Source organism: Tympanuchus pallidicinctus, unplaced genomic scaffold (assembly GCF_026119805.1).
Source record: "Tympanuchus pallidicinctus isolate F22 unplaced genomic scaffold, pur_lepc_1.0 scaffold1, whole genome shotgun sequence".
In the NCBI taxonomy this organism is placed as follows: Eukaryota; Metazoa; Chordata; class Aves; order Galliformes; family Phasianidae; genus Tympanuchus; species Tympanuchus pallidicinctus.
In genome coordinates this window covers 93,696,893-93,985,250 of record NW_026294618.1, presented here as the reverse complement: position 1 = coordinate 93,985,250, position 288,358 = coordinate 93,696,893, and the positions used below count along the sequence as shown (strand labels likewise).

Here is a 288,358-nt window from a genome sequence, read left to right as displayed (position 1 = left end):
GATTCTTCCTCTGCTGCAAAGAAGTGTGCATATCCAGTATTAAAGAGTAAATGAGAGTTTGAAGGAATTGAATAGTTTTCAGATAAGCTACACTGTTCACTTGGCCAAGAAATAATATATTTTATTTTTCCTTTTGCCGTAAATACATAAGAACAAAAATGCCCAGCTTGTGGGTAACCTGAACTTCCATTTTTATGCTGTTTCCAGGACTATGGGCAAGCAAAACAACACAAACTTCAGCACCCCCACCTCAGCTTTTTTCTTTCTCAGAAATTTAAAATCACTCCTGGCTACATCTTTGAGGTCTGATCCAATTAAATGGAAAGATCCTTGTTGCCTTTGGCAGTATCAGATTACACATTTTTGTCTGCTTCCCGACTGCTCCATATCATCATCCGGAGTTATAACCAAGTGATGTGTAGTGCAGACACCATCAGTATCAGTGATACCAATGGGATTTTGGACAGGCAAACCCTTAGGGTGCAGGTCTGCAAGCTGTAAGAGCTACACTCTTCTGAACTCAGTTTCCTGCAGTCCAATCATGTCCTTTAAGTGATGAACAATTATTGCAGTCTTATAGCTCTGCTTTGTGTTTTTGTGGCTCACTGCTGCTCTGGATACCAGAACACAGCCCTGGTCTCCCAGATGTTCTCCTTTCTGTCTCCCTTGGCACCACAGGAGTAAAGTAAGGAGGAGACTTAGCAGAAGGTTTGCAAGGGAATATTTAAGACAGGTTCTTTTGCTTGAAGGAGATGATTTCTTTCTGATCACCTCAAAGGTCTGGGCTCCAGTCATGTACTGGAATTGTGAAAAGGAGCAGCACTTTGTCCTCCCTTCCTTCACTGGTGATAGGTGGTGCTGCTGCTCTTCCTAGAGCCCAGTGATGCGCTTGCAGCTCTTTATCTTTCTACTTTCCTACTCAGTTTCCTTTCCCTGCAAGGATGTATACCACACAGGAGATGTGATTTTGTTTGAATAGCTGGGGACAACAGCCTGACATTTCCCAAAACAGCTCTCGTGAGTGTTTTAGAACATCAATAAGAATTGGCCAATTGATGGCAAGCTTAGCACAAGTACGGATGCAGCTTGATTAACGCTTCTTATACCACAGGTTAATTCCTTCCTTGGTGTTTCTTTGGCAAGAGAAGATGTTGACAAGACAACAGAGGATGAAGTATGTTCCAGTCTGTAGGTTTTCAAGAAAAGATTAGATGTCTCACGGAGTGATATGGTTTAGAGGGCATGATGATCTTAGCAGTCTTTCCAACAAAACTGATTCTGTGCTTCTATGGTAGATGCAACATTTGTGATTGCTCCGATAGTTGCTTCTGATGCAAAACTCACATGGAGCAAATAAGGCTTAAATTCCTCACTGACAGGAAGGTTTTTCTATCATGGTTTTCCACGGTTTCCCTGCACTGAATAAAGAGCATGGTGCACGAAGAATGGGAAAGGTGGAAGGGATAGTGTTATAGAAGATGATTACTCTCATGTTGATACCAAACCTTGCCTCGATATCAGTATGGAAAACACTTCATTTTGGAAGCATGAGGGGAAACAAACAGGATCGTGGGATGCGGTTGCCTGAAAGACAGAAAATTGAATACAGAAGTCCCTTCCCTGCTCTATTCTGGGTAAATGCAATGTTTTTCTTCCAGATTAAAATCTAACAAACCCTTTTGGAAATCTTGCCACATTTCCTCCAGTCAAGAAGAAATAGTATTTTGCCAGGAATTCATCAGCCGTCCAAGCCAGCTGATAGCTCCAATCAGTAACAGTAATGCTGGATGATAAGGATTTGCACTGTAGCAACTAGAAGACATTTGGTTGCAAGCCAGCACCCCTACAGTTTTGCTCCGGCAGGAGCAGAACAGAGAGACAGTCTTTTTCCTAAAAGTCTTACTCAGTTGAGGCTTAATGAATGCAGCTCACAGGCTTCCATTCCTGACAAAGGAAACGTGAAAAGCACTTCGTAGAATCAGAGTAATCATAATTTGAGACTATTATTTTCCGTATTTATCCTATCCCAGTGTCTATTACAGAAAGAGACTGTTTTCCTTAAAGCCTCCCTGAAGGCCAGAGGGAGTCAGGAATTATACTGAGTGAATATTGAAAGGAGGCACTGAAAACAAAGTTAGGAGCTGGAGGGACATGAAGCACTCTGTTTTCAGGGCTGAGCCCAACCTGTCAACCAGGAGGGAGTTTTCTCACCTCCCAGATGCTGATCCCTGCCAGCAATGAGATAGCAGATGGACGATGAGTTTCTGGGGTTTTCATATTTCAGAGAAGGCTGATGACGGAGCTAGCCTAGCTTATCTCCATCATCTGCACTGTGTCCAGGGCTGCAACACAGAGCCGAGTTGTGTCCAGGCCCTGAGATTTCTGATCAGAGCGTGAAGGCAATGGAGTGGGGGAATAAAAGAAAGGATGGTCAGGCCTGATGGCAATATTTGCCCTAATGCAGATTTTCCCATGCAGATAGAGGAAGGTATTGCCTCATTCAGACCCATACTTCAAGGAGATTTATTTGTTTTTTTAATTGTTATTTATTTTATTTTTTGTTTAAACCCTAGTGGAAATGCTGCATATGAGGGTGTCTTGTGTAAGAGAGGATCCTAGATGCTATCACCATGTCAGCCAAACCAGCGTTCCTGCAGGGTTCTGCAGGACTGTCTGGAAGAAGTATTCCAAGACTTCATGGTTTTAGTTTCCATCAGGGGAACCGAGCTGTGCTGAAAAGGGTATCCTGTAGGAAAGGATTGCTTACTGAAGCTTTCAGAGATAGATATATGGAATTAAATCTATCAAAACAAAAATGCTAATCGTTTGTGAAATGTTAAAAAAAAGAAAAAAAAGGAAAAAGAAAAGAAAAAAGAGGAAAAATGTTTGAATGTTCCCAAACATTCAGATATTATTCTGAGCTTTTTAATTTTGTTTCTCCAGAAGAGACAAGGTTTTCAGTTTCCATCTTTTTTTGTGAGATGAAAATGAAAGATCCCTAGTGATGGGCTCCACTGGTCCAGGAAGATGGAAAAGGCTCATTGCTCATTGGGAGAGAACTAAAATGTTGTGAAAGAGGGGAAAATGGGGCTGGAGGGATTTTCTGCTGAAAATCCCCGAGACAAGCACGAGTTCTTTAGTGTGTCTTATAAATCTTGAATGCTCTCCTTCAGAAAAGATTTGGCATGGGATATTGTGAGAGTATGAAGAACAAACAGCACACAAGCACAGAGCTAAAACAGCCTTACCCCAAATAGAGACATCAAAAACACTTGGGGGGTGGGGGGCAGGGAATGTAAGGCCTTGCGTCTCTCCCTGCAGTGAGGAAGGACAGCAATCACCTGAATTGGGCATGCAGTCTTCCCACTGCATTTTAAGCCATGGATGTTTAATCATCACAAAAAGTGGTGACAAAGAAGCTTTTAGGAAATTACTTGGCCAGCAGGTTTGCTGGAGATGGGGAGAGGAATGAACAAACCTTGTCTTCCCATTTTATCCATGGTTATTAGGAAAACAGGGAACACACCCCCCAACACTGCAGCAGGCACCCCAGAGTGCTCATTGCCCTAGTAAAAAACAGCTGGAGCAAAGAAATAAAGTTCTTCAGAGCTGCTGGAGCCTTCCCAGCTCCCTGGGGGTCCAGGTGCCCAGCACAGGGAAGGAGTAGAGGGAGAAAAGAAGCGGAGGGTGGGGATCAGCAGTGAGGAAGGCCCCGGAGGAGGAGGAAGAGGGACGGATAGGGAAAGGTTCCGTTTTTTCCCCCGGGGCTGTGAGGCTGCTCGTGCTGCAGGAGGAAAGTTGGCCCCGCTGCCACGCAGGGCTGCTTCTCCTGTCTCCCTCCGCCTGCCTCCCTCCTCCCTCCCTCTCTCCCTCCTCCCTCTCCTCCTCCTCCATCACCTCCCCGCGAGTTACGCGCACAGTGCAGCCCGGCGGTGCTGGTGGCTCAGCCCTGCCCGGCCCCGCTCTCCGCTGTCCCCCGCCGCCGGGATGCTGCCGGGCACCGCGACCGGGCGCTAAGCCCGGGCAGCCCCGCCGCCCCTCCCGCAGCCCCGGGCGGGCGGATCGCGCTGCAGGTCACCTTGCAGGGAGGAGGTGAGTGACCCCCCCACCCCCGCCCCACTCCCCAATCACCGCATCTCCTCCGGGGAGCGATGCGCCGCATCTCCCCATCGCCAGCCCTCGGAGCGCGGCACGGGGGAAGGGCGGGGGGAGGAACGACGGCTGCCGCTGCGGAGAGGGGTCCCCGGGGGAGCGCAGGGACGCGGGGCCGCCCCCGGGCCGGGATCCTGCCTAAAGGCAGAGCGGGGCGCTGCGCGGCGGTGCTTCCCCCGTGTCCCGCATCAGCCGAGATCGCGGGGTCGGAGAGGGATCGGGTATTTCCCAGGGCCGAGGAGCACCTGGCGAGTTTTCTGGAAGGGAAACTGTGCGTGGGGTCCCCCTTTTTTCCCTTTCCCTGCTGAAATCCTCTCCGGTTCGCTGTGGCGGAGCATCCCTTGATCCCTGCCCTGCGCTCCGCCGAGGGGGGAAAGGTACCGTGCCGTGCCGTGCCGTGCCTGCCGTGCCGTGCCGAGACGTGTCGAGCCGGGGGGGCACGGCCCCGGGGCAGAGCCTGAGCCGGGCACTGCGGGAGGCCCGGCAGCCCACAGCCGCAGCAGCCCTCTGCCCTCAGAGCTCCGCTTAAGAGCTGAGACAAGACACTGGGTTGGGTTTCTTTCCCTGTCCAGCCTCTAGTTTGTGGGCAGTGAGAGCCAAGTTGGAGAGAAGAGTAGGTACAGGCAAGGAGGCAGGAGCCCTCTCCACTATTTAGAGTGGTGACCTTGTGGAAGCCCACTCCTTCCTTCTGGGTACCACTAAAGCATTCCACAAGGGAAGGACCCCCTCCAGGTTGGCAATGCTTTGAGACCTTTCTGGAATTAGCAGTGCAAAAGTGCAAACCCTCCTGGAGCAGGGCTGGTAGGGTGTCAGCCCCAAGACTGTGCTCCAGGAGATGTGCAAAGCTCTGTCTGGGACTGGCTTTGTCCCCCCTAAAATCATGGAGCTACCCTTTGTCAGGAGTTGCTCCAGAGAGCAATCTGTTGAACCACCTCTTCAGAACAACTGGAGGGGAGGCTACAGCCTCAGAGTGTAATGAGAGAGATGAAAAAAAAAAAAACAAAACAAACAAACAAAAAAAAAAAAACCCAAAAAAACCCAAAAAACAACCAACAAGATCTGAACTTCCCAAGAGATTAAATATTCAAATCACAAATAATTAGACATTAATCCATTGTAAACAGGGCATTACCAACAATTAAAAGATGCTTTGATATTCTTAAAGCCAAGAAGATGACTTAACTGGTACTTTCCAGGGGATTACTGTGTATTATAGAATGCAGCCAGAGCAGAGAATGCTCTGCTTTTCTACGTTCATGTATTTAAATGACTTGTTCTTAATTATAGTTAATGAGCTATCAGCTTCAAATTGGCTGCGTTTGGATGCTCTCTATATTAGTTCCAAATGACTTCGCTCCAAAGAATAAGCCACATCTCATTTTGCTGGCCAAGGTGACGTTTTTTTGGCAGTTTGGTAACGACAGGTCATGTCAGAGTGTGTGGCACATGAAGGCATCTGTAGGAATGAAGTTTTTCCTTAGGAAGCGGGCAAGCAGACGTCTGGCACCGCCAGTACCATAAGCTCTGGGACCAATCTCAGCGAGGCTCTTCGCTATACAAATGCAGATGTAATGCAGTAGTGGTGTACACTGGCACCACCACGCCGCCACGTTTCACATGGTGGATGCTGCGTGAGGATTTAAAACACTTTGCCTTCTAAGGACAATGTTAGAGAAAAGGCACCAACGTCACTGGGCAAGGGTTTTTGTCTTTGCACTGTGAATTCGTGTCTGTAGATGTTTACAAGTCAGCCATAAATTCCTCTGTCCTGGAGGATTTGTATGAGTGGTTGGTCTGGTTATGAAGATTGCAGTCACATACTGGGACTTCCCTGTTTTGTTTTCTTTTCTTTGGAGGCTCAACATCATACAGGTCAATGTACAGTGCTATTGAGGGGGAAAAAAAAGAGGAAAAGAACTGCAGAGATTTAAAAACAGGAGGACAACCCTCTGCATGTTCAATGATTTTGTTTTGACAGAACAGAATGAATCCTGTGTGTGTGTAAGCGTGTCAGGGCTGAGCTCACATCTCCTGGCCATCAAATCAAATACCTCTCAATACTCTTTCTCTGGTAGAAGCTGGAAACCGCTGCAATGAGATCACAGCAAAATGCTGCCCAGCTAATGTTAATGTCAGCGACCCCAAGGATGCAGGTCTGACTGACTGCTACCACCACTGCATCTGGCACAAAAGGTTTAGTGCTGAGAGTTTTGTGTCACAGCACTGGAAGAACAAGGAACTCTGGTTCTTCTCATTGCACCACTAAGGCTGCATTTTAAAATAGTGCTGCAGTACGTGAGAGGTATGACTCCATGCACGCCTTTAGCACTCCCAATTTTAAACATGGCATCACTGTAGATGTGTATCTGTGTGTACGTATCTATATAAAAACCGGGATGTGTAAAGTTCCCTCATTAACCATCCATCCAAATCCATGCTGTAAATTATTTCTGTCCCTAAGCTCCGAGGCTTCAGGTTGCTGTGGCATGAGAACGAGCTGACCGCTGACATGAGGGCACTGGACTCTGAGCAGAGTTCAGTGGGGTTAGGTGGGTTGGTGTGCTGTGATTGAGTAGAGCTCAGACCCCTCAAAAATCACAGTCAATCACAGGATGACAGAATTGCAGGGGTTGGAAAGGATCTCAGGAGATCATCGAGTCCAACCTCCTGCAAAAGGAGGTACCCTACAGTAGGTCACACAGGTAAATATTCTGAGGGTTCTTGAATATCTCTATAGAAAGAAACTCCACAGCCTCTCTGGGCAAATCCCCAGGGATAATGAAGATCTCTGCAAATTACATTTGCAACTGGATAATTTTCTTGGAAGATAATCATGGGATGATCAAACAGTGGAGCTCCTGAGTGGTCCCCTGCTTGTCCCATGAGATACTCTGCCTTGCACTAGGTCCTGCAGCACAGATGTGCTCAGCATCTCCTGCTGTGTGCAGCAGCTGATGCAGTTCTTGCTCAGTGCATGGGGCACCTACCCCATTTACCCACCTTTCTTCTCCTATTCCTGCATGCTCAACAAAAATACAACCTGACTTCTCCCCCACTGCATGTGGCTTGAGGACCATGGAGGTGATGTAGAGCAGAACTGGGAGTAGAACTGGTGCCTCCCATGTGGAAATCTATTTCTCCGTGGGAAAGGTGAAGAGGGAGAACAATGCAGGGCTTTACTTCAAGCTCTGAATGTAAGTGAATGTAATGCCTCAAATGTAAGTGGCTGCTTAATCTAATCATCCTCGCCCTGATGAACTGGCACTAGCAATTCCATAGCATCACAGGAGCATTACTATAAGTGACTTACAGCCATGGAGTGCTTCGCTTGAGGCAGGAGAAGCAAGTACCTTCGTTTTGCACAAAGGCAGCACCACCATGCTGCTTCCTTGCTCTGTCCTCTCTATGTTTCTTATCCCTGCTTCAGGAAGACCTTAAATCCCAGCATAGAGCATAGTGATGGTGTGTCACACCCAGAATGAGCACAAGATAGCTGTCTTGTCCTATGCCTTGCTTCCTGAACACAGTGTGGCAAGGGGAACAACGCTGCAGAGTGGGGTATACAGAGGACCCATCAGGAATGACGCCTGAATGGAGCAATACCTTGATGCTAACTTCTGTGGCCAGGATGGTTTTGAGGTCACACAGAAGTACCAGCCTCAGCCAACAGGCAGACAGAGGGCCAGGAGATGTCATGAGGTTGGTATTTGCCTGAACACACATTCCCTGCGTACACTTAGAAGCTCCACTGTATGCTGCAGAGGTTTTGACTCACTGCAGGCTTCCACAAGATACAGCATCAGGTTTACTCTAAGCTAGAGAATTTTAATTCTGTTGCAACACCAGGCATTGATGAAATTAGGCAGAGGGGATCTGCGGTAACTCAGTCTTCTCCCGGCCTCTAATTCTAGATTGACCCTCAGAAACAATCAAAGCTCCATAGTGTAGGAACCAACAGGATGGAGGCATTACAGCTTCTTACCTGAAGACACAGCTTATCTGACAAGTGAATAATTACATGCAGTGGAACAAGTACTTCAGCTGTGTGTGAACTTTCACTCTGCAAAGCAAGGACTGTGGTTAGGGCCATGAGATTAATTGCTCTGGCACCAAGCTTGGCATGATCAGTGTGGGTCTTAGGTGAAGAGTTCCCCTTGAGCTGGAGCAGCTCTTGGGCAGAGTACTACAGCTGGGGAGAAATAACCACCTGTACACGGCAGGGGCTGGTCTGCCAGAGAGGAGCTTTGCAGAAAAGGACCATAAAGGTTGGCTGTGAACCAGCAGTGTGTCTTGGTGGCCAAGAAGGCCAATGGTATCCTGCAGTGCATTACAAAGAGTGTGGCCAGCCGGTTGAAGGAGGTGATCCACCCCCCCTGCTCTGCTGTGGTAAGGCCATCTGGAGTGCTGTGTCCAGTTCTGGGCTCCTCAGATCAAGAAAGACAGGGATCTCCTAGAGGGAGTCCAATGAAGACCACAGAGATGATGAAGGGCCTGGAGCATCTCCCATATGGGGAAAGGCTGAGAGAGCGGGAACTGTTCAGTCCAGGGAAAACAGAAGGCTGAGAGGGGATATTATCAATGCTTATAGTTATCTAAAAGTGGGGAATAAAAAAGATGGGGCCAGGCTCTTTTCAATGGCACCTGGTGACAGGACAAGGGGCAGTGGGCACATATTGAAACATGTATGGAACTTCCATACAAACATGAGGAACTTCCTTACTGTGAGGGTTACAGAGGACTGGCAGAAACTGCCCAGGGAGGTGGTGGAGTCTCTTTCTCTGGAGATACTTAAAATCTACCTGGACACTTTTCTGTGCAGCCTCCTGTAGGGAACCTGCTGCAGCAAGGGGTCAGACTCAATGATTTCCAGAGGTCCCCTCCAACCTCTACAATTCTGTGATGACTCACATTAGATGAAATTTCTGTCAGTGAAGGCACTCTAAACAATTAAGAATGCAATTACACAGCCCAGAGCACAGCTGTATTCACTTGCTTTGAAAACAAAGGGCAGCACTACCTTCTGCGCTTGCACACAGGTCTTTCAGCCTGACTGCTCTGCTCAAGGTACTGACTGGAGATGTTTCATTGTAAGTGCTTCTGTGTATTGTTTTGTGAAGGTTAGTTTTATTGGGCTGCATGTAATTAGAGAGTTCTGCAGAACAACTTTTTGGGATGGCTGGAGGGAGAGGAAATGTTAGTTTGGCCATCTGTTGAGATGCCTTTTATAGCAAGAATCACTCCTCATGCCTCTGCCTTCTCAGTAATGGGATGGGCTGTGGGGGTGTGAGAGGGCTGTTGTGAGCTTAGATACACTTGGAGTTGTGTTTGGGATTGTCAGATGGCCCTATGCCTGGTTGTAACAGGCTCACCCTGGACATGCCAACCAATTGATCAAGGCTGATTCGCAGCACTCACGTGTCCAGGCACAGTTAGGGAGCTGATAATAGCTTTCTGACACTGAGCATTCCCCGATTATAATGGTGGAATGAATTTCTTGCTTATAAAGGCACAGAGCCTGATTTTTGACTGCTTTCACTTTGAAAGTAATTGCTGTAAGTTGTGCAGATGGCAAGGTATTTTCTACTGGTGCCTTCCACAACAGAGAGGGTTATTTACATTACAGCCAGGTGCCGTTATTCAGGTCAGTTATTTATTAGCTGGAAAGTGCAGCTCTGTCATCACATGAAAGAAGTTGTGAGTTTGGACTGAACTCAATAAGTAGTTGAGGCTGTCAGAACCAGTTGAGAAGGAGGATGGCTGGAAAAGCCTGGATGTGTCATCTTTTATTGGAGGCAACTCGAGGCAAATTGAACTAAAAGCCAGTTTGTTCAATTAAAAATAAATAAATGAAACATTATAATTCATTTTGGCTCATGTGAGATGCTTCCATCTGCTCAAAAGGAAATATTTTGTTGCAGGGGTAATGTTTTTTGTTTCAGGTCAACGTAAGGCAATTCCACCTTTCTCCCCCCATTCCTTGGTTTGGCACTGAATCAAGCAATCAATTATTCAGGCAGACCTAATATGCATATGGTAATTTTTTTCCAGATTTAAATATACCTCTGGACGGGCAATCAAGAGACCTGGATTTTATTTCCAGCTCTGCTCTTATGTCTGACGTGACCTTGGGCATTTATTTGCACCCAAAGTCCCTTTTTTTTTAGGGCAGGAGGGTGGATTTGCTGCTTATTGGTGATACTAAAATAGCAGGGAGGTCTTTTTACTTCTACAGCTAGCAATTAAACATTTAGGTATCACTAATGCATGCTTTTGGAACTTTCCCAGTGTGAGTTAGCTGCACTGCTTAACAAAACTCCCTGTAGTTTACTTAATAGGTCAAAAGGAATTTCAGCTGCTGAAATAGCTCTTCCTTAAAACAAAACCAATTATAATGAGCCCTACTGAATCAAAGAAGGAAAACACAAAGGGGAAAGATTTTCCCTTCCTCTCCTGCAGTATTTCACTTTGTAATCAGCTCCTCCAGATCTGTACTGATTTCTCTCAAATCAAAAGGTCCTCAAAAGGTCCGTATGTGTTGCTGTAGTTTTTAGATGTTAGAAACCACTTAAAGCTTATTGCATTATGTGTTGAAAGACCCTGACACCTGAGGAATTGCACCAGGAGAGCTGTGATCTCCAAATTCTAGATGCGTTTTTTTATTAGGCTGCAGCTCTTTAGGAAAGCTTTCTGCTTTCTGCTCGTGCTGACCTTTAGGTAGATGACCGTGTTCCAGAAGGCTGAAAGAAGCTAAGGCTGTGTTAGAGCTGTGTGAAGGGGGGACCTCCATGGCAGGGCAGCAACATCCCACTGGGTTACAGAGGAAAGGAATTTGGGGACAGTGTGCAGTAGCAGAGTTGGCTTGTGCTCATTGTCTGGCAGAGCCTAGGGCACAGCATTTAGCTCTTTTCTCCTTGCCCTCTTTGCAGCTTGCATCTCTCTGTCTCACACCCTTTGCTTAATTAGTTTGTCAGCCACTGTCACCATAGCAGAGGAGTCTGCAGAGCGCCCAGCAGAGCACAGCCCTCACTGCAGCTACAGTAGCTGGGCTCTGCCGTCACACAAGTGATAGCTTAATAAACCACAGCGTTGCAGATGAGATATCTTGGCACTGGCTGCAGCTACTTATTAAAATAGGGACAGAGGGGGTGGGGGGGGGAAAAACCAAACCAAATCAAACAAACAAGAAATAGAGGATTAAAACAAACAAACAAAAAACAACAACAACAAAAATTTGAAATAACGAATAGCTTTGCTTCTAATGCTGGAAACCTGGGTGAAAATTTTTAATCCCCAAGGAAAAAAAAATAGATTGAAGTTTGACGTAGTATTTGTCATCATCTTGAACTTGGTTTTCTCTTCTGGTTCCAACCTCAAGTCTGAAAGTGCACAGTTATTTCTGGTTGGCCTGAGCACCAGTGAGTGATTTGTGGGGAGAAACTCAAACTGTGTGAAGACAAATGAAACCTGAACCAACCCAGTTAAATTAACTCTGCATCTTGGAGCAAATTGAACTGCTCTCTTATTTAAAGGGCTCTGATGAGTTTCATTTTCCTGTCAGCACCATTTTGAAGACTTTCTGTGGTCCAAGGCAATGAGAGTGGCTCTTTTTGTTCTGAGTGTTGGCTCCCTGCAGAGAAGGCATCCTTTGATTGCCTTCAGATGCCTATTGCAGATTGTCTGCTCAGTCATTCTGCCATCCAGAATCCTTCAGCCGGAGCTGGAAACTGGGATGGTCTTCATGGCAGCTCCTACCTACACATCTGAGTCACAATACAAGTCTGGCCCAGGTTAGGAAAAGCCCTTAACAGAAGGATGGTGTGGTGTATGGGAACTGTTGAGTTACAGCCTGAACCACTGATTGATCACCTGGAGAAAGGATCAGTCTGCCCTGGGAGCACAGGTGAAGGCAATTCAGCTGTGTGACCGGTAGGGAGTGGAGCCTGGCTGCACCTCTCTTAGATCCCATTTAAGGGCTGACTGTCACTGAGGAAGGTTCTCTTGCTGGAGATCCTTCCCTTGTGGAGTCTTTCCTGTGAGCCTTGATCTTTGGGTACAGGTGAGCATCTTTCCTTTTCTTTTGTAACACTGTTCCATTCATGCTAGTCCCTTAGCTGCTACTCTCCTGTATTGCCCTTCTACTGCATTAATCTTTCTGGTTTTAATGCATGGGTGCACTGTGTTGTCCTGTCCCATGCACCTTGCATAATTGCTATTAATTTTTACTGTGGAACATCCTCAAGTACCTGCAGTAAGTGAAATAAATTCCAAACTATGAGTCTAATTCTCCCACCAGCACCAGGATAGCAGCAGGAAACAAAGGACTTGGGAATGTGATTTTACTCTCTTCAGCCAGTGGCTGGGGAATGAAAAACCCGGAGGAGGTTCACTTTTATCACTGAGGATGTGAGATCTTGTTTCTGGCTGACAGCACTCTTAATCCCGCTTTTTTTATTGATGAAGAATCTCTGGGTGCCTCAACAGTTTCTCAGTTTCCCCAGACAGCAATTGACCTTGTCTTAGCTGTGCATCAAGACGCACTTGCAATCAAGGTGCTATTGATTTAAACCTAATGGCCAGCTGCTCAGGATTTTCACCTGGAAAAGAAAAATCAATACCACTTTATTATTATTATTAGCTATAGATGTGGTATAATGGAAAGGTATAAGAGTCTCACCAGCTCCTTGCCATTAAGCCCAACAGTTGCAGGGCTGAGAACATTGGGTCAGGCTGTGGTAAAGTAGCCAACTAGCAAAATGACATGAGGGATAAACAATTTTCCTTGACTGAATGCTGCCATCCACATCTCTCTTTTCTGACCTTCCCCGAGGCATGCAGGCTGTGCTGCTATGTGGGACCCCAGAGAGAACGTCTTGAGTGATGCATTTGCCATATTACTGGAGGAGCTATGTGTGGGAAGGACATCTCTTGTTTTGTCCTTTCCTTGTTTCAGATACTTTCTTCCTCCCTCCCCCATCCCAGGGGTAAGTGTCATTCAGAATCTGCAAAATTGGTTTACTAGACTGATTTAAATGCACATCAGGTAGCACTGGACAGATAAATGCTTAGGTCCATGGTAGGATTAAGCAAACACCACAGGCTGTCTCCTATCTACTGAGTGAGACTAAGATCCCTCCTGTTATTTGCAAGATAAGTAGTCCAGCGTTGACTGGTATGATGGTAATGGCCTTAAATTGCATCAGGGAGGTTCAGGTTGTATATTAGGAGAAGTCTTCTTAGAAAGAGTGGTGATGCACTGACGCAGGCTGCTCAGGGAGCTGGTGGAGTTGCTGTTCCTGGAGGTGTCCAAGAACTGTGGGGATGTGTTATGGAGGGATGTGGTAGTTGGTCATGATGATCTTAGTGGTCTCTCCAACCTTAGTGATTTTATGGCTGTGTCCATACCATGAAATTCTTACCTACCAAAATAAGGTGGTTTTGTCCTTTATGCCTCTGAGGAACATGCATGGCACTTATTTACTTCAGGGTGGACATTGCCTAGGAGAGGGCATAGGCTGAAGCCAGGGTAGGCTGTTGGCTGTGCTAATACTTTACTGGTATGGATGACTAGGGAATCTGTACATAGCTGCCCTGGGTCTTTGGAATAGTAGAGATATCAGTTGTAGAGTTGCAAAGGTGTCATGAGCAATTTTTACTCAGGACTTTATGGCATCCTATCTGTCAACACTCCAAAGACTTTGAAGTTAGGTTACCTTTTCAAATATCTTCCATGTTATTAGTCATTTACAAAAGGGGCTTGATTCCTGTCTCACGCAGGCCGATGAACAATGGAAAGCAAGGAGTGGCTTGGGACAGTATTAATTCCTAACAAGGCAATCCTACTGACTTCCTGAAGTGCTTCCATGTCTCATGTCACTTAGACATGCTGAAGCATTTTTCCCTGTGTCTTCTCTTTACTTGCTTCCTCTTGCTCTTGAGGACTGTGAGAAGAACTAAAGGATGGCTTTTTGTTTCCAAAGACTTTATAGGGTCCCATGCATCTTTAAAGAGATAACAGTGACCTTTCCTCAAAGTCCAGCCCTCCCAAGATGAAGCAAGATTACTACTCAAAATTACATGAGGAAAATGTACCAGCTAGCTCTGGTGTCATGATGTGTGCAGATCCTTATTTGCGCCAATTCAGAGTGAGAATTTTCCATGAAGATGGCTTAGCTGTCAATGAAATGCCTGGGGTGAAACTTGCATTTCCAAAGTCAAGCGTTATCTGGATGATATGTGAATGTAGAAAAAACATGAAGGGAATCTGACAGTGCAGCTCAAAGGCACTGTCAGATAAAGCTGCTTTAAAAGACATCTTCAAGTGCTACTCAAGTCAGGCAGTACACATTTGTTGGAATTATGTGAGCACATCAGAATACAAGACTTAAACATTCTTTACTTCAGCTGTTGATGTAGTGACCAAATTACTGCTCTGTTTATTTGTTGTTGTTTTTTTTTTTTTCTGGGAGGGGGTCTGTTTGGGTTGTACATATTCCTATTACTACATCTGTGGCAGTACCACAGCAAATTTTCTGCTGACCTCAGCTTGCTTGAACAAGGGGCTGAGAATGCTTCTGAGAAGGTTTGCAGTACCAAGTGAAGTCTCTCTGACTTTAGCAGGATTAACAGTCTGTGCCACGTCAGGGAGCCTTACACGCTTTCTGCACTGTCTCAAGGGGAATCCAGCGAAGACTTGAGAGAACTTACTTGCTGAGTTTTAATCAGCAATTTTTGGTGAAGTATTTTCTCTTCCTTTCTTTGATAGGGAAAGGAACAGGAATGACTGTGGGCGAACTGTTAGATGACAGATGGATCACATAAGCAAGTGACCCCACCAAACCTGGATAAAAAAACAGCTATTCTGAACTTAGTTTGTGACTAGTTTCCACTGGAACCTAGTCTCCACTCTGGGGACTCCTAAATGATGGAAACAGGGCTGCTCAGTAGCCTACAGGAGACGGTGCACTGTGAGGTCATTATGTTTGCAGAATGGAAGACGGTATTTCTGTGAGCACCAGTCCTGAGGCAAAAGCAGCTACACCTTACCAATATGTCTGTGCTGGCACAAGCTTAATTATTCAGTGTAATCCCACTATGAATGGAAGGACAGTGTGGTCCTCCATTCATTTAGCACAGACATAGCCACACAAGGAAGGAAGGCTTCTTTGGAAAGACAGGCTACTTGCTCCTAAGAGGGATTTAAGTCTTTAGGACTAAGCCTTTGGGGAAACAGTCCAAGTTTCCAGGCTAATTTGCACATTGGTGTGATTTTGCCAACGGGTTCCCCAAATCTGGGGCTGAGAGTAGTACAGTGTAAATTCCACAGGATCCCACTGTGGTGCATCTTCACTTGTGCAGTTTTCCTGTCAGTTCACCTAGAACAACTTCTAAACTATTTGTTGATACAGTAAAATAGATTTTCTACATATTAAACCAAGTGCCATGAATGCAGGTGCTGCAACACACTTAAGTCAGCTTTTTTTTGTACGTTAGAAGAGTTTCTTGCTTTGTTCCTGGTGTAAGAGCAGAAGAGCAGCTCTTAATGGTTTAAATGTCTCTTGCAAGCCAGAAGCTTATTGTTGCTGTGATGGATACATCCACATTTCAAAAAGCACTTTCTTTCAGTTGCACCTGAGCAAAAACAGTAAGAAAGTATTTGAGCTGGGAAACAGTACTTTTAACCTTTTGAACTATCTCTGATCTTCATACATTAGTGCAGTCCGCACAAAGTGAAGCTGGGTTGGTTTTCTGAAGAAATAGACAACAGTCATTGTTCCTTTGTAAAAATGCAACAACCAGGTCCTGGGGGTCAAGAAATTGTGCCTCTTCTAGGTGAATCTGGATGGGGCTGGGCCTGCTGACTGGCCTCATCACAGACCTTAATTCTGTCACCACAGGTCAGTCTCTGAGGCTGTGGAGGAAGTGGCTTTTTTTTTTTTTTTTAAAGTTAATTTAAAGAGAGCTGCCTCCTTGTTTTTCCTGCAATTGAGTTTTGAAGGGGCATCAAATCACTTGACAAGGTTGAAGGTTGGCTGCAGAGAATGACAGCTGAACGCATCAGCTGCCCTGCCCTTCGTAATTGCAGCTTTTCCAGAACTGAAAATGCTTTCTTTGTCTTTTATCTTTGTATTTTGTTTTGTTTTTCCCCATCTCTCTTATCAGAGCATTCAAAGGAAGGGAACATTGCCCTTATAATAACTGTAGGGTATATGTGAAAATGGAGGAAGTTCGTAGCCCTCCTCTGACGTGGCCCACCATTAGCAAGACATCTCGAGAAGCCCTCTGCCACCTGTTCCTATTCACCTCCTGGTATTTTATAAGTTGTTTGCCTTTTCAAATGGGGATATGTTTGGACAGTTAGGTCAAAGTGTGCACAAATATGGGGCTATATTTTCTCATGAGGTAGTACAAAAGACAAGCTGATTTGGGTGCTTTCGAGTGTTATTCATTACCTACATTCTCACCTTGGTGTCTATTTTCTTTCTTTCTTCAGGAAAATGGAGGCCACTGCCCCAGTGTGACCTGTATCTACAGTACAATATAATACAGACCACCATCCCACTCTCTGACACCTCCCAGTATGGATGGTTTGATTGAGCAGAACAATGTGCTCACGCACAATAAGATTGCTGAGGCTGGGAAAAGGAATGGTTTAATTAATACAAGGAACTTAGTAGCAGAGAGCCGAGATGGTCTGGTGTCGGTGTACCCAACCCCACAGTATCAGAGCCACCGGGCAGGGAGTTCCCCGAGCTGCCTGGAGAATGGCAGGAATGACCCCGTGCAGCAGCTCCTGGATCCCAACATGCTGCAGCAGACCGTGGAGTCCCATTACCGTCCCAACATCATCCTCTACTCGGAGAATGTGCTGCGCTCGTGGGGTGAGAGCATCAACTCAGAGTGCTGTGAAACCACATTCATTGAGGACCGCTCCCCTACCAAGGACAGCCTGGAGTACCCAGACAGCAAATTCATCGATCTCTCTGCAGATGACATCAAGATTCACACCCTGTCCTATGATGTGGAGGAGGAGGAGGATTTCCAGGAGTTAGAGGTCAGATGTCACATGGGATCTGTGGGGGGGAGGTCATGTTTGGGCTGAAGTGTACAGCTTTTGGGTGCTGGTTTTCATGGGATCAGATGTGTTGCTCTCTCCTCCAGCCAGGGCAGGGAACATTTGCTCAACTTTAGTTGCAGGGTAGAGCCCTGGCTCTGCAGAGGCTAATGGCAGAAGTGCCGGTGGCATTCCTGCCTCTGAGTAGGCTGGTCACAAACTAAAGAAGACCCATACACTTAAACACTGCGAAAGTCGAGGCCTGAAGCATCTGTCCCATACATGAAGCTTGTTTTACTCAGCAGGCCAGCATCACTCGTTACTTTCTCTTGATTTGAGTTGGATATAAAACTGGTTGTTTTGCATACTGACTCAAACATTAAACCTGTCCATCTGTGAACACAAAACCAGGACTCTTTGGGCGTCTAGCCACAGCAAATCCTATGCACCTGAATAAGGTTTTTTTTTTTTTTTCTGATGGAGTGAAACTCTACTTGATTCCAAATGCAATGTTTTCTTTTAGGTTCCTGTTCTTCATTAATTGGTCGCACTAAAGCAATATAAATTTTGTTCTCCAAATGGGGCATACTAGAAATCAACTTCATTCTTTCTTAAATGGTGCATTTTCTACTTCAGAAAATCCTGGCTGCGCTAGCTGCCCAAAGACAACACATTTTATTTGCCAATGGGAGTGGAGGGTGCCCATGCTGTTGCAGATCCCCAGACTTTCTCAGCATTAGTCACAGACTCCTAAGGTAGCAAAGCCCATTTGGCTGACTGGAGCAAAAAAACATTGCTTCAACCTGAATGCACGAGAGGAGTTCAGGAAGATGTTTTCCCATGTTTCTCTCTTGCGGGGTTTTCTCCATTGAAAGCTAATAGGTCCTAAAACTTCTATTTCCACCTCCTTTAATATCAGCATCTCACCCTGCACAGGGGCAGTTCAGCAAGAGGGCTGACTTCTCTTTGATTCTGTTCTCTCTGTATTGCTCAGGTAAGCAGAGAGAGGTGCTTTTCACAGTGCGTGCTGGTAATGCGGTATTCAATACCTCCACAGGGAGACTGGAAGTTTCTCTTTGAGGCCTGTAGTGGTGTTAGCTCAAATCACGCCCTTCTATAGCATTTCAAAGCTGGCTGTGGGAAGCCTCATTTTTTTAAATCAAAACAAAAGGCTGAAATGCTGCCTTTTTTTTTTTTTTTTCCTCTAGCTTTCCTCACGCAGTGGTTGTGATGCAAGTGACTGCAGGAGGCACGAAACTGCCTAATGATGTATTGTCATATCTGGCCTAAGACTGAGGCAGAAAGAAAATTGTTTTCTATAGGATGAGAAGTAATGGCCTTAGGTTGCACCAGGGCAGGTTCAGATTTGATATTAGGAGAAACTTGGAGTGATGAGGCACTGGCACAGGCTGCCCAAGGAGGTGGTGGAGACCCTGGAGATGTTCAAAGCTGTAGGGTTATTGCATTGAGGGATCTGATTAGTGGGCATGGTGGGGTTGGGTTGGTGGTTGGAATAAATGATCTTAGTGATCTTTTCCAGCATTAATGACTTTATGATTACTGTCAAACCAAATCCAGCAAGGCCTTCTTGAGCCAACTGTCAGAGAATGGGCTAAAAAAGACCAGGGCAATATGCAGGACAACGAAAAAATATTTTGTACCAAAAATATTTTCTCCTTTCTTGGTGGGATTTTTAAAGTGTCTTTACAGTGTAGGGCCCTTAATATGTTGGAACCACAGAATGTGGAACAACTTTCCACTGAAAAGATTTCCTAGTAAAACTCCTATGAAAGTGAAGGTCTGGGGAAAGGACATCGCCCTTCCCCTCCCAGATTTCCAGAGGGAAAGAAGAGAGTTCATCTCCCCATCTCTCTGCAAATGTTTTAACATGCTGTAACGGTGTGTGCATCATGTTCCCAGGGTCCTTCTTTTTGTGTTATGGAGAGAATAATACAGAGGATGCCCATCCTGACCTAGCTGTACAAAGTGCTCAGGGGAGGCAAGTGTGCATGCAGTGTGCATCCACACAGCTCCCTCTGTTCTGAATTGGGATTTCTCCTCCACCAGGAGAATGAAGGAAGGAGAAGAAAATGAGGCAATGTCTGAGGAAGGACCTACTTGACTGGAATCATGTGCATTGTTAGAATTGCTAGAAGCCTCTCCTTCTAGCCCATTTTCAGCCTGGATTTCAGTGCTGCATAGCCAGCCCAATGCTGCGCTCTGGTTTTCACACCTCTGCAAAACCAGACCCACATTAACAACCTACTGAGTAGCTGTGCTCAGCATGAGGGTTCTCAGCATGTGGAGTAAATGGTGGCAACCCAAGAAGGCCCAGATTCTGCAGTTGGTACTATGGGAAGAAGAGGAGAGATGTGCTCAAGTAAACAAGACCAGCAGAAATGTGCTCCTCTGGTCTCCATCTAGACAGATGCTGTATCAACAGGGCCAGATGCATGAGGGACACCTGGGCTTGGATAGTACAGAGGTTTACTGGAGATGTAGCTGAACATCCTTTTTATTTTTTTTCCAGGAATGGAAAAAAATTGTTTGAGGACAGCAATCACTGAGTAGGGGAACGAACCATGCTGGATCATTAACTACGTAAAAAATTGCCTATCTGTTCAAATGAGAAATACAGCATCTGAATCACAGAGCATGCATCTGGTCCAGTAGAATGCTTTTTTCCCGCCCATTACTGACAAGAAGCAAATGTTATTTAAATTACTAATGCACTCAAAGTGGAGTGAAAAGGTTCAGTATAGGGACTGGGAGTAGAATTTAGGAGAACAGCAAGAGGATAATATATGAGAGATGTAGGGTTTTGCTTCCATGCTGAGAGACTCAAAGGATTTGTTTCCCTCATCCAGGGTGCACAGCATATTGCTGAGTACCTTGCCACACTGACTGTCTTGCCACAGTTCATAGGAACTGCATAGTGTAAGAGCAGATTGAAGCTCAGTTCTCATAAGGCTCTGTTGTCTTTGGTATTTCGGGGGGGGGGGGGGAAACAACAAAAAGATCATCCTTCTGCAAGATTTAGCAGCAAAGAGGGAAGCTTCATGCAGAAAAGCTGTTGTCTTTTGGTCTCTTGAAAGCTGGGGCTACCACCTTGCCCTGCATACCCAGGCAAGGTGACTGGATTCCCAAGTCGAGCATCTCTGTGAAAATCTTTCAGGGGGACAGAACAAGCTTGGAGCTGAGTTGTTCCCTTTTTGGCGCTGACTTGTTCTTGCAAAGCACCTGCCTAGTGGGTGTTGCAGCTGGGTATTTAGTTGTTTGGACATATGGAAAAATCTAACTCAGCCCTTTGTAATGAGCTTCACTGTGTAACACTTAACTGGAGTCTATGGATGCATGCAAGGAGCAGCTTTTATGGACTCTGCAGCTCAGTGTGTTTCTGCCAGTGTTTGTTTTTTGAAGAGCGTTAGGATTCTGACAACTGGAAATATTGTTGTTTTCCTGCAAAAAACTTTGCCACAGACACATTCTCTGGAGAAAGCCAATTTTGGCTGATAGCAGTGTGGCTCTGGTTTGAGGTGACATCCCAGCCAGGCTGCAGGGCTTGCTGCTTTGTTACCTGCCATCCTCTTCAGAATGGGTTCAGATCATCAATGTTTTCAACAACCTGCCTGCAAGAAGGCATCTTATTCCTCTCCCCAAGTCTGGGGACTCCGAAAAATCCCAGGAGATGTGGCAGAGGAGCAGGATGCATGCAACAGAGTGATCCTGTCGTTTGCTGGCTGCAGCACTGTGGACACATTAACTTTTGTGTTTCCTTACCAGCACTGTTCCTCAGGTCCTGGTGTAGTGCTGTTCAGACTGCATATGGAAATCATAATCTGCAAAGAAAACCATCTCTGAAACAGTTCTTATTAGCACATACAACCCCATTTTGCTCCAGCATTCACCAGGCACAAAAGCAGAATGCTGTGTGTTCTATCAAAGATTTAAACTTCTTTTTCTGCCAATCCTTGAAATCAAACGATTCCGTACTTAAGCATCTCTAGAATTCTTATAAATATCTTATGAGTCCTTTACATCACAATTAATAGACAGACAACATGTAAAGTGGGGTAGCAGTGGAATATGTAATATGTGATAGTTTCTACCTGAAATATCCTCCTGTTAGAGCCCATGTGCAAATACAGTGCTATCCAGGAACATCATTTGTCACATTAACACACTGGCTACTCTTTCTTCTGGCCCCTGGATAGATGGCTTATTTAGAGAAAGCCAAGCTATTGATGGCAGAAAATTGAATTATTCATATGTGTCACATAAAAGAATACACCTCAGCTCTCTCTTAAACCTCTTTTTCTCCAATGATGTCTGAAACGGTCTCTGGAAAGTGAAATAAGTGGAAAGAAGAAAAGAAATGTTAGGCTTTCAAGCTAAGTATTTCCTTTTTTTTTCCTCTCTATGAATTGCTGGCTGCTGCTGTGAGAACTCATTCCTTTGACGTGAGCATAAAAACACAGAGATGGGAAGTGGTTCCTAAGACATGTCTTGTTCCATCTAACTGCTCCTCACATCATATCCAAGCGCCTCCTTGCTGTATTTCTCCTGCGATACAAAGAGAAGACCACAAAGAGAGTTTATGTGAATTAAACCCCATGACATCATGTTTTCCCTTAACCCTGCCAGGCTGTACAGGCAGGTTTAATGTTTGAGCCAGTATGCAAAAGAACCAGTTTTATATCCAACTCAAATCAAGAGAAAGTAATGAGTGATGCTGGCCTGCTGAGTAAAACCAGCTCCATATACGGGGCAGGCAGCAATGGGATGAGACATGCAATCATGCAAGTGTTTGGTTTAGAAGGGACCTTAAAAACCATGGTCAGGGTTGCAAACTACTAAATCAGGTACCAGGCTTCCCAGGGCCCCATCCAACCTGTCTTTGAACACCTTTGCAGATGGGGCACCTACAGCTTCTTTGAGTAGCAGTGTCAGTACCTCAGTGCTCTCTGAGTGAATTCCCCCTAACATCTGTGGTGCCCTCAGCCTTCCCTGGGACCAGAAATCTAGAAAGTGTGTTTGAACAGCCCTTGGAGGTGTCTGCCCTCTGGAGAGAAGCTCTGTAGAGGCTGCAAAAACTGAGTGGTAGATGTGTTTCAATGTAAATAAATGAAAACAAATATGTTTATGGAAAAATAATGAAATTCAGGTGGACTCAGTGCTGCGCTTGTATCTGTGAGCTGCAGCTCGGGGAAGAAACTGGTCTCAGAGCACGGAGTGCAGAGGCCAAGCTGATAAGTCAGCAAAATATTGGATATGGTAAAGAATGTTATCAGGGATGAGATAGGGTGCCGGCAGCATTTTGTTGATGTCTGAAAGCTCACTGCAACCCACTTTCCACATGGTACGAGTATTTGTGGTCCCCACTTCTGAAGGAGATAGATAAGAACAACAGAATCATAGAATGTCCTTAGTTGGAAGGGACCCATGAGTATTTCAACTCCCTGCTCCACATTGCACCACTCAAACCCAGTGTTTGAGAGCGACGTCCAGACGCTTCATGAACTCTGGCAAGTTCCATGCCATGTCCTCTTCCCTGAGTAGACTGTTCCAGTGCCCAACCTTCCTCTCAACAAAGAATCTGTCCCTATCCCCTAGCTGCCCTTCCTCTGACACAGCTCCATGCTCTTCTCTCAGCGCTGCTCTCTGCTCCCTGTGAGGAGCTGCAGGCTTCCATGAGGCTTCCTCTCAGCTCCTCTGCTTTGCACTGAGCAAATTCAGGGGCCTCCACGCTCCTCATACAGCTCATCATGCAGACCCTTCTCTATCTTTGCAGCCTTTCTTTTGAATAGATGCTCCATTTGATAGAGGAGAAAGCTAAGGGATGTGAAGTCCCCTGCTGTTCTTCACCTTCATGTGAAGACCATGAAGGTGAAGAACAAGATGAGTGCAGACCTGCTGCTCAGCAAACCTGCAATAGTAGAAGCAGGGGAAACCTGAGGGAGCTGTCTTAACACAGATAACAGAGAATTTTTCTTCACATGTGAGGAAGCAATTAGACTGATTCATGGACAAAGAACACGTAGAAAGGTATTAAGAGAAATTGGTACAGCTTTTCTTGCTAATATCTTTCAAGCAACAGTTGAAAGCTGGAAGAGCACAAGGGGTGGATACACAGTGTCCAGGATTACATGAGCTCCCTGCAGAGTACATCCAGCGGCTGCTGGCAGAAGCAGAGCCCAGGGCTTGATGGACCATTGACCCAACTCCACAGAACACACTTTATGTCCCTTTGCCTTCATAGACAAATTATTAACAGGCCACAGGAGTGGGTCAGATGTAAGACAAAAAGAGGACATTAGTGGATGCTGACTCTCTTAGGTTGAGCTGTGTAATATTACTTTTTCAGTTAATGTGCCTCAGGGAATAGAGGTATCTCCCTAATCTTATTGTGGCAGCTGGTCACAAGAGTGATCTGCAAAGTCACAAGAATGCTGTGATCCATGAGTACCTTCCAATGGATGCAGAGGGCTGTTGTATGGGAGCCCCTGTCACTCACGCTCAGATTAGGGCTATTTACTTTATGGCTGTTATTACTGCTCCTCAGGATAAAGAGTGTGATTTAGGAGACTATGGCAGCTGGCCTGGTCTTGTATGGATTTGTTTATTGTTGTCCATGGTAATCCCTTTCCAGAAGCAATGCGTTGAATGCATGCTGCTGATGAACTGTAGGTAGACTATCTGTGGGTGTCTAGAGAGCATCACGAGCAGTTGATCAAAATCCAGGGGCACAGGAGAAAGAATGGACTTGGACATATTCATCAAGGACTTTTTTCCTCCTGAAACATTTTGGCTTTGTAAAGTCAAGCATGAAAACTTTCCAAGCAAGGAAAGAGCACTGTGAGCCCATTCTGGACAGCTGGCTGCTTGACTGATGCTGCATGTTAGTCTGGGAGCTGGGGAAGGAAGAGGAGTTTGGACCAGGTCAGGATAATGGATTTTGTTTAAATACCTTTAAAAGTGAATGGGAACAACTGCAAAACTCCAAATGGTAAAAATAAAAAACAAACAAACAGGCAAATAAATAAAGCATTGCCAGGCCAAAAAAATCCATGATGGCAACAGGTTTTAGAGGCATAACCTGCTAAGGAAGCATCAGCCAGATGCTGCTCAGTGAGAAGTAAGTGGGCTGAGGCGAGCGGTAATAAACTACAACCATTGGTGGGAGAGCTGCCATCCAGCACACTGCCATCACCATCTGCTGCATTTAGGTGAACTCAGACCGACTGCAGAAGAGCAAAGGGATGCAGAGTGCTGGTCAGAATAGGGCACTGTGTTCATCACATCACCTAAACATGCATTGTGGGGAGGGAAACAGAGCACATATTGTCTTATAGTTACCTTGGGTTGGTCCTTATCAAAAACTGACTCCTGAACCATCTGGATTTGAAGCAGATTTCAAAGGGCCATACCAGAGATTAGTTTTGTATGCAGTGTGTGTGCAACTGAAGCGATTGCTTTAAAGAGAAAAAAGGAGTGATACCAAAAGGGCTGTTTTCTGAAAATCCATCAAAGACTGCAGGCAGCCGTGGCTCACAGCAGAGCTCATTGTCCGACTTCTCTAGCATGAGCTGCATTTTTCTGCTGGAGGGGACTGTGTGTCCACCAAGTCCAGCCTCCAGCATGCCACTGGCACCCAGGAAAGGCTGTCTAGAGAGCCTTTGCTCATTCACAGCTTCTTGATTTAGATAAAGCACACAGCTTTTAGGGATAGCTAGCCTCAATTTTAAAAAGGGCTTGGTGTAATAGAAAATCCATTATAGCTGCAGAAAAGTGTTCATCACCATTCCTGCTAAAAATCTGCACCTTATGTCAGCTCTTCATCTGCTCTGCTTTCACTTACTGGGGCTTCTTGTGTTTTTTTTTTCTGCCGAACAGCAGAGCTGTCTGATCAGAAATTACCTACTCACAGAGGCACTTACAGAATGTGAAGAAATTACATCTTAAATTTATCTCACAAGAGAAGTTGTTCTTTCTACCTTCTTCCCGTGTGAATGATTTTCTGTGGCATGATGCATGGACCTGAATTTTTTATTCCAAATTTCTCTGTGTTAGAAGTAGACCCCTCCCTTCTCCCAGCAAAGTTTATTTCTCCTCTTCATCCACTGTCACAATCACAGTTTTTGCAACAGTGCCCTTTCTGTCTTGTGGAGGCTGCAAAGAGCAGCTCATTTGGCACAGGGAATGATTATGGACCTCCCTGAGATTACATCTTTCATGTTGCAATCTTGCATTCTGCTGTTGCTTGAAGCCCATTGTCTTCTAGTCTCTTGGCACTTATTTGTGTGGGCCCTGAATATCAGAGTACAAATGCTTTCCGAACTGACCATGTACATGATTGAGACCTCAAGATGGGACACCAGAAACTATCCCCCATGAGTGCTAGAAGTCTATTTTGAAAATGTCCAGGGGCAATTGGTGGTATTACTATGAGTGGATGATCACAGACTCGGTCCACGAAAGAGAAGTAATATCATTAATCAGCACTTCTACGTTTCTCTCTTGCTTTTCCAGAGTGACTACTCGAGTGACACTGAAAGTGAAGACAATTTCCTAATGATGCCACCAAGAGATCATCTCGGCCTCACTGTGTTCTCCATGCTCTGCTGCTTCTGGCCATTGGGAATTGCTGCCTTTTACCTGTCTCATGAGGTAATGCTAAAACATATCCTGTTAATCTATGGTTTTGCATCCACAAAGTAGCCATCATCTTACACTTGCAAGTAAAGGTCACCAAGAACCGTCTGTGGGCAGAACACTATTTCAGGACTGTGGGAGGTGGTTAAAGAGAGCATTGTGTGTGGGACTCTTCTCCACCTTCATAAATCTCTGTGATGGTGGTGGTTGTCTTGTGAGGCATTCTAGTGAGCAAGTAGTCTGTAACAGATTTTTGGTTTAATTGAAGTAGTCAGATTCCATGTCTGATTATACAACATCCAACTTAGGATACTCTCTAAGTCTGACTTCTGAGTAGAAATCAGCCTTGCTATTCCAAGCATTCAGATTTCCCATTGCAAAAACTCATTTATTAGTTGCCAAACTGATCATCTTGGAAAGAAAACCAACAGCAGAAAATTCATTTCTGTTCGTTTTGCCATGAAAAATTGCTTGACCTATACTTGTCCAATTTTGACACAGAAGTACTTTTTTTTAATCAGAAAAGCAATGATGTTTCAGTTTGTTTCCTCCATGAGACAGTCTTGCTTATCTCCAGCCTGTGCCTAACAACCACCTAATGCCCTATAATTTATTTCAACAAGTATGTCTTCAATAGTGCCTGCAGAGCAATTATTGAGTTTCCCAGCACGGCTGATAATGTAACATGACAGAAGAGTCATGTTGGAAGTCTGTTCTTTGACTATAAGGAAACATTCAGTTATATTTCTATCTGCTGATTGTAGAAGTGCCTATTGGAAACTCTACTCTGCACTCCACAGCACTAAAATTATTCATCCTCTTGCCTGCCTTTCTAATCTGCCTCCTCTAAACATCTACCAGCACTTGCTGTTTGTCAAGCCAGAGCAGGCACTTCAGATCTGAAGAATCCTACTCTTTAGTATCAAGTAAAGAGATACAGCACTACTCCTTTTTTAATTTAAATGAAGTGTCTGTCACTGATCTTTGAAGCCTCTGAGATTATTAAAATTTGTCCAGTGAAAATTAACAGGTTTCTTGGCTGAGTGCTATTGATTTCTCAAATTTGGGCCAAGGAATTTACCTGATGATGATGACAGCACAAAGTGAAGTACAGGGAGAGAGCTGCTTATATACTTTAGTACTCTGCCATTTGGTCCTTCAGAAGAGCCACAACTCCTCACATAGATGGAACAGGCAGGATTTTTCATGAAAGCTGCAGCCAAAGAATGCTTCCAAGTTGGAGATCATTGGCACAATATTTGCCCTATGTTGGGAAAAGCAGTGCATTCAGTAATTTCTTTCCTTCAGGAAGCCTGGGGACTGGTAGCTAGTTTTATCCAAGCAATGAAAGCAGAGTGCAAAATAAACAACATAATAAAGTACTAAAAAGCAAAATGGCTGAGAAGCATTCAAAATAGCTACGAGCAGATCCCAGGGGCCAGCACGAACCTACTGCCTCAATAGGAGCATACACAGTTGGAATAGGTTGCATGAAGGCAGGGAATAAGATGCTTTTGGAAGAGGAGTGCTCACCTTTATGGTATGTGCTTCTTACCAGCATGGTGTAAAGAACAGTGGGTTGCTGATTGATCCCTGGGGTTTCTGATGTCAGTGACCACGGTACAGCAAAGTGTTCATGGATGCCTCTGAAATTGACGGGATTAATGATGGATTAGGACAGTCCTTTTCGTTTAATTTCCTCCTTGAAAAAACAAGGTGAGGAATGAGGTAGCATTCGAAATGATCTTTTGTATGTGAGATAGTAAAATATTATGCCCTGTTAGCATCTGACTTCTATTTATAGATATCTTTTAACTAAAAAGCTGAATAGCATTTGAGCTCCCTTGTTAATACAAAAGGGTACGCCAACATTTCCCATCCTCTGTCAAAAGCCAGAATTGTAACTAATGATCAAAATTTGATGCTTGCATCCCAATCCTTTTTGAATCTTCTTGAGCTCTTGACAATTTCACACGTACAAAAGTCTCCTGGGTAGTTTTACAAAAAGACCCAGTCTGCAAGAAAAAGCTGCAACATGTAGGAATGTCAGAGGTGATGGCTGGATTCTTTGTGCCAGGACTTAGCACCTGTGGCAACCTTTTTAATAAAACAGGGTTCCTTCGGCTGAGCAATGCATCTACAGATCTAGGCTTGATTTGCTGGAAATACATTTGTGCTGCAAGTAAGTAGAGCATTGCCTGGTGATCTTCCTATCCCAAGCAAAGCTTAGAGTCATTGCTTTACATCTTCTGTTGGTAAAAGAGAGAGCCCAAAGCCATCGCTGTGCTATCTGCTTGCTCATTTATTTGCTTTTGTTTTGAGTACTGCTTTCCTTCCCACAAGAGTTTACACCCACAGCTTGGGGCTGCCAAGCCCTGCTCTCACCTTCAGCTACCAATTAATCACTGTCAGCAAAACCTGTGCCCCATCACACTTGCTTCTTTGGTCCCAGCAATGCCTCGGAGCAGATATTTATGCTGTGTAAGACCAGCACTGGGAGGAATGGCGAGATCAGGATGAGTTCCCCATTGCTGCTCAGCACAAGGTGTCCTCCGCAGAATCTTTTTGTCCAAATCCTCTTTTACTTCATGGGTTTATTTTTAGGAAAGAGGGCAACAGCTTGGCACGTGTCTCTTTCCCTTTTTTAGAAAGAAGTACAGGATCAGAGAGCTACGCCTTTGTTGGTGTGAATGAGCTTTGCTTTTGTACCTGTTCTCCCATGGGATGTAATGGGATGTGGCGAGACTTCCCCTTAAACCTGGGAAGTCCCCACCAAAGCATCCTGGAGGTGCCAACTGGACCAGAGCAGCAACAGCATTGATACAACACCTCCTCTATACAGCTTCCGTAACCTCCTTGGATTCATCTCTGAATGACAGGCAGATTTTCCTAACCTGTGGACTGCATAATGCCTTTGTCAGCTCTAATCCTTCCCATTTAGCCTCACAGTGTCTGCCAGCGTAAACCTTCATGGGTTGCTCATTCCCTGCTTCTGCTGCCAGCAGCAGAAACCAGATATCTACTGGCCTTCTCAGACTGAGAAATGCCAAGACAGGTTTACAGGGATTTTCAGAAGACATAGACACACATCTGAAAAATCCCACCAGACACTTTTCTGCATGCTTAGGTGCTTAAAGAGCCTTCAAATCCCATCCCTGCTCTTCTCCTTGGCAGCACGTGTAATCTGCCAGGCAGCAGCCTGCGATCCAAGCACATGAGAGCAGTCACTTCCCGTCTGCTGTGGTTAACCCGTGTACCAATTAATTCTCTCACACAGGGATTGAGGAATGCATGGCACAGTAATTATTCCCCAACTTGTGGATTGCTTGAGTGATACAACCCCAAACATTATCACTTGGGATACATTCAAAGAAAAGTACTGTGCACTGGGTAAAAGGATTTTCTCTTGTATTTGTCTGGACATGAGGCAAATGGGGTAAGGCAAAAGAGCAGTTTATCTCTCTTCAAGATAAGTTCTGAAGCTTTTGGTTACTTTCTGTCCAATTTTCAGAGATAGAGGCTTTGAAAAAATGTATTTTTACAATACAGTGGTCACCAGTTAGAAAAGAGCAATAATGCCCATGTCCCCAGAGGGAGGAAGAGGACAATATGAACTTAAACTTTATCAGAGACCAGAGATCAGATGTTCAACATGTATGAATGTATTTCACTTTGCTTCTCTGCATGAAATATTAATATCCAGCCACTACTAAAAGGACTGGGAAATAACACCCAGACATTATATGCTGATTATTCATTAGAAATCCTGCTCATAGACTCCATCTCATCTTGAAAAAACATAAGACAACTCAATAGTACAACAGGTCACACCACCAAACATGCCGGTGATGCTGGTGAGACCTATGTGTGCTTTTTTCCCCTCTCTTTTCCACATTTCTCTATTCAGAAAACAGAATATGCTTACATGTCTTTAGTTGCAGGTGTCTACATCTCTCATATCCTCATGTCACAAAGGGTTGGAGCATCTCCTTGGAACAAGCCATGAGGTTTGGGACTTCCTCTCAGTAGTTATCTGAAGAAACATAGAAACATAGAATGTTTTCTTTAGCCACATTCATCAAGGGTGTTGGAACTAGAATATCCTAAAGGTCCCTTCCAACCCAAACCATTCTATGATTCTGTAACACAAATACCCAGAGAGGACCAGTGAGTCAGATTTAAAACCTGTAGATTGGTGGGTTTGAGATCATTGAAAACAAGGTTTTATATGAGGAAATGTAGGGTAAACATCTTTTGCAAATATTCATCTCTGCTTGCAAACTGTCTCTCTGTACAAGTGCATATGTATGCACTTCTGTTAAGTAAAACACAGTGTTTGCAAGGATAAGCACTTCAAGATCATGAAACGACACCATAATTTTAGCTGCCACAAGACAGCCACTTTGTACTTGCATATGGCTCTACAGATATATTTATCTGGTTGTTTGACTTGCATCCATACTCTCGCCTAACCCTGAGGAGCAGAGTCTGTGCTAGTGATCATTCTAGCTGGTGGCTTCCACTCCTTGTCCACCTTTCAGTTTGTAAGGTACTCTATTGCACTGGGCCCCACTCTGGTGCTGGGAAGACACATACACTTCAGGCAGGAGCAGAGACCCTGCCACCTCTGTGCACAGTATTTCTGTACCAGCCACTATTTTCCTCAAGTGACCAGGCATTTTCCCACTAAAATCCACTGTCCACAGAGGTCTTGATGTGTTCTTATGGATGTTTGGTACCTCAACCAAAACTCCATGGTACCCTGGAGCACCTGGAAAACCTTTGTGTTTGTGGTTATCATGCATCTAAAAAAGCCAAAATCTTCAGGAAAGTTCTTTGTTGAAGAAGCTGTTCAGGTTTCAGGTGTGTCTACCAGAATCCCCTAACATGTACTGAAAATGCAAGAAGACAGGATGCAGACTCTGGAAACCACCTGGGACAGGAGCTGGTGCTGCGGAAGCAGGTGGACAGCAAGGAAATGTCATCACACGTGTTCATATCCCTTCAGGCTTAGCCATGGGGCTGAGTCAGTCCCATAGCAGCTATCTGAGGCTCACTCTATGTAAGTGTTTCATTGTCATGCTGTTTACCAGAATTTATATATATATATACACATATATATGAGGGTCCCTCAGCCTTTTCAAGAAAGGAAGGAAGGACATTATTAAGAGGGAAGTATGTGCTGGATGAGGAAACTGGGGCTGCCAGTAGCCAGCTATGCCCCAGATAATCAGAGGTACTCTGAAGTAGGGTTGTTAACTATCAGCTTCTCCAGTTCCCTGCTTTCTGGGCTGGAGATGGCTCCCAGCCAGCAGTAAGAACAAGGGTAGACTTTGCTGTGCTGACTTTTCCCTTCGGGGTAGACATGTCCTGAGAAGAGAGATGTTTGTGCACACAAAGAATGGCCATTAGTGTAGCATGTCAGCACTGTTGATTTCATTGTGCTGTAGTTGAAGTCTTGGGCTAGGGAACTTTATAAATGTCTTGTGTAATTTCCTCTTCATTCCTCTTTGTCCGTTTGATCTTGTGGTCACATTTCCAAGTCACGAACTGCAATGACAAAAAGAGATTAGATTAATGAGTGGCCTGATTGCTTCAGCCCTTAAGCTAATTTTAAATAATTGGAAAGGTAGCTCACATGTAACATTCCCAGAAGAGTTTAATTCATTATGCAAGTGTTTAATTACAATAAAGTTTTGGGACAGAAGAGAGACCAACCTGAAATGCTTGAGGAGATTAGGGGTCTCTTTTATTAAAGAGAACATCCTGCACAATGGCAGACTTTGAATGTGAATTGCTCTCTGTCAGATGTTTATGTCTCACACATTACGCTGAGACAGCAGGAGCCAAGAGACCTATCGGTAGTCATGCTCCAAGGATATAAAACACTGTTCCCACCAGGCATCCTCTTTTTGTCCTGCTGTTATTTTTTGTTGCTCATGTATTAGCTTATTATTTCACATGTTATGAGACAGAGAAGATTGTTTCAGTGCAGAATAATCCACCTTCAACAAGTCGCTTGTTCTCCTGCCTTTAAGCTCAGTGTGCCTGTGCTACTCACAAAGTCACTCAGAGGCCCATCCAAAGAGTGGGGTGAACACTTGGTGGTGTTCTTATTTTACTTTTGCTTTTTTTTTTTTTTTTGTCTTAGGCAGTGAGGATGTTTATTGTTAGCATAGAGCATTATATTGTTAGCATTACCACAGGGAGTTTTTGTTAGCAAACTACATGTATCCCAGTGCAACACTTCATTTTTCACACTTGTAAATGTGGAGCATCCAGAGAGAATTATATTCTGGGAGAGGACAGAGAGGAAGACAGTGTCCAAGGACAAGCACAGGGCACATGATTTTGCACGCCTCCAGGAGAGCAGGAAGATGCCCATGCTAACGTGGAATGACAGTCAGCCATCATCATCTGGAAGACAAAGTACATAGTAGTTCCTCCTGCTGAAAGAGGCTTGAGAAAAAAAGAAACCCACTGCAAATCTGGGAATGGTGCAGTCTTCCCCTTTTACTCCATCCCACTGTCTGCCTCTGCTGTCAAGGAAGCCAAAAAGCTTTACATGCTTCTTCAGTGGCTGTAGCAGAAGCCCAGTGGTGTGATGATGTCCCTTGAATTCTCCAGTGGCAAGAAGAACAGAATGTATTTCTAGAGCAGGTCTTCGGGTACAGTTTATATAATAGATCTTTCTTTCATCTCTCACTGAGACAGCTCACAGAATTTTTTTTTCCAAAACAAAAACAAGAGAAACAAGATATACACTTTTGAAGCGTAATATATTCAGAGGTAAAATGAGTAGATGTTTTCAGTGGCAAAGATTTAAGGTTAACCTTTTATCAGTTTGCAGAATACTCAGGTATTCTTTTTCTTCTCAGAAATAAACATCGTGTACCAGACTCAGGGCTATGTTCTAATCTTGAATGCACAGTTCTGTCTTTCAGTAGCTGCTGTGGTGAGTGCTACTGAATTACTACTTTATTTGAATGCACAATAAAGTGAAATTATCACTTCCGATTATAATTTACATCTTTTTTTCCAATGGGCTGCAGAAAAACTCTCAGAAGGAAGATGTGTGCCTAATGATCTGGGCATCCAAAGATGCCTGCCAGACAATTGTCATTTTTATTGACCAAACTGACTTCCCAGTTGCAGAAAATAATGAAGTTTTTATATGGATATTTTATACATATATATATATCAATTTTATATTAACATATTTAGATAAATTCAGATTAAAAAAATTAGACTAAAATTTAGATGAAAAATGGTGTTGTGTGATCACAGCAGGTCTTCCTGGGCAGCAGAGTAAAAGGTTGCCCAGAGAAGCTGTACATGCTCCATCCCAGGAGACATTCAGTGCCAGGTCAGATGGGACCCTGGGCAGCCTGAACTGGTGGGTGGCAATTGTGCACGGGGTGGAACCAGATGGTCTTTGAGGTCCCTTCCAACCTAAATCATTCCACGATTCTGTGATTCTATGAAAATACAGGCTTCTGATGTTAGTGGCAGTCCTCAGAGGGGCCTCTGTAAGGTTAAGTTCTGTGCCAGTGTAAAAGCTTGAGAGTCAAGAAGAGCAATAAGAAATAAATCCATCCTATTAATGTAAATGGGGAGGTTGCTCTTGGTTCCAAAACAAAACACTGAGCCAAGCAGGAGCAGCTTCTGTGAGGCAGCAACTAGAAATTTGGGTTGCCAGAGGAATATAGATAGACTGGTGCTTTTCTGCATTAATTGTTCTTGCGTAGATCTGGAACAGCTTTGGTGCAACCTCTTATCTCTCTTTGGTACCTGCTTTCAGCACTTGCTTTGCTTGTGCCTAAGATGGCTGAAGTATTTCACTGGGAAGTGAAAGATTAATTCATTATCTAATATTATTGCATTGTTCCCAAACAACATTTCCTAATCTAAACAACAGCATTTGGTGGATTCTTTGCCTCCAGCTGTCTCCACAGAGGTAGGCAGGACATTAAAATGCACCTATCAAGATACATGATCTTAATGTACTCCTGGAAATAAAACTAATGTAGCATTTTATGTGCTCAGAAACAAAAAAAAAAGGGACGAAAAACTTTTTTCCTATTGTGAAAATCACTCTTCTTTTCCCTGTGCCAGTGTGGTATTAAAATACAGTCATTATAGGAAGCAATGAGCAGTGAGTTATGAATGGCATTTCCACATCTTGGCATTTCTTGTATTATTTCCCAAGAAGTGTGAAATAATCAGGGTCACTTGGGTGAATGGATGTTCATACTCATTCACAGAGGAACATGGCTTCCTCCAACAGAGTAGGAGAGGCCACGGATGAAAGTAGAGGGGTCATGGCATGGAGCAGGAGAGATGCAATGGGCAATCTCTGCTTCACTGTGTTCCTCATCCTGCCTTCCTTAGGTGAGTGCTGTGCTATCATAAAGTTTGCAAGAAAGAACAAAATTCAAAACAGCTGTTATTTAAAATTCTTGGTCCTCACTGCATGGATGGCCAATGGAGAATAAGCAATGACATGAGGTGATGCTATACATATGCACAGAGAAACTCCTATAGTTCATGTCATTGCCTCTCTGAGCTACTCCCTAGCTGTAACATGCACCAGGCAGTAATAGCACTTCCTTACTTTGTTCATAAACATTGCAAGCTAGGTACTTGCAAGCTGAAATATGCGATTCCACAGGTAGATATCTGCTGTTATGCAGCTACTTTTAAATCTTTGTCCAAAAAGACTTTATCCAAAAGAATTAGGCTGCAACAATCTCCTTTTCTAGCCACTAGCCATCTTCTCCCTGAAAATAAAGGAGAATTTCTGTCAGTGCCCATCATGCCCATCATGAGTTGTATCACAAGGTGTATCATGAAGATCCTCTCTTTAAGGCTTGCATGTCTAATGCAAGCTGCAGAAATGTGATGGTAGGAGCAGGAGAGATTGTTTCTTCTTTTCTCAGGGCTGTTTGGGGAGCCAGTCCTGGATGGGATTTGGATATTTTCTTGTTCACTCATCTGAGGGAGGATCTCTGGAAGGAATCATGCTCTCACTCCATGGTAGGGATCAAAAGTTGGTGCAGAATGCCCCATCCATGGGTCAGAGCCATGCACTTCCCTTTGTTATGGGAAGTGCAAGCAAGGATGAACTGCAAAAGCTGAAAGTAGTTCGTGTACTGGTAATAGCAAGCAGTGCATTCGAAATTCCCTTAGGTGTGATATCCCAGGAAATGGGATTTGTCCCCAGACGTGGGCCTCTGGGCAAATTTAAATAGTAATTGTCCCAGCTTGGGATTTCTGGATTTCATTCAAGACACTGCACTCAATAATTTTGCTGAACATGTCCTCATTCCTTGACCTTGTAGCACAGATGGCATTGTTCTAGGCAGGTTTCTACCGACTACGACTAATTAAGCAATTAATTAGGAGCTTGCACTTACACAGGAGTTATTGTAAAGCAATATCTGAAGTGACCTTATGGGACTTTGCCACAGCACTGGTCCAAAGATCGTCCAAATTATCTTTGCTAAGGATTCACTTCATCTGTGTAGTCTCAATTTGAAACATAGCTGTGACAAATAGACTGACCCTGAGTAGTCCTGGTCCTTTCCTGGTGTGTCCTGAGGATGTCTCGCCTATATTTGAAAGCTTTCTGTTGTTAAAACTGCTGAAGATCATTTGCCATGTGACATAGTGGCTATTCCTAAGTGGTGGTGGAAAAATAATCTTGTCTCTGAGAGTTTTCAGGATTTCGATGATTTTTTATGAATATTTAAATCACATGGGAACCGGTTCTTATTCTTACTGTATCTCACTTTGTTCTGTCAACACTTCAGCATTTTTTCCCTCACCAACCTTGTTTTAAGCCTTTAGATATTCTAAATCTAATTGTGTCATTGAAATGACGCCTTATGACTCTCTCCCCCATTTGTAATAACTTCTGTGTTGCATAATAACAACAAAACCATAATGCAAACTTCACATGTCTGCTGATTGGAAAACAGATCATTTTAGAAATTTCAAGTGCGTGTACTCATTCTGACTGGAAGAAGAATGAGCAGCATTAGTTCCCCCTCATTTCTTTATTAACAGCAAGAAATTTCCAAATGTTTCAGGGTGTTGGATTCAGCCTGGGGAATTCATAATATTGCATGTCTGTTTCTTGATCGTAAACTGCAAGTGGAGGTTTATGCTCTCCTCACAGTTCTTAAAGTTATTCGGGAGAAATGTTGGAAACAGAGAAGATGGAAGTGGCATTTATGAAAAATCCAAGGTAGGCTTCAGAAGCAACTTTTCTCTGTAGCTTGGGATGAAATCAAGAGTGTCTCAATTCAGAGCTCCTGTGTGAACATCAGGCCCAAATCAGCCTTTGCTCCACGCACATGAAACGAGGCATAGCTTTGGCTCCGCTTCACTGAAAGAACCAAAATCTCCAAATCAAAAAGGCCTTCATCACAGGAAGGCAGTAGCAGTGTTCCAGCATCGCTTGGTGATGCAGCTCTCTGCTGGTGATGAACTCTAGGAGCCCTGCCCTCATAGCCACCATGCACACCAGACACCCTTTGTTTGGGCAGATCACAGCGTCAGTGTACAAGAGTAAGGAGCTGAGTACATTTCTGCAGAGTTCATTAATACTGGAGTTTCCTTCCCACACCAAGCAGTTTTGCTGACAGACTGAGGGGGGTCCTTGCTCCTTCTGGTGACAGGAGCAAGTCATGGTAGGAATACTCTGATAGCAGCACTTACTCTTGGAAGCAGCTGTAATCTCCCCAATTTTTATGGTGATTCAGCCCTTAGTGCATGTATAGTGGCACAGGTTGATGTCACATTTCTCTTATCTGTCATTGCTCAAAGCAGCAATAAGTACATCTGAAGACTGTATCTCTGCTGGATTTGGCATGGAAGTGATTTTTGGTACAGCTGTGCCTCAAGAAAGACTGAGCCAGTCTTGCTTCTTTCTTTGCTGAGAGTTCATCTACAGGGGGATTGCTGGAAGGGCAGAGATGCTCCGGCCTTTGCACAGCCTTTCTCCTCCTGTGTTGCCAGCTTTGCAGTCAGCTTCTGTACACGTTGGTGTTGATCTCTCTGTCTCTAGGGCTCACTGCACCTTGAGCTGAAAATTCCTCTTCTTTTTCTGTGGCCCAGGATAAAAGAATGAGTCAATCTACAATACCCATTAGGGATTAATTACAAGTAGAAGTTATACTGTTTCAATTAAAGCAGCACATTTTAGGCAGTCTTAGTGTCAATGCCCTTTCTACCAGAAAAGATCTCAAGCATAAGAGAATACGTATAAAAGGGAGAAATCTGTCCTGCAAGAAGTGCAAGTGTGCTGATGCACTCTGTTACCATTAGCTTGAAAGACGAAATTGTGTCCTGCTGGGTACAGTCCTATCACCACCAATCTGTAGGTTGAACTTATATTCCTCTTGTACCATCTTGGGTTTTGTTGAGGTGATGAGTACTTTTCACAGTCAAATGCAAAATTTTTAGCTTTAGATGTTAATAATACACTCTTTGACACTGAGTCTATAAATTCAAGATGTCTTCAGTGAAAAAAGGATGAAATGGTGAGAATGTGAACTCTCAGCATTGCAGATCATATGTGGGGCTCCAGTTGGAGCCAGGGAGCTTTCATTTTGCTTTTGAAATGGAATATGTGTGAAGAGAACATTGACTTGCTGTCTGCCATAATTTGAGGGAAGCAGTTGCTTTCCCTCATTCTGGGAAGTCGTTCAGACCTGAACAGCCTCACAGTGAGTCAAGTCACAGTGAAATCTGTAGCATCTGCATTTGCTGTTTTGTTACAGATCTCTGTTATTATCACAATTTTTTTTTCCCTTTGTAACACGTCCCTTGCTGATTTGAGGCTGTAATGTTTTTGTGACCACAAAGGAAACAGCATGTTTGAAAATGATTTGATAAGGCCAAAATAATTTACCTCCTACCAAGTGTGACATATTCCAGCAATTACTAATTAAGCTGAGATTGCTATCGTACCTCAGTGCAAAGGAAAATCACAACCTCTGTGAGATCTCTTTGGCAGAATGCGTATCATTTGCTCTTCCCAGTATGAGCACAGGGTAGTGACAGTATTATCAGCACAATATCAACCTTCCAGTATGTTCACCTTCTCTTAATGTGCCAACCCCAACCTCACCAACCTGGCGTCTTCCTCATCTGTAACCGCATCTGTTAGCAAATATTGTCATTGTTCCTAGCAATTACTACATTGTGGGTCAAGGATGAAATGTGGAAATGCCACCATTTGTCAACCTTGGTAGATGTGTAACCTGCTTATTCTGTGGGGTTTCCAGTCTAGGGAGATTTGTTGTAATTGTCAAAATGCATGCTTTCTCTGCTCCTACATGGATGTGGCTCTGTACCACTGCATGGGTTGCTGGGAAAAACTGCTTTTGCACTGTAGGACTGCTTGATTAGCCAGTAAAGAACCAGGATACTGAAGGCAATGGTGCTACTATGAATGGTAATGACCAGGCACTCTGTTAGGTGTTGCTTTTGCTCAACAGAGGTGGAAAGGTCTAGTTCAAGTCTTTCTAGGATAACAAGTTTGGGGATACCATTTTAAGGTGTCTGGGGAATTATACCAATCTCAGTTCCGATAATAGCCCCAAATCAATGCCATAAGTGTAGGCAAATCTCAGGGTAAAACTACAATTGGTGATATTACACTGTTTTTTCACCTCATGGAAACCATTTCTCAGTGATCTTCTTTGCTCAGAGGTGTCAGGAAGATTGGAACTGCAGTACAAAGGAAGGGGAGAAAGCAGCCAGGGGTGATGGTAGGGCAGTGTCTTCCTCATACAAGGAGCGGTCCCACAGGAGCCAATTGCTGAGCCCTTTCATAGAATATTCTGAGTTGGAAAGAACTCATAAGGATCACAAGTCCAACTCCTGATTCCACACCAGGACCATTGCATCACTTAAAAGCCCTAACAACGGGCTATGTGCTCACCATTGAAGAGGCTGGAGAACTGGTATTTGGAGCATGAGGTCTTCTGGAGACCTAGATCATTGTCCCCTGAGATCTTGGGAAGGCATTCTCAAGTCTGGGCATCCAGAAGATGACATATGCCTTGAGACCTGAAACCTCCTTGGCCATAAATAGTTCAGAACAGATATTCAGCAGCAGGAGCAAATGGCCATCCACTCCTTGAAAATAAGATGCCTGCTTGCTATATTCCATTTTGCCACATTCTCATACTTTATCTTGGCTACAGAGGTGTGGATTAAAATGGCTGCAGTGTTTGGTATCTAGGGTCTGTACTATACCTTCAGCCCGGGCTTGTGAGCATCTGAAAACAAGCTGTCCTTTTAGCTTGAGCAGGAGAGTTTGGGGTATAAATTCTGGAGGAGTGGGGGCAGGCAGCAACTCCCTGACCTCTGGAAGGTTCCAACGGTGTTGGTGATCTGGGAAGTTCTTTCCTCAATTCAAGCATTTTAGCCATTCTAGAATGGTCAAGTCAACTAAAGCAACCTGTGCCTCCATTGGGAGGCTTCATTCCCCTCTTTCCTCATGCAAAGTCTCAAGAATCACTGAGCTGTCAGGAGTGAAGAGATAAGCTTTCAAGAAGCAGTGAACTACCACCTGTACTGTCAGAGCAAGCATTACAGATGAAATCGCAGCTCATAACTGCTTACCCTTCTGGTAACCAGACATTGCTCAGCCAGCATCAGAATATGTGTGAAAAAGAAGAGAGGCAATGTTCCTGCTTCTTTCACTCTGGCTCCTGTTCAGCAGCAAAGACTTGAAGCAGGGCTGGGGTTAGAAGACACCACAAGGGAGTACCCTGAGCTGGGATGAAGGGCTCCTGTGCCCCACAGCAGGGTGGAATGGAGAAGACCCTGTCTGTGTAAGGCTCACGAACAATGTGGTATCTCTTGAACTAGCTCAGGACCCTTGGTGGAGTGAGTACCATCTGTGTGAAATTATATGTCACTGAAAGTTTCACTGCACTGTTGTAGTGGAAATGGCTTGAACCAGTGATTGAGCACTTGGTAGGAAGGCAGGGCCAACCCAGGGAGCTCAGGTGCATGCAATCCTAGATCTTGGCTCCACCTCTTCCCAGACCTCATTTAAAGGTTGACAGTGGAGGTAAAGGTATCTTGCTGGAGCTCCCTGTGTAACTGAGATCTTCTGAAGGTAAGCAGATTTTTTTCCTTTATTTCTGTGCCTGAAGCTGCTGCATTTGAGCAAATCCTTACTGGCTGCAGCCTGAGACCTTCCTGTTTTGCTGTCACTGCTATGCTTTCCTTTCCATCGCATTATAGCTGTAAAGTCCACTGAGGAAAATCCTGACTTCTCACCTTAAAGTCAGGTCGTCTACAGAAAGCAGTATTCTGAGAGGCAGAAGCAGCAATGCCAAGAGGATTTCACTAGGATATTTCATCCAGCCCAGCAGGACTGGATGTTCAGCTAAGCAGCCAGAACAGAAAAATGCTGCTAAAGGCTGCAGTTAAATATTTCAGTTGCTGTTTGGATGTACATAAGACTGAGACATTGCTGATTTGCTTGTGATGCCTGAAATTCTATTACTTCCTCAAAAGCCAAATAGCTCTATTTTATGTATACGAGAGAAAGCCTCTTACTTTTCTCTAGTGAATTGATTTAGGAGAGAGGGGAAACATATTTTGGAAAAAAGCAAGTTAAAGACTTTTTGTTAATGATAAGTGGCTGGACATAATTCAGTTTATTGCTAATTCCAAAGAAGGGAAACAGAACCATGATGTCATGTCTTTTTAGATCCATTCAAACATTTCATCTCCTCTTTTTTTTTTCTGATTGAAATGACTCATAAAATCATAGACATTAGGCATGCCAAAGGCCCTTAAGTTCATCTTGCCCATTTGTCTGCCACCACTGGGTTGTTATTTAGAATGGTAAACAAGAAAACCGTATTAGAGACAGACACAATGTTCTCTCAAAGAATAGGAAGGGGTAAGAAATTCTTCAGTTATTTGTGTATATCACCCCAGGCCTGAGAGCAGAACCATGAGGTTATTGTGAGCCTCTATGAGGCATCAAATGCAGCTGAAGCAGATCTTGCCTTTTCAAGCTGAAAGAGTCTTTCCAAAGATTTAAAACAAAAACAAAAAACAACTACAAAAAAAGTAGAATTAAGAAGCTCTATTTCCTATGTCTTCTGCTGACGTTACTTCCCACAGCTGCTTTGTCACATGTCTCTTTGGATAACTTCATTTAGATTTAATGGTTTAATTTTCAAATCTAGTGGCTTTTGTGATCCCTTAGTGGAATTCTTGGGGAACAGTAACTTGTCCTAGAGCATCCCTCAACAGCCAAGTGTTTGTAACAGTGCTTGTGTCCAGAACACAGATTCCCCCTCAGACAAGGCTGAGAAGCACTTGTTATGTTCCTGCTACTGACTGGATCTCTGCAGGGCAGCTGGTGTTCTTCAGGGCTATAGAGCTACGGTGTATCAGCTCGGTTCTTTGGCTTCTGAATGTAGCACAGGGAGCCACTGGCAACCTCAGAATGCCCTCTGCAACTTCTGGAGCAAGAGGCCAAGCAATCAGTCTGCAGCCAGTATTACCTGGGTTCATTGAAGGCTCTCACAGCTTGGCAGTGGCCTGGCACCCCTTTGTGCTATGCAAACTTCTCCATAGAGGTGTCACAGGCATCTCTATGATAGCTCTCTGCCTGCATGGAAAGATCATTAGCATGCAGCTTGCCTGCCTCAGGACAATGCTATCCATCTACCTAGCAGCGAATGATAACCAAATCAACACCCGGTTGGACTCCATTAACTTGGCCCTCAGGAAGCAAATGCCTCTTAACAGGAAATTAGGTGCCACTGATCATTTCACCAGTGAGCTTTCCTCTGGTGGAGCTTGTTCCTAATGGCATCTTTCACAGTGAGTGAATGTGCTTCCCTAGAGGCAAGCGTTAAACAGAGCTCTCTGTGGGCAGGTTCCCTGCAGTTGCTGCTAGAGGCGCAAGCATACTCAGCACCAGAAAATGCCACCTACATCCTGGATGGCAGGCATTCTTGTGCTTCTCTTTGCTTCCTCTACATTTTCTTTCAAGTCCCTGGTGGGAAAAATGGGAAAGAAATGGACTGATGACTGATTTAAGGCTCCCTCCAAAACTTGAGGCTGGGTTACAGTGCCCAGCAAGTCAAGGGTGGTGCTTGTACTGACCCTTCTAGGATTCATCTCCTTGTGATGACGCCATGTCTTCTGCTGTTGGGAAGGTCTGTGCCTCATCCTCAGAAAATTCCTTACAGACAATTCCTCTCAATTCCCTGTGACTGAAATTTCCAGCATAGTAACTGAGTAGATATTACATTTGAGGCTGCTCAGCTCCTGGCTCCCATGTACCTCCATGTATCTCTGGGGGATAACTGAGCAAGGGATTTGCTTATACAGCCCCTGTGCATCAGTTTTCATGCCAGAGAAAAAAGGAGCTGCTGGCACCTCAGCAAGCAGAGCTGAGCTAGGGGAGCAACCCAAGTGAGGGGAAAGTCCTTTCTGTTATCTCTGCTAGCGTAGGCAATAATGGCCCCCCCTTGGCTTTGACAGTGCTGATGCTGGATCACCATGAGGGACAATTACATGGCTTTATATTTGTGATTTACATAGATTGCATTGTAGAGGTTTATAGTCTAATATATGCATTTGCTGCTCCGTTGGGAGTAGTAAAGAAGAAAATCATCTAATAAAGAGCCTTCTGGTTCTGATATAAAATTCAGTATAATACATATTATTATCTCTGCCTGTGCCAGCCCTCCCTTCTTGCTGTTGCCTGCATTTTCAGAGTGTGGCAATGTTGCCAGCTCCTCTGTGCCAGCTAAGGCTCCTGCTGCCTTAGAGCAGAGAGTCTGAAGAAGAGGTGTCCAGGGAGAAATGCAGGGATGCTTTCCAAGTGTGTGGAAAGGCAGGTGCAAACAAGGAGGGAGTAAGTTTATTCTTCACGTCTGCTTCAGGGTAGTCAAAGAAACTCAGCCCTAGATTGCAGTGTAGGGGGTCTGGGCTAGACTTTAGGAAAAGCTTTCTAGAAGAAAAAGGGAGGGAGGTGTTCTATTGCGTTGCCTTGGCAGGGAGGGAAAACAGTAGAGATGAACAGTTAGGAATAGTTTTGCAATATTTCTAGGCAGAGCTTGGGATTTCTAAAAGATTATCATTGGCTTTGCTACAATCCTCTCTTGATACCTGTTTGATACACTCTGGAACTGATCTATTATCACGCCTCTGCACTGGGCTCTGTAATTTCAGCATGGCTCAGGAAAAGCATACCAATGTGTCATTTCACACAGTAGCAATCTATCTCAGTCTCGAATCAGTTTACTGGTTACTTGATAACTGGTGTGTTTGCAGCCTTTCTTGAACTAGACCACTTACAAATCCTAGTCTGCTACTGCTTGCTCTGCTATCAGGATTGCCACTCAACTTAGCAAGCATAATGGCAGCACCCTTTGAGCCCTGGAGGCAGGTGACTGGAACTGAAAACTACATCATTTCTTCAAGGACCGGGGCAGAATTTGTGGTAAAAACTTAGTGCCTGCCTCCTCCCATCAGTAGACTCTCCATCAGCTTGAGCGAAAGAATAATTTTCTATCCTGAGAAGTCTTCCAAGGCTTCAAAATTTCACATTCGGTAGGAATTTAGTTCTGAACATGCAGTGCTTCTCATAAACAGGTAGGCCTAGTCATAGACCTGGAGATTCAGTCTTCCCTTGCGATTATTCTCCATTTGTCATAAACTGTGCATTTAAAAATCAGATTTTATTTTTCATCATGATGCAAAAACTCATCTAGTATTTGAATTTCACCTACTTTTAACCTAAGCGTAGAGTTTCCTTCCAGCATTCTGTTTGGACAACAGTACAATCAACCACATTTGCTTTGTAGCAGTAAAGCATGACTCCTCACAGTGTGCTTATAGTAGTGTTTCCTAAAGAACTACTGCCCCCTCAAAATTAGGAACGTCACAGAGGAAAGGAAGAGTGACTGCAATCTGATATAGAAAATCTACCGTTATAATATGAGATTACTTCTGCCTAATCCTCTGTGCTCTATTTCTGAGTGATGAGACAGATCAGGCTGCTGGCATGGCTCCCTCTAAATTGCTCTTTTTATCAGAGGTGTTCTTTGTGATGCTACACAGCCAGACTTTGTCTGATTCTCTAGCTTTTGGGCAGTGTCTTCATCTTTCCAGGACTGTCTATATTTCACTTCTTTCTTCAACTCTATACTTCAGCTGGGGAAGGGAATCTCACCAAACTAATGAGCTCTAGAATGTTTGCAACTCACTCACTTTTGCTTGGTGTGATATTACACGAAAACTGCATATGATGTACTATTCTGGCAACTTTCCTAGAGGGTGAGATAAGTGGTTTTGTAGGATTGCTGACTTCAAGACCATATTTAGGGGCCAGTATTTACTTATTTGGTGCTTTGTTGTATTAACTCCCTATTTCCTAATAATAAGATTCATTTTAATGAAGCAGGAAGTGCTTGGTCATGTTCAGTAAACGCATACTGAATGACTAAAAATAGTTATCAGTTCATACCAGCAGGCTGTGTTGATATGTTTACAACCATCACAAAGGGTTTGACAGCTAGTCCAAAAGCAGAGTGGTTGAGTTGCTTTTTTAGCTCCTTTTGCAGAACAGAGTTCAACAAGAAGGGGGAAAAAATACTTTGAGAATGCCAAAGGCAAAGCAAAATGAGAGAAAACACAGGTTTTCAGCTCAAAAGCTATATGCCTTCATGCAGAAATGCTCTCCTGCCTATGTTCTCATCTTCAGTAAGATCCCATGCAGAAGCATCCCAGGGCTCCCTGACCATGGTTTGTCACAGTGGAGAGGCAGTCCTATGGGGGCATGAGTCTTCAGATGAGATGGAGATGTACAGTAAGCAAACTGCTGCTCCATTGAAGTAGCGCTGCAGTAGAGCATTAGAACTGAAGTTTGTTGTTTTTTTTTTTTTTTTTGGCAGTATTTTTTACACTTTCCCAGAAAAATCATCATAGAGTGGTGCTCTTCTATCAAATTTCATGTACAGGCAAACAAACATAAAACACTTTCAGGAATAATTGCCAGCCAGACCCTGCTGTTTGCTTCTGTAAATCTAGGCTTCTGCCTTGCAAATTTACTGGTGAAGAAAGAGCTATGATGAATTCCCCCTTGAGGCGTGTATTCGTAGACAGCTGGGGCTGTTTATCTACACCAGCTGACAACTATTTCCTCCAATGCAGCTTAGCACTTAGAGAAGGAGGACTTTCTCTGTGTGCTCTGCTAACAGTCACAGCTATTTCCATCACCCTCTTCTGCAAATTCTGCACATCCTTCCTTTGACATGTTTCTTCTCTTCAATGAGACCTTGCAAGAAAACAGTGCTTTCACAGCACCCCTATCTGGGACGTTACTTCAAATTACAGAAGGCAGATATGTTTATTAATATTTAAGATCTGTCAGTGTCTATTTTAGCCAGGCTGATGTTTCTGCTGAGATCTTCACCACAAAAAGACACAACAAAATGAACAAAGGGATCTGAGATCTCTAAACAGCTTTTGCTCCATAGCAACCTTCCAAGCAGCATTCTTTAAAGACTAAGGGACTGTTGAGAGGAAGCAGCACATTGTCCTTGCCCCGCTCTTTTGCACTTACTAGAGCATTTTTTCTGTTTCTGGAGATCAAGAACAGGGAAGCCTTGCCTCTCTTGGTGTATTTGTTTTTCATGTTATGCAAGCTTGTGATTTTTTTCCTGGTTCAGAGTTGATGAAAGGATAGCAGTACTGCCTGATGGTGGAGCAAGCAGTCATCTTTAGCTTTTTCAGTTCTGAAGAGGTGGCCTCCAAAAAGTACCTTCAAGCTTGACACTGTTAGAGGAAAGGTTTCCAAGGATTCAGGTAGGCAAACACGAAATTAGAGCACTACATTAAATCCTCACTTGGGCTCTTGCATTCCTGAAAAATCGACTTGTGCATAATCTGGGGTCTGGCTCATAAAATGAAACTGGTGAATCCAACTTTCTGTGGGTGCCCTGTACTTAGGCCATGTCAGATCACCACTGCAGATGACGTGTCTCTGTTGTAAGGAGGCCTGGAGTAATTGGTGCCTGAAAAAGGGAGGTGTACCAGCCATTCCACCAGCTGCACAGCCTGATGAGGAGACATCAGAAGAGAGCTGGTGTTTGAACCAGGTTGCTAATGGCTGGTGCACATCAAGGTCTGCTTGACTGTCCAGCCTCTGTCTGCCCCCAAACCCTTTACACGCTTTTTTTGTTCTCTGTCAAGGACTCATCTAGTTCTTTTCCTTAGCGGGGTCGTGATAGGCACCTTTCCTGTATCTGGCTACCAATGCGTTTTACACTCTCGGGAATCCTATGTCTATCTGAGCCATGCACTTTGGCCCTCTACCTCCATTCTTCCATAGAATCCTGTCCTGTGGACATGGAGAGTTTCCCATGCTCCTTCCATGTGCCCCTACAGCAAATTGAGGTAGCACTGTGCACCAAAGACTGGGACGAACTGTAGTGCAATTTAAGCTGGCATTTTACATTTGCATCCTCTCTTGGTGATAAGGTATAGGCAAGACCAACACTCCTTGCCCTGAGGAACTGCTGCCATCTGTTTATTGAATAACAGCTGGAGCAAGGTGGGCCACCCTGGCACAAGGCTAGGATAAAGGACTCAAGGCTCTGCTACGCAACCCAAGATTCTGCTTTATACCTATTCCATGCACTGCACTCTCTGATTATTAATGCAAAGGATAGCTCTTCTTGTTTGAGGCAAGACCCCTGCCAAGGAGTGTTGATGTCTTTGCAGTTGTGGAAGGAAAAGCTGGAGGAAGAGCTGGTGCAAACACTGAGAAGTGCCTGAGACCAGGCTGCTGATGGCTTCCCTGCAGAAGTGTGTTGCTAAGTTCCCTGAACAGCCCTGGAGCATTTGCTGTGTGGGTGGGTGTAAAAAAAACTGTTTCAGAACTGTTTCAGAAAGTTTCAAAGGAAGCTAAACAACAGAGGAGAGAGCTGCAGCTCCATGCAGATAGTCCAGGCCCATTTGCAAAACACAAATGCCACCCCTGCTCAACACAGATCACCTGACAATGGTTTAAAAAAAAAAAAAAAAGAGCAACTTCTTCCACTAAATAAGAATTATCCTCACTCAAAACTCCATCCAATGGCTTTTGCATTATTTTTCCATCTGACCTACAGTGATTTTATTTACACTGATATTGTGTGTCCAAGTGTGTATAGGTTTGCATACATTCAAAATGTCCCCTTCTGATTAATTCAAGCAGAGTTGCATGTGCCTCAGCCTCAGGAGTTCATTAGAGGAAGAGCTGAAGGGAGGATGTTTCTAACTTGAAGTGTGGACAGTCAAATTTCAATGCCAGGAACATTATTGAAAACTTCTAAATATTATAGGGGCAGACCATTGGGTTTCTGGATGCTGTTCTTGTTTCATGCCTAAGTCCCTTGTTAGTCCCTGGGTAGTTCACCTGTGTGATCCTTATGATTTTCTCTAGATTCTTGCCTGGTTGCACATGTGGCTCTCGTTGTGCAGAGGGCACAACCTGTGCCAGCTGCCACTGGAACTGGTGTGACATCATCAGCATTGGCATTCCCTCTGGCTGGAGAAGGCTGTTGTAGGGCAGGATGGAAATCAGAGCTGACCAAGTGTTCTGTGTTTTTCTAGATAAAAGCCTTGTCAGCTCATTGCATGATGCTGGTAGGGTATTTTTGGATATACCATACAAATGACAATAAATTTCAAATTCCAGAGAAGTAACAGTACACCACTATTATTTATTATGCATACCTAATTGCAGCAAAGCTTTTTATTTTTTTTTTCGGTCTCTTGCCATTACAGTGTACTTCTTCAGTGCTATGTTTCATAAATTGATTTTTCTCTCTCTGCCTCTCCGTCTCTCTCGCTTTCTATCTCCATCACTAAAATCTTAACTGGCGTAAGAAATCAGTCACCTCTAGCCTCTGCATCTGAGACTATTCAACTATAAGATAAACAGCTATATATGAAATGAAAATATCGATGCTATCTTATCTGCTTGTGAAGGTGTAATTGCACACCTGAGTAACTTGTGTAAATGCAGCCCAGTGTTGAGAAAACATCCGTGACTCTTCTTGCTCAGTGGCTCTTGTCCTAGGGACTCAGCTCCACTCCCTGTTTATCCCAGAGGAGTGCAGTAAGCAGCACAAGCCAATGAACAAGGTAGTGAATATCTGTCAGCAAGATATCAGTTTTCTCCTTTCACCTCCTTACTTAAAAGGGATGATTTCCAGGTTTGGCATGTGGAGAGGTAAACTCAGAACTGCTCAGGGACAGGCAATAAGGATGTCTCAGTCTGAAAGATTATCTACACTGTCCTGAATAAGGTGCTCTTTGAATAAGGCTCTCTAATTCAGAGTTGATGGGTGTCCCTATGCAGGAGAGAGTTTCACATACCTGTAAAGTAACAGTTTTTAACCATTTTAAGGCCCAAGACCGTCATCCAGTGCAATAGCTACAACCCATCCACCATATTGCTTTATTTGTCTGATTTCACAAGTAGAACTGCAAAGAGGGCTCTGCTAATAGCAGAGGGCAATTAGAGCAATGGAAATGTTTAGCAACAGTTGTAACTTAACTATATGCTTTTCAAAAAGGAAATCAGTATGTAATATTGACCAACTGTATTATTAAAGCAATGGCCCATTGTTTAGAGTGACATTGGTTTTACACTGATGGCATATCTGCCACTCACTGTCTCATTTCAAGACAGGCATTGCCTTTAGAGGGATCTGAACTCTTCCTTCTTTCCCTAGATGCATTATTCATTTCAATGTAATGCAAGAGTGTACAAAAATTGAGACCCTTAATTAAGATGCAAACCTAGGAATGTTCCTAAATTTACTCCAGTGTGTAGCTGGCCTGATTTCAATACTTCTTGACAAGCAGTTATTCCAAGCGCTGGCTAAAAATGCCTTATATTTGACTTGAAAGTCACAACTATGCAAATGCATGTATTTTGGAAAAAAAAAAAAAGAGATATTATTGAAATTCTAGCCACTCACCATAAATGAAATCATGAGTTCTTTTCTCTTAAAAAATAAAAAAATAAAAAAATGATAATAATATATATATGGCTTCTATGCAGTGATCAGTCTGCAAGCCAAAGCGAGCAGTCTTAGCTTTCACCCAACCAACCAATTTCTTGCCATCAGAATGGTGACCTAGTAGCCATCAGTTAATAAAGCACATAAACAAATCATGATTTTGCAAAAGCTCATTTATATAATTAAACATTGCTATGTGTTAGTATTTTGGCTGCTCAGAATGTTTTAAATTATTGTGCAGCTGATATTTTTTGCAAATCTTCCCCATCATCCACTGTGGAAAATGTTTACTGTTCAGATTTAGGATGGCAGCACGGAGGGGGTACAGCTTTCTTCATTCAAATTGCATTAGAAGCACATAGACTAGCACTGATGCAGAAAGTGAATATGGATGTTTTATTCAAGGTCAAGAGTAGCAAACTTCAGTGCATGTTGTTTGAAAATTAGCATCTATTATAATCATCTTACTAACCTGGTTCACCTTCCATCCTCTCTTAAGCCGTACTGGATGTGCTAGTGGGTCTCCTGCATTTGCATCCCCAAGAAACCACCTCCATTTTGCACCACTGAGGAGTGTGAGATCCAGAGAACTCCCATGTGTAGCTTGCTTTCAAATGTGATATGACTGTCCTTGGAATTCCAGGCATGAGCTCTTTCTTGGCTTTTTTTTGTAGCAAAATTAAGTTGATGGCTGTTGATAGGAAGTGCTCCAAGGAAATAGACTCTCAGTTCTGCAGAGTATCTGTGCAAGAGGGGACCCAGGGCTGTAAATGTCACAGTTGTCATTTGTGGTTTTACATGCAGAACTTCCTATCCTTGTCTATATGGATTTCAGCAATTTCAATAATGTCGATATCCAATTTTCTCTTGCCATTGCATTCTCTTTATAAATACACCTGCTTTCTAAGTGTAAATAGGACCTTGTGGCATATATTCAAGTTGCATTTCAGCTTTTGTGCTTTGCTTTAGTCACTGATCTGCCTTGCTTTCTGTCCTAGGCAATACCAGCTGCATGTCCCACAACATCCTCCTGCGCCCCACAGATAAAGTGCTCATCAGGTCTGAGCAGAAATGTACTTGTGACTGAGACTTGCCTAGTTTTCTGCTATAGAAGGCCTATGCTGTCTGAGTTATGGTCTTCATCTGGCAGCTGATGTGCTGTGAAGGGCAGCACATCTTTCCTTGCATGGTCCTGGTGTGCCCCACCTCACACTGCCTCTGCCCACTCATTTTCCAAAAGTGTGAAGCAACACCAGGTGTGTGGCTTTCTAGGATGATAGGGGCCTTAAAGCGAGGTATACCTGCCCTGTAACAATCTTCTCCTCTTCTATGAGCAGCATCTTTCCAGGCTGAAGGCTTGAGTGTCATGCCTCAGAATTTTTATTGGAAATTCCAATCACAACAGTAAATCACAATAGAAATGTTAATGGAAACAAAGATAAATGTTGTGCATGAGAAATGCTATCCTAGGTGAATGTGACATGAGGAGGCTGACATCCAGTTGCGATAACCTTTTCAGAGAGGCTCAGCTAAGGCCAAGCTTCACATTGTCCTTGCTACAAGAAAAGGGAAGTTCTTCTTTAATAGTAAGGAGGAAAGTGAGGATGAACCCCACTGTCATCTATAATTGAATTAGCCAGACTTCCCCTTCTGTTGCTGAAGTAGGAAATCCAGTGTTAGAAAGGAACAGTTGAAATGATGAGAGAAGGAATTAGTATTAAAGCTGAAGATCAAGAGTATTCTCTTCATCAGCATATAATCATGGGCTGTGGCAAGTCAGACACAGGCAGCTTCAAGAGGATTATTGTTTCCTTTGTATGCTCTGCTGGCCACAGCTGGATTAAATAGTGATTTTCAAGAACTGAAGCTGGGAGAAATACACAGATCTGGCCCCAAAGTCTGCACCAACCTACAACGAAATTCAGACACTATGGGCTTCTCTAGGGAGCTCAATCACAGTTTCTGTAACTACTGGAATGTCCCATCTGTTTAATCTGGCCAGACCACAGAAAAGCCAGAACTGAAGATGATACCTTGGGGAAAAGGCAGGACTCCAGGTGGAGAAGACCTCACAAGCCTGGGTACTGTCAAGCATCAAAGAGCAATTGCTCCACAATATCCTCCTTTGCCAGCCCAAGGCTCTTTGCCAGATTACCCATCATGTTACCCATGATCTACAGGTCACAGCTAATACCTTGGGAGGGATAAGAAAAAATGCATGAAACTGTCCCTGAGGATTTACAGCATAGAAAACGTGAGAGAAGTAGAGAGGGAGCAAAAGAAGGCAGTGGGGGAGAGCAGAGCACTATGGCAGCAGTCCTTTAGACCTCTGGCTGTATAAGGATTACAAAGTCATTTAGCACTGATCAAATAATGAAAATGGTTGTTCATGAATATTTTACTGGAATATTTTCACAAAGGTTGTATTTCAATCGTGAAACATGTATTAGCCCAGTGGTGCAAAGAGATGAAAGAGAGAGAGGGAGGAAGGGAGAGGGTAGGAGAGGGGAGAGAGCGAGTTCTGAAATGATTAATTATCAGATCCCTCTCCATGTGAATGTCTTACTGCTGAAATTGTCTGATTTATAAAAACAACGAAGATACCAGATCAGGACTGGTTTGTGCCTCGCTATTGCAGCCTTGCTATAGCTACTCCCTTGTGCTTTACGTGCGAGCATTCACCCAGCTTATATCTCTGCACCCTGTCCTTCCCTCTGCTCACTTGCTACCACCTCTGGACATTCCTCCATACCTTTCCCTGTAGAATTGCTGCTGTGTGAATGAGCTGGGTCTGTTGTTTCTTATCTTTTCTCTTGGGAAAACCCTGGCAAGAGTACATTCAGGATAAGTGATGCACGCGTTGTCTGATGGACATGTGAAGGGGGCTTGCTTCTCCACAGTGGCTCTCATTCTGCTGGGCACCCGAAGTTGCACACTGCTCCCATTACCTTAAAGGGAAGGGGTTGGAGGGCAAGGAGTAAAATTGTTTCAAATCAAAGGGAATCTGCTCTGACTTCTGAGTCCTGTGCTTCACAGAGCAAAATCTTCTGTCAGCTTGCATCCTGCTGAGGCTTTCATCACTGGGAGCATGTGAGTTGCGTCCTGCTGCCATGTGTCTGTGCAGTCCATGCCTCTCTGCGACAGCACTGCAAGACACAGGGCATGCAGATAGGGATGTATATGCATTGACCTCCTGCTGCCAGTGGGGCAGTGCAGGCAGTGGTCATTCTTCTGGCTTGACTTTCATATTCCATTTCTTCAGGCAGGTGCAGTGATGCCAGTTAAATGGGAGACAGCGAGGTGTTACCATATGCAGCAGATGGAAGGAAAGGGAAAGAGAGGGGAGCAGATTTCACCTTCTTGTTTGTACACCCTGGAATACTTAGATATTTAAAAACATTGCCAGGTTGTTTATGACCACTCAGGGCCTCTAAAAGAGATCCTTATTAGCAATCTGGGCTCTCCCTGTTAGACAATCATGGCTCCTGTTTGTGTACTAATGGTTTCCACTGAGGAAGAGCTCTACTCCTGTGGAACAGTTTGTTAAAGAGGGAACAGACCTGTGGGATGGCCTCTTCCTTCCACCATTTTCTGACTGCGGGCCCCCATGGATCAAAATGATAATGGTCTCTGTACACCAGTGTAAGAACTGCTGCAGCTCTACTCCTTTAGTGCAAAAGGAGAAGATTCAGGGAGCACATCTGTAGCAAGAAAACATTATTACAAGGTGGTTATTGCAGGAGTTAGTAAGATGCTGGAGGAAGAGGGAGTACCAAAGCTAGAGAATCCTTGAGGTATGTCTTAAGCCTGTTTGCTTTCTTCCTGAGCTCAGGAATAAGGGCTGGCTCAGATCCAGGCAAGGTGCATTAGCAGGATGTTTTTGCCATCACAGAGAGGAAAATCAGCAGCTCTGTGCTGCAAGACTCACAGGGGTCCCACAGTTATTTTCAGTCTTTTGCTTAAGGCACTGTGGGTGTAGGGTCTTTGGACTGGACTTTGTGTGATGCCGGCAGCCAGATAGATTTGGGAAAAGCTTTTAAAAGTAGTTGGCAGGTGATTCACTCCTTAGCAGCAGCAAGGGGTAGAAGAAAGAAAGGGTGAACCAGGAACAGAGACCCAACGTGAGGAGCAGAAATAAGCTACAGGGGGCTGAGGTCTCACACACGCAACCCTATGTACCACTGATGCGCAGGATTGTGTGCATGGGGTACTGCATTGTAGGAGGGAAGACTTCTGCGCACAAGAGATTAGGAGCTGGAATCTATTGGCACGACCATGCTGCAGTGTTGTTGCTGGAGAACATGGAGTTCTTGCCTTGCAGACGCTGAGTCATGGGAAAGATGGAGCAATCATTTCAGGGTGTTGACAGCTTAATACAAGGTTAGGCCTTCTATTTCCATGCCAACAGCACCAGTGACAAATACAAATGAGTTGTTTCAGGACTGCTGATGAACTTTCTCCACAGTGAGAAATGAGATCTCGTTGAGTCCTCCTCCGATAAGTGTGGAGCTGAGTCAAGACGAGCATGCTCTCTAGATTCCTCAGAGCAGAAGCGTTGCTGGCATTAGTAGATACTGGTGGGTGTGTGGGTAGGATGCCTCTCTTTAAGCGTATTTTTTTCTTGTTGTTCATTTTTCCCCATACAAGGGTGATTTTGAGGGATAAGCATGAAGGGCAGAGAACGACTTTTTTGTCATGCAGTGATTACACCACTTAGTGCAGTTCCTAGGTCTCCTTCACAATATGAGCTACCTAGTCATGGATAATATCCCTGCTATCCTCCGTAGGTGTTCTCCAAGGTGCCAGAGGCAGCTTCACGTCTGCATCCAGGAGCACTCACAAAATATCCCACTGGTCAAGGCCATCTCTTCTAGGATGGTCACTGCCCCATGAGAGTTTGTTCACTTGAGGCCATTTTGGTCCTGATGAGGGTAGGACTCAAAAAGAGTCACATTTCTGAAGAAACAACGTGTTAGTTTTGGATTCCTTTCCACAACTGAATGCATAATAACAAATGTTAAAGCCAAAGAAAAAAATGTATTGACTTATTAAGATTATATATATGTGTGTGTGTATGTGTGTGTTCATTTCGGAAAATAGTTGTTTTGAGAAATTTTTAATCTTAGAAAGTTTTCAAAATAGATTTGGAAAAGGTTGGATTATGCCATGTCAGTGCATTTTCAGGTAAAAACAGTCCAAATCCCTTTTTCTCATCAGAAAGAATTTTCATCTGAAAGGGTTAGTTAATGTGTATATATATAAAAAAAAAAAGCTGAGAAGCAAAACAAAATATTTCAAAATCACCCACACAAAATGTTTGAGTTAATTCTTACAAATATGTATTTTAATTCCAGTAGCACACATTTGTATTCAGCATATTTTTGGGTACTATTTTCTCCCCTCCATCAGAAAGGAATGTCACATTTCATTCTCAGTCTTTTGCCTGTACCTCTTGTTAATCTTAAATTCAGTTTGAGTAGTTCCAGAATTATTAATTATATATCCTTTACTGGCTATTATATATGCTGTACTGGTTACTAGCTCAGAAGATCCTGATGTAAATAGTAACAGAAATCACAGTGGGAGACTTAAGGGATCCGGCAGTTCACAGTGCTTTCTAAATACTTTAAGCAAGAGTAAACAGTTTTTGATCAAAATGTGGTGCCTTGAGCTCTGGCCCTAAATATATGCAGTTTTTATGTCAACAAAATCAATATTCTTTAGTTAAAAAGGTACAGGAGTAGAATATTAGCCTGATGAATTGATTCAGCATATCACCCTGCATTATAAACCTGCAATGCTGAACCCTTCACAGAATAAATGAAAATTCTGGGTCAAACCAAATGTCCACCCAACACAAGAATCTGTCTCCAGTGGTGCCATAAACAAATAGCTCCACGTGCTTCTGTATTGCTTTCATGATGTTGTTCCCAAATAACGTTGAGTACCTCAATTGCTAAAATTTCAGTGATGAATTCAGAAAACAAGTTCTAATAAAATATCTTCTTTGAAACTGTCCCTTGAAAGAAAACACGTTGCTGCCAAGTTCAAAAGGAAAAATAAATATAGTTTCACATCTTCAGTGTCAGATACAGCAGTACACAGAGATGGCAGAATCCTTTATGCTCAACAGAAATGATGTACCAGATCATTCTCTTCACTATTTTGTGCATAAAAAGCATAGTGTTAATAGGAGATACAGCTCAACATCCAGTGCTCTGACCTAGCCCCCTCTGGTTATTTATTATACAAGCAGAGTGAAAGGGAGTTCATCCATGACTCTTTGTTTCCTTATGTTTAAAAGATGCACTTTGCTGAACAACTGAGCTAGAGGTAGAGAATCCCCCAAACACTTTGTTCTGCTTCATTACTCAGTCTTAGAAGAAAAGTCTCTTTGCTGTCCTGGAATGAGGCACTCTGCAAATGGCATTGCACAAATGTGAGGTGGGAAGCAGGCTGTAGTGTAAGGATCCCAGGGCAAATCCGTGTGAATTTCTGATTCTCCCATACCTGGGACAATTCAAAAAGTATTACCACAGAATAATAGAAAAGAGAAAAATGGGGGGAAAAAAATGAAAGAAAAAAGGAAGGAAAAAGGGAGAAAAAGACTGTCATGTTAATCTGAAGTGAATTTCAATAATTGCATGGAATCAAGTACCAAAAAAAAAAAAAAAGTACGTGTGATTAAATGAAGTTACTTGACCAAATCAAACTATTTGGTTCTGAGTAGCAGGGTTAGATTATTCATTCTAATCAGAAGAAAGGATAACAAATCTTTGAAAAAAAATAAGACATCTAAGTACTGCCATAAATGAACTTTTTTTCTTTTTCCAGAGTGTATGGGAATTGCTGAGCCACGGCCTGAACCTCTGATTCATCACCTGAGGCGAGCCATGAGTCAGCCACAGGAGCACAGGTGAAGGCAATTCACCTGTGCTGCCGGAAGGGGTGGAGCCTGGTTCCACCTCTCCTAGACCTATTTAAGAGCTGGCTGCCAGTGGGGAAGGATCTCTTCTGGAGATCACCTCTCTTGGTGTTTTGTGGTGAGCCCAGCCGAAGGGTAAGCTCTTCCACTTATTCTCTTTTTGTTATCGTTGTCTACTTTGCCTAACTCTCTTGATTATATTGTGATCATAATATCTTGGTATCTATTGATTATACACAGAGTCATTTATATCTCTGCCACTACTTGCAAGGAATATCAGACCTTTGAGACACCTGAAACAAGCATCCTAAAGCAGAGATTTTCATGGCACTTGCTGGGTTTGCTACTGTCACCTGGGCTTGGAGACAATTTCAGAAGATTAGAGAGAGTTGACTTACAGCAGGGAGCAGCTGGTGTCAAGGTGTTGGGGAATAGAATCATTAGAGTTGGAAAAGACCCCCTGAGATCATCATGCCCAACAACCAATCCATCCCCACCATGTTCACTATTTCCCTCAGTGCCACATATCCATGGTTCTTGAATCCCTCCACTGGTAGTGGAGATGGTGACTCCAGATAGTGTCACCAGGTCACATAGAGAGGTGATTCCACTACCTCCCTGGGCAGCCTGTTCCCAATACCTCACTAGTCTTTCTGAGAAGAAATGTTTCCTAATATCCAACATGAATCTTCCCTTGCACAACTCGAGGCCATTCCCTCTCATCCTATTGCTGTTACCTGTGAGAAAAGGCTGAATCCCCACCTCACCACAACCTCCTTTCAGGCAGTTGTTGAGATCAATAAGGTCTCCCTAGAGCATCTTCTTCTCCAGACTGAACCATCCCATTTCCCTCAGCTGCTACTCATAAGTCTTGTGCTCCAGACCCTTCACAGCTTTGTTGTCCTTCTCTGGACATGCTCCAGGGTCTCCATATCTTACTTGCAGAGAGAGACCCAACACTGGAGTATAGAAAGAGAAGGGACAGAAAATTGGGTCTTGTTTTTTTCTCCTGACATAAGCTGCTGGGCTCTATATATTGTTTTTGGCCCTTCCTACTTGTCTTTAGGAAAGTGGGCCATCAGAAGTTTATAGGAACTGAATTTATGTCCATTCAGCCAATCTCTTTAACCCTATTACAACTCTTATCATGTGCAAAGGAATTCCTGGTGTAATCAATAGCAAGTTAAGTTGGGCATCTCTTTGCTGGAAAGATGCAACCAAAGGTAAAACTTGCAAGTTGTATTTATATTTGTGGTCTTTGTCTGTCTGCACATCTGTCCATCAGCCCTCACTGATAACTTTTCAATCTATTAGCAACTTGTGCTGTAAGATAAGTAGAGTTGCAGAGCTCCTGTAAGAGAGAGAAGAGAACAGAACACAGAATAGAATGGAATAGTTCAACTGGAAGCTACTTACAAAGATCAAGTCCAACTGCCTGACTACCTCAGGGCTAACCTAAAGTTTAAACACATTAGTGAGAAAATTATCCAAATGCCTCTTGAACACTGACAGCCATAGGCCATCAGCCACCTCTCTAGCAAGCCTATTCTAGTGTCTAACCACCCTCACAGTACAGAATTTTTTCCTAATGCCCAGTCTGTTAATGAGGTCCATTCAGTGTTGAGATAAGCAGAGATAAGCCCATTCCTCATACAGAACAGCTCTCTTCTACCAAAGAAGCCACCTGGACACACAAGATGGCTGGTGTTCCAGGCAGGGGGGGGACATTCAGCATTTCCAGCTGTGCCAATTGCACTTTCCTGATGTCACACCCCAAATTAATTTAGAGTCATTTTCCTCTTGGACTCCTAAACAAAGCTGCTTGCCTCTTTTCAAACATCAAGTCCTTAATGAGGAGGAACAGCCTCATTCATACCCTGGACATTAACTTATTACAGAACTGGCTGATAGAGAAAGCTCTAGCAGTCTAAACTGATTCTCCTCTTAAAGCAATATATTAAAACCAATGAGTACTCTGTGTAGACACTCTGAAGCTTTTGTAATTTAGTTAGATTTCTTTCTGGTTGATGTTAAAGTAAAAGAACTTCAGTGGCATCAGGATACCTTTCATGAACCTGGATATACTGCAGCTTCTGCTTTTCGTTGTAGAATCACAGCACTTCCTCTTCCTGCCTCACTTTCCCTGTTTTTGCATGACATACTTCAGGAAGAGATGACTTGTTATACCACACACAGCTGTGACCTTTCTTGCCTATATTTTAATATTTTGTTAATACTTGAAAACACAAAAGCAGCTTTCTCCAGTAGTATCCTTCTCAGATAATTTCCCCATATCCCACTCTACATAGTCTATCTTGGAGCAGCAGAGTTCTCTGTCCACATCAATCACATCTGTCTGCTAAAGCCAATTGCATCATATATATTGCCCCTCCAAGAGAGGAAGGGAAAGAGCATCAAGATTGGAAGAAAACTAAGAATTGATGAAAGAGAGAATGCAGCTGTGCGGTTTTATTCCCACCACTGTATTTGTTGTAGATTTCAGGGAAGTAAAAGAAATGCAGAAGTGGAGAAAGAGTCTTGTCACATGAAATATGTGGTCTTCATCGTTTGCTTTCTGGTGACTGTCTGAATGTGGCTAAAGTACCACATCATAACGATGAGTAAATGTGCTTCCTTTTTCCTGTTCTTGTCTCCTACCACAAGATGTGGATTGTGATATTCAAGGCAGAATCCCCCTCCCAGACAATTGCCTCATTTCTTATCTTTTCTCAGGGTGGGAGGTGGGGTACAAGGGCTAGGATTTTCTCTGGCAGCACTGAGCAGCACCTTCTACCCTTTCTTCTGCTGTGTGACCTTTTTTGACGAGGAGAGACCAGGATCACTGCAGCAGATGTACCCATTGTCATTCTTTTCATCCCATCAGCACTGAGGAAGCAGACTAGAGGCAGACAGAAGGGAGTGAAACACAGACAGGTTACACCAAACAAACCACAACTCATAGCAAATTGATCCCAAATAGAGCCCTCACCTTGTAGCTGGAGATTGGTGCAATCACTTCATGTGAGACTTTCAGGCACTTGGCTTAGCATGAAGCCATATGGCAACTATGGCATCCTCATGGTTCTGAGAGTGATGTCCGAGATCTAGAGTCACCATTTAGAACTGAATTTGTCACTACTAATTTACTGATAAACATAGCTGGTACCTGAGTATGCGTGCCTAATCTCTAGGCTCAAACCCATGGGAGCTGTCCTCCCTCAGATTTTCTTCTCTCTTTCATTACAGAATGGCAAAGGCTACTTGGGGGCTAGAGACAAAGTGGATGGGGGAAGATCATCTTCTTTGCCATAAGGGTTCAAATTTCTGTATCTGCTACGAAAACAAAATTGCCCTTATACCACTATTTCATCCTCTCAAGTGCAATCAAATGAACTGCTGTTGCTGGGGAGGTAGTCTAAAAACATCTCTCTGCGTTCTGCTCATTCAGGCCTTTTACGCCTGCTGTTCTCATTATTATTCTCTTGTTTTTCCAAGTGTTGAAATCTCACTCGGACATTTATAGTTTTATCTGCACTTGAATGTATAATCAGACGCCACAGGCAGCACCAGCCGGGGGCTGAATCATGTTCTAGCCTACGTCATATTTTTGAACTCCAGAAGAAAATAGTGATACCAAAATGATCTAATGGCTCAAGCCCAGATGTTACGAAAGTTGATACATATAAGAGGCAAACTTGTCCTAGTCTTCAGTTACACCTCCTTTTTCCCATTCACATGCAATTCTGAGCCTTCCTTAAGCTTCCAGGAATAAACATTGTTTCCAATACTTCCCCTTCTGTGAAAACAGCATCAGTCAATTAAGTGGTAGTAAAAATCCCTTTGCACAATTCTCTTGTTTTCAATCAGCCATCATTGATTCAAGAGCTTGATGGGCTTTTGCTCAGACTGGAAGTTCCTATGCTGTAAGAGGGCAAAGAAGATGATGCTCACCCAATGAGAAATGCCCCTTCAAGGGCTGAATTTGGTTAAACTGCACGAAGTTGAAGTGCAATACAAGAGACTCCTCCAGACACAAGGTGTTCATCGCGCTCTTTCTTGCTGCCTTTGCATAGACAGCTGCTCTGGCTTTCAGCACGTGTTTTGTTGCCTTGCTGTGCAGTCACGGTAAAGAGGAAGTTAGTAATTTACAGGAAAACAGCAAATGCACACAGTGATGCACTTACATCACACAGTACTATGCTATGGTCACTGAAGGCACAAATATGTTTACTAGAATGAGGAAGATTCATGATGGAGAGAAATCCTCAAAGAATGAGCTTTCATATTGGCTTTTGTTTTGTTACTCTGAGCACTTGGGACATCTGGCAGAGCTCTGAGCAAAGCAGCGGCAGCTGCTACTTATAGCAATTTATCCCTTCTCCAGATGTCAAGAAAGCGCTGCTGACATCCCTTTATCATCCTTTAGTCATCACTCTCCGACCACTCATGGTATCTCATCATAATCTCACATATAACGTTGTCCCTATAAGCTATTCCAACTGGATCTTGATGCTACCACATGTTGAGAGCAGGCTACAGTCATGATCTTACGTTTTCCATCTTCCAAGTGCTCGAGGTAGCATTTGTAAGAGAGTTGATACCTCTCTGAAGGAAAGCCATTAATCCCAAAGTATCTAGTCTCTACCTGGAGGATGGATTGGAATTTCCTGGAGATGATCCAGCAATTAGTTTTGAACACTGCTATCAAAAGGCTACATCAGCCTAGCGTGGATGCCTGCTGTATAATCAAAGAATATTAGGATGTTATAATCACAAAATAAACAAGAGAGTTAGACAAAGCAGACTATGATAACAAAAGAGAATAAATAGAAGGCTTACGTGTATCCTAGGCTCACTCACAAAACACCAGCAGAGGCAATCTCCAGAAGAGATCCTTCCCTACTGGTAGCCAGCTCTTAAATAGGTCTAGGAGGGGTGGAACCAGGCTCCACCCCTTCCAGCAGCACAGGAGAATTGCCTTTACCTGTGCTCCTGTGGCTGACTCATGGCTCGCCTCAGGTGATCAACCAGAGGTTCAGGCTGTGACTCAGCAGTTCCCATATACCTGCCTTTGAAGGGAAAAAAAAAATTCAGCATCAGCAGAAATCAAGTTCAGCACTGAGTCTGGGAGCTTTGCGTGTCTATTTAGGAGTGCCTGCATTTCAGGTGATACCCACTCCCCACAGTTTCCACAGCAAATTCCAGTCAGAGAATGGCCCTTTGAGACCTCTGCCAGCTTCCCAGCAGAAATGGCAGAAACCTCTAAAAGACTCCTTCAGTTTCTACTGAGTTCAAGTTTCTGTGTTACTACAATTATAAAGAAATTTGTAAATACCTGGCAGAGTTGAGAACCATCAGCATATCTGCTGGTGGAGCTGCCTTAAAGGACTTGAATAGTCCTCTTTGTTGAGAGAGAGCTCTTCTCAAGCATGAAAACTCTTCTGTCATGTTCCAGCCCATGTGCCTGATGCCTGCCAGACCCATGCATTTTTGCTACTGACTGGCAGTCATGGTCCAAAGACAAACACTGGCTTCATCCTTTTCCCATCTCTATCTTTAGGAAAGGTTCTGGAATCCTTTTCTTGCCCTCAGAGAAAATAAGTGGTGTAAGTCAGGAGATACTGTTGTAAGATTAGAAGTACAAGTTGGACAAGGAAAAAATTATGACCAGGGTCTTTCCTAGAAATAGAGGAGAGGAGAGGAGAGGAGAGGAGAGGAGAGGAGAGGAGAGGAGAGGAGAGGAGAGGAGAGGAGAGGAGAGGAGAGGAGAGGAGAGGAGAGGAGAGGAGAGGAGAGGAGAGGAGAGGCAGCTTCTGTATGAGTCACTCCTCATTCTGAGGCATATAGTTGCACAGCACTTGAAATAAGACTCTCAATCTGGCTAGGAACTAAGTGTACCCTGCACATCTCTGTTTCCTGCTGGATATTTCACCCCACAAAATGAAAATAAATCTTCCCATCACCTATCAAATATGTCAGGATTCCCTCTCCTACCACATAGGGCTTGTCCTGCTCTCCAGCCTCAGGGAGATGAAGCAGGACTAATAAATGTGATCAATGTGTTTCTTTTCTCCAGATACAATTTATGATGAGGTGTTTTGTGAGTATGATATATGATTCACTGTGGGATGCAACAGAGTGTTTTGGCCTTGCATCTGTAGAGGTACAGTGTCTGTTTTCCCTCAGACCATAAAGCATGTAGCCCAGAAAAATGATGAATATGTTCTGCAGAAGCTCAAGTGGGAACTCCAGGGAAGTTCCTTGAAAGTGTTTCTAAATAGGATATTCATTTTGCTAGTGAAACAAAGAAAACACTTCCAAGTCTCTGCGCCTTCTCCAAGCACCTGTTTCCCACCCCTGCCCTTTTCCCAACTTACTTCCAAAGCCTACAGAAGGCAGGATTGATTGAGGGTCAGTGCTGACTCTAGCCCCTGTTTTCAGCTTTGGAGCACCTGGCAGCCTATGTCCATAGCTGGCAGGTCAGCAGTCATATCTGGACATCCACAAACCAAAAGCCAGGGTTAGTCCAGCGATATAAACCTTTTGCAAGAAAAGTATGTTATCTTCTGGCTGTGCAGTGAGGGAGCCTGGTGTTGATGTGATGAATTTTTCCCCACTCGTAACTCATCCTGTCTCTTGCACTCATCCCAAGCTCTGTTTATCAAACCTGTTGGTCCCGCTGCTGACCAAAGACTGCATTAAATTGGTTCATCAATCATCTGGCTGTCAGACACAGTCTTGCCAAGGAAGGGAGGAAATGCCATAAAACTCCACAGATGATATAATTCTGATTAGGAAAAGTGCTTACTTCTGCACCTACTTTTAAGCCCATTAGAATAGCTGTTTTGCAGAACTTACAACTTAAAGCATTTAGCTTGAATATGATTTAGTGAATCAAAGCCTTTGCTAATGGGGCATTTGGATATTCATTACTGCACCAGTTTTTGACTTGTAAACAGGATTATAAACAGGAGAGAAATTAACTTTTTATGCATGTGGATACATGGTGATAGACAGTAATAGAGGGGGAATGGTTTTAGACTAGATGGGAGACTTAGATTACATGTCAGAAGGAAGTTTCACAGAGAGAGGGAGATGAGGCACTGGCTCACGCTGTCCAGAGAAGCAGTGGATGCCCCATCCCTGGAGATGTCGAGGGCCAGCTTGGATGGGTTTCTGTGCAGCATGAGCAGTTGGGTGGCAGCCCTGCCCATGGTATGGGGGTTGAAACTAGATGAACTTTGAAGTTTCTTCTAACCCAAGCCATTCTATAATTCTATTATATTCCCTCCACAGTCAAGCATGATGAGCCAGATAATGCCAGCTAAGTATTCAGCTGGGTAATACTAATAGCCGGGGCCGCGCTTTTCAGGAGAAAGAAAAAATGAAAGCAAATATTTTATCATCTGCTTCAGTGAGATGAAAGCTGGCTCTGCCAAAAGGAGCTCCCAGAAATCCATTTCCAGACTGGGTAATAATGGCTGGAAGAAAATTGTCTCTGTACCATTGGCATGTAAGCCAATTCTGTATGGCGTTTTCTAGAGCATGGTCATCCTGGGCATGAATACTCCCAAATGTAGTGTCATTTTTTTACTTCAGGCATCAAATGGGCTAGGCCATAAACTATTGGATGGCTATTACTACTAAGGGACTTTCTCAAAGTACACAGAGATACCAAAGGTCCTTTGGTATCTAAGGCAGTTGGTTTTTTTGTTTGTTTGTTTGTTTGTTTTGAATTCAAGAAAATTGCTTATTAGTTGCCAGATGCTAGCCTTATAAAATTGGCCACAATTGCATTTTGTGTAGTAAGTGTTTTCCAGAAATGAAGAAAAGCCATAATTTGCATATAGTGACACTGGGGAGTAAGGGGATTATTTTAGTAATTAGGATAACAACAAAGAATATTCTTAGTCATAAGGATCCCTCAGACTGGTCTTACACTAATGGAGGGTGGTTTAGATGTTTCCATCCCAGTGGAAATCTTTATGAATGGATTAAAGGAGGAATGTATAATTATCCTTCCCATGTGCTCTTACTAATGCTCTCTACACCCAGAATTGCATATAGAAGGGCTTTGATTTTACTAAATCACAAGATATGCATTAGATTGAAAGAAAAAAATCGTTTGCAATAGGTAATTTATTGGAAATTGAAATTTCTGTGGGAGTGTGGTCCAGTTCCCCAAGTAAAATCAAACTATTTCACAGTGTCAGAAGCTGTAAAATTCACACTCTATGGCAACACATAATTAATGCAAGACATCTGGTTTTGGCCGGACTGAAAATTTTAGCAACGAGGTGAATTTTTCAGCATAGGTGCTATCCTTTCACAAAGGTCAGGACTGTCCTCAAAGAGCTTATCAATAAAAAAATCCAGTTTTTTCTGAGCTGATTTTTCTCTACGTTGAAGATTCTATCAGAAAAAAAGGCTATTCGTGCCCAATAAATCAGCTTTCTGAATCCCTTTGGGTTGCTTTACATGTCATTTTTTGGTAGATCCAACTTGCCTTATTGAATCCATTCAAGACATAGTGTCAGTTTTTCAGATTACTTGACAGTGTGGTTAATGGTTTCTTTTGCCTTTGAGTTTTGGTCTATTTTTAAGTGGAAAAAAAAAAAAAAAAAAAAAAAAAAAAAAAAAAAAAAAAAAAAAAAGCTGTCTGAAAGCTGTACAAAGTCTCTTTTAAAAGGGGTCTGTCCAAAACATTATAGAATTTTCCGTAATATAATGTGACACTTGAGAAATGTCAAATTGAAACATTCCAACATTCTCTAACTTTTCTTCCATTTTGAGGATGCTGGAACTGTTTCCTTCTGTTTATCCAAAGGCACAAATAACTTCAGAGTTCTGAATTTGCTTTTGTGCCTGACAAATCCAACCTAACTCCAGTGAACAGGAGTCTCTCTGTTCAAGGCTTTTATTAACACTCTGGTGAATAGCTACTGCTTGGAAAAAGTCTTTGAGGAGAGCTGAATGACCAACTCTTTGTAAAGTTTTCTATGTTTCCATTATCAGGACTCTCAAGCAACCTTAGTAAATGTGTCCATGATCCTCAAAGTACCAGTGCTTTTTTTCTAGAAAGGATTCTGCTTAGGAGTCTCTGAAGGTTACAGGCAAGATACTGTTGAAATCATTGGTCATCCTGGTGAGGGGCTTGCCTTTGCAAAGTGGATAGGATGCCTTCCCCATCTGAATTGAAAGACAAGATGCTAAGTGTAAACCTGAAAGTTGTTTATATGCTGTTGTTTGGAAATGGTCGTTTTCCTCCTGCTTACAGCCTGGTCCCACTTTCTTTCAGTATGTATTGTTTGACATTGTTTCTTCCTGGAACATTTATAAGGCATTATGCTTAAAAAATTAGGTTGATGAATGAAAAGAGGCAGTTCTGATAAAGTCATTGACAGAAAGGCCAGAAGCCTTGTTGTAATCTTGGAACCTTGTCATTTGGCTGCCATAAATCGCTCTGAGTAGCAAGATAGTAAAAAATATAAAGATAAAAATAAAGCAAAAAACTGCCCAGAAACTTAGATGACAATGAAGCAGAAAGTGTCCCAGCAAAATGATCATTTTTGGAGAAACACAATTAAACCATTAAGAATTCCTCACTCGTAACAAGGGAACAAAGACTGTCTCAGACCTTAAGTTCGTATGCCTTTAAAAGACCTTTCTTGTAGGTAACAGATCTGCTACTGCCTCTGGGCAACCCTGTCAATATCACACCACTGCCCATAAGAAGACATCTTCCTTTCATGCTGTAAGATTGAGAACCACTGAGAAAGCGCCAGGCAGTCTTGTCAATGAGTAGATCAGTTCTGCCCAAAACTGATTTTCAATTGCTTGCTTTCAGCAAGAATTTTGCTTTTGTTTTGGGTCTTATTCTTGAGAATGCTTGGAAATAGGATGTTAGAAGAACCAAGATTTGAATACACCTGAAACTCTAGATGTAGCTTTCTGCAGGGGCCGTTCAGTTGAAGTCAGTGTGACCGTGGGATCACTACAGTTCCAAATCAGCTCAGTTCTGCATTCTAAGTTCATTATTTCAGCTGTATTAACAAGCTGCAACTTTGTGGGGTTTATTGTGCTCAAGCCTAAATGCCTGGCATGTAACTTTGGGATCTGCAGCTGAACAGGTTGATTTCAAGACAGCTGCTTGAGTACTCAAAGCCACGTAGAAGATATGATGCCATTACCAGAGGTTTGGATCAGTCTTACAAGCAGATCCTTGGCTCACAGCCCATCTGCCCACTTTTCCAGGAAAGGCTGAGCCATCTCAGGAATCAATGTGACACACAGTATTAAATCCTACAATATGTTTAAGCTTAAAGGCACTTAAAAATAGTACTTGAAATGCCTTTGGTACTGTCATCATCTTAATTGCACAAACAATCTAATTCAATTTAAAAAGTAACAGATTTCCAATCAGTTTGCTGACATATTCCAGAATATGTTTCAGCCAAGAAGAGTTTCTTACCTTCATTTCCAGATGAAACAAATAAATGTCCTGCATTGTTGCTGTTCTTTATCTTGCAGACAAACAAAGCTGTAGCCAAGGGAGACTTCCACCACGCAAGCTCCAGCTCCCGGCGAGCACTCTTCCTTGCTGTGCTGTCCATCACAATTGGAACTGGCATCTATGTTGGGGTGGCTGTGGCTCTTATTGCCTATCTATCCAAAAACAATCACTTATGAGCCTCAGGAAAGAGGGACAACCAGCCGCCCAGCACCTGCACTGCAGAACTCCACCGCAGATCAGACTGCATGGTTTTCCAAAAAGATCCAGAGACATAGAAACACCTTCTGGGGGGCAGGTACAGGCTAAGATGGGCTTGTGCATTGCAGTAGGGTGGGAAGCTGGCTGAGATTGAGATAGTTGCTGTATTTGTGATGCACAAGTCCCGCTTCTCTACATGAAACCTTGTGAAAGGAATAAAGGAAGAAAAAAGAAAAGAAAAGAAAAGAAAAGAAAAGAAAAGAAAAGAAAAGAAAAGAAAAGAAAAGAAAAGAAAAGAAAAGAAAAGAAAAGAAAAGAAAAGAAAAGAAAAGAAAAGAAAAGAAAAGAAAAGAAAAGAAAAGAAAAGAAAAGAAAAGGAAAGAAAAGAAAAGAAAAGAAAAGAAAAGAAAAGAAAAGAAAAGAAGCGGAACTAGGGGAAGTGTGGAGAAGGGTATTTTGCCTTTGCCTTCTTAGCAATATGGTGTTTACAAGAAGCTGGCAAACTGAGCTGTTCTCTTAATACCTTCTTGGTGACATGAACTTTGCAGCCAGCATGAGCTTGTGCTTTGCTTGCTTGTTGAGCACGGCACTGAGATCTGAGAAAGCATGGACAGTGGCTGGTTCTCTGAAAGAGCAATATAGCAACAGGAGGAAGAATACTTTTGTTGTTTTTTTTTTTTTTTGAATGCAGGACTCATTTGCCTAAGAGTGAAGCAGAGACCTAGCAGAGAACAGTGTTGCCTACTCTTCTTGTGTTGGTAGGTGTCTATGGAAGGAAAAAAGGATAAAAAGGAAATAAAAAAATATTTTTTCTTTCCTTTCTTTGTTTCTGGATTAAGACGTGACCCACAGACCCACCCAATACAGAAAAGCTGAGGTTACAGCATGACTTGACTCCGCAGACTGAGCGTGAGGTCAAAGTAGCATGGAATCCATTGTATAATGAATTCCTCCATCCAGTCACACCGTGATAACAGAACATGCCCATGGCATATTGCTTATCAGGATTGCTCCACCCTGTTGTGGTGACATGCATAGCAGCAAATGCAAGAAATGTGGGGGGAAAAATGCAAACTGGAATACTAACCAATTTTAAATTACAAAACATGGAAAAGCATGGGAATTAACCAGAGGAAGGAATGCTTCATATATTTCTGAGGTATTGCTCATACACAGAGCATAGAAGTGGATCACTTTGATTACAAGCTCATGGCTCATCCATGGACCAAGGACACAGAATAACCATGGATGTCTTGATAAGGAAAGTAATGGTATGTTGCAAGGAAACTGAGCATTGTCCTTACACTGACTAAAACAATGCATCTCTTTTCTTCTTTACTCCTTCCCCACAGTCACCCTTTTATTTTGTTGTCTTACAGATGTATATCATCCCACAAAAGATTTATGTGTATAGATATATATGTATCTGTGTATGTATACATGTGTATCTATACAAATTGATAAATTGATTGAGACAATAAGCATTTTATTGCTCACTGCCTTATGTTTGTACCAACACAATTGATTTGTCCAAAAACCTTTGTGTCCATCTGTATTTAGTGTCTGTTTTGCTCCAGGACAATTATTTTCCTTCTGTTTGGGGGTTGGCATTGTTTTGGGTTGGACTTGACTTTTTTTTTTAGGAGGGAGGAGAACAAACACATCCAAAACTATTTTTCTGCTGGTTATAAAGTTTATTAAAACACATGGTATACAGCTTCTGACGCTCCGTGTGACACTTTCTTTGGATGGATGTGATGTGTTAGACTGAGTGAAACTTGCCACAGTGCAGAGTTCACCTGTCTGAAAAAATATCAGTATGGACTACCCCATATTGTTTCTGCATGTAAAATCCCATTGAAGTCATTGGCAGTTCTTCTTTTGCTTTGATTTGTTGGGCTTCAAACCAAGCTTGGAGACCAGCAAGGTACTTGTATTCATCTTCAACAGTTCCCAACCACTGCTGAAGCCCAGTATCTATGACTTTTTTGGCCTGGTTGCACTACTAAAGAAAAGTAACTCTGTGGTTCTTCACCTTCAACTGCTATTTTCTAGCAACTGCCACGGACACCCCTTTGAAGGAAGGCACCAGTGAGTGGGCAAGTCAGAATCTCCTACAATGGGCAGTTTCTGGGTTTGAGTAAGTGGTAGAAAAGGGCACAATCTGCAGCCTCTCCATTCCAGCTATAGTGCATACAGTAGGCTGCAAAGCCTGTTGTGGCTTTAAAACCCTAATGGGCGCATGTGTTGCAGATTTCCACTCACCCACCTGGAGGTGGCTATGACCACTTTCATTCACATTTGTCACATTTTGAGCTGTTTTGCCATTCAGAAAGAATGGGAAGTTTATTTCTTGGTTGTTTTTGAGGGCACAGTGAAGCATTTCTGGATCTGTATGATTACAAGGTCATATATACTAGGCCTGAGCTTATGTCAAACACATCTCAGTACAGATCTTACCATGCCTCAGTTCATAATGGATTAACGACTCAGGCTGAGGCTAGGAAAGCCTTTATCTAAGGGGCAAAGACAAGAACTGGATATATTGGTTATTTATGTAGCTTAAATGAAGAGATTTCCATTTGAGCCTTTCCCATTTGTACATATGTGATGTGTCCTGGCCCAGCTCCCAAGCTGGCAAATGCATAAAGCTCTGCCGCCCTGATAGGCTCAGCTAGAAGGAGTTGAGAGGTGTGTGATTCAGGCTCTCGTAAGATATCTGAGAGCAAGAATTGCTGCAAGAACCAAAGGTAGAAGTGGTGCCTTGGACTGTCTATGACCTTGTTTCCTCTTGTTGAAAACTTGAGGCTGGCAAATCCAGGCTTTTCAAACACCTCTGGGGGGATTTCTAGCTACTTTTAGTAGCAAAAGGGAGGAGGGCCTGCACACAAATGGAATCAGAAATCCCTGTTGCTTAACCTAGGAGGACTGCTCTGGAATGAGGCAGTCACACGAGATGCATAGTGCATTGCAGGCAACAGCCTGCACAACACACACTGCAACTGACACCATAGGAGTACCACCTACAAACCACCCTGGGCCATGGGCTGCCAAGCTCTCTGCTCATTAAGATAAATACAAAACAATAAGTTGTAGTGTCACCTTTCTATCCATAAGCCCTATGTCAAAGTAGGTACCACCTGCCTACTCCTGGCCAGAACAAACCTGGCATAAACTTCCCGTTGTGTGCTCAGGCTGATTTGGCACAAACACCAGTGTGTGCATCTGCCTTACCCAGATGACAATGGTATTTCCGAGTGTACTCAAAAACATAACCAGATAGAGGAATATCTTCATAAATCGCTATAGCAGTGACTCCTGCTGTTTGGAGCCAGACCATTTAAAACTGGCTATGAAATTTTGTCAGCAGCTGCTGAACTGAAAAAGCCCTCTGCACAAGATTGTTATTCACTGTTGGCTGCTGGTTGCTGATTATTATTACCTGTTTCTACCCCCTCCATTGGGAAGGGAAAGGTTGTGCAACCCAGGAGGAAAGGCAGGGATCATACACCTGCTGTGAGTGATGAACTGGGAGAAGACAGGAAAAAATACTGCCAGGTAAAGAGCCCTTGAATATTTGTTTTCTATGGAGAAACATCAAGAAAATGATTCAGGGTTCTCTCCTTTTCCAAAGCAGATTTTTGAAGTTAGCTTACCTGTCATTCTGTTCAGCTTGAGCTTACCCCTTAAACTTACCTGTTATTCAGAAGCCATTGCTCCTTTCATGCTCTCTCCAGGCTTCAAGAATACAGTTTCTAATAAACTTCACATTTGGATTACCAAGAGCTCTCTTCCTTCCTGCACTTGGACACACAGAGCTCCTGCCTAGTTTACGAAAGAGCTTTGCCATCCCAGAGAGGCAGGAGAGAAGCCAGTCCCCCAAACACTACAGCTGCCTCATTGCTTTCCTCCCTTTTTGAAGTGAGACCTTCATCCCATATATGTTCAATCAGGAGGTGTCAAAGAAGTGGCACTGATATCCTTACCAGATGACAGGCTAGAGTGATAGCTAAGATTTACTACAAGGGAAAATATCAACCTGCAAAATGCAGGGTCTGAAGGCTCCAACTTAATCTTGTAATGTAGGATGTCACTCTGGATTAGTCTCAAAAGGTGCACGAAGAGTGCAGGAGGCTCACTGAGAGGGGAGAAAAAAAAGCTTCCTTTTGAGAGCCTCAGAGCTCACGGGAGTATAGAGACTCTCCACTAATAACATGCTGGGTCAGAGACTAATTCCACATTACATCTGCCATCCAATGGGATTTCATAACCCCCTGATACCTTCAGTGATTCTTGGTACCTTCGCTCCAGAATCTTGCTAGAGCTGAGTGTTTTTTATTGCTGTCTGAGCAACTGCTGTCAGTCTGAGATCTATTTCTCCCATCTTCCACACAACACCCAACATAAGGCAAGCATCAAGAGCTCCCTGGTGAGGCAGGATGGGGGCACACAAACTACTTGTGTGCACTACCTTACACTGGGACTGGCATAGACAAGGGGCAGGCACCAGCGTGTTGCCCATGGCAGTGACAGCCACCTCTGGGCATGCTGCCATGCTCCATCCACAGCTTGGGGAATGCCACCTGGTGAGTTGCAAAGGAAATTCACAGGCAGCTAACAATGAGTGGGGCCCCTGAGGAGAGAGGATGACAAGACAGACAATTTGCTTGATTAAGCCAGCCCAGCCGTTCCTAGCATCCTGTGTTAGCTCTTCCTGCAGGAGCTGAGCACAAAGGATGCTCTTTGCTGGCTGCCTGACTTTGCTCACAGATGTCACATTACCAGGATGGTACTGCAGGAAGTTCGATCACTGCAGCCCATGGTCCCACTTCTCTGGTGTGGCACAGAGCATTGCATTTTGCTTGAGACATCATGAGCAGCACTCAGTGACACAGACATCGAATCCACAGCTGCACCAAGGGAGGGAGAGTAGGAGCTGTTTGCGCTGTTGTAGTTTATGTCATGTGGCAAGGCCAACACGTTTCATATTTATCAGCTCTGAACCAGCACTGTTGCTCCTACTGCCTGCAATGGTAAGAAGGTAGGACTACTCCTCCCAGAGTACTTTGACAGGATTCTCCAGTCATGCCATGGCAGAGCTGTCTGTGAAAGGCAGCAGAAGGGTGGGAAAAGGCTTTATGAGTTGGCTGGTAGGAGACAGGCTGGAGTTTTCCATATCTGCTCTACAATCACACATGGCCACAGTGCTGGAAAGCAGACATCTCTCTATGGTGACCTATTTTGCTGGGATCAAAGCCCTCCATCTCTAGACCTTTGTGATAAGTAACAGACTGTGCTTGTGCAAAGGTAAGTAACCCAAAGTGATGCCCCAGGTGGGTTAAATCAGCATTCTTCACACCATCAGGTATATGCCTGTCTCTCAGAGACAGCTTGTTCATCTAGAAAGCTCAGTAGTGCTCCCCCTGCTTTAGACTCGTACCAGTTTTGAGTCAATCCTGTACAGGCATACATTCATATATTTATATATACATGTATATGTATATATGTTTATGCATACTTATTTGTGTGTGCATATATATATATATATATATATATATATATATACACACTTATGAGACAGCAAATGGAGAAATCAATTGGCTTGTTCTCCATTAAGGAGAGTGCTGCAATACATTTCACTGAAGAAAAATATATCAAAAAACAGAACACAACAATAAAACAAGGACTTATCAATAATCATCTACAAAATAGAGAACAGATCAAGCAGATCATGAGAGCTGGGCTTTGCTACTTACTTGCTTTGTGCTTCTGAGCCAGCTCTGCTGTCTGTTTCTCTCTGCCACTTAGATCAACAGCTTTTATTGTTACTAAAGTGCTTTGGTCATGAGCAACTTCCAGCCCTGACAGAATAGCAGCCTAATCAAGGAAATGAGCCACCTTGGAGGCCAGAAAGAGCACAGGTACACCAGCCATGCTGCCGTAAGAGAAGCAGCATGCATGCAAAAATACCTTTGGATGGTCACAGGAAGCAGCTGGGGCCCCAGGAGGTTCTTGCAAAGGTCTCTAAAGGATGGGTGTGAGTCTGTCACTGCAACTGCACCTCATCCCTTTATTTTCTCACTTTGCTGATTGGTTCATTTGATCATTTCTGAACTCATACCAGAAACTTGTGAGCAGATACTGACTTGAATCACGGGAAAAAGAATACAAAGCAACCTTGTTTTTCCTGCTCCCTTGAGATAAAACCTGTCAGCACACTCTTGGCGCAAAGCAGCAATTAGATCAATTAGATCTGGTCACATTTTCTCATCATTTTTATGTTTGCAAAGAAATTCTTCCAGGATAAAATGCCATTCAATCAAAAGGAAAAGTTTGTCTGCAGGGAGATGTCGTTCTCAAGGACATTTTATAATTGAGAAAATAAAAAGCCAAGCCCTTTGCAATGGTGGAATACTTCACGCTGACCTTTTTGAAATGCAACACAGCCTATTCTATTTGGAAATTATTTGTCTCAAAACCTCTTGATACTGACCAAAGTGCCATCCAGCTGGCAAGAGCGCATGGTGAGTTTTCATTCCATTGAATTCTTGTGTGATAGATCCAAATTGAAATTGTTAAAAGCCTTTTGTTTGTTTACTTTTTTTTCTTTTTTAAAGAACAGCCAAAATGCACTGTTTCGCTCTGTTTCAAGTCTGAAACAGACATTCAGATTGGGATATTATCTATCACATTGGGAAGTCCCATTCCCAAATCATTTGTTCCTCACTGATACAAAATTCTCCCTGGCCTTAGGAATAACACCATCCTAAACCCTCTTCGCTGAGAAATCCATCCTTGGAAGCACACAACCCTCTTATTTTGCAGTGATGATTGTGATGCTGTGGTAGCATTTGGCCTCTGCCACCAGTATCTTGAAGTGCATTTCCTGGCGCTGAGAAGATTCTCCAGTGCATGCAGTGGCATAGCTTCTTTGCTGTCATGTTCCCTGCACAAATTTCTCCTACTCCCATGATTGGCCAGGTTTGAAGGAGAGGATTTAGCCCTGCTATCAGGACCTGAAGGAGGTCTGTGTGTGTCTGCTCAGGCAGCCCAGCCAAATCCTTCTAATTAATTTAATAAATCCTCATCTACTGTTTCCCTTGTTGCCCGGTTTCCCCCCGCAGTCTGCTCACACATTTCTGGAGTGAAAACAGAAGCTCGGAGAAGGGCTCTCTGAGAGGAAGCTGCAGGCACCAAGACACAGTCCTGCTGTGCAGCCCATGCTGCCCAGTCCCCTGGCTCCTATCCAGTTCTCAAATCAATCTTCTTCTGAAGGTTAAACATGGCACCTTCGACTGATCCAGATCCGCAAGGTCAACGGACAGCAGCTTTTCCCTGCCCCCAGGGTCTCACCAAACACTTGCAACAGTTTGCTAAGCAGCTGCGGTGCCCCATTTCTGGAGCTGCTCCAGACCAAGACGGATGGGACCTTCAGCAGCTCAGGCTGATGGGGAGCAGCCCTGCTCATAATAGAGGGTTGGGGCTGGATGGGATTTAGGGTCCCCTCCAACCCAACCGTTCTGAGATTCTGTGATTCTATTGCATGATTCATGGGCTAGTTCAGCATCCTTAGAGCTATGATGAAGATAACACCTTTATCTCTGGGTCTGTATTGAAATAGTATATTGGAATCCTGTGGGACTGAGTCAGGGAAAGGCATTCCTGGCGACAAGCTTCAGTCTAGTTTGGCTCATCTCTGCTGACTTCTGCAGTGTTAATGGAAAGAAAACAGTGCCTCCTGAGGCCAATGTAGAACAAGAGATCAATTCTCTGAATTAGGTGTTGCGTTTGCTGGCTAGAGAGGAAGCCTTGGGAAAAATACTCCAGTGTGCTCAGGTAGGGCTCTGTGTGCCTACAGCACCATTAAGACACATTCATTTCCTACAAGCCATGCTTTAATCCCACGTCTAGCTGCATGTAGTGGAAATGCTAAGTCACAGCCTGGAGCAGTGATTGAGCACCTGATGGGAAGGCAGGGCCAACCCAGGGGAGCTCAGGTGCATGCAATGCATCTGAATGAGTGGAAGGGCTGGAGCCAGGATCTACCACTTCCCAGACCTCATTTAAGCGTTGGCAGTGGAGGTGAAGGTACCTTGCTGGAGATTCCTGCATATCTGAGACCTTCTGAAGGTAAGCAGATTTTTTTTTTTTTTTTTTTTTCCCCCCCCCCCTTTGTTTTACGTCTGTAGCTGCTACATTTGAGCAAGTCCTCACTTGCTTCAGCCTGGGTTTTTGCTACTCTGCTGTTGTTGCTGTGCTTTCTGTTGCATTACAGTATGTTTTCAGACAGTTTTTTCCCAACACGTTCTCCTATTCCTGCCATTTCCGAGGCTCAAAATTGCTCCTGGAGCTTAGTGGAAGCACTTGTTTTGTAACCCATGTCCAAATTTTTGTTCTAAGGTGTAGCTAGTGTGCTGAGGAAGGCACTGAAGTGCCATTACAGCTTTGTTATCCAGGGAGTTGTCAGTAGGGAGGCAGCTGGGAATGTCCCTTTGGTTTAAGATACAGCTCTGTACCTGCTATTGTGCTGTTCCTTCATTTACTTCAGTAATAAAACGTGGTAAGGAAAGGAATGAGCATCTGGGAGGAACTCAAGGCAGGATGTGGCAGGCCAAAGTGGAGCATCTTCTGGGAGCTGAACAGCAGGATGGTGATTGTTGCCTGGAGGGATCTTTTAGGATTGTATCCTTGTTTTCTTTGGCAGAGGGGCTCTCTTGAAATTGAATTTCCTGTTATTTTCTTCCTTTATCCATCAGCACAAATTAGCTTTTCTTCATTCTCCCTCGGCTTTCCCTTCCACACACACCCTTGGCCAGCGTATTCATCTGGAATCTGCCATTTCCTAACTGATCTGATTAGAGTTAATAACTAATTATTTGTATTACTACAACCCTGATGTTATTTGCACCATGGGAATATAATTTAATTACAGCGTAATATCAATCAGATGTGTAAATTAAAATGTTCACGTTCAGTATGAGCCCATTTTCTATTTCCAGTTGTCTGAGCTGCCAGGCTTGGAGGAAAACAAAGCTATTGCTCTAGGCTGCTCAGCAGTGAAGTATGGGCGCTGATCCAGATCAGGTGGAGGAATGGGACTCACAGTTCCCAAGTGTGGTTATCTTTCAGAAGAATTCTTTCTGGAAGGATTTTTCACAAGAAAAGCTGCAACTGTATGTCATGTGAGCTGTGCAAGATCTAGCAACAAATAGTTTCTGTGAGTCTATGATTTTTAGTTTAATTACTTCTGTGAAGAACCACCACCCTGCGTTCACTCTGACCTTAAATGGCTAAAAGTCTTTATCAGAAGTAAAAATGCAAGCCTTTATGTCCTTTTCTTGCCAGTTCTCTTCATATGTCTGTATTGTGTTTCTTCAGCCATTCTTCTTCCCAGCTGAAGAAATTAAGTCTAATTATCTTATTTTTGTGTATAGATGGTCTATAATTTTATCTCCTTTCTAAAACATTTTCAGAGATGGGGCAGGCACTACTTAAGCTAATGGGGCACAGCACAGACACAAATGTTGCATAGAAGATGGTGAGCTCTGGGGCAGCCCAGGTAGTCCTAGTGCTTCTGAAACCCATTCTCACTCTGTGACTTGGAAAGCCATGGCTATTGGTACCTCCATGGAACCAATTACACAGTTCATGCCAATTGTGCATGAACTAAGTATACAGTAGACTTACATGATGTGATTATCTTTGAATTTATCTTACAGAGTCATTCAGAATGCAGAATTTTTTTCCCCAGACCTTCTTGAGTGCAGGAGATTAGTGTTAGTAGCATTCCAGTTTTCTGTTTTTCTGCAAGAGCTGACAAATGCTTGTTCCTAGTCAGAGGAACCATCTCTTTCAGCCTTTTGCAGCCTCTCCCACTGAGAGATGACTCGCTACCATCACCAGAAAGTGAACTGATGTATGTCAACCAGATGCCTCCTCTTGGTTGTTGATCCACTCTCTTCTGCCCTGTTCAGATGGGGATTATCTCCAGCCATTGTGACCTGGCTTCCCATACTCCCAAACACTACTTACTGTTGATTTTCCTAAATGCTTGCTGTCTTTCCACACAAACAGGGTTACTACAGATTCCCTTGGGAAACAGTTTTCTTCCTTCTCTACTTCTCATTGGTGCCTCTTCCCAAGGGAAGGTCCTATCTCTATCACCCTATGGGAATAGCTGGCCATAGGCAACACAAGCCCCAAGCCTTAGTTACTGCCTGAGGCTACCATTCTCCTTTATCAGAGGCAAAATCCTAATTTCCTTTCCAGATATAGGACAGTGGTTGCACATGGAACATCAATTTCAGAGTAGCCACTGTTGCTGAAAAGTCTAGGGAAGCCACTGCCTATGGGTAATAAATTAAATTAATCTTCCCCAGGTCGAGTCTGTTTTGCCCTTAATGGTAATCAATGAATGGTCATCCTTTCTTTATTCTGATCCAATGAAAGGTTTTACAGGATCACTCGAGTTGGAAGGGAGACTTTAAAGCCTGTCTTGTCTAATTCCCCTCACAGTGAACAGGGACATCCACAGCTTGATCAGAGACAGTGTGGTTCCAGTGGCTAAGCTTTGAAAGAAATTTAACGTTTCTGGAGAAAGTGCTGTAAAAGCAGGGTGGTTTTATAGATGCCACTCCAGGTACTGGGGTTCTCGTGGAGGTTTGCTGTCATGTTCCTTTATCCAGCCAATATCTCGGGTGGCTATGGAAAAGAGCGAAAAAGTGTTTAGACACCTGAGGCATTCCTTCATGTCAGCCAGTTCATGCTGCCAATATGATTTCAGCAACAGGAGAAAACTACAGCAGGTGGTATCAAAACTGCTGGGAGAAGGCCTGAGCAAGTCATCTGACTTAATGACATTTGCTTGGAAACAGCTCTGCACAGTGCTGTAATCACCCAGATGGCACAGCTGGCTTTACTGCTCCTGGAACAAAGAGCGCTGATATTCACTACCAGTGATGTTTAGGGCACAGTACTGTGACCCTGTACTGCAGAATGGGACCTTGCCCCTGTATCCTCCACTCTGATTCATCTCTGCTTAGAGTTTGGGATATACCCGGCAGTCCCCACCAGCCCTTCTTGCTTATAGCTATAGCTTTCCAGCTGGATAGTCAGACTAGAAATTCTTCATCTGCATTTTCATGCTGTACTTCCAGAGGATCCCTGTCAATATGTGGGGCTGGACCCACAAACAAACGAGCAGCAAGTATTGTGTGCTTGCAGGGCATGTTTGCATTCAACTGGCAATGGCTGAATTTCAATTAAATGTCCATGGGCAACTTTGTGTTAAGCAAATATTTTTCTATGGGTTGGTTTACTTGGGAATGCAGTGTGATTCATCTCCCACATGGGAGCCAAGGACATGAACCAACCTAGTTTGAATGCTGGCTGCTTTCTCTCCAGACCACTCCAATTCCCCCAGAACTTAACTTTTGTTTACTGGGATGCCATCTAACCTAGGGATGCCTTGATTAATTTTCCTCAAAATTAAAAAATAATGTATATATCTATCTTGCTGTCACAGAAGCCTTTAGTATAATTAAAAACACATCCTCCAGTAAGAAAGAAAAAATATTGCCCAGTTCCTGTGGTTATATCAGTCCTTGAACAGTGCTGAGTTGGTTTCCTCTCTGGTCTATGCAGGTAGGGAACAAAGAGAGCTGAGAGCCCAGGGTAAAGGCAACAGAGGGTGGCTAGGGGGCCAATAAATTATAGGTCACTGCAAACAGGAGTCTTCAGCAACTCTACTATCTCTTAGGAGGACACATGATGGATTAAAATCTTATTCTTGTGACAAAGATTGTAATGAGAGCAGAAAATGGTATTGCATGAATCCATTCCTCTGACAAGGGTTGTGATAAAAAATACAAGAGCTTTTGCCGTGTTGGCGCTGCAGATCTGTTCTCCTTGTTCTTGTCAGAATTTATGAAGAGAAAGAAAATAACACTTGCATCTTCTTTGGAGCAAGACAGATTTCTGGTTTGTTTTGCCATGAAGAAAATGTAAATACCTGCAGATTGCTTCCCCCAGAACTGTGCAAAGGCTCCTTCAGGATGACTGCAAGCCACTGATATAGCATGAAGCCAAAGACAAAGCAAGCAAACTCCAAACAGAGCATATGTAGTTATTGAGCTGAGCTCTTCTTGCTGGGGATGTGCCTTTTGGATTGCTTTGTGATGTCATAAAACCCTATGAATCCAAGAACGATGTAGTCTTTTCTTGTCCAAGTGGATGGTGGAGTTGGTGTCTCTCTTGCTGTCTCTGCTCTCCTCCCACTATTGCATCACTATAGACATAGGCACAGCACTCAGTGCTCAGCCAGGTCCTCATTTGATCCCTTCCACCCCACATGCTGCAGTCTTGCAGGGTGCTGATGGTTTCCTGTAAGTTGCAGTAGGCTGAATTCATGGCAGGAAGGACTATAGCACTTTTACTGCAACAGTTGTGGAGGCTGGGGCTGTGAATGGCACTCCAGAGTGTAGTGAAAAGAGTAGATATAGGAGAAAATAAAGACAGAAAGTGCGATGGTGAGATGTGAATCCAGAATGAGGCAGCTATCTTGTCCTTCTCATCTCTATGCCTTTGCTGAAACCGACACAGTTTTAGGTGGCATCCAAAGTCTCTACAACCTTTTCTGAAGTACAGATGGATTTCAGAGAGCCCCAACCCTCCTGCTGTACCAATACCTCCTCCAGGTGGAGAAGTCATCAAGACAGGAACAGAAATAAGAGCTGCCCATTCTTGTTGCAGAGGGTTGTGCCACATTCCAGCACTGCTCTTATCCATCAGTCTTTGTGCCACCTCCTCTGTGCTGAGCTCACTGAATGCTGATCAGTGGCTTTATTTAGCTGGAGATATTTCCTTAATGAACAGAGGTCAGTAGACAGCCTAAACGTGGTGGCTGGATACCCAAATGTCAGCTGAGGTTTTTACCCACTTCCCCAGCTCATCTTTTAAGGCCTTGTGAAATCACCATTTTCATTTCCTATCTTTAGCCACTACAAAACAAAAATGAAACATTACCCTATGGGAGACAGGTCCAACAAGGATCAGTGCAGGCAACCTGGACAGGGAGAAATTGAAATGCCAGACCTTGTCTGGGAGATGTCTTTGTTGTTCTTCCCACTGTGAGATCTGCCTGCACTTTTTCATACAGTGGACTCATGGTACATTTAGATATTAGGGAAGACTCTTCCTTAAAAGAGAGGTGCAGCACTGGGACAAGGTCCAAAGAGGCTGTGGGTTCTCCCTTTTTGGTGACATTTAAGCTTCATTTGCTCACTTGAGCAACACGATCTTATCTTGAATTTGGCTCTATCATAAGCAAGGAATATATTAAATTCCATCCTATCTGCTTCCTTCTGGGAACCTGTGAAATTCAGAGGAATTCTTCCCAATGTGTCTTGGTTTTTAGCTTGCTTTTGCTGTTCTAATCCTGCGAAAGGCCAAATATGAATCCAACAGCTGACCTGTCCCACCTGTACCTACATCCTACCAACAGCTGTCATGTGGCACTCTTTGTGCCATCAAAACTGAACACATCACTACTTTTAGAACATGTAATGCCAGCCAGCCCACGATTCCCCACATCTTCCAACTGAACCAGGGAGAGGCAGCAGCCTTCTTTGGGGGTTCCTCCCATGTTGAGTGATTCAAAAGTAACTTTTTGTAAAAAGTTTTGTTGACCAAACTCCAAACATGCACAGCTTTTACAGGCGCCAAATTTCTTGTGGAAGTTTTCTTCTCCAGGAGGCAACAAGGTTGATGTCCCCCAGCATGAAGGATTTCTCTGCAGTCCCAGCTCAAGCTGAAGCTGAGGTCTGCAGTTAGAAGAGATTTGTCTGATGAGTGTCCAGTAGCAAGTACTGCTGGGGAGAGGTGCTCAGGCTGTCCAAAAGTAATCAGTGACACTGAGCATGAAGTTATGGGTGGGAGACTCTTAAAACCAGCTTGCAGATGATCTGTGACGCCTTCAGGCTGATTTTCTTGGGTATGTATTGAAACCCACATGTGGGACAGGCTGGCTGAGTAACTATTACTCCTAGTCCAATGGACAAGGAAAGAGTTGCTCCCTTCTTAACCACACTTTCTGAACACAAACCCATGAGTTAGAGCAACAGCTAATGCAGATTCATAGTTTCTCCAAAGAATGGGTCCTGTTTTCAGAACACTCTGACCCCATCTGCTGAGGAACACAGAAATTCCTCCTTTCCACATGACTTCCACTGAGAGTTTACTTGGGGAGTTATGAAATTTACATAACCATCTGAATGCCATTTTACTTTTATTATATATTGCGCTGTTCGAGCGCATTGATGAAAGCAGTGGTGGAACAATACCAGGTAATGAATATATTGAACTGTGAGCCAGATATATCTGGAATGTATAACTAGATTCTGCTTTGACTGTTCAATTTTTCCACACAAGCGTGGGAGTGCACATGCATTCACCGTGTACAATAGAACTAATACCAAGAACTGTCTGTTTGCAGCAACTCTTACCTCTGGAGAATTTAAAAATTGAGTGAAGGGAATGGTACTTTTGTCTGCAGAGTGTCACTTGAATCCTTATGAATTTCAAAAAGCTCAAACACAAGCAGGACCTGAAACATCAGCATCTCCTACTCTTTCTACACCTTTTTCTTTCTTCAAAATTCAATTTTTTCTTTCTTCCTTTGTGTCTGTTGGCTTCCTCCATTGTTGCTGATGTGAGCTGCATCAGCAAGAAAGTTTTGAATGCCCTGGCATGGAGCTCTGACAGCAAAACACTCAAATCATATCACCTGTAGAATACAAGTACCAGGCAAGAAGTATTTGGCTCTGTGTGCGTATCATCCATGACACTTTGTTTTCTTTGGTTTTCAGTGTTTTCTTTAAATAACATTTTTCCTCACAGTTTATTTTCTTTGTAGTTTCTTTTCCTTCAAACAAGAAATAGTGCTCCTCTCTGATGATGTTAAGCAGCTTCTGCTTAGCTGGAAGGCTATTTGCCACTGAGAACCATTTAGATGGGCAAATCCTCCTCAGCCAGAGAGCTAATGGCTTGAGTCTTTCCTGCTGTTCTTGGGTAACACAGGCCACTCAAGCACAGCAGGATAGAAAGGAATCTATTTATGGCTGTTTCTGCCTGGTACCCTCACTGACCCCAGGAAGGAGAATGACCTTGTCTTCACTTGCCATGTCATCTCTCCAGAAAGATTTGCCACCCCCAGACCCTTAGGATGGGTGCTTTGCTGCACGCTCACCTATGAGCAACACACGACAGTCTAAGAGAAATAAGAACATTGCTTTGCCATTGGGTTTTCATGGAGCCATAAGACCAATAATGTTGGCAAAGACCTCTAACATCATCAGTATTGGTAGTAGGTAGACCATTGGACATGATGGTCTTAAAGGTGTTTTCCAGCATTAACAGTTCTATGATCTAATCCAACTCCAACCCATCCTCACCATGCCCACTAACCTCAGTTATGCCCCTCAGTGTCTCCTCTACCCTTTTCTTGAACACCTCCAGGGATGGTGACCTCACCTCCCCAGGCAGCCTATTCTAATGCATCACTGCTCTTTCAGAGAATAAGTATTTCCTAATATCTGACCTGATCACCTGTGACTCTACAGAACACCAAGTCACCATTTAAAAAAAAAAAAAGCCCCAAGATGGTCATGTAATAGTGAGGATCATGGAATTTGGAATAAATGTCCTACTATCAGAGCTGTCTTACACTTAGTTTCTCAGCTCCTTGGAGAAAAGTGCATGGTCCTTCTGACCATATTTACATCCTTAAAAGAACAGGCCTGGATGTGGAAGCACAAATTTATATTCACAGAGTGCTGGGATAAAGAAGTGGGAAAAGGAGAAAGAGCTACAAAACACACAGAAAAATTGAGAGTTGTTTGTATTTGCAGTTTAGTGCCATTTGGAAGAGGAAATGTATTCATTTCATACTAATTTCTCACTGCAGCCCAGGGTCCTGTGTCAGACACACATGGTACATACTTCAGGGCACCACTTGCTACACTCAAAAACTACGACCAGTTTGTGCTTCTCCATCAGTTGTAGCACTATGGAGTCTCAATGGAGATCAGCTCTCCCTTGTACAAGCTACATCACAAAAGAAGGCCCTATTCTCCAAGACATAGGAGGTTGAGAGGTGAACACTTACATCCAAAATTCATAGGTTTTGTTTCCCCATGCCCCACAGCCCACTCACACACCAGCCAGTCTCCTTAACTCCCAGGGCTGTTCAAGGACAAACATACTAATGACTGTGAAGGAGCTGAATGCTGCAAATTCCAAAGCTAAAATAGACCACATTTGCAGAGGACTTTGAAATACTCAGTTTTATTTCCATGCACTTCCGCAAAGTGTTTTTACTCTAAGATAATGGCTACTCATCTCAACACTGTTATGTAAAACTCCAGTCATCTGAGACAATCTTCTTATCTCCTAGGATACATAGTTCTTGCTCAACAATGATAAAGCTGGAGAGAAATTAATTTATTCTCTTGCAGTCATCTCTCTTTCTGTGTATATGTATGTGTGTATATATGTACATATTTTTTAACTAATGAAACAGAAACTGACAGTAGTTTAAAAATTCAGCATAATGGTGCTATATGGTTACATGCAGAGACAGAGCTTTCCAGGTCTTGCTAATTTGCTCATTTTGACTGTGATGGAGCAGTTTAAGCTAACTGAAAACCTTCCCCCAAAAAGTAGCATTTAATTTTCTAATTTAATTTCAAGCTATAAGTGCGATACTCTTGTAGGGTTACTTAATTTTATTTTAAAACAGTAAAAGAGTACTAATGAGTCAAATTTTCCAAAACTAATAGTTGTAAAAGCTCCTAAAACAGGAAAAAGGAGGGAAATGTGGTTTTATTTTGATTCTTTGTGTTTTGCTTCTTAAAGAAAAACAAAAAGACGCAGGGAAATGAGGTTGTTGAGGATAAAATTTGGAGTGAAGGTTAGCAAACAGTAAATACTGAACAAAATAAGTGCATTTTGGGAAAGGAACTGTCAAAATTTCCTTCTACAGTTCCTTTAAAGGAATGAATTGATGTTTTTGCATCCTTATCTGCTTGTCTGTCACCTACGTGTCGCTCCATTGTGCGCAAAAGTTATACTTCTCAAAAGCCTGCCAAAATATCCTGTCTCCCAAATTTCTACCATGATTTCTCTGCCCTTGGAGCTGCCAAGTGCTGCTCTCAGTATAACATAAATCTTCAATGTGTAGGTACCTGAATTAACACAGTTCACCAGGCTTTCACTGCAAATATTCAAACTGCATGAAAGTGTGCAAAACCTTTGGTAACAGAACAGTAAAGGTGAGAGTGCTGACAGAAAGGTCCACAAAGATCTGAATGCATGGAACCATACATGAGTTAAGTAGTGACCATCTTTCCTAGGAAAATAGTGGTCAATCTCAGGATTCATAATACCCAGAACTATAGACTAGACTTGGAGGCACCAGTAGCAGACATATATTTCAGAAATATGTAAGTTTGAATCCAAAGCCTTGTCTCCAATAGAAGCTTATTTCAAAAATGACACCCTGACACCCAGTGACACCCCTTGGTTCCTGCATTGAAGAGCAGACAGCTTTCTGACAGCTGTGGGGACTTACAGGTGCTGCCCCATTCCCAACAGTACATTTAGCATTTCCTGAACATGTTATAGTCATTATCAAAGTTGGAAGGAACCCTTACAGACCATCTAGTACAACTCCCCTGCAATAAACAGGGACCTCTAATGCAAGACCAAGTTTCTCAGAGCCCCATCCAGTCTGGGTTTGAGTGTCTCCAGGGATGGGGATTCCACCATCTCCAGGCAATCTACGTCAGTGCCTCAGCACAGTTATTGTAAAACACTTCTTCCCACTACCCAGTCCAAATCTCCCCTCCTTTAGTTTGAAACCACTTCCCCTTGTCCTGTCACAACAGACTCTGCTAAAGACTCTGTCCCCTTCTTTCTTACAGCCCCCCCCCCATAGATACTAAGTCCTTCAAGAGCTCAAAGTCTACTTGGATGAGGTGCACATATGGGCATCAAAGGTTCTTGTGGGCATTTCAACAAGTCACCTGTGTGCCTACTTCCTTCCTTTGACACTCAAACATCCCTGAGTCTCTAGTTCTCAGTCTCAGGATCCTGGAAAACAGAGACACCAAGTCACTTAGACTCCACTGGAAGATACTACCCTAAAGATTCCATCCTTTGTTCTACCACTTGAATACAACAGACAAACAAACACATTGCAAAAACTTCCTTTCTCCTTTTAAAAGCAATGAAATAAATCATGAGAACACTCATATCCCTTCAACTTTCTTTGACTCTGCTGGAAGGTCACAAAGATCTGATCATGCAAAATCAATCCAAGACTGCCTCCACTACCTGGTTCTCATCTTTGCTGCCAGGGGAACAAGCAGAACTGCAGCTTTTTGGGTTAATCCACACCTTTCTGATGCCAAGAGACAACTGCAAATTAGCTAAGCCTCATTTAGAGGAAATTTATATCAATTTTCCATCTCCAGTGAGACCTGTGAGAGCAATTTTACCTGCGTGACAAAGATGTCTAGCCAAGAAATCTTGTGAGAAGACGGGCCAAATGAAGCTGGCTCAGGCACGAGGCAAGGTAGTGGGAATATGTCAGATAACACAGGCTAGCTGGAGTCCTTCCAGGCTTTCACAGCGGTTGAACAGTTGCTGTGCATGAACACAGTGAAGAACAGATCTGTGCGGGGGAATGAAACCCATCTACACAGGAATGTTCCCAAGCAAGGACAGTCACCAGATCTGCTCACACATGGTGGTGGATACAAATATTGTAGAAATCTAGGTATATTTATAGATGTAGCTATCAAGAGAAAGCACAGCTTGGCTGGTGCAAGTCTCCTTCAATAAGAAATCTGTGTCTCTGGTAGTGGCACACAGATTTCGGACATGAAGGCTGACTGGAGTCAGGTGTGAAGCTTTTACCTCGAGAGATGACTGGTGATTAGGATTCAAGTGGGGGAAAAAAAAGGTCAGTCAAGGAATTTTAATGCTTCTGAAATTCTGTTTTCTAAATTAACTCGGGGAAAGTAGTGAAAGTTACATTCATTGTGTCACAAAGATGAAGGTTTCAGTCTTCACGACGAAAGACAAGTAGCTTCAGAGGGCTACCCACACACTCCCTGCGCTTTGGGGTAACTGCCCCAAGTTTTGTCTCTTCTTGGAGGCATGTTTTCCCCTCATGTGTCCTCTAACCAAGTAGTGGCCCTGGTGTTTGCAGCTGCTGGCTACCCAAGTTATGAAATACAAGTACAAGTAAGAGCTCCACAGAACCAGCTGTGCTCAGCATCAGCACCTGAGCTACCACATTCAAGCACTTCACCCATCTACATCTTTTCAAGTAATGCAAGGCAATCTCTGTTCAGGCATAGCCCAGACTGAAGCAGTGCCTCTGAGAGGCATTATTCCAAAGCCTGCTTTCTACGTAGCTTGAAGAGTAATACAAAAGGACACTACCACAAGTGGACAAGACAATACTTTGGAATAGGCCAAGTTAACAAAGGATTTCCAGGGAAAGCTGGAAAAAAGAGGATATGGTTACAGCTGAACTTGAAGAACTGAGCACAATAACACAATAAGCAGACTCACCAAACTTCCCAATGCCACTCATCAAAGCTGTCTGGAATCAGACGGATGGGCAATCTGCATTGATCAAGATATTTTACTCCAACACACTGTGATCTTCCCTATGCTCTCATATCATCTGGAGGCATGCAGGGAGCAGATTACTGCAGAGCATTATGAAAGGTAATATTTATTTACAGCTTTTAGAAAAACTGGGTCATAGTAGGGCCAGATTCTCAGTGTTGCTGCTGATACGTTGGATTTTTCTTTTTTCTGGGCAAGTAACAAGTGTAAGGATGTCAAGAAGCTGTGCTAAGTGCCATAGCCCCCATCAAAGTGAGAACCTTCAACACAGTCTCCTAGAGAGGGTGAACCAGAAAAACTAAGCATAGCTATCAGCTGAAGAATTGTCCCATGAGTTGTTTTAATTGCAGTAACCTCCTGACATCGCTACTTCAACCGAAAGCTCTTGGGTGTCAAAACACTGCTCTGAATTTGCACTTCCTACAAAACAACTGACTTCAGTTCAGTTCCTTTCCATTTTTGTTGAGCATGAAACAGGTCAGATAAATGATTCCTCTGTTTAGCTCAACAGGCCTGGTAGGAAGGCCTATACCTAGAGGATGGTGTCCTTAGAGACCTGTCCCTGCAGCCCTGTCTCCTATTCTAAGCTCTTGTGCCCTTCAGATTACCTCCAATTAGGATCTCTTCCTTCACTGTTCTGATGCACAGCTGGGAGTCTGGCTTTCGACAAATGATTCCTTTGGGCATATCAGAGCAGCATAGCCCACCCATCATCCTCAGAGGGTAGTAAAGCATTGCCAGTGCTATAAAAAGACAGGCAAGGTAAAATGGATATATAACATCAATCCAGGTCAAAATTGTGGAAACCTCCATGCAGGGCTCATTCACCGAAGAATTAAAGATGGGAATACAACAAGGCCAATTCATCTGCTTTATGGAAAATAGGCCTTGTCAAACAAACCTGATTTTACTCTGTGATGAGATTACAAATTTGGTTGATGAACGGAACTGTCCAGAAGTAATAGGCTTAGATCTTTGGAGGGCTTTTGACTTAGTATCAAATGACATTTCATTTAAAAAAATAGTACTATATAGCATCAATAAAGCCCTAAACAGATTAAGAACTGCCTACCTGACAGATACCAAGCAGCAACCAGCTAGGGGAAACTAGCAGTAAACAGGAATGGCTCTAGCAGGGTGGTCTGGGGAGCAAGAACATGCCCAGAGTGAGTTGCTGCTTTCAGCCGTGCTCTGAAGGTTGATGGCAGGTGGTGCAGACACCAGCAGCTAGGCAAAGGGTGATGAGGATGAAGGTGATGGCAAGCAGAGGATGTGTCTACACACAGACCAGCTCCTCTGGGCTGGCACAGGCCAGTGGCACATGGAGTCTGCAAACCAGGCTCAGCCCTTCACACATTGCTTCCAGCTGCTGCTATGGGAGACATACAGGTGTCACTCAGAATGTCTCAGGGATATTTAAGCCTCAGCAGTGCCTTGTGTCACATGAGTAGGGCCAGAAATAATGGGCTATGCTACATCTCTCTAATTTGCAGCATCGTAACAGTTCTAATTTGCAATTTTCCCCAAATGAGACACTTGCTTGTCAATTGTCTGCTACCAATTACAAGACAGGTAGTATAAGCCTTGCAAAAGTGGCATCAACCTCTACTGGGATCATTAAAAGAAAGCAAAGTAATCTCATCCAGCCATTTTAGGTGCTTAACAAACCAAAAAGGGCAGACTTTCCTTAAGGAAAGCAGCAAGAAGCTGCCAAATGCATCTTTTTAATCCAATGGAGCTTGCCAAGGTGAGTTTTACCATATCTTGGGACTGCCAGACAGAATTGCTTTGAAGATTTTTGTTGCTCCTTTGCTTTTGTTGCTCTTTTTGCGGGGGGGGGGTGAAGAAAAGAAAAAAAAGAAAAAAAAACCTACTATAAAATAAGAAAGACAGTACAGAAAGAGGAGAAAAATAGCATCCTATAGCCCTTCAGTAAGAGCTGCAGCTCTTTGCCAAAACTCAGGCAGCTTTCTGCAGCATGCATGCCAGCATCACAAGCTTAGCCCCAGCAAATTACGAGGTGACCCTCCTACCTCTCCATCCTGCAGTTCAGCTTTTCAGCTTCACTTCTCCAATGCTGTCTTCAAATCGATGCACCCATCAGGTCATGAGGAGAGTAGAAACATGATCTTCTTGCTGCATGAGGCAGAACAGGCTGTAAGGCAGGCAGAGTGATGTGAGCTGGGGTCACCTTCCAACACATAAACCAGCCTGCTTTGTTTTTTCAGAATGGTTTTGTTTCTGTCTACTGCAAAGAAACACAGCTGTGAGTTTTTCTATTTTCCCACATCAATGGCCCTAGCAGAGGAGCAGCCTTCTTTTCTTTTCCATTTTCTACAGAAGATAAGTCTTTGGGCCTCCACATGCATGGTAGATCTTCCCCTCCATCAGGCAAACCTCACTGTTCCTGGACCCTTGTCCTGTCACTGTGGCAATAATCCTATAATCCCTCTCCTTTAGTGCCCAACAACTTCAACACGGACACAGCAAGCAAAGCTGAATGCTATCTCCAGCTTCATAAGCAATATCTGGTCCAATAATCAAAATGACTTGGGGCGGCCCTAAAGAGACTGAAATAAAACCAGGGCATGCAAAAAGAAAAATGGGCACTGCATAGCCGAGTGATTTTTGTTTTTCAAATATTTGGGATTTAACTTCCTTGTCTTTGAGCTGGACAACAGAAAAGGTGAAAGAGCAGAGGAACTTCACCACCAAGAGGACTGTGCCCAATTTTGGGAGCTCTTCTTAGCAGCGTGTGATTTATTTGGGACAAAGTTGTCCTTTTAATCCTTATCTGTCATCCTTATCTTTCTTGTTTCTCCCTTCAGTACCCTCTCTGCAATCAGCATTACTCATGCAGGCAGTGTATTGCAGCAGACACCAAATAGTTGCTGTCTCAAGCAAGGCTAAATTGCAGCAGGATGTGCAGAAACAAACATGCTCACTGCCCTGCAATAAGTGTCGAGGACTGCATCTTCATTATAATCAGGCTTTCATTGTTGGTGAACAAGGAACTCATCACACTGGACACCAAGGACAAGGTGCCATTAAAAGCCCTAGAAAGTTGCATTACCCCTGTCCACATGCCTTGCAGACTAGGATACAACTGGGTCATACTTCATGCAGCTAAAGAGAATGAAGCTTGCACCAGCACCCAGTGCTGTGGCAGGCATATCATCCAGCTCTGCATACCCAAACTCTATATGCTAGCCTGGGACCAAAGCTGGGCTCTCCCCCTCTCCTGTAGGAGATTGTACTCCACTTGAAACTGAACAGCTCAGAGTCCCCAAATTCCTGAAGTCTCAGGGGGATATTTTATCAAATCTGGGTGGAAAACAGGGCTTTCCTGCAGGAGGTTTCTGGGTGGAAGCTGCCAGAAATTAAATCCTAAATCACATGGTGTGAAAGAGCTCTCCATGGGATTTCTCCCACTGCATGCAGAGATACACATAAATGCTCCTATGTCCACAGGATTGAAAAAGCAGTAGTACAGTATAGTGCAGTAAGCCATGCCCATATGCCTGTGACATGAAGCATCACTTCTGTCATACTTCTCATGAGAACAAAATTGCCTTACAGATCTTCCCTCAGAAACCTGCAGCGTGCTCACTACATTGGGATGATTCCTTCCAGTTCCAAAATTCCAATTAAAAAAAATTATGAGAATGTTTACAGTGAAAATGTTGAACATAACCATCACTGCAACTGGAGTCTCTACTTATTTTGCTCATTTCTTGCTCAGTTTTAAATCCAGCCAAACACACCCACATCAGAAACATTCTTCAGAAGCAGCTTAGAAGTAAACATATAACATTTTAACAGGAAAAAACAACAACAAAACAAGCACAAGAGGAAAATGATTGTTTTTTTCTGTCATCTCCACCTCTACAACCCAGGAGGCATGAAAACCTCAAGGCACAGTGTGGCTTAGCACACACAGTAGGCAGCATCAGTACGATCTCCTGCAGCCTGGAATGTTTTTAAAGCATCTGAAGGAAAAAGAACTTGAAGCCATGATAAATACCCTCTGATTTACAGGATCTTTTTAACTCACATTTCTTTTGCAAGCAGATTGTACTCATGAAACATGAACAAAGTTCACATTTCAAACAACCTCCATGCTTTGGTTATTGAGATGGAGCATGATTACTTGTGAAAAGACACCACAAATCTTCCTCAGATGTTTGCTGGTCGATCAGCTCGAGAGTCAGCCCAAATTTCCCATTTGAGAGTGATTTATATGATGCTTGTAGAAGCTAAAGGAAGCGGAGTGCTAATTAAGTGCCTTCAATCTGAACGCCAGGTACAACTCAACGCGACTGCACTGCAGACTTTTTCCTGCAATGGCCCACGAACAGCTGAAGGCTCTGGATTCAGCCAAGCTGAAAAATGTATTTCTGCCTTTTGTGTTGCTGTTGCTCGCTGAGGTGACAGAGGCTGTAAAACTGTGGCGTGTGTAAAACTGAGTGATGCTCATCTGCAAGCACAAAGGGCTGCAATTGCTCCTGAGCCACTGCAGATAGATTTCCCCTGCCAGAAACTAACAGGATCTCTGCAGGTCTGAATTGTTATTAACAATGCAGAGGAGTCGCGTTGCGCACCATAAGGGCTCTTTTGATCATGATGAAGATAGTGATGAAAGGGAGCACACAAACTCTGAGCTCAGTGCGAACGCTGCACTTGGAACTACTGAAGAGAGGTGGGAGGCAGTGGCATGGCTCTGTGCATGTCTGCAGACCCTGCAGAGAAAGTGGGACAAATTAGGTTCTAAGAGAAGAATGCTAGAAGGCATGTGGCTGGATTGCCAGATCTGAGAAGTTATCTACACAGCCTCCTTTGTGTGATGAGTAAGTTTTCTTTATGAAGCTAAGGCAAAAATTCCCTGGACAATCTCAACTATAGAATACCCTCAAAACTTAAAAAGAAGAAGGCAGGGGAGATCAGACCTGCCAGAAGGAGATAACATCATCTACATTTAAATTATTGAGCCACTTTCTTCTAAGTAAGCTCCCCCAGAAAAACAACCAGCAATAAAGAGCAAAGTGGAAAATCCAGTTGTGGAGAACACACACCTCTCATGCTGTACTCTATCCCCAACCAACATGTTGTAGTGTTATATAGAAACTGAAATCCAGATAAACCCAGACAGCAGTGAGGATGGGTCATCAAGCAGCTCACCTGCTTCTCTGGCTTTGTAGAGGGGGTTAAAGAAAGGCTGAAGACATCTACATCCTGAGCTGATCAATACTGGCTCAGCCCTCTTCAAGACCAGGGTAAGTTCAGATAAGCTTGGATTTAGCCCATCAAAGCAAAAATGACTCTCCACAAAATTCTCACGACTAAGACATTGCTGCTCCTTCACTGCTATTATTTGTTTATTTTTAAGTCCTAGTTGTTGCAACCCACCAACAGCAGGATACCTACTTTCTATTCTACCTAAGTACCCAGCTGCCATGGAGAACAAGTAATTCAAAAGCATGATGTGGAAGACTGGAGGAAAGTAAATGCCACTCCTATTTTCAAGAAGAGGGATGGAGGGAACTAGAGGCTTGGTCAGCATGCCCTGCAGCCCACAGAGAGAGGACAAGTGGCTCCCAAAATGCTCTTCTCAGGAGAAGGATCAAAGAAGACCAAGGGCTGGAGAACTAGAACACATATAAGAGAGTGTCTCTGAATTCGAGTGATATGGGGTGAAGAGAAAGGAAAACAGCCTAGATCTCCATTTCAGTGTCTGAGATACCATTTGTTCAGGTAACAGAAATGGAGAACACTTTGGTCGTTTTATCTGCTGCCATGGGGCAGGGCTCCATCATTTAGTTAATCTGATTATTTTTTAAATTGCTTCTTCATTGTTTTGCTAAGACTCGTGGAAAAAAGTAAATTGAAACTAATAAAATTACAAGGCAGTTAGTTGAGTGAATCCAACAAATACAACCAAAAGCTCCCACATAAAATTATGCAAATGTGTTAAAATAGCAACATAACCTCAACTGACTCATACTCACTGAGTTTTAGAATGTTTTTGGCTGGAAGGGAACGCCAGAGGTCATCCAGCACATTTCCCTGCTCAAAACTGGCCTAATCAGATCCAGTGATGCTTGTCAAATTCTTGTGAATCTGCATTAGATTCCAGATTTTCTACAGCATTTCCCACCCTCTATTTTCTAAGTGTGTTGGCAAGAGAAAGAAAGATACTATCACTGCTGTTTATAAGATGAAGCTGGGGAAATTTGAGAGAAATAGTTTGTCAGAGTTCACCTAGCAGATCAGAGCTGGAAACTTAAACACAGGATCTTCTCATTGCTTTTATGTATTGTCTTAATATCAAGATGTTCTGGACCAGCCTTCCAAGATGACTGGTGAACGTAGGATGGAGCTCAACATGTCTAGGGAGGTGGAGAAGGAACATAATCACCTGCACTGCCAGAGGATTGAATACAACAACACTGGAGATGATTTCCAGTTCCATACCTTTCCTGTGCCATCACCAAATCATGACATGACACCCAAGATGGGACCAAGACTTCTTAGTGATCAGAGAAGACAAGGGAGAAGTAAATCAAGATGTGAACATTTGATTGGATCAGGGCATCTCATGCTGTCAACCATGCCATGGGATCCAAGAGCAGGAAGATGTGAGATAGGACCAACCAGTGCTGTGATCACATGCAGCAATTCAAACTCCACCTGCTTCAGAAGAACCAAAGGTCATTAGCCAGTTTTGTCACTCTTGTTAATGAAGCCCACCTCAGAGACAGACAGCAACATGACTGAACCAAGGCAGGGAAAACAATGATTATTTCACTTCTCCAATTGACAAATATCTTCTAAACTATGACAGAAACAGAAAGGGGAGGGAGGAGAATAAAGAACTTATGGGAAAAAAAAAATAAATAATCAGTCTTCATAGACTTAAAGTTTTCAGCAAAAAATGCATCCTCCTTCAGATGACTTTTTGACTACAGGAGAAATAAATTCAAACTAAAAAGAAAAATACCAACAAGCAAACAAAAAATACTCACAAAACATCATCTCCACAATTTGTTGCTACTGAAACTGCAGGCAAAACTTTCTAGCCCAGTCCTAGGGAATATCAGACAGAAACTGTACTTTTAGATGCAAGATCTGTTACAGTCTATGTTTCCAGAAGGAAGTTAAAGAGGAAAGAATGTTTCACAAAAGAGAAAAAAAAAAAAGCCCTTTGGCATTCTGGAAAAAGATACCTGTTGTATGAAAAAGGTAGACCAAGCTTCTAATACAAGGAAGAGCTAAGAATCTGTTTCAATAGAAACACAGACAAATCATACAAATCATAGGAGTTTTTTCATCTCAAAACAAAAAAAAAAAAACACCAACCAAAAAACACCAAACCAAACCAACACTCCCCCCCCAAAAAGAACACACAAAAAACCCTGCAAAATATACTCTCGATGCTGAAAGCTGAATGTATGTAATAGGGAAGAGAAGCGATCACTGAACAGCTTCCCTTGGGACACAGCAGCATCCTCATCAATCAAGGTCTACAGACGTCTCGATAAAGAATACATCCTACCTATATCAGAAGCTTTGGGGCTGATAGAGAAATTGCTGGGTGAGGTTTCAAGGCTTGAGTTACTGTGGAAGGGCAGGATACAGATTCATAATGACCCCTTTCAGCCTCAAGATCTATGAATATTACTGTTACCCCTGCTTTCATTTTGCAGGAGCCATTGCCTTGCCTGCAATATCCCAGCACTCTGCTGTGTACGCTGAGTGGAAATTAAGTAAGTGAGGGTATCAGCTGAGGAGACAGCTTACAGGATGGAAATTTACAGAAATGAAACAAATTAACAGCTTCCCAAGCTCAGCAGTATTCATCTGACTCCTCTGCTCTGAGCGTACTGAGAACACTTGCGCTTTTATGGCTGTAATTACGCAGCCCTGCTCATTGCTTCACTGCCTAGCCCAAGGTTTATAGAGCAACACGAAATTTTGGGTTGTTAATCCTGGCTGTTAGTTACTGCTTTCATTTCAGCTTATCACAACTGATGTTTATATTTACTAGATGCTTTACGAGGGCTTCACAGTGCTTTTTGGGCAGAGTTTCAACCCGGCTGCACTACAAGCAAACCCTCGTTCTTCTTATTTGGAAGGATCTCTGAACACATCATCTTGAAACCAGGAGCGGAGCTGTGAGCTGAGGAAACTGGTGTAGATTCCTTGTCCCTCAGGGCAAGCAAAGCCAGTCCACCTTCCTTCACACCTCACAGCATCTCTGTTACCTCCTTCAGATCCAACACGGGGACCTTTTCCCATCACCTGGGAGTTCTGCAAGGTGACCTTCCAGGCCTCCAGCACTTCATCATTTCTTCCTAAATGGACACTTATCTTTTAATATCATGTGGTGATTGTATTGCAAACATGCATTACCGTTACATTATCAGCTGCCTCTGATTTAACACCACATTTATTCCAGATCCATAAAGGGCTCAGATTTATGCTTTCATCTATTTTTATGGCTTAAAGGGACCAGCAGGGGTTTCATTTTGCTCCTTTCCTGCTCTTCAACTGAAAGGCACTTCTTTGCTTCCTTCCAACCCATTGCCTCCCCCAGCAAACCAAAACTTACCTAGCCACATAGGTAGCAGCAGAACAAAATGAGCCACAAGCCTGTTCAAACCAAACACTGACTTCACTAACTACAGACTATGCCACAGGAAAAAAAAAAAAAAAAAAAAGTGTTCCTATACTGAACAAATACTTTTGCAAAGAGCCAAAAAAGAAAAACTCTTAATCACCACCACGCTACATGTTAATGCTCTAAAGATCTGATCTGGAAGCCATGTTAAATAAGCAGACTTAGTAGCACGTTAGTTATCTCTTTAATCATAAAACCATAGAATTTATTTTTTTTCCCCATTCAGAAGTTCCAGCACTTCTAAATATAAGAGAAACCCAGGACTGATCCAGGTAGGGTTTCATGGCCGTCTTCCTCCATGAACCCCTGCTTGTTCTGATATCCCCTGAGGCTCAGCTGAAACCCTCCCCATAAAGGCCCCAATAAACATATAGGATTTCAGGTGGGGAAATTGTGGGGAGTCAGAACATAAGTGGCCAAATCCAGTTCTTGTCTACACCAGCCTTTGAGCATCCTCAGGGAACAGAGCACACACAGCAACTTCTCCTCTGATTCCCTCTATATCCTATATCTTAAATTTTGCCACTTGCTTTCCACTCCTCTGCTAATTACAACACTGGGCTTCGCAGAAATGCATCAGAAAATGACGCTTTGGAGGCATGGGGGGAAACTGGAGAGCAGTGATCTGGTCCTGAATTGGGCATTCATATAATATCAGCTTGAAATACAAAAGAAAACATGGATGAGCAGTGACACAAGCCCTTTGCTGGCTGAAGCAGAGTACTGCCTGGTAAAGAATAGAGTAGTGCTGCACATCTCCTGCAAAACTGTGCATTATCAATTCAGGGAAAAACAGCAAAGTTATCCACCCCACCCTGGGTGAGCATGGGCTGTGGTTAACAGGCTTCTGTTAGCTCCTGTAAAGATTAAAATGTTGGAAATCTGTCTTCATTGTATTTCCAAAATGGAGAATGCTTTCATCTCCATTTCTCTTATCGCTTTAAACATGTCAGCAACTATTTTCAAGTGCAATTTGCTTCCATTTTCCCTAGTAATTTCTCACTTGAGAAGCCCTGAACACCTCCCTGTTCTGCTCCCTTCATCAACCAAATCTTTTTTATTTTAGCATCCATCACTTCTCCACTTTGATAGTGTTCAAAATCAAAAGGCTCACCACCTGCTGGAGAACAGAACCTGTCCATTCCTTTTAGGAAGCATTTGGGCAGCAGCATGGGTCCTGCTTGCCCCACATACTGCACATAGTGCCCACTAGCACTGATGGGCTACAGAACCCACCAGCTTCTCTGTAAAACTGAGCATAATCACATACAGTCTTACCTCCACTGCAGGGCCGGTGGTAACATCCAGCTCCAGAACATAGATTGGGAAATGCATTTCTGTAGGGTCCCAGTAAGGCACATGATCTTTATCACTGTGACAGAGCATGCCTCCTGCAGCAAAACCAAACCATTTTGAAACCATAAAAACTTGTTGCACAGCAAGAAGTTTCCCTGTGACTGCCAGCCCCCTGGCCCCACTGACTCACTTGTCTCATACCATTCTATTTGGTTTAATTAACCCCATGAGTACCTTTCCAATAGAGGTTGCAGTGGCCCACACAACAACTTGGCCACAGGTGTTTTGCCTGTTACCCATTAGCTAGCAGCTGGCCTGCTTTCTTGGCACATGGGGGTTTACAAGTCTCAGCAGGAAAAACTTCAGTGGCCTATTATTTTACAAATTCTGGGCTTTGCTAGGTTCTAGGCTGAAAGCTGATTGCCTCCACACCCCAGACCTCTATTATTGGCCCATAAAAGCACACAGTGCAGTGCCCCTGGAGTTGCTAATAGCAGCTCAATTACAAAAGAATTTGCACTGGAAGCAGAGAATCAATCTCATTCTTATATGTGTCTTCCTCTCAAAATTAAACACTTAACGGGGAACTCAGAACATATTTTTGAGAGTATTTATTGGCACCTTAAGGGAAGATTGAGAAGTGATCTCTTTGGGATCTTCCACTTGAATAAAGCATTCCCTTTGTTCTATGTAAAACTTGCTGGGAGATAGGGAACAGTTCCTTGAAGGAGGATAGATTAAAGAACAGCAGATGCTGTTGGTTCCACTGACTGATCTGTAGAGCTCCAGCTGTGGCACAGCAGGCAGGGAAACACAAAAGTAGCTGAAGGCCATGCAAAGACTCCACCAGTTGCAACCACTCATTGTTACCACTGATGGCATTGGTAGCTACAGGTGTGGGGAGCAGGCATGAGGAGATCACAGGGCATAGCAAAGTAAAAGTAAACAAAGGATAGCACCAGCAACAAAGAAAACAGCAGCAGTGAAAAGATTTATCTTGAAAGATAAATCTTTTGTTGGGGTACAGCCCTGTAACCCACTTTTCAAGTGAGTGTCCATAAGGTACATTGCCTGTCTCCCTCTCCCCATTCTTTCTGCACAGAACCAGCAACAATGGCCAGGTGTCAAATCATTTTGATGCTCTTTTTGCCAAAAAATGAGCTTATCACGCAGCAAAAACATTCTTGGGGAAAAGGCAGTTTTGACAACATAACTGCCATACGCCATCCTCATTTCTCCTCCCCTTCCATCCTTCTCTGATTTGGGGTTGTTTTGAAATCCAAAAAAGTCTATTTTTTAATTAAGGTCAATGAGCAATTCCTTAGCTAATTGATTTGGGGAGATTCAGTTGCAAGGACCTTGAAAACAGTTGCAAAGATCCTCTACATTTCACATTGTCACCAGCATAGAGATACTAAATTTTCAGAATCCTTAGAATGTTTTCTCATTATTTCCTACATCAAAACAGAGGTTTGGTTTTCTAGAAGCAGTAGCTCAGAATAAATATTGAATGTTATCAACTTTCCTTAGCCACACTGAGCAATCCCTGCCCCAATTCAGGATGATGGGGAGTCGCCAGATAGCTCTGAGGTGGAGCGAAGAGCACTTCCCCTTCTGCAGTGCTCATGTATACACCTGACTGCGTATAATAAATGGTTCAATTTTATTAACATCTGCAGGGCATACTGCAGCAAACTCGCATAAGCTATGCTCTAAGAGCAAGGGATCACAAAGCATGCAAGATGTCTCCTCTTTCAGCTCCCTGCTTTATAAAACACAGACTAGAGTCCCATGCAGAGTTCAGTGTCTACATTCAAAGCAGCTCTAGCATTGGTCTCTCTCACAGTGTCATATTAGAGCTGTAATGACATGTTCTCAGCACACTATTTACTCCACAGATCAGAAAATTTAAGCTGTCTCCCAACATCTGTGCAGTGCTGCTCCCCTCTGGCCCTCAGATGCATGCACCTTCACATCTGTTCACCAGCACAAGCTGCCACCAAGCTGTTCATCCTCCCTTTACTTCCTCACCTGCCTCAGAAATCATCAGCACAGTTCTTTCTTGTTTCTCTTTTGGAGTTGGAGGAGATTTTTCCTCCCTTTTCTCTGTGCTTTGGAATTTGTCTGTTTTAATCAGTAGAACTTGACTGAGACCAGATGGGCATCATGACATGCCATTGTGGAGCTGAAAAAAATTACCCTTTGCAAAGCAGCACTCTCACAAGTCTCCATTTTGCCATGACTGCTAATTTTGTTGTGCACAATTATGTCCTGGGAGAGCATAATGCTTTCCTGTTTTCATCAGAAGCATGGAAGTACTGAGTTTACTAACACAGGTTAATAGGAAGCTGGATTTTGACGAGATTACATCCTTCTCTGAAACAAGAACAGGGGATGATAAGAACAGGGACATTGCTGATAAAAGTAGTACTCGGTGCTGTTCACACATTGATTCATGCTTTTGTAGCCCAGGACTTAGACCATAGCTTTTTTTCTGTTCTCCCATTAAGAGAGGCTGTTCCTCAGAACCTGCCAACTACAGGAGAGAGCAAAGATGCGCAAGAATTTCTCAGCAACCACCACACTGTGTGGTGTTTGCACAGTGCCTTCATTTCTGCACCCAGCAGCAGGGACACACAGCCAGCTTTGGCCCCAAAACTGACCAACAGGGATGGAGCAGGATGAGATCCAGGGAACAGAAGTGCATGGCTTGGCTGTCCTTGCTAAAGCTGACAATGCTCAGTTTACCACTTGGCTGGCAGAGAAGTGTCAGCATCCATTGACTTTCACAGGCTAATGTCCTGCCACCAGCCAACAAGAGAATTAAAATTCAAGATGAGATCCAAGCTTTTTCAATGCACGAACAGCCTTTCAACAGCCCACAAAAGAAACTGAGAAAGCCTCACTGAAGTCCAAGGTGTGGATGGAAGCAGGAAGAAATAGAAAAATCAGAGAAAAACAGTAATGATCAAGGAGCACACAGACTGGAAAGAAACTGCTGGCGGTCCTGGGCATCCCCTGACCCAACATCCAGACTATGCTGTGTCTAGTCCAGAGGAGAAAGGCTTGGTAAGCAAAGAGAAACAGAGTCACACAGTCACAAAAAGGCTCAGGTTGGAAGGAACATTAAAGATCATCTAGTTCCAAAAGCCTGCAGAGGGCAGAGTTGCCAGCAAGGGCAGCCAACCTGGCCTTGAATGCCTTCAGGAGTGGGACATACACAGCTTCTCTGAGCAGCCTGTGCCAGTGCCTCTCCACCCTCTCACTGAAAAATTTCCTCTTAAAATCTTATCTCCCTCCTTTTAGTTTTAAACTATTCCTCCTTGTCCTATCACTATCAGTCTGTGTAAATATTCATTTCCTCTCCTGATTGTACGCTTCCTTCAAATACTGGAAGGCCACAATAAGTTCTCCCCAGAGCTTTCTTTCCCTCAGCCATTCTGCATAGGAGAGATGCTTCAGCCCTCTGAGTATCTTTGTGGCCCTCCTCTGGACCCATCTAACAGCTCCACATCTTTCCTGAGCTCGAGACCCCAGGCCTGGATGCAGTATTAGCCTCATGAGGGCAGAAAAGATGTGACCGTCTCCTCCCACACCCTACTGGCCACAGCCCTGTTCCACATTCATGCCAAGACTGGGAAAGCACTCTGCTGCCTGGAGCATCTTTCTGAAGAAGTTATCCCTTCTCACAAAATGTCTTAGAGACAGCAGAGAGCAGCAGTAAGAGAAAGGAGGACAGTTCAGAGCTTTCTTGGCCAGTAATGGATCCAAAGACATCGGAACCAAAGCCATTGGCTCAGTGGTACAGAATTATTGGGGAAATCCAGCCGTCAGAAAAAGATAGAAGGCAGGAGGGAAACACCACCAGGTTGTGCAGAAGGTTGGAAGGGTACAGGACACATTTGCTTGGACTCACTTCTTGAAGACTGACTACCATCTCTGCTCCTTCTTCCTAATGGAGGGCAATGGCCAACCGAACACTGCATGATCTAGGATACTGCTCCTGTACTACAAAGCTAGCTTCTTCCAGAGGTAACATCTGGCAAAAACAAGTATACAAACACTTAGTTCTCCTGGAGTAGGAATTTCAAGTAGACAAGAATAACATCTGAAGAAAAAAATCAATGACAAAGTTCATTTTAAAAGCAACCTCATGGGCCTCATGTGTTCTTGGCCATTGACCTGAAATACATGCAGTTATATTTTCTCTTACTGACAAGAACAACTACTTAAAAAAAAAAAAAAAAAAAAGGAATTTACCCCTCATGTTAGGGCAGGTCAATTTGCATTAGTGTGACCCACAGTCAAGAAGCAGAGGAAACCACAGATGAAACAGGCTTTGCTAAGGGCAGAATGAAGACAGGAAACCTATAGGGAGAAAAGGGGAGCAAGAGGGAAGATATTATCTTGTTTTGGTTGTGGATTCATTCTGAAAATCAAGACATCTAAATGCTTACTACCCACCAGAAACAGCACGAGTAGCTTAAGCAAACTTCAGCTCTGCTTTCTTAAGATCTCCCACCCTGTTGGCTACTTGTCTTGCTGGCGGAAAAATATGAGGACATACCAGCTCTTCAGGATGAGAATCCCAGCTCCATGTTTTCTCAATGTAGGTTAGAAAAATAAGTCGAATTATTTCTTTAAATCGTAAGCTTTCCTTGGATAATGACAGTTCAAGCCTGACTATGCACAGCACTTAGCACCCAGCTGCTAACTGCTAGTTTTGATTTATGTCCAGTAGAGATGATTTAGAAAAATAAGTTTGAGAAGATAGTCATGTTAAATCAGTTAGGTCAGACTCTATGAATGGGCTCTAAGAGCTCTGCATAGGTAATCTTGCATCTCTGAGTCCTTCCCCCATCTTCTCTCTTTACCAGTTTTATTTTGTGAAGATACAAGACTTTTTTCCTCCTGTTGAGTGCTGGGTTAACAAATGCAGGAGGCATATATTAATGGTATTCTTTGGGGACCACCTACAGCAATGGGATGAACAATGGGCCTCGAACCATTACTAATTTATAGCCCAGAAATACAGTGTATGAATATTTTTAAAATGTAAAACCATTAGTCACACTTAATAGTTTATTTGAACTAAAACCATATTATTATCCCCTTGTTATTTTACCTGGTATATTTTAGACCACTTATCTCAAGGGTTGCCATAGCTACCTGCTGAGTGCCTTTGACTGGAGTGTTTGCAGTAATCAATGTTAAAGACTTCTTGTAAAAAGAAGTATGCTCTGACTAAAGAGGAACCTGGGCAAAATTGCCCATAAATGTATTCTTCCCCTCAGTGCTGCAGCTGTCAGATGATTGATAGCTTGGTCTCCTCACTGGCCCTGAAGAGGTATCCTCAAGACACAATCCTTAGGATTCATCATAAACCACACCAAAATGAAGGTTTTGAAGGACTTCTGGCTCAAAGTGGGTCCAGTCAGGCTTATGGCTTTGTCCAGATGGATATTGGAGGTCTTCAGGTACAGAGAGAACATAAAGAAGCCAGAACTGGGCTCTTTCCAATGGTGCCCAGTGCCAAGTCAAGATGCAAATGGCACAAACTGAAACATGGGAGGCTCTCTTTCATCATCAAGAAGCATTTCTGTGCTCAGTGGTGTGCTGCCAAGAGCCTGGTCCAGAGGATGTTCATTACTCACTTTGCAAAAGTGCCATTCCTTTCTTCTGCTCCCGCTGCTTCAGCCACTCCAGCACGGAGATTTCCCTGTGCAATGTGAGCAGAGGCCCTTTTTCCTAGATAACTCAGTGCAGCACATTGTGCATGCTACGATGTCCTGAAACACAGTATCACAGCTCAGGGACCTGGAGATAGCAACAACTGACCCCAAATCCTCCAAGGCAGTAAGAAGTGAGGCACATCATCTCTTCAAATAATTCAGAGCAGTCTTGGTCTGTAATACTCAACAAGCCCCCAGCAGAGAAATGGATCCAGGACTACAGAGCTGCTCTCTCTGCAAAGTGTTCAGAAATGAACCATTTGTTCCATTCAGGCTTTTAGTGAAGAAGAAGAAAAAAAAAAAAAAAAAAAAGAAAAGAAAAGAAAGAAAAGAAATGAAGGAAGAAAAAAATTTCTCTGCAGATATTGTGTATTTATGGAGCCTGGGACATTAAGAAGGCAGAAAAACCTTTTCTGCTCTAAAAATCTGCAGCACATTTGTCTCCCTCCCACGTAAATCAGCCTGTGTACCAGAAGCAAACCAGCTCCTCTGAGCCATCCCCTCTGCAGTTCAGCAGCCCCAGCCACCTTCCCAGATTTGCAGTCCCCTACTGTTCTTGTCTCCAGCCTGCTGAAATCCCACTCTCCTCAGGCTTCTTGGGTTACTTGCTTTAAATTAATCTGAGGAGCACTACAGTGAATTACTCCTTGAAGTGAGCTTTTTTGGAAAGTTAAATGTCAGCTTTTCCCAATGCCCACTTCTGTTCTGACTTCAGAAGAGTTATCGTTCCCCCATATCAAGGTAAAAAGCTAATAATCCTTGTTAAGTTAACCCCTGTCATAAAGACCGTTTGAGGGATTGCCCCAGTAAGGAAATCCCTCTGGTACACTGCCCAGGTGTTGTGGAGGTCTATGTCTGTTTTCGTCCTTTCTGGGGGACACAAGCCCAGCGTGCAGCCCTAGGCAGAACCTCCAGAGCACTGCCATGTCTCCTTGTTTGGCTGCTCAAGGCTCAGAGCAGCCAAATGCCCAACCCTACACAATGTTTACCAAAGTGCCCATTGATCTGGTTCTTTATTTTGCAGCCCGCTTGAAGAAGGCTCAGAGGAGGTCTTCAAGTCTTTCCCTTCCCCGTTTGCCCAAAGGGTTCAGTCTGCAATCCAGCCCAGGACATAACAGTGCTAGAAATGTCTCCTCACCTCACTTCCCAAAAGCAAAGGCTGTCCCAAACACAAAACTAACGTGGGAAGGTGACTCTTCTTGGCTTGCTCCAAAGCATGTTGCTTCACTCACTCACTGGGAAGAGTGCCTGCTTGCCTCACTTAATGGGATTAGATGACACATAACAGGAGAAAGGCTTTCAGCACATGCTCAGAGACAATTTCTCTTGTCAGAATCGGAATCCGCACTACCATATCTCTGAGCTCTGGAATTAAAATGCTATTGTGTAATGTGAAAAATCCAATTAGCTACGGTGGAAAGTTAACTGCAACAGGCTCTGAACAGGCCTAGTCCTTCGAAGGGAGATGGGTGAAGAAGACCTCAGAGCAAAGCATTTGCCAGCAGAAAGGTGCCAGTTAATGTGCAGTACCAACACAGCAAAGCAAGGTTGGACTGCCTTTTGTAGCCACATTAATTAATTAATTAATTAATTAAATGAACAAATAAATAAGTAATTTTTCCTTACACCCCACGGCACATTTCAGGTACTTTCCACTTCTGCACTGTGGTCTTCTTAGCAAATTTGTGGTAAGTGGAAAAGAGCAGTGTAAGGGGATTTTTGAGTAATTATAGCTTTGATAATACAATGTGTGACCAGATACTGAGCTGCAGAAGAGAATAACAGAGTAACAATTAACACCTTCACAAAAGTTCTCTCTCACACCATCCCAAGGACATTAGCGGTAGGATACACTAATGAACCTCAGGGAAAATCTCAGCCATTCAGCAGTGTGTGCACATAACAAGAGTACTTCATCAAAATAAATCAAGTCCCTGGAGACACTCAAGGTCAGGCTGGACAGGGCTCTGAGCACCTGATGGAGTTGTAGGTGTTCCTGTACACGGCAGGGACTAGGAATTGGATTGGAATTAGAATTGGACTAGGCGATCTTTAAGGGTCCCTTCCAACTCGAATGATTCTGTGATTCTAAGAGTCAGCAGAGAATATAGTACATTTGTTCCTCTCACAAAAACATACATTTCTTTGGATTCCCAAGGAAAAGTTCTCTTCACAGTTCAGAAATAACCAAGCTACTCTCAGGCACTGAGAGCATAAATCAAGTTTTTTCCACTTCCAGGCCTGTACTCTGAAACAGCTGAATCTGATGGCTAATCCTTAAAGTAACCTTATGAATTTCTCTTAGGACACATCATACTGAGTACTGGAGGAAAAAAAAAAAAAGGCCTTTGGAGTGAAACAGAGCAACAAGCTACAACAAGCAAGACCTGCCTTTGGTGAACTGCCAAGTGACATTACTGTTACAATGATCTGGAGCCCATTAGTATCAAGCAAAACCCCCACTATAGCCTCATGTTCATCTGTTTTTGTTCCACTTGTTGGCTTCCAAGGACAGCCACACATTAGAGAAACTTGCCAAAATTATGATGGAGGAAGACATAATGAGCTATAAGGAGATGATAGACAGGTGTGTTTTTCTGTGATGTTTTCCTGGGGGCTAAAACAGTAGAAATCAGTGGGACTTATCTGGAGACCCAGCTTTAAGACTCATGCAAAACTCTGCTGTCTCTGACTGCTAGAGAACACTGGGCATAAATTCTCCCTGTAGGACTCACCAAGGAGCAGATGAGGAAAGGTAAGTCTAGGCTTGGTATATGTTTGCATCATTGCAAATAACATTCTCCAGTGTCACAAGGTAGAGATAATGCATCTGAGGTATTATGGAGATAGAGAACCATACACATGCCCCCAGTGACCTGCCCTAGAGCAGCACTTCTCTCCCAGGAAAGACATCAGCTCTAGATCTCCCACACCTCAATCTGCAGACACTGTTGTCTGCAACCACTGCACATTTTTGTGTTGTTTGGCATGGACTGAACAATTTTTCTCCATCATCCATAGAATTACCCTTCAGACAGTTGGTAGGGGCAATAAGCTGACATCCACAAGCTGATTAATGTTAGCAAGCCCTATTGTCATGAATATTCCACTATTCACTTGTTACAAGTAGAAGTAGGACAGAGATTTATGGAAAAATGCTCTTTAGTGAGCAACAATTTAAGGTACTTAAACACTTGTGAATATACAGTAAGCATTTTATAAGTATTCAAGCTCAGTTATTGCAAAACAGCAAAGTTTTACTTCCTATACAAAGGAAAGAAATCTGTTCAGCCTGTAGGAAGCACATCCTTTATCACATGAGAACAGCACCATAGGAGAGATTGTAAATTTTAAACATCTTAACCGTAACAAAACACCCAAATCTTTTCAGTTGATAATGGAAATGGTTTTTGGCATAAATATCTATTTTAAACGTGTTCATGTCACGTTTCATGGGAAGGCCAGAATTAACGTTATACTCAAAACATTTTTCAAAGTACAATTATTTTGACTCTGGGATCAAAGAAGGTTCCTATTCCGGGTTACCATCTGGGGTTCAATTTTTTTTATTATTTTATTTTTTTTAAAGAGAAAAAACCTTGGTACCTCATAAATTATTTGGGAAACGACATTAAAGAGACCTCATAGCTACTGGTTACAATGCCTGTTAGCTTCTTTCCCCCTCACTAACACTAATTCTCTGAGGCTCCCCAGGAGAGGTCTCCAAATACTATGTGAAACATTTGTTGATTTTTTTGTGTTTTTTTTTCCTTCTTCTGATTCATCTGCTATTCTTATTGCCATATTCTCTCAGTTTAGCTCAGAGACTCACGTCTCTCCTTTAGCAGGCACTTCTCTGGAGGCAGTGGGAAGCAGATTAAAAAACAGACTAACCAATCTCATGAACGCAACAGTCACACTAAAAAATCATCATTTTCCTACACCTTGGAGCTTGCTGTTTCCCTCCTCATTTGCATTAGCTTCTCAAGCCTGTTTGTTGACATCTTTCCAGCAATCTGATGATCTCTGTGAGCAGATGGCATCAAGCTCTGAAATCTTACACATGCCATGTTACATTAAGCCCCAGCTGACTAGAAGCTATTCCCAGCATGATATTATTGACTTTCTTAGCAGAGAGATCTTTGGAGTCTTTCAAGCTGTTATGTTAGCAGGAACAAGCAAACTCATAAGCCAGATTTCCTTGGATGTTAATCTATTTACGCAGAGCATCTCTCAACATCTTATTTCTTAGAAACACAAATCAGAGAAAAAAAAAACCACAAAACCTCTTTGTTTGTGAATTCCAAATCTGTTTTTCCATCCATTCACAGTGCTGTTGGTTTCCTCCTCTCATTACTTTCAGAAAGATTCTTCCTACCCCACCTATCATCTCCCCTCCCAGCCAAGTTCTTTCCCTGGCAGCCTTCTGCCTTTCTCCCCACTCACCCCAGCAGACAACACAGCTTGGTGTGATTTTCAGTGCCCTCCGCTCCCATACCTCCATCCAACCTGGCCTTTGCATAGGGGCTTTCACTCATTCCACCAGCACTGCACAGTAAAGAACTTCACAGAAGTTAGAAGGGGTATCTGGAGATCATCTAGTCCAACCCTCCAAAGAGCAACTTTTTTACTGTTTAAGTTGCAATACCTGAGAAATAACCACAAGACCCGTCAGGATCTATGTTCACACACAGAAGAAATATGCTCTTACTTGCACACCTCTCAAACAAACAATTGAGTTACTTCAACACCCCCACAGCCAAGAATGACCCTATTTATAGCCAGAATGGCCCCTCCTTTCTGAAGACAGCTCAAATGGAACCACTTTTTTCATTATCAAAGTTCAGGTCAGATTTAGCAGTCATCCGCATTTTTGCACAGGTGTCTGCAAGCGTGCAACACTTGTGGAAGCCAAATATTCTGAGAGAAGGAAGTCTACCCAGGCCTCTGCCCCTCTACAGTCAGAACATCACAAGTGATAGAGCTAGGGCCATGCAGCATTTGGCCTGATGAGTTATGGCCAAGGCCTTGCATGCCAGCTAACATTTTAGTCTTGGGCCATTATCAGCTACATTTAAAAGGAAGTGACAAAAAGATGGTGAAGCACAATACTGAGAGATGGATATAATCAGCAGGAGGTTGGAGGAGAAATAATGTGTGTTTTGCAGTCTTCCTCCATAAGTGAATTCCTCGCTCCTGCGGTTAGGAATAAGAAAGGTTTTTCACCTCCATCAAGTGGTGTTTGCACACAGCACACTAAAAATTGGTCTTCTTGCTGCAGCAGAAGCTGCAGACATGCACAAGCTTGCACAGAAGGATACACAGAAAAAAGCCAAGAAATGTGTACTCGGCAATGGTGGTGACACATAGAAGGGCACAGCCCAACACCAACCACTGCAAGTGCTCCTGAGAAAGGATTCAGAGCTACAGACCTGGGCCTCTCGTGGAAGCTGGAACAAGAGAGATGATCTTCTTGCCTCTGGGAGGTGTATGCTTGTAGCTCCCACGCTGGAGGGCTGCAGTGGATGGATGTAGGCTTTTCATGTGGAATTGGTTGGGGCAGCAAAGGTGAGGAGTTGCCTTTTATATGAGAAATAAGCATTAATACATGAAGCTGTGATTGCTCTACCTGACCCTGTTTGGGGGATTGACGTAGATGGTCTTCAGAGGTACCTTCTGTGTTTCTGTGAGCCATCAGCACTAATTTCTGGCTATTTGCCTAACTGAACGGCTGTACACAGAAAGCCATTCTTAGCTTCTCCCCAGATATATAGCATGTACAAATGTAAATATTTTCTTCCCTTATTCATAGGCTTTTTCTTCTCTTCAACTTCTCTCTGCTCAGAAAGGGAGAAAAATTAAACAAAACTGTACCTGCTGAAAAAGAAGACTCTGGGGGACACATTAACTAACCAGACCTAGGCATATCACATGGTGTTCTGCAAATGATGTACATGTTCAATTAATTTGATCTATCTAAAAATGTTGTTACACAATACAAAGGTGAGGCCTGAATAACTTATTTTTAATAACTATGCCATGTGCAAACAATATTGTCTATTAGCTACAGAAATTAAACACCTACAGTTCTACATAAGTTTTTGGAAGTCACTTTTGGTGGTGTTTTCTGTGATATTTCTGAGAGTGTATTCCTTGCCTAGCAGATGTTAATACGAGTCTAGAGGGTCAAAGGTGTTATTCAAAGGTTGCTCTTTGTTATTTTGTCCCTTGGCCTTATGCATACTTCCCATTGTGCATAAAGCATGTTATAGTAACTCTAACTTTCCAGAGGATTTCAGATAAAACAACAGTGTATTCAAGTAAATTCCTGGCTACTCCTGATAGTCTTCATGTCCACCATGTGTCTATAAGTGGTTTCCAGGATTAATCGCTTCATAGACATCAAGATGAGGCTGATGAACCTGTAGTTCCTCTGATCTTTCTTTGTGCTCTTCTCGAAAACAGCAGTGACATCTGCTTTCTTCCATTCCTCAGCTGCACTGTATTGGAGCTGGCCTTAAGAACATGTGACCAAACTGCCAGGAGGGAGTACAGAGTTTGCATAGTCCGTTTGTGGCTCAGGACATGACTAGGAACAAGAGAAAGAAACCATATGAAGTACATGCACTCTCAAGGTAGGAGTTGCTCTACAGAGATGAAAGTGAACACAATTCTCTCGAATCCTAATCTGCGTGCCTTGCCTAGAATCATAGAATCACAGAACCATTAAGGTAGGAAGAGGCCTGTAAGATCATCATGTCCAACCATCAACTCCCCCCCCCCCATGCCTACTAACCATACCCCTCAGTGCCACATCTCTGCAGTTCTTAAACACCTCCAGAGACAGTGCCTCCACCATCTTCCCAGGCAGCAGCCCAGTGCCTCACCACTCTGCCCGAGAAGAAATGTTTCCTAATATCCAACCTGAACTTCCCCCGGCACAACTTGAGGCAGTTCCCTCTCATCCTATCACTGCCACAACAGTCAAATAGTTCAGAAATAAAAATAATGGTTCTTCAGTGAATGAAACCCCAAGAAAATTTCACCTCACTTATCTTGCCCCATCTCTTCCCAGAGGGGTGGAATTACAGTGCTTTTAACAGGCAGAATGAAACTTTGGTAATACTTTGAAGTATTTGAAGTATATTCTTTATTATTATTGTACCAAAAAGAAAAGTGTGTGAACTTCAAAGAGAGAAGACTGCAGGGCTGGGGGAACTAATTGGAGACAGATGGTCAGATGTGGCTCTTAAAAGACTGAAGATCAGTTAGGAACATCATTCATTTATCTCAAAATTGCCTGGAATGCTGAAAAAGAGAAACCATATCTTCCGTTGTCCATTCTTTCAATCTATCTGCAGTCCCCAGCAGTAAAACACAACACAGCCCAGCAAATATGACTGTTGTCATTACTAGCAGAGTACCACACAGATTTTCTTCTGACCTGAAAAACCCACATGCCTCTCTTAGTGCATGGTAGCAAGGTTGTCTCCATCATTCCTCAAAGAAGCCTTTGCACCGAATTTGAGTCTCTTCCAGCTTGAAGTTAACATAAGGCCACTGCTTCAGGCCTCCCATTTTTCATCTGCTGTCACATGAGCTCTCTCTCTCCCAGGGATTCCGAAAACTTTCCCACTTAAATAAAAGCAAGCACAGCCTAAGGACACTGTGTGGCTTTCTGGGTCTCAAAAACCAATTAAGCACAACTCCAAACACAGGCTTTTCATTTAGTTATAAATTCTCTCCGCACATTGTGCACATTGGTTCTCCTGCACATAACCTTTCCTATTCCAGGACCAAGTTAGTAAAAACACTTCAAGCGCATTTGGCATGAGCCCAGAAGCTTCTCGTGAGACACATTCAGCCTCTGGGACTGTTCTGCTAGGCCTGTCAACTCTGGTGCTCCGAACCAAGAGCTCTTCCCAGGGAGCCCAACCCCATAGCAGGGCACAGTTTTTGGCTCACTGCCTGGACCTCCTCCTCAGCAAATTTAGACTTTTGTCAACTTGAGCCTCGCCACCACCACAGCCTGAAGGGTCTGCCTGATATTTACACATTATGAAAGAGGTGACATCAGGCCAGTGCTGTCTCACCATCCACCAGCCAAGAGAAGTCACTTCCCAAGGGTTTAAGCTCCAGCCCTGTGGGCAATGCAATGTACAGGAAAGCTGTGATTGCGCCTATCACTAATCAGTCCCATAACCTCCTTGTCCTGGTTACCCTTTGGGTCCTAACACTGAGCACAGTGCCGGCACTGCATTGAGGCTACCATGATGGAGACTCACTGCTCCCAAGGAAATTCTGGGCAGCTCTCTGCTCCCAGCTCACTGCTGCTCCATGCAAGCAACATCCACTCTGGACCAGGACTGTACTGCTGCCAGCAAATGATTCCAAAATGAACAATCCTTATGTGCACCCAGCCACGGAGCCAATGAGGGAAATGCTGTGACAAAGAAGTTTAGACTGATCAGGAGACAGCATAATGTCCAGCTGCAGGAGAGTGGGCTCCTCACCACCACAGCTACACAGGCAGCTGCCTGACACCCCCAGTCCAGCAGTAACCCCAGGGAGCATAGACCTTCACTGTTGCTAATGGTGCTGATCTTTCATGCTGCAAATGGGCCAGTCAATCTTGAGCTAATGTGGCTTGTTCAACCAGCAGCATCACTCTGATGAAGCAGCTCAGCTGGCATCCTGAGGGATCATAGCAAGCATGTCATTTTTTACCTGCCACATTTCAGGGAGCCCGAAGGACCCAGGTAATAAGTCTGCATTACAAATCTCATAACACAACAGACAAGCCTTACCCCAGAATCCCTGCCCATTTCAAAGATCTTTTTCCTACACCTGATATTTTCTGTGCACATTCTGTACTCACTCCTTCCTTCTTCTGGATTTAGCAGTAGGCACTTGTGCTCCAACCCAGAAATTCAGAAGCAGCAGCTGTAGGTGTCCCTGTTCACTGCAGGGGAGTTGGACTAGACAACCTTTAAGGGTCCCTTCCAACTTAAACAATTCTATGATTCTGCGTGTCAAATGTATTTGGATGCGTAGAGTTTGTATGACTTTTCCTGTCAGGGGGACTGTATCTGCCTGTTTGCCTCTACTATCCAAGATTTCTGTCTCTCTCATCCTTCAATGTCTTCCTTTTGTTTTGAGACTCCCTGCCATCAGACTTCCAATAGTGTGAATTTCTTCCCAAACACAGCTGTCATGCTTCTTTTTGAAGCTCCTGTTAAGATGTAACATGGCTCTGAACTTTTTTTCTTTTGGGGGTGGGGGTTAATCATCAGATTTCAGATCTTTGCTATTAAAATCCAACAGATAACAAATGAATCAAGATAATGAGACAAGACTGTCACTTTGTAGGAAATCAATGTCATGGTGTTTTAGAAGCAAAATCCATTTACAATTACATTACAGGAAAGAACATATCTAGGCCACTCCTAGGCTGTCATAGAATCATAGAGTCATTAAGGTTAGAAAAGGCCACTAGTATCATCATGTCCAGTCATGGACCCATCACCACCATGCCCACTACTCTATATCCCTAAAAGCTGAGATAGCCACATATCATTATATATCACATTTCTGGGTAATCCGGGTTACATCTATACCTACAACAGACTGAGGAGGCCAGACTCATTCTCTGATATCCAATAGTCCCAGTAGCACTGCTTACTACTTGATACTTACTATTTGCTACTACATGCCCTCAAACTCTTATCCAAGTTGCTTGTTGGGAATTATCAGAGATCTGTGATAACTACAAAGCCATGACTGAGAAAACTGCTAGGTTGATCTTGGTCAAAAACCATATTGGAGACATTAGAAATCAAATAGTACTAAAGAGTGCCTGGGCACATACGCTTGCACCATCTCACTTCTTGCTCTTTCTACATGGTCTTTGTGCCTGGGATGTTACCTCTGAGCCAACTGGGATACACACAGCATGGAAGGCTATCACCTGCAGAAAGCCAAAGCATGTTTTGGTGCCATCGGCCACCAGAAATAGAGTTCACAGTCCCACAGTCAATGAGACAATATGATGCAGCAGATATTCAGATGATATGCAGATATTCCCAGGATGCTCCACTTTTTCCCTGTAGCACAATATATGTGTCTCATAGCATGATTTTGGCTGGAGTCCCCTTTCCTGGAGGCTGGTGCAAGATGTTGTACAATCTGGGATCCAAGAGGCTGAGCAAAGGCAGAAGTGCTGGCTCTCAACCTGCTGGGCACCGGCTGCCTCTGTTACACAGACACAAGGTGATGAGCAGAGAACAGTCTTTTTCTCCCTCCTGCCCTCGTTCCCAAGGGTAACAACCATTTCAAGACAACTAAAAGCAAGCCAGCCTCACAACCCCTGGCTGGCTGTGGGTTAGCAAGCATGCCCTTCTAGCAAAGTTACCTTAACCTCAGCACAGGCCATGGACAACAAGAACCCCAGAGAGGTGCTTGGGGCAGCTGTCAGCACCTGGAGGGTTCAAACATTTTTCCCCTCCCTGTGCTCTGCTTTAATAACTCTACAAAAGTGGCACAGTGGGAGTCTTACTGCAGGTTCATGGGGTGCAAGGTTTGTCAGGAGGGACCACATCACAGCTGCTCACCAGCATTAGTGTTACATTCAGGATAGAGCTCCTGTCCTCTAGGTGGCCTCATATGTGCAGTGTGCTGACCCAGATCAGAGCCTACAGCAGGACCAGGACCTCACACAGATGAATCAATTGGAGGAGGCAGCCTGGAATTTTTGTCACCATTTGTGCCACTGTTTGAGGACCAGGGTGCTGCATATCCTCCCTGTTCTGGCAAAGCTCTCTCAGCACCATCAGCCCACATACATCCCGTGCACTTTCTCAGTGCTAACTGAATGGTGAATGATGGTGCTTGCTTTTCTAGAAAACATTCCTGGCCCTCACACTTCCTTCGCCCAGGGCTTTACACCATAGCTGAATTTAGATCAGCTGTGTGCCACGATCGATGAGTCAAACTAACAACTGCCATCCCCCTGGGCTTCCCTGCTGTCAGCCTTCTAGCTGCAAGGGAGTCTCCTGGGCCAGATGCTGATGTTTTTATTCATGGCCATTTCGTTTCCCCGCAGCCTGCCGTGAGCATGGAATAATACTCACTTCTGCACCTCCAGCAGCAATCGACTTGCCCACGTCTGTAGGAATCCTTGCAATCTGCTCTTGCAGGAAAAAGCTGAGTCCAGGCTTGCACAAGTTTTCAGGTGTGCCAGCCCCCCATCTCCTGCAAGGTAACTTGTGGAGACAAAAGGATTTGTCCCTCTCTGTGAAACAGCATGTCCTCAGTGCTGAATCTTCCTGCATTTAACTTCCCCATTTCCCACATTCTCCTACACTTTATGGCTTCCTGGACACAGCCAGAGGCAGCAATAAAAGTAGGGACCCCGCAGGAAGCCCTCCTGCCAGCAGAAGAGACCATACCTGCAATATCGTGCATGCACAGACACATAAGGTTGGAATGCTAAACTGATAGTGCTGTCTCTGTGCTTTGGCATGGAAAAATTGACAGTCCCAGAAAACCCCAGGCAATGGGAATGAGGTTGGCAAATGACACCTCTTTGACTTTTGGTGACCTCAGTCTATACCCAACAAATAGCATTTTAAGAGCTGCTATATAACTAGTGAGGAAAAATAACTCCTTTAAAGTCTATTACCATGAAAAACGTGAAGGTGGTTTATTGACTGGTAATTAAAATCATAGCCCTTTTGGTAGCATATGGCAACTAAGGAACAGCACTTTGCTAAGGGTACAGAGGTCAAACTGCAGTGGTAATAGCTGAGTTTTACTTCCCTGGGAATGCACAATAAAAAATTCAGATCTTATAGCTGATCTTTGTAAAAGGTGTTGGTAATCAAAAGTCAGCATGAAATTATATCAAACGTTAATTTTAAAGCTACTAATATTTAAAAGCCTTCTTTCGTGCCTGCCACTTTTATTCTGAGATGTTTTACTTGCCTCGTTTTAATGATCTGATGGGGAAATGGAGATGGAAATTACCCAGAGTCTCTCTTGGAAGTTTGCTCAATGTGACTATCAAAAAGCTGCTCTGTGCTTTGTACATGCGTGTGTCAGAGAGATTTGGGGGGTGTTATTATTCACAGTGTGGATAGATAAAAAGATGAAAAAGAAAACTGCCAGAGGAAAGAAAGATGACATTAATAACTGCTGTTCACAGTGCCATGGCGAGTGTGAACCAGGAGTGTGTAAATCAGTACCAGCCCACTCCCGAGGCCATTGGCAGCTCTACAGAACTCCCCCAGCTCTGGAATGGAAGGGGAAGGTCATGGGTTCAAGCAGAGCCACTGCTTGTTGATAAAGCTGAAATAGCCACCGGGCTTGGCTTTTTGGGACCTGAGCCTCATTCCAGCTGTACTTTTCAAGTAGTCCACCCCATAGACCTCCAGAAGGAGAAGAGATTCCTCTGCCCTACAGCCCCTGCATCCCTGTGAGGATTCTGGTGGGTTTCTTGAGGAATAGATTCTGCCATGATCTGTGAAAAAGAGAGAGTTCTCTGCAGTCATCTAATTTAAGCCTTCCCAATGAATTTTTACTTTCATTAAGTAAAGCTTCCCTAGGACACTGCCAGAAAACTCCAGCTCTTGCATTTGTAAAGCTAAGGTATTGCTACCCATAAAAAAAAAGTAGATGGCAATTACTAAGGGATTACATTTAAACCAAAAATGACTGAATTTATTACCATTTGTATGTGCACAGCATAAAATGCAGTAGTACAGAAGTTTAAGAAGCAGGAAAAGAAATTTCTCTTTCTTTTTAATGATGGAGGCAGGAACTTGCCAAGCTCAAATAGCAACAGTAATGTGAAGCCATAAGTGAAGGGAACAGAGCTCAGGCACAGTAACAGAGCAGCTCAGCAATGCAAATAGATCAGAGATGACCACACACTAAATGAGGACATCAGGCTGGGGAAGATCTTGTTGGAGAGCTGCCTGCCATTAAGTTCTACAGCCATCAGGCTTCATCCCAAATCCACCAATGTTCTTCCCGCTGATGCGCCGAGGCTTTGGCTGGAAGCCTTGCTGCAGTTCTGAGCTCCCTGCTTTGCCCATGGAGAGTAATTCATGTGAAACAGCCCATGAAGAGCAGACGAGGTTAGCAAGCCTAAAAGTACACCCAGGTGTATATGGGTCACTCAACCAAAATCAGTTGTCCTGGTGTAAAAGCACTCTCACATCTTATAACTGCATTTCTACCTGTGGGCACTGCACTGTGACCAATGTAGCGAACCAAGCAGAGGTATGCACTCACACAGCACAGCCCAGGCTGTCCTGGACTATTTCCAGACTGATAACTCCAGCTTCATACTCTGCATGGATTCTTTCAACATAACATTGCTAAAATACAGTATAAATATATATATAGTTAAATATCTAAAAAGCTGGGGAATTTTGAATTACGTTTCCCACAAGTTACCTTTGAATCTGTCCACTCTGAAAACCTCATGCAACTACTGGAGAAAAAAGAATACTGGTTTAAAATGACAACGGTTAGCTGGGTAGCAGTAGCAGTGCAACAACTTGTAAAAGGTGCTTTGAAAGAGGTTCCAGTATGCACATGTGCTTGAAAAATCAAACATTACCCAAAACCAAAGAAAGGCTGCACAAATGGTCTTACATCTTCCCCTGGACTACTCTGAGACATTGAGTGACCTCCACCCACTCTGCTCATAAACCATTCACTGGATGATGACTTCCAATGAATCTGGCTCAGGCTTTCAACTGGGAGAGCTGAGTAGGAGACAGCTTATCCTCACTGCTCAGTGGATTCAAGAGAACTCTTCATTTTGTCCAGAACAAAATGCTCTAGCTCAGAGAAATTATGTAGCTCCCATTTGGCAAGTACTAGGACACAAAAGGCCACGTGAACTACAAATGAGCCTCAAAAATATGCTTTGTTATCAGCCCTTTACTTCCCTAAAGAACACTCATTCTTACACTGTTATTGTGGGATGCGTAGAAATCATCCATAAGGGAACAACACCCACTGCTGCAATGGAAAAACAGTGAGATGGCATGAAGGTTCCCCATTACCATTCTCAGGAAGATCCTGGATTTTCTGTGTTTTGTTTTGCAGGAGGAAGAGATGCTTACATGTCATGTGTATATGGGTCTGTTTAGCTGATAGAGAAGGGAAGCGGAACCACAGTTTCCAAGAAGACAACTGTGTTACCACGTGGACCTATCCGACAGCGACGCAGTGGTGCTTGTGTCCTCCACTACTTTCCCTCTAGTGAGACTGAGCTGCTCCTTGAGATCCAGGACCCCGGCATGACAACAAGACAAGCATGCCCTTACCAACCTGGGTGCTCTCCCACAGTGCCTGAGTGTGGAACATGCCCAACATACACACTGAACACACACAGCATCTCTGCAACCTTTCCCCCTCTGCTCCCCAGCTACCCCAAGGTGTTCCCACCCAGGTCCATTTCCCAAGACTTCCCCTCTGCTTTTTGCACCTAATCTCTGACTTCTGCCTTAGATCAGCATTCAGAGTTATCCTCTATTCTTATTCACAGCCTCATGCAGATTTTTTCAAATCCCTGCTCCTGAGCTCCACTGCAGTGGAACAGCTCTTCTGCTTGTCCCAGGGTCAGGCTGGCCCCAGTGCCCCTAGGCATTTCTATACTGGCTGGATATTGCCTGGGAGAAGATTTTCAAGCCTAATCCAGTGTCACTGCAATCAGCAGTTGTCAACGTGTCCACACTCTCTACAACTGCTAATAGCAGAGCTCAGCTCATTGTACAGGGTTTTTGTGTGACAGGACTGATATGTAAGACATCCCAGCAGCTTGACAGCTGGCTGTTCAATTCCCAAAAGCTCCTCATTAACAGGTGCATTTCTGAAGAAGAAAATGAAATATATCCAACATAAAGCCAAAAGCTTTCCTATTCACACACATACACAAGAGCCTGTCATGAATCGGCTGTCAGTACTCAGCTGCTTCTCTTGTTTAAACAGAGCCATAGAAGACATAATAAAATAAAATTAAATAGGTGTTGACTTACAGGTCGCAGGCTGTTAATCAAGAGAAAGCCCTCTTAGTTATTGACTCCAGCTTTCTTGCAGATCTGCAGAATTTAGCAGCATGGTCCCAGTGCTGAAGTCAGGCAGACACACCAAGCTATTGGAGATTATTTACCATTTGATGCTAATTGGATCTCAAGGAAGCTCTAGGATGGAAACCGCGTTTGTGCCAAGAGGAGAGGAGGCTGACATTCAGATGTGCATTAAGCTCTTTCATGAAAAGTGCTGCTCCCTTACCATACCTGGGAAACAAGAGGGAAAGAAACAAACTCCTTTGCTTCTGGTTGAATCGCAGCCAACACTTCAGCATGCTCCAGTATCAACATATGTTGTCTTTTATCAACCCCAAGAGGGAATCCTGCCCGTAGTGCCACCCAGAGCATATGGATTTCCGGACTCCTAGCCCCAACTGGAGCAAGAATCTGCTTCATAGTTGCATGAGCTCAGCTCTACTGTACCTTTTCCTTCTTACCTGATGTATTACCAAAAAAATTATAGTCACACATGGGAAAAGAAGATAAATTCCTCCAGCCATTCCATGACATAACTGCTTTGCTGAGTTTTCATGAAAATGACACCGTTCCTTGGTTTTCTGAATAATATCTTCCTACAAGCAAGTGACCCTTGAAAAGAGAGCGTGTGTTCAGGTTAATTGGCAAGGCCTCATTACAGAAAGACATACAGATCCTGCAGGATGAGGGTACATCTGCAAAAGATGCTTATATTTCTACATGCCAAAGTTACTTGTTTAAGTCTCCTTAGAGCTCGTAAACTGACCCTGACAATCTTGACCAAGTTCCACAACCTCTTAACCCCCACAAATGCTATTGGATAAATTATCATAGAATCACAGAATTGTTTGAGTTAAAAAGCTTGGAAAGGACCCTTAAAGACCATTTATCCCAACCCTTTTACAAAGAACAGGGATGTCTACAGCTAGATCAAGGTGCTCAAAGTCTTGTTCAGCCTGACCTTGAATGTCTCCAGTGATGTCTCCAGCCCATCATCCACCACTTCTCTGGGCAACCCTTGCCAGTGCCTCACCACTGTTATTGTAAAACACTTATTCCATATATTCAATCTAAATCTTCTCTTCTTTAGTGTGAAACCAGTTCCCCTTGTCCTACAGCAAGAGCTCCTTGCTGCCCTGCCAGTAGCAGGTCCCTTATCACCTCTGTTGCCTCTCACCTTCACAATCTGAGAACAATGAAGAAATCCTCTCCTCTCTCCAGACTTTCAGCTCAGAGGTCTTTCTCCTAAGTGTGAGCTGTGTGCTCGGAGCTGGAGAAGGTGAGCTCCAGGGAGGCCTGGTCCCCTCCTGCAGCTTTGCTCCCACTGCCAGAGCCGGATCCTCACCTCTTAGCATCTTTCACCTTCAGACACAGCCCAGTTGAAGGACCAGAGAACAACATTCCTACTACCGACATGTTCCCACCATGTTGGTCTTTCATGAAGGGAATGTTCTGTTTAATGAACTTAATCTCCTTTCATGATGAGGTTACTCACCTAGCTGACCAAGGGAAGTCAGTTGATGTAATCCTTTTGGATTTCAGCAAAGCTTTCAATAGCATTTCTTACAGTTCTTACAGTAACCTGGACAAAATGTTCAGCATATTGGTAGACAGGAACATAATGGATAGGTGAGCAATTGGCTGATGGGTCAGGCCCAAAGGGCCCATATTAGATGAGGCTACATCAGGATAGCAAGTGGTCACTGATGAGGTTCTGTGGGATTCCATTTTAGGGTCAGTTCACTTTGATGTTTTCATAAATGACTTGGATGTAGGACTAGAAGTCCTGCAAACTAAGCAAGTTTGCAGATGACACTAAACTGGGAGGACCTGTTGAATTTCAGAAGGATGGAGAGGCCTCACAGAGAGATCTAGACAAATCAGAAAGCTGGGCAATGACCACTGCATGAAGTTTAACAGGAACAGTGCTGGATTCTGCATCTGAAGACGGGCTTCTGCCCAGACTGCAGAGAAGGGAGGGGGCTTCATTTGTTACACAGGATCTGGATACCTGCAAAGTTACTACTCTACCTGCATTATCAGGGTAATGGACATTCCTTTGCTTCATTTATATCAGATTCAGAACACAATTCTCCCCTCTCTCTGGGAGAACATCTCTGATCCCCACCCCCTTGCACTGGGAGCATTCTGCACATGTGGTGCTGCAAGCTGCATACAAAAACGCAGTCCAGCTCCCCTCAGGTCAGCTTGTTGTTGCTACTCACAGATCTGAAGCAAAGAATAAGAGCTGGTAGCAGCAGTAAAAGGGAACACAGCATAGCCATGGTAGACTGGGGCTGTCAGATCCAGGTATTCAGCTGAGTACCTGTGTGCCTGCTAGACAGAGAAGCTCCATGAAGTTATGGCTGGCATTTTTAAATGCTTCTAGAGAGCATAGGTTTGCCTTTCTTCACACAGGGAGACCTGCAGCGTGTGCTGCATTGCAGACACAGGCTTGCATTGCAGCACCAATATGCCTTGCTCTGTCAAGCACTTCCTTTACATCGCTTGGATCGTGCCAAGTCAGATTCTAAACAGATAAAACACAATGTTGCTCTGAAAAGCAACTCAGGGTTGTCAGCCTGAGACTGCCCCTCACTGTGACCCCTACTTTGGCCACTTCAATGGCTTTTTAGTAGCTCCGTCCCTCTGCTGCTTCTCTGTGTCCTTTCCCAAGGGATGCTGTGATAAACACTTTCAACGCATCTGGAGCCAAGAGGTCAGTCAATTTTCCCCACAAAAGAGAAGCAATCATCTTCTGATGATGGTGCAGAGTGAGCACAGCACATCCAGGCTTGGGTGATCCCCTCCACACTCTTTACCTAAGAGCAGTTCTTTCTACCAAACAAGTTTTTAAACCAGGCATGCTGCTGAGCCCGGGGACACACATGTCCACATCACTTCCCAACACCCTGTTCTTCAGCCTGAAAACATCTGTTGTTCTCTTGCCAACAGCATCTGTCCTGTCAAAGGACACTTCTTAAATACAACAGCAAGCAGTGAGGCCAGCAAATAGGAAGAGAGTGTGCCTGGAAAATGACCAGCCAGTACTGAGTACCCAAAACATGCTACATCATTTCCACAGGTCCAGTGCAAACCAGATGAGTACCTGATGATTTCATTAGCAAGACATTCAGGAAAAAAAGCACTAAAATAGGTAATGCCATCTTTGCATCACACCCCCAGAGGGAATGAAAAACTTCTCGGCCACTTCCTCAACACAAGTTTGGGGACACGTCACAATGAATTCACAGTTGTTTTGGTGTGGGATCCCATGCAGATGCACCAAAATATAAAACCCAACATCCTCCTCCACTGCTGGGACAACCCCTTCCCTCTCTGTGGAGGGACACTGACCCACTTCCTTCACAGTGACCACAAAGCAGTGGGAACCAGCAGCTGTGAATGTTTACACTAATGAACTAGAGATTGTTAATTACTTCTAACTGCCTATCGTGGTAGCTGATGTCTAACAGAAAGACTTTGGTGTTTTCACAGAATCACAGACTGGTTGAGGTAGGAAGGTACCATGCGTCTATCTGCTTCAGCAGGGACTCTCAGGTGACATCTGAAGATCTCCAAGAAGAAGGCTTCACAAATTCCCTGGACAGTGTGTGCCAGTGGTCCTGCACAGCACAGAACTGCTTCCTCATGGTCAGGATGGGCCTTCTGTGTTCCAGTTTCTGCCCACTACCTCTTGTCCTGGCACTAGCATATGGCATCAATCACAATGTACTTCTGAGCTCTTTCAAACTGGACAACAAAAAGATCTACTTGTCTAGGTGGGCACTCCTCCAAACAGGCCCCCAGTTGGCTGGTTGTCCCAGTGCCTCTCAGCCTGAATTCATTTGCTCAGAGGCTTGCAGGGTCTTGCATGCAATCTCTCAACTATATTCAGCAACATGTTGAAGAGAGACAGCGTGGACAGAGAAGCCACCGCGTGTGGACCATCATCTGAGAAAGCGAGGTGCCAGAGGAGCAAGAGCTGGAGTATCAGCACTTTCCTCACTGTAGGTTATTGTCTTGTCAAAAAGCTCTGACACAAAGTAGGATTTGCCCAGTGCTAAGTGCAGCGAGCAGCCCTGACCAGAGATGGTCATTAGCAAAACAAGCCAAATATAGAAAGGTTAAGTGAACACTGCAGTCACCATCACCTCCTGATCAGCATCCTCCAACAAAACTGTGAACGTGATGCTTAGCTGCATTTAAAATACGTTCAGGGTGGCTTACATGAATGGCTCCCCTTTGAGCCATTCTCTGCGAGAAGGTTCAGGGTTAAAGGGTTAAAGGGTTAGAGGATTTGGTGTGGGCATCTGTATATCAAGTTCATGTTAGAGGATTTGCTCTTACTAAGGGCATTCAGAATCTAGCTGATTTTAAATTGAAGTTGCAATTCTTGGATGCCACAGTGAGAACAGCAGCAGGATCTCAGTAAAATGCACATCTTTATCATCACAGTGGTTACAGAAAGGAGCAAGCTTGTCCTCAGATACAGTACTTTAAAATCTTATTTGGGAGAAAGAGGGGTTGGGAGGCTTGTTCATCTCAAGACTAATACAAGCATGGCCTCAAGGTAAAATACAAAGAAGTCTTTACATCCATTCATCCCTTATAAATGCCCCACAGTGCAATCTGTAAGCAGTCTCTGTAAACCAGCTGACAGTGCTGTTGACAGATTGGATGATGGCAAAGTTGTGCTCACTCCTCTCATCCCAGCTATTCATTTGGGTGTTTCTTCTCTAGAAACATATGGTAACCAAATTATCCTCGAGTCTTCCAGCACGCTCTCGTATTTAATTGAAATTAATCTGTTCAAAAATTATTGCTGATAGAAACACAAATGTAACTATGTGAGCCTTGATTCATTTGAAAAAATCACAGCTGCCTCCACAGCAGAGGCTCAGACAGGTACTGATGAGCTGAGGAGCAGCTCCCAGAAGGGTGCACAGGGAGGAAAATGCCTCAGGTGAGACCAACCCACCAGTGTCACTTTCCTGTTTCTCCTCTATGTCCTGCTGATACCAAGCAGGCAGATTCATAATCCCAACCTGTGCCGTGTGGGTTCCTTACTGACTTAATCCTCTGTAAGGAATTGTACTTTGAACCATTTCCTTTCTTCCCTTGTGTCTGCCCAAACCTGTCCTTCCTTATGCCTGCTCTGAAGGCTACCAGCATCCTGTGGCTTTCCAAGGTGATTCTGTACTTAAAAACCTGATGCTATGTGAGCTGTATGGTTTCCCACTTAGGAAAGATGGGCTGGTAAGGTTCATTATCCTGCTCCTTCCTCATAGGACTGTCCTTTCTCGGTACCTCAACCTATTTCAACACCTGCAAAGTGCAGGTCACCAGTGTGGAAGACAAGGTCACATCCACCTTTCTTCTTTATGGTTTGAAGTCTGTTTTGACCACTCCGCCGAAGTAACAGGCATTTTTCCTCCCAAAAGCTGAAATGTGGTGGTTTCTGAGAGCCAAAAAAGTATCCTCTTGTTCAGATCCTTCATTAAAGCAAACCCAGCTAAATTAGCTGCCCTGGGGACCAGATGAAGGCCTGGAAGATGTAATAAAGATTAAAAGAAGAAGAAAAAAAAAAAAGAAAAAAAAGAAAAAAAAAAAAAAAGAAAGGAAGACTACGGACACTGGTAAATGTGTCTTAATTAAAAGTTTTGAGAGCACAACTCAAACACACTCCAGTCATCCTCCAAGCCTCTGCCAAAGTTAATGAGACAATTTTTTTTGTCCCAGTCCCCCCCACTGATTCGTGAAGTGCAAAGAGGGAATCAGGACTGCAGAGGAAAATTGCGGATTGCAGGGCTAGATGCTGACTGAGTTTATGGGAGCATAATTCCAACATGACCCTCACACAGCATTATTCCAGAGAACCACGACTGCGCTGTGCAGCCAGAGGTCTGTCTTGAATGAGGGAAGCAAGAAGCAGTGCTGAGAAAGTCCAAATCATGCACCAAGCATCAGGAAAACCAAGCTTCAGATATCATGTTTTTGCTTCTTTAGCAGAAAAGGAGGAGGCAACTGCATCTCTGTTTATGGAGAAAAAAATTAGTGAGCTTTTATTTGTGTCAAAAAAGAACATGCAGTTGCACACCGTTTCTAACAATCAAGCTAAACAGCGAGAACGAATACACTCTGCAAAATCCCTCGCGAAGAAAAGAGCTCTTCAGCCATACAAGTCTTTCAGATCCATTTAACGAGCTTAAAGCAGAAAGCCCACAGGCTCCATCTGGCCTGGGTCAGGGCTAGCTATTTGCTTAAGGCATACGCTGTGTTTACTGTGGAATAACTCCTCTGGCACGGTGTCTTACCTTCTGGTGCCCTCTAGTGCCAACAGCTGAGCTGGCCTGGCAGCTCTGGCCCCCCACTGCCACCCCACCAGGCTGTGAGCTTCTAACCACCCTCTCTGCCTTTGTTAGGCATCACTCCGCTCACACCAAACCTGCTCCGCCAGTGGCCTCCCTATGCACGTGTTTTAAGCAAAGGAAGAATACATGCTTTAAAAGATTCCCCCCAAATTCCTGAGCAGACCCATTCCTGCCCCCCTCAAATTAGAAGGCCATGACTCACCAGAAGGCAAAAAGAGAAGGAAAGGGACAAAAGTCATGGGGGAATCTCAAACTCCTTCCTGGAGCATCATGTAGAAGGGTGGCAAATAGGTTATAGCTACACACCAGAGATGTGTTGATGTCTTGCATCCAAGGTCAGGCCACCATGTGAGATCAAAACAAAAAGAAACAGCAAAAACCACAACCAATATAATATCTCTCATTCTCTCAACATTTCCCAGGCTTTTGGGTTTGATTCAGAAGCCCTGTGCAAGAAGGACTGATGGTAAGTGTGACTCACTACATTTGCCCCAGTCCTTTTCAGAGGGACATTTCAGCCTAATCTCTTCCAACTGAGAAATACTGAAATGAGCCTTCTTTGTCTTCTTACATGCTGCCCACACTAGTTTAGGACTTCAGCAATAAGGTGGCTTTGCTCAAAGAAGGACAGTTCATCACCTGAAACAAGCACGCATATGCAAACTGAGGTCCACCATATTCTGCCCTTTGTGGTGACAGCTCATTTTCTTCTCTCCTGAATGCGGCAGCTGGTGATTTTAGCTATATCCACATCTTAGGAAGCAAGACCCATCTTCTGTCACTCTTCCCCACATGCAGCCACCCATATACAAGTCAAGAACCCCACCGCAAAGGCTCACTGCCCATTTCACAGGGGTTACATTTCCCCGTGAAACTTAAAGCATATGACCGTTACTCTTATTACCCCACAACATGTCCCAGAGCACAGAATGGTATTACATCACACACATCTGCCCACATTTCTGCACAGCCCTTTGAGGATCACAAAGCAAAAGTCCCCATCTGAGGTGGGACTTGCAGTCATCAGGGCAGAGCCTTTGGCAGGGCTGTGAGACATGCAGTCATTAGCAGGAGACAGGCAGTCTCAGAGCTGTGATCATTCAGGGTGATTTTTTTTTTTTTTTTTTTTAAAGAGTTTAGGATCCCTCCCAGCCAATAAAAAGCTCTCACAGAGACATCTTCCCCTGCAGGAAGCAGGGCGGTCACTGCTCACGTTGGCAGGCTCCTCTTCTGATGCAGTGGAGATGGCAGCAAACTTCACCCGCAGCTTCACCACTCTTTGCTGTTTAGCGCTCTGGGGCTTCACCTGCACTTGTGATGGTAAGAGTGGGAAATCATTTGTTTTCCTTGTGCTTCAGGTCCTGTGAGCTTGGCTTTTTCTCTGTCTGCTGCCCTTCAACTGCAGCTGAAACTCTACCCGCTTGAAAGACCTTCTCTCCCTGTAGCAAGCCACATTATCCAGGAACATCATCTAACAGTGTCAAAGTCAACTTATGGTTTTAACTTATTTGTCACTGTTTAAATTCTGCACGACCTTCATTACTAAATCTAAAGAATGGGAAACAATTTGTCTGGTAAGTACAGATGGGCATTTGAGACTGTACCATTTAGATGACTTCAGTGTCACATTATTCCCTACCACTTCCTTTGCTGAGCAAAGAAACACTCTTGATGGCAGCTAGCCTTAAATCTTCGGAATGAAAGCAGCAGACAGGAACATTTTCTCTCTGAAGGTTTTAGCTCTACTACAGCTTTACTTTGGTTCCTACACGCAGAAACTATGAATGCACTCAGGCCTTTGGTTAGCCAGCAGCTTTTTGTTTCGTCTGTGGTTTCCTCTGGGGGTTGCAGAGGCATGCAGGAACTCTGCTGCGTCTTACATGTAAAGATAAAACCCAGCCTCGCTCCTAGCAATGGCAGAAGAGGTTCTGAAAGTACCTCGTGGAGGGGAAAGAAAAGAATATCTGTTCCCTATTTGCTATCCTGCAGGCTGGGAAGGAACATCCATAGGATTGTTCTCATACTGCAGGAACAGGACCTCCAAGTTATTTCTCAATGCAGAAAGCACAGGAGAGATCCTTTGATAAAACACTTGGCTCACGTTTGCAAGAACAGCCCTCTCTTGTTTAACAACAGGCAGCTGCCTGCTAACTCAGAGCAAGAAAAGTCTACCCTATAGAAGTAGGAGGAGGGAAGCTAGATTTCTCCACATTCAAACCCAGAAGTACAATGAGGTCTATAAAACAAGTGCTCTGACCCAAAGCTTCTCCCCACAGGGCAGTAGAAGTTGTTTCCCATCCTATGAGACCACATCCTCAGAGAGCTTTACAGCGTGGCCAAGCCACACAGTGCCTCTCCCCCCACCCAGGCTGGGACTCCTGTCAGAAAAGTTTGTAGTAAGGAGAACTACAGGTGCCTCACACCAGAGTGTTTCAGGATTTTGTAGAAAATAAAGTGGTGCAAATTATTCTGAACAGCAAAACTTATTTCAGACCACTGTGCGCAAAATTTTATACTCACTTTACCCCAATGTGAATCATACTCAATAGAAAATCACGTTGGGTGAAGGAGGTAAGATGCCCAGTACCCCTTAGCGAAAGCTGGAGCAAAAATACAGCAGCCTATCATCTGCCTGTGACACATGCTGCATGTCCTACCAGCCTGCTACATGCCTAGACCACACTAGGTCCAATTTGATAGACTAAACTCACCTCTCCAGATGTCGCATTTCAGAGTACTTGACACATGTGAGACTGCTGTATCTATGGGGCACCACAGTCATAGGGATAAGGGCACTCTGGACACTGGTTTGAGTAACACAATTCAGTGTTTCCTTCCCATACATGCAGTGCGACTTCAGCTGCCCCCACCCTGCCATCCCACACCTAACAGGGATGTCACTATGACTCAAGAAGTGCTGAGAGCTATTAAGCCACAGAGAACTCGTGCTAATACTGAAAAAAATGATATTATTTCCTCCATCTACAAGGGATACCGTGTGTTGTCAACAACCCCACCATTGCCACATCTGCCTTTCCAACTGACATAAGGGCATAAATTCAAACAAAGTCCTGAAGAGTAGCCAGAAGAACCCAAGCTAGAGAGCTCCTCTCAAATGGACAGCTTGTCTCAGTTGCTAGCTCAGAAGGCTCAAGAAACAGCAGGATCCAATAAGCTATTTAATAGGTATTGCTGGTGCAAAAAAGAGCACTGCATCTCTGAGGAAGAGGAGAGCCATGTGGACAAAGCCCAGATCAAGGTCCTGCTCTGCTCCAAGCCTCTTTCTGGTCTTTGTGTAGGTCTGTACAGCTGCTCTCCCTGGCAATGCCTGTTGGCTCCACCATCTTAGCCCTACAGCAAACTCCATTTGGGACAAAACAGATGCTTTGAAAAGATCTTACCCACAAGCTGAGCAGAGGACAAGATGCCCTGCCTGAGAAATATCTCCAGAACTAGGCTGCAAGGTCTATGAGCCTCTATGACTCCTGTACTGGTGGTGGCATGTAATGCTCTGTGTTGCTGGCGGTGGGGTTTTTTGTTTCATTTGTTTTCAAGCAGACAGGGTCAGTGGATTGGCTCTGTTCTACTGTGGAGAAAGTTAAATTATGTTTCTCAGTAGAAACTGGCTTACATGCACAGGTTATGCTCTGTGGCACAGCTGTTATTGACATCTAGCTGTGAAAAAAAGCTGGAGGTGAGAAACAGCTTGAGCTTTGCAGAAAATTAGTACAAGCTTTGAGTGCAAGTTTGCGTGCACATGCTTGCTGCCTACACACACAGGCAACTCCAAGGGCCACTCCTGGAGTGGCAGGTCTTTTCCTTGGCAGCAGCACAACAACCTGTACAGGCTGAGGATTCTTCCCCTTGTATTTCAGGAACTGAAAGATATCATAATCTGTATTTCCCTAAAACAAAAACAAGAACATCAAAACTATTGGGAGGTGAAGGGGAAGTATGCTTATGTCTTGGCATGCCAACAAAGCAGTACAGTTCTGCCAGTCAGTGTTTGATATTTTACCAAAATTACACTATACTCTGAGAAACATGCTCTAGATTATAGATAGATTCAAACCCAGCCTTGCTTTGAGATAGGTGTTGGGCCAGAAACTTCCTAAGTGCTTACAATAGCCAGTCTTCCTTCAGGCAGTCTCAGCTCTGCAACCATTTCATGGGTTGCTTTGCTATTTCAAACATCTAAAGGAAAATCACTTTTTAATGGAGATGACCAGTCTTCCTAAAGCACATCTAGTGGTAGGCAATTTTGCCTGCAGCACAGAGGTCGGAACTAGATGATCTTTGAGGTCCTTTCTGACCCAAGCCACTCTGTGATGATTCTGTGAAGTGCATGGGACAAGTAAGAAGGCTTAGGATTGGTTCAGAGTCCTGAATAACCACCCACTATTTCAGCCACTGCATATGTTCTATGATTGCATTTTGTGTTTTTCCAGCTACATACACACCACCACCTCATTCAACCGTGAATCCTGGCTTCCCGGTACCAATGAACACCAACAATCCTGGCGTTCGCAAGGCAGCTCGCTTTGGGGTTTACCAATACAACAACAGTTCCAACGACCTATTTCTGTTTAAAGAATGGCAAATAAACAAAGCTATGGTACAGGTAAGAAGAGAGCACATTTCTGGTGGTCCTCCACCATCTATCGACCCTTGCTACAGAGCACCTGAGACACAGGAGCCTTTATCCTCCTCAGGACTGCTCTACAGTGCCCTAACATAAGCAGCACAAGTCCCTCTATCCCACTTAACCGCTCCACATGAGGCACTCCCACCCATCCCCATAAAACACATCTACAACACCACACACAACTGACAGATGTAGTGCTTGATCCCTAGCCAGAATTTCATTTCAGCATCCCTTCCCCTGAGCCTGCTTTAAAGGAGGAAACCATTTTCTCTAGATCGTCAGAGGTCTGAAATACATGCTCCACGTGGAAATTGGCCGCACAGTGTGTGAGAAGAGAGGGCACTCCAACCTGGACAACTGTCACTTCCAGAGGAAGAAAAATCTGCAACAGGTATGTACTACTTCCTCAGGGAGGTACCCAGCAATCACAGGTGATCCTTGGCTGTCTCTAGCTGTGTTGTCACCTTCAAACCAGCTCTGTTATGTTCCCACGGACGTACAAGCCTCCTCTGTGCAGAGCCAGCTGAATACAGGAGGTATACAATATCCTGACTAGAAGGAGCTGAACCAGGTGCTACATATAGAGTAGATATTACATATAAACATTTCTTGGGACGAGAAAACCCTTGCAGGGCCTTTCTCACTAATATGCGGGCACTTGACAAACAGTGTTTTCCCTAGGCTGGGGCAGAGCACAGAAGGATGCCATTCTCTCTTCCCACACCTTGGCCCACAGTGCTGGGAACACCAAGCCGACAGCTGAACTTTATCATCCGTTCTCTATCTGCAGATGCTGAAATGCTATTTTGAGGTCTGGATGACACCTTGGTTGCATAAAGCAGATGTTCCTGTTTCTCTCTGTCACTGACCCAACTTTCGTCATGATTTTGTCATGATTTTCAGAGGATCTACCACCCACGAGTTTTTTTCTTGTCTGGACTTTGGGGCCAAAACTGAGGTGGGGAACACCTGCACAGAATCACCACAAAACCTCTCTCTCAAAGCTTGCTGGTTCCCCCCCACACCTCTAAGGAAGATGCTCAAGATCTGAGTGACAAAGACAAGACTTGCCTTGACTGAATGTATCGCTATCCAGCTGTGTATCTCTTTTTCTAAAACTAAACAGCATATGAGAACATGTTGTCATTTGTTCACCAGACAGCAATTCATCTTTTTGGTTGAGATTTCCAAGCAGTGCAAACAGGCCCAGGAAGGTCTGTTAGACCGCTTTGTTCTGTGATGAATCTTTGTACAACTACAGTATAAAAAGCCTAAACCCCAGCACACGCAACTTCAACACTGTGGAAAGCTTTACAGTGAGGCAGTATGCATAGGGATACACACACACGCACACATAACACACAGTCTTAAGGGGCTGCAGTGCCAGATAAAACCTAAGATACATTTGCCAGGAATGCATAAGGTAGAATTTTTCTTGCCTCAAGACATGAGTGTGGATAAGCCTGTCTTAAGACACAACCACAAACCAGAAACAGCACAGTCTAAATAGAGTTTCTATTTTAAACAAAAGCTCTACTCCAAGAGGGCAGCACTGCAAATGCTACGAAACATAAACACAATCATTTCCCAAAGCATATTTTTGCTGAGGTTAAACAACGTAGTTTCATTTAGGTTAGTATTCAATATTCAGTTTCTGGTTGACTTACATTCAAGTTTAGCAGAATGATGGTCCTGTCTACATGTGTGCCTACCTCTCTTTAAGCCTTCTCTCTTCATGCAGATTATCACTTACACTGTACTAAGGCTGTAACAATTAACTTGAAATGGCAATAAAGCCTGAGCCCACTGAACCCATGTTTCATTCATACACTTACAAATGGTTAGGGCCCAGACTTAAGCTATAAGGAACACTTTTTTTCCCCCCACAAACACACTTCCTTCTGAGAGCTGTTGCTTTTCTACTGCTCTATTATAGCTCCTATTAGCAATGACACCTCACTTTCAGCCTTCTATAATGTCCATTTTGTCAAGAACAGCCATTGACAGGCTCTAGGCCAAGGTACAGGAATCCCTAAATCTGACGGATCTGTTAACAGCATAGCAGAGGCCTCTGCTTGCTCAGAAGAAACCTCTGGGAGTTCCATGGTTGGATGTGGTGCTACATTAATCCACCACACAAGCCTCCATTTGACAGCCTGATGCCAAAGACAGTAAAGAGATCTAACCACAGTTGTCCTCGTGGTCCACAAAGCAGAAAAAAAACCAAGCCACAGCAAAGTTTTTAGAGGAAAGAAGAGCCAAGAGAAGTTGCTGTCTGAAACTCAAAGGGGTTACAATGGTTTCAGTTCTTCCATTTCAGCTGGGTGCTCCATATAGCAGCAATGGTCAGGGTTTCCAGCCAAGCTGTAGCTCCAGACAGGCAAGACAAACATTTCTTCCTCCAACCAACAGGACAGCTTGATGCTCAGAAACATCAGCCTTTCCACATGCAGGTGGCACACAATCAGCATAGGTCTGTGTAAATATTCAAGCCAGCACAAAACAGTAAGCACAAAACAGAATGATCTCCCATGAACGATCTTGCAAGCTCCTGGCAAACAGGTCACATCTTCATATTGCCACTGAATTAATTGCCCGTGTGTTAAAAGTAAGAGTTAAGCCAGACATCTGGCATCACACAGGTCAACAAACCCAGCATGCTCAGGCTGCTGTCTTAAGGAAAACACAGCAAGATTTTCAGACATTTCTATTCAAATAGGCTTATCTGGAAGCAAAGTACAGCTACACGTGAAACTACAGGCAGCATTTCCTGCAACAAAGCTGAGCTCATTGCAACCAACTCAGACAAAAAGCTTCTGGGAAAGACAAATCGGCTTTAAAATTTACAGCTGCAGCAAAGTATCAATTGTATCATCACAGTAAGCAAGGTATGCTGGAGTAGGATAATCCATCATCTCCAGACAAATAAGAGTTACCATGAGCACCAATGAAAAGAGCAGAGCAGAAGTCAGATGAGCTCTTAGTACATTCTTGAGCACTTTGCCAGGGAAAGATTTCAGCAACTAAGCAGCCTTGAGTCAAGAGGACACTACTAGCACTGACCTAAAGAACTGCAGCTAAGTACCACTGAATCACAATACCACACAGCAGTCAGGCTGATGTCTCTGCCCAACACACATCATTGCTGAGATTCACACCAAGGTTAACTTGTTCACCAGTTCACTCCAAGGAGTTCACACCTTTGCAGAACTTGCTGAGACTCTGACCTACTCTAGGCCACAAAAGGCAACTGAAAACATAAATATAGCCAGTAAAATTTAGGCTCTAAGAAGAGAGGGGAAGAGCCTGTCAATCCACCCCCTGGAGAAAAAGGAACAATCCCAGCAGCAGCATTAAGAGCTCCAAGGACAGCCAAAGCCAGTGCTTCAGAGGAATCTGTTCCTGTCTGTTGGTGGCTTGGGTGTCACACATACAATTGCACAGAGCCAAGACAAAGTTCAGCTGGCAGCAGCTCTATAAGCAGAGATGGGCTTTCTGCTGGCTGGAGGAAGCTGCTTGCGTTTATGTCACTTGATCACTCACTGCTAAATTTTTCTGTCCCTACCTCAAAGCAGCAAAACAAGCTGCAGTCCCACATGACTTTTCTCTTACTGCACTAGTTTTTCTAAGCAAACTAAATGAGAAAGTCCATACATCAGCATCAGAAGATCTCTGCTGTGATCACTGAGCAGACAGTCCCAGAGGTTCAGGAGATCACCACACCATATGCAAAGGTCACTGCCACAAAGCAGACTCAGAATTAAAGGAGGGCCAAGGCTTTGCAATTAATTTTATAAACTGTTCACACTGACATGTGTAAGTGCCAGGGGTACATACACATTATCTTCCAGCAGTTCTGCTGTAGAAGATGTTTGCTCCAGAAACGGGGCATGGCAGTTACCCAGGATATAGAATCTTAAATAGTTTCAGCAAAATTTCTTGACATTCTCGCCCTGCAGAAACACCTGACCCATCGCCAATGCCAGACAAAGCAACAAAAACATATCTTTAAAATGCACAACTGTGGTGTACTTAAGCTAAGCTCCTTTTCCTTACGCAGTTCTACTGTACAGTTTTATACTAAAGCCCTTCAGCCTAGTCAGGCACCATTTTCCCATTCCACATCCCATCAATTTGGAGACACTTGGGCGAAACGCAGGAAGCAACCTCAGGATCTTCCAGGAGTTGCACAGATATAGAATCATAGAATGGCCTAGGTTGAAATGGACCTCAAAGATCATCTTGTTTCAACCCCCCTGCCAAGGGCAGGGTCGCCAACCTCTAGACCAGGCTGCCCAAGGCCACATCCAGCCTGGGTGAGATACGATCTGTGGCTTTCTTAGAAGTGCAGAACTTTCTCCTGACACTCAAAATCTTGTCCTAACAAGACCTTTGGACACTACTCTTGCTTCTAGACAAGTGCAAGTCTCAGTGTTGCAAAGGTGTCATGTTCCTGCACTGATATAATCAAGTACACCATCAACTCACACTTACGTGACAGCAAAATGAGCTTGTAAAAGCAGCCTTCTTATTAACACCAAGGGGAGTTTAGGTCTGTTGTTACACAGGCGTTTTATTGCTACTGCATCACACTGAGACGGTTGCATCTAAGGAAATACCAGCAACTAAAAGCATCTGAGCTTCTGTGGAAGTGTTGTTTTTAAGCACTGCTCATGCTGAAGCGAGGAAAAAGCTGTGTGTCAGTCAAGCTGTTTCACCTGAGCTCTGCAGCTACAGATCACCCTACTTCTGCTCATCAAGGATGGACTGCCAAGATACTGCACCGCACCAGGAACGGGACCTGGTACTACTTGTGCTCAGGAAAGGCATTCCTTTGGGTCTTCAGAGACTTTGGGCTCCTTTGGAGGACTATGCAAATAGTTTTGCTATGCAAATCCTGTGTTTAGGATGTTCAAGAAATATGTACTGTTCATATGAGTCTGCTGAACTTGCGGAGTTCAGAGAGAACTAAAAAGACTGAAGAACCTTCTAGTGAGACCACAGTACTAAATCCTTAGCAGTGGAGGTGAAAGAAGAGAAAGGATAAATGCAAGAAGAATGTCTTGTCAGGCTTTCTGTGTCTTAATCCTCTTGAGAATCAGCAGCACAGCCTATTTTCTTTTCCACTTAACAGCTTCAGGAATACAGCCTTAGAAGAGAACTAATCACACAGAAGCTATTACATTTGGCATGCCTAAACATCTGAGGTCTACTTCCCTATGAAAGAAAGCATTAAATTATTCAATAAGATACTTTTGGAAATGAAACACTAGAGGTAGCTGTACAACTACAGGCAAAGCTGTGCTTGATTCAAGGCTGCTGAAACACCAATGAAGCAAGGCCTACAGAGAACTTGCTTTTGTACCCTGTCACATCAAATTCTGTTTTCAAATCCCATGAAAAACAGCCACAAGGGCTGGCGGAGCAATACTAGCCAGATGCTGCTTAGTCAGCCAGCCCTTTTGCCAGCAAAATGTGTTGCAAGAGCGTCCCATTCTCAACCCTTCTCCAGAGTTCCTGTAGTGCAAGTCTGGCAGGAAGGTCAAGCTTCTCAGCCTTTGAAACTTATCACAGAATCACGCAGTCCCTGCCCACAAATAATTAAGATAGGGCTCTGCTGGACCAAAGGTCAGAACCTGCAGCAAGTTGTCTACGAGGCTTCTTTCTTCTCTCACTGATCTTCCTCCCAGATCCAGTCACCACTGAAACAAGTAAAAAGGCTTGTGAGCACAGGCACAGCAGAGCCTGATCCAGCAACCACCAGCTACTTCCACAGGGTTGCTGCAGTCTGATAGTAGTGCAGTATATAGTGACAGAGCACTGACAGTAAAAATACACTTCCTGTGCTTGTCTTTATTACTGCAGGGAAATGCAAACGATAGACAGTGAAAGCAGATGGCATTTTCAACATCATCTTCCCTTCCTCCAGTGTTTTTCATTATATAATAAAGCAAATCATGGTTATTTCCTTTTCAGAGGTGAGAAAATTGAGCAACAGAGTAAGTCAGTGTTTGACTATCACCCAGTGGTAGAGAGAGGCAGTAGAGAGCAAGCAGTAATCTTCAGTCCCAGAGCAGGAATCCCTACTAAATCTCACTAAATCACACTGCTGAAATAAACTCCCCTAAGATCCTATCCAAGGTGGAAAAAAATTTTTATTGAAAATGTAAGAAGAATGGACTTTCCTTTGCAGTAGTTTACAGAAAAGCATTTTGTGGATTCACCAGAGTACCTTTCAATGCAGGAAGCACCCATGAACAACTACCATATTCCAACATTTTCCACCAAAGCCTTCTTCATCCACTATTACTAGGTGCTGCAGGGGCTCCTTCAGTCCACATCCACCCTCAGACACACAGACTCTTCCCAAAATCTTCACCTGTTTGCCATAATACACATGCTGAAGAGGATTCCTGCAGCTGGCCTTCTTCCCTCCCATGCCCCTCAGGAATGGCCAACTACACAGTGAACAGGAAACTTACAGGACCTGATAAACATGGAGGTAACATTCTAAGTGATCCACCTTAAACCCCCGGAACCAGTCTTCGGTAACTTAGAAAAAACTTTCATCCAACTACAAACAAACAAAAAAAACCACACAAGAATCCATAGATAATGATCAAATCAGATTCTGCATGTTGATTAGCTGTTAACCGTAGTTTCCAATGTTGATTACATAGGCTAGAATTGAAAAAACCCAAGTGGAATAATTAGGTTTCTAGGCATGTTCCAGATGTTGCTGCCTATATCACAGCACGATTGTATGCAAGTGAGAACATGCACTGTAATCACTCCTAAACAGTTGGCTTTGAAGTATAAACACATGCAAGATATCCTCTTCAGTCCAGATCATACATGTTTAAATTCCATACATTGTAAACCCTTCAATGGTAAGATAAACATACAGTTGCATTATGGGTGACAGATGTTGCCTGTTTAAGAAAACTCCAGGGTTGGGTTTGGAAATGCAGTAGATTTTGCTTGAGCAAATAACCACACAAAGAAGCCTCACCGTATTCCTCAGACATTAGTATTATTCATGCCAACTCCAAAGCAAGGGCAGTCAAACCAAGGACAGATACAGCAAGCTGTACATTTTCCTGTGGCAACAGAGCAGTGCTAAGTGCACTTATTAACAGGCTGTCTTCACTTTTCCTCCTCAGTCACACACTGTTTCAATCACATGCTTCCTTCATACCTCTAGAGTATTTCAGGACTGTGACACTTTATCATGGATGGATGGTTAAACATGCTGAAGATTAAGTCTGCAAATAAACGGAGACTGGACGGAGCCCAGGTAAAGATATCCATTGTGCTCATGTGCCACGCTAACATAAGGTACAGTCACTCCAGTGGGATCATGAAAGCTTCTTCTGTAGGATCCTGTCTCACTAAGCTCAACAACGAGGCTACGCTTGGGCACAAGCTTTGTCACAGTTTCCTGGCTCAGTATCTAGAAGATAAAAAAAAAAAGGAAAACTATCAAAAGACTCTGTTGTACACAATTGGAAGTCAGATATACAATCAAAAACCGTTCCACACCCCTCAACTGAACCAGTTAAGAACAAAAGCACACATTTTGAGTAACCAGTATTACACAGGCTTAAAATGTGACAGCTCAAAAAAAAATTTTTTTTAAAGATCAGCCATCAGAAATGCACTCTGACACTGGGCTGAACAAATGTCCTCACAGGAGGCAGCAGCTTCTTCTGGCACAGCTGATGCTAAGCTGCAGACATGCTCTGCCACCCATAGCACTGCTCTGTTAAGGCATCTGCACTACACCAGCAAAGACAGCACAGCACGGATGAGAGTTCATTTAGCTGAACTGTCACTTCTATCCTAAATGCTGCCAGTTGATTTTAATTAGTTTTTTTTAGGAAAGCATTTTCAAGTCTTCATATTGCATAAAGAGAACTATTCCATTTACTCAGTATCAGATATCCTTCACAAAATATGTTATTATTGCTATTTCTTTAATCAAAAGGGAGTGCATATTGAGTTAGAACAAAGTGCCACACAGCAGTATATGAAGCACACACATCTCCTAGGATGCCTAGGGAAGCCACTAGAATAGAGGAAATTTTTTAAAACCTCTCCAAACACTTGGCAGTAAGTCCTTCAGGCACTTCAGGTATAGAGGTGGAGTCTTCTTTCACATATCCAAATACAGATCCTGTATTGCTGCATGGCTAGGGCAGAGATAACTCCTCTTTCTTTCTTCTGAGATCAACATGGAAGGCAATTCAAAGAGATGCCTGTTTGCTACTTATTGAAACTAACATTTGCTTCTCTACGCATGAATCACACAAACTGCTCCACACGAAGACAACCACAACAGTTTTAAACAGCACTATTTTTTATTTTAATCTTCCTGTGAATAGGAAGAAATAGAACAAACCAATGTTTTTAGTCACTTCCATTCCCATACTAAAGGTCATTCTTTTTTTCTTACCTTAAATATCATCCTTTTAATCCACGGTTTTTCAGACAAAAAATCTAACGCAGAAAATCCAGGATTAGGACGGACACCTGGCATAGCTACCCAATATCCACCAGAGCTGCTTAATCTGATATTATCTGGAAGACCAGGCATATTCTCAACAAACATATCTGCTCCACCTTTCATCAGCCCAGACACATAATACCTGAAAGTTATAAATAATAGGATTATAATATCTTAAATCAAGCAGTCTAATTAATGAAGTATAAACAGGAATTTACTTAAAAATAATTTTTCCTTAGCTTGGCATAGGGAAATAAAGCATAGGCATTCTTCTTTGTCAGAAAAAGTCAGCTTACTCTACTGTGCCCAAGGAGCACGGTAGGAAAAATTATGCAGCACAGATACCTCCAATGGAAAATCTTCTTTGATGTTGTTAACTACACACAGAGTCTAGGATTTCTTTTGTCATTCAGCTCAGTCAGTTAATTTTTAAGTGGATGGAGTCAATAGTTCCAATGAAGTCACACTCACCTTCTGATTCTGGCCATGGTTGTTTCCAACACCAGGACAAAGTCTTCCGCAGGAGAGAGCTGAACACCATTGGGAAACCTCAGTCCCACCATTAAGACTTTCACTTCTTTTGTTATTGTGTCATATTCAAGCAGGCTAAAAAGAGAGTATTATACATGTTTGTAAAGACAAATATTTACCCACTGCAATTTCATTTCTCACTGTTCACCTCCTTGCTCATGTATTTCACCTAAGTTAAAGTGGATAAATAACAAGGAAGCACTTGCTTATGAAGTCAGGAGAAATACAACTGCCAATCTCAAGAGGTCTATCCATTAAAGATTTAGTTAGAACATCATGCTAACACCCTCTCTTTTAAAAAGCACATTCCATTTGAGTCTTCTCAAAGGAGAAGAAAAAAAAAGCAATCTCATTTACTTTGCTGCAGGTCTCATCAGCATCATCCACATCTTCTTCCACCCTCTCCTGGGCAGTGCAGTGCTTGCACAGGTGGCTTATAACAACAAAAACTTGGAGACCAAGAAAGTGTCCAAGTCCATTCCTACAGGTGAGCTTAAAGTACGCTAAATGCCTTGGGGAAGGGATACTTGCCGCCCATCATCCGTGCCTTCCATAAGCAGGAATAAGTAGTCTTTTCTTTGCCATTTGCTACTGGAGTCTGTGAAGTAGATTTTCCTGCCATCTCGGGTCACAGTAAGGTCATTCAGAAACGACAACTTCTGACCTTCAATTAGTGTTTTGGTTGACACAAGCACTTTCGTTTCACCTGGTCAGAAAAAAGACACACATATAAGGCCAGCTTTTATATGTCCTGCCTGGGCAGCAAGTTCAACACTAACAGAAAATCAGCAAGCACTTCACATTTTTTCCATTCTTGCCTCCATTAAGTAAGAAGGTTTTGGATTGCAATGGAATAACTCAACACAATGTAAGTGACAAGGAGAAAACACTCTTCAGAAAAGCTGGAACGGAAGACGTTTCCTTCTGATAGGCACCAGACTTGCCACATTTCTGAATTCTGAATTGGTTTAATTCACATTAAACCAAGCATGAATGCAGGTCCCAGCGTTGTAGAGTTCAAGCAAACCAATTACCACTCTCTTTCCCCATCAATCCGTAGGATTGAAGAGTACTTTTTAAACATGAAAGCACTGGCAGGTTCACTGAACTGCTCTGGCATAGTTGGCACATCACCAGGTAAATTATTATGGCCAAGCCTCTAACACCACTGATGAAAATCTGTTGTAGTCATATTTGGGCCTGGGGTTTGTTTTTCTTCTTTGTTTTGGCATGACTGAACTAATGTGGCAGCTGTCTACCATCAGTAAGGGAGACTTTGATTACACTCTCCCAAAGCCACACAGTCTAAATCCTTCCAATATGGCACTTGTCCAAGCCTCCTTCCCCCTACCCTTTTGGGTAAGAGCCAAATTGGAAACAAACTGTAAAGAAAGTGAACCCTTCAAGAAAACAAACCATAGATTTCTGATGACACAGCTCTTGAAACTGAGATCTGGCTCAGGGACATACAATGAAGGACACAAAGCAGCAGTGCCTGTCTCAGCAGGAACAAGCCATTTGATCTTCAGCCACACCAAGCTACGCCTTTCTTCACCTTCTATAGATTGGGGTTACAGAGGAGAGGTTTTCACTACCACATTGTGAGATTGAGGCAGAAATAAAGGAATACTAAACACAGCAAAAAGCTTATGTAACTGCAAGATAATTTTTCTACCTTTATGAAAATTAACAGCTGCACAGAGCTCATGAGTCCCAAGGCATCTATTTTGACAGTTGAAAACACAGCTTACCAGAAGATAAGCAACTGTTAACACTGATTTAGACAGACACAGAGAAGAAATGATTGCTACAAGAAAAAGTTCTTGCATGGCATGTTTCATCCAGGCAGCTCCAAACTGCTTTAAAGAAAAGACAGGCATTGCCTACAGTGTTGGGCAAAACTCCAAATGAAGAGCAGATTTCTCAGTAGCAGAGAACTGCTGAATAGAGAAGTCATACCTGTGCCTGGATTAACTTCATAGAGTCCATAGTAAGCATCTGCCACAAAAAGGGTGTTATTTGGTCCCACTCTGATACCAAGTGGTCGTCCACAAGTTGGCTCATCTTCAGGAGTTCCTTAGGAAAAATGTTTTAAATGGTTTTCCAAATACAAATAAACACAGGGCATTCATGCTTGCTGCATGAGATTGAACTACAGTTTAACAAGACATTAGTGCCAGTGCCATTCATGAAAGAAACAGTTTTTACTTGTCTGAGTAGGAGTGATACAGATAGCTCCATGTTATGACCAGTCTAGAGATAAACTTAGCTAGTAAATAGCCTGGCATCTGATAGCAGTTGCCCCAACTAGGGCTGAATGTCAGAAAATTGGATTTAAATGAAGACTTTTTTCCTATGAAGGATCAGTCTTACTGTAAGTTTATTTTCATAATAAAGGGTACACACTCCTTGGAAGTATCTCTAATTGGAAAGAGCTAACGTTCTGATGAAAGAATAGTTTTCTTATGACTACAGACTTGTGTATTAAGAACACCATAAACATGAAACATTTGTGTCCACTTGAATCCTAAGGAACTATGACATTTAGAACATTTCTAATTTGAGATGTTATCAAGACAGTCTGCTGGGGAAAGCAGCCCTTTTATCACCATTTCTCCACAGCCTGAGAAGGAAAATGAGTCTAGGGTCCTCCCTACCTCTTTGGCCTCAAAGTAGCAGGAAGCATAACTTTGCCACCTTTCCCAAGAATATGTTGCATGCGGTGCAAGTCCAACAGAAAAGGTGATTTGCCATATCCACTCTCCCCCACATTCATGCCTGAACAAAAGCTCAAAGTCCAGCTGTGTATCAGCTGGCAGCAAACTGTTTGCTGTCAGTGCCAAGGCTTCTCTACTTGTTAGGCAGCCGAAACAGATCAAAGCTGGTCTTGTGAACAGCCTTTTAAAATGCCTAAAATGCTGAGCACGTTAGCGAGAGCTACGTAACAACGGCCTACAATCTCTGCTTAACCAGTGACAAAATAAGGGTGCAGACATCAATAACTGGTAAATACTAATAAACAATGCACTATCAGCTGTACTCACTCACTTCCAGAAAATTCATTAAGTGAAACAAATGAGCAGCTGGAAAAGATGTGTGGAATTCAACAAGAAATAACTGCTACCACAATCCTCTAGTGCACTTAACGAGGAAGGGAAATTGGTACAACAAATGCAAGGTAAAATTCTATAGAGCAGACATTTATTTATAAAAATCTCCAAAGAAGTTGATTTTACCTATTCACACATTATCTCAGAGTTCATTCACTAACACTTGCTTAGAGGTCTTCAGTTTCTACAGGGTGGCCCTTCCCCCCACAATCTTGCTGACTTCACCTTCACATAAACATTATGTCAGGTTGCTGACCTTTTCTTGTTTTCTTTTTTTGGGTATATGCTATTTCTGGATGGGCCAACAGGAAAAGGAACATTATTTGTGACACATGCAACCTCATGCTCCCGGGGTTAAGATGCAGGATCTTCTACAGGTCATCCATGCTCCAAGCCTTATCAGAATGCAGACCTTGTAATGGTGGCATAAAAGAAACTAAATTCCCAAATTTTACTGCTAGGAGCAGTGTCCTTTGTTATCAGTAGCATCCATTCCCCCTCTTTTAGCTCTTTGCTCTGCTGTTCCTTCCAGTGCTTGTGGAATTATTTCCACTCGTATGTCATTCATACACGTACTAATATTTCTGTTACAGATGTCCACAGGGGAAGATATGCACTTGTGTGTGAAATCCAGACAGAACACCAAGTTCATCCACACAAGTATCTGCTTTTGGGTACAAAATGCTCAGAAGGATGCCACTTACCACAAGGACCATGGCCAATTCTGGCTACTGTCTGTACTTGTCCATCTTCAATTTTGAGAATCTTTCCATCAGCTGTCCCAGTAAATAGCACATCTGCAAAAGTAATTGGTGTGATTAACTTGATCACAAAGCTGAATATAAACAACACAAACTTCGCCATACGTACAGATTAAGCAGCAAATGAAAGATGATTGGACTAGCAGAGCCCATTGGTAGGACTCTTCTATCTTCAATTTATCTGAAGCCCTACGTTTGCTAGTTATACTTTTCAAAGGGCATAACAAAACTTCCTCCTGGTCACATCATTCATTTCACCCATAGCTCAGCTGTCACAAACAGGAAGGTTTCCTAGAGAATTTCTGTTGATTCTGACCAAAATAGGTAACAGAAAAGCGTGGCTTCAAGAAGTCACTTCAGCATGACATTAACAGAGACAGGCAACAAAACTGTAATCTGAAGAAGGAATTTAGAATGCTTTGTTGCTGTGGATTTATATATATTTTTTTAATACTCTAATAATCCGTGAGAAGACTTAACAGGAGGAAAATAAAGGATACAACTGCTAAACACCTTTTCTCAATGCTTACCTCCAATATTGACGATGGATTCTGGCCCAACCAGTTGATTCTCCCATAGTCTCTCAGCTTTCTGTAACTTGTTATTGGGCTCCAGCACACCCGTCAGGAGGGGTGGTTCTTTCAGGCTGCAAAAACAGAACACAGAACTCATGAACCTTTGCACAAATGTGCAAACACTCTTGAGCAATAAATTGGATCCACCTTTTCCTAGTTTGCAACTCCTGAAAGCTGGCCTACACTTCATATATAATGTATTTCTAAAGAGACACACAGCTGGCAAGCTGAAAGAGTAACTCTTGTTCATCAAAGATCAAAATTTTCTTGTTTTGCTCATCTGAAAAGAGACTGATCATGTATTCTTAAATTGTATCTCTAAGTCAGCTTTAAGTCCAGCAACACATTCCATGTCCATCTTCCTTACAGAAAGGCAAAGGATTCAGCACCACAACACAGCAGAATCATAGAATAGCCTGGATTGAAAAGAACCACAATGCTCATCTAATTTCAACCCCCTGCTATATGCAGGGTCGCCAACCACCAGTCCAGGCTGCCCAGAGCCACATCCAGCCTGGCCTTGGATGCATCCAGGGATGGGGCATCCACAGTTTCCTTGGGCAACCTGTTGCAGTGTGTGATAGAATTGCTCTTTTCTTATTCAGCTGAAGTAGCTGTTTTTACCAAACCATTTTTCCTGGAAAGACAGATATATATTATAAAACAAAAAGACTTACAACAACACTGTATAACAACACACTAATATCTGACTCCATATGACATCTTCAATAAGGGAAATAAATAACTTTTAATTATTAACTGACATACTACTAGTGATAGAAAACATTCCAGCATTCAACATGCATATCTTCATACCATAATGAAAAATACATTCTTGTTCATAATTTCAATGCATTCCCATAGAGAAAGAGCAACTCAAAGGATTAAGTTGCACATAAAGGGAATTGCACTGAAATCTAAAAACTATAAAATATGGTCCAATTTTGCAAGCCCTTATTCACATAATAGCCTTATTTAAGTCAACTGGATTTCTAGTCAAGTACAGAAATATGGAGAAAGGTACTAGTAAGATGTCTACACAGCTTCAAAACAAATACCACACTCCAGAGCACTGTGCTCCAAATTCAGCCCCAACTGTGCTAATAAATGCAAATATGTTCCAGCCACACTCTTAGGTTCTTAAAGACACAAGCATCAACCACTACAGTCTCCATGATTTCAAGTCATTAATGAAGCTGCATTCTTGCTCAAGGTGGTAAGCTCATTAGTTGCTCATTCACAGGAGCACGCTAAAGCTCCCAGGGCAAAGCTCTGGAAGAATTTTTAAATTTAAATAACTCCTTATATGACCACAAGCAAATGCCTTCCATCCACAGAATCTCTAAAGACATGGTTTGAGTCCAAAATTTGCCATGGTACACAGGATCTAGGACTTCCCCAGGACCAGCAACACTGCAACCACATTGTTCCTACAGTGAAAGTTGTGGAAATTTCTATGTATTTAGCTACTAGGGGTAAAAAAAGTTTGCTGGACCTGCAAACTGTAAAAGCTATGAGAACTGAAGAGAACAGGCACACAATACAAATAATGTAAGGAGAGAGAGATGCACACTTTATGTGTTTGGTTACAGATAGCAAACTTTCTAATTTGAGTACTAGGTCCTGTCCACAGCAGAGTTGCTTTCATAGCGCTAAGATAAGATAGTTTTCCACCCCTTTTTTCCAAGTGCTAGAGAGTTTCAGATTAAGATAACAGCAGATTCAGATAAGGAACTCACTCACTTGCCAAGAACTTTGGACTGTTATGTTTTCAAGTAGAAAATCCTCCCCAGGATCAATATCTTGCAATACAGACTCATAGAGAAAGAATTTGGAATAAATCAGCTGCAGATGTTTCATGTGAAATTTCAGGTGTCACCTGCCTTCGCCCTGCCCTCTTAACTCTCCTTATTCCCTGTGGTTTACCAGAGTAATATGAATGCAAATTTTACACATTCTTCCACTGAAGTCATTGCTCCAAAAAGCATCCATCTACTTCAGCTGTTTCAGAACACTTCAGAAACACCACACAGAATTATTATCCTTCCTATTGTACAGGCCTAAACCACACCTTAATTAGCTTTTTAGCTTCTCTTCAAAAATCTAAAGCAATACAAGTTATTGATTTGGGCAAGAATGGTTGCCCTAGTCTGGCAAAAGGGACTTAAAGTAAGAGATGTAAGCATGCAGAATAGTGTTACAGAACACTATTCTGGATGAGAAATAGACCAGAACAACATAATAGGAAAAGCTCTGAAGACAAATCCTACTAGGTTCCAGAATTGAGTTGCAGTGTGTTTCAGGGAATACTTTGTTAAACTCAACAAAGCAGAAAGCATTTTATTAAGATTTGCAAGCAAGCGGCTTAGGTCTAATAGCTTTTTGGCAAGATTTGTAAGTACTACCCTGCCACACCAACAGTTTCTTTAAACCCTAGAGATGTTCACAACGTTGTTCTTCCTTCTCATTGCAGAATTATCAAGTTGAACCTAAATCTTCAGCAGAGTTAGCATTTTCACTTACTTCAAAATGCCAGAAGCACCAAATCACCTGACTACACTAGCACACTGTTTCACACACAATGCAGGTCATATCCTCTCGTGCAGCTGGCTCACTGTTACATCCCATATTTGATATTAATTCAGACAGTTCAAGACACAAATCAAGTAAATGCATTTACTTCGCAAGATGTGCATTTAAATATAACATGGCCATATGGTTCAGCTGGTACAAAGCACTGAACACAGTCAGGTTATCCATTCAGTTCACATCTTCATTTGAATAGTGTCTCTCATCAGAAATGGGTACAGCTTGGGTTCAACTGTCCTGCTTGTCCCCTGGTGAAAATATAGTTCATGTCTCCCTGAAGGCAGGAGCATTCAGTGAGTAAGCACAAGCTCTATTGACAGTTTGGACGGCAGAAAAAAGAAAAAACAAAGACATTTTTGAGATTAATGATCAAAGGAAGTAATTCAGCTCCTTCACTGATCAGTGCTGACACAACTGCAAAGGTACCTCAGATTGGGTTTGCAAAACAAGCCCTGGCAATGGGTTACAGTGCAATCAATCCCTATTTTCCTAATACAGTGGGAATCACTTTACACAGTTGCCTCAGTCATCAAAAAGTAGTACAACACATAGCAAAAGTCACAGTTCCAAGTATCTACTTTAAAACAAAGCAACAACATACCTTATAGGCTGGGGGTCTATAGGACAATCCAGTAGAACAGTTGCTCCAAGCAGGGGCACAGCCAGAGACGCAGCCAAAGTCAAGAAGGTAACACGGAACACCTTGCTGCTGTAAGCACTGTCAGAAACACACAAGAAATAGGATTAACACGTGATGCTATTTTAGCATGTAATAAATAAGGAAACCCACAAACCTTAACAGCCCATTTCCTATACCAAAGGACGCAGATATACTTTTACTCAATCACCTTCTCAAATACTCTTAATGGCTAATATAAAACAAAGGGGTATGTATGCAGTCTCTGCACAATGGCACCACATGAGGCTCCGAGAGCAGCATCACATACAGGTTTCATGCAAGTTACAGTTGACCAAAACCCAACATTTTGTTCTTTTAAATTGAATTAATATTTTGGCAGCAGTTTCCTTCCCAGCTCTAAGTTAAACCTCCACCTTCCAGAATTTTTCAAGAAGCAGAAATCAGGCATGTACTAATAAAAGTCCCAGCAACTAATACAACGAATACAAGATTAGAGGAGATTAATTGAATGCTTTCTTCACATAGTGAAGACTGGGTTGAAACTCAAGCCCCAGCATGCAGATGCAATTAAGCACCTCCTACTAATCCAGCAAAACACACAACAAACAGCAAAACCTGTTTTTTTTTTCCACAGGAAAAAAAAAAACAAAACAACATATTTTCTTTTCAGCAAGCTGATAAACCTCAATCAAGCACTTACAGAGGAAAGCACAGAGCCGTGTCCAACAAATCCCAGACCTGAAGCAGAAAAGCAGCTCCCAAACCTTAGCTACTCCCAAATGCTCACTGACACAGTCAGCCAGACTCCACTCAGTATCAGTTACACAGAGGCAAATGGCACCTGGTTGCCCTGCATCAATCCTGGACCATTTCCACTGTGCTGTCCTTCACCAGCCTGACATCCAAACAACAGGACAGAGAATTGCTGCCCAAAGCACAAACAGCAAAACTGGGGAGCTAACAGCATGTACACGCAGTGCTGCTATCAGCCTCAAGGTAATCTTCGGGATTATCTACTGGGTAAGGAAGGACACAGTCAGGCCTGAATCTGGTCACTGCCTGCACCAACAACAAACTGATGCTAAAATATTCATTGCCCATCACAGCTCCTTCCAGAGAGCACTCCCCTTTGGGCACATCAGCAATGTTACAGCAATAAGCCTATCTCCAAGATGACGTAATCAGAACATGAAGCTGCTTCAAATAAGCTTGCTCATCTACATTGACCAACCTCTTTGCAACTCCCAGGGGCCAGACTGCCCTTGTGATGAACCACCAGATCTCAGCACTGTCTGCTGGAACAGCAGATGTCTTGAGAAAGCAACATCCCAGTCTTTTTCCCCTTGCCCTTGGAATGGAGAGAGTGACAGAGACATGAGATGGTCTCTAAGTCTACACAGTGGTCTCTAAGTCTATACAAAGACTTCAGCTGCCTGCCTCACTGTTCCACAGTCCTTCAGAAAATGATGGCTCAATACTTCAAAAATTGAAAGTGCTGTCAGCAGTCACAGAAGCACCTTTGTGACAGATGAGAATAGCTCACACAAAAGGAAGCTGATAAAGGTGGATGAGAACTCATCTGCCAAGCCAACTTAATTAAAGCTCCTGAAAGCATTATTAGGTAAAGGTCATATTTCTGAGCCTTAAACAAACTTGCAATGTACTGATAATAAAGGAAGCCAGCAGGAAGAACGTGGCAACATGCAAACCCCTGCTCCAAGCCTGCAAACTGCAAGACCTACTTTAGATACTGCTGAAATACTAGAAATTAAATAAAAGCAAACGCACATCAACAAAATCAAACAATTCCCAATCTTCTAGCTATAACAACACTAATTTAGCTGTCACTGAGAACTAAAACAAGATGCTGTCACACAGCTCTTGGAGAGAGGCTGACAAAAAGACACTAGAGGTCAGCACAGCCAGCAGTGTGGGCTGCCTCCTCCTCTCAGCATAGAACGGCAGGAGAGGCAGCAGGGAGGGCAGCCGTCAGCAAGAGTTTCTGCATGGCTCCCATCTGGAACACGGGCATCCTTCGGAAGTACTTCCACTGCTTCATGCAGGGCAGTCTCGAGAGACTGGGATCTGTGAATATTCTGGATCGTTGACAGAGTCCTAGAAACACAACTGATGTGAGAAAAATTAGCAAGAGAGGTGGATGCTGGAAAGAACAATTGAAAGGTGCTGATAGTTTCCCTTGTTAACAGGGGCTATGAGTACAGTAATAAGCACCTCTTGCACCCTGGTGACACAGAGGAGCAGAGAGAAAAAACTGAGGGGCACTCAAATGGGAAAAGACATCAGTGATGGTGAACCAAAGCAGTGCCAGCCAAGAGTGGTTTAGGTTAGAAGGGACCTTGAAGATCGAGCTTTGGTGGAAGGCAAAGCAAACGCTGCTTTCTTATTGCTGCTACCGCCTGCAGTTACAGAGAAGCCAGTTTCGAATTGAATCGGTACACAGGGAGCTGTAAAGGAGATCATCCTTAACCAAACCTCAAACCAATGAAGTGTTTATAAGGCACACAGAGGTGTGCGGTCACCTCTCTGAACCACTGCCAGCTCCAAACAAACTAACAGCATTACACAACAGCCAGTCACACCCACAGCAGATCCGCGCAAGCCACAACGGGATAAGCGGCACTGCTCCAAGAGCTGCGTTTAAACAGCCCCAATACGTAAACAGATAGATGGTGAGACAGACCAACAAACCCCACCACCGGGCACACAAGGGCCGCCTGAGCGCCGCCCGAGCAGCACCGAGCGCCCCGGGTGGACGGCGGCCCGCAGCCCCGCGCCGGACGGGCCTCCCACCTGCCCTCCTTGGCCTCCTGCGCCGGGCCGTCCTCGGTGATGACCTGCGGGCGGAGCGGCCGGCGCTGCCGCAGCCCCTCGGCCTCATTCATCCTCCGCAGCTCCGGCCCCGACCTCCGGCCTCCGCCCGCCCCCCGCCCCGCCCTGCGGCCGCGCCTGCGCGCTGAGTTGCGCTTCCTCGGCGGGCCTCCGGCGGTGCGCTGAAGGCTGCAGAGCGGGGTTTTGCTCAGCCCCGCCGTGTCCGGGTGCCGCCTCTAGACGGCCGCTGAACCGCCGCGGTCCCGTCCTCAGGAGCGAAGCTCGGCGCATCCCCGCTGCCGCTCCGGGAAGGAGCGGCTCCATCCACCAGGTGGCGGCAGGGGGCTGCACCGCGGCTGGCGCGAAACGGGCCGGGGGAGAGCTTGGTGAGGAGGGCGAAGTTGGTGTTCTGGCTGCTGGGAGCGAAACCCCACACGTGTAGAGTCAGACGCCTACGGCACAAAGCCAACACATCACGCAGAAGTGGGTGCTTCTTTTAATGAAAATCTGAATACGGAGATCACGGATTTCGGTCAATGACAATAAATGTAAAGTATGACAATTAACAACAGCAAAATGGAAGGCTTAATGTTAATCTGTACAACATATATCACCTCTAGGAGATGCCTTTTTGTTTCCTAAAATTAAGAAAACTGTGCTCTGGTCTCTTGGGTGGGAAAAAAGGCACGAAGATCAGGTTCCATGGGTACATCTGAGTGGGAAAATGAGGTAAGAACATGATGGACAGGCATGGCAAGGTTATGTTACTACTAGATGCTGCCGCAGCAGACCTAGAGGCTCTTTCCCTAGCAGGCCTTGTCTCCCTTGTTGAGTGTTTTCATTTGCCCTTTGTGTCAGACTGCAGCAGGTAAAACAAACTCCGAAACTCTTCTGATGAGGTTACAAATGCAATCTAGCACATCACCCCCACATTAATCGTGGATGCACAAAGGTCCATCAGTTTTGCTTTCCCAAATGAATCAACCATACACAAGAGTATCCCATGATCCCACTATGAAGTATTCCAAGTATACTTTCCCCACTGATGAATGCATCAGTGGATCAGCTCAAAAGGCAGCAGGCCTGAAGTCTTTTACTAGTGGCATCTTTCTCTTAGTATTTCAAGAACTGAGGACCTCAGTGCCAGTTCTGCAGGCTGAGCCCCTCCTCAAAGCAAAGTCTGGACGGGTGACAAAACAGCTGCACATGAAGCCGAAAGCACTGCTGACAAACACTACTGCTGGTGCTCACCACATCCAGGAAATAGCAACATGCTCAGCTCTACTCAGACTAGGACTGGTAATGCAACCAGTGCAATAAGAGATTACAGAAAAAAAGATGAAAGGAGGACTTCTAAGGCTGGCAAACTTAATGCACGTTCTACAGATGTGGAGATGTGGAACTGAAGGTCATGGTTAGTGGTGGTGATAGGCTGACAATTGGACATGATTATCTTAGTGATCTCTTCTGACTGTGATGACTCTAACAGTAGTACTATGACAGTACCATGTGCTCTCTATGAGCATCCAAAGGGGCCTCAGAATATACACAGATGCACGTGAAGCAGTACACTTATCTTCCCTTTTTCCTCACCAGATGAATTGGATAACAGTGTCTCCACCAAAAGCACAAAGCCAGTCCTTGTGAGGCAATTCAGATGAATTAGATCCAATGTCAGCAAATACTGGACCTTCATGTGGAAATTCACTAATGTAGAAAATGCTTTCTTCATCAAAGTGTATGATTTTGTTCAAAGACCACTTCTCTTTCTCCACCCTATATTTCAGACTGTGTGGGGGAGGCTGTGTGTGTGCAGACAGCCTGTCTAAACAAGAGAGTCTACTTTTCTATCAAAAGCATTAACTACTGTCAGCTTCCCACTTGAAAATCACTTAAGGAAGAGGGGTTTTATTTCTGCAGTGGCAATAGAGGATGTACGTAGTGGCTGTCTCCCGAAATATTAAAGTCTGTCAGCTATGTGAAACTTTTTGATCCTCGACTTCGCACAAAGTCCACAGGATGCATACTTACCTTAGGCAAAAATGGATTGCAGTCACAAGGATGGGAACCGCAACAAAGTATGATCTTCCCTGCTGTATTACCCAGACCCTGGAGACACATAGATTTAAAAATCCAACAACAAACGTACCTAACATACCCAAAAGGAACTCTGAGATCAAAGGCAACAGGCCTGACTGAGAACATATCGTATTGACAGTTGTCTTCCCCATTTGGACCAGATTCTTTGCTGGCCAAAAACTCACCACTCCTTGCTGTGAAAAGCATATGAAAGACAAAGACTATTGTTTCCTGTTATTCTGAGGTTGGTAGTCTGGAAAACCACCATCATTTCCCAGAAAGCATCTAAGAGGCACTTCCTTCTCTTTGTGGATTGTGCAATCTGTGTGTACCGGCATGGCACGTGCTGGAAGATCAGCACAGCAGCACATGGAAGGGACAGACATGGCAGGGGACATCTTGAAATGACAAGCATTAAGACAACTTCTGATGAAAGAACCAACCTACCTTCAAATTGGGTGCCTGTCTTTGTTGATTACCTGTCAGATTACAGATCACTTGGGAGTGGGCTAAAATAACCATTCATTGACTAGAAATCATGCAACTCAGCAACTCACAACAAACCTTCTAGCACATCTCTTTAGCTTCAAACCTCTCTTGAACACTTTGGGATTTTATTCCCCCATGCTCCTCTAGCAAAGTAAATATGGTTTCCTTTTCATAATGACTTGAAGAAACAAAGACAACTGCAGAAATTATCATCACTAATGAGGAAGAGGAAAGTTGCCCTAAAATCCCAGTTGGTGATCTCAGTCTCTTAAAGGAGAATGAAAACACCTGGGACCAGTTCCCTGGCAATGCACTGAGGATGTGCAGAGTTCAGACATAGGCTTTGTGGCTCAGTTTTGTAGCTGAAAGTTCTAATGCTGGGTTGTGTAGGTGTTCCAGGGAAGTTCTGGAAATATAGTGGAAGGCACAAGTTATTATGAGGAAAGCCACAGGAATTATCAGAACATGAGATAAATATCTGATTAGCCATGTCCTTCTCATTTCCCTAATAATACATATGAAATATCTACTAAAAACCCTGCATTGCTGAAAAGGCACCACAGTTGCAGTTAAAAACAACTACTTCAACTTGGATATCCAAGCTGAAGGAAAAATAGAAGGAATATATTCCAAGGCTGCTCTTAAAAAAAACGGAAGTATAATACAAAAACATTTCCTTGTATAAAACCATTGAAATGAGAAATATTAACATCTTTATCTTGTTTTACCTCATATTATTTTCACCACAGCTAATGGAAACTGCCAATGGCTTTTCTACATCAGCTCTAGAAGCAGTGAAAAGGAGCTCCCTGACTGTGCAAGACAGGAGATGCCTCCTAGCTCTGAACAACTCAAAACACTTTGTGGAGAAGAAATCCTATTTCTCTAGAAGGGAACAGAGTTTTGCAGAATACACCAAGAGAGAACCATGTTGTTTGCCTCGTCATTCAAGACCCTCCACATTTCCAGAGCAGAGATATTCCAAAGGCATCTGCTATGAGGAACTCTTCTCCTTTTTGTATTTCTGGTACGCATCCAGTATCTCTGCGACAACACTCGGATCGTCAAGTGTGGTGACATCTCCCATGTTACTTGATTGCTCAGTGACTACTTTCCTCAGCAGCCTCCTCATGATCTTCCCTGATCGGGTTTTAGGAAGGCGTTTCACCACCTGCAGAAAAGAGAAAGACACACCTGAATCAGAACTTGGATCCTGATGGAGATAACCTGGAAATCTAGCTGAGCTGTCCTAAGCCTGGCGCTATCTCATGGCTACAGCTCCTAGGAGACTCCTAGGAGCTACTCATTGAGCACAGTAGTTTGTGTCCAAACAAAGGAATATTGCTTGCATCAATATCTTGTGCTATAAAATGTATTCTTATCTAACTAGACTTTGCTTCTCATTCATTCATTGCTGGGTAACTCCAGGGCTGGGTGCTGCTGAATATGAAGCTTTTTGGAGACTGAGGCCTTGGAAAAGCTGTTAACTGTTGAACTACAAACACTTGAAAACTCACAGAACAGTGGAATGGCTTGGGTTGGAAGGGACCTCAGAGCACATCCAGTTCCAATCCCTGCCATGGATTGGAACATGGATCCCGCCATGGATCCCGCACAGCTCAGGCTGCCCAGGCCCACATCCAACCTGGCCTTAAGTCCATCCAGGGACGGAGCACCACAGCTTCTATGGGCAGCTGTGCCAGAGTCTCACTGCCTTCTGAGTAAAAAAAATTCTTCCTGATAATAATCTAAGTCTCTTCCCTTTTAGTTTAAAATGGTAATGCTGCTGCATCTCAAAGAAGGGATGACAAATGCCGCTTAAGGCACAGGGTGTGCCTAAAATTCCCGTTGGCCAGAATTCTTGCCAGGAAAGGTACTCTCAGTACTCTCTGTGCATGGATGTGTACGTTCAGACCATTGCACCTGCCTCCTCCACCCACAGATCCCTCCAGCAAGTTCCTTTGTCCTGCTAGAGAGAGACAACTGCAACACAGCAGATGGGAAAGGCAAGGCTTAGTAAATGCCACTGCTCCTGCTCCCAGTCTCCCTTACTCTCCCTCTTACCAGAATGTGGTCAGGCACAGCATACTTTGCTATTTTGGTAGCCACTATAGTTTTGAGCTCTTGTTTGACATGGTCTGTATGAGCTGTCTGCTCTTTGAGCACTATGAAAGCAAAGGCACCTAGAAGAAAAATGAGAAAAATGAAAATGAAATATGAGTACTTCGTATTAGGTTCTGGCTGGCAGAACTACTCATTTGAATGCTAAGGCAGGTTTTAAATCATTCTTAGGCACAATCTGGGGACTGACAAGAAAACCATCAGTCATGTTTACAAAAGCAGTCAGATTCAAGCCCCTAGAATAAAGGTCCAGTCTTGTCTTAGTATCCATAGACCAGATTGGTCTCAGTGACAATGATAGCACAACAATGACTAGCAGAGTCATTGGGATCAATACCAACACAAACCCATCTGTTCAAAGGGCTTTTCTGAGCACAATCCTGCTTATGAAAGCTCTATCATATATATAAACACTACAAATGAAAACAGTCAAGGGAGCAATACCTGCATTTAGCTTAGGAAGTTATTTTCATGGTTGCTGTTGCACCTTAGGACTGTATTGCCAGTCAACCAACAGTAACCAGTCTTCTATTCCCTAGATACCACTTAGCACAGAGTCCAGGTTAGAAACTGAATGTATTTATGTTTCAAGTCAGGATGCTGTTTTTCACATACCTTCTCCTTTGATTTCATGAGGATACCCAATCACAGCTGTCTCAGGGACATCAGGATGATCAGCCTTCACAAAAATAAAACAAAAGTAATCAGAGCGTAAAGCCCTTCCGCATCTGTGCCAGCTACTTTTGCAGTATCTGCAGTATCTTGCCATCTCTTTGTTGCATGCAAAACAGGAAAGCTGGATTCCACCTCCCTACTCCATAGTCAGCTGGTGGCCACAGGCATCAGTTTCTGGAAGTAGCATTTACTCACTGGATTGGTCCTGCTTTCAAATACACTAAGAAGCATTTTCACATGCACTGCTGGACCCAAAGCACACCAAGCTGAATTTGCACCAGCAAGAGGCAACAACAGGTCACAATAGTCTTATTTAAACATCAGGAAGCAGTTCTGTGCTGTGCAGGTGCTGGAGCACTGGCACAGGTTTCCCAGAGAGGTTATGGAGTTTCTCTCCTTGGAGACTTTCAGAAGCTGCCTGGACAGGGGCCTGGGTGAACAGCTCTGGGTGTCTTTGCTGGAGCAGGGGCTGGAGTAGATAAACCCAGAGGTGCCTTCCCACTTCAACCAGTCTGTGATTCAGTGATGCTTTCTCTTTGTGTGTGTGAAGCTACAGTCCCAAGTGATGTCTGGCCATAGCCAAATCATACACAAAAGTAGTCTTGCATTGCTCCGTGCCTCAGAGATCTGACTCCAGCAGAACAAATGCCAATATCACAGTCAACACCTGATCAGTGTTTATTAGCAACCGAAGCACACCAGAAGGAAGAAAGAATCTGGCCTTCACTTCTTCCTAGAAGCACAGAAGGGTTTTTCTGCTGAATGCTTGTTTTTATTATGCTCCAGAACAGTGATTTATTCTGCCACACTTCTTGGGTGAAACTGATATTCATTGGCAGTAAGGAGACAGTTTGGGTGTACAGGCTGGGAGAACTCATGTACCTGAATCTCAAACCAAAGACTGGATTATGTCTTAAATTAGATTAAAAATATGAAAAAACATCACAGAGCAATATAGCAGAAAAATATATTTGCCTATTCACATATATACATATATAAAAAGTGGGGAAGAAACCAGATCCTATATCCATGATCATAAATTCATCCAAACAAAAAAAATTTACTCACAGAGGAGACAACCTAATCCTTGTGTGCCATATAAATTCAGGTTCATCAAATGTTACATTTAAGTGCTGTTTGCAGGCAAGGCACATAATACAGGAATAAATATCCAGGTCAAGCTTTGAAGGTAAGTGCTTTGAGGACTTTTTGTTTTCAATCCTCTGAGCTAATACTATTTTCTCTCAGAAAGACAGGCTATCTGTCTTTGCAGCTGTTGTGAATCAAGGTTGTTTCAGTGCTACTGAATTCTCAGCCACGTTCAGCTGGTCCAGATGAGCATGAACTGCTGATTTGGGAAGTAAAGGCTAAGTGTTAGCAGAGGGAAAGGAAGGAATGGGAGAGCCAATCCCTTACGAAGACTCTACCAGCATCACAAATTGCAGCTGCATGTAAGTAGAGGCAGAGGTTCAAAGGCAATACTGCTACTGCAAACAAATCAGATTTTGCACTTGTTTAAATTCATACAGCTTCTTTCAAGGGCTACCCTGCCCCAGAGATGTGTGCCTGCTTGCAGCTTACCATTGCATCTTCTATCTCTGCTGTCCCAAGCCTGTGTCCGCTGATGTTAATGACATCATCCATACGCCCTGTTATCTGGTAATAGCCTTCTTTGGTCCTGTAAGCACCATCCCCTGTGAAATAGTAACCTAATGGAAAGAGATGTGGGTGGTTGTTAGTAGGAAGTGTGCCAGCCTATTTCCTGGGGACTCTGGTTCAGGACAGATGTTGCTCTAGGATGACAAGTAAGGCAGGGTGGATCAGACAGTTTGCAGACTAAGCTTACAGATGCATGATTGGCCACACATCATTTTCCACTTCCCTCTGCTATCCTCAGCCTTTGGCTGCTATCATTAGGCTGTATTGGCTGCTATGTCATCTGGGCAGCAGCAAGGCAATGGTAGGCATAATTGCCTACAATCACTGTAGGCAATCAGCAGCAACCAGTGGCTGATGACCTGCGATAAATCCAAGCCCACAAACACAACATAGTGATGCTCTGTTGGATTTACAAAAACAAAAAGGGTTCTCAGATCTTCCTGTGCTTTACACTCCTACAGATGCACAGCAACTGCTCACCCAGACTAATGCATACAGCCCCAAAATAGTTCAAATGCCATGTGCCATCATGCCATAGGCTGCTGGTCAAACTCAGGTTTGCTGCTAGCTTCACCTCAGTACTCAACGAAAATTACAAATGCTCAGCTGAAAATGAACAGTTCTATTACATCTGTATGTGGGAATACTGACAATTTTTTTAATCACTTACATTGGGTCTGATAAAATGCCACTTCTTTTCCTGGCTAACGAAGACTCAGGTCCCAGAAAATAATCCCTTTTCAGCATGTGACCATGGTAGAAACTCTGCTACTGGGTTAGTTGAAAAGCAAACAAACAAAGCCATGTCCAGGAGAGAATTGTTCCTGTGGCACTTTGGCACAGCAGCTGGCAGCTAATGCTGCAAGCTCTGAAGGCAGCTTTTGGCAAGATCCATTACTGTCCAGTTCATGGATTTTCAGTCATGCTTCTTGCCCTTCCAATCAATTATCGAATGATAGGAGCTATCAACCTATGTTAAATATCACTGCGATTGCAGATGCAGATAGAAATGAATAATAAGAGAATAGATAAGAGAATAGGGGCTCATTCAACTTCATCTATTTCCCATTCTTATTTTCCACACAATTTTGCACAACTTTCCGGGCCATCTTTCCAATTTTTCTCTACCTTGTGACTCCCCATGACCTTTCCCTTGACTGAAGACAGTGGTGTTGTCCAATTTCCCATAAAATGTTTTCTCTGCCACTTGCAATTACTTGCCAGGTACAACGTGACCATGCTTAAAAAGGGGCAGGTGTAACACAGCATGTGACAGCCCAGGCAAGATTCAGTGATGCAGGAGGTTACTTTCTCATCCTAAATGGTTATTTCCAAACGAGACAAAAATGGCCCCAGAGAAAGTGTCCTTGGATTTTTATTCTAGGCACTACATTTTTATAAATAAATGCATTTCTATGTGACAGCTAGAACCATTACTGCATGCTTACAACATGCAACACACCAAATTCCAGCAACCCCCAAGATCTAGCTTGAATAGAAATATCACAAAGCACTGCTGAAAATATTGAGCATTCTTATAATGCAGTGGAAACCACACTCCCTTGGCACTCTCCTTACCTGGATAGGCCTTGAAATACGTATCAACAAATCGCTGGTGATCTCTGTAGATTGTTCTTGCCAAGCCAGGCCACGGCTCCGTGATGCAGAGTGCACCAGACACGTCATTGCCCTCTAAAATCTTTCCCTGCAGGTTCAAGCACAAAAAGGATGATCAGAAGAGCAAAATAAGAATAAGTGCCTCTGACTCACTAATATAGTAAGAATCACCCTGTTGCTCAGTGCAGACTGGCAATGGCTGGCCACATGGGGAGAAGATGAATCCTCTAGTGAACACACCATCTGTGCTGGGCATTCCTTACTCCTCAAGGCCTTCAGCACTGCAGATAAAACAATTTTAAGTCTCAAAGAACAGTGAATCCTGTGATTCTGCAGAGGGCAAGGCTGGAAAAGATGACAACAAAAGCATGCTAGGCAGCCAGAGGATGCCTGGGGTGAGGCTAGGAGGGAGGTGCCTGGACTGCTACCTTTCCCTTTCACTTACATTAATCGCCACGTTCCTTTATTAAACTGTATATGAGGAGATTACATGCTTTACTGGGCACTTGAGTGCTGGTGGGGATTGCTCAGCAAAGCTTCAGAGATCAGCATCAATCTCTTACTGACACGCACTGCTGCAGGGCCTCATGCCTTGCATTTTCCCTGAAAGACTTCATTTCTTGCTTTGCCAGTCTTGCTAAGTCACTGGTTGTTGTATGCACTGTGCCAGCTGCTTATCTCCCTGTTTTCCAAGACATGTATGACTTCTGACTGCTCTCAGAAATGGAAGAAGTAGCTTTTAATCTCTCTAGAGATAGCTTGCAATGCCCGGCTGGAAATCTGTATGGATATCTGAGATATGCCCAGATATATAAATTGCTCTTTTATTCTACTGTTTTAATGGAGGAATATACATCCTCCCAGATCCTGTTCCTCTCCCATTGGAAAGGTGATTAAGGCAGAAAAACACAGTAGCTTCTCTTCTTGGCACCTGTCACAGCCTCAACTCACATTTTCATCCATCAGAACAGGGAAAATCCCAAAGAAGGGTCTCATAGCCATAGCTGGAATGATATCAGCTTTCTCCTCTGAAGGCCGTGGGGCAATGCAGATGCCACCAGTTTCTGGAAAATAATGAAAAATAAAATATTTGAGATTCATCCAATGCTGGATGAAAGCAAATGCTAGCTCTTCTCTGTTAAAGAGAATACAGAAGCCATCTCCAAGTAAAAGCCACTCGGAAGGAACTATTCAACATCAAGTAGCATGGCACAGAGTGGGACCATGCAGCCTTCTCAGGAAAGAGCAGTTCTCCATGGCACTGAGCATCAGGACCACTAACGTCCCACCTAGCTTTTCTCAGGGAGTACTGCAGGGGCTGCAGCACTGGCTTTGCACCAAAGGCCTGCAGACCCTGCAGTGTCAAGGTACTGCATGCATCCAGCACCCTTCTATGGATATATCCACAGCAAACCAGGCACGAGAAGGTGTCTTGATTCAGCCCATGTGCTCTCTGCCCAAAAGCCTGGCACTAAATCAGCTCATGGATAAGCCAATTCCTCTAGCTACCAGCTAGCAATGAATACAAGGAGCTCTAATGCATACATACAGCCTTCCAAGATTTTTTTTCACATGAATGGGGCTGCTTGGCAGCAGGGACAATACCCATCAGCCCCATTTCCTACCCTAGTAGTGATTTTACAGAGAAAGGGGATTTATCTCCCTGTGCCGTTTTTACAGCTGTCTAAGGTTAGTAGGAAAAGCACTTCAGGAGTCTGAATTGCTGTTATTACAGAGAATGAGAATAACACATCCCTTACAGGCAATTTGAGATCATCTTCTATTCAAAATTGAACTTTCTAATCATTCTTTTTTCATGCCTGCTGGGATGAACATTAAATCAGATTCCAACCTTAATAAGATATGAAAGTAACTCAAAAACACAAATGAGAGACAAAAAACATAGGAACATTAAACTTTAATAAATATAGCTGTAGAAACTAAGCTATGTTCTGCCACTTAGAGAGTGCTGAGCTCCACCAGCTTTGCTGAGGTTGTGGAAACTGAAATCAAGGTTTGGAAAGGCTGAATCTGTCCCTGAATTTGCATCCATCAGTTACCCTGATGTGGGTACAAGAAAGTGCCTTGGAGGAAATGCATGCTTCAGAAATGAATGGTAGCAGGGATGCTTCAAAATTTATTTGTATGGGAAAGACCTGTCTTAAACTGGCAGTGTAAGAAACGAACAACCAAAGCTTCCAGAACCTACTTACAGATGTCTCTCAAAAACAGCTTTTGTTCACAGCTGCATACAACAGCTGTATTTTGTGGGTATTTTTTAAACTGAAAAACAAAAATGGAACTACCAAGTGTTTCCTCTGCACTGTGAATAAGTATACCTGGAACTGAAACACAGATTTGATTCCATTACTGTCAATCACAGCCCAGCAATTCCTAATATTTTAACACTAAAAGCCACAGAAATGTTCCGTCTCTCTCATCTGTGCGTAACACTACTAAAATTGCTTCCTGTAATTGCTGTTTCACTTATTCACTCATCCAAAGACTTTCAAGTGGATTCTTAAATCATCATTTGCTGATCTCTACACCCACCAGGCTTTACTAACTGGCAACGTGTTGTTGCTTTGGAGAGCAGCGTACCATAGAGGACAGTGCACAGAGCTGTGCAATTACTGAGCTCTAATGAAATCGTTTGTGAGAGGTGACACTGCAGGATCACAACCAGCATCCATCAAACTGTTTCTGTGATCTCTTTCCATATTCCCTTTGCATTTATAATTGTGTATACAGTGCATCCATGATTAATTTGGCCTCCTCTTTAATGGAAGCATCAACTGTGGAGAAAGACTGATTCTACTTTCTAGCAAAATCAATTTAATGAATATTTATCATTATATTATGCTTCCAGGAGCTGGTAACTGCATGCAAAACTACATTTAGTTCAAATTCAGAATCAAGCATTTTGCACTTACAGATTGTCCAGTAAATGTTCTTTGACCTCTCCCCTGAGAGTTCTTGCTCTAAAAACCCACAAAAAATACATCTTCTTACAAGATCTAACCCTGTATAAGGGAGAACCGACCTACCATACTGCATGCATCAGTAACTGAAGACAAGCTATAACCAAAAATATTGTTTTTGTCTTCATCATCAAAAATAACGTTTTTTCTCATCCCCACCACTGTACAGCCACCAACTGCTTTTCACCAGTGTTTTACATCAGAGCAGGGAGGAGGAAAGCGTGTAGCACCTAATCCATCAGACTTTTTCCTGCTAAGAAGGTAAGAACCCAAACGATTTAAGGTATTAAGAAAGTACAGAGTAGATAACATTGCTGCTGTTCTATTTCAAATCCGAAAACAAGGAGTCTGATCCAGATTAAATGGAAATTGATTGTGCGCCAGAAGCAAACTCACCCACTGAGATGGGTGATAGTTATCCTAAATAGAGAAGTTGGTAGCAGAAATAAGAGTGAAATCATGAGCAGTTTGCTTAGAAAGGGAGTGGATAATCTGCTCAACAGCAGCTAGAAATTTAAGAGTAGGAAGGGCTTTTCTTCAGCAGAGGCAGGAAGCTCACAGCTGTGCTGTGTCCTTTAAGTGCATGGCTCCACAGCAAGCTGTGAGGCTTGCAACTTGAGGACATATTTTTGTCAATGTTAGGGGAAAGAGCATTCAAAATGCACTTAGCAGCTGTTGAATGTTGGTGACCAGAACAGAGGACTGTCTGACACCAAAATGAACAAAGAGCTGGGGGCTGCACTGTGCAGTCCTACAAGCTGCTCACCATGAAAAGCAGGAGGCAGGAAACAGATGGAGCAATTTTCCTGCTCCAACGTGACAGCCCATTCTGTCCAGCAGGCAAGAGATGGTGAATAGTCCATAAATGACAGCTCCTGCACTGATGTACACAATTAGGCCAAGCATGTTGCCAAAACTGTAGTACCCTTGTTTTTTAAAGTATCAGAATGCCAAAGGACTGCAGCATGCTACCTCTCTCCTGGGAGGGACTGATCCAAATCAGACAACAGTTGTTGTCCCCCTGCCACTCAGCCAGAAAGCCTTCCTCCCCTGATTTCGTTCCAATCAGCAAAAGCAATATATGCCTCTGTCTACACAGCTTAGTTTTCCATCTTCCTCTGTCCTTCTTGAGGCAAGAATATGAAACACACCTGAGTGCAGTTTGTGGCTACATGCTGCTATGAATGTTCTTTCATGATATCCTCTCATGTTAAGACCACATAAACAACTGAACTCAGGTTTCAAATTCAAGCTGCCGACTCCAAGCACTGCACCAAAATTCAATCTCTGCTTTCTGTTTCTAGAACCAATTGAGATTTTTCAGCTTTCAAAATATCAAAGAACATTTAGAGTGGAAAAAAGTGCAACACATTGCTATTGCTTTTAGATGCTGCTGCCCTGAATTTTGTGCTGAAACTGCCCAGTGGCTTTCCAACTCTGACCAAAACATCAGGAGGTTGCTTTCCTTATATAAGGCTCCGTGGGTTGAACAGAAACGTACAAATTCTCCTCCACACATACAGAATCACAGAATCATAGAACGGCTTAGGTTGGAAGGCCACCCAGTTCCAACCCCCTTTTGTGGGCTGACTGCCACCCCCACCCACCAGCTCAGGCTGCCCAGGGCCCCATTCAAACTGGCCTTGAACACCTCCAGGGATGGGGCAGTACAGGTTCTCTGGGGAGCTATGCCAGTGCCTCACTACTCCCAGAGGAAAGAATTTCTTCCTAACATCTCACCTAAATTTCCCCTCCTGTTGGTTTAAAGCCATTTCCACTTGTTCTTTCACTGCTGAACACCAGCAACAAGACCTTCCATTGTTGGCCTCATATCAGCCATGACAACCGTGCACACCCCCTGAGGAAGCCTTTTACCTGTTTGCCACCAAGTGTCCACGAGGGTACAGCGCCCTTCTCCCACCACATGGTAGAACCACTGCCAAGCCTCGTTGTTAATAGGCTCTCCCACTAGATCAAAAATAAGAATGGAAGTAGTCTTAAGACTCAAGGAGTTGTTGACTGTTCATTCTGCCTTTTGGTGCACAATATGGAGATCACACAATTAAGCAGAATGCTCAAAACTTTTTTGCTGAGAGGTGCAAAGGACAGCAATGCACTTACGTAACAAAGGACTTTTTCCAAAAAGACCAGAAGGCAAGCAGTAAGTATCACAGAAAGTAATTAATCAAAGCAACTCATGTATAAGAACTCCTAAAATCCTAAAAGCAGTAAAATATTTCTTGGGTCACCTAAGCCAGTAAAGTTAATTTACCAGTGGATAAACCTTTTCTGCAAAGAATACAATACAAAGAATTCGAACCTGCAACATGACCTAGGAAAGGGACAATCATGTAGGGTCAGTGTCTCCAAATTCAGTTTGTTTCCCTTTCTGCTGAGACAATAACTGAAAAGCCAGATGGCTTTATCAGCTATTCATAACCATATTCTTCTAGTATCTTCACTTTCATCAGCTAGAACCCTCTATCTTCATCACAGGAAAATTTTATGCTCCCTACCTGATCCCAGGGTCTTCAGGGATGATCTGTCGTATTTCTTCACCCACTTGTCTCCATAATTCAGCAACAAGCGTATAGCTGTAGGTGCTCCATAAAACTGATTTATTTTCAGCCTCTGTACCATTTCCCAGTAACGGCCTGCAAGATCACAAACATATCAACACTGACATTCCACCACAACAGCTCAACATGAAGCTTAACAGTCAAAGCTGAGGCTGAGAATACTGTGAGCACAGAGCAAAAACAATGGCAAGATTTCATATATTTTTTTCAACATTGCATGTTCCTGAACTTTATACATATCTGTTTCAAAGAAATTGAGCTTTTACCTCCCCTGAGCAGACAGGTTACACCTGACAAGTTTCTAACCTCCTTTTGTCTTGTCACACTGCCACATCTAGCCAACTGTTTGCCCGTCACTTCCTTACCTGGGTCAGGGTACACTGGTGTGCTTTCAAACAGCACCGTGGTGCCTCCATTGCAAAGTGGTCCATACACAACATAGCTGTGTCCTGTGATCCAGCCAATGTCAGCCACACAGCCGAAGACATCGCCTTGCTGGTAGTCAAACACATACTGCAAAGATAAATGTAGGGCCAACTGATTTCCTGTCGGCAGGTACATAGAGCTGAAGAGTAAGGTGCTGGATGGGATGCACACAAGAAGGAGCAAGAGAGCTAGCAGGGTGAGTCGTGCCACTCATACAGACACAGCAGCACAAGGCCGGCCCAATGTGAGGAAACAAGCCAGAGGGACCAGGGCTTCAGCCTCCTGATTGTTTCCAACACACAGGGAATAAGGAATGTGACTGTTTCCAAATAGAAACCTACAACCAAAGCCCAGAGCTCTGGATACCTGCAGTTGCTCACTGCAGACAGCTCACATGGGAGAGCAGATCCTAAACAGCAGGGAGACTGCAGGCCTCAGAAGTTTAGACCCCTCATGAATATGAACATTTTTCCATAAGAGAGCTGGAGAAACTGATACACATACATGAAACATTTCCTGAGAAACGCTCTTAGCTGCTCAGCACCTTTATCAGTGCACTGCTTTCCAGATGCTTCCTTCTCCCTGCTCGCCTACTTCAAATAAAAACCTAGGAGAACGTGTTATTTTGTTTTGCCTTCAGAAAATGCTTCTCTCTATAAATCCAATTCCTCTACCACATAGTGAAGAGGTCCTGACTCATAAAGCAGAGTCAGTTTTACAGTTTAAATCAAAGAAAGAGGACCAGAAACTCAAAAAATAAACCACACAACAAAACCCACAAACATGCAGCATGACTGTCACTGTGCTTTTTGCACACATGTTGCACAGATTATCTGATCTCTCTACTTAGGAGAGCTAATTCTCACCTTAACTTTGCAAGTACTTTTCTCCATCAGGCTCCAAAGCAGCTCTAAGAAGGCTGCAGCTGCATACAATGCTTCCCTGCACCAGTGTGCAGGATCTACCTTCTGGACTAATGTAGAAATAGATGCTTTGGCAATTACAGTCACTCAGAAAAGCTGACATTGCAAATACTCTGATTGCAGAGAACTTTTACATTCGAATCTTCCTAAAATCTTTAGATTTTTAGATCTTTACATTCAAATCTTTCAAATCTTTCTAAAAATCAGATGAAAGAAAGAAAAGCTTTGAAAGAATTGTATGTGATTACAAATAGGGTGATATCACTGAAGTCAGATGGAGAACTTTCACACAAATCCCATCTCCATTTTATTGTTGACTTTTCATACGTAGAGCTCAGATCACAAGCTGCATGAAGCAGTTCCTTTTTGGGTTGGTTTTTTTTTCATGAGAAAGATACTTTTCATGATTTTGCTTTCAACTGTTAAAATATTTAGCTTAGATTACAATAAAAATCAGTGCCAAGGCTTAACCATAGGACATGAATGCAATTTTTGATCTTCAGACTATATATGCTATGCAAGAGGTTTTTAAGAATCCAGAGCCTCTCTTCTGGAAAAGGCCAATACTCCACTATAAAATGTTACAGCAGTAGTCACATTACCAATGCCAATGAAGTATCTACCTGAATCTCCTCAACTGCATCACTTTAATGTCTCTAAGTATGGGCTTAAGACATTAATACAGTGCAGGCTCTAGTTCTCACAGTATTATGTTCCCCAGCAACAAATCCCAAAATGTAACTTACACATTCTCAGAACATTCCAATTTGGTTACACTCCATAAGTCAATTAGGTGGCACACACAGAACACAGTGATCCCTACCACTCAAAGTCCCTATCATTAATATCATCAGAAGGTAAGTGAACCTCCTCTAGAGGATTCCTGTGAGTTACCTTATGCGTGAGAGCAGCATACAGCAGATATCCAGCCTGGGTGTGAACGATTCCTTTGGGTTTCCCTGTGCTGCCTGAGGTATACAGCATGAAAAGCATGTCTTCACTGTCCATGCTTTCTGGAGTGCATACAGAAGCCGCCTTGGCCATCTCCTAAGAAGAAAAGGTGGTGATGAGAGAAAAGCTTTGGTTATAGGAAACCAATTCATACTCCATCCGTAAGCACGTCAGTAGCGTCTAGAGATAAGAACCACCTCTGCTGCTTTCCCCTCATATCATAGGTTATAGTTGCTTACCTTGTGGAAAGGCTCCTGTGCACATATAGCACCCCGCCTCTCCACCTATACCTCTGCCAGGCTCAGAAGTCATGAGGAACTGGCCAGATAACACAACATTGCAGAAAAGAAGGAAAAAAAAAAGGTAGGTAATAGCTTGCATTCCAAGACTTTGTAATTTGCTGGTAGAAAAAAAAGCTAAGCTTGACTGTAACTATGAGCCACACAGCAGCTGCAGCAAGGCTGGATACTGTTGAGGAACTTATCCCTTTAAAACTGCAGTTAAGTTGCGTGCTCACTTCTCTTCCTCAGCCACAGGAGAGGCTGGCAGTCCTGTTAATTTGATCCCGAAATTCAAATTACTGCTACTCATGAGAAGGACAGTGTTTTACCCTCCTGCTGTTGTTTTCTTTATAGACCACTGGTCAGGTGGCTAAGAACCTAGTTCCTCTCTTCACCCTAGTGTCAGAAACACTAGAGAAAAGGTCGTGGTGTTCTACCAGTTCACAGCAAATTTTTGGATGAGCTGGTGTGCTCAGTCCAACGGAAGAAGGGGAAGGGGAAATACTGTGCTTTGAAAGAGAGGCTTGTGGTAAATGCAGCTTGTGGATGGCCAACGTCCAAAACAGAGCTCAACAGTAAGCAGCCAGAATGCTCAAGCCCCATTCAAAGAACTTACAAAAGATGTTGCTTCTCATCAGCATTTAGACACTGCATGAAAGCATATCAGGACCAGAACATAAGTTGCTAAGGTCTGGCACAGAACTGTACTGTGAAAAGAACCAAGCAGAACTCTGGGAAATATCTTCACACCAAAACAGACAGTGAAAAGTTTAGACAGGATATGTGAATGCCTTCTGGATGTTTGCTCAGTGCTGCTTCTGAGCTTTATATTCACTCTCTCCATCTGAAGAGACAAGGAGTCCTTAACTAATAACAGCACTTACGTATTTCATCAATGATGCTAGAATCAAGCTGTGAATTGAAAGTATAATCCCATCATAAGAAAGCTTTCATGTATAAAATGCACCAGAGAAGGCTTTTCTTCCAGAGCAGAGTGAACCACACAAATGCACTCTGAAAAACATGATTTGTCTACAGAACAGTTTGCCCAAATTGTAAATTTTTCATGAGGAGGTTGACCATTTTTCCTGCTGTTCACAAACTTGTGGTAATGACTGTGCACTGCAGATGCTCAACAAGTAGCTATAAAAAGGCAGAGCTGGCTTGCTTCTCTCAGGCTCTATGCTGTCTTAGCTGAATGATGACCCCTATAAGGATTATTGTTGCTCTTTGAAGGGCTTTTTAGGCACTATCTTTTTTTAAGTACATACTGCAAACAAACTACTTACAAGTGAACACTACCAATCTGGGTCCAAATGTTTACAAGTGTCTGACAAGTAGAGCTAAATAAAATGAGAACTGATAAGGTCAGACATAATTCTTATCTGCTGACTTTCAGTACTTCCCAGGTATTCACAGTCAGCACTAAACTTAGGCTGACTTGCCAATTTCTGAAACTACGGTGGTGTTTGCATAAGCTCCATTAAAACATGAACTTAAATTGTGCAGTAAGCTATTGCATAGTAGCTGTAGTTCACTTAAGCCAGTGGATAACATGAATCAATTAAATCAGAGTCTGTTAGCATGGCATCCCTGTTTTCTCCCATCTTACAATCCTCTCCATCCCCATCACTCAAGTCTCACTCTTTCTAAGAGGTTTGAGAGAACATGAAATTGCAATACAGAGGGACAACTGGGATTCTGCTGGTGAGCAGGGAAGTGAGATAGGACTGAATAGAAAGTATCTATGATGTGGGAAGATAAGCACAACGGCTCGCAAGACTGCTGTAACAATCAGTGATGATAGTTAACAGCATTAATTAACAGCTGCATTCTTGCTATGTTTCAGAGTTAATCCTACAACTGACAATAATCTGAGATCAGTTCTTAAGTCACAAAATCACTTCAGGCTGTTTGCAGACTGAGGAAAAACATTCAAATGTGCTTTGTTGAGTAAAGAGTAAGACAATTTCTGAATAAAACCTGCCCTATCTTTTTAACTTACCCTAATAGTTGCTCCTATCTCCTCTCACCAGCACAGCAACCTCCGAGCAATTATCTTGGCTCAGAAGGGTGGTTTCCAGGTATTACTGATGAGTGCTTTTTGGTTACAGCTGCTGGCGAATTGATAAAACTGTATCTGCATTAGGTTGTGCAATCTCATGTGTGGCAGCTGAACACATTAAAATGACCACTGTCTTCTTCTTTCTTTCTTCTACAGCACAGGCTGTAAATATACACAAGCCATGACTGCCTCTCCATCATGGGGTAATCCTAACACTCTCCATTGGCTGTATTAAGTGCTCCCAGGAACTTGATTATTTCTGCACTGTCTTTCAACAGTCTGAAAGCACATATGAGAGCTCACAAAACACAAAATAACAATAGCAGCAGTGGTATCAGCACACTCCAGCCCTCAGGAAGCACTCATTCCTTAAATTAAATTAAATTAAATTAAATTAAATTAAAGCACGATTTTAAAAAATGCTGAAATGGTTCTGCTTCAACTCACAGTCCCTGTAGACTGTAATTTTAGGATGAATAATCTTCATGCTATTCAAGGATGAGGATCTAGACGCTATAAGGGACATCTCCTTTATGTCTGCAGAACTCAGATCCAAAAGGCACAAATGGAGAAAAAGATGATCTAGTCAACACCCAGACCCAAGAGGAGTTAACCAGAGTGCCAGTGGGCAAGCATACAGGTAGGTACTGGGATATACAGATGCTGTCACTATAACATACTGTACCATTAGGCCAATAAGATGCACAGGAAGAGCAACACACACTCAAAACCTGCTCCAGAGGCAGCATAAAGGCAGGAGAGTAAACATCACATGAAGAAACAGCAGGGAAATGGGTAAAGTTTACCAGCATCCACATACTTCTTCAAGAGGAACGTCAAGGTCACCCATCTGGGTTTTGTTATCTGTCCTCTGTGCCACAAAGACATGCTTGACACTTGGGCAGTTCTTTACAGCTTCATCCACCGTCATCTTCAGCTCTATGATTCTGCCTCCCCTGACTCCCTGATTGTAGGTGATAACTGCTTTGCATTCAGCTAAAAAGAGAGAGAAACAGCAGACACATCACCTGTTTTCCAGTCTGTACATGGTGAACAGATTAATTTTCATTAATCAGATATCATTAGTTTGGGGGATGATGTATTCAATATGTACTCAGAATTTACATGAATCAAAACCAGTGACTGATAAAAGCACATTAAAACCTGGCACACATAGAGTAGGTGTAGCAGGAATCTCCAGAGCTTATTTAGCCCATCCTCTCCACCCCAAAGCAAGGCCTCCAATGTCTGCTATGAGTATGAGAAAGTCCTTCCAAACACTTGGCTAAGTATCATTCAGTCTAACTTAAATGCATCAGTTTCTACTTGTCAAGAGTCAACATCCTTCCCAGTTACATACATTAAAAACGCTCACAGCTTCTGTAGGCTAAAACCAGTGCAAAGCTTCCAACAACTCCAGTGGGCCTTAGTGAGCAGCCATGTCCCTTATCCCTTTGCCATCTTCTCTTTAGGGTTGCATATAACTGTCTGTTCCAAATTGAACAGCACTATACTCAGCACCTTCTCAAAGGCGTTATCCTCCTGCAGCTTTCTGAAACCCACCTGTATCTTGTTGGGAAACCTCTTAGAAGACACAGCACACAGCAGCACCCGGACAGACTGCTTCAAACTCTGTCACACTACATTAATTACAGAGCTCCATAGAAAGGTACAGAAAAGTGGTTCTTTAGTCTACTGTCTCCATATAGGTGGCCAAAAGTGAGGGATAATCAAAACATGCTTACTCTGAGTAGATTTGCTATAAATTAAAAAAACAAACAAACAATAAAAAAACCATGAAAATGGCTGTTTAGTCATAAATAAGCTAATGTAACTGCTAGAACATGAACCACTTGCAATTTTGTTCTTCTGCTGTATTTTCAGCATTCCTTTTAATCACACTACAACTGCTTTGGGTTCAGAACAGCTCTTTGCGTCAGTATAACGTCTAGAGGAGTGGGAGCAGACTGCCAACATTTCTTTGCTGTACATAAATCACAGTATCACAATCTGGACTGCAGAGCAAGCACTCTGCACAGGGATCAGAGAAGCACTTCAACTACGCTTCAAAAGAACAAATCAGGGCACATTCCTAAGCTCTGGTTTTGCCACCAGGTTCACCGTTGTCTGGAAGTAACCCAGAGCAGACTGAATGTTAAGCAATTTATAAAGTATTATATTATAAAGTAAAGCCAAATGACATTGCCACTAAGGAAAAGGCTCTTCACAGTACTTTGCAAAGGAAAACAAACTATCCAGCCAGCTAAGAAAGAACCTGTTCTTTTCTGCCAAGAAAACATGAAATTTGGACAAAAGTACGCTTTGGAGGGTGTCAGCACCAAAGGGGTTTGTTCCCCTTGGTCTGCAGCTACTTACAGTCCATGATCCTTCCAGCTAAGGACTCTGCACTGAATCCTGCGAAGACCACGGTGTGAACAGCACCAATCCTGGCACAAGCCAGCATGGCTGCCACAGACAGGGGAGACGCGGACATATAGATGGCAACCTTGTCTCCTTTCTGTATCCCATATTTCTTCAGGGTGTTGGCAAGACGGCAGGTCAGGTCCAGAAGTTCCCTGCAGCACAGAAGCAATGTTGTCACGACTGCACAACCTGTTTTATACAGGCAGACAAAAAAAGGATGAACTTGAGCTAAGAGAGGTGTTGTGCCTCTGGATATTTCACCTCTGCGCTACCAGGCATGCCAACCTCTGCACCTTGAAGTAGCCTGCGGTCTGGTTGGAGCCAGATTTTTCCAGTCCTTGGGGAAAGAAGACAGTGGAACTCCAGCAGTGGTGCCGTGCCCACCGCCCTCTGGGCAGAACCTTTGCTGCAGCCGCCATGAGGCCTCCCTCAGCTCCTCTGCTCAAGGCTGAGCAACCCCAGAGGCTTCTGCGCTCATCACACACCTTGTCTACAGACCTTTCTCCATCCTTGCAGCCCTCCTTTGGATGCACCCTAAAACCATTTTTGTACTGCACTGCTGACATAAATGCAAGACAAAATGGAAAATGTTGTCAAAAGATTCCCAGCACTGTTTACTTTATGTGAAGGAACTCACAGAAATTGCTTCATAGCACATAGCTTTTAAACCACAAGGGTAAACAATGCTTTTACACACCTAAGGAAGAAAAAGAAAAGTGAAATTAAGTCCTGAGATAAGCCTTAATGTGGTAGATTTCACAAGACTCGTCAGAGCAGTATTGTCAGTGATTTGAATTCTTCAGTTTGCTGTCTCACCCCATCATACCACCAAGCGGAACTGCCTAGCAGAGCTTGGATACTGCCCTCTCAAGAGTAAAACCACGGTGGCTTCTCACAAAAAGGAACTCAGAACACTGAGAACAGGAACAAAGGCTCAATTCAGTGCTTGCCACTGCGGCCCACTAACTTAACAGCAGAGACATTCCTCTGTGCAACAAAAACGCAGTTTGTGGACAAGAAATTGCTTGTGCATTTCATCTGATGTCTGCATGGAGGACAACACAATTGCAGGCTTACCTGCAGCCACTGTCATGAACTGAACAGCTCTGCGTGTGTTAACAGCAGTACCCCCAGAAGCCAGGGAGGAGCAAGGTGCAGTGCTAGGTGAGGAGCACTGCCTGGTGCCAGCTACCAGCTCCAAGAAGAAGAATCCCAAAGCATACCAGGAAAAGCTGTCTTCTGGGTCTAGGAATTCACTGAGCAATAAGGCTCAGAGGAGAGAAAGAGCTTCTACTCCTGAGCACAACTGTCTACAGCCTGTCACCTGCAGATGCTTGGGAGTCTGCAAGCTTTTCCACTAGGGACTGTAAAAACTGTAGCGAGTAAATGTATTTGGGGGTCATCATACCCAAGTAAACAGCAAAGCATAAACCTCCCAATGTATCCTTATCCTCCAGAACTGGTCATAGCTGTGAAAAACAAGCAAGCAAACAAACAGTTTTCAGCTGGTGGCTAAGCTGGAAATAAAATAAACTATTGTTCTGGTCAGTCAAAAATTGTTTCCTTTTTAAAATCAATGCATGTAGGAAATGGGCACAGTCCAAGAGATCAACCTTGGAAGTGTCATTAACAAAAACAAAGGCTGAGACTACTTAAGGATAAAAGTAGTTTTTTGCATTTGCATTGCAGGGGCAATGAAGCAGCACAGCCATAAATGAAGTACAAAGACAGATACACTGATAGCTGAAGAGATACTACCCACAATTGTACTTCAGAGGATGAGGAAAATGAGCCTTGAATCTCAGCCACAGCACTTTGTGTTATTTATTTTAAGACTATTCTTGTAGCATTCCATAAATAGATCCCTCCTGAAGCACAGTATCTCAGAGAGGTGGCAGGCATGCTCAGTGTTAGGGTTCACAGCTCGCAGTACCTGATCTCTGGCAGTTAGCAACAGCTGCCACAACAGAGAGACTGTAACCCTACAGAAAAGTGATATGGAGTGGCTTTACCCTGAGTTTCATCCTCATCTTTTACAACTAGAGATCAACGTAACTCTGAAGTACCACATTTAGTATCTCTTTCCAAGTGCTTCACGACCATGCACAGCCCTACTAACTACCTAAGGACGCAGCCTGCTAAGCTGCATTTATTCTACTTTCTTTTACTAAGTTCATGAACCGATCTACTTCCGCTGCAGGGAGCAGGAAGTCAATAAGCCCCAGACAGGAAATTGTGAGAAAGCAAAATAAAAAGCACTTATCTGTAACGGAACATGGAGAAGTGCTTTCAGAGCTGCAGCCTCTTTCTCATGAACAGAAACACCAAAGAGCTCTGGGTTCACTTGCTCATTCAGGGCCTGGTGATCACGACAGCAGAAACTCTTTTTATTTTTTAATTATTAACCCAAATGTAACATTTGGGTAATGAAAGTGTATGAACATGCTGATAGACAATAAAGGTCAAGTGCTTATCCCCACATCTATCTGTTTTGCGTCATCCTTTCTGCTCTGAAAGGTACAAAGGAAGGTCATGATTTTCTTTGCTCCTCTGGAAGTGCAACACATGAAGGAATTGGGCACAAAGGCAGAGAGACAGCAAAGCCAAGACCTCCATCACAGAAGCAAATCCCAGAACATCAGTTGTGTCTTCTGGCTCCTACAGCAGCAATCCTGACTTTACCTCCAGCTCAACAATGGGAGTTAGCAGAAATGCTGTGCCAAGAATCCTATCCTGGAATTCCTCATTGCTTCATGCACTTTTTCCTCTACAAGGGCAGGCAATTACTAAATGTGAGCAGGTTACACTTTTCCAGCACTCATCCTAGGCAAATTTCAAGATGGAACAAGCACCCTGCATGGACAGTGCCCTGCAGAATTGGGTGGAAGACACCCATCTTTTTCCAGAGAACTGAACTGAGCAGGAAAAAACCTTTGCCTTTATCCTCTTCACATGCTGCTGCTACCCAAGTTGGCACTGACATTACTCCATTACATACAAGGCCAAGAGCAATTCTGACATCCAGCACTGCCCCACCTTTGGCAGAAAAGCAGTGGCAATGCCATCCAGAATGGCCAGCCCGCACACAAGAAAGGAGTGGCTTCCCACTCAAACTTTATGGCCCTGTTGGAAGCACGGGACATGTAACCAAAACACACACCAGCTGCTGAACAGAGCTAGAAACTGTCCCCTTGGAGACTATGGTGCAGTGCAAAACAGGGTATCCTTGCTTAGCTTCTGCTACACGCCCCTGTTCACTGCAGAGGAGTTGGACTAGATGACAAAGATGAAGATGCCTTCCAACCCAAACAATTCTATGATCTTATGTGGTATGAATGAAGGATAGAGCAAACACAGTCCTAGAGTGAAAGCTTCTACTCTAAAGAGGCTCAGCCTTTGCCACCAGTGGCAGGACAGTGGCATGGACAGAGGTAGTCAGAAAGCTCGGAACAGAGTGTGCTACTTCTTCAAAGTGTGAGGTAAGCAAGCACAGCAACATCCCAAGCAGTGCTCTCAGAAGAATTTCAGTTCTCTGCACAGAGCAGACAGGAGAGACGCAGGAAGCTGACCAAGAAGCTGGGCAAACAGAGGGCCCCACAGAGGGCCAGCTGCCTGAACAGGCCTAGGTGCAGTAGGGAGCGGCTGAAAAGAGCAAACAGCTGGAAGAAGGAAATGTGCTGCAACAGAAGGAAGTACTCAGCCTCTCTGAGCAGAGAAAGCCGAGAAACTGTAAAGTCAGTTAATGCACAATGTCTACTGCTCCTCTGCATGAGCTGATCATAAAGAGCAAGGGCAGCAGATTTACATATACTGGACTCTCCATATACAGGCACTATGGTTGATAAAGCATCAGTGTGAGCTAAGAGAGGGGAATCAGCAACCAGTTGGAGCCAGGAGCTGAGGCAGCTGCTTACACAGGACATGTAACAAGAAAGGGAGCTTTTAAGACAAAGCACGGACAACAGGTCAGGAGATGGAAGATGCATTAATGAACATGAGCAGGGAAGGTGAAAATAATGACAAATGGAGGGCATTCTGAACTTGCTCTCAGAAAAGGAAAATGCATTTTTCACCTAAAAATGTGGACAAATTTAACCTATTTCTTGTAGTGCAGGTGTAAAGGTAAACAGCTGCTGAATATGAATGTCGCAAAAATGCAGCCAGACATGACATACAAAACTGGGAAGCAACAGTAAAACAGTAAACTGTAAAACAGATCTGTAATGACTCTGGTTTTACTTTGCCTCTACAGAGATGAGTCAAAAACAGAGGGAAATTCTGTCTTAACTCAGTGACACACATGCTCAAGGTGCAAAAGATGCAATGCTGGCTGTAAGCACATGCACAAGAGTTCTGCAGAGCATGTGCCAGCAGGATGTGAGAGCAGGAAGAGGCTGGGTTGCACAGAACTCCCTCAGCAATGATCATGCCGCTGCAGAGGTGCTCTCCTCCTGACCCACAGTTTGCAAGACCTCAGGAATTAAGCTTGCCAGGTTTGCTCTGGCAGCCTTGCTTCACATGAATTAGCTGAGAGCAATTCTTCTATTTTACCAAGCAACTATGACTTATTTATGTTTCTTTATCTTTTTATGGTTTTATGACACTAATACAGAGAAATAGAGGGCTGGTATGGTATAAGACCTTGAGAAGTGGGCACATTTGATGTGATAAGCATGGGGTGGCAAAAGCCAGAGCGCAGGCTGGAAGTGCTGGGAACAAACTCAATGATCAGCAGCAGAAACACAGACCTGGAGCTGAGCAAAAGTGGTTTCAGGGTAACACATAGCATCTCTTATCTTTCTCTGAAGTAATTAAATCTGGGCTAATACAATCAGACTTACTGTTTCAATTATTCTAAGAACAAATTCTCGGCTCTCTGTGTATAAGGATACCTTACGTCCACAGACAAGATTTTCAGTGTTTACACTGTTCTCTTCAGGAGACTCAACACATTTTGCTCCTCAGCTGTCACATCATCTCTTCTCAGCACAGTGATCGCAAGACTGGCCCTCCAGCATCACCAGCAGATCACTGCTCAGGCCAGAAGCTCTGCTTCACCTAACAGATGCAGCACTCCTCTCTGATCTTCATGATATCCCTGCTTGGAGAATGCTACACTACATTTCTCACACATCCCTCCCCATATGCAGTAGTGCCTGTATTTCCAAAGCCCATTGCTCAATGTCTGGAACAAAGACTCCAGTAGAAACCCTTCACTACAGACACATGGCAGTCCTCTGGCACATTTTAGAGATGCCTGCCTGGTAGAAACATTTTTCCAAGAAACCTGATAGTATCTTTCAGTACAGCAAAACAGCCCCGTGGCTTTCCAAACAAAGAAAGCTAGTTCTTTTTATGTCCAAAATATTGCATCAAGAGCTTCTTTGGAAAGCAGCCTCCCTGCTGGATTACCCTGGAGAAGAGAAGGCTCTGAGGAGTCCTCAATGTGGCATTCCAGTACTTACAGGGAGCTTATAAACAGGAGGGAGACTGACTTCTTACATGGTCGATAGAACAAGGGGGCAATGGCTTTAAACTAAAAGAGGGAAGATTTAGGTTAGATGCTAGGACATTTAGGTTAGATTAGGTGAGATGGTTTAGGATATTAGATGCTTGTTCAGAGGGCAGTAGGACACTAGAACAGGTTGTCCAGAGAAACTGTGGTGCCCCATCCCGGGAGGCATTCAAGGCCAGGTTGGATGGGGCCCTGGGCAAACTGAGCTGGTTGGGAGCAGCCCTGCCCATGGCTGGGGATTGGGAATGGGTGGGCTTGAAAGTCTGTTCCAACACAAACCATTCAGTGATTCTATAATTTGAGATATCTTCTTAATATAGCCAACGCTGTATATGGGCTTTGACAATGCCTTTTTAAGTTAATAGTTAATAGATCTAGCACAAGCCACGTTCTCTGGCTTCTCAGTCCCAAGGCTGGGTTGAGTACTTCTTGAGTCACCAATTTATTACATGGAACTATAGTTTGAAGTAAACTAAGGTCAAATGCACCAAATAGATTCAGCTTTTAGTTTTAAAAGGAGATCTGGTCACCTCTCATCCCAACAGTCTCATCTCACCTCCTTGTTATTGCTCTGTACGAATTACTTTGGGACAGCTGAGTTCAAAGCTGCCTCTATACCTCATGATCATGGTGCCAAAGATGCTGACATTTGATAATACACAAATGTACTCACTGCTCACTCAATTTCTGTGAACAGCACCTCGGTTTAATGCTCCATATTCCTCACTTTTTGGTAAACAGTGAAAAACACATATTTATTTTTCCACCAAAAGTTCACCTGAAAGCTCAACCTGGAAAGCTGAAGAAATACTGGGAAGAAACGAAACAGTTTGCTGCCAATGAGAAACACCTCCCACACTACATTGCCTGGTAATACCCACATGCCTTCCAACCACCATCCTCACTGTAACCTCTAATACAGTTTCAACCACTTCATCTCTGATTCAGGGACCCCCACATCGGCGCCTATTAAAGGCATAGCTGGAATGTAGCTAATGAAGGCATTCAATCATTCCTCCTTCTCGCATGTTGAAAAGTACCTGAGACCCTCATTTCTGGCACCTCAGCTTTGGCTTTCCTCTCCCTACTTCACATTCTATATTTGAACATGAGTTGCCAATGTGCACTAGCAGCCCACAGTGCCAACCATATCCTGGGATGCATCAAAGGAAGTGTGACTGGTAGGTCAAGGGAGGTGATTCTGCCTCTCTGCTCTGCTCTTGTGAGACCCCACCTGGAGTACTGTGTCCAGTTCTGGGGCCCCAACACAAGAAAGACGTGCAGTTGTTGGAGTGGGTCCAGAGGAGACAGGAAGATGATCAAAAGGCTGGAGCACCTCCCCTATGAGGACAGGCTGAGAGAGCTGGGGCTCTTCTGTCTGGAGAAGGAAGGCTGCAGGGATACCTTATAGCGGCCTTCCAATACCTGAAGGGGCCTACAGGAAAGCCTGGGAAGGACTTTTCATAAGGGCAGGTAGTGAGAACATGAAGGGAAATGATTTTAAACTGGAAGAAGGTAGGTTTAAACTAGATACTAGGAAGAAATCCTTTACTGTGAGGGTGGTAAGACCCTGGCACAGGTTGCCCAGAGGCTGTGGATGCTCCTCCCTGGATGCATTCAAGGCCAGGCTGGATGGGGCTGTGAGCAGCCTGGTCAGAGGGAGGTGTCCCTGCCTATAGCAGGAGTTGGAGTGAGGTGGTCTTAAAGGTCCCTTCCAACACAAACCATTCTATGATTCTTTTTCAAACATTTCCTCCGCCTACAACATTTTTGGCACCAGAGTGAACTCTTTTGTAAATAAGAACCCTTCTGTTGAGACCCAGCCTGCAACTCTTTGTGGGAACAGACTGGCTAATGCATAGTGCTGCCCTCGTCTTTCCATAGCTGCCTTTGGAAATATCCATTCTCATAATGCCAAATCTTGCTCAGACAACTGTGCCCTCACTCCAACTCTGCAAATCTCTCTCTGCACACCAGTACAGTTCCTCCATAACTCACTGCACTGCCTTGAACAGCTTAATAATTTATGATCTGATGATATAGGTATTTAACAAATTAGCAGGATATTTACCTCATTAGTTCTCTCTTTCGGCTTATAATTTAGGATTTTGTACTGCTGGGGAACACTTGCTCACAGGTGGCTACAATGTGTGGCAAATAAGAAAGATAGGAGAGATAAAAACACGTCAGAGAGGGAGAGGCCTGGAATAGCTTCAGCTGCTGTCTTTTAACATTGCCAGCTCTTAGCTTGCAGGGGCTATGACCTAGCAGCTCCAGCAGTGAACTCTGCCTGCTTTAACAATTCACTTGATAATATAGTGCACTTTAAAACGCAGTCTCAGCAGTGCCTTCAGGAACTTCTCTGCAAGGTTTCAAAGCTCCTGGGCGCTGATAACATCCCCAGAGCAGGACAAAACACTCCCAGCTAGGTTGGACCCTTCACCAATCAGTTCAGCTCTCTGCTCACAGCAGCACAATGCTGTGGGTTAAGTGTTACTTTGCAGCGTCCTACCAATACATTTATGGTTAGTTAGCCAGACCACTTGATAAAAAAGGGCATGATTTGTCTCCAGTTTGCTGACTGCAGCCACCACCCTCAGGAGAAACACGTGCCCTGTTGGCATGAAGCTGTAAAAAACATCTGCCACCTTCCCATTCAGAACCTGAAACTTATATGGATTCCAACTGGGTAGAAAATGAAACCCAGAGAGGAAAAAAAAAGATGAGTTGCAACAGCCAGAGTGACAGGGCAAAACTCACCAGTGGAAAAAGATGATTTACAATAATGGTGTGAGCCAGTGACCTAAGCAGCTTGCTACTCTCATTCCACTTAATCACATCTCCAGCATCTGGGATGCGTCAAGCACTGGCGGTGGTTGGTGAAATCTGCTAGCTGAGACTCCTTGCTGCCGGAGAGAGGTGTTGAGGCTGCTCTGGGAGCCAGGAGCCCTCCAGCAGGTTAGGCTTGCCCTCTGGGGCCACTCTGGTATACGTTTGGCAAATGACAGGGAGTCAGAAGGGCACTCCAAAGGAGTCATTCAGTTTTATAGCAGAGGCTTTAAACAGAAGATATGGATTAATCACAATCACCATTTCAATAAAACTACAATGTTTTACCCAAGGCTTTGTGTATCTTTGCCAATAAGGATATGTTTGAATTCCAGTTGTAGCAAAGAGCCCTTAAACTCAGTTCCATAAACACAACCCACCTTACCAACAACCATGCATAAAGATGTACGGTGACTCACAGCACAGCCGCAAGTCTTTGAGCTCTTTGCTCATTGAGTGTAAGGCAGTTAGTGGGGATGTACAGGGACAACACAGCTTTATTCCTTCTTATAATGAGTGAGCTAGGACAGCACCCTGAAGCCTAGCTGCATTTCTCACCAATGCATGTAGAAAGCCTGGCTCATGTAGGCCTTTCCCTTAACTGCAGAGGAGGAAGCCTGTTCATGCCATTTTCCTGAACAACAGCTTGCTTTCTTCACTGCCTGTGCTGGGAACAGGGCCAACACTCAGTTGTTTTTTTGCCCCTGCAAGATCCACAGAGAAGGAAGAGCATCCATGCAAGGAGCTGCACTTTTCCTCAGGCCTCTCCAGGTGTATCTATAAGGAGGAGAAGCTCATAAAAACGAGCTTTGCAAAGCAGGTGACAACAAACTAGAGCCTTGTACTTTGCAACACTTAGTCCTGGGCACCTCCTTCCTGAGATTCTGAGACCTTCCCCAAAGCCAGTGTATAAGACAGGCCGAATTAAAGTCTTTACCTTCCCCATGCATGACTTCAGGGCTGTTCTCCCATTAATAGTGCATCCAAATCCTAACAAAAGGGCTATAATTTCTCTGCTACAGATGTGAGCACTTGGGAACTACTGATATCTAGCATTCCTTTAGTTTCCTTTTTATGCTGGGGCTAAGGTATAGAGCTCACTTTGCCGCAGAAGGCTCACTCAGGGTTACTGAATTGACATCACAGTGGCAACTCATTTTCTGACATGCTTTCCTTCAAAAAACTTCTACTGAAATCAAAATGTTACTGCAAAAAGTGGGATGCTTGTCTTTAAGCCACTGCAGTCACAAATCCACAGGCTGAAAATATGCTTTCCTTCAAATTCATTTTTTTGAATGCCATGAGCCAAGAGAAAAATGGTTCTGTTGCTGTTCAGAAAATGTTCCTCATTCATCTGGAGATCCTGAAAAGACCATTTGAAGATCTAGAGCAGCTCGGCACATTTCAAGGAGCAGCACAGCCTAAGAATGGAATTGCCTTGAATGAGGCTCTACTATCTGATGGGCCACTTTTCCAAGTTAATCACAACACAACACACCCAAGTCCTACCCAGTATATTCCTGTTTGCACACGAGACATGAAGACAGCTGTACAATTACATACACCACCCCACACTCCAGGAGAAACGCCAGATTCCATCTCACTTCATACAACCAGAATGCCAAAAACAAAACTCAAATGTTTAGGAAAGCTACCCAGTTGATTATAACATGTCGTATGATGCATTAATGTAAGTTATTTGCACACCTGTTTCTCTCTGCTGACCAACTTCTTCACTCTAATGCATTATGTTTTCTGGATAAATTATGAAGGGAAAACAGACAACGGGAGCTATTTATAGTTGAAAAGCTCCACAAATCCCAACTATTGACACACTGCAGAGTATCTCGTAGAGGAATCAGATGCTGGGACTTTGTATGTTGCTTCTGCTTTCTGATCCAGCAGATCAAACATCTAGCTGCCTGAAATAGGCACTGAGCAACACACAAGTCTAGAAAACATCTGACTGTAGAGCCAGATGATGAAAAAGGCATTTTTGCAGGCAGGTATTTCCCCTAATTCAGGTCACACAGTAGGGGGAGAAGAGAAATATGCTTGAAGTCTGACATTTTCCAGCAAACTTTACAAACTACAGCAGCAATTACAAGTCGATACCACTCACAGCAGCCTCAAGATTACTCTAAACTGCAGTGGGGATGTGGAAGAGGAATACAGAGAACTTTAAATCCCCTCCAGCAACACAAGACATTCTTTGCATCAACACACTTGCTGTTGTTCTGAAACTGAAAGCTGCTTACAAAACTTCTCTACTGAGCAAAAATAAAACATGAAAATGAGACAAAAGCCAAGGAATAGAAGAACCAGTCTTTCTGTTCTAAAAGCTCCCACTCAGAGACGGGGAATCTATATCTGGTTAACAGAACAAACAGAAGATGATGTCAGATCTGAATCTGAATTTTTCAGTAACTTTCACTAATATGCATCTTCTGTACCCCTCAGCCTCCCAGAAGTTTATTCACTATGTAGGACACTAAGAACAGGGAGCACTTCCAAGAAGAAACCAAGGAAGAGTATCATTGCTAGCTGGGAATGTGCCTCATTTTTTCATAAGCTAACCCATCATGATACAGCAAGCTGGCAGCAGTGCTCTCGCTGCATGTTCCACATGCTGGAGTATACTGGAAGAATGCAGAGTTTCACAGAGGTCCAGTTTCAGAGAATCAACTCTTCTCCCAATCCCATTACACTGCCAGGCACTGTAAAGCATCGTGAGAAGGTGCCGTACCTGTATGTGACATGCACTGCAGTTCCAGGCTCATCTCTCTCCCATATCAAAGCCACTCTGTCTGGGGACTTTTCAACATGTTGGTCCAAGCAATTTACTGTAAGAAAACAGAGGTTTAAACAAAGCACGAAGACAAGAAACTCTTCTGATGGTTTTCCTCCTCAGAGCAGCAATTCACTGCATTAATCACACAGACTTGTCTTCCCCAGCTTCCATTTGTAGCACTGCATTGTTTGAATTTTCTATAAACCACTACTAGGCAAAACATTTATAATTGAAAGAGCTGATTTTCCATTAACTGAAAGTATCTAAAACTTTAGGAATTGGTGTAAACTCATGAAGTACAGACATATACACATTTAAGAATCATAGAATCCTTTGAGTTGGAAGGGACCTGTAAGGGTCATCTAGTCCAACTCCCCTGCAGCAAACAGGAACATGTACAGCTAGATCAGGTTGCCCAGGGCCTGAGCCAGCCTTGCCTTGAAAGTCTCCAAGGAGGAGGCAACCACAACCTCTCTGGGAAACCTCAAGCTGTGTGCTACACCACCTACCATATGAAGTGCAGTGTGGCTTCTGAACCACATGAGAGATGTTTGAGTGAGCTGACAGCACCCACCATAAGGAAACTTCTACAGAACCCACTTAGGAAACTCGCCTGTGTGTTCAGCAGCAACATGCCCACTGTTTACAGGTTAGACTTGTAAAGTACTAATTTCAAGCTTAAGTGACAATTATGTACTTCATTATATTCTCATGAAGGCAGTTAGGATATTTCAAGAGACAATTACTAAAAACCACTCAGGCACACTGCTGTGCAACTCAGAGAAAGCCCTGAAGAAAATGCTGAGCATTTCAGAGCATATTTCCTGGAGATATTAATACTGGTGGGAAAGGATTTTATTTTTCCAGATGAACTAAGTGCAATGAAAGCTGCCTATTGTTCTGTCAACATTTGTAAAGTATAGGCAAACTGCAGCCCAGGAGTCTGCTTCTGCTGTTCTGAGATCGCAGCTGATCTACAGCATTGAGAAAATGAGCCCCCAAAGGGGAATGGAAGATACACTGCTGTCAGAATTCGGCACATTTCACTACAAGAACAAATGCTTATCTCAAAAATATGAAAAAGAAGAAGCCCTTCAGTTGTTTGAAGTCTTTTACTTTTTAATACAAATTCCTACAGCAATACCAAAGAAACAAAGGAGATAAAATCATTCTTTATGTCAACTTACAGCACAGAAGGACAAAAGCTCTCGTCAGGAATGCCTTCAGCACGTACACACTGCTTTCCTCTGTCATGTATTCATAGGAAATCAGCTCTGCTGCAGGTTGTTCTGAGACCTTTAGCAATTCCCACCTCCATTCCCATGGCAGCAATACCCATAGGTACTGCACCACATTACAGTCAAATGCATTCACAGGGATTCATTTCCCAAGCAGCATTTCCTACCTGTTAGCAGCACTATGAGCTTTCAGTGTTTGTGTTGTAGCAAGCCCCAGCTGAGCCCAGTGAGAGCGGTAGCTCTTTGCTCAGTGAGAGCTGGCAGGTGAAACAGGGCCAAATGCTATTATTTCCTTCCTGACCATACAAGTGCTTTCACTTGCTTTGCAAAATAGAATTTTGTGACCTGCCTCCTGCTGCGACCCTCTCATGGTTTCTCCAGACGTTTCCTCACCCCCTTGACAATGCATGGAAAAGCACACAGAAACATCCCATTTTGATGAGATGTGTTCCTGAGAACACAAAGGCTTGGGAGTCCAAAAGCTTGTTGGGGTCTTTTCCTGGCCAGAAGGCCAGGAGTTCAGCCCAGAAGGGCTGAATCTCACACTTCTCCAGTTCTCACTGCAAGGTCCCCCAAGTACAAAGCAGAAGAACACGTATCCACCTGCAGTCCAGCTATGCCTGGAGACAGGAATGCAGGATGCTCTGAATCTGGAACCTGCAGTGCTGCCATGTTTTCTCAAGTCAAATCAAGAGATCATGAGGCCCCCATTTGAAGTATTGCATTCAGGCCTGAGGCCCCCAGCACAAGAAAGATGGGAAACTTCTGGAACAGGTCCAGAGAAGCAACACAAAGATGCTCAGAGGGCTGGAACATCTCTCCTGTGAAGGCAGGCTGAGGAAGCTGGGCTTGGTCAGCCTGGAGAAGCCTCCAGGGGGACAACACTGAGGCCTTTTAGTACTTGAGGGGAGTTTATAAACAGGAGGGGAACAGAGTTTTTACATAGGTGGTCATAGAGCAAGGGAAGGTGGCTTTAAAGTAAATAGAGGTGAGATTTAATTAGGGGGAAATTTTTCATTCAGAGGGTGGTGAGGCCCTGGCACAGCTGCCCAGAGAAGCTATGGTAGGGGCAGCCCTGCTCATAACAAGGGTTGGAGCTGGCTGGGCTTTAAGGTCTTTTCCAGCCCAACCAGTTCTATGTCTTTATGATCCCCAGACTCGACTCACGTGGGATCCAGAATAAGGTGCTGATCCCATCCTATAGAGGAAACAGCAAATCCCCAAAAGTCACAGTGTTCAGCCAAAACTTCCTTGCAACAGGAATCACTGAAAAGATGTCTGGCTAAAAACTCACTTCCCTTCCACTGCTGGGTGCTGGGAGCAGGGCTGTGCCAACCCCTGCACTCCTTTGGGATCCACGGCCAGGAACCCTCCCTGTGGGACTCCTCCTGCCCAGTGTTTGCTCTTTTGTTCTAAAGCAAGGTGGTTGGCTGACAATATTAAATTTTCTGCACCACTGAACAACAGTCTAATCACTCAAGCACTCTCCTAGGGAACGAAGTTAAAAAATATATACAAATACACATCCCTATGGAAAGACCCCACCATCAAGCGAGGTGCGAGGAAAAAAAAGAGACCAGCCTCCAGCTCCCTTCACATTCAGCCTTCCGTTGAAACCGTTGAAAAGCAGCAGGTCTTGAAAAAATTTAACTGTTTGTAGGTGCTGGCTTTGGTCCCTTGTATTTCAGGAGCATTCTTTGAGAGTGACAGCAGCATGACCCGTACCGTCCCCTTCTGTTCCCTTCACACCACAGCATGAGCTGCAGCGGGGTCTCTCAGGAGAGGCTCCTGACGAAACGTGTCGTCGGCGGTGCACTGCAGCCCCTCAGCCCAGCGCTGGGTGACCGCGTCCGCCCGGGAACGCAACTTTCTCATTTCCGACTGTTTCACAACGCCGTCAAGACTCACTCCACGCAGCACTGAACACCACCCGCCATCAACGCTGTCGCTGACCCAGACGCCTCGTTTTGTCCCCCAGAAAAAGGCTCGAGCGCCCAACGTCACGGAGGGCGCTCGGACAGACCGGGCGGAAAACGGCCGCAGCCGCCAGGGCGGCCCCAGCTGCGCCGGGGTATGGATGCGCGGCCGCGGGATCCTTACCCGACACGTTGAGGCGGCCGCCCAGGAACCAGCGGGCTCCGGCGCCGGCCGGGGCGGCCTCGCGGGCCGTGTGGAAGGGACTGTCCCAGCGCAGAGCCCCCCGCGCCGCATCCGCCCAAAAAGCGGCGGGGTCGCGGGCCGCCCGCTCCTGCCAAGCGCCGTAGCCGCCGGGGGGGAGATGAGCGCAGCCGCCGAAGCGCCGGACAGCGAGCGAGGAGCGGCTCAAGCAGCGTAGCACCCGCGCACGGACCGCCGCCAGCGCCATGGGGCACGGCCCTGCTCCGCCGTCGAGGCCCCGCCGCTCCCCGCCCCGCTGTTCCCGGCCCCGCCGGGCGCGGCACCGCCCCGGCCCCGGAACACCCCCGCCTCCGGGAGGGGACGGGTCGGGAGCACCGCGCGGCAGCGGGCGGTTATACGGGCGTACCGCGGGGCGGCGGAGCGGGACGGCGCTTCAGGGCTCGCTGCGGCAGCCCTTACGCCCGGAATTGGGCGCGCGGGCCCGCGTCCAGGCGGCTGTGAACGTCCTCCAGGAGGAGTCCCCACGGCCCCTCCAGCCCTGCGCTGGGCTCTTTCTGCGTGTCCGTGTACTGGCGGCCCAGAGCTGGGCCCAGTGCTCCAGGTGCGGGCTGCCAGCGCTGAGCAGAGGCGAGAATCACCTCCCTCCACATCGCGGCTCCTCTGCACCGTGCAGCTCCCAGCTTCCCAGCACCAGGTTGGATGGTGAACCACGTTAAATCGTGACCCTTTCCAATGAGATCTTGTAGGGGCTAACACAGGCCTGCTCTGTGCGTGGCACAAACTTTGCAGGATATTAATTCTGTTAGGTAGTCTGTTCCAGCCTCTCAGCACAACACTGCAAATCTCGTATTAAGAATATTTGTCTTCTTCCTGAAGACGAGCCGAACTACTGAGCTTTTCTTAAGTGGCAGCTCAACTAATTCCCAGGATTTGGGTGGGCAAAGCACATTTCATTCTTAGGAGCAGCAACTTCAATCTATACTTTATGCTAAGCTTGAAATTGTTCTGGCAGTGGCACGGACAGCCAGTGTTTTCCCAAGACTTTTCCTATCCAAAGAATATCATCAGATGTTATCTAGTTAAACAATATAAATTTTATTAGGATTTGGATTCCTGTCACTTCTGACATTTCCACTTGCGTTTTATAAGCAATGTGTAAGAATTGATACACTTAACTTCCTTGTAAAGTCAGCATTACCGCACTGTTTAAACAGTTATGTATTTCCTCAGCTTTCGTATGCCAGTGCTTCTTTTTGGGTAACAGAACTCATAGCGCGTGTGCCACCTTGTGCCGGATGGTAGTATGGGCAGTTATTCTCCCTTCAATCGGCTTAAGGATTGCACCAAAGTTTTCCATAAAAAACTACTTATCTGCAAAAGTAAGTAAATAAATAGATAAATAAATCAGGTTTTCAGACTAATGCTTACCATAGAACAAGCAAACAGAGGTGGAGGGGAGTGCTTTCCAAAAGCAAGAGCATGAAATTAAATTATTTGGTCTGAAAACATAGCTGTTTAATTTACAGACCTTGAAATCATCTGGGAATGCTGCCATTCTCTGCTTATTTTCCATATAAGACTGATTTTCTCCTTCCAACACAAATTTTTATTTTTCTCATGCTTCAGTAGACCACCTGTCATCCACAAATTCAGGCTCTTTTTCCTCCAAGAAAGTTGTGATTGCTATCAACACAATTCATACATAATCCAGCCAGCAGAACACCTAATTTCCCAATCCAGCTGGGCTGCTTGGTGGGACAAGAACAGTCCCAGTCTCCTTTCTTCCCTCCAAGCAAATTGTGTAGAAGGGAGGTGAGCCTCAGATGTTGCAGTGCTTCTTTCATAGAATCATAGCATTATCCAGGTTGGAAAAGACCTTCAGGACCACCAAGTCCAACAATCAGTCTAGCTTACTGAGCCCCATCACTAAACAATGTCCTGAAGTGCCACATTCTCGAGTCTCTTAAACACCTCTATGGATGAGGACTGCACCACTGCCATGGGCAGCCCATTCCAATGTCTCTCTATGAAGAAATTCTTCTTGTCTAATTAAAACCTCTCCTGGCCCAGCGTAAGACCATTTTCTTGCATCTCATCACTGGGAGAAGAGACCAACAGCTCCCGCTGCATTCTCCACAAGCACTGATGCAGGTGTTACTAGCTCTGGGGATTTCCATTTACTGTGATCTACAAATGCCACTTCTTAGCAGCTCCCAAAGGCTCATGGCACCACTGCATAGGAATTTGTTTCCTGGAGCAGTCAAGTGCCCTGAGATGACCTCCTGCCCCAGCCTCAAGGTTTTAGCAGCCATTGGCAGATATGGAGGGTTTGTAGTGATAACAAGGAACACAGCCAGTAGTGCTATGCAGTAATGGTTGGATGAAAGGAATGAACACAGCCCTGCCAAAAATGTTCTGGGGGTACTGGTGGATGGTAACTGGATATGAGTCAGTAATTGACTTTGCAGCCTAGAAAGCCAGCTGTATCCTGAGCCATATCAAAAGTGTGGCCAGCAGGATGAGGGAGGTGATCCTGCCCCTCTGCTCTGTGCTGAGACCTCACCTGGAGTACTGCATCCAGATGTGGAGTCCTCAGTGTTGTGGACCTGTTGGAGCACATCCACAGGAGGGCCACAAATATGAGCCAAGGTGTGGAAGACCTCCCTTTTGAGGACGGGCCGAGAGAGCTGGGACTGCTCAGAGAGAAGAGAGGGCTCTGGGGAGACCTGAGAATGGCCTCCTCAGTATGTGAAGTGGGGCTGTAAGAATGACAGACTTTTTAGTTGGGCCTGCTGCAATCGGACAAGAGGAAATGGGCCGCGGTGCGGGGACGCAGCTGGGGACACGGGGCCGCTCCGGCGCAGGGCCCGCAGGATGCCGGGTGCCGGCTCGCCGCTGCCGGCTGCGCGGGGCGGGCGCGGGGCGGGCCAGGCGGGGCGGGGGCGGCCTCGGGTGATGTCAGGGCTGATGCTGGAGGTGCGGCGCGCGGTGCATTGTGGGCGAATCCCGCCGCCCGCCGCGGCTCCGAGGGGGAGGATGCGCCCTGGGCCGGCCCGCCCCCGCCCCGCAGCCGCAGCGCCCGGCGCCGGCGGCACCGAGCCCGGAGAGCCGCACTGAGGACGCGAGGCATGCGCCGCCCGCGCCGGCCGCAGAAAGAGGCGGCGGGGCCAGGTGAGCCGGGCCGAGCCGCGCCGAGCCGGGCCTCGGCGGCCTTCGCGGTCGTCGTGCGGGGAGGGGTCGCCCCTCCGGCGCTGAGGGAGATGCGGGGTACGGGTCGCACCGGGCCGGGCCGCTCCAGGGCTGCGCGCGGGGCGTTGTGGGAACTGCAGTCCGTCCCTCCTCCCGGTGCCGCCTGCCGACGGGGAGCGGGCCCGAGCGGAAAACTCGGCTTCCCGGCGTGCCACGGGCGGCGGGCGGGCCCGGCGAGGAATGACGGCGGAACGCAGCCAATGAGAAGGCGGGATTGGGTGGGGCGAACCATCTGCCGAGAGGGGCGGGGGAGGGGGGGAGCAGCGTGCCGACAGCTGCAGTGCAGAGGCGGACGCGGCCATCTCCTCATAGGGGGAGGCGGGGCGGCCCCAGGTGAGGGGCCGGGCAGGGGGAGCAGGGTGGCGGCGGAAGAGGCTACGCGGGTTGGGAGCCCGGCGGCCGAGCCCGTCTCAGGCGAGCAGGTGCCTGCGCTTAGGGCGAGGCGCGGGAGGGGCCGCCGGGGAGGGGCAGGGCGGGAGGCGGCTGCGGCGCCCCGTGGGGCCGCGGGCGTCGTGCGGGGGGCGGAGGGGGGCCGGGCCCTGAGCCGGCTGCAGGAAGCGCGGCTCGAAACCGCGGTGCTGCGCCTCGGTGATGGGCGGCCCGCGCGGTGCCCGCCTCGCGGCTGGCGGAACGCCGCGCGAACAGCCCCGTTCCGCCGGGGTCTTTCGTCGGGGAGAGTTCTCATTGTGTTCGAACTCTTTGGTGCTCGGGTGGGCGCTGAGAGTTTCTCAGAGAGGTTTCAGCGTTTGGGTCTTCTGCAGCCTTTCGGAACGGAGTCTCTATGCTCTTACTGCTTGCGGTTCGCAAGTTGGTGCCGGTGCCCGCTGCCAGGCGACCCTTCCCCATCCCCTGCGCGTTGAGAGCCGCCCTGCCGCCCGGCTCTGACCCTCCGGCCGCTGCGTGACAGCACCGTGACCTTGAGCTCATCGGGCGCCCGGCAGCGCTCTGTGAGCCGTGGCCCCCGGCGGGACTGCTGCCACTCTTGGGGTGTTGGTGGAGGCAGCCCAGTGCTGCTCCCCAGCAGCCACAACCTACCCTGTGCCACGACTTCTGCGTTCCCGAATTTCTTTTGGCTTGCAAAGAGGAGGTCGTTTGACTGGTGGAAGGAAGGATTTCCTAGTTTTAGTGCAGCTTGTCAATTCCTTTATGCTTCTGGTACTGTCGATGGAAATGCTACCTTTAGCCACAAACTTCTCCATGAATCACAACGGAGGTTTCTCAGCATGCTGTTTATTTTCATTGTGTGAGTTTAACCCCCTGTTGGGTGTGCCTCAGCACTCTAGCTGATGGGTGCTGTGCCCTCATAGGTGCCATGACTGAAGTACTGAGTACCAAGTCAGTAGTATGACCACATTTCACTCCACTAACTTCTCTTGAGACTGTTTCTCAGTACAACGAGTGCAATTCAGGAATTTATATAATTATAAAATGAGTTAGGTTGGGAGGGACCTTAAAGATTGAGTTCCAACCCCTGTTACACATCGATTCTTTTCTTTGTGTGCATGTGATCATCCAACTCGTAACAAACATTTTCATGCTGTTGCACTGGAGATCAGAAACTTTCAAGATTCTCTTTGGGTATACTTCTGCAACTTCTATGTTCTTTGTGCTTTTGCAGGCTTTATTATAATATTCCTTCAAAAGAGGGCTTCATCTCTGGTGCAGGAAAATACTGGAGTTACCATTTCCTTGTAGATGGGTTTTTGTAAGAATTGATCTCAAGGATGCCTACTTCTTCTTTTTAACTTTTTTATCTTCTTGAAATAATTAGCAAGAGTCAAGTCAGATCCCCATCAGTGTTCTTGGCCTTACAAAAAGGAGTGCCTCTGGTGTAGAAAATCTAAAGAAGGGCAATGAAGCTGATGAGGGATCTGGAGCACAAGTCTTGTGAAGAGCATCTGAGGGAACTGAGATTGTTCAGTCCGGAGAAGAGGAGGTTCAGGGGAGACCTCACTGCTCTCTACAACTGCCTGAAGGGAGGTTGTGGTGAGGTGGCAGTCGACCTCTTCTCTCGTGTACCGGTGATAGGATGAGAGGGAATGGCCTCAAGTTACGCCATGAGGTGTTCAGGTTGAATATTAGGGAAAAAAAAATTCTCAGCAAGAGTGGTGAGTTATTGAAACAGGCTGCATAGGAATGTGGTGGAGTCACCGACTGTGGAGCTGTTCAAGAACAGTGGAGATGTGGCACTGAGGGACATGGTTGGTGGGCATGGGAGGGGATGGGTTGACAGTTGGACTGGATGATCTTAGAAATCTTTTCCAACCTTAATGATTCTGTTATTCTGACACCTGTTAGGTTCATGCTAGTGAAGTGGTCCCCACCCTTGCCCATGTATTGATTTCCTTCCCCTTCCTCTTCATCTCAACCCCAATGTTAGGTACTGAAGTGATGAAGCCAAGAGTAGCTCTACACCATAACAAGCAAAATGAAGCCCTCCTCTAGTAGAAGCTGTTGGTACTTGATGTTTTCCTGAGCAAGAGTGATCAGACATCCTGAGAGAGCTGATTCCCTCTTTCCTCTCTAAGTGCTGTGATACCTTTTGTGCTGTTCGTTGCCTTCTGTTACAGTGAGATTGCCACATCACTTTATAGCCTGTTAGTCCAGTGCTCTCTGGTGAATCTTGCTCTGTGTTCACTTTTTCAGTTGTGACCTGTCAGTTTTCTGTGTTGATCTTATTTAGTGTGCAGTTTCCAGATGAACTCTGCAGGAATTTCTCCCATTTCTGGGAAAGTCTGGGATTAAATTCATTTGCCAGAGCTCCCTGATGACCTTCCAATAACATTGGTTCACTTTAAAAACAATGAACAGAGCAGAAGACAGAAAATAGGATCTTGTAGAGCATTATGTCTCTACAGAGTCCCTAGGGGCTTTGTAAACTGTTCCTTCATTTTCAGCTGCTTGTTGGCTTTGTTGAGATCTCCTTCTTTGGATGTTGAAAGGCATACCTGAGATTTGCTGGTGTGATTGTGGAAGCACATGTCAATGTTTAAGTTCTGCTTTTTTGCTGAAGAAGACAAAGAATGGGTACAAGTAGTGCTTTCCTCCCTTCCTTCTTCACAAAACAAACAAACAAAAAAAAACACCCAGGAAGTTTGTATTCCCCATAGACATGCAGAAATCCCCTGAAATATCATTTTGAGACACTGTTCAGTTGGAATAAATGTTAAGATTTGTGCAATTGTGTCTGGATTCTGTTGAGGCTACCTCAGCTGTATGAGCATCACCAGATACAAACTGAGAGTTGGCAATACCCCCTCCACATCCTGCAGGACCAGCTCTGAGCCTTTTCCATAATTGCGGGGGGGGGGGAGAGAGAGAAGGTGACTTACCACAGTAGCTTTTTCATCAGACCCACAATTCCTTTTGTTTTTTTCTTGGTTCCACACTGTTTTCCATGAAGTCTTCATTACTCAGGAACTGTTTACATGGAAAAGGGTCCTTTTTGTAGTTTTGAGTACGAAGATGTTGACAGTGTGATGGACTGAAGATGTAATCAGATGAGATGTGCTTGGAAAGCCTTTCCTTTTGGTGTCAAGACATGTCATCTTTAATTTGGTGAAGAATATGAAAGAAGCAGACTGCAGATCATGGGCTGACTCCAGCCATATAGGCACTATGGAAAGCAGAATTAGTGTTTGTGGGCACAAGTCTCCTTTTGTCCAGAGAAAGGGGGCAGCTTAGCCTGCAGAGAGAACTTCAGTGTCAGCTGTGACAGATGGAAGTGAATTCTTTGCTATTCATGTGGTAGGATATGCTACAAGGCTCACCATCAGCCCAGAGGCTGTGTGCAGAAAGCTTTGATTTCATACGGCTCATATAAAGAGACTGCAAACCAGATAAGGGAAGCTGATCTCTAGTGAAAAGGTTTTGATTGCAGGATTATAACCCTGACTGGTCAGGCCAATATTTCATATTGCTCCAATCCTTTCTCTAACAGTGATCGAGAGATTATACTTAAGGAAAGGCCAAGAGGACGCATGATCCAGCCTTCTTTCTAAGCACCTTGTATGCTGGGGTGTTGGAAAATGCCATCCTTTTAGCAGCTTCCTAGAAGTTCTTCCTTGAATCCATACATTCTAATTCTCCTGCTTATTTCTGAGACCTATTTCATCTGTTTCACCCCGAAAGATCCCACTTAAATATCACATACCACTGAAAGTGCTCTTTGTTTCTGTCTTCCTCCCAGTTAATTTTTTTTCCTTTACTGTTACACAATTAGATAGTTCCTCCAGGTTGCTGTTCTTGGCCTTCATACACTGAAAGAGACCATACTTGCCAGCTTCTTACTGGTATGGTGCAGGATGGCTGCAGTGGATTAGAGCACCCAGTGTCACCCTGTGATTGTGCCTATGGCCGACCACCCAGGGAGGAGCTGGAGGCTGCAGCCAGTGGGCACTGCCATTTTCCTGGAGGGCTCCCTCAGCTCTCTGTCATTTGCTGCTCTTGCACTTGATGACTGGCAGGTTACCATGCTGTCCTTTCACCTCACTAGCTCAGCTGTGTGCACAGAGCTGTCTCTGCAGCCTTTCTTTTCCTCTCCTGTGAATAGGTGTTCCTAATGGCATACTATCAGTGAGCAGATTTCACCAGTAAGATTGTTGCTAGTCAGCATAAAGGCCTATTGCCACAAGATGTTTTTCTCTCCTTGGCACTACTGATAGTTGGGATGTAGTCTGAAAGTACGAATGTATCTGAAATTCCTTCTTTCCTCTCCACAAACCTAAACTTCAGACATTCTTTTTATGTATTCTTGCTCAAACATGGGGACTGGATTGCTCTCCCTTCATATGGGCATTAGCACAGTGCTCTTTTTGATTGGATGCTCCAATAAATTCTGTGCTTTTCTTTCATTTTAAGAGAAGGCTGCTCATGGTGAATTGACATACATCAGTCAGAGGACAGAAGCTGCCTTGGTGGTGGTGTTATGTTATGAGGTTCAGAGCTTTGTGCTTTAATAACATCTCAAATTATTTAAACAGAATCTAGATGGTTTGGACTCTAAAATGTGTTAACTTAGGGATGGTGCAACAAAGTTATTATAACTGTTTTCTTTAAATCTTGCTTTCCTTGGGAAAAAGATGTTGGCTTCAGGCAGATTTGCTTGGCTACTTCTAAGCAGAGGTGGCTGAGCCCTATGCTTTCACGGAAGGCTGAGAACTTTTGCTTTCAAAGCAATCATGGAGTGCAGCTTGGCTGAAACTGAAATTGGATCTGAGATACCTTTCCTTCATTGTGCTGGGGTTTGCATTTAGCTGAGCCTACATTCAACCACTTCAAGTAGCTCTAAGCTACTTACCTTCTTTTATTAGGGTGAATAATAGTTTTTTCTGCTGATACAAGTCATTGAACTGGTCTGTGGTGGGCAGAAGTTCAAAGCTGACAGGGGTGAAGGTGCTGCTTCTCTTCATTGAAGGTAGTTTTTTAGACTGGCAAAGCAGGAACCTGAAATTGTGAACCCAGGGTCAGCGTGTTTGTAGATTATGGAGGAGGGACTGTAGGTATTGCAATATAACCAACACAGAGCTTCCATTGATTCTCAACTTCCTTCAATAGTGCCTAAGCACCCAGAAACATGTTTTAGTAAAACATGCAGTTGCTAAAGCATGCTTTTTGAAAGGTGTCTGTCCAGCCTTGGTTTGAAATGAGCACGAGATCTGAATCTGCCATCTTCCATGTTCCAGGTGCTGGTGCTTAACTTAAGAAAAAAAACTCCCATGAAAAACTATAACTTTCAGTCATAAAACCTCAGCTTCTAGCAGAAGATGAGCCAGGCAGGGGAAGCCCTTCAGTTTTGTAAATTTGCTTTGTAGTAACATGCTTCTGTGCTAAATTAATTTGCCTTTCAGTTGCCATTCGGATAAGATGCACGTATTTTAATAGAGTTTAGATTTCAAGTGACCAGGTTGGCATCCTGCAGCCTTATTTCAGCTCCAGGTTTTTAGTGACCATTAGGTGTGGATGCTGACCTATTGGTGACTCTCATGTCTCTCTCCCAGTTGTAGGCAAAGCCAGAATTGCCTTCTTTTTTTTTTGTTGTGCTCTGCAGGCACAGAAATATGCATTATTCCTAAGTGTCTGAACCTGAGCTTGGTTATGCTATGAAGTATTTTATGTGAAGTGTACTTTCCTTCTGCTTTTCTTGACACTTTTACCTCTGTCTAGAAAGAATGAGGAGTGGTTACTCATCAAGCAAAAGTGAGGCTGATGAGACTTTGCACATTAAGCAGGAGGAAAAACAAAAAGGAAAAATGTGAAAAAACAGGAGGAAAAGGGAAAAGGCTAAAGGCTAAAACATTCAGCAGAAAGGTAGTCAAATATTTTCTCACTCTCAAGATGGTATGAGGGAAATGGCAGAATGCATTTGGGTTCTGGGCCTCAAGACTAGCTGGTTACTTAGGTCTGCAACCTATTCCAAATGTGACAGCAACTCAAAGGTAGGGCTTTTTAGTCTGGTTTTTTTTTTCTTTTTTTTTTTCTTTTTTTTTTTTTTTTTCCCCCCTCCAAATGGGTTTTCTTTAACCTTGCTGTCTGTTTTTCTGGTTGTGGTAAAATTGTTGTTCATTTTTTCCCTGCTGGACTGGCAGCAGTAATTGTGGCTGTGGAGTATTATTAGAAGTGTTTCTCTGGTAGCCAGCTTACTCTGGCACATTGAGCCCAGAATGCATAATTACACATTTCAGATTGAGATCAGTTTGAAAAATTGTTGTGAGCTTTTGCCAGCTCAAGTATAAATTTCTTATGTCATTTCTTTAATACAATTATGAACGGGACTTCAATTATTTTTACATTAAAATAAGACTTGCAACCCCAAGTGTTCTGTAATAAGAAATTCTCAGGATCCGGTTAGCTGGCAAAGCATTGGCAAATTGAGGATCAAAGTATAAGTATGGATAATTGCAACAAATCTGCCCTGAGGAACAGATTTTGAAGTGTTGTTTTTCTTCTTTTTTTCAAGAATGACATTCAAGAAATTCTTCTGGCAGGCACGGTGATGTGGTGTAATGTTGTGAGAGATCTGTAGCAGAATGAGAAGACACATGCCCAAGTCATAGAGCTGTTAAACTTGACAGATAAGGAAACTTATTCTCATGGTTTATGGATGAGGAATGATAATTTGCATGGGCTGGGAGAATGGAAGAGCGTGGTGACAGTTGTGGACTAGATGGCATTGTTGGCACATGTGGAAACGTCTTACCTAAAGGCAACCAGGACAAACTTGTAACAAGAACTCTTCCATGAACTTGCTAAAACAATTCCTCCTTGGAAACTGGATGTTGCAGCAATGCAGGAGTTAAACAGATCATACATGCATCTACAAGAATTGCCATAAACTTTTCTAGGATGTTCAGACACAGAGTGAAAAATCAGTGTGGGCCACAGCTGCTACTGGCATTGATGGTGTTGTTTCCTTTGTTAATATCGTCTTTAGATCAGCTGCATGGGAAACAGATTCCTCTGGAATTGTAGATTGTTCAGATAACAATGAAATCTGAGCTTCCAATGTAAAAATGAGTTTTACACCCCTGGGCACTTCTGTCTTTGAGGGGGAAAAAAAAACGCTCAGAGAACTGCTGAATATGGCTGAGAATGTACTGGGATTTCCCAAGGGTAGGAAAAAAAGTGGGTCAGCCATGAGGACATCACCTTTGGGCAATTCACCAGCTGTCTGCAAACTAAAAAAACTGTAAGGCAGCAGTTCAGAGAATGTTACTGTAGATTTGCTTAAAACATGAGGTAGAGGAAGGTTAAACATGCTCCATTGAGCGTGCTCCAACTAAGGGAGAGATTTTTTTTGTCTGAAACATGGTAGAAATAGTTGCAGGAGGGCTGCAGAGAGATGGTTGAAGTGACTAACAGCTGGCATGATAAAATGTTTCCATCAGTCTCAGGAAATCTCTTCTGTATAATTACAAACAGTCTCTGCTGTGATCAGCAGTGAGCTTGAAAAACAGGAAAAAATGTCCCACTTAGACTCATTTAGTCTGGTATGATGTAACAGTGCAGCAAGTGGCACTTGCCTCACTCTAATTTTTGTTAGATTTCAAAAGGCTCTTGGCAGCACGAAGTCTTAGTGTCGTGTCTGTAAATATGTGTGTGTTTTTTTGTTTTTTAAAGGAAGATAGAAGCATTTGGGTTAGAAAAGACATCTATACGATCATCTAGTCCAACCATCAAACCATCACCACCGTGCTGACTAAAGCCACATCCCTAAGTGCCACGTTGACACATTTCTTGTAGGGTTACAAACACAAGGTGCAGAGCTGGAGGAGGGCATCCAAGGAGAGGCTCCTGACATGCACAGTGCCATAAGCAGTGATCCTTGGGATGGAGGCTTGTTTTCCAACACATCAGAATCCAGATGTTATATGTGGACACTCAAAATCTGCAGCAAGTGCTCAAAATGGACCCTGAACTTCACTAGTTTTCGTTTATATACAGTTTTGACAGTTCTTGTAAAATTAGTGGTGTTTCATCCAAAGTTACATGTAACTTCAGTGGAATCCCTCAGTCTGACTTCTTTAGGATATATTCTTTTTGTACAAACTGAGGTGATCCCAGCTAGGAAAATGCTGGGTGCAGTCCCTTCTTCATCCTTCTCTGTCTTCCAGAAGTTGAGTCCATATATGAAGTACAGTATTCTCTGCCTAGGCACTTAGTGTATGCTCTTATCCTCTGAATCCTCTTGCCCCATCCATGGAGGCATTCAAGGCCAGGCTGGATGTGGCTCTGGGCGGCCTGGTCTGCTGGTTGGCAACCCTGCACATGGCGGGGGGGGTGGGGTGTTGAAACTAGATGATCATTGTGGTCCTTTTCAACCCTTCTATGATTCTATGAATAGCTTTTTGAGGAGTATCTTGATATTTGCAGTGGCTTCATCTAAGATATGATTTGAAGATGAGTATTATTTTTGCTGGAATGCAAGTTGAAAATGGTTGGTCTCAAGCTGTAGGCCTTTTGGTCACTCTGCATTAGGTTATATTTGGGACCATTAAGCAGCTTGTTCCCAGTTTGCAGTACAGCTGAGCCAGCTGCTCAAGGTAAAATGCTGTTCTCCAAGACTAGTGGCTCCAGCCAGTGACTGCTGGGCAGAGCTCTGAAGAGAGGCTTTTGGTGGTCTCATAGAGGATGGTGGTAAGCTCCCCACAAAAGCCCTCTGCAGGGAGGAAGCAGAGGAATTGCCTTAGAGGGATGCTCTAGGGTACAAAACGGTTGATTAAACAAACTAATCCAGGAGCAGCTGCTGAGAACGTACACAGTCGTGAAGAAAAGATCTCCAAGAGCATCGTGTCCAACCGCTGACCCACCCCCACTGTGCCCTCTAACCGTGACCCTCAGTGCCACATCTCACTGTTCTTGGGCACTTACAGGGACAGTGACCACCAGCCTCCGCAGCCTGTTCCAATCTCTGTGTGATGTTTAAAGGTGCAGGCTGAGGTTGACCCTAGAACCGTAGAATCATAGACTGGCTCTGATTGGAAGGGACTTTGAAGAGGTTCCAGTCTCCAACAAGTATAACCTCTGGTAGCTCTTGCTTTTGTTCAGATATATTTGTTCTGGCTACCAGCGTACTACTCAGGCTTTGCAAATAGCAATCAATACTGGCTCTGCAGGTAGTAGATGAGCTTAAACTCCAGTTAGTGCTCATTTTAAGCAGACTATGATATTTGTTTGTTGCGTTAAAAGAGGTTAAGTTGATCATGTTGCAGGAGGGGCTTCTTGGTTTCCATTTATTTAATTTTCTGCTTGGTTCAAAAATTGGAGCAATTTGGTTCAAGGAGTTTGGAAAAAAGTAACAGACTAATTCTCTTTTAGATGTGGGTTTTGGCACAGAAATAACTGCTGTATTTGACTGCTTTGTAATGTATGCTAATTCAGTCTCTGAAAGAATGCATTAATGCACTAACGTCCAACATTTTGGCTTGTTTGGGACACATTGAGTGAAAAGGAATTGTCTTGGGCCACATCTATGAAGACTGCTCTGAAAGTAATGCCTCAATTATTTCCATGGAAAATACAATCCATACAAAAACACTGTTTAATGGAGCGAATTCTCTGCTGTAAAACACTATTTTTGTTCTTCACAGCTACCACCATTAGTTATGCATTTGGACAAGGAATAAACAAGAGCCTACATGCCATATTCATAACAGTCTGCAGCAGTGGAGGTGACCCACTGTTTCTGTTGCCACTGCTGAAATGTACCACCCACCACTTCACTGTGTGACATCCACTGTTTGGACTCCACAAACATTCAGGAAGCACCAATGAATGTCAATGGCTGCCATTGTTTTTGCATGGAGGAATTCAAGTCCGCACTTTTGCTCTTTGCACTTCCATGTCAGACGCCATTCTGTCACGTGGCAACAAAATTGAACAGGCTATTGGTGGGAAGGCTCAATCTCTACTGCCACCTCACCAACATCTGCTTTTATGTCAACTGGAAATGGAGTTGCATATCAACAAATGAAATTGATAATTTTTAGAGCACTCTCAAAATCCGTTCTCAAATTCCTTTCTCAAAAAGCAAAGCACAGCTGCATGCTTATTGCTGCTCACAGGGCCTGTGTTCAGGCACTGTATCACAGTGCACACCACCATTTGCCATAACAGAGTCAGCCCCACACTGTGCCCTCCTCCTGTGCTGGTTTCAGCCTGTGCGGATCGCACACCGCTGTGTGGTTGTTGGGAGTGATGGGTGCCCAGGCTGTTTGCTGGGCCAGATTTGCTGCCCTGGTGGTGTGCAGCCATGAGTTAGACGTGCCTGAGCTTGTATGTTTGGGGCTTTGCTTTCCTTAGGTCATATGCTGATAGTTGTAAGTGACTGTGCAGACTACAGTACCTTCACTTGGCTGTGTAAGCAGGTAAGCAGTAGCAGTGCTGTCAAGGGGTGTATGCTGTCACATTTGTTACACTCTATTTAGTGCAGCCCAGGGTTAGCAGTGAGTCTGGAGCTGCCTCTTTTGATTGCAGCATTTCAGATTGTTTTTCAGTCATATTTACGTCACTCTTTTATGGTCATAAAACAGAAGCTTTTCAAAGGTGAAAAATAGTCCCAGCATCTTGCAACCTCGCCTTTAGTTCTTTATTTATTTAGTTTTACAGAAATGAAATGCTATGAATAGCAAATCCAGACTTTCTAAGGCTGATGTCCTTGCATACCTATGAGAGGAGCATGTCACAGAGGAGACAATAAGCCACAACTGCTAGGAGTTGAGCCCACTCTCTGAGCAGGATTCAGAACAGCAGAGGCAGGCAATGAAGGGAGATGTGTCTGCAAGGAACAATTCAGAACCTTTCGAGCTCCTGCTGTCAGACTTACCCTAACATATGACTTGTTTCAAATTGCTGTTTCAAATTCAGCAGGAGGTATGATGTGTTCCAGGGCTGAAGCACTGTTAGTGCAGTGCAATGTATTTTCTTCTAATCAATTCTCTTATATTGTCGCATGCATTTCTATCCTAATAACAGAATGCTGGTACAAGGTGCAGCTTATTTATACAAAGATTTAAGGATACATATTTTTGTTGTTTTAACACAAGGTGTTTCATTTTTATGGTTGGTATTGTGTGCTGGAAACAGATAAAGTTTGTAGAACAGTGAGAGGATGAGTGCCTGCTGTTAATCCCGCTGTTGACTGAGCCCAACTTCTGCTGCTCAGTTGCACTTGGAAGCTTTGCTGTTCTTACTTCTAAGCTCTCCTGAACCTTCTTTTATATGCTCATTCTCTGCTGCTTTGGTTTCATTTTGGCCTAATGCTGGTAAACCTTTCTCTTAGTGGGATCTTTCAAACCAATATTCATGGTGGGAACAGTTAAGTTATGCTTAAGTTCTACTTAAAACATTTTTTTTTTCTTCCTCTCATTCACATATTGGAAAGAGTGATTGAACTGACTTCCAGGTTGCACCTTACTGGGGTTGCTGCTCTTGTTTTCAGATGTCTGGTCTAATCTCACCTAAAAATCCTTAGCTCACATCAACTTCTTAAAACATCATTGGGATCTGCAGTTAAGGTGGATCCCTTTTCAGGATGGGTGACAACGCTTTGATCAAGTGATGAGGGTTCTGGGCTACAGCAGTCTGAATAATCTACACTTGTTCTAATTGTTTTAATTTGTAGGCTTCCAGTGGTGAGGATGTGTCCTGAAATAGAGTGGCATGTTGTGATTCCTCAACAGTGAGATAAAGACTCTTAAGACTGTCCCAGGACCTTTAGTAAGATGGTGAGAGACAGACCTCCAGAGCTTTGTTCTGCTCTTTAATAACCACTCCGAATCTGATGACTTTTCAACTTGGCTGTATTTTGAACGCTACTAACAAAGCATACCAAGACTGAAATGAACTAATATGGGAAAGATGTCATACAAATAGTAGAGCTTTCTTCAAGGAAGATAGCCAAGAGGATATCAGGGGTTGAGAATAAGAGCAGGGAAAGCATATAAAATGTCTTACCAGAACGCTTATACTGCCTTCAGCAATCGGTGAACTGACAGCTTCTTAAACTAAAGGTGAAATGTTTGCATGCAGCTCTTTAATGGATTTCTAATTGTTATTTATTTTAATGAATTTGTCAAGTCAGTTTATGAATCTCTGCAAGCGTCCGCAGTGAAGAGTTCTTCAGCTCGCAGCTTCTGTGAAGTTCCTTTTGCTTACGTGAGTCGATTTCTTGAAGAACACAGATGTGAACCAGGGAGATACATTTGATACATCTGCCTGATGGGTTACAACATTGGGCACTGCACTGAATAATTCTCATGCAGACCTTCCTCCTAATTTTACTACTGGTGCCTGCCACAGTCATGCTTTTCTGTTGGTCTACGTGTTCATGTCAGTTCAGTAATTGCTGCTATATTACATCAGTTTTCTTGCAAGCTGCCTTAAAATTAAAAAGACCATTTAACTACGTGTACTATTCACTAGAGCTGCCTAGATGCCAAACAGAAGGAACATATAGCAGAGCAGTGTGTCAGAATACTTAGTGAGGCCTTTTAAGCATGGATGGTTTTTTTTGGATATATGTATTTTTTTTCAAGGGCCAGGACTAAATTTATAAAACACTACAGATTCTCCAGTATGGGCTGGAAGAGACAGCAGTAAGCAAGAGCTGATTTCACACTTCTGGATGCTGAGGTTGGCCAAGAGACAGTTCTGTTATTGTCACTGTTTCTTTCTCACACCTGCTTTCTTTCTGCTTCATATGCTATTTCTAGGAAGCCAGTTTCACAGTGTCTTAGGCTTCCTCGGCACTCTTCCTTCTCTTCTTGGGATATGGATACAACTGTTTCCTGGAAAATAGTACATTTCCTACAGGAAGAAGACAGTCTGAAAGTTTTTGTCTTCCCAGTTACTGTCTTCCAAGTTATGTGCCTTTGCATTCTGTAATCTCTACACCTTAAATCTGAACGTGACAAAGATGTTTCAGAGTTCACATACTTTGTTACCATTGGAATCAGAAACATCCTTGCTGGAGCTTAAGAGAACTATTATCCTTCCATCTCTGCTCCAGGTCCCGATAAGTTCAATGAGTCCCCACTCATTTAACTTATAGAGGTGGTGCTCTGTGCTGTCTGTTGGGTAGAGCCCACTGACCATCTCTCACCACCTCACTTCCGTAGCTACACCAGCAAATTCATGCCTAGCAGGGGGCTGGCAACAGGCTTAGATGCTGGACAAGCCATATTTACACTGTATCTGATTTTTTTGGGGATGGAATACTGCATACCACATATACACTTATCTTTGCATAGAAAACATAACTTCTGCCCCTTCTTTGGCCCTTTCTGGGACACTTCTGGAGATCTTGATCAACGTGTGTTGTATTTTTTGTTATGGCTGTAGGCAGTGCTTCATGTTACTCTGATAAACCCTCAGTCAATATGCCTAAGCTTGTTTCTGCAGTGTTAATGCTGCCTCAGGATCAGATTTTTGTTACGTTATCACCGTTTTGTGCTGCTTCTGCCATCTAAAACAGTTTGAAATTTGTCTCAAGCTATAATTAAATTGTCTTTTTTGTTTGGCTGCACCACTGTGGCTGTACCAAAGCGTATATAAACTTTGCTATGTAATTCTTTATCACCAAATGGCTGCTACTCATGGTAGTTCCTCAGGAGGATTTTATTCTATTTCAAAGCCAATAAAGCTTTCTGGGACTCCTTGAATGACAAACACACTGTTGTGGGTTTTTTTGTGCAGTTAGTATAACATTGATAAAGAAAAATGGTATATTCAATACCACAGCAAGCAGTTCTGTCTTGCCTAGCTATGGATACTGTCTCTCTTCTAAAATTATTCTTTCACATTACTTCCTGTCACTGCTTACTAGACCAAAAACTTCTCATGCGCATGTGGCATCAGTGCATGCATCATGCCCCATGTTTTTAGGAATATTGCTTCCAACAAGTGAAAAATAATGCATAACTGGGTAAAACTCCCAAATTCCTTTCTGTCTGTCTTTGTTGCTACTGCCAACCCCCCATTGTGGTGCTCCAGCTGACTCTGTACTGCCTACATGCCAGAGCTGCACTGTGCTGTGCTTGCCCTCATTGAGGGATGCCGAGAGACTTTCGTGTACCTGCATCTCTGTATAGCTATGTTAATGCATTTTTGTATTCTTGTAACACTAAGGGTTTAGGACAGACTTTTGACTTTTTAAATTACATGTAATTAAATGTCTTTCATTTAAGTAATAAAGAACAACCAGCCCCAGGAAGGATTTTAGGGAGGTTCTCTGTCCTGTACAGCCTGCAGTGAGGTACTGTGCTCTTGCCTCCCAGCACATGCAGAGCTCATAGGGATCATGTGTTGGATCACTTCTACTGTTCTGGTTTGGGAATGGCATTAGAATTGCTCATTAGCAGTAAGAAAAAAAAATGTTCTGCTGCCAAACACAGTATGTATTTTTTTCAGTGGAGACTTTTCCAGTTTCTTACTGCCATCAATAGCTGGAGGCTGAAAGAGCTGCTGCCCCATACAGACGCAGGACTCTATGGGAATTCAAAGTATTTCACAGCGTCTTTTCTTCTGAAATTTCTTTATAATTCAGTTTCCTTCCTATTTCTCTTTCATCATTTTGATTGCACTTGTATCAGATGTTGGATTGTATGAACACTTCACAAAAGCCCTCTTACTGCATTATATTCTGCTGCTTGGTTCTTCTACGGTTATGTTCTATTTCTAGAACAGCATCTTCTTTTGAGGTGTTGCATATATTTTCATGTTTGATCATCCTCTATGTCTTGAGATTTGTGACATATTTCTGTCTGCCTCTTCCTTGTGCACACTGTGTTGCTGGTCACTTCCTGTCCTTCCTTCTTGGTCCTTTTATTGCTGGGGAATTTTCTCTACTTGAGCTCATAATTTAATGGGGACTTTCTTCATTTTTTTTTGGCCTGAAGAAGTGTGGTGATCTTTCATTCTCGTTCAGTATTTATGGTGTTGAACTTATTTAACTTTGCAGTCAGAGTGCTGCAGTAGCTCTCGTTTTTAGGAAGGGAAATATGGAGTATCTTTAGGGAAGAAAGGTAGAACAGCAAAGAAAGCTTAATAAAAGATCTGTGCAGCCTGGCCTACTTCTAAAGCAAGCAAAGAATCTTAGACAAAAAGACAAAATGCATTAAGAAGATAATCTATTTGTCCTGTTTCAAATTAATTTTCTTCTAGGGCAGAGCTAATGTGTATCTGAAAGTCAATTTTATAGAAGAATTGTAATAAAAAAAAAATGAAACAAAATTAATTTCTGTGTAGGCTATCTGGAGATCCCTGTAAAAGCAGGGAAAGAGGCATGAGGTAGAATGTAAACACCATAGCAATAAGATATTTTTCTATATCTTTATTTGATAATTTTTAGCAGTGCATATGCTATGAGGAGGACTAATTTATAGATGGCTGAAGCCCTTTCTAACCATCCCCATCTTCTCTGCTTGGCTGTTCATCACAGTATCTTTAATCCTGGCTCTCTAAAGGCCCTTCAACCCTATTGAGATGCTTTTAAGCTTATTGAATGCAATTCCTGGCAAACCCCTCTGATTTGTGTTGGATGCCATCCAATGAAAACCATAAAAACTGCCCGTGTTGCAGCTGCTCTCTTAAAACAAGACCCTTTTGCCGGGTAACTGTAACAGCTCTTGCAGCATTTGGCATTAGATTCTCCTTGACTTTTTGGCTGTCAGGCACAAGAGCACTGGACTCCTGCATGGTATAGCTGGTATCTATCACCTTTTTAGTTTGTGCTGCTGACCTGAAGCATGGTTGCATCTGCCAAGTGTATGCATGGATTGAGCTCGGGTATCTGTATGGTGAGTTAGCCTTCTTTCCTAAGAGACTGGTTCGGAATTATAACTAATAATATTATAAAATTAATATTATATCATCATATCAGGTAAGCAAAACCTGTGAAAATGTAGCATGTACTGCCATAACCTGTATTAATTCTACCATTCTTTACCTCCACCCCTTTTTTCCTCAGATAAATGGCTCATTTAAATTGGGAGCTACTAAAATACTCTCTGGCTGGCAAATGCAGTGCCTAGCAGCAGTCATCAAGGACGAACCAAACATGAGTGGAGGAGGGGAGCAGGTCGACATCCTTCCGGCCAATTATGTGGTCAAAGATCGCTGGAAAGTGGTGAGTAGCTCTGCCTTTGTGCTTCCTTTGGTGGCCCCAGAAGACCACCTCCTCCTGTAGCAGTATAGAAACTTGCTTGGTTAGTCCTGGGCTCCAACACGCAACTGTGGAATGGTATGGTTTAACGCTTTAGTAAGATGCTGAAAGAAGATATTCTAAACACCAGAGCAATATTGACTATCTGGTATTTTTAGAAGACTAAAGCTGCCAGGGGTTTTTAGTTAGGATTGAACTGTTGCAGCTGTCTGAGTCATCTTTTAATAAGAAATTTGGATTTCGAGTTATTCTGGCAAAGAATACTAGAAAAGTGCCTATAAATAAATTACATTACAAAAAGATAATTCAGAAGCAAATGCTTGAGGTTATAACGTAATCTACTTCAAAAGTCAGAAATTCCATAATTAGCTTGTTGGTAAACTTTGATGTTAATTTATTCTAGCACTTTTTAAATTACATCCTCACATATTAAGAGTTCTAGGTCTTTGTAAGTCAGCTGTCCTCTCTAGTGTGCAAGCTGAATGGGGTAGCCATTCAGCAGCCATTTCATCTTGCGTGTACGTTGTGTGGCTGCAGATCTTAATATCAATGGCACGACTGCCATTTGAACTCACCTTTTTGTGTTCCTTACTGCTGTTGTATCTGTGTCAGGAATATTTTACTGGGTGATGTAAGAGGATGTACTTCCTTTTACATGTAAGGCTTTCTCTCTATTGCTGGAGTGAGGTGCCTAGGAGTGAATGGGTGGAAGTAGCATTATATCATCACCTCAGACAAAGAAAGGAGAATATAACGTTAGATTAAATGTTAATTAAAATCACATCTGTGCCATTGTGTCCATTTCTGACTTGAATTACTGGCAGTGTTTGAATAATTAAAATCACTGCACAAAACTCTCTAGTTTGAATTGCAGATGATTTGTAGTAGTAACACTAAGGAGTTTCTCTGTGCTGACCAGATGTGGCACAGCTGCCTTCTGAGTTTTGCAGTGAGTTGTGGATAGCAGAGGATGAAAGAAACTCAGAACTGGGCTTCAGCTCCATGTTGAGGATAGATTATTTTCAGCAGCCCACTGCAGATAAGATACCATCCTTTGTTAGTGTTACAACCTGCCTGTATCTCTTTGTTGCTCTTAAGAAGTTACACTTTGCTTTGTTCCTGTTACTCCCCCGTTGCCTACCTCTCTTCATCCTAGCATTTTGCTTGTGGTTTTTCCACGGCCTTCATGGCTTATCCCCTAACAGTCTATTTTTAAGCAATTCAAACTGCTCTTCAATCTCCATGCTTCCTGAGAGCAGATGGAGGATCTCTATTTTCTTTGCAATTAGATATCAAAACAGAGACAACTCCCCACCCCTTCCCAAAGCTTTCCGGAGCAAATGCAGGGAAGCCTTGCTGTGCTCTTGCAGCTTTTGGCTGGGGCACGTACATTTGTTTTGGAATGCTGATGCATGTGGAGGCCAACTGACGTATAGGATCTGAAACTTGTTCTGTGCTTATGGACTTCTCAGGAAGTGCTGTTTGCAGCTTTTAGCCAACGGTCTATCTCTCAAACTGAGATTTCCTCAGACCTTACAGTTTGATCCATTGGTACACGTTCTTTGCAAAGCTGACATTAGATGCAGTTCTTATGCTAGCTGTTGCTTTGAGTATATTGATGCAGATACTCTTGCCCTTTCCTCTGGACGGTAGCTAGTTTGGGCTTGTGCCATTCCTACAGTTCATCAAGCCTCAAGGTTTTATTTCTTGGCTGGGAGTGCTAAAATGTCTTCTGCAAATTATTATATTTTTGTGTGTGTTTCTGTTTGCTTTTTCTTTCACAGTCCAAGCCAAGTAACTTTGTTCATGGATGCTGCAGGACTCTTTAAAAGCCTAAAATATGTCCAGTTATGCTCCTAGAGAAACATTTCAAACTGACTTTAAATTTCTGTTGACACTAAGCATAAGATTCAGTGGCTTTATTATTATTGTGTGAGCATGGGGACAGCTAGAAGCTCTACCAACTACTCTACCTCAGAAAATACAGAAACATGCGGGTGTACTGCCAGCAACAACTAACTCTGAGTAACTGCCCTTCATGTTTTGTAGTGCTAGCTTACACTGTTCTTAAATACTGCAGTGAGATCATGACTCTGCTTGAAGTGTCTGAGAAATTGCATCATTTGCTTAAGGCCAGAAATAGCACTGAGAAATCCTGATTCACCCATGGTATTTTGCTTTGTGTTAACTCAGTTGTGTTGTGAGCCCTCACTGCATGGTCATTGCTGGGCCCCTCAAGAGTATATGCCCATTAGGCAGGTCTTTTGTGCTGTCCCCTTGGTGTGCCAGGTGTCGGTGTGTGATCAGTCAGAACAGGGAGCTGCATGGGACTCGGAGTAGTCTGGCAGAAATATACCTCTGTTGGCCCAAGGGATTGGGTACCATAGGAGCAAGTTACACATAAAAAAGGGGGGTGTTCCTTAAGTGAGTGTAGTTTATTGGTAGCTTTTTTTTTTTTCTTCTTTTTTTTTTTTGTCATAGGCATTTCTGAATTTAACACATAGCATGCAACCTGGACGGGCAGAGCTTTGCTGTGAGTAGTGGATCCTGCTCAAGCAGGTGTGTGGCATATTTATGTGGCACTGGGGCCGAGATGCCAGAAGGTTTTTTGTGTAATTTGTTCTCCCATTGTGACTATCTCTGGCTGGGCATCTGCTTGAACCTTGTGCTTCTTAGCGCTGGCACACTTCCAGTATTGAGCCAAGTTCTTATTTTAGATCATTTTAATGTATTCCTTGAATTCCTTTTGTCCTCTCTTCCTATATGCTTGGTGACAAATTCTGACAAATGAAGATGTTAGTTCTCTGCAGTTAGCTTGGCAGTAGTTCATTTTCCCATTGCTGCAAGTGAGTAAAACTTGGCTTTCTGACAATGATTTGTTGTTGTTATTTTAGGAGAAAGGAATGGACAGGGAGTACTTGTGCCTTTCATCAAAACTTAGGGACTTGAAGAAGTAGTCTTTTGAATCATCATTCTTTACCTGCAGATGTTTTAACTAGATGAAACTTGAATGGTGCTAGAACCATGCAACTCTCGCTGAGGCCCCACAGGATGACTTGATCCAAATATGCTCTTTCTGATGTATGCTGCTACACTCAAGGATGGGAACTAAAACATGGCCTGTATATAGAACTAAGTCTAGGTGTCTAGGTGGCTTCTCAGTTTGTGCATGTTTTATCTGAGTTAGTTACCCCTTGAGATCAGTGCAACTCCTAGATGAGTGGACTCTGAGAGTTTGGTGAATATCAGTCTATTCTTTCTTACTTCGTGTTAAGTCAGATGAAGCCTGCTTGCCATTTCTGGATGAGCTGGCCTGTTGAGATGGGCTGTAAGAGTTGCAGACTTGACCACAGAAGTACTCCTAACGGGTAGATGCAGTAGTTACTGTTTGCCCTTGGCAGCATCTGAAGCATATGGATGACAGCCTTGTCCCTGGCTGAGTTCGCTGGCCTTCAGTTTGGTATTTCGCTCTGTCTTAAGAGCTCATGTTCTGCTTCCTGACCTTGCCACTGACACTGGGACTGAACATCTCTTTTCCTGGGAAGGTCTTATCCGTATATAATATCCTTGGAAGGCAGACTTTGATTAGAACAGTGATGTCTTATTCACTTGCTAAATAAAAGATCAAATTTGTAATTAAAGGCTATTTTTGGTTTCTGGGGGGGGGGGATTGGGGTGGAGTTGGAGGATTGCCGTGTTATTCTGGCCTGTCCCTCTGTGAAACAGTGCAGTTTTCCATTTTCCCAGTGGACCTGTACTTTTTTCCTGCCAGAGTACTTTTTCTGCTTAGTGGGAAGGCCTTTTTTTTTTTTCCTTTTTTTTTTTTTTTTTTTTTTCCCCTAGGTTCTGAAGGATTTTGTTGCAAGTATCTTTCTGGATAAATCCAAAATGTTAAGGATATATAAAGGAGACTTCAAAGGGAATAGTCTGTGTTTTGTATAACTGCTGACATGTCCAGAGGGGCTTTAGGTATTGGCTTGCTCAATTGGGATGTAGAAATTTTGTGTTGGTTGTCCTGAGAGAAGCCCAGTCTGGGGAATTCCTTGAACCCCCTCATCAGAGCTGGCTACACCAAGCAGAATGGCTTTTTGGTAACAGTTTACCAAAGGGCTTGATGTGTCATGAAGACTAGAAAATGGAAGAAGTGCTGCAGTGTTCTAAATGGTGATGTGGTCACTGGTGGCATACTGAAAGGACTGTAAGCATGTCTGAAATGCAGCTGACTTAGCTTTAGCTGTCTATGTATGAGTCAAAATAGATACCTGTATTTGGTAGGTGAATTGTTCACTCAGCTCCTCAAACATGGATGCATAGCTTCCATGCAGGCTCTTACATTTTGGTAGAAATAATCCTGCTTCTGACCTCAGCGTAAAGAGTAGTTGGTCTGATGAAAGGTAGAAGAAGGATGAGATTAAACTATTCCCTGGGAAGAAAGGCATGGGCTGGGTGATTCGTGATTACCTATTACGTGATTTTCATTAGACGTTCCCTTCTCTTTCTCGATTTTGTATTTAGCAGTTTCCCTATTTATTTTCTTGAATGGTATGTGTCCATCTCTCATTTGTGTCCAGCAGAAAGCTATGTAGAATTCACCTTAGGGCAGTGAACTTCCATAGAGTATCCAAGCAACAAGGAGATGCCTGCATGGAAGCCCTTGACCTCAGCTAAGGCCTTCATTGCAGTATAACAACTTGCTCACTAACAGAGAAAAGGAAATGGCTGCTGATTGCCTCTGGATGTTGCTGAAAGACCAAGGAGGTTGGCAGTACTGGTAGTGATGAGCAGGACCATCTGGTGTGCTGGGAAAAGTATGCTAGAGGATAATTTCCATAAAGGAGTGACTAGAATGTATGTATAAAATCAGCTTTCTGATTCAGAAGAAACTTGTCTTAATCTCACATCATCTTGCATTTGTTGCTCTATAGACTTACATGCATCTTCTAATTCAGTTGTTTTTCCAGGTGAGCAGTCTTAATACCTGAACCTTTCTTCCTGAATCTGCTTTTCTGATACACACTTTCATTTGTTTCTGCTGAGGTGGCAGTCCTAGGCTGTCTAGTTTGTTCATCCTTAGTTTCCCAGGCTCACAGTTATTCTCTTAGTCCTGAAGTGAACCACTTCTACCTCTTAAAGAGCTTCTAACAGCAAAGTGCTCAGCGATGTATATTGTACACAAGACCTTCCTACAGATGCTTACTGTGTTGCTATCCTAATTGTGTAACTGTACTGTTCCATTCACACTGTAATAGCTTCGCATTTTGACAACTTTATTGAGGACTGTCCATGTTGGGGCCAGTGAATGGAAAAGGATCTTCGTGTGCTGGCTCAGACGTATTTCTTGTAAGATCAATTTATTGAATTTGCAACCAGGCAAGACATTTGGGTAGCCTATGTCTCCTGTTCAATCCTGCTATGTTATATTTGTTACTGACGACTTTTGTTTATGATGATGTGCATTTTCCCACTGAGACTTCTCCCATCTTCCTTCAAGGTCCTCCCAGGTCCCAAATAAACTTTTTGCCACCTTCAGCTTTTGCTACTCCTTTTTTCATCTTCTTTGTCATTAATATGCCAAGGAACAGAAGATCCCATGTACTGAATACTGAGATATTACCTGACGTGTTATTGTGCTGAATGTAGCATTGATTTGATTGAAAGATTTTAAATAGCCAGCTCACTTTGTATGAATTTCCAAGTAGAAGTAGAGCTGCACTATAATAATTTATGAATATGTGCTGACCTAGTTATTGGGATGTTTATTGTTTGAATATGCCTGTGTAGCTCAGCAGAATGTTGTGAGGAAAGATAACAAGGGAAAAGAAGAATGGCTCCGGATAGCAACTCTCAAAAGGTTATCCAGGAATAACTTCAGAGATAATACTTAGGGTGTTAATCCTAAAAGTACTACAGTCTCTTGTACCAGCTACCATGTAGAAGTGTTTTTCTTGACCTGTGGGACAGGAAAGTAAATGTTTTTGGTCACCTTGTGAAGAAAATCTTGCCCTTGAGAGTCTGGAACTTTTATTTATCAAACTGGACAGATGCACAGGACAGGCTATGTGATGCAGAAAACATCCAAAAACATCATTTAAACCTCATCAAACATTGTGTAAGATACATGTTCGAGTGTCTGGCTGATTTAAGCTGTCTTTTCTCTTCAGATGTGACTGTTGCTTTTGGAAATGAGCAGTCCTCAGGGCTTCCAGAGCAGCTGCAAACACAGTGCATGCGGAATGCTGAAGAAATGGGCTGCGGTTAGGTTCAGAGAATAAGTGCTAAGTGGATCAAAGGAGCTCTGGTCTAGCTATGCTGTAAACCTGAAGTTGTTCCTGTGCAACACAGCGTGCTTTAAACATCTAAGGGAAACAGAAATTTTTAAAAAAGTAAAGGAATTGTCCTGGCAAAGACACTGACATTTGCAACACTTCAGGAGTCTGTCTTACATACATATGTATATCTATATGTACATATGCTTTCAAGTCTCAGCAGAAGGAAAATCAAGGAATCACTTTCCAGGAAAAGCTCAGCTTGTGCTCTGAGTGGATGACTGCTGTAGAACAAGCAAATAACTTACATAAAGTGGGTGCAGATCAGATGTGCTGAAACCTGGGCATCTTTAGCTTTCAGTTTGTTTTAGCTTCCAGGTAGGGAGATGGTAGTATTGTGATGCAGTGCTTAGTTTTGCTTATAGACACAAAAAGCTTCATTTGATGTAGTTTAAAAAATAATAATAACTAGAGATTGAGAATCAGAATGGAGAAGTTCCTGTGGCTTGTGCAGGACTGCTTTGAGTTAGTGCAGTTTTCAGTTCTCAGAAACATGACACTGAAGTAGCCTCACTAGCAGAGCAGGTCAAACATCTGAAAACTTCCTGTAATATTTAGTTCTGTATTTAAAATCTTGCGAATGAGGTTCAAACTTAATTTTATTTATTACTTGCAAACATTAATTCCATCCACTGTAGTTGTGTTTTACTGCAGAGATCAGTGTGCAGAAGATGAATGACAGTTTTTATCTTTCACACTCTACATAATCATTCTGCTATCTCCTTAAAGGGTCTTTCCTTTGATTTTTGGCAAGAACATTATTGGCATAATAGGCTTTACCATTTGCTTTTGTATGTATCACGTGTCATCACTTGCAGAGCTTGTTTTTTGTTGTGCAGCAAAGAATTTATACATAGCACAGTCAAGTGGGCAGCTGGACTTCTGCCTAACTGTGCACTGAAGGGATTCAGGCACAGCACAGACTGGGAGCTGAATTTGTTCCTGCCTGTGCATTAAAGAAGCTAGTGCCTGGCTCTGTGGGAGACAATTTGTTGCCATCTCTCTTGTGCATTGTACCAAATCTCCTTGTACTTTTCTAGTTGAAGAAGATCGGTGGTGGAGGCTTTGGGGAGATTTATGAAGCAATGGATCTGCTTACCCGGGAGAATGTGGCCTTGAAGGTGGAATCAGCTCAGCAGCCCAAGCAAGTTCTCAAGATGGAAGTAGCTGTGCTGAAGAAGCTGCAAGGTAAGGCAAGAAAGCTCTTTGAACTCAAAGATAGAGGTCACTGTGCACGTTAACTATTATAATCCAAACTTGCAAATGTTTTTCATAAGTTTCCCTTCATCTACTTTATATAACCATTAGGTCATGGCCTGAACCAATGATTGAGCATGTGGTGAGGGAGTTTGGCCAGCCCTGGGAGCACAGGTGTGAGCAATTCACCTGTGTGAATGGAAGGAGTGAACCCTGGGTTCACCCCACCGTAACCTCATTTGAGGGCTGGCAGCCAAAAAGGAAGCATCTCTACTTGGAGATTGCCTCCTTTGGTTGTTTTCTAATGAGCACTTATTCTCAGAAAGAGGTAAGCTATTCCTCCTTTACTACCAGAGTGTGACCAATGCCTTTCTTGGGTAACCTGAAAACTAGTCAGTGGTAGCTATATCCTCTGCCTTGTACCATACAAACCTGCAATGTTATGTTAAAAAATTTAACTCAGAAAATTACTGCATTCTGCAAAGCGTCCTGTTCAAATGGGTTCCAACTATAGGAGCTGCTTTTGTTCACCAAGTTAAAGTAATAATGGGGAGACTAAAATTGAGTTATTGATACACTAGTCTGTTTTCTTTAGTGGTATTGATTAGATAATACTGATTAGGTGATACTTATTAAAGCAAGTGATGTCTGACTAAGAAGTAAGGTTAGGTGGTTGCTCCTGAAGGACTGGAACGGTGGTTGTGTCTAAAACACTGAGCGTGAAGGAGTCTCCATGTAAAGTGATTCAGTAGTAGATAAGTGCAAAAAGTGCAGCAGTTGCTCTTGGTTGAGGATATAGCAAGGGCTCTTCTACTAGAAATTGAGAGCTGGGGGAGGAAGGAAACAATTTCCAAGCCTGCCCTTGTGAAGCTGAGAACTCCTGTCTGCAAAAGTGCAGTTGTACTGATTTCTTGGTGAGGCCAAAGGCAGCTACTGGCAGATACAATTTTTATGAAAGGATGTTTTCTTTGGCACGATTTGCACTTGAGCCAGAGAAATGTCTTCTCACGAGACAATGAGCTGTGTACTTATCACTAAGTCTCGTGCTTCAGAGGTATTGTGGCCCTATGTCAGTGCTTGTACCTTTTCACCCTCTAATCCAATCAACTCTGGAGATTTTGTACAGGGGTAACTTTTACAGGTCTTATCAAATATGGGTTAATGTCTGTGTCACACTGTCTCTGTAGTGACTTGCATTAGTTTTGCATAGTTGAGCTTTTACAGGATGAGGACTGATAAAAGCCTTTTTGGAATACGCTTTATTATAATAGATACTTCTATGCTTGGGAAAGGGGATGAAAGTAAAGAAGAAATCAACCCAGATCATTAAGACATTATTGCTGGTGATATGTGAAAGGTCTGGATATGCAGAGGCTCTTGGAGAACAGCAGAGCAGGTGGCTGAGTTCTGAAAGCAATGTAATGAGAACCTGCAAAGCAGAGATTTAGATTTTTGCATTTGGTTGTATGCTCTCAAGTGAGTGAGTGGTGTGACCGTGTAGAACGGCTTGTTATTGGAATAATGAGAAAGAATGCTATTATGCTGGCTAATGTCAATGCATACTATATCCAGAGCAGGGAATGCTTAAAAAGCATGACCTGAAAATACCAAATCAGAGCTAACATCATAAAATGTTCAGGGAACTGACTAACACATTTACTTTTCCATCAGCATTTGTTGTTGAAAATAGCAAGTGCTTGAAAAGCAGCCAGAATTGTATGCAGTGTGATCTTGGTAATTTAGGGGTGGGAACAGAAAACTAGGAAAGTTCACTGGCAAACCAATTAGTAAGTATTAAGGAACAAAAAACCAGAAGCAGCACAAGTGACTATGCATCAGCTATCTGGCATTTAAGAATGACAAATTACTTCAGCCATGTTTGCACAAATCGAACTGCTCTGTGAAGAATATAGCTTTTTTTGGTTCAAGGTTAATCCCCAAATGCTTTACTGAAATAAATTATCAAGTTAAAATAAGAAATAAGGTTGAGAGATTTGGGAATCATGCATTGTGTATGTTTTCATAGTGAGCTGTTGAGGAGAGGTGTGAAGTCTTTCAGAAAAGGAGGCACTGACTTTGGGCAAACAATTGGTGGAAGGGAGTAAGGTGGTGATACTAGCGTAGATGTTTGTCAGTTGTGCTTTTCCAGATGAAAAGCAAGGGGTAAGCCCTGTAGAGTCGTTCTGTTCTGATCCTAGTTGATTCAATTTTTCTGGCTGCATAAGACTTTGTTTAGGTACAATGTCTTTGCCAAAGATAAAAATCCTTTCTGGCTTTTGTTGTTACTTGCAAGGATCCTGGATCACCCTCACTTTCCCAGTCTCCGTACTGTCTGGGAGGTACCAGCAACAGTACCCTTTTAGACTGTGAATGAAACGTGGTTAAAAAAACTATCTGAATCCTCACTGAATGATGGTATTCCAGCAGTCATAGCTAATAACAGAATCAGTGGCCACAGAACTAAAACACTGGACTTCTTGTTACTTGGATTTGCAGCGTGTTTACACTCTGTCTGCTGTAGGTAAAGTTCTTTGCTGTTAATCTGCACCAGACCTGGGTGCAGGAATCATTTGTCGTTTTTGTTGGGCTTAATTATCTCTGGCTGATCTGTCCCTTCCATAGTTGAAAGAATAAGCAGGACTAAGCTTATCCACAGCATCAAAAAACTTCTCTTGAAGAAAGCTGCCGTGCAGTTCTGAGCTAGTTAGCGTTATGGAGAGTTAGGAGCCACATCAGCAATGGAAAGTTTTTACAGTAGTGGACTTCTGTGGTGTAAAGCAATAAGAAAGCAGCATGTAGTTTGTAAGTGTAGAGATAATAAAGTAATAGTTTAAAAAAAATACAAAAAGATATTTTTCTTAAGACAGTTAATAGGGAATTATCCTGTTAGTGGTGAAAATCTTGCCTGTGACAAATTCAGGAGCTGTTTCAGGAACTGTTTGGCACATCTGCAAAGGGAATTTCTGCACAGATACAGCTTCTCTATCAGAAGAGTACTATTCTAGTGCCAAGCCCTTCTTTTATTACTTTAATCACTATTAAATTATTTTCAAATGATATAATTATATACAATTGTACCACTTGCAAATGGCTTTATCCTTAGTTTGTGTTTTGTCTACTTTGCAATCAAGTATTTTGAAAACAAGTCTGAACTGTATTGTCAAAGTACTTCGTGCAGATAGAGCTTGCATCCAGTACAGAAGGTTATTGATCTAGATACATCTGAAAGTGTTTGGCTGTGTAGGTAAGGCTTTAGACCATATGTGTTAAAGAGGAATAGAAATAAGGTGTGTATGGCGAAGTGAACTCAAAATTGCTTGTCCAGAGAGCAAGGGCTTCTATAGGGTTGTCTGTGTCTACATTAGTGAGCAGTATAATATGAGCAGATCAGTAAGTTACAGCAGTTGCTGAGAGCCTATGCATCTTCATACATGACTTCAGGACTTTTAGACATAAACAGAGTGTGGTCTGGGAACTTTGCTTTGGTCTAACTTCAACCGGTCCCTTAGTATGAAAAGTTCTTTTCATCCCCCCATAGTGAGACAATTTGATGCTATCCGAGGCACCAGTTGTTGATGTGGACTCTGTTTCCTTCATGATTTGGGAACTGCTTGGTACGGATCTGGAATGGAGCTTCTAGATATTTTTGTTCAAAAATAAGTTTACGTGACCTGCATCTGCTCAGTGAACTGATGCATGGCATTTGCAATGATTTGAGGCCTTATGGGAGTTTGCTTTAAAAAACCCTTACTGGTACAAACCAGGATTCTGAGACTCTTGTTCTTTGGCATCATAAAGGAGGAAAAAATGAGATTGCTTTGTTACTTAGCACTTACAAGTGACAGAACTCCTCTTTCCAGAAGAGAAATTTTTTCCATATCTTCCATATTTTTTAACCCTTTGGGGTGTAGGCAAAGGATCATAAAGGAGATCAGAGGACTGGAGCACCTCTGCTATGAAGAAAGGCTGTGGGAGCTGGGCTTGTTCAGCCTGGAAAGGAGAAGCCTTTGGGAAGACCTCATTGCAGCCTTCCAGTATTTTAAAGGAGCTTGTAAGTAGGAGGAAGGTGGTTTTTGTGTGTTTTTGTGTGTTTTTCATGGCCTGATAGTGTTAGGATAAGAGTAAATGATTTTAAATTAGCAGTGGGAGATGTTAGGGAAGAATTACTTACTCAGAGAATAGTGAGACCCTGGCACAGCTCTCCATAGAGGCTGTGATGCCCCATCCCTGGAGGGGCTCCAGGCCAGGTTGGATGGGGCCCTGGGCAGCCTGAGTGGGTGGCAGGCAGCCCTGTCCATGGCTGGGGGTTTGGCTGGGAAGGCTTTAAGGTCTCTTCCAACCCAAAACATTCTTTGATAGACAGAAACTGGTCTGTTCTCTCTATGATATTTTTCCCCACATTATAGCTTTGTTGTGGAGCAACATTAAACTAGTAAAGGGGCATCTTTGAAATACTGACCTGACTCTTTGGAGTTAATCAGAGTGTAATGGCTGTGTTAAAAGAGCTCTAGCACAGCTTTTGAGGTTCTGGGCCCAGGCTATCTCACTGTCAGTCTGGCTTTCCTGAGCACTATTTCTGTTCACTCAGCACAGGATTTTTTTTTTTCCTGGTGTGAGAGCTCTGTGTGCTTGCCTTTGACCTCACTTGTCAGCCAGATATTTCTAAGCTCTGCTCAGTGTGACATGTTCTTTGTAAAACCCTTCTTCTCAGTGTAACCAATCTCATTGCGTAGGACTCTGATTAATTTTATTCTGCAGTGCAGAGATCTTCTGCATATTGAATAGCTGTGCAAGATGCAGCCTGGTCACAGGCATTGTAGTTTTTGAGTGCTTGATTTTCTTGTTACAGAAGACAATGAAGCAATTTTGTGTTGCTTGTTCCCAATTCACTGCCAGGGATTGGACAGGTAAGAATTCAGTAATAATAATAATAAAAAAAGAAAGGAACAAAAGGGACCTCACTTTTTTTTTCTTGTCTGCCAGTCCCAATCCCTTCTTTTTCTATGTGACTTGCTCTTGTTAAAACAGCGTCTTAACTCCCTGCAATTCAGTTTGTTACTTTTATAGTCACTTTTCAAGTTTCTAGAGCATTTTGCTAGGCTGATATAACCATGCTATCTGTAAAGGCAGGAAAGCAAGGCTAAGTACCCTTGGAAGGTGTTAACCTAACCCAGGGAGGCAGATTCGTATACCTCAAGAATCTCTAGTGCCTCTGCCAAGCACATTTTGCCAAGTGAGGAAGCCCTATGGGTGTTTGAACTGGCATTTGGATGTCATGTTTCTCTTGGCATCACAGGAGTGGGGAGTGCTATAGACAGGGACGCCTCCCTCTGACCAGGCTGCTCACAGCCCCATCCAGCCTGGCCTTAAATGCATCCAGGGAGGAGCATCCACAGCCTCTGGGCAACCTGTGCCAGGGTCTTACCACCCTCACAGTAAAGGATTTCTTCCTAGTAGCTAGTTTAAACCTACCTTCTTCCAGTTTAAAATCAATTCCCTTCATGTTCTCACTACCTGCCCTTATGAAAAGTCCTTCCCAGGCTTTCCTGTAGGCCCCTTCAGGTATTGGAAGGCCGCTATAAGGTATCCCTGCAGCCTTCCTTCTCCAGACAGAAGAGCCCCAGCTCTCTCAGCCTGTCCTCATAGGGGAGGTGCTCCAGCCTTTTGATCATCTTCCTGTCTCCTCTGGACCCACTCCAACAACTGCACGTCTTTCTTGTGTTGGGGCCCCAGAACTGGACACAGTACTCCAGGTGGGGTCTCACAAGAGCAGAGCAGAGAGGCAGAATCACCTCCCTCAACCTGCAGTTGAAAATATGGAGAATAGCGTGACTGTTACTACACACACGCACAAAAAAAAACCCCTTCAAATTGTAACTGTAATGTTGTATGTTTTTACTCTTTTTCTTACTATTTATTTGATTAGTTTAATCGCTGTCTTGAAAACACACTAGGAATATTTGAATATTTAAATTAGTAGATTCAAATACTGTTTTCTAGTATCCTGAAACTCATATTTTTCCATGCATATGCTCAAAAAAGATGATCATTTAATGTTTAACTGCTGTGTGATGAATGTTTATCATGAAATTGAAAAGTTTCAATATTAACTTGTTTCTTATTTTGTGTATCTACAATGTTATATACATATATATATATATATATCCTATAGTGGAAGGGCTTTCCTCTTGTCATTATTTTTATACATTAGGACATGGTTATTGAGTATAATGTTTGAGTTCCTTCAGAACAGGGGTGGTGAAGGCCACTTCAGTGTATGAAATATTTGTATTTCTTACCCCATAATGTTCAAGTGTATGTTCACTTTAATTTAAAAGTAATAGCAGGGAAAAAACAAACATTTCTTTATGGATGAACATTAAAGCACTTCATTAACTAAATGCTTAGAGGAAATGAATGCATGCTTTTATCTGGCAGATAGTGCAGTAAAATGAACGCAAGGCTACTTCTACTAAATGGAGCTTATACTTTTTTTTTTTTTTGTCTTTTCTGAGTGAAAGCGTGCTTTGCTGTTCTCTGTGCTATGATCTTCATGCTTGTGGATTGCATGTGTGAGGGAAGAAGGCTGTTTCCCTTTGCCTTAAAGGAAAATATAACAGCTCCATCATCTTGATTGCTCAGTGGGGTTTTAACATGATTGGCTTTGTGTGCTGCATAATTTTGATCAACTGTTGGACTGATCTGCAGGAATCCCAAAGTTATAGCTGACTCTCATCTTCCATCTGCTACTTCAGCATGGCATGGACTCCTCTGAGAGAGCAAACAGTTGTATTCTAGTGTCTTCTCCAGCTGGAAAATGAATAAAGGCATCCGAAACCCAAAGGGGTTTATGCTGTAAGCATTTATCCCATCTATGTGACCAGCTGGCTGCCTCTAAATATGGCCTGCTTTCTCTACATTCTTATGTTCCTTTTGTTTCATGCAGGAATTGGTGCAGAAATGTGTTATCAGCATAGATATGCATATAGTTCTCAATGATAAACAATTACAAATGCAAATATGTATTCTGTAGAATTTTGTGATCCAGAAAATAATAATATTATGAAGCAAACTGATTTATAAGAAAGAGAGATACTCAGGAATATAACTGAAATCTGAAGCAGCCATACGGAGTTAGCGGAGATGTATCTTAAGTCACAGTCAAGTGTATCAAACAGTAGCATTCTGTTCCTCTGAAATAACTGATTGGAGTGGCTAAGTTCTCACTGTTGGAGGATTGTTTTTTAATGTCCTTGTCTGTAGTTTTAAAGCAATAAAAAGTACCTAGTGCACTTGCTGGGAGTGCTACACGATCATTTAAAACAATAAAAACAAGTAAAAGTTGTAGTCATTTACTCTCTCTACCACACAGTAGCTCTCATTGCCAGCAAAATAGTCCTTGTTTTGGTTCTTACTTCAATATCCATCTTATTGTGCTCTAAAAGGCAAACCAAAGCAAAGTATGACTTGCAGCGTGTAAATATGTAGGAGGCTGAATTGTGCTAGTCTGGGCTGGGGAGTCAGTGCTGGGGTGAGTGGGAGTTTGTGCTAGGAGTGTTCGTCATTGTATTGTGCATCTTCCTTAGTTCTGCTTATTAGTAGTCAGCTTTTAAAAGAATATATATACATCATTACATATACGTTGCCTGAACCTAGTGTGATTCAACAAGACCAGGTGCATTGTGCTGCACTTGGGACAGTGCAATCCCAGATATGGAGAACTCATCAAGAGCAGTCCTGCAGAGAAGGTCTTGTGGTTCTGGTGGATGAAAAGCTGGGCATGAGCCAGCAATGTGTGCTTGCAGCCCAAAAGGCCAAACAGGGCCGTGGGCTGCATTAAAAGAGGGATGGCAGCAGGGAGAGGGAGGGAGTTGTCCCCCTTTGCTCTGCTCTCGTGAAGCCCAATCTGATGTACTGAGTCCAGGTCCATGCCCCGCAGCACAAGAAAGATGTGGAGCTGTTGGATCCAGAGAAGGGCCACAAAGATGCTTGGAGGGCTGGAACATCGCTTCTGTGAAGACAGGGTGAGGGAGTTGGGCTTGGTCAGCCTGAAGAAGGGGAGGCATCATTGTATCCTTCCAGTGTTTGAAGGGAGCTGTATAAGAAAGAGAGGGTCTGACTTTCTGCATGGTCTTTCTTCTGTCAGAACAAGAGGCAATGGCTTCAAAATAAGAGGGGAGATCTAGATTAGATGTGAGGAGAATTTTTTTTTTTTTTTTTATATTCAGAGGGTGGTGAGGCTCTGGTATGGCTGCCTGGACAAGTTGTGGGTGCTCTATCCCTCGAGGTGATTCAGGTTGGGTTGGATGGGGCTGTGGGCAGCCTGAGCTGGTAGGGGCAGCCCTGCTTATGGCACAGGGTTGGAACTGGATGACCTTTATATCTCTTCTAACTCAAGCCATTATATGATCATACTTCCCTTCTGCTAATACAGAAAGCATGTCATCTCAAATCCATTATGGGACATGATCTGAAACCACAACTTCCACTCTGTTGGGAACGCACTGTTGTTTTTTGAATATGGGTCTTGTCTGATGTCACTTGATAAATGTAAATGCTGCTGCAGCACTTCTGTACCACAGGGCAGTGAACTTCAGGGGTCTAACTAGTATTGTGTAATTGTATGTAAACCATATTGTTTAACTGTATGCCAGAATATGACATGTATTTCTTCCCTTTTTTTTATTATAAAATTGCCTTTAACAACTTCTATGTTTTAATAGTTTTTCACATACATTTTTCTTTTTCCAGAGTTTCTGACAAATAAAATTAGGGTTTGTTTATGCACTGAAGTAGCATTAGAATAGCTGTTCCATGGGAAAAAATCTAATAGGGCAAGTATAGTAACAGTTGTGTGTAAGTCAGTATTTATTGAGTGAAGTTGGCATAACAAGCTTAAGCACTGCCAGTGAACCTGTGAAGCACACAGTTGTATGTGCTACTTAGGTTTTGGTTCAGAGGCTGTGTCACATGCGTATGGTGTTGGTATGAACTGCAGTTAGGCACACTCCCAGCTGTACCCTGCAGCATGTTTGAGGATTCAGGGATCCGTGGCACTGGTTTCCACTTGTTGCAGTTTACCTGTGCAGTGTCAGTACTTTCCTGAAATATGGGACTGGGAAGTAAAAACAAAATTAATCTGTTCTGCAGAACTCCCTGCCTGATGCCACTTCAGGTTACCATGCTTGTTAGAAACCATTGGCCTGAAACTGGTTATTGTCTCATGTTCTACTCTGTATGTTTCTGTTTCTTTGCAGGGAAGGATCATGTTTGCAGATTTATCGGCTGTGGAAGAAATGAAAAATTTAATTATGTGGTCATGCAACTTCAGGTGAGTTCTGTGCTTCTTCTCTCTTTCTGTCCCACAGAGGTGGCATCACAGGGAAGGATTTACAGTGAAAGGATAAAGCCAAGCACTGGTAGAAAACACATGGAGCAGAAGACTGTGTGAAAGGGTGTATTGCTCTGATATCCCTTGAGAGATCTCCAGGTTGTCAAGATGCGCTGAGATATTTCAAAGGTCCACTTCTCTGTCTAACATGGCTTTGTGACAATTTTCTGAGGAAAGCACTCAATTTAAAATTTTGCTGGAGCTACCTGCAGAATCTTGGAACAGTTTGAAATATCTCCTGCTGAGCTGTAATAGAAAATGCATGTATTGGAGCGCAAGTGTGGTCTCATACCAGTAGCTCAATCTTCTCATTGAAAGAGTGATATCTCTCCCACTTCTACCAACATTGGTGGTAGCTTGACTTCTGCTGTGGAAGTATTTTCTCCTGTTTGAGCAACATTCATATTGTGTGGTAAATATTATCACCATGCTGCTAGACAGCCAGTTACTTCTTTTGGAGGCACCCAGCTACAGTTTACATGGGTCTGTCTAACGAAGCCGTAATAAAAGCAGGAGCTGAAGGAATTCCTCCATGGCTTGTACAGGAAAATTTACTAAATAAACATACACATCTTCACAGCCAAAATATGATGGTACTGTCACAAAGGCAGCTTTCTTTTTCAGTGTACAGTCACAGGAGAAAAAGGGGAATGAGTAGGGAGATATATCTGAATCAAAAACACGTGAGAAAGGTCTTTCAAGGGAGAGAGATTGTCCCTGGTTCAAAGGGAATGCTTTCAAACTAAAGCTGCTTTTTTTTTTTGACACAGTTACCTTGGAAACTATCTGATTTCAGCACCTGACATAAGATTTGGCAGGGAACTTGTTCTAACTCTCTTGTAGTTTGTATGTTCAGGCTTTTGCTATAAAAAGCACTACATGGTTATACCATAAAGCCCACCTGTCACTTGAAGAGCTTTCAGAACCTTCTGTGTTTCTTTATGTATTATTTGGGTGATGGTGCATGCTGAAATAAGAAAGGTGAATTAGTAACACAAAGTAAGTTGCTGCATAACCTGGAAGGTTGTTTTTAGTTAGTGTCTAAGAAACGTGACAAAGAAAAGAAAGACCTGATGTCAGTTCAGAAACTCCTACCTTTCAGGATAATGATGACAAATCTGTGCTGCCTCTAATGAACTACTACAGAAATTATACAACAGGAAAAAAAAAAAGGCTAGGCTGCTACTTTAGTGATTTCTTTTTTTGTCATTCACACTAAGGAGCAAACATGGACCAATTGCTCGGCTGTATATATATATTAGCTGGTCTTTGTTGAGAGTGACTGGTCATGAGACTGGACACTTGGAAGCAAGATGGATTAAACCAATTTGAAAGACTAAATCTTAAGATGAAGAGCCAGTTGCTTGCAGTTGACTCCTTTATGTCTCTTGAGTTTATTTACTTGGGAATTGCAGATGGGTGGATGAATAGATGTCATTCCACTGGTTTGGAGAGCAATCTGCTTTCTCATCAGATGTTTGCTGTCTTATGTTCTGTTGTGGATTTTGTTAGAATACATCTGCACTTACAACGTAAGCATGTGTGTCTTTGCAGGAATGGAATCAACTGGTTCTGTAGTACAGTGGTATTGAGTGTGTCCTCATAACTTATTCTTGATACATGCTTTCCAAAATAGCAGATGTTTATTCTCAGTGGCTTTGAACTGTTGATACCTGTATTAGCTTTGTGGATTACAGGGCTATTCTGTCATAAAAGATACTCATTTTAAAACCTTCTTTCTTTTTGTAAACCAGGAGTATAATCAAAACTGATGTGGCAGGGATCAAAGTACCTGTTATTCTGGTGTTTAGACTGCCCTATTTTTTTCTAAATTGTCTTTATTTTCATGCTGTGCTGGTAGATTTTTTTTTTTTTCCATAAGTTTAATTAATTGAAGATTCGAATGAAAATCATATAATTTTCAAATACTTTTTTTAGTCAGTGGATCCCTCCCTGGTTTAAAGCACAATTATTTTGATAGACAGCCCTTCCCATTTCGGCGTTGCCACAACGATGCTGACTTTAACTTGAGCTGGGGAATTCGTGATGAAACCACTTCTCCACGTTGTTACAGATAGCTTCATGACTTGTTTATCGTACTTGTACTGCCTTCATCTCTATCTGACTCAGAAAAAAAGTCCAAGATTGTTCTTAATTCAGCTTCCCTGTAGCCTGCTCGTAACAGTAAGGGGATGCTGGGCTTATACAGTCTGAGGCAGTGCTGTCCCTGCCCTGTATTTCTGAAATAATGGATCAGCTGACTTCCCAGATACTGATTTGGTATCTTGTTGTCAGCAAATACATCACTTAAGTTAAAATGAGGTACATGAAGACCACATTGAAAAAATAAAGGAGGCATGAGGTGAGCATTTCTGGCTAGCATTTCTGCTTTTTGGACGTGCATGTTAGACCTTGCAGCTGTGCGATGCTATGTTTTATTGTGATAGTTTAAACAGTAAATGTTGTATTGATTGTTTCAGGGCCGAAATCTTGCAGATCTCAGAAGAAGTCAGCCTCGAGGGACCTTTACATTGAGCACAACGCTACGGTTAGGCAAACAGATTCTGGAGTCGATAGAAGCCATTCACTCTGTGGGATTCCTGCATCGTGACATCAAACCTGTACGTTATTTTGAAAATTTGGCTTCTGCTGATAAGTCTGCCTGTTATGCTTGAGTCGATAAAGGCAGCCTGATGAACTGAACATGGTCGTATTTCAGTGGAGGCAATTAGATCTCCTTGCACACTGCCACTGTCTAATACGCAGGCTGTTTTCCATAAGTACAAAATGACAATTATATTATTCTTTTAAGTGCATAGCAAACTAGTTTTTTATTGGCAAAGGCCAATCCAAGGTGGATTAGTAGCTGTCGATCTTACTTTCTCCAGTCAAGATCACCAAAGGAAGCAATCCAATGTTGAACAGTCGTATTGGAGTCCAATCAATTACTACTATAAAAGAATTTCAGGAAGAGTATTTTGTACTATGATCCGTAACTCAAACAAATACCATTTCATTGACTAAATAATCCTTGTAATCTTTGGAAATGCAGCTGTAGTGTTGGTCATCCAGGTGCCTAAGTGAGGCACAATAATTCCAAGCCAGTCTTTTTATCTGATCTCATAAACACTTGAGCAGAACTCTTTTTGATATATCACCTGTGTGACAATCTCTCTTGTTCAGTCTGCTGCTTTGAAAACTGGTTTTGGCAGATCTAATTCATCTGAAAAGTTAGCTGACTAGTTGCTAGTGACTGGCCAGAAGTCCTTTAGCAGCTCTTGACTGTGGTTAAGGACATAACTTTATGATGAGAGTAACTGCTCAAATTTCCTGATGTCAATTTGTTTACTAAGAGCCAAACCTAGTGTTTCTCAGATGTCTGAATCTTCAGATGAATTTAAATACGTGATAAAGTGGATAGGGAGTTTTGTAGTTGGAGCAGGAGAATGCACATTAGCACCTGCGCTATGAAGACAAGTTAAGCATTTCTCTGCGATAGCTCTAGCCTGTTATGCAAGTGATGGAGCTCTCACTGCAGAGCTATAGGTGCTAAATCTAGCTCTTTTTTCACAACAGCTGTAATTTTGCTAAGCTAATGAGATTTTTAGTTATTTTGAGATTCCATAGTCACGTAGCTGCAAAGTGAACTTAATAAATGGCAGTGGTTCTCCAGTCATATTTACGATGTATCGTGAGATGTATTTTAAAATTCCTCTCTTCTGGTTTCATCTTAAGTGTTTGGGGCTATGTGACAAAATTTTGCCAACAAATGGCCACTTTTAGCCAAGTTACTGTTACCAAAGTGATCTTGTTTTTTAAACTTTCTTTTTGTCTAGTCCAATTTTGCCATGGGCCGGTTACCTTCAACATACAGGAAATGCTACATGTTAGACTTCGGCCTGGCCCGTCAGTATACCAACACCACTGGTGAAGTCAGGCCAGTAAGTACATTTCAAGCAATTTTTTCTTTTTCTGCTATTGCTTAGGCAAGGAAAAACTTTTGTTGGTCTGTTGGTTTTGTTGTTAGTATACTTGAATGTTACACTGAACATATTGGACTTCATTTCCTACAAGGTGAGAAGCAGAATGCAACTTCGAATGAGTTAGCAGTTGAAGAAGAGGTGTTTGCTATTGTCTCACAAGATGCATGGTTTTTTATTGTTTTATTTTTTTTTCCTTCAGGTTCAGTGTGTATTCCACAGGCTAAGAATACTTACTGACCAAGCAAAGAGGGTGAGCCCAATGTTGGCCACATAACTTCTGTAGCATCAGAGGTCTGGCTTTAGGTCTCTAGGGATGTGATATGGGGATCCAGGTTGGTGGATTCATAAAGCTTTTTACTGAGGGGGGAAAAAAAGGGCTGGTGTGATCTCTGAGGCTGAGCTTCCTATATGCTGATGGCATACTTGTCTGGCTCTGGTTTTGTGTCTATTGCCCTTTGTCCAGATTTCTGAGCAGCAACATTTCAGCATGCCTGACTGAAGAATCATAGAATCATAGAATCACCAAGGTTGGAAAAGACCTAAAAGATCATCCAGTCCAACCGTTCACCTATTCTCAATAGCTCCCACTAAACCATGTCCCTCAACACAACATCCAGCCTTTCCTTGAACACCCCCAGGGTCGGTGATTCCACCACCTCCCTGGGCAGTCCATTCCAGAAGAGGAGGTAACAGCAGAGAACATAACTTGCACTACCTAGTGTGCGTATTACCTCTGATCCTTTAAAAGCACTGTAATATCTGGGCTCACTCACAAGTGTGCAGTAAGCTTCAGATGCTCTAGTTTCCCCAACAAGTAGCAATCAGAGCATTCCTAGACTTACTTTGAAACACAATAGTACAAGCTTGGAGAGTTCAGACAATCTCCCTGTTTATTATCATAGGCTGATACTTCTTGGTCTCCTTATTTTTTCCATGTGTATTAGTTGTTCTGGAAACTGTTAGCAGTGTGAGAGTTAAATTTGGAGAGTCTGTAATGCAGGATAGGGCTGGGGAGTGTGAAGAAAGGAAAGACAGATTGTAGCCAGAGCGGTGGTCAGTGGCTGTGTCTGGTTGGAGATCAGTAGCTAGCGGCATCCATCAGGGGTCAATACTGGAACTTGTGCTCTTTAGCATCTCTATGAATGATACTGACAGTGGGATTGAATGCACACTAACTGAGTTTTCAGATGGTACCATGCTGCATGCTCTAGCTGAGACCAAGGGATGGGATGCCATGCAGAGAGACCTAGACAGGTTTCAGCAGTGGGCCCTGGTGAACTTCATGAGGTTCAACAAATCGAGGTGCAAGATCTCGTTATCAGTACAACCTGGGGAATGACTTGGGATTACTGATGTATGGCAAGCTAGATGTGAGCCAGCAATGCGCCCTTGCAGCTCACAAAGCCAACCATATCCTGGGCTGCTTCAAAAGAAATATGGCCAGCAGGTCAAGGGAGGTGATCTGGTCTCTATGCTCTGTGTTGCTGACACCTCACCTGGAATTCTGCATCCAGATGTGGAGTCATCAGTACAGGAGAGACATGGACCTGCTGGAGCATGTCCAGAAAAGGACCACAGAAATGATCCAAGGGATGGAACACGTCTCCTATGAGGACAGGCTGAGAGAGCTGGGGTTGTTCAGCCTGGAGAGGAGAAGGCTCCAGGGAGAGCTGAGCAGCCTTTCAGTATCTAAATGGGGGCTATAAGGAGAAAGGGGCTTCAGCAGGGGCTTCTGTGATAGGACAAGGAGAAATTTTTTCAAACAAGAAGAGGGGAGATTTAGATTACATAAAGAAGTAGTTCTTGTTTTGTTTTACAATAAAGATGGTTGAGGCACTGGCACAGGTTGCCAGAGAGATGGTGGGTGCACCATCCCTGGAGGCCTTCAAAATCTTTATTAATTGTTGTTGTTTTTTTTCTTGCTCAGGTAGGTTTCATGCTGTTCCCCAAAGTTTCAAGAATTATTATTGTTATTATTATTATTTTTTTTTTAGTACCTTAATTGTTTGCTGTTTTTACATCCTCTGAAATTCATAACATCAGTCTTGCTTGTTAGTCATTCAGGAAGACTCTGAATGTCTTGCTAGAAATATAAATGATGGACTTGGCTGTTAGGACATTGTGGTTTTGATTTTGTTGTGTTTTGGTTTAGTTTTTTGTTTTTATATCTTTGGCCTTACTATTTTTGGTCAGTTTCCTATTTTAAAAACACACTTGGCTTTTGGGAAGGGAGAAGCCAGCAATTCCAAGGAGCAAAATCCACTGGAAAGTTGTACTGGCACTGTTTGTTGTTGTTGTTTTTAATTATGTATGTGCAATTCACTGCTTGCCAAGTGCTATGGCTTTTTTTTTCTTTTTTTTTTTTTTTTTTTAGCATCAAAAGGCAGGGAGCCCCACAGTAGACAGATAAGATAGGCTGTTTGCCTAAAATGTCTGGTTCTGATTTTTGGTAGATTAGTTGAAATTTTGATGTAGGATCATTTGTGTTCTCCATAATCTTCAGTGAGTGTTAGTTCCTCCTTCCTCTAGCTTTTTAGACCCTTATGTGAATACTAGTTTTAGCACAATCTCTACTCGTTGCATGGATTTGCTTTCATGGGAACGGTCTCATATCTCTATCAGTTGCCAGATCTCATATCTCTTGCCAGATCTTCAAAATCTACAGTACAAAGTCTGTAGGAACTTGCATTATATTATAGACAACAAAAGGTTGGAGCCAGGAGGTGTGTAAGGAAGCATCAGCAACATTTTTCTTTCCCTGTTAGCAGTTAGAGGAATTCTAATTCTGTTCTCAGCAGCCACATTGCTTAATATTTCTCTAAGGGTTGTAGAAGTCATTGCTTGATGGTTACTGCTTTGGACAGGTAGAGCAGATGTGCATCAGCCATTTGTTATCCACTGTGTGCTGAGAACTACTTAGGGCCTATCTGGAGGCTGTTTCTTTGGCTGCCATCAGCATTTCTGGCATCTGTATCACAGTCATCAGCCTGGTTAGCAGGAGGGACTCTGGCTATTATGATAAGCAGGACAGGCTGCCAGTGCGAAAAAATAAAATCTTGTGGAGGGTTTTGTTTTTCAAATGATTGTGAGGATGGAAGAATGAAGGATAAGAGGGACAGCTGACAAATCTGCTTGAGAAGATCCCGACTTCTTTTCTGTTCCAGCCCTAACAGCCATTCTCTCCTGTACGAAAGGTGACAAATGCTGATTAAAATCTAAACATGTAAAAAACATTTAAACATTTGAGAAATTGAAATTAAAAAAAAAAAAAAAGCAGAAATGTTGCTGCCTTCTGTACTGACAGTATTCCTATAAAATCTCTGCAGTCCATGTTTGCCTACTAGGAAAGGAAAATTGGGAAATGTAAGTAACTGAGGACAGTGTCAGTAAGCCAGTCAGAACTTAATCCAGACTGCTGATACATAAAGTACATTTTTCTTCCCTTAGTATTTAAAGCAATGCTGTTACCTCATTCAAGACCACTGCCCTTGCTTTTCAAACTCATACTCTTTAGCCTCCTTCAGTATCTAGTTTTTCTGCAGGATTGTAGGTTTGTTACCAGCATGAAGGTTCCTGACCAGATAGGGTGGAGTGGTTTGAATTGGGCAGAACCTGTTTGTTTCTCAGTTGTGAAAGGCTTAGAAGTCTGCTTAAAAATAAATAGTTTATGGAAGGAATCTGTTACGTCAGCTCCAGTTAATAACTGCTTTCAGATGCAGAGGATATTCTTAGGAAAAACTGGATTTGTTTCATCATTGTGATTTTTTTTCTTTTTTTTTTTTGCACTCTCCCATGAAGATGTGCATTTTGGGATGAATCCCAAGGGTATCCGTAACAAATTTGATATTACAGGATACTGAGACCTTTTATATGAGTCTAACCATTGTTTCCTCTAAATACAACCTGCTGCAATGGTTGAGACAGACACAAGAGCAGTCTTATTCACTGCAGTGTCCCATTTGTACAACTGACCTTTGCCATGAAGCAGTGAACTGTAAGCACTTAGTGATGATGCATAGCTTAGGACAACCAAGCTAAGCAGCTAGAGAGTGGATTGAAAGGTTGCTTTTTCCTCATGCTTCTGCCAAAAGTGTACAAGGGGAAAAAAAAAAAAGAAAAAAAAGAATTAATCTTGCCTTCATTTTTATAGCAGAATGGATCTGATATAGAGAAATAGGGCTGAGTATTAACCTGGAGGGTTATAAACATGAATGCTGTTATGCAGATGATGTGATGAACAGTATATGCTCGTACAGTGGAGGTGTGCAGAGTCATGAGGGACTTCTGTGCTAATGTAGGGCAGTTTGTGGGCAGTAACTTCTTGATCGTTACTGCTCATTGTTCAGGTCTCTTTGGTTTGTCACTAAGTGCTGTACAGACAGTATTATAATTTTCCTCTATGTGTGACACCTTGCCTTCAGAAACATAATCTCTGGTGCCACAGACGTTAATTGAAAGCGATGGAGGCTTTAGCAACTTCATCTCCATTATTTATTTGAAAATACAGCAGAGGAGATGCTGTTTTTCTCTAGGAGCCTCTCTCCTATTTGCAGGATCTGACACTGGGTTGTTATGCTCAGCAAGCAGATTTTTTTTAGCTTAGTCAGCTGCAGCCCATTGATTAGATCTTTCTCCTCATGGCTCAGACTGCACTGCAGCAGTTTGCAGTGCCTTGCCGAAAATACCATGTGTGTGAGGGTGGCTGTGTGATTCAGTGGGCAGAGAGAAGAGATGGTAGGCAGGACAACGCGGAGCCTGTTCATAGGAGCATGATGAAGGCTGCAGAAACGTGTCCACTAGTTAAGAATATTTCCAAATGTCTGTGCAGTGTTAAAAATGAACTTCACTGCAGTGAACAAGGTTTTAGAAGATGAGATTATGACACTTTTTTTTCTAATGAGGGGTTTCTAGAAAATGAGTTATTTTATAACACAAAGGAGATTAACTCCTACATCCTAAGACCCCAAATATTCAAACATAAAAGCCCAGTAGATTTCATACTTAATTTTTCTTGAAACATGTAAGATGTAATGTTACTGGTAAGATTAGCATTTTTGCTGTAGAATAAAACAGATTTCTGGAGCTGTAGTACTCAGAGCACTGCATTAGCCTAGGAAGAGAGAAAATTTCTCTTCAACTTTGTATTGTAAAAAAGATAATTGCAGAAAAAGCTAACAGCCCAGCACTGTCACATTAATTCGTATAGGGATGAGAGGAAGGAGAAGAGTGGACCTATGTCTAAAAAATACTGCACATTTAATGTATTATAAAATGCAATTTCTGTGGGAATGGGTTAGTTACAGAGCATTATTGAACATTAGAACTAAAGAACATTTCAGATAATTATGTAAAGTTTCGTGTTACTCTTGTTGGAGTACCAAACTTAGAGTTCAGAAGGGAGATTGTGTTGTTTTAAATCATCACATCTAAAGAAAATCAGTGTGGTTTAAAAGTATCAGGAGCAGACCAGCTGATAGATTTCCAGGTGATTAGCACACAGATACTCTTGTACCTTGTCCATTGTAACTGGCTGTTTCTTTGCTTTCTTCATCTGGAAGCCCTGGTGTAGGAAGTATAACATTGGACTACCTGTATCAGGTTGCTATGATTTTTTTTTTTCCTCATGTAGCAGCTCTCTAGTTAGAACTTTGTGGCACAGGGCTGGGGGGAAGGAAATGCAACTCAGGCTCAAATCTCATATATGCCTGAAGGGGGCTATGATCCCATTTTCCATTTCTGAGTGCCTGTACTGCTAAGCTGCAGGGGAGTTGTGGTACCTCTGAATGTGTCATTCCTTCTGATCGGTGCTGTGCCATCTGAAGTTCTGAGCATTCTTTCCACTGGTCTACAGAAAGAGGAATGGGAAGCTATTACTGTGTTCAGTGGTCAGGGAACAGGGGCGAGTGAATGCTGAGTTGGGTTTACAGGTCAAGTCTTTTCTACATCAGGTAAGTGCACTTGCTGTCAGGTCGAAGTCTCTGTCAAACACTCCCTCTGTGATTGAAATATTAAATTAGTCTGTGCAAAATGGATCTTTTCCAATGTAGATGTTGTTAGTCTTGCATCTTAAGCATACTGTAGCTTAAGCGTACGAGTGTGCTCTGGAAGGAGGGAGGTTTTCACGTCGTATGGAGGTGGGGGGGGGTTGAACTCTGTTCTCCTGTGTAAGAAACGAGTGTGGCAATTAAATGTTTGGAGGCTAAAGTTGTCCTGTTCAAGAATCGAGTGATAAATAAGATTATGGCTGGAGAAAGCTTTTGATTAAAAAAATAAATAAAAGTTGGTCACTCTTACCCTGCTTTCTAATGCGTGGAGAGGCGTTGTTCTCATCTCCTGCACAAATTCTAGCACGGGAATTTTATATGCTTAGCCTGTTGGCACATTGCTTGAAAAGACAAAGTGATCCTTTTGCTCTTCTTTTATGTTAAAATCCACTGAAATTTTCAAGATTACCAAGAATGAAGAATGAAAGAATGTTGTCTTTCTAACTCACCTCTTCGTATGTTTCGGTTTGGAAATAATGCTACAAGAAACTCTGTTGGGTTGTTGGCTTTTGATTAATTGTTTTCTGTTGGAATATACAACTCTCAGCCAAGGTTTTTTTTCACTTTACTGAGTTGTGTTTCAATATACTATTAGCTCTTGCCTCTAATCAGAGTGGTCTTTGCATTTTTATACTATGCAAATCAGACCTTAAGATAAAGTATCTGCTCACATGGCCTAAAAGCAATACTGACATTCATTCTGCCCTCTTACAAACCACCTTTGTGCTTCTCACCACAACCAGCAGAGATCTAGCTTTCTAGATGGGGTGTTGCAGCAAGCCTGGGGAAAGGGAAGTTGCCTCAAGTTGACAGCTCTAAAACCTGTGATGTTGGCGAAGTAGTGATAGTAAGAATGCTGGTGAGGGAAGGAAAAAAAAGTAAGGTGGTGGCTGTAGAAATAACTAGAAAATTTGGGTGGAAACTCATAAATAATCAGGCAAGGGGATTTTTCTTCATTTATAGAAAATAAGACACTAATGTTAGAATTTGCACGGGTGAAGAGGATAGGAGATGCATTAAGGGCAAACCTGCATGCTGGTTATTATGCCAGTTGGATTGTGGGAGGAGAGGAGGTTTAGGTATCAGATAATTTTAGGAAGGAAAATCACTGTAGGATCGTATGACTGGTCTGTGGTTAGGCTGTAAGCAACTCTGCTCTTGAATTTGTATTTTATACTTATGATTAGGAATAATCAGGGAGAAGTCCCTCTCTAGAGGGACCCCTCTCACTACTTACAGAGCTCTGTTAAACCACACTGAAAGTTCTGTGTCTAATTGGAAACACATACGCCATGGAGACAGCAGCCATGAAAGGATGATGGGGGATGACAACAGCTAAGCAAAATGCCCTGGTTTCTGAATGGATGCAATATTGAATTGTTTTTTAATTTGTTTTTTTCCTCATTTTGTTGTTTTTTTTATCATGTTTTTCTTTGGGTTTCTCTCTGTTTTACAGTTCTTTTGAGCTCTTCTTTTGAGGCTGTGTTTGATGCGTTGGCTTCCCATCCGCTGCTCGTAACCATCTCTGCTATGAGTTGTGAGTGAGCCATCATCATGCTTCTGGGTTTTCATTTTGTTTTGCTCTTTTGTTGTATATGGAAGTCTGATTACACCTGGTTTTATTTTTTTCCCCTCATGATATGTTTGCTTTTCAGCAGGATCATGACAGCTATCTAAATGTGCTGCAGAAACCTAGAGCACTTGGGGTTTTGCTTAAGGGGTTGGCAGATGGGTGGTACCAGAGACTGTGGTTTTGTCACTCTTGTGGCTTCAGAGGCAAAGGGAGGGGAGTTCTCTCATCTGACACTTTTGACTCCAGATTTTTCTGTTTATTCATTTCTAACTCCCCGTTGGACAAACTATGCTGCTGTCATTAATAATTCTGCAGTGTAGTACTGTTTAAATTAGTATCTCAAAATGTATGCGAAAGATGAGGAATTTGACTCCACAGTAGATGTGGAGGTTCAAATCACTGTGTCTCCTTTTAGGCCTAACCAATGGAAGTAGAAAATCCCTTGTACTTACCAGGATGCTGGCTTTTTGTTTATTTAAGGTTTCCTTTTTTTTTTCTTTTTACTCCAACTTTTCCAGCAAGTTATTTCAGTCCAAGATACATCTCCAAGTGCTTCCTGTGATCTGTGACACTTCCTTCCTCCCCTTAGCCTCTTCTCTCTGGTCTGCGCTAGCTTTCCTTTCATTTTCTTACTGTTGGAAATCCCTTTCCTATTTCCATGACTGATTAACTGATCCTAGATGACAACAGTCCTGCCAGAGGCGAAGGTGGTGGGTCTCATGAGATGTTTGCACAGGTTGGGGAGGAACCAGTAGTCATGTTCTATTAGAATACCACAGGAGTAAGAAACAGCAGGAGGAAAGTAACTGGCATCCAAATGTAAGTTATTAGGAATGGAGATGGAGATCAGGGCCTTCAAAGTTAGCAATCTACAGAACAATGAGATGAGAGAAAAAGTTTCAATGTGTAGGAAGAAAGGTAGTGTAAGAAGCAAAGATTCTGGTTCATGATGAAATAGGAATGTTCCTGAATTAAAGTGAGCATTTACAAGAAAGGTAAATTTAATTTGAATCATAAGGGAGACAGAATTGGCCCTTTTAATACAGGTGGTCAGAAGTGTTTAAAATGCAGAATGAGGAAATGTTCACGGGTGCAAAGCAGGACACAATTTGGGAAAATGTACCCACTTTGTACATGGGTTACTCTGAAAGTAATGTCTCCTATTTATTTCCTAATGGAAACTACAACAGACACAAAGGAAAATATAACACAAAACTCTCAGCTGCAAAGCATTGTTTTTTTCAACAAGGTCAGCACCTACATGCCTTTGCAAGTGACCAGGAGCCTGCAATTCATGCTTATAAAAATCTGCACCACTGTTTCACGGCTGTTCTGACAATGTCATTGCTAGGAAAATGTTGTCCATGTTGTTCATCTTTAATTGAACTGAATAGATGGAAGTCAGAAGGCACCAAATCCAGACTGTACTGTGGGTGGCTGTGGTAGGATAGTCCAGCCAAGCTGTTCTCCATCGTCTTCAGATTGGTATGGGGCCTGACATTATTGCGTTGGAAGAGAAAGGTTGTCTTCTTTTCTGGCCTGATCCTGGAAGTTCAAGCCTTCAGCTTAATCAGCATAATCAGCATTACAACTTGATAGTTTGTCAAGGTTCCAGGAAATTCAGGAGGATCATCACTTTCCTATCACAAAATACACTGCACATGGCCTTAGCTGCTGGGGCTGTCTTGAACTTTTTCTTCAATGGGGAGTTCACATGTTGCCACTCTGTGGACTGCTGTTTTGACTCTGGTGGTGACACCATGTTTCACCACGCTAATGATGTGATTCAGAAAACTGTAATCTTCAGCCTCGTTTCAATAGGTGCTGACAAACTCTACACAGTGTTGTTTCTGTTCCTGTGTGAGCGTTCATTGTGCCTACCTGGTGCAAACTTCTGTGATATTCCTATGTTGTCACCATCATTTCTAGTACACTGAAGCCGATATTCAGCTCCATGTGCAGTTCCCTGGTTGTAATCTATCAGTTCACATGGATGAACTGATCAAGACCTTCATTTTGTTGTGTGACAGCTGGGCATGGCCATCCAAAAAGTGGTTTATTTTTCAAATCACTGTTGTTACTGCTTAAACACACCTGACTGTGCTCACATCCACTGTTTGGTCTCTTTAAATGTGAAGCAAGCAGCAACTGAATGTGGGTGCCATTTTTCCCACGTGGGGGAATTCAGTTCCACCCCTGCTTCATACGCACTTCCATGTCAGACACAGTCTGTCCCGTGGCGACAAAATGTAGTGGGACATTGGTGGGAATGTTCAACCTCTACTGCCATACCAGCAACATGTACCTCTGGTGTCATGGGACAGTGTAACAAAATAGGAGCCATTACTTTTGGAGCAGCCTTCATACATGATGCTGTCAGTTTTCTGTGTTGTAGTACATTGCCCATATATTGAAAGGAACACAGTGTAACTGAGACACTGCAGTGCACTACATATCTCTGTCATCTCCCTGACAGCTCTGTGTAATAAATTACTTTTGCACACAGTCTGAATTCAGGGGACATGCTTTATCATGAATGACGTTTTTCATAGTAATACTGATGTGGGAAAAAATTTTAAAAAGTCATCAGCTTGTTAGCTTCTTATTTTCCTGTTAGTTGGAGGATTTTTGTCAGTTATGCTATACACGATTCCACAGTCTGTCAGAACTTGCAGAATTTCAGTTCTGTGTCTGGTGTGGACAGCTCTGGACAGCTGGGATGCTTTATCCAGGCCATTCTTCACTGCTGGGCAATGTGGTGGTGAGATGTGTTTCTTTTTTTTTTAAACATGAAGTGAGGTATGCAAAGAGATCAGAAGAACTAATATCAGTGAATTCAGAAGATAAGTCAGCAGTTGGGTAGGCAGGAGCACTTACTGTTCGGATGGAAAATAAGTTATCTCCTGCTTTCCCCAGTCATGGGAACATTTGATTGCAGTATTTAGTGACCCAGTTGAAAAACAAAACTAATTGTCTCATGACTGGCAGGGTTAAATGTGGAGGGAAAGCCTTTAGGAGGAAAAAATTGTTAACATACATAACGTTTATCTGTTTTGTTTAAAGTTCTGAACAACCTGTCAAAACAATTGCGAAGTCTTGCAGTGATCTCCTGCAGGCAGCAAATCAGAGAGGACTGGGGAGAGAGCTTATTGGATTCAGCTGCAGGTCTGGCTTGTGAACTGTTTCATAGCAGTTGCTGGGCAGAAGCTTGGTTAAATGATGGGTGAGCATTTGTTTCTATTCTGAAAGAAAAGAACAAACTTGCAAACTGCCTGGGATCTGTTTTTGGAATAGATATAATTAAAGAGAGTACTCTGTTACTAACAGTAAGTATTGATCTAAGTAATATTTTCAGAGATATTGCCAGCCATACTGAAATCAGCACGTAATACTTGGCTCCATGCATATAGATCTACATTTGATATCTGAGGACATCTAAGTAGGAATAGAACATAAAAGACAATCTTCCCTGTGCTACAGAAATTGAACGATGTTTGTTCTGAAAGCATTATAGATTATACACTGGAATTGTGACTATTATGAACAATTCCTAATATACTGTTATTTTATAGCTCATGAAAAATTTCCACTCGCAATGGCAAAGAGGAATGAATGTCCTCTTCAGGACAGCTGTCCTATAGAGGTCAGCTATGTAGAGGTCAGAACTGTGGTGAAGAGTGATTCCAACATATTGTTCAGTGACAAGCATTCTGCTTTTCAGAAACCTGTATTGGTGAATTCAGTGCATACTGAAAGGTATTTTGCAGTAATTTGTCAGTAGGCATCCTAAATGTATGCTCTGGGAGGAACAGATATATGGTCATGAAAATCATATCTTGAATATTACCAGTGCTAAATAAGTACTTTACAGTTCAAGCTGTTGAACTGCAAGATTATATGCTGTGTTAAGTGTGTGGCAGGTGTGTATGGGTTCTGCTTGTGAAATGTGACTTTTTGTTTGGAGTCACTGTAACTGCAGAGCTGCATTATGCATGCTATTCAGGTGCATATTAGCAGCATGGTGTTGATGATCTTGTTTAAAACATGCTCCAATTTTTACTCTTTGTGAGAGTTTTGAAATGTAGAGCTTTCCTGTATCCAGAAGGAAATAATTGACTTGTATGCACTTAAACTGACATAAGTGTCCTAAATAAAAGCACAGTTTTAGGCTTCACTCTGAAAGCATAGGCACAGGTGAAAAACAAACAGAAATCAACTGACCTAAGTGGGACAGCTCATCCCAACAGAATGGGTATTGCAGTGCTCAGATTTCTGCAAGAATAGCATCTCACTTGGCATCATTTTCAACACTTAGTGCTTTGCCTAGGCTTAGCTTTAAGGTGCCTGAACCTGATTTTGCCACATGAATTTTGAAAGCTCTGCTGCTAACTCTGGGCCTTCTAGCTAAGCTGAAAGAATTTGCCAGATGTCATTATTTAAATGCAGTTTTTTCAGAATAAAGGAAGTCACACTGTGAAAAGTAATGTCCTTGTAGAGACGGCATTGGGAAGAGTTGGGGGTGTTGCTCAGCCCCTCCAGCTCCGAATAAAAGTCAGAGGAGGGCTGCCTTTTTCCCAGAGTACCTTTATCAAGCCTTCACCTCCCAGGGGATGTGAAAATCAAGAGAATCAGAGTAAGAAAAACTAAACATACTGGGGAGAAACTGGTGAGGAGTAAAAAAAAATAAAATAAAAATCATGTTGACAAACAGTGTCAGCAAAGTTGTACGCATGTCAGGGGATTCTCGTTCTTGTCCTGAGCAGGCTGCCCTCAAACTTTGCTTTGCTGTTGTTATTCCGACTGAGTTTTGCACTAGCATTTCTGTACTAGCTTTTTCCTTGACCTGGGGTTGAAAAGGGAAGTTATAATCCCGGAAAATATTCTTATCTCTTTCTACTACTGCTGTTCTAACCTATCCCTGTTGTAACTTTTCCTTCTGTGTAAAGTAAGCTTTTATGGAAATGCAGAATCTCAGAATGTTACACAGGTGGCCGCTAGAGCAGATGAGAGCTTTGTATCCCTTGGGTCTGTAAGATGAATGTAGAAGTTCTCAGCAGGTAGCTGCATGTAGGATTTAGTAATCTGCTCTTTCTGAAATGTTTCTGTTGCCTCCCTTCAGCCTCGCAACGTTGCTGGTTTTCGAGGAACGGTCCGTTACGCTTCAGTGAACGCACATAAAAACCGAGTGAGTATTTCTGGGCTATGAAGGGTTAAACACGAGTTTATTTCTCCCCAGGAAATTGTTCTCGGGAGCAGAGGCTTAAAAGCTGTGAGTTCTGCTTTGTAGCCTATGTAAGTAAATCATCTGAATTCCATTAGGATGTCAAGACTGTTTTCTGTAAAATCAAAATTATGATTCAGTTATTGAATCCTCTCAAGTTGGTAAACTTCGTGATTTTCATTATTGCATTACTGGACACTGATTAAGAGGAAAAAACTCCCACTGATGCAGTTACCAGTGTTACCTTACAGCCTGCTCACTAATTTCCAGCACTACTTGACTGTGAGACGAGTGCCAGGTCCTCACATCCATTTTCCCCCTGGAATTTTGGATTTTAGCAGCATGCCCTCAAATGAAAAGTTACTTAGTGGAACTCAAGTTTACTTTTTTTTTTTCCTGAAGATAACCATTATTTCCAGAGGATCTGACACGTTTCATTCTGAACACTTCCAGAAATCTCATCCACCATTTTTCTCAAAACATTCTTGTCCTATGTCAGTAATGCTTCCTATGTAGAAGTGAACTGTAAGTCCTCTGGTCCTGCTGCAAAGTGCTTGCCAGATGAGAATTATCAGCCCTCCTCCAGCTTTCCAGCATCCTAACTGCTGTCGCTTTTTGAGGCAGTGTGTTTGTAAATGTAAATTGGTATTGAATACATTAATATTCAGCATTGATAGTTCTAATCATTGCAGTATTCTATACGTGGTGGAAGTCATCTTGGAGTTTTTGCTTACAGTCTTGTTATGACAGACTGAGTCAGTGGCTCAGCCATTTGCAGACCTATAATAAATAGGTCTAGCAGGATGCTGTTACCTAAAGAGTGTTTTTATTCGCCTCATCCTCTGCCCTTGTCATAAGCACCATATTCCCATACCTTTTCCCATAGTGATCCTGGCACTTGAACTTTCATCTGAAAGAGTATTTGCTATATACAGCATACATACGTACATATGTGTGTATGTGTTTTACATATGTATGTACCAACACACAGGTATATATAAAAACATAGGGGTTGAAGGAAAAAAAAAAACCAACCATCTGCTTTAGTTTTCTGCTTGCAAAGAGGTCCTACAAGTGCCTGACCTGGTGCAAACTAAGATATATTGTCTCTGTGATATATAATCTTTCCTGATTCTCATTTTTCTAGTATGTGCTGGAAAGTATTTGTGATAGAGGGCCATACTGAAAACAAAGCACCCCGTAATTAGGAAATAAATAAAGATAAAGCTTTTTCCAAATAGTTTACTCTGGGCTTCTGGGAGACGTGGTTCTTCAGATTCCTTTGATATGTCAGAGAATTCTATTCCTACTTACAAAGTGCTTCTGTAATTAGCGTGGCCCAGAGCTCACTGTTCTTAGAATCTCCCCTGTAAGACGTCATTCATTGCCAAAGGTGGAAAGAGTGATACAGGGTGGGCAGCTGAATGCCATAATGTTTTCTGATGGATACTGATAAAACTGAAGTATGATTTTGGGAATTTTCAGCTGTAGCTGATGTCAGCTGAAGTTCTATTTAGACACAGACATTGCTGCTTAATGCATGCTGTTCTGAGAGATCGTAGTCTGGATATTGTATGTTGAGCACCAAAAACAAATTCATGTGTTTTATGTTTCAATTTCCCATTTGCTAGACCAGAAGCAGGGTGGTATGGGGAGAATCTGGAAGTTGTTGTGGTGCTTGATTATGAGAGTTTTAAAAAAAGCCCTTGAGTAAATGCTGTCTTTTGAAAAGAGTCGGAATGGTACTTTACTTAAAAACAATGATAAAGACTTTCTCTACACTGTTTGGGTTTTTTTTCTTTATCTAGTTTGTTCTATATCCTCTTAATAAATATTCTGTATGCTAAGTGAAGGAGAATCCTGTGGAAAACTGTTCCGCAATGTATTCAAAAGTAGAACAAATGAAGTTATTCAGGCGACTGTGTTGACATTGCCCAGTTTAGTAAATGCTTGATTTTGCATCATAAATCTTTAATCTGGCTTCTTTAATCATGTAATGGGAAGTATGACTTCTCTCCCTGCTTTTTAAAATGAGGTAGCTCATCTGGAGAGCACATCTGGACCACTGAGCAGCATGGAACTTTGCTCCTCAGTCTTCGTCTCTCTTTTCTCCAGGAGATGGGTAGGCATGATGATCTGTGGTCCCTCTTCTACATGTTGGTGGAGTTTGCAGTTGGTCAGCTTCCATGGAGAAAGATCAAAGATAAGGTAAGAAACTTAGCATCTATACTTGAGACAGGGTGCTCCCTTTTTGTTAATAGCACTCGTACTATTCCTGTTTTTCATCAGATCTTGCTGCTGGATGCTGATCTGCTTTTGTGTTCTGTCACACGCCAGTGTGGAGTTTGCCTTATGTGGGATGCACGTTGTTAATCATATTGGATCAAGCAATTTTGATCTTACAAAGCAAATAACAAAAGTGGAAAGGCTGAATATGAGCTGTCCTTTTTACAAAAAAGCAGAGCCTTTAGAAAGGAGTAAGGATAACACTGGCATGGAATGCAAGCCAAATGGGAATTGCAACTGGAAAATTGAGTAACTGTTCATGTTACAATGAAAATAATTCATCCTTGAGAACGAAGTCCCTGGGAAGAAATATGTTACCTGTGCAGTAGATTCTGCTAAAGGGACAGCTTCTGAAGAGTGCTTCTGACTTAGGATTCTCCTTTGGCCTTTTTCTGCAGTGATCTACCTTCCTGTGCTAGGGATATCAAAACAAAGTGTCTAGCCAAAATGCTGCTTCTACGAATCAGCTGTGTTTTGGGAATGACAAGACTGGACGGTGTTTCAGGAATTGTAAGACAGAGGAAGTCTGAATGGGATGCCATGATTCTTGGATCTGAGATATTTTATGTTTTCCAGGAGCAAGTTGGCATGATAAAAGAAAAGTATGAACATCGAATGCTGTTAAAACACATGCCTTCAGAGTTCCACCTTTTTCTGGATCATATTGCAAGCTTAGACTACTTCACCAAGCCAGACTATCAGGTAGGAGCCTGTCTTTGTTGCCACACTAATGCATGACACAATGGATTGGTATTTGCTTTTTCCAATTTTTCCAGACATATGTTTATATCTGACTGATGAACACCTTCCTAGAACCAGGAGGAAAGGATTCTTACATTCTGTACCATCCTTCAGCATCTCAAAACTTTCTTCTCCTTCTTGCCCGCTCAGCCCAAAATAATCCCTTTACTCCAGAACAGAAAGCTTTTCCCAAAGCAGCAGTTTGCATTAAAGCACAAAGGTTGTGAGATAGTCCAAGCATGGCAAAATTTTAGTGCAGCTTGTCAAATTCTGCAAAGAGCTTCTGCCACCAGCTAAATGGTGCACACCAACCCTTTTAGTTTCTTGCAGATCCATGTGAGCCTTAACTCTTGAGGATCTTTCTTGAATATTCATCTTAACATTTTTTCTCCCATGCCGTGTTTGCTATTAGCTTGTATGTGATCAATTACAGTAGTTAACTAACACAATGTAAATGAAGCAGCTTGACTCTGTTTCCCTTTTTCGTCACAGTGCTTTCCACATTAAAGCCAAAGCGATGAAAACATGATTTTATTAGCAAACCTGTGTAGTCTTATGTGAGTGACTGCTCCTGCTGATGAGTGGGAAGATGTGCTTTTGTATGTTAGCTATGGACTTGTTCAGCATAGCAACCACAACTCTTTTCTTTTAGGTTTATTTGGGAATAAAAACCAGACACCTTCTCGATAGTACAGTGGAAGTGTAACATTCGCAACCGAAGTGGGGAGCTGGAAAGCAGTGATGGTGGACTGAGAAGAGGCTGAGGGGGCTGGGTTTCTTTAGATCTTTAGAAAGTGCAAGAGGAGATCTAATTGTTGTTTTCCACTATTATCAGGGGCTGCAGGGAGAAGAGAGGCAGAGAGGCAGATTTTTCTCAGAGGCATACAGTGAGAGGCAGCAAGCGGAAGTCACATCTAGGGATACTGGGGTTAGTTCTAGGGGGAAAATCAGAATGAGGGTTGTTATGTGTGAGTCAGATACTTAGACAGTCTCCATCCTTAGAGATTTCCAGAAGTCAATCGAATCAAGACCCTGAGGCACCAGATCTGACTTTGTAATTAGCCCTGGTTTGAGCAGATGGCTGGATTAGTGATCTTCAAAGCTCCTTTTGAATCTATATCCTCCTATCGTTCTATTCCAGTGTAAAATAACCGTACTGTATTGAAAAGCCATCCTTGAGATGGAAGTGAAAGGGGATTTTTCCGGACCATTTTAGTGCACTCCAAATCATGAACAGCTTTTTCTCAGTTGGGGATTTGTCTTGAAGCTGTGAATTGCCTCTTTGCCCTCAGCTTCTTGCAGGTGCAGCTCTGGAAGGAAGCCTACAAAAAGAACTCTCCACATAAATCTGGCACCTGCAGCTCAGCACCGAACAGTGATTCTTCTAGCTTGACTGGAGGCATAATCCAGCCAGCAAATTCTCCAAACATCTCAGCTTCAGAGATGTCCTTTGCATTCTTTTATCTGGTTTTATTACTGAGAAAAATGTAAAAGCATATCAGATGGCATCTGAGTTTGATGCCAGTAGCAGGCTCTCAAAGAAGTTAAGGAATTGGGCAAAGATGTCTATTCAGATATGAAGTCGTGGTTTATTTACAATGTGGAATGATCAGAAATAAGGAAACAGAATAAAATACGTATGAATATAATGTTACTGTTTCTCTCCTTAACTTTTGAATATATTTCAATCTTGGTATACATACTAATCACCTGGTAAGGATCAGGATTCTGAAGGCTGTCCAACAGCTGGACAGGCTTGGTTTTGTAGCTGTTCAGTTCTGGTCAGTCTCCAGGTTAGTCTCTGAGAGAAATTTCTGTGAAAGTCCAACTGCTTTGATTGGAGATGGTGTTTTTCTGGCCTTGTAGCATGTCTCCAACAGTACTGGGTGTTGGAAGATAATAAAAGAACAATCATTCAGTGATGTTTTTTCCAGAAAATTCTCCAAGCTTGAAAATCAGGGACCTTTGAGGCTTAAGAGTCACCCCATCCAAATATGTCTGCTTCTTTTAGTTCTCAATGAATCTGTGTTTCTTCAACTTGTCCTGTCTCATCCTGGACTTATGTAACCCTTTAGCATCCACCATGTTGTGTGACAGAAATGATCCATGGCTTAAGTGCTTACTGCTTGAAGGGCTACATCTTTCTGCTTATTCTAAACTTGCCACCTGCTAGTTGCAAGTGCCTTTCTTAAGAGACTTTACATCGTGGACAGAACTGTGAGCACTGGGTTCCTACCTCCTCTCCTAGGTCTTGTAGACCTCCATGGTGTAGCTTTGCAATTCAAAACTATTTAGTTGCACAGAAGGAAATCTTTCCACACCTTTGATCCAGTAGCATGAAGTTCTGGTAGAATCCTTCCTCTCACCTCCATCATTATGAAGTGGGGAATGATGCATAAACTCTGTGTGTGAGCCTCCAATTACCAGATCATTCTGTCTGCTCCTTTCTTCTTCACTGTCTGGAAGCTGATGTATTGTCTCTCTGCCTTCTCCTGATGTATGTCTTCTGGCTTTACAGCATGCTGCGTATCATAGGATGCTTTTGGCTTTATTAAGAGGCCAAGCAAAACATGAGTGTAAGAAGAGCCATATTGGGTCAGTCCTTTTCTTGTTCCTCTGTAACTGAAGAGAGATGCATGGGCTTGACTGCTGCTGTGTGCTCCTTGCTCTCAGTTGTCCATTCTATGAAGTCTACAGTCTTTATCTGCAGCTTAGCTGCTCTCAGCATCTGGAATTGTCTACGTAGGCAAATGCCAGCAGGAAGGGGAGAGTGGTAAAATATCTGTAGAGTGATAAAACACCTGTAGCCCTCACCACCATCTTGCAGCACCCATGAAAGAAAAACCAACTGCATCTCCTATTTATGCATGATTTTTATCAACATTACAGGAACAATGTTTTAGGGGTAGAAGGCTATGTGGATACTTCAAATCAGTCATCCTTGCCTTTTTTTCCCCATACCATCCCTTCTCCCTATTGTTGGGTTTTTATTGGGTAAAAAAAAAAAAGAGAAACACTACTTACCTTTCAGCTGTACTTCTCTCCCTCCAACTCCCCCTTAATCTAACTTGTGGCTTTTTGTCTGTGTGAATTCTTCCAGTTCTGTAATTTTTCTCCCTGTACCTTTGTCCCTATGTGATTTTTTTTTTCTCTGTGTGTTAGGCAACGTTTGTCTTCCTTTGCCTTAACCACACTTCTGTCTTTCCCCTACAAGCTCTGAGTGCTTTCTGCACCTCCTGACCATGCACTTAGGCAACTGCTCCCACACAAAGATTGAAATCCTCTTTTTATGCACCCAGCATTACTACAGTCCTTACCACTTCCTATTTTAGCACCTAGCCAGGGAATCTTTCTCACCTTGAAGAGAAATGTTGTCATCTGAGTTTTTCTGGGGAAGTTCTGCCCTCCTTTAGCTGGACCTGGCTGAAGATGGAGCCTCAGGATAGAGAGCACTGAGGTATGCAAAGAGCATGAGAGAGCCCTCTCCCACTGTCCGTGTTTCTCAAAATGGACTCTACCTCTAAGGACAGTATCTGCAGAGGCCCTCAGGTAGGAAACAACTTCTGTGGTCATGGAGAGGACCAGTCTCACTGCTGTTCTCTCCTTCTGTCCTTCCATTATATACAGTCTGTTGTGTCTGTATGATAAATACAGATTGCAGGCTGATGTATATACATCTGTTCAAAAGGGAAATATTTCTCTAAACATTGGAGAAAGGTACAATTACATTTGCAGTTGCCTCAATAAGAACATCCAGGATGGGGTGAAAGTCTGATAACAAAGGTGGAGGTAGTCAGGAAAAGCAGCTTTCTTTGTTGACTTCTCTCTGATCTGACTTTGAAACTGGATCTGATTTCAAGGTTAGCAATGCTTTGAATACAGATTGGACTGTCTGAAATCCCTTGCTAATCAAAGCTATTGAATTTCAGCCTTCTGTATATGTAGCATCTCCTGCTTGAGGCTCTTGCTGCACCCCTTAGCTGAAATCCAGTATAACTGAGGGATCACTTGTCATCTTCCTTCTTAGCAGAAAGAAACTCAGTGTGGGAGGCCTGCAGTGACTATAGAGGCTACTCTGATTCCTGGTGGTATCTTGCACGCAGACAGAAAAACCCTAGATATAGTAACTCTTTGCATGACTTCTGAAAGCACTGGTTAGAAAAGAATGGTTTCATTGGAAAGAACCTACACAGATCATAAAGTCCAGCTGCTTTGTATAGTTTCAGAGCTATCCAAAAGTTAATGTACTGGTAAGAGCATTATCCATAAGGTTCTTGATCACTGACTGGGGCATCAACCATTGAGACTGACACAGTGGCTGACCACTCTCATGGTACAGAAATGTTTCCTGCCCAGTCTGACCTTGCCCTGGTACAGCTCTGTGCTGTTCCTTTTCTGCCATTGGTTTCCAGGAGCAGAGCCTGGCATCTCCCTCTGCTTCCCCTCCTCAGGGAGCTGCAGGGAGCAGTGAGGTCACCTCTTCACCTCCTCTTCCCCAGTCTGGGCAACCCGAATGTCCTCAGCCTCTCTGTATAGGGTATGCCTTCCCATTCTGTTAGCAGCTTTCTTGCCCTGCTCTGAGCTCTTTCAAGGATCTTAACATCCTTTTCATATTGTGGAGCCCAGAACTGCACACAGTATTTAAGGTGAAGCCAAACCAATCCTGAATAGTGAGAGAATCACCCCTTTTGAGGTTGGTGTTGAAACTGTTCTGTGCCCTCCATTTTCCTGCTAATAAAGCTTTGAACTTTCTTCAGGAATAGAAAAGGTTTAGAAAGGCTGAGAGTGATCAGCACGACCATGGAATAGCTTTAGAACAGTGACAGCTAAGGATACCAGTATTGGGGGGAAAAAAAGAAAAACATAAAAAAAAAAACTATTGGGAGTGCAATAGATGCCTGTAAAATCCCAAATAGCCTGCAAAGTTATTTGCAACTTTTAGTAGAAGAAGCTATAACAGAAACTAACAAAAATTGTTTTGGCTCAGTTGGGGCCTTGAAGGTGTGAGGAAATGATAAGAATTCACTCCTGCTTTTAGCATGTGATATCTTACTTCAGACTGCTTCAGTATCAAAGCAGTGGAAGGTAAGGAAAGTGGTACTGGTTCTTAAGTGGCTTCAAAAATGCCTGTCCCTGGCACTGACATGTACATCACAAATAATCAGGAATATAGTAAAGACCCCAGGGTTAGAGGACAGATGAGCGAGAGTAATGTAATGCTAGTTAGTATGGCTTTTATAAGGGCAGTCTGCCTGCTGATGTGTAGAGTTCTTGGAAGGAGTTTTTGAGCCTGTGGGCAAAGGCTCTATAAATCGTGCTTTAATGGTAATTTCTAAAAGACATCAGGCAGACCTTGCTAGGTTCCTAGTCAAACTAAGCTCACTAGGAATAGCAGGGAAGCTTCTCAGATGAATAAACAGACAGTTAACAAGTGAGAAGTGAAAAGCCATTTAAAGGAGGTTACTGGTGTAATTAACAGAGCCCTGGGTTTGAACCAGGTTCTTCCAAATGGTCAGAAAATCGTTTGGAAAAGAGAGTAAATACCAAAGTGATGAGTGTCACACATACCAGTTGTCCTAAATAACAAAGAAAGACTGTTGACTTAATGGAAATGAATGGGTAAGAAAATAGCAGATGAAATTCAATGTAGGTAAATGTCTCATATTGTGTATGTAGAAAAGGAATGTGAATCTAACCTCTGTGCTGGGCTTCGTCTTGGCATTAGAAGAGATTGTTCTGGGAGAGCTTATACTCAGTGCTCAGTAACACTCAGAAAGCAAACAAAACCATAAGGACAATTGCAAGTACTATTAGAAGATAAACATGTGAATCTGTACGATGCATATTTCTTAAGTACTGTTTATACTTCTGTACCTGAATCATAACAAGGATAAATTTAAATGAGGGAAAGTGTAGTGGGGAGGGGGTAACAAGGAACTACAGATGCATCGGCTCCGAGATACAGAAAGATGAAGTAGACTAGGACAGCACATTCTGCAAATGAGAGGACTGACATGTACATGACATCTTTAAAATCAAAAGTAGAACTGCAAAAAATTGTTTTCTGCTTTTTCTAACATGAAAATGAGAAACTGCCATATGAAGTTAGCAGATGGCAAATTTAAATGAACAAAACAAATAGTTCACGTCATTGGTGAATTCTTTGCCATGAGATCTGTGTAGTTCAGAAGCTTATGTATTCAATAAGTAACAGGACAGATTCATGAGAAGATGTCCAAGGTTACTAAATACCAGAAATGCATTTACTAAATAGCAAAAATTACTCTTTATTTGCTTACATTCAGTTTTGAGCAAGTTCCATGTCAACAATAGCAGCACAAGTCCTGTTTCTATCAAAGGTGAAAGGAAGTATCATGAGATGAGGCTAACAGAAATGCAATCCTACCATATTGAACTGTCACAACATTAACATCCCTTTCTGAGCAAAGGAGTTGCTACATCTGCCATGTCACATCCTGTCTGTCTCTTCTCTCTAGAGAGGTGTTACCTGTCCCCTGGTCTGACAGCTCTGAGAATTCTTTCTCAAAATGCAGTGCCACTGCAGGAGTAGAGCTACAGTGATTCTTTGCTTCTGGGCCACAAAGGAAGAAGATGACTTAACTGAAAGCTGCAGATAGGGTGTTTTGGTTGGTTTTTTTTTTGCAGTGATCCAGAGGTAGTAGGAAATGGCAAATTCTCATTGCCTTCATGCAGAATGTTTTCTGATCATGCTGCTAAAAACAACTGGAATTGAAGTGAAGAAATAGGCATTTAATCTATGGTAATGTTTATTCATGTCCTGGCGTTGACATCGCATTCCCTTGGGTAATGCTTTGCTGCACAGAACACTTTGCCTGTAGCTTCATTTTTCTCCTGAAGAAATTGGTTCTCAGAAGTGGACAAGCATAAACCATGTGAACATGTGCATTTGTACCTGCAGTCTTTTAAAGAAAATAATTTAGTCACTTTTACTGTTTGTTTGTTTTCTGCAGCCCGGTGTGGCTGTTGCCACTGTGCATAAGCATATCACTGAGCTCCTGCCTAAGCTGTATTTAAGCCAGATGTTGCAGCAAGTCTGCATTCTGGAGCTGGAGCTTTGCTGTTGTGTCCATGTCTTCTGGTGGGCCTTGAACTCTGTAACACAAGTACCATTTTTCCTATGTCTAGTCTACAGCTAGCTGAAATTCAGGCTTTATATTTAGAGTGACCAACCAACTACAACATTTAGCCAGATCAGTGTCTAAATTATATGTGTAGTGTGGTAGATTTAAAGAAATTTCAGTTACCAAGCTAAAAACAGCCTAGGAAACAGCTAGTGTGATTCTGTGACATTTGCTTTTCATTCCTTGGTACCTTCTACAGGCAAGATGCTCTTGAACCTCATCATCATAGCTCATTATCGTTTTTTGTATGAAAGCTTCTCTCAGCCAACTTATTCTTAGAATAAATTGTTTTTGTAAATTTATTCCAGCTAATCATGTCCGTGTTTGAGAACAGTATGAAAGAAAGAGGCATCACTGAAAATGAAGCTTTTGACTGGGAGAAGGCTGGTACAGATGTCTTGTTGTCCACTAGCACTTCTACTCCACCACAGCAAAACACCAGGCAAACAGCAGCCATGTTTGGGTGAGTATGCAGTCATGCCAGTCAGACCAAGGGCCTGCTCACTAACAAGTTAATCACTGAAAGATTCAAAGGCTGTTGTGATCCTGAATGGTAGGAACCTACATGGCATGGTTTGACTTCAGGCATATTAGTAGAAAACACGTTTTGTACTTTGGATGAGTCTGTTGGTTTAAGTTACATTAAGGAATGCCTTTGACTGGGATTAATGGAACCTGTATGCCATACTGTATGACACACACAGCTGGCGCTTCTCTAAAAGTGCTTACAGAAACACAGCTGTTCTGCTATGGAATGGGTTTGTGGTGTAGAGCTGAACTCATCAGATGCATGCTGCCTGTGCCTACTTCGTGGCTCCCCAGCCCTCACAGGGTTTTTCATTTGCTGGTGCAGCAGTACAAGAAACTTGTTGCTCAGAGTTGGAAGTCAGTCCGGATGGTGAGCTGTGGTCTGTTCTGTGCTTTTGAAGGAGTAATAATCCATAATAATATTACTGAGGATAGAAACTGTAAAGCCTATCAAGCCTCATTGTCTCATGGACAGATGGGTGGTTTTTAAGCTAAGTACTTTGTAATGTGCACTCCTGAACTTCTGAAGAAGTTTGCAGCCTGGGAATTGAATGTCCCCAAATGCTTTCACACATCCGTTCCATCTTTGTGACTGTATACTAGGTGGAATGTTCTGATCTGTTTCATATCATAATACCTGTGTTTGGGTTTTTTTTTTCAACCAGAAATACATTAAAAACTACTAAGGAATTTCTGTGGAGCAGTGTGATAGGCCACATTCTTTAATTACTGTTACCTTTCTTGTTTTTTTTCCGTAGGGTGGTTAATGTCACTCCAGTACCAGGAGATTTGCTTCGTGAGAACACCGAGGACGTCCTGCAGGGTGAACATCTGAGTGATCAAGAGAATGCTCCTCCCATCCTGTCAGGCCGGCCAGCAGAAGGTCTTGGCCAGACACCAAACACTGCTTTCAATGAGGCTGAAGTTTGGGAAGAGACGGATGTGAATCGCAACAAACTCAGGATCAGCATCAGCAAAGTAAAGAGCATATGTTTATTTCTTGTGGCTTCTGGTCTGAGGGCAGTGAATTCACAGACTGCTGTAAGCAACCTGGATCCATTGCTGTAACATCCTACGTAGCACAGAACAAACAGCACCAGGAATTTCTCTGTGGAAGTGGGGAATAACAGTTTTTTTCAGAGTGAAAGCCATTGGAATTAATTTGGATCTTTATGCAAAAATACGTTGTGAACCCAATAACGCTAGAGTGAATCATTCATGTGACCACTACGTTGTGATGTAGCATCTTGGTACTTCAAGCAGTGGCGGTCTGGTCCTTCAGTAGCTGATACAGTATCAGAAATATCCCAATTTTGGAAATTATAAGCCAAAATTTTACTGCATCCCAATCTCTTGGGCAAATAAATTTGATCTGAGGTGCCCTATTGTCCTGGATCTTAATTAATCACTGATTGAATTTGTCTTCCAGTTGTTTAACTGTCCTTTCTATGGGGTAGCACAGTCTATGAATGGCATATTGGTTCGTGCTTGTGAAGAGAAAGCAGACTCAGTATTTTTGCATTTTTGCCTTCCAAGGTCGTATTAGGCTTTGTAGCCTTCATTACATGTACACTGCAGTTGGTTTTCCTTATAATCCTTAAGCTATTTCTTCTTGTTCTTTCTTGTAGAAGATTCTTCTTGTAGAAGAATCCTTAAGCTAGTTCTTTCTTGTAGAAGTGACTGGATGATGAATTCATTGTGTTATTTGAGGGTTTACCAGTTCATTTATTTATTAGATCAATTTACATATTGTAAGTAAACTAGCGTTTGTTGTGTTGATCTCAATCCTTATTTCAGAATCAGAACATCACATGGAATGATACCAAATACAAACAAAATCTGTCACCAGAGAAACCTGCATTGGCAGGCAAACTGTCAGCAGACAGATATTGGCAGAGTAGCATTAATTATATGGTAAAGCTACCAGCCTGCTGGGTCTGACCAGAATTTATTTCAGTCTGTACACAGACAGGAAGTTAGTCCTTTCTTCAGCCCTTCCCACAGATATCTGTGCTGTCCTGAATCTTACTAGGAGAGATTATTTTAAGACCAGAAAGCCTCTCATCTAACTTACTTAATGTTCTCCAGTGTGTCCAATTTGGATCAATGTGTTATTAGTATGAAACGTTACCTGAAGAGTTCCTCAATACTGAGAATTATAAATGAAGTTCATATCACTTCTTCATCTGTCTCTGGTAAATTGTGTGTGTGTATTTGCAGAAGTTCTCATCTGAAGGCACATGGAATAAGAAAAGCTTGATAGAGCAAGGCCTTTCTTTTTCCACAAGTTACAAAAACAAAAAAAATGATGCACAGAAATCCTGGTAATTCCTGTCTGTTCTTTTGTTCCTTTGAGTCACCAGGTGCCTTGATGCTCTTCAGTCAGACCAAGATGCGTGCAGGGGAGTCCTAACTGTCCTTTCCTCATGCTAGTTGTATGCTGTGTCTAGGTACTCAGTACTGTCATTCACAGGGCTGTCATAACAGCAGCTAGAGGCGGAAGAGGATTTTACAAGATCCACAGCACAACCAGGTGACTCTCCTGCTAAGGGCTGTGCTATTTCTTATCAGTTTACTGGCAGAGCAGGTCAGAGGAGTCAGCATGACAGTGAGTGCTTCAGTTCTGACAAGCTGAGTGGATACACAGCAGTGAGTAGAACAGAGCTGAGGACGTTATGCTTTCCAAAGCAGAAGTCTGGCCTTTCTGTCAGCAAGGGTTATCTTTAGTCTGACTCTTGCCTGTCCTTTCTCTCTGCTAGGGCTGTTCTCTTTGCTTTGATTGTTCTCTGATAAGGAGTCAGTTTTCATTGAAGTCACAACCACCACAAGGAGAAATAAGAGGCTGCAGATTTGATCTGTAGGGATGAAGCTTCACCTCTCCTTGCAATCTCAGGCATACTGTGTGTCTTTCAGAATAACATAGGCAGCTGGTTGGTAAAACACCTTTCTATTCCCAGCTTCAACATCTTTATTTTCCAGCTTTGTGGAACTAGAATTAGCTCTCACTGTCCCTGTCTGGCTCTTTGTTTTTAGGCAATGAATAAATCTTACTGTCTTTTGTTCTTCCCAGTACTTTCCCAGGATGTACTAAGGAGAATCTCTGTTCACATGGTTCAGATCTTGTTCTGTCCCTTTTCTCTCCTTTCTCCGCTGAGGGTTTTCTTGCTCCTTGTCACAGAGAAAGGTTCTTCTTTCACTTTGGATCAAAGTTCTCATTCTTTGTTGTTTGTTTGTGGGTTTTTTTTCAGAAGTTTTTTCTTTCTCTCTTGCACTTCCTCCCAGTTCTCTGCTCTTGGATCTTGCCAAGTTGCTTGTTTTCCTGCAAGTACAATATCAGTATTTTGTTCCCCCCCCAAAGATATTTGTCACCATCCTTGAAATTGACTTAGTCGTATCACGTCCATCCAAAGTAGTAGTATATACATTTAATATAATGCATGATATAAGCAAAAATGTAGATTTTGTACATGTTTGCTTTGCTTTTGGACACCATAGATTAACAGAATTTGTGTTTGCAGTACTTTAGTCCATGATAATTCCAGGGTAATTGAAAGGCAAAGGCCCTCTTGTAGAGGTGTTTAAATATTTGAATTGATGTAAAATCCATTCCTTGTTTTAATATTGGATAATTGCCAGGCCGTGTGGGGCCTTGTGTTACTTCATAGGTTGTTTCTGTAGCTAAAACTGTGTCTTGGAAGAGTGCACAGAGTAACAGTGAAGGATGAGAAATCAAAGTCTGTGATTGGTTTTCACCATTCTTGGTGTTTATTCCCTGCAGACTCAGTGCATGGTGGAAGAAGATCAGAGAAATGGGGTCTGTCCCAGCTCCCCTGTCCGAGTGCCTCCAGAGTCCCCTACCGCACAGGCGCGCTCCCTGCGATATCGCCGTGTGAACAGCCCTGAGTCCGAACGCCTCTCTACAGCTGACGGCAAAGCAGATCTACATGAAAGAAGGTTTGCTTACCCTCTGTAACCTCCTGCTACATGTAGCAATGCCTCGATTGACTGTTGAGACCAACCTGATCGTTAGATAAAGGGGCACTGAAAGGAGGAGTCGGTGCCTGTGGGCTTTGCAGCCTTTGTGATGAGATGTTCTTGTCTGTTAATAAGGCCTGTTAGTGGGAAGGGTTCTGGGTGGGAATAAAGTAAAGAGTGGGACGTTTGGTGGAGAAAAAGCAAAGTGTTAGACCAGAAATGAAGTTAATAGTCCTAAAGCTTTTTGCTGACCTTAGGTGGGAGGGAAGAATGGATCTAGTTAGGATACATACGGAGATGCATGTATTTTAAGAGCTAGCTGATGGATTCTCATCTGGAGAGTTTCATTATTTCATTTGTCCAGAGTTGTGGTGGAAGCCCCATCCCTGGAGACATCTGAGGTCAGGCTGGATGGGGCTCTGAGCACCTGATGGAGCCGGAGGTGTCCCTGTTCATTGCAGGGGAGCTGGACTAGATGGCCTTCAGGGATCCCTTCCAACTCAAATGATTCTATGAGCATTATTTTTCAATAATAACAGTCATCATCCTCATCATTTTCAGCATATAACATTACATTTGTTTACTTTTGTAAAGCATTGCATCCAGAATGCAGAGCCTGATTTTGAGGCTTGTAGATGTACTTATCTCAGATCCACAGTGAAGAAATGTCCAAGAAGCACAGAATAATAAAAATAATTAAAATAAGCAGTTTAAAGTATTATGGCTGAGAAATGCAGGTTATGAGTTATAGACTTCTGATGCTGATAACCCTCTTCATACTCTTCATTAATCCCTCCCTCTTCCTCTTACAATTGAAAGTCAGAACATGGACTGTGGTTACAGATCTTACTGACAAAATGACCCCTGTAAAACAGGTAGGGAAGGGACAAGATTCTTCTGTCAGAGAAAACCTAGCAGAGTTCAGCTAGAAAGAAGAGTCACAGGGAGGCACAAGCTGGAAATGAGGAAGGGCATAAAAGAACTAGAGAGAGGATGAGCCCCTAGTATTACCTCCAGTTTATTAGGTACTGGTTTATTCTGCGTGGATGGAGGAAGCTGTAATACTTGTCTGTATTTCAGAAATGATTGTGTGTATTAGTAATTTGGAGATTGAAAAGCAAATCTTGGTTCTGGTTAACTTCTTTCTTTTCTTGTTCTCTTTAAAATAAGAAAGGAAAAAAGCCATTTATAGTAGTCAGCAGCACTACTCTTGTACGTTCACCGAAAGGTTTTAACTCCTTCCTCTATTTCTCCTGTTCTTCCCTATCTTTTCAGCATCATGCTGTCTTAATGTAGGAAATGTGTAATACCCAGGAGGCATCTCTTTCAGCTGTCCTCTTTCCTCAGCCCATATTTTTAAAACAAAAATCTGTTTGTCATCTTCCAAGTAGCCTCCCTTAGCATGGTGCAAGTATTGTCCCCCTCTGCCACAGCCTTCTATTTATTCTTCTCTCTCCTTTTCACAGTAGAGACATGACTTGCAGCACTTCCTCTGGATTCCTGGAGTAAATTCTTTCACTCCAGGAGTCTCTCCTCTGCTGGGGAAAGGAGAGGCGCATTGATTCAATCCCATCAGCTTCTTTTTTTTTTTCCTTTTTTTTAGTAAGAGCACATTAATATGCATTTTTTGACGCACATGCAGTGTGAGAGGGCTATTGTTCAGTCTTACCTTGTCTAAGTCTTCCCTGTTCACAGTAATATACTTTGTTTGTAAGTATTTAACAAAAGCACCCTTACTTCTTTCAGATCCATCAGGTGGTTTATGCTGAGGTCTTTGTTTTCCCATACTTCGTTCTCTATATGAGCCCTTGATTCACCACCTTCCCTGATTCCTGTTTCTTCATCAAAAATTGCTCATTTTGACTTGTAATTCCTTCTTGTCTCATCTCTGACCTTCCATTGAGCCAAAGACACTCAGCTCTGCTTAGTAGCCCTCACCCTGTGGTCAATCATCTTTGTGTTTTCCCTTGAAGATTTTTCCCCAGAAGAGCACACAAGACCTCTGTATGGTCCTTGTTGAAATCGCTTTGTAACAAAACACTGCAAGTGTCTTTTTCTGGGCATCAGACATTGTGACTGTGCAACAAGCTGCCAGCCTCTGCAGTAGTCAGAGCTGAATAGGGAGGGAAAGGGAGCAGCAGGTGCAGGCCAAATGAGAAGCATGGACCATAACACTGTGGAACAGAAAGACAGAAGTGCCTTTGGTTTTTCCAGCTGAGATGATGCCAAGGCTGTCGGGGCACAGGGAACTTCCAGGGCTTGTTTGAAAGGTATTTCTGCATGGCTGCATAGCTGCATTGATGCTATTTAGATTGTGAGTCACTGAACATTATACTGCCCTTTGTCAATGCATATGTGACATGTTTCCTTCCTGCTCCTCCAAATTATTTTGAGGTCACCTACGCCTTGTAACATTTCAGTGAGATTTTCCTGCTGTCTTCAAAGAGCTCACATAGCCACCGCAGAGACCTCAATGGCCACCTTAGAGAGCACAGTGCAACTGAAGGGGTATAGGAGCCCAGCAATGACATTAAGTCAGACAGTAGATTTAAGTTGTTTTGGATTTTTGTTTTTTGATTTTTTTACAAACCAGTAGGAATTCCTAATGGGGAAGGAGTATTTTGGTGTTGTGGAAGAAAACTGGTTGGAATCTTGCCAGCTATAAGGAAGAGAGTTGATGAAATGGGTGGCTATCATACAGAATTACTTTAGGAGGAGTGTCTCTGCTACTGTAGGTTCTAAATAAATGTTTTTGCCTAAGCCCATCTTTCTAAAGTACAGTAAGAAAGGAGTGAGAGCTATAGGGTTTCTTTTCTCAGCTCATATGCTCCCTAACCACAAACATGACTTATTTTTAATGGCTTCGTGTTCTGTCTTTAGATCACGAATGGATTTGCCTGGCTCTCCATCACGGCTTGTGTGCTCCTCCCAGCCAGCCCAGATGCTGTCCATTGACACTGGCCAGGCTGACCGGCAGGCAAGCGGTCGGATGGATGTGTCTGCTTCAGTGGAACATGAAGCCCTCAGCAATGCTTTCCGCTCAGTGCCGCTTGCGGAGGAGGAGGACTTTGATAGCAAGGAGTGGGTTATCATTGATAAGGAGACAGAGCTGAAGGACTTTCATCCAGGTGCTGAGCCAAGCACCTCTGGTACCACAGATGAGGAGCCTGAGGAGCTAAGACCTATTGAAGACGGTGAGGAGAGAAGGCGCTTGGGCGCAGACGCTGCAGTCAGGCCGAAGACTCACGATGGGCGAAGTCGGGGTATGCAGCCTGTGACTGAGGAGGACAGTTCCCACAGACATGAAGGACCTTCTCAAACAGTATCTGACAGTAAACATGAACAGCAGACAGGAAGTCCAGCCCACTCCCCCCTACACTCAGCACCAGCTATCCGACAAAGGAGACGAGAATCTGAACCTACTGGTCCTCAGAGACAGGTAAGATCCTTACTCTGGTCTGTATCTCATTGCCTAGCATAGCGAAATCATCGCCTTGGGAAGCCTCAGCTTTGCTGGAGAAATCTGAGGTTCCAGACACGGATACTGTTGTGAAACTTTCTGACAATACTTGCAAATGTTGTGAACACCTTCGAGGTGCTCCCAGTAGCTGGTAGTGTTGTCCACTTCTAAGAGCACATTGTTGTCAAGATACTTAAGCATTTTTGCACAGATACAAGAGGTGAGCACATTTCTGGTTGTGGGTATCTTTAATAAGCCCTCTTATTATTATCCCTCAGTGATTTGTTAATAACTGCTTAGTTGTGTGGAGGTGTTACTAGCACGTCTCCTCACAGTTTCTCAACAGCAGCAGCAGCAATACGTTACAAGATAACGCTGCCTAATGTAATCATACATCATGGGTAGGCCTGCAGCAATGCATAGCATAAAGTAACTCCCTAAAATTAAACTTTCTTTGGAATACCTAATAAAATCTCAGAGTAACCAGTACATATACACCTCAATCTTACTTCAGTGATCAGCATTGTTGTCAGGCTTTTAACTCACAGAAATGTCATCAGCTACTGTGTTTTTTTCCTAACAGTTATAGAGGGCTTCGTTCATTTGTGGCTTTTTTTTTTCCCCCTATGGTCCTCTGAAGACATAAAGAAGTTCAGTTTTTAGTAAGAGGTAATATCTTTTATTAGATTACCTGGAGAAACATGATATACTGTTAGCTCAGATTACCTGTGTCATATCTAGTCTTCATTTCTCAGACATTCAAAGGAAGGCTGTAGAGTGTTAATAGCAAAAAAAAAAAAAAAAAAAAAAAAAAAAAGCAACCTATAAAATTGCTCTCCTGAGAGCTGGACTTTGTATGCTAGTGAAGATCTATCATGCACATGCAATCCATAAGTGAAGGAAACAAGCAGGCGAGTCTCAGACCATGTTGCAGAAATATGTTCTCATGGTAAGAGAATCATGGTAAGGCAATCTTGTTCACCTCTGGAAGATGGTAGCTCCGTTTTCCATTTCTTCTTGGCCTTGGTCTCTCAGAAAGTGTTCACAGGATTGGATCCTTGTGCACAAGCCCTGCCCAGATTCTGTTCTTCTCTGGATCCCAGAGAGTAATTAAAAAATAAAAAAAATAAAGGCGGAGGTGTTCACTGTAAAAAGCCAATATTTGGCATGGCCTAGATGTCTGGAATTGCATAGGCAGGACCAGCAAGTTGAAAGAGCTTCTGTGTGAATTTGTTCTGTACTCTTATTAAACTGATCAGTGCAAGATGCTCATAATGAAGTGAGTGTGGCACAAACCAGCTGGTAAGAACCAGCAGGGACGCTTCACTGGCATATTTTACATAGCTAAAAAAGGCTGGAGCAAGGATAGTAAGTGCTGTGTGAAATGTCTGAGGGAGTTGGGTATGATGCAGCAGGAAGGCTGCTTAGCACAGCATAATGATGCTTTAAAAAAGGTCACCCTAGCAGGCAAAAAAAGAAAATTCACTTCCTTTCATTAAAATAGATAATGTGGTTGTGGGTGGTCACTTAATGTATCAGACACCCTTGGTTCTCCACCAGTCTGTGCCTTTCTTTGTTCGTCAGTTCTGAAATACTCCCTGGTTACTACTGAGCCTCATTTTGTTCAGCCTCAGCTCTCTCAATTTTTTTGTTCCAGTGAAGGATTCTTCAGCCCCTTCATCATTCATTGGACTATCTTTAATAGCTTCCAAGCTTAGAATTGGACCCGGTGCTCTAGGTGTGGCCCCACCAGCACTGAGAAGAGGGCAACGGCCATCACCCTCCACCTGAACGGAGCATTCCTAATGCACCTTAGGAAGCAGTTAGCCTTTTCTGCAGCAAGAGCACACTGATGGCTCATGTTCAATTTGGTGTCCATCAGGATCCCCGGGTACTTCTGTACCAAACTGCTATCAACTGAGGATGCAGTCTGTCCAATCGTTTAATCACTAATGAAGTGTCCCTAATATCATCCCCTGGGCTGCATCACCAATGACTGGAAGTTCAGGCAGTTTTCAGTCCAGCTCAGTATCCATTTATCTTGCCTACATTTCATCATTTTGTCTCTGAAGGTGTTTTGGAGACAACGTGAAAAATCTTGCTGAAGTTGAGATAAGCAACCTTTCCCTTTTTTTCTCACCCAGTGAGCCAGTGATCTCATCACAGAAATCTATCAGGTTCATGAGGAAGGATTCAGCCTTCATATACCTGTGCTGATGGCTCCCAGTTCCCTTTTTCTTAATGTATGTGGAAATAGGTTCCAGCAAGATTTGCTCCACGGCCTTTCCAAGCTGACTAGAGTGCAGTTTCCCAAGTTGTCATCATCTACAGCTCAGATGTTTGTTTAAACGTTTGAATCTGTTGCAAGAAATACTGCAAGTGTGAGAGAAAGTGGTGTCCTTAAGAAACTGTGGTGTGTGAGGGAGCAAAATATGAATGAATGGTGCTGTGGGCAAAATGAAGTATAGAAAAGGCTTTTAATAGCCTGGGAGAATTTCTGGCTGAGAAGGTATGGAAGAGATGTGTGGATGTGGCATTAAGGACATGGTGTAGTGGTGGGACTTACTAGGTCAGATTAATGATCAGACTTGATATTGAAAATGTTTTCCAACCTAGATGATTCTGTAATTCTCTGTTCTCATATATTAGGTATCTTCTATTTTCAAATGATGAGACAGCTACAACAGAGCATAGTCTCAAGGGAAGTGCTGATACAGAAGCAGAACAGCATTGTCCTGAAACCATACCTAGTTCAAGGCCTTCTGTCTGTGTGCCGCTTATTGAAGCGCTGAGCATACAACAAGCTACTTAACAGAGCATTTAGGTTTGTTAATATATGAATTGTAATAACTGTGTAACAGACCTTATGTCTGCAGGCTAACATGCAGATGAAGCTGTAGAAATAGCTAATGCATAGAAAGATCTTGAACTCGCACTTCTGTTTACACATTAATTCTGGTGCAAGATCTCTGTTATTTTTTAGAAGTGTTTTTGTCCACACTTAGCAATGTCATTTAAAAATTTGTCAAGTTCTTAAATATGCTGACTAAATTCACAGATACTTGATAAAGATGGCAAGTTACCTCTGCCTTCTGCATTGGGAAGAAATATGAACATTCATGCATTTAAAAGTTTTATCCATTGCTTCCGTCTATAGGTCTGCACACATGAGTATTTCTTTACTCTGAATCTCCTTTGCTGCTTGACCAACTGGTGTTGTAGAAAATGTTTTGAGGCTCTTTACCTAAAACATTCCTGCCTAAGTGATGTTCTATCGGAGAAGTACAAAAGTGTGAAGCAACACTGGGAGATTGAATTAACTTTTCCTTACCTATTCTTGGATATATTCTGCGGAGCTCACAGGGTACTTTGCTTACACTGTGTCTTGCAGTCCCATCTTCTGGAGCCAGGAGTTTATCCTTTAGTTAAGATCTCAATATAAGATCCACAGATATATTTCCTCACAAGCTTAGCCACGTTGTTAGAATTATTCTTTATAAAATCCTGCTTGGACAGGATTTTATAAATGTTAGATCTCTTTCCTCTTGCTGCCAACCTCCCACAGGCAGGAGAATACCACGTATGGACTTTCTTAAAGTTGCCTGTGTCTTGACCCTAAGAAATCAGCGGTTGTGAAACTTAGAAACTCTTTCAATCGTATCCCACCCTTGGCATCTTTGCTGAGAGATCTCACAAGTGTGCTCAACATGAAGACTTACGTTGGTACAACATGAGTAAGACAGGAGGCAGTTAGAACACATTGGCCTGGCTTCACCTGGGAGTTGTCTGTTGTCACTGACTTTATTCAGTAAAAATCTGCGTTGAAACCCTCACTGAGCCAAGAAAATTCTCTATTCTGGTGTTGAGTCCAGTGCCCTCATGCTCTTGAACCTCATCATCACCTTGTTTGAGGGATGCAGTAGTTGTGATATTGCCTGGTATCCATGGAAGACCCTGTCCTTGCTGGTGACCCTTGTGTGCTGCTGCTTTCCTTCATTGATCTGAGGTCGTGGCAATTGTTTTTCAGAAAGAGGCAGAGACATAGGAGAGGGCTGTCTCACAAAACAGGGATCATATGTTGGTCATGAATCATGTGTTGTAATGTCCTAGGTTGCCCCTGGATCTGTTACCTGAAGTTTCGTTTGATTTGCACTGGGGACTGAAAGCTGCGTAGGACATTTTCTGGATTGCATTTTGAGCTCTTTGACCACAGACCCTGGAGCAGTGATGAGGGAAATCCTTAGCACCCCCAGAGTACAGGAGGCAGCAGAAGGAGATGGAGACTGGAATGGCTGCCCAGGGAGGTGGTGGAGTCGCCGTCCCTCGTAGTGTTCAAGAGGCGCCTGGATGAGGAGCTACGAGAGATGGTTTAGTGCTTGTTGCACTGATAGGAATGGGAGGGTGGTTGGACTGGATGATCTTGCAGGTCGTTTCCAACCTTGTGATTCTGTGATTCTGTGAGATGACAAACAATCTGACAATGTCAGATTCACAGCTCTGAGCAGAGGAGGTAGGGCAAGGGAAGAAAGCAACAAGGAAGTGAGATATGAATAGGTGCTGTGTGTCTTGCTTTCCTTTTCATTCTACAGCAACATCTGTGGGGCCATTTCTCAGTAGTGAGCAACGGGCATTTGCAGAAAATTGGTAATTACGTTTAATGTCTTATTCTGAAGTCTGTTGAGCTCTGTCAACACCATGCTTCTCCTGGACTAAGAGATGTCACACTGCTCCTGTCCAAACAGAACAGGATAGGGCTGATGGAGGGTGGTCCAGCTTGACTGCCAAGGGCAAAGAAATGAAGAGGGGCAGCACTTTCAGCTTTGACTGTGTAATTCAAGCATTAGGACATCCATTAATGTAAGTGGCATGTTTGTAATCTCAGCTTCTGCCAGGAGGCAGCAATGTCTGATTTTACTTGGTGGCGAGGGGTTGAAATTTACCCCTTTGTGACCTGGGCAAGGTCCTTGGTTCTGTGCTGTAAAGGAAGTCCATCGAGATAGTTGGATAGTTGGATCTTTTTTTTAGCTGAGAAGGCTTCACCGTGTTGGTATGATACATAGAGTGAAAATCATACGATATGCTTAGCATGGAGCAGATAATAATTATAAGAATTCTGCGTACGTATTTGTGCAGCCTACAAACAGCATACCCAGGACTGAATTTGTATGCCATCTACACAAAGAAGAGATGATTGTCCTTTTCCGAAATTAGAGTTGCTGTCTAGAATTTGTCTCAGATACTGAGTGACAGCATTATACATTATTATTATCTGAGAGTCTGATCTGCACAGTGATGTACAGTACATTTAGGACTGTGAATAATTGCTTTTCACATTTAATGCCCACCACAAGCTGAGTAGTTTTCATATTCTTATGAAGATAAGGTATCAGCATCAAAACGCTGCAAAGATATCGAAGGTGATAGAAAAGATATGAGACTGGATGAGGTTCAGTTCTTCTCCTCGTATAATTTGCAAGGGCAACATCTCTAGTCAGCTAAGGAGAATAGTGTTGGCTTATGAAAATAAAATATTGCCTTTTCACATTTCCTGGTTGTACTTTGAAACCTGCAGAGATTTCTTGAAAATAAATGAAGTATGAGGAAGGGAATGAATTTGAAAGGAAACGTGTAATTCCAGGAAAAATGGTCTGTTTTGGAAATGCAGGTTTGGAGACCGCCGTGAAAACACTGGTTTTGCTGCACAGGTAGAAAGGAGAGAAAGAGCTTAGCTTTTTCAGGGTGAAGAGTCTGAAATCAGTCCCGTACTGCCTCTCTCTCCCATTCAGTGCTTAGAGGGAAGGTAGGGACTGCGATCTCATCGTGACGCACACACACTGCCCTCTGTGAGTACGCTTTCCTTCCTTCCCTGGCCATCCCTGGATCACAGAAGCAGAAAAGGGACCTAAGAGTACATCTTCTCTTCCTCTCCTGTGGCTCCATGTTTTCAGTTTCTTACTGAATGATAATTACACACTGCCTTGCCTTTCCAGCTGCTGCCTCTGCTTACCAAAACTGGAAGCACTAATGCTCCCCCTGCAGGTACTGAGTAGAAGGCAGGAATGTCAGCGTGAGGAAAGGGAATTCTACTAACAGCCTTCAGAGCGGCCTTTGCAAATCCCTGGAGTGAGTTTTAATAAGATGCACTGAAGGAGTCCTTGGGAAACTCTCAGTGTTAAATACCTATAATTATTTGAGCACTGAGTGTTTCACCTTTTCTTTCATACACATGGTTTCCAAGCGTGTTCAGAGTTTGCCTGTTGTCTATATGCAGGATGTATGACTAGTCTAATGACGTATCAAATAAGTGATGCCAGAGTGGTGAGGCGTGTGGCCTGAAGAGACGTTTCCAGTAGCCAGAGGAGGGGACATATGCAGCAAGCCTGACACTGCTGGTGTCGCTCGCGGTCGCATGTGGCTGGGGAGAGCATGCCAGGCCCCCATAATTGCAGACTCCCATGGTGCCCATGGGATCCCTAAGAATTTGTAGGCACAGAGCAGTAAGTTAGCCCAATTTAGAGCAAAAGCATTTTTCGTCCGCCAGCGAAGATATCTGCAGCATGCGCATCACAAACCAGGGGCGAGTCAAGTCTTTGCCTGACACCTTTTCCTCCACTCTTCTTGGTCTTTTTCAGTTGGAGGAGGACAGGCCTTCTCAGCACTCCCTCCCGAGGTACAGCCCCCTGAGAAGACTGGCGTCCTCCGTTTTCTCCTCCTCAACCCTGGAGACAGAACACTACCCTCACGTTGGTGGCACTTTCATACAGCGCAGCCGTTCAGCGGAGAGCAGCCCCGTGCGCATGCCCCACCGCAGGCACATGCCCCCCACGGCAGGAAACCACAGACTCATGCCTTCCGTCCTCCGCATTTCCAGGTCCCAGCTCCAGCAGGTGTGGGCCCGCTTCACACACAAAACATAGCCCGTTCAGGGAAGCAGCAGCCTCCATAATGCAATAATAGATCCCACCTGCCCACAATGTGTCACCACTTAATGCAATATTGAATCCCAGACAACACTGGCCTAAGGTACTGTAACTTCCAAAGCCCCCGCAGCCAGACCCCACAGAGACTGAAAACATCCGCCTTTCTAAACCTCCCAGCAACCTGGGCCAGGGGCTGCAGCACGGCTGAAGATGAGAACGCGCATGGTGAACGCGTGATGTGTTAAAGAAGTGGATGCCAGGGCTCATCTCAGAGACTCACTTGTGCGTCCTGCAGCGGGGTAGGAAGTGCAGGGCTGCCTCACTGAACACACGCAATCAAGCCACAAACATTGTCCAATTATGACGGGAGCGAAGAGATCGTGGAGGTATCAGCAAGCGTTGCCTTCCTCATCTGTTCGAGCATCTTTGTTGGTATCTTACACCGGGCTTCATCTGTAGGCAGTTTTACTCCATCTAGGTGTAGGTAGACTCCCACTGGAAGCTCACCTGAGGCAGGACCTCGGGATTTGTCCCTCTTGTGGAGTTAGGATCATGTATCTCTTCGTTGCTTTGCCTTTGGAAATCCCCATGCTTTTCTTGTGATTTTGTTTCCATACAGAGACTGCATTTTTCTGTCTCTCTGGCTTTGCCTCTGTTATGTGTTAGCAGATTTGTGTGTCTGCTCTCCACTCCTAAGCTGCTCCAAATCCACCTGCCTTCCCCCAGAGGCACTGACTGTCAAGAGCTGGATAGCAGGGCTATTCTTACTGATCCAGCTGTATATTATGCTATTTCTAAATTTCAGAAACTTTAGGCACCTGCAGCTTTTCAGTGGCAGAGCAGCCTTGCTCCTTGGCCATGCTTGGAAATGCCTATGGTAATAGATCTCACTTTAGAAACCAACTGGCCCTCAGCATTGGTACACAAAGCCCATGCAGCCCTTGCCTAAACTTGAATCTCAAAGGCAAAGGAAGATCAGAATTGTTCTAAGTCTTTATTTCCCAAGTTTTTTGTGGGGATATTGTGTCCTTCTCAGTATAGTTGCAGTGTGAAACACCAGGCTGTATGAAGACCTTCTGTAATGAAGTCAGTGTTGTAACTGTTTGCCACTGAGCCGAGCGTTTGGTCTGGTATCCTGGGAGAAGAGGCAGTATGGATGTGAATATTAAGGAGGGGGATTGTTGGTGATGCTCAGGACTTTAGGAAAAACGTGAGTCCAAAAGAAAATGCTCTGCACAAAATACGTAAGCCCAGGATGCAGACAAGAAAACACTGGGAAATTTCAACTGTGAAAATGGTGTGAGATGGATATGGCTCTTGAAAGAAAGCTGATGATTTGTGACACGAAGGTATAACCATGTAGGTAGGCTGTTTCCAGTTGAGTTACAGTGAACACTTCATTCCAAATACCATTTTTCGTGCATATATCTGCCCTGCCTGAGGTTCCTTTAACAGCAGATTCATCCCTCTATAAACCAGTTTGACAGTGTAACCTCAGACAGGGTGGAATGGTACTTTCTGAGCTCTTAGGACCTGGCTCCACGGCTCAGCATGGCTCAGGACCTGCTTGAGGCAAGCTGGGCATTCAGTGCCTCCTGCCTGCCGGTACAGCATCCCCATGCTGGGGGATGGAGATGGAGGAGGCAGCGCTCCCTGCTTGTTGGCATAACCAATCTCTTCCCACAGTCATTTGTGAGTCAGTGACAACAATTTATTTTGGTTTGCACCATGAATGTGAGTGAGCAGGATGCTTTACTGCCCCGCCAGATTTGTTATCTGCAATTTGCCAATCAGTTTTATTATTTAAAAAAAAAAACAAAAAAAGGCACTAGCCATTCCCAGAAATGCTTAGACTGGATTATGCTGTAGCCTAATCCTATTTGGCTGTTCTTTTCTTGCGAAGCACAGAAACCACAGAGAGCAAGGCTTTGCTTTTCTCAAAGTGACATGAGAAGTGATGATTTCCTGAAGCAGACTCTGCTCTGATTTTATTTTTTTCCATGTTCAGTAAAGATGACTTTACCAGAGCAGCAGGTTTCAGAGAAAACAGAACTTACGAAAGAGCAGCTCTGTAGCTCTTAATAATGTTTAGTTTATAGTTTCCAAAAAGCTGGTGTTCACTCTTAGGGTCCAATTATAGGAACAAAACTAGAAACTGAACACATTTTACTTTTACCAGTGAAAAGGGAGAGCAAACAGAATAGCTGGGATTTCATGAACTCGGACCTACCAGTTTTGGTCAAAATAGTGGCTAGCCATTTAATGGCTCTGTACCTAAAATTTAGCAGGCAGTAATCTATCTAATGTTACTCATCATGGCTACAGAACTGTTAAGCTCCGAAATCTGATTGAAAAAAATAGCTTATTTATACAGACTTCAGTAAAACTTTTCTACTTAAAATTATGAATAAATTTTAAGCCAATTAACCAAAAGAAATATGTTTCTATATTGGTATCTCTTACAAGCAAGGATGTTTCTCATTAGCACTTCTGAGGTTCTGACCTTAGCTCAGCACCTCCGTGCCTTCAAGTGGCTATCAAGAGGAAAAAGCAAAATCACTGGACGGAAGGTTTGCAGTGGCAGGAAAATGGATGGCTTGGTAAAACAATACTGGCAGGCCAGCTCTGCAGTAGGATCAGGACTGCCTCATAATTTGATTGCGTTCAGACTCGTTATTGCATCCAGCCAGGGTTGTGCTTCAGAGTGTGAAGAATATAGGTCACGTGCACAGAGCAGGGGAAGCTGTGCCTTCAGAGGTGCTGTCTCCCAAAATGCTGAGGGATTTGGCTGGAATAATTTGCTGCGTGTGAGATCTCAGAATGCTGTTATGGGGGTGGCGGCAGTGAAGCACTTTGTTGATTCAGCAGGAAAAGGCAGATGTGAGCAGAGATCAATGGCAGGCATGGAACCCAAGTCTTGTATGGAATAGTTTTAATAAGATTTTCAAAGCCTGAGAAGGGAGAAGTAATACCAGAATTACTTGGTTCTGTAAAACCTGCCTGGTAGAATGAGTTTGAAGACATGCAGTCTGCCATTGAAGACCAAACTAAAACATGGCATGGTCACTGTCAGGAGTACCTGAACAGAGCAAGATGGGTTTTTAAGCTGCCAGGCAAAGGCATGGACCTGATTGCTGGAAGATGAAGTAAGAATAATCAAAATAGAAGCAAGATGCTCATTTGAAAACAGAGTCCATTGGTGACAAATCATTGGTGCATATTATGAAAAGGCAAACTGAATTCCCCCTGTTTGAATTCTCTGAGGTGGGCTGTTTATGTCTAAACCAATCCTGTACAACCATCACTGGGGTAGAACTGTTGGATGAGTTGTTGTGGCCTGGGTGTTATGGGAAGCTTTATTTCATGCTCAGTGCTCCATATGGCATTAAAATTTAATTCTAAATAAATTAATTGGTGCTAACGAGTGAGATCCTGATGTTACAGTAGTATGAAAAGAATATTTAAAATAGTCCATTTGCTTATTTTTTTAACATCTTCATCTAATGCTGTAATAATTACTGTGGAATCCACATATTATCGAGGAACAGTTGGCAAATTAAAGAAATGTGAAAATAGCTCTCTTTTTATATTTATGGAACTGTAATAAATTAATACTGGAATACTACAGAACGTTACAGTGCAATTCTAAAAACCCTCTGCAGATTACATTTCTATCGCATTCGTTTGTTGTATTACATTCATAATGGCAGCAATTATAAATGTAAATATATCCAAAAATCAGTTGCCAAAAGGAAAACAACACAAAACCAACAAGTGGGTAGTGCAATGGAAGTGGCAAGCAACCATTTTCCGTTAAGTCTTTGCTTCTGTGGTCAAGTTAAGGGAAGAGAGGTGCCAGTTCTCTAAGAGGGGCCCTCCTACCCCCACTCCATCCCTTTCAGACCTTCCTCCCATCTGGTGCACGAACCCACATGGTGAGAAAGAAAGGTTTTCGGTGGTTTTTTTTAGCTAAGTTCCTTGCTGTTCTGGCTCCCTGTATATTTGAGCAGCTTGTAGTAGTGGCAAGCCAAGGGCAGCAGAGATAAATGTGATTATGGGACTATGGGCTGAAAAGTTTGTTACCATAATTATTTTCCTTTTCCTTTTGTTCATGCTTAAAAATAGGGCTTCCTTTCTGAAAGAAATGTTCTTGGTTTTGCTTCCACTTGCATGTAGTACTTGTTCTCCTCAGAATCCAAAATGAGGATTGAAGTGAGCATTTGCCATACAGGAGTTCACTGGCATCAGGACAGGTCGCTAGGATCTCCTGCTCTACGTCAGTGAGCAAATGCACATCAGTCTCATGTACTTGCAAAAGCCATCTTTTTATATCTTGGTCCCTCGACTCCTTTCACTTTCTGTGCAGAATGGGAGATGTTTCCAATTTATCGCTCTTCCCAGCCTGCTTCCCACAGGGAGGAGCTAATGAGATGTGATCCTTGTGCAAATACTGGGAATGCTTGCGTTAAGCTCAGAGGAATTGGCAGTGAAGCTCCTGGGTGGTACCTGCAACAATCTCATTCCTTCCTTGCTTGGTCCCTGAGTTGTTGAGTCACTTCTCTGCGTTCCTCCTGGCACAGCAAACGTGCAGGTGAAGAGCTGCTGGACAAAGCATGCTGTGTCCTGCAGCTCACAGCCAGGCAGAGCGGGCAGAAGGCTGGGGACTAATGTGTTTGGGAGATTTATCTTTGGTGGCACTTATGTGAAAAAGGATTGATTGAATGCCAATGGCTGAGCTTAAAATGGTAAAAAAGCAAGCTTTCTGTAATGCTGCAGGATTGCTTCACCAGCAGTTACGGCAGTCATTGGAGTGAAGAGCAGTGATTCCTGACTTGGAATCAATTTAGTTCTGCCACCACAAATTCACATCCAATGGAAAATGTTTTGGTGGAAGCATCTTGGTTGAAAATAAACCATACTGACAAAGGGGCAGTTTTGCTGCTGTGTCTGCATTTAGGAGTATCCTTTTCATATACCCACATTGACTTTGCCATTCCCATGCTTTCTTCCCAGTGCTGAGGAGCAAGTGGAAGACTTACATTGCATCACCTCCTTCACAGCATGAGGTCCCTTCTATTACAGTGATGATAGAATGCACAATATAAATATCCTGTAAGGCAGCCATGTGGGTGATGTAATCCCATCCCTATGCTACCTCTTTGTGATCAAAAGTATCTCTTTTTTGTTCTTCCACTGCTTTTCTATGAGGTAGATCTGAACCTGGTGGTGAAGGCTGCTGCAAGATTGTTGCTCTGCAAGGGACAAACTGGCCCAAAAGTTGTCTTTGTTGGGCTCTGTTGCGGTCCCTGGGGCCTCCCAGCTAGGACTGCTCCTTTCATTTCAGCATCACAGGTGTAGACTCCAAGGGAAGATCTTTCCTTCAGTCCTTTTCCTTTTACTTGGTGTGCTGACTCCTTTTCTTGTCCATTGCTGCTGCTGGCCTGCCAACAAATTAGCTTCTGTTCAACGGTGAATCTGGATGCAAAAAAGTAGCATTCAGTGGTAGCCCTGAGCTGCCAGTGGACTTCATGCATAGTGACAGGCTATGAGAAACTCTTAGATTCAACTGCCTCTTTGTTTTCCATTGCTTATCCTATTTCTTCTTCACGTGGCAAAGCTGTTTTTACCTTCCAGTCTCAAGTGCATGTCACACTTGCTCACGTGCTCATCAGCTCCCTTCATTGCCATTCCTGGTATTTTATCCCTCATTCTTTCATCACATCTCTGGGTCTCTCCACTATTTTCTACCTTTTCTCTTCATAAGAGCTGTGAAGCAGGAATTTTTTCTTGCCTGCTGTACCAGTTTCCTACTGATTTCATGCTGGACCATGCTTTAATACGTCAGTCAGACTCTTGTATTCCCTCTCTGATTTCCTTGGATGAAGCAGGGAAAAATGGCACATCTTGGCAGTTGGAGCTGTTGCAGCTCTACCTGGAGGAACATCCGTCATGTTAGTAGAAGGCAGCCTGATTTCAGAGATAGTAATGATAGACACCTTTCATTTGCAGGATGGAATTTCATAAGTTTCAAATTTTGAAATTCTTAGGATTTAGCAAACACCCCCAAATCACTGTGTACAGGAGTAGCAGCTAAATTCAGAAAGCTCTTTCCCCAAAGTCAGCTGCCATCTGTGATTGCAAATCATATAAACAGATGATGAAGAACCAATTTTATTGTTGTTAGTCTCTAGGTTTTATTTAAAGATGTGCCGGGTGTGTGAGAAAATGTCTCAGTTCCAATTGCAAATTCGTTGTAGAGCAAACTCTTGCAACTGGATGTTTTCTGAGCTGGCAAAAAAGGCTGCTCCCATTCCCTGCCCTGAAACTGAAGCAGCAATCCAAATACAAGTAGAAGTAATTAGGATATTTCAAACAGCCAGGACAGGGAAAATGTAGGTGCTGACGTGGTTCATCAGTTCTAGACGTGAACTCGCTGGTGTTTCCCCTCACTGCCTGTCTCATCTGAAAGCACCACACAGTGGCAGATTTTTTCCGTGGGAATCAGTGTTGCTCAGTTTGGTACACATGGTGACATTTCTTCCCTTACCTGGACTGTGCCACTGGTGATAGGCATCTGAGCATCTTGTTGCTGCAGACAAGTTCCAGGTTGATTCTGTGATCCTGTTAGGCATCTCACTCTCTTTGATAGCTTCTGTAGCAGCCAGACTGAGGGCTAGATGACAAGGCTTCCATGAGCCAGTCATCAACCTTTTTTCTTTTCTGAGGTGAAAACCCTTTGTTTTAGGTGTATTTTTTGCGTATAGGACTGGAAGGAGGCATACTCTTTCAAACGGATTGTCAGAAGCTCTCAGCAGCTTCCCCAACCTGTTTGAGTGGCTCTTCAGGGGCTAGATGGCATTTCATTTCCAAAGAGGACTCTAAAGCCAACTAGCATACTCTTTCTTCTATAGCTTCTCTGGGTTTTGAGCAGCTTGAAATGAAAAATGAAACAAATGCTATTTGGGAAATTTCTGTGCCCTGTGCTTCAAGCCTTTCTTCCAAAGAGTTGCTTTGGAGTGTTGAACTACCTCATTTGTCTTTTGTTTCACAGCATCGCCAGGCCTTGGTATCACTTTGTCACTAACTACACTGCCCAAAGTGCACAGCTTCTTAGTCTATACTTACTTACTTATTTATTTTGCAGTGGATGCATTCTACAATCAGGTACGAAGCCAGGACAAACACCTCACTTTAGCTGCAGTACTCACACCTTCCTATGGCCTCCTAACCCCAAAGATGCCCAAGTGCTTTATTATCACTGCAAGCCACTTCTCCGCTGCTTGACGTGCTGGAGGAAGCGTGCAGCACATAAAGCCTTTATGGAACAGGTCAGGATGAAGTCAGACATGAGGGTCTGATTTCACAGGGAGAATTTCAGGAGACAGAATATTATTTCACAATCTGGAAATGGTCAGGACACTGGGGCCCTATATATAACCAATACAGTTGAGGCATTTCTTTGATTGATTGCACATCACCAGGAACTTCAGTTGTTCTCTAGAGTTAAAATGCACTACTTCAGTCTGGTGCTGTGATTCTAAGTAAATAAAACTAAGAAATTAAAATACAACCATTGGTAGTTTGGGTTTGTATTGCCAGCTAGCTCAACAGTAGAATGCAATGTGATTCTGAAGATCAGAAAGCATGGAAAGATATTGGTTTTTTTCTTGTTTTCTACTGTACTTCCTTCCCACACCTCCATCAGATAATCTTGCATCATATTTCAGTGTGGGATGCAAGTGCTTGGTAGTGGCACGAGATTGTTTTTGAAAACATGAGGAGATTTTATACCGCTCACTTGGAGAGACTGGTGAAAGATAGACACCACGCTGTCCAGTGGGTCTAGCATCTCTTCCTTCAGGTTAGAGAGCCTCCTTTGTGTCCAGTCACAGCCACATAATGCTGCATCAATAGCCTAATTTATTTTTATTATAAATAAATTGCTGGATTAGATGGATGAGATATTTTTATTAGTGGATGGCAGTGGAGATATAGTCACACCACTCTCAGAACTTTACCTGGAGCTGAGGTCATTTTGATGCTCTCACATTAAATAAGAAAGGGTTCTTTTATGCAAATGTCTTCAAGGCAGAGCCTGATATTTGTATCTTCCCTTTTCCTTTGATGACAAATGGGAAAGGACTGCTGGGAGATAGCTATAATGCATTTATCTAGCTCTCCTCTGCAGTGGTGGATGAGCTACAAGGGACTAGCTGAAGAAAATAAAATTGGGTTTCCTAGCAGACAAGGTCTGAAGCCTTTAAAATCACGAATGATTTGCAAACCCCTCAACTCCTGTTGCTGTTTATAGTAAATAAATTGCCCTAGCTATTTCTCAGCTTGAGAATATGGGGCGTCTTTTTTCTTGACCGGTTGTTGCCAGCCCTCCCCAGAGGGACTGGAAGAGATGACAGATGATGAGATGAAGAGATGACAGGCTGACCAAAGCAAGCCAGATGTGCTTCCTGATTTCACTCCTGTCCCCAGAGTGGTGTTGGGATGCTTTTTGCTGGAGCTTCCACTTCTGATTGTATGTATGTTCTGTGTGTGTTCATGACCCACCTGCGGAGCGTGAATGGCCATGCGTGGTCATGCCTTACAGAAGCGTTTCTGTGCTGGTAATGGATCACTTTGCACACAACCAAGTGCTCAAAAGACTGCTGCAAAGAAAGAATCTCCGTCAGTTAAAGGAAGTGTCTTCATGGTGTCTGGTTCAAATGGCGCAACTGGTCTCCTTTGCGTGTTGCAGATGTGAGCAAATGCTTTCAGCAACATGGCTCAGCCCAGTTTTGCTCATTCAGTGTCTTGTGGCATTCGTATCCTCTTTTCACCATCAGCTGGCAGCAACATTCGGGTGATAGGAACGGTGCTGCCACTTGGGCCATAACGTATTAGTATGCAAACACTCATTTGGGGTAATGTTAAAACATGAAATAAAACGTGTGAAGGCCGATCATTGCAGCACTGCCTTCCGTTCTGTTGCATTTTTATACCATGTGTTTTGTGTTCGGGTCACTGTAACATACAGATCACAACGGCTGTTTCATGGGACATCACAAAGAATCATCTATGGGAAATGTTTCTAAGTATTATTTGATGTATTGCAACTCGTTTGTATTACACACAGTGCGGAAGAAATAATATTACAATGAATGTACATTTTTAATAAGCTGCTAACCGTGTAACCTGGGGGCTGGAAACGATCCCCATTTTACATTCACTTGCATGTCTTTCAGTGTTGAAAAAGAAAATTGCTTTATGTTTGGAGGTCTTATTTTTTCATATGCAAGAAGTGTTTCAGGTTGGTTACCTCATCTAGTGCACTTGCCTCAGAAGAATCCCCAGGGCTTCCTCCAACTCCAAGTTTCTCAGTTTGATTATGAGTGCAATTAATCAATCTGGCAATGTGAAACACAGTAACGGCAAATTTCCTCTGAGCTACAAGTCAAATGAGGAGGATTTCTGTGGGACTCTTTACCCCTCAGCTGAAAAGAGCCAGACCAGGTTCTTTTTCAGCACTGCTGACTTACGGTTATTTTTATGACTAAGAAAGATGTTTAGCTCTCAGAATTTCCTTCTTCTTCTTTCTTGCTGCTATTAAGTTGCCTTTATAATTAGGGACTAGAAAAATGTTTGGATTAGCATTTCCTTCCACTTTGCTCGCCATTTCCTGAGTCTCTTCTGAGTGGTACAAATGAGGTGGTCCACGTGTCTGCTCAGACAGGGAGCTCTGCACCAACCCTTGCTGGAGGCACTGGTCAAGCTAAGTGGCAGGCATACAACCTTTACAGAGCTATTGCTTCCCTCCACAATGCTAGGAAGACTGACACAAACCTAACACAACATCTGAAAGCACAAACAGGGAGGAGCAGAGCACTTACCAGCATAGGACTGCACTGTCCTATTCACTTTGTTAAGATAAAAGAAGTGGCTGTGGAGCATTTGATGGTAAGATGCTGGGAAGAATCTCTCTCTGACGATTATGGTGCTGATTCTTGGAACGCAGACATCCTGCAAGCAAGCGTGGCAGCTCTGAGACCCCTGCTACTTTTACCTCATGTGTTGCTGGCTGGAAGAAAAAGCTGCTTCAGAAACTCAGATTCTAGTTTTTCCACTCATCATCTTATATCCCATCAGGTCTCTCAGTCCCAAACAAGTTTAGACTGTATTGGCAGAGGATAATGTCACTTCCAGGATATGCTACGTTCCTGATAGAATCCAAATCAAAGCTGTTAAGGGGAAGATTGGACTATAGCTGTTGCTGTCTGTGTGCCATTTGCATCTCTCAGGACTAAGGCCTCTTCCCAGTCCCAACGGAACAGTTGATACCATGTTGGGAATTTGATTTCTGCTTCTTGGACTTCTCAGCTCGCATGAAGAATCTCAGGGACCAGCATATCCTTCCTTTGCATTACCTTGTGTCACCTGTTAGACTTCTGTTGCTGCTAAGCAGGAGAGAGTCCAAACCACATTTAACCGCTGATTTTCAGTTAGGAGGTGAATGTGGGTTTCTGTAGTCATTTCTCTTGAGAGCAGGCAAAATCTGTAGGTAACCTCTTGTACTTCCTGCTTTGTTTGAGAAGCTTCATCTGCTGGGACTTGAGTTTGCTCGAAGCAGTGGATCTCAGGAAAGTCCTCTTTGTGCTGGACTCCAGCATCAGGAGCCCTGCAGAAAGGGCTTCCTCGAGCTGCCAGAAGCCCTCACCAACTGCTAGGGAGAAGGTGTGAAGAAGCTGTGGAAGCTCATCTCAGGGGGAGGGCAGCAGGGAGATGGAGAGGAAGCAGCTGCTGTAGCTTTAAAGGTGGTACTGAGTAGAGATCAAGTGAAGGATGTAGTTGACTAAAGGGATCCAAAGCTTGTTTTCCCTGAGTCTTTTTATTCTTTCTGTATTTAATCCCTCTGGAGCCTAATGTCAACCCTTTTTTGTACTGCAATAACACTGTAATATATGCTTGCACTAATTCTTCTGGCACACCAAGCATGCAAGACCAACTTAAAGCTTTTTTCAGAAGAAAAGCACTGTATTATTGTGTATATAGACATACTGAGAGAGAATTTGAATTCTGTCTCCTGTATAAAAGCATGCATTGATTACTTGTATGTAGACCATGCTGTAAATGCTGCAGAGTACTGTAAAATCCTACACTTGAAACCACGACAAACAGGCAATGAAATCAAAAAACAAAACAGAAAGCTGTGCAATGGATTTTGTGCCTTTTTTAAATCCATGTATGTTAATCCAGACAATCGGAAAAAAAGAGCTTGTATACTACCAAAACCTTATTAAAGAATCAAAGGCAGCACCTTGGTGACGGCTGGGTTTTTTGTTTGCTTTCTTGCTTTGTTTTTCTACTCCCTTTGCTTCCCAGCTATGGGAGGGTGTCCCCTGCTCAGCCTTGGGTAGGTATGTGGGAGCACAGGGCTGGGAGGTAGAGGAGCGATGGTAGAACTTACGGTCATTTGCTAATGTGATCACTGAAAACTTGCAGTGAGGTTGGATCTGGGGAAAAAAACCAAGGTCTTGTGACTGTTGAGGATAGTTTTCGTGAACTTTGGGAAGGCCACATGGGGAGTTGCGTTTAGGTAAGTTTAGGCTAGAACCAATTTCACTGTTTTACATCTGGTCATATCACAGAACAGGTTGCATCTGGCCCCATTTTGATGTGTTTAGAGCTCTGGCTTGACATTAACCAGCATCTGAACTGGCAAGGCTTAAGCGTGTACAATTTAACATCTACAAAGCCAGCAGAAAGCGTTTTGTACATGGCTCTCAGCTTTAACACTGGGCATTTCCCTCCAGCTAGCAGTGCATATGCAGTGTGCGGTATGCAGTAAGCCTCTCTACTCCTGATCTTCCACTATCTTCCCACATATTCTTTCCATTGGTACAACAGAGCAGAGAAGTTCTTCTCCAGCCTCTCAGGAACAGTGATAGAGAAAGTGAGCCTGCTGTAGTACAAAAGACACGTGGTATGTAACAGAGGACACTTTGAGGGCTTCAGAGTAGGAGCAGCATGTTCAGCAGCATGGCCATTGGTAGATGGCTGCTGATCACATCAGTTCAACAGTGAAGACAATCTCAGAGTGACGCCTTAGGACTGTCTTCCTTCTTAATAGCTACAAATGATGATAGTAGTTAAGAAAATATGTATTTGACCTAAGGCTCATCTTAGCGAAATTTCTTTTACTTACATTTGTGCATAACTTTTGTCTGTCATTTTTGGCATATTTACGCTCTTTGGATTTGCTCCACGATGAGCTTGCAGTGGCAAAATGACCACAGTCTCAGGCTTCTTTGAGGAATGAGTTCTGCCAGTGTTGGGGTAGGGTATGCCATAGATAGAATAGCCCAAGTCTCCCAGAGGTAGGTAGAAGCCAAACAATCACTGTTGCATCATGGCAATATCTGGGCAGGGAAATAGAAATACACAGAAACTGAAATGGCAGAAAGACAGTCCACATGCTGAATTCCACAAGGCATTTCTCCAGGCAGAGGTGGAGGTTAGTATCTGCAGCATGACTCACCAATAGCAAAAAATAACCAGAGCAGAAGAGAGAACTGTAATTTATATTATAGCAATGTCACTGTTATACCTTACTGCTTAGCAGTGAAACAAAAACGTGTATATACCATATGTATATATATGCCTCAAACAATCATCTCAAAAAAACCCAACCCTGCTGTCTTGCAAAAGAAAGAACAGTTAAAGAAAGAAGCACTTCATAAAACAGTACACCGTGTGCACGGCACACATTGGATATGCTAATGTTCCTGCAGAGCTGCTGAGATAATAGCTACAAGCAAAGGATGAGATGAATCTCAAAAGCTCTTAGGATGACTCAAGATTGAAAAAGTGGCAGTAGAGTACAGGACATCTTATTGGTAAGAAATGATAGCCAGAAGGGGACAGAGGTGTGTGATGAGCCACAGAGATCACTGGGTCACCAGACGAGATGCCAGGCTGCACCAGTAGCAAAAGGTCTCATGCCTGACTGGCCAACAGAGGAGCTTGGTGGCAGAATGGACTGCAGAGCATCTCTGGCCTATACAGGACGTGCGCTGCAGGACTGGATTCAGTTCCCCTTGACCAGAAAGCAGATGAGATGTCAGAAACTCCCAAGAGAGGACATTTGAAGTTTTACATATGCAAAGAGAAACCAGTGATCCTGTAACTGTACCATCAACCACAGCAGGGTGAGATAGAGCAGTGAGTGACCTGTGCAAGGCAAGACATTGAGCAGAGCTGTTATGTTAAGAGCCAGTCCCAAGGCTGGGGAAGTATGCCTGCTTGATCAGGATTCCAGGAATGAGGAGATTTCTACTATGTATGTATTTCTTGTGAAGACCAAATCCATCCAGCAGGACTGTTTTCCAGAAAGTTTTCCAGAGGAAAAGAGGGAGGAAGCCAAGTGGGTAATTTCCTTTGAAGAAGGTAGTAGGTCCATCCAAACAGTCAAAGCTTTACATCTGTCAGCCTGATACAAGAGATAGCACTCCGCAGTGAAAGCCCAAGTCTGGTTCTTACAAGACCATCCTCAGGGCCAGGCTCCTGCTTTAGGAAGAGATGAGAATAAACTTTGGAGGCCAAAGGCATTGTAGGAGCCAGCCTGTGTTTTAATTTATAAGACAGAAAGAAATATGAAGACAGTAGCAGGCAGACTTTGTCAATAAGAAAGGAGAAGTGAGGAGTAAGTTTCGCTGGGACCAAACAACCAAAACGCAATTGAACCCAGCAGTACTGAAGAATGAGTGCCATCTTCATCTCTGGAAAACAACCTATCACCATGTGTAATTGCTCAGAGCTACCCACGGTTCCATTTGAAATGTCCCTGTTGCATGTGAGCATAAGGATCTTATATGTTTCACACACCTAGCCACTGGCAGCTGTGTATCCCACACAGTTAAATGGGTGCTTGTTCAGTTGCATAGCCTGAACATCCTCTGATTCTCTCAAATGCCACTTGAAAAAGCAGATGTTTGCAGCCTTCCTGTTTGTGGTGAGGACTTCCCAAATGTAATGTGTTGTGTTATTGTCTGCTTGAGTTCACGGAGTGGCTTCAGTTTCCCAGCCCTCTTACCTGAATGGTGACATATGTATCTTATAAAAGATCCTTTCTGCAGAGTGTTACTCCTGTGGTTTTCACTTACAACCAGTTGCTGATAGAACTAAACTTTGATAGGCATTTCCTATTTATTTTGCCTCTTCTTGCTGTTCAGTCAAGTGTGTGTATGCGTGTGAAGCACTGCTTTTCTGCTGGCTTTATTTTCAGTCATTTCACAGACTGCTCCTTGTAGCCTTATGGACAGCCTGACCTCAACAGACTACAGCTTGAGAAACGCTGTCTCAGCCAACAGTTCCATCCTCCCCCTGCTTTTAATGATTGGATACACCAAAGTCTAATAGCAATACGGTATAAATCAGCATTCATGACTTACTTGCTGATCATTTCAGTGGAAGCAGAAGACTGTAGAAAACAGAACTAGAAGTTGCTGGAAATAAAACCAAAGCAGAAAAGAGTGGTGAATAATACAGCAAGAGGCACTGAAGATCTATAAAGGTTTTTGCTGTGGGACAAAGTTGGATGGTACTCTGAAGTGATTAGGAAATTGTCTACCTCAGAAGAGGCCTATAAGTGCTCTGTGGCCTGGGCATAAAAGAGAGTTGCTGAATGGTTCTAGTAAGGAAGGTATGAATATATAACTATACAGGTACTGACATAAATAGGTGATACTGAAGAAGACTGGGAGACATGAAAAAAATCCTCAAGAACTGCTTGCTAAAAGGGATTCTTTCAATACAGGTAAATAAATGCTAACGAAGGAACTCCTTCATCAAGATTTTTGCCTTTGTTGATCCGTGTCTTTATGATTCTATCTTTTCTAAGGTTGGTACTAATCTAATGGTTGAGGGATCACCACTCTAGTGTATATTTTGGAATCGTGATGGTTTAGATTTTTTCCACTGATGTTTCCCACTGCCTTTGATGCCAATGACTTCTGTGTCAGTGCTACGTCTGAATACTAACCTTTTCCTTCTGTCTCATTTGTCTTCTGGCAGGCATATACACTGAAGTCGTTTGAAATGAATGGTCTGCCCAAGGCAGTGCCTTTAAGTTTGCCTTATCAAGACTTCAGAAAAGACATGTTAGAGTACTGGGAAAAGGCTAAGTTATCCCAGCGGATAAAGAGAGTTGATTTCTCAAATGTTGTCTTGACTGCTCCTTGCAAACCCCTGGAGCCTTACCTGGAAATGAATGGCAAAGAGGAGGAGGAAGAGGACGAGGAAGAAGATGAAGATGAGGAAGAAGATGAAGAGGATGTGGAGGAGGAAGGGGATGAAATTGACATGCACAGTGGTTCCAGCAGTGATCTGAGTCAAAAAAGCACAGAGCGCAGCCAGGAGTGCGCACCATCCACTCTCCTGGCTGATGACCAGAAGGGATCCAAGGGTCGAGCTTCCATGGCTGATGGGGACTTGGAACTGGAGGAGGGCTCAAAAACACTGGTGCTGTTTTCACCAGGTGATCTGAAAAAATCTCCAGTGACCACAGACTTGCCTCCAGAAGTTGATCTGGGGACACTTGCTGCACTGACACCTCAGAGCGAACGGCCGCAGCCAATGGGTAGCCAACTAGACGTGTCTGAGCCAGGGACCCTGTCCTCAGTCCTTAAATCTGAACCAAAGCCTCCCGTGGCAGTGGCTACAGCTTCCTCCCCATTTACCAAAGTCGAGCGCACATTTGTTCACATAGCAGAAAAGACCCACCTAAATGTCATGTCTTCCAGCGGCCAGCTGATGAGGCATGAGGAATACTGCCCTCCGGGACAGTTTGAAGAGGTCATTATTGAAGAGGAGCTGGAAGACAATCTGGCGTTGGTAGAGAACGGAAGCATCCATTCGGGATTAGAAGGGGCAGAGACAGAGAGCTGTGCACTTTCTGCTAATCCCATTGAAACCACCTCAGAAACAGTGGGGGAGCAGCTGTCAGTCCCCAATGTAGCAAAGCCTCCTGAGGATAAAGCAGAGTCCTCTGACAATGTGGCACTCTCGCTGGATTTGGAAGAGTCTGCCAAGGTGGTCACGAGAGAGCCTGACGTTGAGAAGCCAGCATCGGTAGCGGAACACCTGAAGCCAGCAGAGACCCTCCCTGATGCTCCACAGCAGGGCCCCAGGAGACCTCTGGGCTCCAGGTATAGAAGTCGGATCCCCATTTTATTCTCTGAGGAGGACACTGGCTCAGATCTTTCAACTTCACTCTCAGCCAAAGAGAGGCTTTATAAGAGGGCAAAGCAACCTGATCTGGCTCGTTTAGTGATGGAGAAGAGACAAAACTGCCTCCTTAGGCTGGCTTCGGGGGCCTCCTCCTCAGCATCCTCCAGTGACGAGAGGCGGCGGGCTTCAGAAACCCTGTCAGCCACTGGTTCTGAGGAGGACACCCATGACTCTGATGACTCCATCCCAAGAAAGGCAGGGAAGAAAGCTGCCCTCCTGGGGAGAGAAGAGAAACTCATAAGCACAAGGAGTAGAATTCCTCGGCCCATCACACCTGTGAAAACACCGCTAGAGACAATGAAGTCTGAGAGCTCCACAGCCGTTGTGATGGCAGTGCTTTCCCAGCAGGATGCGGCTGTTGCCTACAGGTAAGCCCAAAACGCTGAGCAGTGCAAAGTTTGGACCTGTGAAGGAATCGCAGTGGGAGCTGCGCTCACCTCGCACTCCTTTACTCTTTGCCTGACTTGAATGTGCAGTCCATTCCCCTTTCTTATATTCACTTCAGATCACTTGTGTATAAAATTCCCACCTCTTTTGTGCTCTTTGGCTCAGTCTGGTCAAAAGGCCAACTCCTTTTTCATGTGTCCTGGCATTGAGACCTTCTTCCCTTCTATGAATTCTTTCATTTGGTCTGATCCCTGGCTCTCAATTCAGCAGCATGTTCACCAAGTCCTTGACTCTAAAGGGCCTAGCAATTGCAATTAGGCTTGCAAGGGCTGAAGCATCACAAGTTGTGACTGCATCAGCAGAAGAATTGGAGAGAGGGATGCGCATATATACAGGCAGTGTCAGTGACCTGGAGGAGTTTGAGCCACTTCCACACAGTCTAAATTCCTCACATATCCCTGTACTCTTTCAGATTCAGGTGAAGGGCCATGATCTCTATGAGCTATTTATCTTCCAGCGAAGTTATTCAGAGCCTAAATGATGCTCTAGTACTCAGACTGTGTTGCCTACCTTAAAAGAGGTTGCTGCATTCACAGTGCATGTTAAGAAGATTCCAAAGGAGTGTGCCTTGCTAAACCATGCCTGAATGTTGTCCCATAGGGTACTGGTGAATCAGGGAACACACTTACTGCTTAACAGCATTGTTATGGGATGACGCTGAGGCCACTACCCCAGCTTATTCATAATATAACTCCTGTCACATGATGCTAGAGATTCCTTGTAATTGTCCCAGCAGCACTGATGCCAGAGCTGCCAGGAGCCCAGAGTCTCCTGCAGTAATTCCTATTCATACGCCCTCTTTTCTTTCCCTGTAGGCTCCAGGCACAGAGAGCAGCTGCAAGTGTCCCAAACGACTACCGAGCAATGCAGATACAAAGCCGGCTTCCTCCTTCACCAAGTTCCACATCTCTTCCTCCACGAAGCAGCACACAGAGGTCCAGCTACGCATCCCCTCGGAGCCCTGTCCTTCCTTCCAAAACCCCCACTGCTTCCCCAAGAAGCCAGTTGTTGCCTCGGAGGGAAAACCCTTCTCCCTGCAGGCAGCATAAGCCAGGGACTGCTCTCCAGCGAGTTCCACCTTCCCCCCGACCTCAGCCCCAGGCTCAGGCCCTGGGACCAACAGGAGACTCCCTGCCCTCTCCCGGCACGGCCAAAAAACGGCAAAGAGGAAAAACCCAGACTCAGAGTCCAGCAACCAAAGGAAAGCAGGTGTCCCTGGAAAGTAAGGCAGCTGCCAGATAATGACCTTCTGCCAACCCACAGACTGGGTAACTTCTGCATATAGTATACACTTGAGATGCTGCAGCACAGCCTTCCATGCCGGAACCACGAGTGTATAGCAGTAGCTGTACTTCAATGCTTCACTCACTCTCACCCCACACAGTTGTGATCAGCTCCCACAGGCCTGAGAGCCTCTGAGCCACAGAGCCTTCTTCGAGGGAAACATCCAGTCCGCAGCTCACGCTTGCTAATGCACAGCGACCCTGGCAGCCTGCCTAGTGCCTGACCCCCTACTCCCCAGGCAATCCCCTCTCTCTGTTGGCAATACCTGTCGCCAATACTGACCCTGGCTTTGGAAAGAGGAGTGGAAGTGTTGAGAGCCTGCTGGGGAGGAAGGCTCCTGTCCTGCAGGCAGCCCTTGCTCTCTCTTTGCTGGGAAAACACCAGCCCTGGCTGCCAACGGCTGAGTGTTGGCTCCTCTCCTGCAACCTGTGTTAGTGAGGGCTTGTCACCAGCCCAGCTCAGAGTGATGGGTGTGTTGTCATGCGCTGAGAAAAGGGCAGGAGAGGGCTGGAGGAGCTTTGCTCTCCTTTTTCCACAAGGGCCTCTGCAGGCAGGAGTGGGGCAAAGGCTGCCCTTGTAGATGCTCCTGCCTGCTCCAGGGTGTCCTGCAGAGCTGTTTCAGCAGCCGCTTGTGGGGCAGGTATTGAGTTGAAAGTAGGGATGTATGGGCAGCTTGCTGGGAAATCCAGAGCACTAGCATGTGCTGTGGAAGGGAGCACTCTGCAGCCACTTCTGTCTCAGATACTGAACTGTGACCTGTGGAAACCACATCTTCTGACATGGGTGGTTCCTCTCAGCCTGAGTGTGGTTGGTGCCACAGTTCTGTAGGCCACCCAAACACAGCTCCATCCTGAAGATGTGAATAGTCACTGGATGCCTTCAGCTCGGGTGCCCCCTGCACCTAAATTCCTTGTGCTTTATTGTCACGTTCTTGGTGTTTGTGAATTTTGGCACTGTCGTTGAAGGTTCCCTTACTCAGCAGGAGGGAAGTAATTATCCTGTAGTATACTCTAAAGCTGCTGCTTTGCAAGGAGAGTTTTGCTGGTATGCTGTGGGTATCCTGTGCATTTCTCATCGGGATATCGGGTTTGTGTCCTTCTCGTGCTCAGCTCTTCCACACATTGCCTAACAACCAACAATGTGAACACAAAAGCAAGGGCTGTGCTCTTAAATAATATTACCAAAACGTAAGCTTAGCTCTCACTTAGCACGCCAACTTTTTAGCTACCCAGTTAATTAGGGTGGTTTGAAAATTCAAGCCAGGAGGACTGATAATTGCCAGAGCCTGATAAGATCTTGAAATGGTCACAAATTCTTCCCTGCATTGCACAGGGGGAAACAATATAGACCCAAATCCTTGGGGCTTCATGCCACTGTCACACCTAAAAGAAGTTTTGCATAAGGCAGAACAAAACAATGGCTGCTCTGCCCACCCAACTCCTGCAGCTGCAACTAGCAGCTTCAGAAAAGATTTGCAGACAAAAAAGCTTGATGGAAGAATCCTATGGTAGTAACTGACTCATTCGAATGTATTTACAGTCAAATTCATGGTCATCCAGTCCAAGGAATCCCAACTTTCTGTTTCAGAGTGGTTCTACAGGAACGTGCATGGATCATGAGAGCTGTGACGGAGTGGCAGGGAGAACAGGATACTCCTGGGACATCAGAACAGGGAAATGTCTGAAAACAAGTGATGGGACTTACCTCTCTACACAACAGTTCCAGTGTTGACAATGCTAGGAACTTATTTCATACAGTTCAAAACGTTTGGTGTTTTCCTTAAAAGTCACTCACCCTTGTAGAGTAAGCAGAGCTTCTCATCCGAGAACAAATCCCAGCTCTCATATTTGCAGAGGGGCACTGAGAATTCCACGCTCAGGTTGTGGTTTGAGGGACTGAGATGACTTAACCAATGATGACAGTGGTCCCTCCAACTTGCAGTCCCCTCCCGTATCCTAGGGCAGCTGTTCAGTAAGGTGGCTGGAGATAGGGATCCAGTGTGACAACAAGTGCTCTGGTTTGCTGGGTTAGTTTTCATCTGTTCATCCATCAGGTTCAGCATTTGATCACACAAATGCTTCTGCCAAAAGTGGAGGAAAGAGTAGATAGTAAATTCTACTACTTCTTCTGCGGGCACAATGACTTCATGTGAGTTTGGAGTCTGGTCCAACTGCAGCCTAAATATGTCCTGAGAGTTTTGAAACTAGAAAACAAAATAAACCCAAATACACAGATTCTTTCTGGAAATATAAATGGTAATGGCACTCCTATTAATTTGTCAGCAGACTGTTCATTTTAGAGTGCTTAGATAATAAGATTTTGACAGTGAAGCCATTACCAGATACTTTATCCAGGTCTTACATGCACATGCCAAAAAGGCATCGAAGGAGCAGGAAACGAGTGCTATGGGGCTATTTGCAGGATTAGCAAACCCATTTTGTCATGGGAGGCCAGTGAAGCACAATTATTGTATTTGTTCAAGAGAAAGTTTAAATTAGAATTGTCCATGGCCCAGCTGTACCATGTCAAAAAGGAATCTGAAAGAAGAATGCCAGTGAATGATTTCCAGCATGGGAGACAGCAGCCTGTCTCCATGTTGTGTGATAGGGCTGGGCTGATGCTGCAGCTGGATCTGTAGTACTGTCCTGCACTGTCTATCCTGAGTCATCAGGTCCATTGGCACTGAGAGCTGTCTGGCTGCAGCAGGGTTGAAAGCCAGAGCAGGAGCTGCTGGCTGCTGCCACTGACAGGCTCCCAAGGTTGTTCCTGCACAGCCTGGCTGTCCCCGTGTGTCCCACAGGCTTGGAGCTCCAGACCTGTCCCCTTTCCCAGTGGCAAATGATGCTGTGATGTTACAGGTAAAATGCTTCACATTGCCTCTTACTGTCCTTCACTGTACTATTTTTTACTGAGATTATTTTTTACAGGAGCTTCAGTGCTGAGTTCATTCAGTCAAGTGATTAAAATAATTTGCTCATTTGCTAAATTTGGCAGTGCAAAGAGTCAGGCTTCGTGCAAGCACTGCTCAGCAGCCACTAAATGTCAGTATGTTATCAACATTATTCTCAACCAAATCCAAAACACGACACCACACCAGCCACTACAAAGGGAGCTAACTGTACCCCAGCCCAAACCAGGACACTTGCTTTCTGTTCCAGGTGTTGGCAGGGACACTCTGGAAAGCTTCTGCCATACAAAAGCTGCTCTGGGTCTGTTTACTCTGATTTTCAAAGTTCTGCCCTTCAGAAGTGAGCATGACCCCAGGGACTGCTGTCACTTGGGGCTGCTTGGTTCTCTGGAGAGGAGAGTTTGCTGGTGATACTTCCCATGAAAAGAGTCCTTCAAAAGGGGCTGGGAACTGTGGGTCTCTCATCCTGTTCTCTGCCCCACAAGCCAGGAGCGCATCTGTCATAGTCGGGTCAAATGCAGCAGATCATGTTTGAGGGGTTGTTCTGTTAGGGCAGATGGCTGATACAAGATGATGTGGCTAGGGGTGGGTCTGAAGGATAGTTCTCAGCACCAAGCTAATATGACAGTGGATTGTATGAGCAAAAAGAGCACTAGGGACTGTCAAGAGAGTGTCACGGAAGGGCACAGACGCGTGGCTGGAGACACTAAGCTGGCTTTGGTTGGCGGCACGGACACTGGCTTGTCTTGGTGCAAAAGGTGTTTCAGTGACAGACATTTTTGGGTCGTGCTTGGGGTTTGCAAGAGGCAGGACACTTGGCTTGTCCTTTCTAAGTAGAGAGTATTACTATATATATATATATATATAAATTATAAGAATATAATATAAGTAGTGCCCATTATATATTGTGGCTAAAGGTTGAAAAGGATCCTGCAGCCTTCAGAGAGGCACTGTGTGTCCCTGCTGTGTCCAGGGCTGTCCCTGTGCCGTGGGTGCAGATGGAGGAGCAGGGTACCACCACTGAAGCACACGGGAGCTGTGAGGCTCTGCTCACCAGGGGCCAACACACAGTGGTGTGGGTGGCCATCCGAGCTGTCATAACCATCTTGTGTGGCATTGATCTGGGTCTGGAGACTGAGTGGTGGCCTTTCATTAACAGAAGCGTGGTTTACTTGGGGTAACAGTGTCTTTGGTGTTACTCCTTTCCAACACAGAGCTATTTTCTCAGTGTAAATCTCTGTAATAAGATGGTTCCGCATCTGCTTACAGCCTGAACAGCTCCAGCAGTAGCTCAGTGGCCCCTTAGCACACTTCTTTCTTCCCTGTACAATTTACTGTCTCATGGCATGATCCCACCACTATCCCACGTGCAAGGACACGGATGTCCACTGGAGGCCTTGCTCCATGCATCCACAAACTGCAGTCAAATGAATCTTGCAAACACAATAAAAGTCCCGTTGTGGATCTGATGAGTTTGGTTTCCAACGAGCTTCTTCTGGCTTCACTGCAATGTGCCCATGCTTGATCTGCTGCATTCACAAAGCATGTGGAGACCACCTGGGCACCTGTGATCACGTCTGTTTCCCAGCAGCTGCACACAAGAGGAGAGCTTGGGTTTCTGCTCAGGTCCTTTTCTCTTCTGTGTGCTGTGTCACCAACAGCAGGGTGGGTGCCCACGTGCTCCCTGCTTGCTGGCTCCAGGGTCCTCTGCAGAACCCCAAATGGCTTTTTGCTCTCCCTCAGCCTCTTGCTGACCACTGAAGGGCTGGGACTGTGCTAGCAGGAAAGCAGAACCAGCTGACATTCAGATAAGTTGACAGCATCTGCATGAGCTTTGGGTCTTGCATCTTTGTGATGCTAGAAAACAGCCCTGGTTCCAGGCTGCGCTGGTCCATGGTCTCAGGCACAGCCAGGACACTACGAAGTGGCAGCAATTTGCACACTACAGCTCTCCCATCCCCTCATTTGTAGCTTCCCTCCTCTAGTAAATCTGGTCTGCAGTCACTCTATGACCCCTGCAGATCAGTCCCTCCCCGTCTGGGTCTTCGTAGCTGTCCTGGATGTCTGCACAACTCAAGGAACACCTGGCCCCTTTGCAGGCTGCTGCTCTGGGATATGAGGAGCATTTCCCCTTCTATTTCTGGAGCTGCAAATGTCTGCAGAGGAGGCTTAAGGCAGACATTGATGCCTTCTGTGCTAAAAGGAGGAAGGGAGCTACCATGGCAGATCCACTGGGTTCCTGGCAGGGACTGTGGTGTGAGCACATCCTCCCTATAACTCCTGAACCAGAATGAGCAGAAGGCTTGAGATTTCAGCTTGCCTCACCTCTACCCCAGCTGCAAGGAGGAGGCAGGGGCTGGTGGCACTCGGGGACATGGCTGCAAAGGCAGAGGCTCCCAGACTGGCATCTGCAGGTGGTGTGAAGAGCTCTGCAGGGCATGGGGTTAGGCAAGGAGTCCGCATTTTAAACCAGCCCATGCATGAGAACCGGTGTGAGGGACACTGCTGTCCTGTGCAACCTGGGCTGCTGCTTCTCCGGACAGGAATTGGAGCTGAAAATACAGATAATTTTGTAAATCTCCTTTTAACACATTAGCATGGGACTCTACACTCAGACATCACAGCTGGCACACCGACGTTGATTTCCTTCACCTCCAACACAGTCCGACAAAGCCTTTTGGCCCAGAGACAGGACTCTTGCTCTTTGGTACTGTCTGGGAACGTGACTGGGTCCCAAGGCTGAACCTCTACATATCTCCTTTGCATTCTTTAGGAAAGCAGCTCGAGAATGTTTACACACTGCAAACAGAATGTACAACTCTGACCAGGAACCACAATCCGGTTCAACTGCATGGCAAATTTCTTGGCCATCGAATCAGGCATGCATCACAGAGGCCCCGTCTGTGTACAGATCCACCTGGCATTGCTCATACCTTCAGATCACGTCTTAAAAAGAATATACGATGATGCCATTTCTTGTTCATACCAGACACAGTTGTCATTAGATTTATTATTAACGGGGGGATTCTTGATCATGCCATTAAAAGCCTGTCTACCTTTTCACTGGTGTCTTCTCCCATTTATTGGTGTTGCAGAATTCACCTGAATTTTTGCCCCCCCCCCCTTTCCCCCTCCCCCCCAGCTCAGGCTGCCCAGGGCCCCAGCCAGCCTGGCCTGGAGCACCACCAGGGATGGGGCACCACAACTTCTCTGGGCAGCTCTGCCAGGGTCTCACTGCCCTCTGAGTAAAGAATGTCCTCCTCACATCTGACCTACACCTCCCCTCTTTGTGACTAGTGCTGAAATACCTCATTGAAACACGTGAGCACATGGTAACATTTCCCAGCTGGTGTAATCATGGTCTAATGCACTGAGTGTTTGCTTGGAGGCTTCAGATGACAAAAAAACCAAAGGATAAGAATATAATTTGTAGCAGTCACTGTGACTTTATGGAACTTGACATTGTTAGGCAAATGTGGTGGCACTTTCTTTTATATATCACCTGTCTAATCTTATATGTCATTTGACTAAATATCCTCAACACCCTCTTTCCCCTCTGATTCTTTACACTGAGCTGCATCTCTCACAGATAGGAGCTACCAGCCCCAGCAGGGCGCCAGCACACAGCTGGGATAAAGCAGCCCTTCATAACCCAATTAAAGAGCAGTGAGGAGCAGCAGCTTGGCCTCCTTTGAATAGGCTGACTTTTCTGACAGGAGAACACCTGCAGCTCTTCTCAGCTTTAAAGAACTGTGAAAAATCAGAGCGCAGAAAAGAAGAAAAGTGCTCTTTTGGAAAGATGATCTTACAATGACAGGTTTTAATCCTCCTCCCGTAGCCCAGAAAGCAGTTAGTTGGCTTCGGTGCAGAATCTAAATCCACAGAAAGAAGCACTGGGCTCTACAAAGCCCACATCAGTGAACAGGCAGATGAAATCTGAGCAGTCTCCAGAGAAATGCTGAAGTGATTGTCATCTACATGGTTCTGGCTGATGGAGAAAGGGCTAGGAGGCAGGTTTAAAGAGCAGCATTCCAACAGCCACGTTCCCTGATGTACTCTGAAGGCCACAGGCAGAACAGATGGATGGGCAGACCAACACGGTGCAAAGTTGCGAAGACTGTCTGAGAAGACTAGGTCTGAAGAAGTTGAAATGAATGGCTGAGAAGGCTTTGAGGTAAGGACCAGCTGGGAATGGCCTAGGAAGGGAAGGGAAGGCTGAGCAGAGCTGTGGAGTTATTGGGATGCAGTGAGCCACATGGGAAGGGAAACTCCCCAGGTTGGGTGTCGGACCTCACTTTGTTTGCTCTGTCATCACATACAAATCACTCTTGGCAGCCACTCAGCCCAGCTCCTGCTTCAGTGGAAGAAAGTGTGTGACTATGTACTTCCACATCCACACCTTTACTGTCTGCACAGGGTTTCCAGAAATAACTTTCTAACCAAAACTAAATCCTGCCCTAAGCTCCCTCAACAGCATTACGTGACTGTTTGAGGTAAAACCCTGCTGTTAATTTCAGTTGCAGTATATTAGGGACACTAAAGTGTCTTCACTGCCCTGCACAGCCTCACCTGCCCCTTTAGTGGTCCAGGAGCCCACTAAATGCCTGGGTCCCCTGTCTCCAGCCCCTTCTGCTCCAGACTGGGCTCTCCGGTTGTGCCCATGTCCCAGCTCATCCCCTGGCTGCGTCTGGGGTTGCTGATGGACCTGGCTCCAACAGCTCCTCTGGCCGTGCTGCTGTTGGCCACTGAAGGATATTTTCTCTCCACCAGTAGCTGGCCTTCTGAAACAGAGAAGAAAGACTGCTGAGGAAAATGATATGGATATGAGGCTTCTGTTTTCATATGTGAGCAGTCAGCGTGATCTGGCTGCTACGAGGCAGGTCCAAGCCACGAGACAGGTCCAGGGTCTAGAGCCAAGTGGTAGGGCAGAGTCACAGCAGTTGTACGTGCAGTCCATTAACTACATGTAGTGACCCACTACGAAAACATGTTTGGGTTAGAGAAATACAGCAGTCAAGTAACATGTTCTTAGCAATTGCAGTATGAAGAGAAGGGCTCCAGGGGTTGCAGAGCAATGGACTGTAACCTCATTTCTGAAGGGGAGGCTGGATTTGCTCTGCAGTTAAAATATGCAACAGCATATCAATGAGAATCCCTGTTCCTTGCTTTTAGAAAACCAGTGGGGAAGAAAAACGATTTGCCCTTTAGTTCGACTTGAGTTTAAACTGTAACCCTGGAAGGATGGTGCTGTCGGGTGACCCTGCTCCACTCTCACCTAATTTCCCTGCTCCCATCCAAAGATGAGCACCGATACACTCAGTAGTGCAGACTGGGGCAGCATGTTAGTTAAACATGGA

The 288,358-nt window shown here is 43.5% G+C and overlaps 5 protein-coding genes and 3 long non-coding RNA genes across 15 annotated transcripts; 3 read left to right on the top strand and 5 right to left on the bottom strand.

Moving 5' to 3' along the window:
• Positions 1-12,148: 12,148 nt before the first annotated feature.
• SYNDIG1 (synapse differentiation inducing 1) lies at positions 12,149-68,381 on the top strand. 2 transcript variants are annotated; one of them, XM_052684954.1, is made up of 5 exons: positions 12,160-12,208; positions 15,982-16,046; positions 16,643-17,203; positions 25,733-25,870; positions 66,386-68,381. In XM_052684954.1, the coding sequence occupies exons 3-5, from the start codon at positions 16,730-16,732 to the stop codon at positions 66,542-66,544; spliced, it is 771 nt and encodes a 256-aa protein (XP_052540914.1). In that variant the 5' UTR covers positions 12,160-12,208; positions 15,982-16,046; positions 16,643-16,729; the 3' UTR covers positions 66,545-68,381. The 2 variants fall into 2 exon arrangements, with proteins under 2 accessions (XP_052540915.1, XP_052540914.1); XM_052684955.1 differs by lacking the exon at positions 15,982-16,046 and having other exon boundaries at positions 12,149-12,208.
• On the bottom strand, positions 58,049-60,898 carry LOC128081587 (uncharacterized). Its single transcript, XR_008207279.1, has 3 exons — positions 60,695-60,898; positions 58,845-60,593; positions 58,049-58,754 (listed from the first exon to the last, which is right to left on the bottom strand). It is a non-coding gene; the product is annotated as an uncharacterized LOC128081587 (long non-coding RNA).
• A 19,720-nt stretch (positions 68,382-88,101) lies between the features above and the next one.
• On the bottom strand, positions 88,102-96,326 carry LOC128077454 (uncharacterized). Its single transcript, XR_008205018.1, has 2 exons — positions 96,220-96,326; positions 88,102-88,419 (listed from the first exon to the last, which is right to left on the bottom strand). It is a non-coding gene; the product is annotated as an uncharacterized LOC128077454 (long non-coding RNA).
• A 7,273-nt stretch (positions 96,327-103,599) lies between these two features.
• LOC128083995 (uncharacterized) lies at positions 103,600-119,063 on the bottom strand. Its single transcript, XR_008208294.1, has 3 exons — positions 117,020-119,063; positions 107,402-108,558; positions 103,600-103,735 (listed from the first exon to the last, which is right to left on the bottom strand). It is a non-coding gene; the product is annotated as an uncharacterized LOC128083995 (long non-coding RNA).
• Positions 119,064-124,579: 5,516 nt separating this feature from the next.
• Positions 124,580-129,204, top strand: CST7 (cystatin F). The gene is made up of 4 exons (XM_052676455.1): positions 124,580-124,743; positions 127,872-128,044; positions 128,343-128,459; positions 128,859-129,204. The coding sequence occupies exons 1-4, from the start codon at positions 124,668-124,670 to the stop codon at positions 128,934-128,936; spliced, it is 444 nt and encodes a 147-aa protein (XP_052532415.1). The 5' UTR covers positions 124,580-124,667; the 3' UTR covers positions 128,937-129,204.
• A 5,408-nt stretch (positions 129,205-134,612) lies between these two features.
• Positions 134,613-147,733, bottom strand: APMAP (adipocyte plasma membrane associated protein). The gene is made up of 9 exons (XM_052676461.1): positions 147,592-147,733; positions 144,742-144,858; positions 141,507-141,622; positions 140,920-141,012; positions 139,065-139,181; positions 137,637-137,811; positions 137,046-137,180; positions 136,524-136,716; positions 134,613-135,521 (listed from the first exon to the last, which is right to left on the bottom strand). The coding sequence occupies exons 1-9, from the start codon at positions 147,681-147,683 to the stop codon at positions 135,312-135,314; spliced, it is 1,248 nt and encodes a 415-aa protein (XP_052532421.1). The 5' UTR covers positions 147,684-147,733; the 3' UTR covers positions 134,613-135,311.
• Positions 147,734-148,089: 356 nt separating this feature from the next.
• Positions 148,090-183,645, bottom strand: ACSS1 (acyl-CoA synthetase short chain family member 1). The gene is made up of 14 exons (XM_052676126.1): positions 183,353-183,645; positions 179,970-180,066; positions 168,832-169,031; positions 167,276-167,451; positions 164,053-164,205; positions 162,175-162,322; positions 161,747-161,884; positions 161,106-161,198; positions 157,201-157,313; positions 156,211-156,337; positions 154,555-154,682; positions 152,914-152,977; positions 152,242-152,360; positions 148,090-151,348 (listed from the first exon to the last, which is right to left on the bottom strand). Exons 1-14 carry the CDS (start codon positions 183,615-183,617, stop codon positions 151,172-151,174), a joined length of 1,998 nt encoding a protein of 665 aa, XP_052532086.1. The 5' UTR covers positions 183,618-183,645; the 3' UTR covers positions 148,090-151,171.
• A 2,773-nt stretch (positions 183,646-186,418) lies between these two features.
• TTBK1 (tau tubulin kinase 1) lies at positions 186,419-286,064 on the top strand. 7 transcript variants are annotated; one of them, XM_052675975.1, is made up of 16 exons: positions 186,891-186,952; positions 198,741-198,843; positions 203,085-203,243; positions 210,646-210,793; positions 220,060-220,133; positions 222,674-222,814; positions 224,030-224,134; positions 236,913-236,978; positions 239,130-239,222; positions 239,877-240,002; positions 247,513-247,667; positions 248,491-248,710; positions 251,511-251,686; positions 254,588-255,146; positions 277,148-278,730; positions 279,625-286,064. In XM_052675975.1, exons 2-16 carry the CDS (start codon positions 198,841-198,843, stop codon positions 280,049-280,051), a joined length of 4,035 nt encoding a protein of 1,344 aa, XP_052531935.1. In that variant the 5' UTR covers positions 186,891-186,952; positions 198,741-198,840; the 3' UTR covers positions 280,052-286,064. The 7 variants fall into 7 exon arrangements, with proteins under 7 accessions (XP_052531966.1, XP_052531927.1, XP_052531956.1 ...); XM_052675985.1 differs by lacking the exon at positions 186,891-186,952 and adding an exon at positions 186,974-187,041; XM_052676006.1 differs by lacking the exons at positions 186,891-186,952; positions 198,741-198,843 and adding an exon at positions 186,419-186,541.
• The last annotated feature ends 2,294 nt before the right edge of the window (positions 286,065-288,358 follow it).

What these genes read in the sequence shown, in the direction of transcription:
- TTBK1 (XM_052675967.1), top strand. Translation starts at nt 186,820, where the DNA reads ATGAGAAGGCGGGATTGGGTGGGGCGAACCATCTGCCGAGAGGGGCGG. An exon ending in AGCCCGTCTCAGGCGAGCAG is followed by an intron (nt 187,042 to 203,084) that starts GTGCCTGCGCTT and finishes TTTTTTCCTCAG; the next exon opens with ATAAATGGCTCATTTAAATT. An exon ending in TGTGCTGAAGAAGCTGCAAG is followed by an intron (nt 210,794 to 220,059) that starts GTAAGGCAAGAA and finishes GTTTCTTTGCAG; the next exon opens with GGAAGGATCATGTTTGCAGA.
- SYNDIG1 (XM_052684955.1), top strand. Translation starts at nt 16,730, where the DNA reads ATGGATGGTTTGATTGAGCAGAACAATGTGCTCACGCACAATAAGATT. An exon ending in AGGATTTCCAGGAGTTAGAG is followed by an intron (nt 17,204 to 25,732) that starts GTCAGATGTCAC and finishes TTGCTTTTCCAG; the next exon opens with AGTGACTACTCGAGTGACAC. An exon ending in CCTTTTACCTGTCTCATGAG is followed by an intron (nt 25,871 to 66,385) that starts GTAATGCTAAAA and finishes TTTATCTTGCAG; the next exon opens with ACAAACAAAGCTGTAGCCAA.
- APMAP (XM_052676461.1), bottom strand. Translation starts at nt 147,683, where the DNA reads ATGAATGAGGCCGAGGGGCTGCGGCAGCGCCGGCCGCTCCGCCCGCAG. An exon ending in AATTGGCCATGGTCCTTGTG is followed by an intron (nt 139,182 to 140,919) that starts GTAAGTGGCATC and finishes ATTTTTCCTAAG; the next exon opens with GAACTCCTGAAGATGAGCCA. An exon ending in GAAGGCACGGATGATGGGCG is followed by an intron (nt 137,181 to 137,636) that starts GCAAGTATCCCT and finishes CTCTCTTTTTAG; the next exon opens with CCTGCTTGAATATGACACAA.
- ACSS1 (XM_052676126.1), bottom strand. Translation starts at nt 183,617, where the DNA reads ATGGCGCTGGCGGCGGTCCGTGCGCGGGTGCTACGCTGCTTGAGCCGC. An exon ending in ATGCTGCTCTCACGCATAAG is followed by an intron (nt 162,323 to 164,052) that starts GTAACTCACAGG and finishes TTATCTTTGCAG; the next exon opens with TATGTGTTTGACTACCAGCA. An exon ending in CTGTGCCTGACCACATTCTG is followed by an intron (nt 151,349 to 152,241) that starts GTAAGAGGGAGA and finishes TCTTTTCTGCAG; the next exon opens with GTGGTGAAACGCCTTCCTAA.
- CST7 (XM_052676455.1), top strand. Translation starts at nt 124,668, where the DNA reads ATGGCAGCAAACTTCACCCGCAGCTTCACCACTCTTTGCTGTTTAGCG. An exon ending in CTTCACCTGCACTTGTGATG is followed by an intron (nt 124,744 to 127,871) that starts GTAAGAGTGGGA and finishes GTGTTTTTCCAG; the next exon opens with CTACATACACACCACCACCT. An exon ending in TAAACAAAGCTATGGTACAG is followed by an intron (nt 128,045 to 128,342) that starts GTAAGAAGAGAG and finishes CATTTTCTCTAG; the next exon opens with ATCGTCAGAGGTCTGAAATA.